This window comes from Eubalaena glacialis, chromosome 13 (assembly GCF_028564815.1).
Source record: "Eubalaena glacialis isolate mEubGla1 chromosome 13, mEubGla1.1.hap2.+ XY, whole genome shotgun sequence".
NCBI classification, from domain to species: domain Eukaryota; kingdom Metazoa; phylum Chordata; class Mammalia; order Artiodactyla; family Balaenidae; genus Eubalaena; species Eubalaena glacialis.
The window spans coordinates 8,545,509-8,833,866 of NC_083728.1; the positions used below are offsets into that span (position 1 = coordinate 8,545,509).

Genomic DNA, 288,358 nt, shown 5'->3' on the forward strand with positions numbered 1-288,358 from the left:
CCTTGGCAATAGCATGAGAGATGTATGTGCCCTGATAATTCACATGATAAAAAGGAGGAAGTACTCCTAGTAGATAATTTTTTTCAACAATATTATTCAGCAATTACTGTATACTCTGACACATGTGCCTCCCGATTCTTAATTTTTTTTGGTCTCAGGATCCCTTTACACTCTTAAAATTTTCTGAGGACCGTGAAGAATTTCTGTCGTATATTCTTCAACATTTATCATATTAGAAGTAGAATTTTTGAATGTATTTATTAACTTAAAATAATTTTAAAATCCATTTCATGTTATTGTAAGCAACATTTTAAAATTAAAGATTACCATATTTTCCAAGACCAAAAAAAATATTGAGAAGAATGGCAGTTTTACATTCTTGCAAATCTCTGTAATGTCTGGCTTAATGGAAGTTTGGATTCTCATACCTGCTTCTGCGTTCAATCTCTTGCAATACGTTAATTGCTGTATATGAAGAAAATCTGATCTCACGTAGATATGTCGTTGGAAAAGGGAGGCCCTCGGGGATCCCCTGAATAGATCTCAGGGACCCCAGGGGTTTGAGAATTGCTCTGGACAAGTCTCCTTTCTCGAAGTCCCAATTTCCTCTTCGGGAAGTGAGGATAAGGGGGCCTTATAGCAAGCACACCCTGCCTTCTCTGCCACAGCCCTTAGCCCCACGTGGCATGGCCTGCTCCGTCAGGGTCCCAGCTCCAGAATCCAAGCCCTTTGCATTAGGTCTTCCCTGTGCTCAGCTCATATGTGCTCAATATATATTTGTTGAACGACGATGTTTTTTTTCAGGGTTGGATCTTTTCACAGGATCTGGCCTAGAGTGGAATCTCCATCAATGACACTCATTCATTTAAAAGATCACTAACTAGCCAAATTTAAAGGCGCTGCAGAAACAGACAGTGGAGGGGGAGATAGAACACAAAAGGGCAAAATCATTACAAATGGTGCCAAGCACCTGACGGGGGAAACAAATGAGGTGCCGAGACAGAGACGAACAGAAGCGGGTGGTCCCGAGGGGGTCTTTGGAGGTGGCCACTGAGTGAACAGAGAATGGGAGGAAGAGAGGAGAGGAGGGGTCTCTTATGGAGGAAGGAGGTTCCTGGGCTGGATCAGCAGGTCAAAGACGTTGTCTTCCTGTGTTCAGACTTCTTTAATAAGATACCACAGAACGGGTGGCTTATGAACAATCGAAATCTATCTCTCACAGTTCTGGAAGCTGGAAGTCTGAGGTCTGGGCAACAGCATGGTCAGGTGTGGGCTTGTTCACAGCCAGCACCTTCTGGCTGGGTCCTCACACGGAGGAGGGGGCGAGGGAGCTCTCTGGTGTCTCTTTTGTAAGAGCACTAAATCCCTCTCGTGAAAGCTCCACCCTCCTGAACTCCACACCTCCCAAAGGGCCCACCTCCTAATACATCACATTGGGCATTAGGATTTCAAGGTATGAATCTGGGGGGTGCGGAGGGACACAAACATTCAGACCAAAGCAGAAGTTACGGCTCCCAGCTGGATATGCTGTCATTCTTGGCCTTCCCTTTATCATCACAAGATGGCTATTGCATCCTCAAGCGTCACGTCTTTATCCAAGAGGTGCACAGGCAGAGGGAAAAGGGGTCAGCAGGTACCCTATGCACGTCAGCTTATGCTTCCTCTGACTCGCTGTCCTGTGCTCTCTCACTCTTGCTTTCTCTCACTCTCAAGGAGAAATGTATTTCCCAGAATCTCCTAGCCCCCTTGCCTTTATGTCTGTCTTACACCCACCTCAATCACTGGCAAAAGCTACAGGATTAATGATTACCTTGAACAATGAGGACTAATTCCTTGAGGCTGGAAATATGGCTGCCGAAAAAGAAAACTAGGCTGGGTTTCTGGAAACAAGGAAGGGGAAGAAGGAAGTAAGCGTTGTTGGATCGGCAGCCAACAGTGTCCTCTCCTTGGGAGTTCAGTCATCATATGGGGCTGTTCAAAGGGCTGGGTCAGCTAGGGGCTGCACAGATAAGGAGAGCGTCATTGAACCTGGGCAGATGGACGGTGGGCAGAACCGCCCCCAACCTTAGTGCTGAATTGGCTCCCTCTGCTTCGGAAGTCTTCCTTCTCGCTCCATTTCCCGCCATCCCTACCCCCTTGGCTCCCCAGCCCACAGTATCCTTTGAGCTAATCTCCTTTCCTGCAGGAAAACCAGTGCTGCACGTACAAGTGGGGACTTTCAAGTCTTCTGCTAAGCATCCTCTCATTCCGTAATATTGAGTGTTTCCAACATTTGCTTCTGTTTTTTTCCTCCAGCTTGAGCGTGTCCGTACTTGTCTGGACTAACAAAAGAAAGAAGCCTGGGGTACAAATGAAAACAACGGGAGACTGCAGGTCAGGAAGGTAAAGCCCAATAAGCACTTGAAAATACTATCCCCAAGGGATGAATGAACATATTCCCTTATACCAGGTTGAAAACTGGCCACCCAGTGACTGGAGGCAAGATATGGGTTGTTTTCGGTTGCCTTTTTTTTTTTTTTTTTTGACCCATACAGTATTTTTTTAAATTGAACCAACATTTGAAACTTAGATTTCACTCAACAATGTTAGAGTTTTTATAGAAACAGACTCACAGACTTAGAGAACGAACTTATGGTTACCAGGGTGGGAAGGGTGGGGTGGAAGGGATAGATTGCGAGTTTGCAACTGACATGTACACACTGCTATATATATATATATATTTTTTAATTTATTTTATTTATTTATTTATTTTTGGCTGCGTTGGGTCTTTTGCTGCTGCGCGCGGGCTCTTCTCTGGTTGCAGCGAGCTGGGGCTACTCTTCGTTGCAGTGCGCGTGCTTCTCACTGTAGTGGCTTCTCTTGTTAGGAGCACAGGCTCTAGGCACGCAGTAGTTGTGGCACGCGGGCTCAGTAGTTGTGGCTCACGGGCTCTAGAGTGCAGGCTCAGTAGTTGTGGTGCACGGGCTTAGTTGCTCCACAGCATGTGGGATCTTCCCGGACCAGGGCTCGAACCCGTGTGCCCTGCATTGGCAGGCGGATTCTTAACCACTGCGCCACTAGGGAAGCCCCACACTGCTATCCTTAAAATGGATAACCAACAAGGACCTACTGTATAGCACAGGGAACTCTGCTCAATATTATATAACAACCTAAATGGGAAAAGAATTTGAAAAAGAATAGATACATGTATATGTATAAATGAATCACTTTGCTGTACACCTGAAACTATCACAACACTGTTAATCAACTATACTCCAATATAAAATAAAAAGTTAAAAATAATAATAATAATAATAATAAATAGAGTTTTATTTTGCTCGAGCTTGTAAAAGCAGCTCCCGGTGACCTTCAGCCCCCATTCCTGCATGCCAGCAGCTGCTGGTGCTGATTGGACGTGGCCCATTTAGCTCACAGGCCCTCTCCAGGGTCCCCACAGGTCCCTACCTGCCTCATCTGTGTGCTTCCCTGTCAGGCCTTCCAGGTATATGAACTTGGCTACCCTCAGGCTTCTGTTCTAATAGATCTGAATGAAGGGGTTTGTGCGTGCCTTTGTTTGAGACCTGTCCCATGCTAGATGCTGTTGTTGCAAAAAGAAAGCTGAATCAAACAAGGTGCTTTGCAGCAGGGAGCTTACAGTTGGCACACGTACATCGCCACAGATCAGAGCACCTGGGGCTGCAGCCCTGAGACCACGCTGAGGGTCCTGGGGAGGGAGAACTTGTGTCTGGCTGGAGCAGCCAACGAAGCCTCTGGAACTGATCAATAAGGGCAGGTGCTAGGCGGTGGGGCTACAGCACTGAAAAAAATAGACAAAATGCCCTGTTATATGCAGCTTACATTCTAGTGATGGGAGACAGACCATACTCAAAATATATACGTACGTTATACAGTATGTTAGAAGGTGTTATTAATGTGGTTTTAATAGCTATAACAAGAACACATAAAATAATAATAAAAGACTATGTAACTACCAGTATGAAAACTCCATGAGGAAGATACAAGGATAGAAACGACAAGTATGTTGAGGGGGAAAAGCAAAAAACGAAAACCTCTATTTGAATTGACATGTAAGCTACAAAATTGTCCAGACACGTCCCAGCTTAATTTAGATTCTGTCACAAAGCGATAATGAGCTCATTTCATAGCCGTACGTGCATGAGTGCCCTCCAAAACCTGCAACATCCGTGCCAGGCTCCCGGTTCTAAGACTTCAAAGGGAAGTCTTGATGGGATGAGCCTTCCACGGGGGAGCCGAGAAGAGTGAGGGGCAAAGAGAAGCCAACCCCTGTGATCACGTGGTAATTTACTCATTGCCTGCAGGGGGCGCCCGAGGATCGTGGTAGCCTTCCCCAGACCTGAGTCACTCAAGTCCACCGTGGTAGTTTTATGCCAAAACACCAACAGAACTAATTTTTTTCTTAATTTAAACAAATAATCTGTCTTTAAAATTTAGAATAAATATATTTTAAAAGGGCATTTAAACATCTCTGACTTAAAGTGAAAACCAGTTTCACCTGCTAAAGGAGCAGATCTTAAGCAAATCTCCACTCTGGGAGGCTCGGAAGAAATTCTTTCAGCTGAGATTTGATCGAAGTGTGGAGGGGAACTAGGGCCAGGGCTGCCTCGAGAGTGAGTGCCTCCTTAAATTCTCCACCTCTAGGCCTCTCGAATGCTTGGCCCTAATCCCTTGGGGAGGCAAGATGTCCCCTCCTCCCTGCCCCCCGCTGTCGAGGGGGTGGCAGCAGCTCCCAAGGCCCACAGGGACCTGGCAGGAAATGTAAATTGAGTGAAGCCCGTTAGGGTGGGACCACTCCATCCACGGGGACTCAAAGCCACTAGAAGTTCCCCTTTTTACCAGAAATATGGATTTTCTTTTTTTTTACGCGAAGTCTCCTGATGTTGAACTCTTCACTCAAATCTCTTTTCAAATAAATTCTAAACTTCCATTTGTACCAACCAGATGGAGAGCTCAGGCCACCCACCCATTTGTGACCTCTGGTAAACCTCTCCAGGTGCACATCTTCTGGAATGTTCTTAGGACCAAATTTTCCATCCCTAAATGCATTTTCATGGATCAGGGACTCCATCTCTTACTGGAAAATGTCCTCCCTAGGCTGTCTGATTACTCTCTCCTGAATTCACCTCCTTCCTGCTTTGTTCTGTGATCATGAACTTCCTGTGTCCCTGCATGACTCTTGACACCCAAGGATGTCTTTAAATCTATCTTAAGATTTAATCCAACTCCTAAAGCCTTCCTTGGTTCTTGCTAACCTCTTCCATCTTTAAATTCTGCCCTTTTGGGAATTCCCTGGCGGTCCAGTGGTTAGGAGTCTGTGCTTTTAATGCCGAGGGCCTGGGTTCGATCCCTCATCAGGGAACTAAGATCCCATATGCCATTCGGCGTGGCCAAGAAAAAAAATAAAAATTAAAAAATTAAAATGTCACAATCTTGATTTTTTTTAAAAAATAAATTAATAAAAAATAAATTCTGCACTTGTTACACGATTTGGTACTTTTCTAAGCTACCACCGTATATGCCTTACCTTCTCTGTCTTGTACTTCTTTTGAATCTTCTTCTTGGGTAATGTAGTCAGTTTGGACTTGGCTAAGCCATTTTGTAAATGCTTTTATCACTCTCCTGCTTGAAATTCTTCACTGCCTTCTCGTTGCTCTTAGTTTGTAGTTTTCTTACCAGGGTCTAGCCTCCTCTCAGACTCATTTCATACTGTTTTTCCCTTCACTCACTATTCTCCATCCCCTTGGGCCTCCGTTCTGTGAATGCCGCCTGGTCCCTTCTGCCTCAGAGCCTTTGCCCTTGCTAGTCCTGCCGCCTTCCGGGCCTTCTTTCCTGTTATTCACCTGGCTAAAGTCTACTCATCCTCAACACTCAACCTCTGTGTCACTCCATCAGGGAAGCTCTCCTTTAACACGTCTACCACCCAGAAAGAGCAGTATCCCCCATTTAAGCACCCTTGTAGCCCTCCCCAGCACATTTCGTTTTGAACTCTGTCTCCTTGTTATACTAGGAGCACCAAGGGAAAAAAACCATGCTTGTTCCTTCATCTCTGTAATCACAACACCAACAGGGAAGTAGGTGCTTGACAAATATTAGCTAATGAATAAATATGTGTATGAATGAGTGACTATGTATTTAGGAATTCATACAGTAATATGTAATACAATACAGCTGTTGATGAATTAATTCAGTAACAATGTACAAGCGTCCACAGAGTATTTCCACTCACCTTTTTTTTGTTTGCTAGTATATCTAATAAAACAACATACCTCACAAATTGTGATCATGGGGACTCATGCCTGAATAGCTCTTTCCTCCAGGTGGGTTGTGACTCCAGAATCTGACATTTTTACTTTTCTCTTTGCAAACCCTCAGGCACTGTCCACATTCTCGTCTACACTCCACAAAGCAAGATTGCACAAAAGCAAGGATCCCTCTCTGTCTTGGGGCCAAAATATAACCACCTCTCGCTAGTTTGAATTCTCAACTTAGTTTCTACTGGAAAAAAAAGCATTAACATTTTTCCAAAACCCTCCAGTGTATGCACTGGCTTAAGGTCTTTATAAAATAGGCCATGAACCAAACTGTTTATTTCAAGGGTACACGCTTATAGCGATCTTGATATTGAGAAAGGAGTCAGAACTTGTTATAAGGAGCAGTCACAGCCTATCTTCAAATTAAAATATAAATTCCCTAGTGTGATTCATTCAACAAGGATTCGCCCACAACCTGGGTTGCCCTTAGCATTGAGCCAGGCAACCTCTTCACACAGATGCTGCTCATAAAAGGATCTGTTTTGCAATGAAGTGGGCACCTTACGTATTTGTGACCATCTAGTAACTCTTGAATACGTTTCTCTATATTGGGGGGAATTTCCAGGTCATGGGTGTCAACTCTCCATTCTAGAAGTCAGAACTCAATTTCCTAGCATCCCTTAAGCTAGGATGCAGGTCTGTGGATTTAGGTCCAGCCGATCAGACTCACCAGTGGGAGATTTTGCTCTAAGAGAACCAATGAGAAGAGGTGCCAGGCGCCTGGGGAACCCACTCCTGGTGATGAGGGTAGTCCTGCAGAGGAAGCTGGGGCTCTCTGAAGCAGCAGGAAGACAGCCCTAGTAGAAGCCCTGGCCTTAGTGACTCAGGCTTGGAGGTGTTGAGATTGTAGCAGCCAGCAGTCCTGCAAGGTCATTTCAATGTCGTCCCTAGATGTTTGCCTCCACCGTGGATTCCTCTGCCCTTACAAAGAGTCTGTGTGCATTCTGACCCCCTTTTCCAAATTCTCCCTCTGCTGAATCTACCACAGGGGTTATGTTATTTGCCACAAAGAACCTAAAGAGATGTTATTTTTAGAGAAAAGTTATTCCTTTGTTATTGTAAGTTCAGCCAAGACAATCATGAAGGGATGGAAAGACAAAAGGCTGTAATATTCTCTAGGCTGTTTTGCGGTGCTGCTGATGTGATAACTGCACAGGTGAAATTCTATCTGAAAATAAAAAACTATTGGCGTACACCAATTACAGCCAGGGACCTTGTGCTGACTTTTAAGGTTTTTTATCGTATATATCACACACTCACGTAACCTGTAGGTTGCATTTGTGTCACACTGACACAGACTTTAACGAAGAGACAAGGCTGAGGGGATAACAAAACCACACAAAGTCAACCGCAAGCCCCCAGACCAGCACACCACCCACCACTACCAAGTAATAATCAGCTATACGGGTTACATGTGTAAACGGAAAAAACAATCAAGAGAGAGAAGTGATACCTCAGCTGCTGCTTAATGCTTATAAAGCCTCGAAAGGCAGCATGACTAATCTCTTTGGAGAAACCTGGTTCGTTTTTGGCGATAAGCAAAGGATAAGATGGAAGATGTCATGGCAAACATTCCTGTCAATCATTGACGTCTCTTTAGTCTTTCTCGGAGCAAAATACTTTGCAGGCACTAAGGCTGAAGAGAGGAACAAAAGCAGCCCCTGCCCTCATGCTCATACACGGCCACCCGGGAAGAGAGATGGATGCTTAGAAATGCTTAGAAAGCAGCTTAAGAAAATGAATGAGCACTTTTATTGTTTGAAGAATAATTCTATTCCTGGCCACGTATTCTGAGAAAATAAGTCTACAACTAGAAATAGACTCTTTGTACAAGAGTGGTATTAAAGCACTTCGTTTATAAAAATGAAGCATTTGAACTACCCTGTGTTCAGCCTATAAGATACCCACAGTGACATGCATTTATCACAATGACAGTTTTGAAAAGTAGTGACATGGAAAACCATGCTGAAAAACAGGTAGGATGCAAAATTCCAATTCCAATTTTATTCTTAAAAACATATCTGTATAGATATAGGTAGATATACTTGGAAAAATATAGAAATGAAACCCATAAAAATGTTGCTATATAATAGTGATTTGATATCTAGGTGTCAGGGATTAAAGGTGACTTTACTTTGCATCTTTACAGTTTTCTATATTTTCTAAATTTTTGAAAGTGAATGTGGATTACTCTTATATTCATGTAGAAATCAATATTAATATTAGCTGATACATAATAATGTAATTTGTAATGTAATGTAAAGAAGATGTAATGGTAAGTGATAAAAGCAAGCTATAAAATGGACATATGGTGATTCTGATTAGAATTTTAAAATCTACCCATAGGTAGAATACATAGGAAGAAATGTATAAAACTATTCTCAGTAGTTGTCACCAGGTGGTGACATGAAATGCAATTATTTTTCTTATTTGTACTTTCTCAGGTTTCATTTAATGATTATGATCACTTTAATAATATTTGGGAAACTTCTTTTTAAAAGACATGACTGTGCTATTAACCTTCTCAATAAAGATAAAAAAGGTTAGGTAATTCCCACATTCCACCAATCACAGGACCTCAATCATCAGAAGCAAAGGATTTAAACCTAAATAGGTTCTCAGCATTATTGCCCTGAGTTTCTGAGAAAGAACAAGAAGCTTTCTGAGATATTAAACAGTTAACTACATTTTTAAAATTTTTCTGTAAATTTATCTTTAATGTGATGAGCACAAATCTCATAAAACATGATTGCTATAAGAAATTACAGGGACTTCCCTGGTGGCGCAGTGGTTAAGAATCCGCCTGCCAACGCAGGGGACACGGATTCAAGCCCTGGTCCGGGAAGATCCCACATACCACGGAGCAACTAAGCCCGTGCGCCACAACTACTGAGCCTGCACTCCAGAGCCCGCGAGCCACAACTACTGAGCCCGCATGCCACAACTACTGAAGCCCGCTCACCTAGAGCCCGTGGTCCGCAACAAGAGAAGCCACTGTAGTGAGAAGCCTGCGCACCGCAATGAAGAGTAGCTCCCGCTCGCTGCAACTAGAGAAAGTCTGTGTGCAGCAACGAAGACCCAATGCAGCCATAAATAAATTTATTTTAAAAAAAAAAGAAATTACATTTATTCACTTAATCTGTAAATATGTTTGCTATAAGAAATTATTTTGCCAACTTAACCTGTAACTAAATCTATGAACTTTTAATAATTAGCCCAATATTTAAAAGAAAGATGTAGAGATATAGATATAATAGATAACTCTTCTCTTGTTTGTAAGAACACTTCATAGCAGCACTATTTACGATAGCTAAGACATGGAAGCAACCTAAGTGTCCATCAACAGACAAATGGATAAAGAAGATGTGATATATATATGCACAATGGAATATTACTCAGCCATGAAAAGAATGAAATTTTGCCATTTGCAATAACATGGATGGACCGGGAGGGTATTATGCTTAGTGAAATAAGTCAGAGAAAGACAAATATTATATGATATCACTTACATGTGGAATCTTAAAAAATGATGCAAATGAACTTATTTACAAAACAGAAACAGACTCACAGACATAGAAAACAAACTTATGGTTGCCAAAGGGGAAAGGTGGAGGGAGGGATAAATTAGGAGTATGGGATTAACAGATACACTACTATACACACAAAATAGGTAAACAACAAGGACTTACTGTATAGCACAGGGAACTGTCTTCAATATCTTGTAATAACCTATAATGGAAAAGAATCTGAAAAAGAATATATATTATTCTTTCTATATACTGAATCACTTTGCTGTACACCTGAAACTAACACAATATTGTAGATCAACCATACCTCATTAGAAAAAAAAGAAAGCTTCAGACTCAGTCTTGTTTTCTCCAATACACTGCTCAGAATTAAGGGTGCCTCTAGCAGATTCAAATCCAAACACAGAACAAATACCATAACACTGTAGTTAAGAGTGAGTTGCTCTTGTGGATGTGCATGTAAATTAAAGCGGGTTCATTGAAGTGTCTTCACAGAAGTGAAGCTGAGGAATGGAGAGAGATGACACAGGGCCTCAGTTTGAAAAAGTGTTTCCCTGCTCAAACTGAGCTAAGCTATCTCTCCTCCTGAACTTTTCGATGACATGAGTCAACAAGTTCATTATTTGCCTATGAAACTTTGGTTTAGCTTTCTGTGATTTCTAATCAAAAGAGTGTCCAATGATATATTCTGGCTACATCAGTGTCTTAACAGAGCCTGGGACAAGGGCTTGCTGCAGGGAGTCGATTTGGGGAGGTGATCCTGAGGAGGTAGGAGCTGGGGCTCAGAAAATGTTAAAGGGCAAGGATGGGAAGCTTTTCCAAGGGCTGGTCACCAAGCTGGTTGCCCTGTGGGCAACTGGAGATTATTCCTCCTGGGAACTCTTTAGAGAAATCGTGCACCATGTGTCTCAGAATTGTTCTCGCCATAGAGACGGCATTTATCCACCCATCCTTACTTGGTCAAGGGTTGCCCTGCGGTGTCAACTCCCTTGCACTTCCAGGATTGTTCTTACATCATAATGGCTGTGAGAGCTCCCTGTACCCTGTAACCAACAGAAAAGCCCCAAGAGGTGAGGCAGAGCTGAGGTAAGATACACCTGTGCAGAGCTCACTGTCAGCTCAATGGCCAGAGTAAAAAGACAGGTCAAGGAAAATACAACAAGGCATTAAAGATACCCAACACCACTAATACCAGTTATCAGCAGGACACATTGGTCCTCTAAGATTGGACTCTACCATTTTTTACGAGCCCAGAAAAAAACAGGGCTGAATCCAGTGGAACCCAACCAGGATTAAATATTGATGTCTCCCACCACTATTACGTAAGACTATTAAATAATCCCCTTTGGGAAATTTCCCAAAGTCTTAGGGATCAAAGTCTTAGGGAATTGTTCTGTTGCAGAACTGAGTCAGACCAGGTGTGTGTGCGTACAAGTGGGCTTTCCCCTGAAATGAATGGATGGCCTCACTGCCATTCCTCGCTGGAAGAGATGGTCCTGGATCTGACAAATGAGAGCGAGGGAGGTCAACTTTAGATCAGGTGAAGAAAAACCTTATTTTTCTCACCTTGACCCAGAGTTCAAGGAGATGAGGGAAGCAGGAGTGATCCTGGCCTTCCTCACTCCCTCATTCATTCACCACATACTTACTGAATGTTACCAGGACGCACCACATCATTTGCAGGGCTCAGTGCAAAATGAAAATGGGGGAACCCCTTGTTCAAACATTATTAAGAATTTCAATATGGCAACAGCAGAGCCTTAAACCAAGTGTGGGAATCTTCTGAATGAGGGGCGCTGTGTGACTGCACAGGGCACACGTGACCCCTGAATGTCATCTATGGGTCAGACATTGTGCAAAGTTTCAGGCATATGTTGGCAAACAAAGCACATATGGCACCTGTCCTCATGGGGCTTCAAGTCCAGGCTAGGATTTATGTTGTTCCTTCCATCAGGATCCTTTCCTGGGTATCTTTCACAGTTTGAGCCCTTGTTATAGTGAGTTTGATTCTAGTAATTAAATACTTTTTCATGCAGCCTCTTCCCTAAACCTCTGGACCCCAAATGAAGAATCACTGATCCATTCCAGTGCGGGGTGTGGGCACAGATGGCTATGTCAAGGGTGGTCAGGTGTGTCTCTGGGAAGCACGTTGGTCTCCAAGGAGCAGCTTCCTAAGGGATTGTCAAGTATAGTTTTAACATTAGCAGCAGTTGATTTATAATCTGATTTACAACCCAACTGCTGAGTTTTCTGTGACTCCATGGAGTTCCCAGCTCACCACGTAGGACGTTCCCACCACTTCTTATGGCCTTCAGACCTGAGCACGTAACATAGCTACCCCATCTGCACAGGCTCCAAAGATTCTGAGTCCAGGACCGCTGAACTCCTTGATACTCCTCCGCTAATATTTACAATATTCCTCAAATGCATTTTCAGAGAACATCTCTCTGCAGCTTCAAAAGCTTGTCAAACGCCAGGATCTGCATAGGGAACAAGAGCTTCCAGAACCAGCACGAGCCCCGACTAGTTCTCCTGAATCGGGAACAAAGGGCAGGTGCCGCCATGGGAGGTGGGGAATGGGGCTCAGGTGCAGGAAGTACCATTCCTGACTCAGGTGTTCTAAGTCGGGGACTTCCTGTTCCTGCCCCCCCGTGGATAACACTCTTTACATTACAGGAATTTGTATTTCCCATCACTGGGTTGGATGAATTGCGCTTACCACGTTCTTACCTGTGGGCTCTTTCACCTTAGCTTATGTTATGATGGGTTCAGTAAGTTAATGATTAAAATTGTAGGTATCCTTCTCTGAAGATCTTAATTCTAAAGGAGCATCTTCACCTGCTGGAAATGCTGCAAAGCAATTCTATTTAAAATGTAACAAAAGAAAAAAAAAGGAAACCTAAGGTACATTTCATTTTAAAAGTCTCTAATTCATACCTAAAAGTATAATGCTTTATACTGAAGATAGTTCATGTTGAAGTAGTAGATATTTTTAATTTCAAAAGTGATTGCTTTTTGTATGTATATTATACTTAAGGAAAAGTTTTCTTTTTAAACAATTTCCACTATTTTTTTTCTTCTGGGTGATATGATTATAGGTGATTTTTGTTGGCTTATTTTAAATTTTGTTGCATTTCCTAACTGCTAAGAATGAGCTGCTGAAGCTTTAATTCTTTCTCTGAATCCCACATAAAAAACTTTCTCCAAAATCAGTGATCACATAGTAAGCAGCTGATAAAAGGAATATTACCCACCTGGTGCTCCAGCACAAATGCTCTTCAGACCAGAAAGGTCTACTTCAACCCACACAGGGAGATAACATGTTCTCCTGAGCAAAAGAAACCAGTTTCAAAAGCTTCCAAGTTACCCAGAACAAAACAAGGAAATTTAGCTGAGACCATTTTAAGGAAAAATGCTTACTCACCATAAACCTACCTCCATTTAGTTATTTCCTCTGTCTTGGTTCCCTAAGAAGTTTGGAGTAGACATGGGAGGTGAAATCTGTGGGGTCATCAGTATCCATCTGCAGGATGTCATTTACTCTGAATGAGAACCAGGATGACTTTTGTGAACAACCTTGGGTCTCAAATTCAGATGCCCCAGAGAGGTATGAAAAGGTATAATCCAATAGCTGCTTGAGAAATAAAAATGCCTCAGCAGTTTGAGCCTTAAGAATGGGAAAGCAAGAATACTATTCAAATATTGTGCTGCTCTTCAAATGATACCAGCTGAGTATCACTCTGGGTCATTGTGTCCTGCAGTGCTGGTGCTGACGATGATTTAGTGGTAGGTTTCTGTTTTGGAATCCTTCCACATCCCAAGCTTGGCCATCCAGCCTGTTTTTCAAACCCCTGTCCAATGCCAGATAAATCCCTTATTGATTAGGATAGCCAGGGCCAGTTTCTGTTGCTTACAACCCAAAGATTCTGAATTGCTACCAAATCCACAAGTGTATTCTCCACCAGGGACTGTTAGGCCATCAGGGCTCTTTCTTCATTTCTGCTCTCTGATCAGCTGCTTCAACTTTCTTCATCTCTGCAAACCTGCTTCCTCCTCTGCTTCAAGTTATATGGCGGGGCAGAAGATGATCCCCCCATAACTTCTGATCAAGAGACCAGTTTGCACGGGTGGGTGGGCTGTTTCCAAAATCCCAAATCAATGCTTCAGAGTAAGAATCCAAATGGCCCGCATGGGTCTATTGTCCACCCCTCCTGGTCAGTCGATGGCCAGAACCCATTGTCACGCTGTACCATCATGCCTGCCAAGGGCCCAGGCCTGGGGGGTGAGTGAGAAAAACCATTTCCAGACAGTGGGGCAGAGATGTGCCCCTTCACAGTCTGGCAAACACTGCCAAAGGAATCCCACTTCATCCAAGATGCCATTGTTACTTTCATAATGATTTCCTGCTCTCCAAAATGTAACCCTAGATAATTTCTCTGCCTCTTCACCTCTACCTCCAGTTTTTTTTCCAAGCTCTTCCTAACCCTTTATCATGTTAATCTATGCATGTTTAATCCCTTCCTACTTTTGTAGAGCTTCCATAAGTGACATTTCCCTTGAAGCATTTCTTCATTTTTTTAAAGTGAATATGGCATTTTTTTTCCATGCCCCAATACTTTTCTTTTTTTTTTTAATTTATTTAATTTATTTATTTTTGGCTGCATTGGGTCTTTGTTGCTGCACGCGGGCTTTCTCTAGTTGCGGCGAGCAGGGGCTACTCTTCATTGCGGTGCGCAAGCTTCTCATTGCAGCGGCTTCTCTTGTTGCAGAGCATGGGCTCTAGGCGCGGGGGCTCAGTATTTGTGGCTCATGGGCTCTAGAGCACAGGCTCAGTAGTTGTGGCGAACGGGCTTAGTTGCTCCGCGGCATGTGGGATCTCCCCGGACCAGGGCTCAAACCCGTGTCCCCTGCATTGGCAGGTGGATTCTTAACCACTGCACCACCAGGGAAGTCTCCCTTGAAGCATTTCTACTGTCTTTACCATTGGTTTTTAACACTCGCTCACTTTTTTGTCTTTCAACATGGGCTTCCTTGAGTCATGATTTTGGGAAGCTCTGCTTTGGGATCTGAGATCACAGCCTGGTACCTGGCATGCACCTCTTTGGGTGTTTCATAAGATTGTCAGACAGCAGAGACCATAATTTTGTAAATGGTGCAAAGATAGTTTCTTGAATATTCATTGGTAAATAAAACGGTAGGGGATAGTCACTTTAGAAAGCAGGCTTGGTCTTATATGCCTTCACTCACTGTCTTAATTAAAATATCCTGGTTCATTTTACCTGATGTGAAAAAAAGAATTGGTCTATTTATATCTCGTGGGCCATAGGCATTAAGGTAACAGAGGAACACAGAAGAATATTGTAGTTGGGGATAAAGGGAAAAGTGCTTGACACTGATACGAGTGGTTCTCAAAACTTTGAATTTCACATCCCCATAAATTTTTTAAAATATGGATTGGGGAGCATCAGAGAGCTGCCAACTTTTTATTTTGCTAAGGAAGGACACAAAACCAAGGAAGGTTAAATCTAAAACCAAAAACAAAAGCAAAGACTTTGCCATATAAAAGAAAAGAGCAGAAACAGAATAAAAAACAATCCTTCCCAATAAAGTTGATAAACTTGTTCCAACTTTTTAAAATCCCAGGCCACCAAAGCAATAGACCACCCAGCAAAACCTTCCAGTGAACCTGCATTTGGAATCTGCTCCAGGACACAGTCTACCTTTCCAGAGTGTAGCTTTTAAAAGGGGGCCAAAAAACAGCACTTCTGTTGGAATTCTTCCCTCCCTTACCCTTGGTTTCCTACAGAAGAGAGACCATGCTCCCCCATCTGAGTGTGGTGTCTTCCTGTGCATGCAGGTCCAGCCGGAAGCAAAACAGAGCCTTATACTACCTGCTTGCCATGTGCCATGTGCCAATAATAGTCTAAGTGGTGTCCTTACAACCACCCATGAGCTTGGTAATATCCTCCTTTTCACTGATAAGGAAGCCAAGGCTGGAAAAAATGATTCCACTTGCCAATAGTCATAGAGCTTGATGAATTCTGAAGCTGAAATTTGCACCCAAGTACATCTAATGCCCAAGTCTATTTTCCAAACAATTTTCTCCTCTAAGATAAAGACAAGGATTTGGACAACGAAGCGATGCACACATTTTCATTTTAGAGAAAAGTTATTTTATTAAGCTACTTGTTTTATGTTTTAGACCCCAGAAAATGTCAGTAGCCCTGTGGCCTCGTCATGGTACTCATCCTGTTGAATAACAAAATATCTGAGCCACTTACGCTTCATGGAGCAAAAACACGTGAGGAGCTGTATATGTGATTGAATGGTTTTTAAATCAAGTCACAAGCTCGGGCATGAGGATACTATATTCATTTATGTTGGCGAGATTAACTGATTGTGAATGTTGTATATGTAAAAATGAATGGACGGACACCCCGGGGACACTATTGTTGATGAAACACCGACGACTCGTTGCTCACAAGTCTCAGAGCAGGGCGAGGGGTGGAGGTCCTCTTGTTCATTCCATAAAATGGCTATTTATTTCAATGAAAAATAATTTCCCTCCATCCCCATACCTTCGGACCCCTGTCCAAGTCTGAATTTAATTTTTCTACATTCACATGATGCCTTGCCCCTGCATAGGTGGAATTCTCATTGAGCTCTATGAGTAGAGATTCTTCTGCCCCTGAAAATACACTCTGACCTTCTACAGATGCCTCAGATTCCCTTAGCAGGGATTTCTCAGTCCCTTAGAGAAAGGGCTTCCTTTGAGGATACGCTTGTGCGAGAAACCAATTCAGAATGAGGTCGGTCAGCACCCTCAGCTTCCTTTCTGAGAGCTGATTTGGATAAAAGAAAGGGTAACAGAGTGAGTGTGCACGAGACATGACGAAAACACATAAAGAGCCATTTATTTTGCATTTATTTCCTGCTGGCCAAGCACTATTCTAGGTGCTTTCCATGAATTAACTCAATCACTTTAATAGACTTAGGAGGTAGGTATGATCATAATCCATGTTTTATAGAGGAAGAAACTGAGACACAGAGATTCTGAGCCGTCTGTTCAAGGTTGCACAGCCAGGAAGTAGGGTAGCTGGACTTCAACTTGGCTTAAATCAACCCCTTGTAACCGCTACACTAAGCAGGCCATCGAGATGCGTTGGCAGAGGTGCTGATGGGGGCAAGAGTATTGCAAAGACAATGTTGGGGCACAAAATACAACCTCGGGAAGTCTGATAGCAACATAATGTTTAGTATGACTGTATTAGCCAGTACTTTCTAAGATGCAAGAGGAGAAACCCAGGTCAAAATGGAATTAGCAAAAATAAGGAATGTGTTGGCTCCTGAACAGAAAATCAGGAATGGATGGATACATGGTCCCAGACGATATCATCAGGATTTGATGTTCCCTTTCCCTCACCTCCACTTCTGAGCTCTGCTTTCCTCTGAGTTGGCTTTGCCCTTAGGGCAGCCTTCTCTACATGGTGGCACCCAGCCAATTTGGGCTCTCAGCTACCCCTCCCGGTGGAAAGTCTTCTCTCTCCCAGTTGCTCCAGCAAAAGTCCCAGGATTCACTGACTTGACTGACTTGAATCGTGAGCTCATTCCAGATGGATGCACCCCATCTTACCCAAGCGGATGGAATATGCTGATTGGTCCTAAATCGTGATCCCTCCCTTGGAGTATGAGATAACCCTGTATAACCATACAGAGTGCTGGTGGGAGAAGCAACACCTCCAAGAGAAGTCAGAAGACAGCCCGGATGCTGGGTTCAAAACCCATAAAAGTTCATCACGCTGATCCCAGCTCTGTTTTATTTTAAACACATGTCCTCAGAACAATTATATTTCTCAGGAGCTGGAAGACAGGTGGCCACGTGCCTCTAAACTTAGCGCTCAAGAGCATTTTGTGCAGCGTTTGGTTGATCAAATGACTCACAGATAACTTCTATGTGTAACATTTCAGGACCTGAGAAATTGACCAAAGTTCACTCCTTCCCGATGCTTACCTTACAGAAGCTGGTTCCACCTGTGAACTGGGGAAAGTATGGAAGATGGTCCTAATAGCATTATTCAGTTTAATTCTTACTTTAAGCAACTCGTGTTTATTTAAATAATTTTAACATTCACACCTGTGCCACCAAACAAAACCTTGAAATAATAAAACGCCTCTGTAATACTAGAGCATGGCAACCAGGAACCATTTGATAATTAGGTTTAGAGATGACAGTAGGAAATACTGTCCCTTTGTCTTTAGGGTGAATAAAATATATTTGTGTTTCTGATCAGGATTCTTTGTGTGATTATCTGTGTGGGTCTCCTTCAGCTGTTAGCTGTGAAGGACCTGTCCCTGATCCTCCAGGTCTTAGTGAGGCCAACTACTTCTCATAATTGAAGTCTGAGCTCAAATGTTAGTTCCTTAGGAAGGCCTTTGCGGATAACCAAAGCACAGTAACCATACATAATCCCATTTTATCTCCATCCCATCTCCCTATTTTGTGCCTATCTGAAATTATTCTATTTCTTTGATTACACGTGTGTTGTCTGTCATGTGAGCTCCAAGAAGTCAGAGGCCTTGTCTGTGTTATCCATCATTGTATCTCCAGTGCCAAGAATGGTGCCGGGCACATAGTAGGTGCTCAGTAACCATTTGTGGAATAACTCCACTTCCAAAGAATTCCATTCTACCTGGATAGAGTAAAAAACAAAATAGGAGACCACCGGAAACGTACATTAAATTATTTTTTAACAGAAAAGCCCATTATTCTGGAGGAATCTCAGTGTTCATGTAAACATACAGGAGCCCAGACTATTCTATCCAAGTTGCAATGAGGTTGGACTCTGTCATTTGATATCACCAGGAACTAGAATACAGGAATTTGCATAGCTGTTCTCTTTCGGTGGAAAAATCAGGTAATGAGATCTGAACGGTGAGGGCTATCTGGCATTTGCTGCTACACATAGGCTGCCTAAGTACTCTGCTAGCTAAACGTTTTTCCCCCAAAGATAAAAGGACTCTTCTAGAGTTTCCTTGTTTTAGAATTGCTCACCTGGCCCAGTTCATGAATATTGACAAACAACTGGATATCCACTTCCATTCTTTCTGGAGTTTACTCACCCTGAGGATGGAGGTACTTTCCATCAGTTCCGTTTAAGGTGCCAATCCAGTGTGGAAGTACACATGTAGTGGTTCAAGCTCTGGCAAAACACAATCAGAGCTCAATAATCCTTCATCCAAGTCAACAGCCATAGTAAGATATGTCAAGGCAGGCTCTTGACAAACAGGAACGAAACAGAATGTACTCTGGGTCCAAAATAATTAGCAATAATAATCATGTCATGGAATTTTACTGATTTTCACCCTGATGGAATTAGCCAAGTTACATCATGCAAGAAAGCATAGAATGGGACCCATGTGATGATGAAATTTTTTTTTAATTTATTTATTTTATTTATTTGTTTTTGGCTGTGTTATGTCTTTGTTGCAGCGCATGGGCTTTCTCTAGTTGTGGCGAGCGGGGGCTACTCTTCGTTGCGGTGCGCAGGCTTCTCATTGCGGTGGCTTCTCTTGTTGTGGAGCATGGGCTCTAGGCATGCGGGCTTCGGTAGTTGTGGCACTCGGGCTCTAGAGCGCAGGTTCAGTAGTTGTGGCGCACAGGCTTACTTGTGGCTCGCGGGCTCTAGAGCGCAGGCTCAGTAGTTGTGGCGCACAGGCTTAGTTGCTCTGCGGCATGTGGGATTTTCCTGGACCAGGACTCGAACCCATGTCCCCTGCATTGGCAGGCGGATTCTTAACCACTGCGCCACCAGGGAAGCCCTGATGATGTAATTTTAAAAGTTAATTATGAAACGTATATGGTACTGTTAACTTAAAAACATTATAAGCACAACATGAGAGTTATTTGGGGCAAAATGAGGGCTGCAGCCCAGGAGACAGCGTTTCAGATAGCTCTGAGAAACGGCTCCGAGGAGGCGAGGGGAGGGGCCAGGATATATAGGAGTTTTGCAACAAAGAGCAGGTAATTGGGAACATCAAAAGATTATGGTTAAATAAAGAAAACCAGATATCTCAAGTGAAGGAATTTAGCGCTTTTCTATGTATGGGAAGATGCAAGAGTCTGGGCTCACTGAAACCATTCCTTGGATATGCACCTTTAGCTGTCTGGGGCCTGTATTTTCACATCCTGAGTTTCCTCAAGGCTCACCACAGGGAGTGGCTGCAGTCGGACGGCAGCTAGATGGCAGGTATTCTTTTCAGCCCTGAGTTTCCCCAGGGCTCACCAGCTCACGTTGGAGGGCTGCAATCATTGGTGACTGTGACATCCTTTGTTTATTGATATGGCAGGAAATATTCCATTTATAAATATTCCATTTATCAGCACCAATGGAATTTTTCAAAATCAATGGATTTTTTTCATTAGGCAGCTTAGCTTGACTCTGGACCAGACAGTTATATCTAGATCTTCCAAAATTAATACTACTACTACTACTGCTAATAATAATAATAGTAACTGCTAAAACTTACTGAGTGTTTACCATGTAAAAAACACTATTCAAAATATTAACTCATTTAATTGATTTTCTCCATTTTTATGTGGAGATGCTCTATTACTTTAAAGAGGGCACATCTACATACAGACCTCGATTTCCCCAGACATTTCTGAAAAAAGAAAAAAGGAAATAAAATGTCTCTTTATATATAAGGTTTGTAATTAAACACAGGAACTGTGTTTCACCAGAACCACAGAATCAACCAAATAGAACAAGTACAGCTGTAACACATAAGGCATTTAATCTTTGTTATTTTGCAATATGTTATTTGACAATTATTTATTGAGCACCTTGACTGATCCAAGCATAGTTATAGGTACTAAGAATACAGCAGAAGACAGACAGTCTTCCTGCCGTCAGGGACCTCCTGAAGCAAGCTAGAACTCAAGTTACAAAGTAAAACTACAGTGTTATAATAACATATAAGAGCCACTATTATTATTCCCATTTTGCAGATGAGGACAAGGTGAACAAGTTTGGTAATATGTAGCATGGTGGATTCAAACTCAGGTCTGGCTTAAACTCTACAAGAAACAAGTTTACTCACACAAAATGGGAAATAACACTTAACTTGCAAATTGTGTGAGTAGAGATACAAAATATCTGGCAGACACATAGTAGCTCTTCAATAAATTACAATTTGTTGGGGTTTCCCTGGCAGTCCAGTGGTTAAGACTGCGCTTCCACTGCAGGGGGCACAGGTTCAATCCCTGGTCAGGGAACTAAGATCTCACATGCCTCATGATGTGGCCAAAATAAATAAATAGTATGTAGTAATAGTAAAATGACTTATAAACTTGAGTGTATACCTGTGTTTTTCATCTCCTTAGAAATGAACCTGCTCTTTTAATGAACTTTTACAAAGGTTCTCTCCATGTAACTGCATTTTGGAGGCTTTAAGTTACATTTTTTCATAGTCTAACTTACCAACAGGGCTGAATTCTACTCAGAAATCATCAAGCATATACAGGGGCCAAATGGACGTTTGTGAAGACAATGGTTGATTGCACTTCAGCTGATATTTCAAATATTCATCTTAACCTTCCTAAGACATAAGTATAGTAACCCCCAATTTTATGAATGAGGAAACTAGGCTCAGAGAGGTTAAATAATTTGCCGAAGTTCACACAGCTAGTGAGCGGTAGAGCGTTGGCTTCAACCCAAGCTGTTGAAAGCCAAGCTATTCTTTTTGTCATATAGAATTGCTTCCTATATGACACTCAAATAAAACCCTCTGGGATTTTCTAACGACCTCTTCCTCAGAAAACAAAGGATGTATTGATACAAATCTTTCTCTTTTCATTTGGCAATGAGGAAATCATCAATGATCAATTGCCTATTATGTGCTTATTGGATGCTGGCCAAGGTAAATGGCACTGTGTCATTTGCTCTAGGAGAGACAAAAAAAAGGAGACAATGTCTGTAATTTCAAGGATTTTTTTGTGTGTGTCTAATTAGGCAGGAAACCCCAAGACAAATGCAACAGAGATTATGACCTTCATTATTTGAGAGCCCAAACCCTGTTAATTCTTATTAATGTTAACAATAAACATTTTAGAACCTTTACTATATGCCAAGGACTTTCAGTGCTTTGTCATCCTCAGAAAAACCCTATTGGGTAGGTACTCTCATTATCAGCACTTTGAGATGAGCTACCTGAGCCTGACAGAGATAAAAGTAAATTATCCCTGGTTGATCTGGCTCCTAAGTGGCTGAGCTGGGATTTGAACTCACCAGCATTTCTTTGCTAGTCTTCCTCTGGCTTTATTCAATTATACAGTTTCCTGAGTCAAAACTACAGTATTAAGTTGAACACTCGGTATAACAACTGAGACATCTATGTTGCCTCTCTTGTATGTAGTTTGCAAAAACCATGGCATACAATAGAGTAATATTGTAGGTAATATTCACTGAGCATTTTACTGTGCTAAGAACTGTAGATGTATTATTCTCACAGCAACCCCACGAGATTGGCTATTTTTATTACTCCTATTTCCAGGAGACTTGACCTTTACTGTGTGGTTGGTTCTAACACCACCCATTCGACACATGTGGAAAGTAAGTCCTTCAAGTTTCCACAATCAGTAAGTGGATGTACAACACACCCGCTAGTTTAGCCGAAGCTCTGAAGCACAAAGCTGTGTATTAACATTTGATACATTTGAGAGAGTGCTGTGTTTCTCAGCACAGAGAAATCAGCCGTTGCCCTCTTCGGGACCCTCAACCTCACCCTCATCACACAAGCTCACACAAATGCACGTGTGCATGCACACACACACACAGACTTTTTTAAAAAATATTTATTTATTTATTTATTTATTTTTGGCTGCGTTGGGTTTTCGTTGCTGCACACAGGCTTTCTCTAGTTGCGGCGAGCGGGGGCTACTCTTCGATGCGGTGCGCGGGCTTCTCATTGTGTTGGCTTCTCTCTGTTGCAGAGCACGGGCTCTAGGCATGCGGGCTTCAGTAGTTGTGGCACGCGGGCTCAGTAGTTATAGCTCGCAGGCTCTAGAGCATAGGCTCAGTAGTTGTGGCGCACGGGCTTAGTTGCTCCGTGGCATGTGGGATCTTCCCGGACCAGGGCTTGAACCCGTGTCCCCTAGCATTGGCAGGCGGATTCTTAACCACTGCGCCACCAGGGAAGTCCCCACACACACAGACTTTTGTCATCTGCGGTTGCTTGGTGTGAGGGCTGGAGTATAATTATCCATTCAGGACTTGGTAAGATTTCCCGGAACAAAACAGAGGGCCTGGGCCTGTCTCGGTAATGATGGTGGGCATTTACGAGGCGCTTCAAGATCTCTCTTTAGTAATTCCCAGCAACATCCCTATCGGGATGACTCACAGGAGCCCAGTAATGGGCGACAGAGGAGGCCAAGGGAGGAAGAGTGAGTTTCTGGGACGGGCCTCAAAGTAGTCATTTTGCATTTAGCTGCACCTCATCAAAGATGGGTATGTGTTGATGTCAACCAAGTTTTAAAGAACCAGCACTGCTTTCTTCTGCAATCCGGGACTTTCTCCACTGGACATGAGAAAACAATTTCTCTGAAATAGGAATTTTCTTGCTGGCTATTATGAGACTAACGACTGCCTGCACTTCTAAGTATCTATTTGGAGTTTATAAAGCAAAATGATGCTAAACTCATGTGAAAACCTAGCAAATCTGAAATTATTTTCCTTTCTGCTTAAGCACACCTGCAGAGAGAGAAAGAAAAGAAAACACAGTGGGGGAGGGGGGTCAGATAACTCAATAGCTGACATAACAGTAGGATTTAGCATTTCTTGAGCACTTACTATGTGTCAAGCACCGTGCCAGAAGACAGGCACACAGTGGTGAACTGAATGGTTCTTCTGTTTGGGGCTTTTTATTTATTTATTTCACCACCATTGAGGCGTAAAACAACATTTGCACCACACAGCCCCACATATACTGATCCCACCCACCTCCGTTTTGGAGATATTCCCATTTAAGAAACATTTCCAATATTCTGAGATATTCCTGGTTTAAGAAAAGGTGATGTAACATAGCATGTTGTATATGAATGTACATAGTAAAGGCCAAAATCAGAAAATCTGGGTCTGACTTTCACATAACCCTATGATAAGATCTGTGACACAGGGCAAATTATAGAACTCTCTAAATTTTAACTTTATTTATTCATTTTTTTTTTGCCATTGGGCTGAAATGGGAAATTCTACATAATATGTCTAGCTTAGTGCCTGGCTTATCATAAGCCCTAGAAAGCTTTATGTTTGTACACTAAGTAACATATGGTATATAAGATATAGTGTCTATTACATATCGTATATATTCTATATAGCATATGCTATAGAATATGTACTATATAGTGTATACATAGATATCTATATAGATATAATACATTATGTATGAATTATATACATATATAGCTATTACTTTTATTAACATTAACAGTCATTAACGTTTAATCAAGACAAATCTGAAATGACAGAGCTCAAGCTCAAGTCGGCCTGCAAAAGGTTTTCAAAAAACCAGCTAAAAGTTTACAATAAACTTACGAGAGAAGGATTTGACACCAGGGTCAAAATGACGCAGTCACGTGACTGAAAAGCCCTCAGAGGAAACAGAACTTCCCTCACCTCCTCCGTGGCTGGCGGTCGTTTTTGTACTGGATCAGAACGAAAGAATACGAACCACTTCAAAACAATCAGCAAAATCTCCAACTTCTCTTCCTCCGTTAGTACAGAGAGTTCTACCCTTGGCAGCCACGAGGACTCTAGGAAGTGTGTGTGTGTGTGTGTGTGTGTGTGTGTGTGTGTGCGTGTGTGTATGGTGTGTTCCCTCCCGCGCTTGCGTAAGATGGACTTTGTAGGGATGGATGGGGATGGTAGGGGCCGCGGTTCGAAGGTGCAGGTGCCTAGCTTTTGCACAAGGTGGTCGGTGTCCAGATGGAGGGAGGGGCAGATGCCCCGGGGAGGGTCAGATGCCCCGGGGAGAGGCAGCCCAGTCTCAACCACAAGCCCTGCTTTTGCCTCTCATTTCATAACCAGCTAAAATGGCAACATCAGGTGGCGTACTGACGGTGGACTACGTTGTAGGCGCTTTACCTGCACTCACTCATTACATCTTCATAACAACCAAAATGGAGCAGCTAGGGAGAAAACTCTCCAAATTCAGCGGCTTCTCCTTGCCCAAGTTAAGACCCTAAGGTGAAATCCCCTCTTCGGGTGCCTTTCACTAAGACTCAAACCCTCCCCACCTTGGGAGGTGCAGAAAGCCAACCTTCCTCCAAAAACACTTCCGTCCCGGCTGGCAAAAAACTGGTTTCGGGCAACGCGCGGGCGCTCGGGCTCCGGCAAGCGCCGGCAGCCTCCCCGGGGCCGTACTCGGAGACCTCGCCAGCGCGGCGGCGCGATTGTGCCAGCGCGGGGCTGCAGTTCCCGGCCGCCGGGGGAGGGCGGGGAGGCGCGCTCGGCGCACGCCCGGTGAACTCCGGTGAGCGTGCCTTCCCTGGGGGATTATCTCCAGGGTGGAGTCCGCGGCGTTCCCGCCCGGAGAGCCGCGCTCCGGTCACCCGAGGCCCGGCGCCCTCGCTCACCTCGCTGACTCCATCCTACTTCCATGCACCACCCCCAAGCCCGGGTCCCGCGTCCCTCCGGGCCTGGCCAGCCGTAACCCACTCCGCCCCACTTAGCGTGCTCATTGGCCACCCAGGGCCTGCCCTGGCTCCATAAATACATGGTCCCCGGGCATGGAGCATGGAGAGGGACCGGAGGCAAGCGCAGCGCCAGCAGCATTTCTTCTACCTTCCTAGACACCTCCACTTCGCTACTCCAGAGCTGGAAGTCAGCCTTGCCACCAGCAGGCGGACTCACGTCCTTTCCTTTCCTCTTCCAAGAGCCACCCAACTCCCGGCTGCGCTCCTCCAGCCCCTGCGGCCAGCGCTCGGCGGGCATCCGCTCCCTGAGGCTGCCGCGCGGTGCAGCGTCGAGCATCCTCGCCGAGTTCCTTTCTGCTCTCTGTCCGCCTTCCGCCCTCTCCATCACACCTGCTGCCCCTCTTTGCCTCTCTTCCGCAGAATCGTCAAGCCCCCAGCTCTCGCCGGCGCCTCTTTAGCAACCTCGCCCTTCCCAGCGCCCGCACATTCCCAAGCGCCCGGTCTCCCCCGCTGCCATGAGCTCCCCCATCAGCAAGGGCCGCTCCCTTGCCGCCTTCCTACAGGAGCTGCGCAGCCTGGGGCAGCCCCCCAGACCCGTGACATCTACGGCGTGCGCGCCCCGTCGGCCGCGGGAGGTGCCCCTCTGCCCCATGATGGAACGGGGCGCGGCGCAAGACGCGGCCGCCCTGCCCGGTCCCACCAAGTGGCCACTGCTGGGCAGTCTGCTGGAGATTCTCTGGAAAGGAGGGCTCAAGAAACAGCACGACACGCTGGTGAATGCCTACTCGCGCCCCCAATTTCCGCTCTGCTCCCCGCCTTGCTCTCCAAACCCTCCCCGAGGCGCGCGGTTCGGGCGCACGGTGCGCTCGGGTGTGTGTCCCGGCTGCAGCGGTCCCCGGTCCCCCGGAGGAAGGAGGCGGGAGGAGGGAGAAGCGCTCTTGGGACTGTAGGGGATGCGCGCTTACTTCGCACCCTGCCCGGCCCGCTGCAGGCGGAGTACCACAAGAAATATGGCAAGATTTTCCGCATGAAGTTGGGTTCCTTCGACTCGGTGCACTTGGGCTCGCCGTGTCTGCTGGAAGCGCTCTACCGCACGGAGAGCGCGTACCCCCAGCGGCTGGAGATCAAACCGTGGAAGGCCTATCGCGACTATCGCGAGGAGGGCTACGGACTGCTGATCTTGTGAGTCCAGGAAGCAGGATGGGGTTCGGCGGCTGGAAATTGGGAAGGGACGGGAATTAGGGTTCCCTGGGGTTGGACCCTTCTAATGCAGGGAGAACACGGAAGCCCCTACCTGCTGCCGTCACGGGCTCTTGCGCGGACTAGAGTGGGTGGAGGGGCGTCTGGGCTGAGTACGCAGCACTTGTGTTCCTTCTGGCAAGTGGGCTGGGCCCGGCCTTTCCGTCAAAGAAATGTCAAAAAAAAGGTTATGCGAATTGTGATGTTCGGACTCTTGGGTGGAATGAGATTGTCAAGTTAGCGTGCCAGGCAAACATGTTATACAAACAAAATTATCCCTTAAAATTCTGCGACTCCCCCCTCCCCCCCCCACCCCGGTAGCTCAAACGCCAGAAGTTTACTCCTTTTGCTTTTGACAATGACCTTCCTTTGTAAAGGAAACGGTGGGAATTAGGAGATAGACCTACTTGGAAAGCTGGTATGGAGGGGTGTGGAGGTTACATTTTGGAGAGAGAAATACTCTAATGTATGATTCCTCAGCTTTTACATGGTTAGCATTTAATAAGTTAGCACTTTTTTTACCCCAAAATTGTAATGCCTAATCGTCGTATTTTTCAGGATATATATAATTACTGGATTTATTTATTTATTCATTTATTTATTTATGGCTACATTGGGTCTTCGTTGCTGCGCTCTGGCTTTTTTCTAGGTGTGGCTAGCGGGCTCGCGGGCTCCAGAGCGCAGGCTCAGTAGTTGTGGCGCACGGGCTTAATTGCTCCGCGGCATGTGGGATCTTTCCGGATGAGGGCTCGAACCCGCATCCCCTGCATTGGCAGGTAGATTTTTAACCACTGCACCACCAGGGAAGTCCCTAATTACTGGCATTTAAACGGTATTAATGCATGATGCATCACAGGCAGCGTGGTCACCTATAGAGCAAGTGCAAAAGGGTTCATGATGAGAACAGGCTTTTTACAGCTCCGGTGAATCTCTGACTTATTTGAAGGCAATGGCAAAATTCTAAATTCGAGGTGTTCTGTGAATGTGCCTTTCAACCCAATTCAATAGATTGAAAGAAGACAAGATTTTTTTCCTCAAACAGATCTGAGTTGCTGGTGAAGTGGGTGTTCACGTGCCCACTCTTACTGCTGGAAACAGGCAACTGGCCTCCCAGTTCAACCCCAGCGAGGGCACATCAAAAGTTCTGAACCCAAATATCTGGACTTGATCTTTCTGTGCAATCTTTGGCTCAAGGGAAAAGTGCTTATTCATTGTATTGTCAAACCAGCCCCGAATATTCCAATACTAATTATTCTCTGACTGTTTCTTGGCACGATTCTGTGTTCATTTTATTATATAGTTCATGAAGTCAGAGAACTGGAGGTGTCTCTGCTTCTTCGTTCTTTTCCTTTCCATTTGTTCTAAATATAAATCTGCTTCTCTCCCAGGGAAGGAGAAGACTGGCAGAGGGTCAGGAGTGCCTTTCAAAAGAAACTAATGAAACCAGTAGAAATTATGAAGCTGGACAACAAAATCAATGAGGTTTGCAGGATGGGGTTCGCTTTCCTGGTTCTCCTGGGGATGGGGGGGAGCTTCAGGCCACAGCTACAAAGTGCAGAAGAAAAGGCAGGCAATTTGGATGATTCAGGAGTCTTTCTTTTCTCCTCATTCCTCTCCACATCCTCCTCCTCCAAAACCCTTATTCCTCCCTCCTTCACTCCCTTTTAAAGTAGTATTACGATATGGGAGCAGTTACGAGCATAGACTTTGACATTCTACAGTCTTGGTTTTGAACGTCACCCCACCCCCACCAGTTATGTAACCTGACTGTACCATTTAACTTGCTCACTTTCCCAGTCTATAAACTGGGAGTAACAATTCCCACTCCATAGGTTTACTGTGAGGATTAAATGAGATAACACTATAAACTTCCTAGGTAGTGACAGCTGAGCTGGGTTTTTTAGGACGAGTAGGAGTCTGCAAGCCAGAGAAGGTGGGAAAAGGCATTCAGGCAGAGAGCATAGCCTGCTGAAAATATGGAGGCATGAGATGGTGTGTTCAGAGAACAGTACATTTAGTGCAGCTGAAGTGAAGCTTTCTCTGAAATGATGCTGGGCAGAGGGCAGGTCTTTACAATATTTTTGGGCCATGCTAAGGTATTTAGATGTTATCCTTTAGCCAACAGGGGCCCAAAGGGGGAAGGATTTAAACATGTAGAGAATTCTTTTTACTCCTGTTCACTCTGGGTATTTATTTTGAACTGGACCCACATAGGATCATATAGGTGAAAGACTGCAAATTCAGAAGCTTCCAAGGGCCAGGTGATTAATATAAATGTATAAGGCAGGCCCAGTAGGGATTTTAGCAAGCAGAATAGTGCCTGCCCTTTCTAGAGGGGACAGCTGCCCCAGCTCTGGCAAATGCCTACCACATGGAAATGTAGACCCAGTGTCACCAGATCTAGTAATTATTATTATTTTTTGATGACTAACGGAAAATTCATATGTTCATGTGAAATCTCTGGATTTTTTGATGGTAACAAATTCAAAGTACTTTTTAATATGCTATGTGGACAAACATGCCCATTAGTTGCACCTGTGGGTTTTGTAGTCACATATACCCTATTTCAGACCCCAGCAGAGCCACTTTTATGTGTCCAAGGGAGAGTGCCTTCGCTACTCTCTAAGCCTCAGTTTTCTCATCTGTTACCTAGGAAATGGGAGTAATGACAGTACTTTCTACCTCGTGAGGTTATTTGAGGATCAGCGAAGGTAATACACTTTGTACTGTGCCTGGTTCTATACAAGCCTCATTAAATGCAAAGCATTAGTCATCTAAAACCCTGATTGTGGAAACTGGCCTCTAGGGGCTGTATAGGACTTGCCCAAGGTGACAGAGCTATTTAGTGAAGGCGCTGCATCCAGAACTTACAGTTCCCTGGCTCTAAGCTTAACATGCTTAATACCACACCAATCAGTAAGGAGACGTTTGCCTGCCCAGCTATGGAAGTGGCAAACCTCAGGGTAGCCAGAGTCCTTGAGACGTTGTCCCCACAGAGACACTGGGCTGATTCCTCCTTTGTGGTTTATTCTCCATTCTGATTAGAAGAAATGTTTTCCTTTTCTTAAATTTAGATCAAAAGCTGAAACCTAAGCTTCAGGGAGGCTGCAGGGAAAGCTCAGGAAATAAGCCAGGACAAGGGTGTTGGGGCAGAAGATGAACTCCCAAGGAGAATATATAATTAGTGATGATTCAGAATGAGTAATATTATGGGCAGTGAATATACAAGGTAGCAAAACCTGAAGCTAACTTACTGAACTTGAAACTTTTGTTTTCCTTCAGTGACTGAAATGTGTCTTTGGTGATTTCTTTCTGTTAAGGTCTTGGCTGATTTTACAGGTAGAATAGGTGAGCTCTGTGATGAGCGAGGCTGCATTGAAGACCTGTACAGCGAGCTGAACAAATGGTCATTTGAAAGTAAGTCGTCTTCACATCTTGTTCATTTGATTTTGCAAGTGATTTTGAGGATAAACATGGCCCTGTGGACAACTCTTCTGTAATCATACACTATTGCTGAGTAGGAAAGGCCATAGCAGCCCTCTTAATGCTTTCAGGCGTTTAGGTGATGCCTTACCCTCTGGATTGTTTATGTAGTCATTCAACAAACATTTATACAACACCTGCTATGTGCCAGGCACTGTACTAGGAACACAGCAGTGAACAAAACAGGCAACATCCTTGCTCACATGGAGCTCAGATTTAGTAGGGGTGACAATCAACTAGTAAACATAGTTTAATATATACTCTGCCAAGGAGTAAGGGAGTCAAGAAAGAATATAGGTTCCTAGGTGAGGCAAGTCTGCTTGGTAAGGAGACATTTGAGGTGAGACCTAAAGGAAGGCAAGGAGCAAGCCACTGGGGTATCTGTGGGAAGCCTGTTGTGACAGTGGAGACAGGAGGTGCAAATGTCCTGGGGTGAAAGCATGAACAATGTCTTTGGGGAACTTCGAGGATGCTGGTGTGAGTGGATTATGGGGGGAGGGGAAAGAGGAGCTGAGAAAGATTAAGACGGGGCCTGAAGGTCCCTGCAAGAACGTTTACTTTGAGTCCGATGCTGAGCCATGGAAAGTTCCAAACAGAAGGGAGCATGATCGCTGTTTTCAAGGACCACGCTGGGAATAAAAGCAAAGGCCTGCCTTGATGTGCTCGCTGCCCAGTGGAGATGCAGGCAGGGGAACAAGGCAGTTGCAGTAGAATGGGGAGCACTTGACTGAAGAGGTTAAAGGCTGGGGAGAATCCTAGCGGCTGCCTCAGCTGAGCATGGTCAGGGCCGCTTCATAGAGGTGGTACCGTCTCAGCCAAGGCCTGGGGGACGAGCAGGAGTTTCCCAGGTGAAAGTGAAGGAAGATGGAATGTTCCAGGCTGAAGGAACAGAGAGTGTTGTGTTGAGGAGAAAGAAGGGTGTTCCGAGTGACTGGAGCACGTCCAGCAAGGGACGAGGATGTCCAGGGCAGAGGATGGGTGGAAGCAGCGGCCAGCCCATGTCAATCCTCTAAACCAGGGATGGGCATTTGGCTTTGAGCCCAGAGTCCCTGGGAGCAATAGGAGAGTGATTTTAGCAGGAAGGTGCCAAGGTCCGATTTGCTGGAAGGATCACTCTTGACTGCTGATGTGAGGGATTGGAGAGGGTACCCCGGGACAGAGGCTTTTGTCCTGACCTGTCTCCCCCATCAGATAGACCTCGCTGTAAAGTTACAGACTGTCATCTTAGCACATGAGAAAGCCCCATGCCAATAAGAAATCCACAGACGGTGTTAAGGGAAAGAGGGAATGACTACAGAGGAGAAAAGAAAAGTATGTTTTGGAAATCGTCCGCTGGAGATACCCAAATTAAGGAGCATCAAATGCATTTCTTTGCAAGTCAAAGAAAACCTGACCATGGTGGTTGACAAATTATTGTCCAGCGTTATGAGAAGTCTTGAGGAAGCCAGTCCACAGCTGGCACTCAGTGATGTCACTGGGACCCAAGCCTGTTCTGTCTTCCTTCTCATCTATCCTGAGCTAGTTGGCTTGCTGCAGAATGGCTCCTGCCCCTCCTGGCCTCACCCCTGCATTCTAGGCAAAAACAAGAAGGAAAGAGGGAAGAGCTAAACCAGCTGTCCTTTCCCCTTTATCAAGAAAGCAAAAGTGTCTCCCTTGAATCTCATTGGCCAGACCTGGGTCATGTGACTGCTTTGGCTGCTACAGGATGCCTGGGAAATCAGGGAACAGAATTGTCTTAGATCAATCCTGACTTATTGCCTGAGGACTGATACACTGACAGCCTAAATAAAATCGGGGTTCTCTTAGGGAAGAAATGGGGAAGAATGAGTACAGAGTAGGTCATTAACAATGGCTGCTACACATGATATCAAGGGTAAACTCTGAGAAAATCAAGACATTACAGGAGAGATTCACTCATGTATAAAAATGGCTGCATCTTCACAGTGGCTTTTCTGATCAGGAGGTTCTGCAGGGGATGAGTCATTGGACCTGGGGATAATTCTAGAAAGAGAGGAGAGTAATCAGGCCCCTTTCTCTCAGAGAATTTGCTTTTCCTCTGTTCTTCGAAAAGACCTCACTTTTATGGGAGACAGAATTGAGCCTTTGGTAGCCAGCTAATCATAGACTCCAGTGTCGCTGTGAATGGGTAACAGTGTCGATTATTTTAAATAACAGGCATCTGCCTTGTGCTATATGAGAAGAGATTTGGGCTCCTTCAGAAGAATGCAGGCGATGAAGCTTTGAATTTCATCATGGCCATCAAAACAGTAAGCTTCTCCGGGGTAGAGAACCTTTCCTTATAAAACGTTTACAGAACCTAACAAATGTGCATCACAGTGTTTCCCAAGAGTGGCAGCCACACATATTTTATTATAGTAGTTAAGTGTTCATTTTAATATGTGTTGCATATTTTCATGAATGAATGTGCATATATGTACATATAATAAAAAAGCACATTCAGTCGTTGTCAGGCAAGGTGAAAGTAGGTATTTCAGTTAAAGGTCAGTTGATTAAAATACTACTTCAAAGAGTCTGAACATTTTCAGATTAAAATTTGGGGGATTGTTTAGGTTGTAGGTAGAGATAGTAGACCCTGTGAAACTGGTTTTAGGAATGGCTGAAGTTTGGAAATTACTGGAAATGGAAATGGATATGAGATTTGTATCCTTTCTTCTTTTTTTATGTTTAGGTCATAAGATCAACTTTTTTATGAGACACATCCAGTGGAAAAGCATCCCAAAGATGATTTTCATATGTCCCTGGAGGGTGGGGCTGGGGACTGGTGCTGAGAGCCCTGAGGCGTCCTTGGAATTCCGGCCTTTAGGGGAGCAAAGGGTGCAGTTGTTTAGAACGCTTCTCTCAAGGAGTGCAAGTTGTCTTTGAGAGAAAGAGAAACGGGGGTGAAAAGGCATTTGTGTTCCCCACAGATGATGAGCACATTTGGGAGAATGATGGTCACGCCAGTCGAGCTGCACAAGAGCCTCAACACCAAGGTGTGGCAGGCGCACACTCTGGCCTGGGACACCATTTTCAAATCGGGTAACGTGGCCACATGTGCCCAGCAACCCTGTCTCCGGAGCTGCTGCCGGAAGGTCTGGATGACCTTGGCCTCAGCACCCCATCCTTTGATGGAGTTGCTCCTCCAGATTCTTTTGGGCTTTGCAAACTCATGAATTTGGGGATCGCCCTGGTGCAGATGAATTCTAGGAAAAGGCAGGAGGTAGTTTTCTGTAGTCTTCTTTGGGAACTGGGAGTGGTTAAAAGCAAGAGCTTTGGAGTCAAAGATTCCTGGGTTCAAGTCCCAGCTCTGTCATTGGGTGTGGTGGCTTGGCCAAATGCACTCTTTTTCATCCTCAGTTGTCTCGCCTCTAAAATGGGTTAATAGTGGTAGTAGTAGTAGTGGTAGTAGTAGTAGTAGTACGTACCTCAGTACAACTGTTTTCACTTCTAATATAGATAACTTAAAACCTGGCATATGATCTAGTGGGAACTGTCACTGTTTCCTGCCAAGAAAATATGTAATATAATTTCTGCAAAACCTAAAAAAAAAAAAAACCTGGCATAGTCCAATATCTCAATGGATCAGAGCTATTTCTGCTACAGGATGAAGGGACTATTTGGTGCTAAGTATTGTTCTGAGTATACACACACACACTCATTTAATTCTCACAAAAACCCTGTGAAGTAGGGTTTTCTATTAGGCCTGAGTGATAGAACTGAGACACAAAATTAAGTAACTTTATCAAGATTGCATGCTAGGTAATGGCAAAACCAGGGTTGAAGCCAGGCATAAGATCCAACTCTAACCGCTGTGCCATTTATTGTCATCATTTTTACCATCATCACCATGATTATTATTATGGTGGTGGCTTGTATGATGGATTGAAGTGAGGGAGGTGCATGCCTAGAATGTACTTGACAAACATCACCATTATTGTCAGCATGCATGGGCACTGCACATGTGTGTGTATGTGTGTGTTTATGTTTGATAACAACGGGGGAGGGGTTCTCCTCTCCTCTGCTGCCAGGATTTGGGAGCCAAATCCCACTGTGCCTGTATCAGTGACCATATCTGCTAGATGCTTGGATATGGGACCAAGTTCTGATTCTGAGAACGGACCCAAATGCCACCTCTGTCTCATGATGACCTCTCTCTCCCAAGCTCTAAACTCTTCCTACTCAAAACGTGACTGCAGATCCAGCAACAGCATCCCCTGGTAGCTTGTTAGAAATCAGACTTCCAGGCCCACCCCAGACTCTAGAATCAGAACCTGCACTTTAAGAAGATGCCCGGGGGATTCTTGTGCACGTTAATATTTGAGAAGCCCTGCTCCTGTGGGCATTGGTCAGTCCTTGCTGACTTAACAACAAGGCAGTATTAGCTTATCTAACAAATTGTCAAATTGTCAGATTGCCTGCAAAGACCCTTTAGATGTTGCAAGGAGAATTTGATCCTGGGTTCCATTTCATTCTTTTCCTCCTCCTAATTTTCAGCTGATTTCCTCTCCCTTTTTCTCTTCTCCAACAGTCAAATCTTGTGTCGACAACCAGTTAGAGAAATATTCTGAGCAGCCCAGCATGGATTTCATTTGTGATATTTATCACCACAATCAGCTTTCAAAGAAGGAATTGTATGCGGCTGTGACGGAGCTCCAGCTGGCTGCAGTGGAAACGGTAAGGGTGGGCCCGGTTTTAGTTTGCTAAATCAACGGGCTATAAAATCTTTTTCATGATGAATTTTACGTAGTCATTCAACTCACCTATTCCATAAGGATTAACTGAGCATTAGCTTAGCAGACATAAAAATTCTCATACTAGAAATGTGCAGGAGACCCAGAGCACAGCCTTTGTGCTTAAACATATGATAGAAAAATTCATGTGCTTTAGAGACAGAAATCCGGTGCAGAGCAGAAACTAACACACCATTGTAAAGCAATTATACTCCAATAAAGATGTTTAAAAAAAAAAAAAAAGAAATCCGGTGCAGGGTATAAGTGCCACGACAAATATGCAAAATGCTACAGGAATTAAGAAGCAGTAAAATCCTACACCACAGCAAGGTAGATAATCTAGGTTTTTAAAAACTGGATATATTTTAGGTTGTGCATGTTACCCCAAAGTGCCTAACTGTGGATGTTATTTAGTCTAAAAACATTGGAATCCTGTCTGCAATTCCAATAATATTTTTTTCTGCTTAAAATTGTCAACAGAGGGAGTTTGGGAAACACTTGATTTCAATTTAAAGGAAACAGCTAATTTTAAATACCAAAATTCTGTCCCCAGTACGGTTGATGCTCCTAGTAGGTACACAATACAGCCAAACTCCAAACATAAATACTGACAAGTATTCAGGTGGGTTTCATCGTCTTTGGTTCATTTTTTGAGCTCTCGCTGGAGTGATGATATTAATATTCCTCACAGGCCCAACACCTCATACACGTATCATCTCTAAGAAAAATGTGTACCAGGTCATTTCTGTTCCATGTTTTCCCCTTTCTGTTGTGTTTCTGGTCTGAACAAAAAGTAGGGTTTTCTACATCAGGGAATAGCAAGGTTCTCATTTCTCCTCATGCTCCAGAAGGCTGTCAAAAGTGGGGACTTATGTCAACTCATTTTTCTGTTAAATTCCTTACCCCGAGAGCCTCCTTAGAGGGATGAAAGTAAAGCTTAACCCATTATTCTTTTTTTTAAAACTGGAATGTGAGCTCCATGACAGTGATGACTTGGTCTTGTCCCTGCTATTCCTAGGGTATGGAATAGAAGTTGGCACATAGTAGGTGCTCAACAAATACTTGTTCAATAAATGAAAGAATTCAGGAATTATGGAGTGTCTGCTATGTGCCAGGCACTGTTTCAGGTACTTGAGAGACCACGATGAACCAGTTCCCCTCATGGAACTTAAGTGGTCTTGGGGCACAGATGATAGACATGTAAATAAATAGTGAAATAGGATCATTTCAGATAGTGATCCAGGACCTGGAGGAAGCCATCGGGGTGAAGTCATAGAGAGGTCGGGGAGGTCGTCTCTCTCTGAGGATGTCATACTGGAGCTGACACTGGAATAATGAGAAGGAGCCAGCCAAGGGAAGAGCTGGTGGAAGACCACTCCAAGCAGAGGAAACAGCACATGCCAAGGCCCTGGGCAGAAAGAAGGATGGCCTGGAGAGCTAGCACATGTGGTCAGAGTTGACAGGGTAGAAGACGATGGGCCCTGTTAACCAGAAGCCTTTGTGAGGCGTTTGGATTTACTGCACCTGTGATGGAAATCTCTTGGAGTGTTTTAAACAAGGGAGGAACTTAATCAGATTGATGTTTTGTAAAGTGGGCTCTGGCTGGTGGATGGAGAATGGACCTAGCAGAGAGAGAGTGGAAGCAGCAAGGCCAGCTATGAGATGTGTCTCCTCCATGGAGGTCAAGCCGGGATACTTTGTGCCCATGAGGTTTCTCAGGCCACTTCCCCTCCATTCAGCCCCTGCAGTTATCCTAAAAGGCCAGGGCTGTCTTACAGGGCTTTGGTGAAAGCTACAGTTATCTGCCTTTTGGAAACTCTATTTGGTACTTGTGGTAAGGGACCCACTGATACAGTTCAATCTGTTTCTTTTTTTAGTCCTGGCTATTCTGAAAGTCACATTTGGAAAATCAGAGAAATTTGACAGTGTATCTAATTTGGTGGCTACGCCCTCTTCCTGTTTTGTAAATTGGACTCTTGTAATAATGACATCCACGGTTTATTTGCAGCTGAGGCTGACAGTCCTCTGACAGGAAGAAGGCTACTTGGAGGCATCTTCTTCCAAAAACAATAAATACCATTGGCTCCAAATTGTCCTGCACTTGGCTCATTTATGTGAGTGGCACATAGCACTTAGCAAAAGCGTCTTCATGTCTGCAGAGAGGACACAATGACCATTTTTATGGGAATATTTGGCTTAAATTAGACAAAAATAGGCCTAAAGACAAATACATAAGACTACCAGTGGTGAGTATTATGAAGCTAAAAGCTGCACTGGCTGTTTCTGCCAATATTTTTTCTCTTCTCATTGCCTTTGGAAAGGAAATAAAGGATGCCACTTAAAAGGCCATGAGTCTTTGTCAGAAATTGTGGCTGGTTCCTTGAAATACTCAACTTGATGCTAGAATTTCTTATTTTGGTGTTGGCCGCCTCCTACCAGGGCTCTTTCTTTGAGGCTGAAACCCTGGGTACAGATAATGCCTTTTTATTTTTGTGGTAACTTTTGAGGGTGTGGCAAAAAAAATCTTTCTTTTAAATTCCAGGAACGCAACTTCTTGTGCATTTGCATTGCAAAATTTTTTTTAAAAAGACACTTTTATTAGCAACACTCTTAGGCTCTCCATCCCTCTCTCCCCACTCAATTTTCATATTATTTTTTATATTAAACAATTAACGAATTTCATTTTGAGATAATTATAGGTTCACATGCAATTCTAAGAAAAAAATAGAGAGGATCCCTTAATCCTTCACCAAGTTTCCCTCAGTGGTAACATGTGCATAAGATAAACTGTTATCACAACCCGGAAATTGATACTGTTGCAATCGCCCATCTGACTCTCATTGGGCCAGTTCTACATGCCCTCATCTGTGTTCAATTTTTGTACCAAACTATATTTTGCGTCCTAATGCAGCTAGCTGATTATTTAAAGAATTCTACTTTGATTCCCTCAGGAAATAAGCTATTATTCATTGATGTGTTTTATAAACTAGATCTGACTTTTCATACAGGGCATTTGTTTGAAGCACAGCCAAGAAGGACATGTAAAAAAGTGTCAGTCATACAGTTTTCATGACAAGGTGGTAGGCATCACCTTTGGTTCAGCTCATATTGGTTTTAAGGCAGTTTATTTGCAGAAAACTCAAGTTTATGTCCATTTGGCTTTCAGACAGCAAACAGCTTAATGTGGATTCTCTACAATTTATCTCGTAATCCCCACGTGCAACAAAAGCTTCTTAAGGAAATTCGGAGTGTACTGCCTGAGAACCAGATGCCACGGGCAGAGGATTTGAGGAATATGCCATATTTAAAAGCCTGTCTGAAAGAATCTATGCGGTAAGAACACGTGCCTAAGCCAATATGAATATGTCAGAAGGCTGTTCTCTCCAACACATAATAAGGGGTGCCCTGCCACAGATGGCTCCCACAGTTGATTCATAAACATTTACCAAGCTACAAAAAAAAAAAAAAAAAAAAAAAGAGCCTCTGGACCATATTCCTTTCCTATTACTCATTTCCTAAATCATTTGGGCAAATTCTATTAAATCTTGGAAAGTCAGAGTCCTGCCCTTTAAATCAGTAATAATAATACTCTAATGGATGCTATAAGCAATAATTAAGATTAGGGGCACGATTGAAGGATGTGAGATGAAAGCTCAGCAAGGAACCATATTATCATATGATAAGACATAGAGACACCTTTGTTTTTGAGCCTCTGTATAAAATGTTCTTTGAAAATTCTTTTTCTGGAAAACAAAGCTCACAATGTCTTAGGGTCAGAGGGAAATATCTTTAACTTCATGAAGGGTAGTTAGGAGAAACCGAGAACAAACAACAAGCTTGAGGGCGAAGCATGTCAATGTACACATTTGAATGTGTACGGGGAATGAAACCGAACAAACACTATTAACATCTACGAAGCAGGCTTGTACTTGGGGGTTTAACCAACACAATAAGATAAAGAATATAAACAAGAGGTGTAAACATTGGGAAGAAAGAGACAGAACTTCTTTGTAAAGAGTTGGGATCATGTTCCTTTTTTGAGAACTCAGGCAGCAACTATTTATTTAACCAGAATCTGCATTCCCTTGAGCTAGAACTTGGTCCGTGCCCACTTTGACATCTCTGATTTTGTTTTTTCAGGCTTACCCCGAGTGTGCCATTTACCACTCGGACTCTTGACAAAGCAATGGTTCTGGGGGAATATGCTTTACCCAAAGGAGTAAGTAGAATTTGTACAGTCTGTACCTTACCCTTTTCAAATATCCATCAGATCTCCCTAAACTTTTCTACTGGGAGAGCATTCATTTTGGAAATGTGTAGATTGCAGTATATAGTTGACGTGTTGTGTAGTCTAGCATTAGGAATAATGGTTATGGAGACAGACCTGGATTCAAGTATAGCCTTGAGTGAGTTACATAACCTCTGCGAGCCTCAGTTTTCTCATCTGTAAAATGGGAATGATAAAACCTACCACATGGGATTGTTGTGAGAATGTGATGTAAAATTTTAAAGTTCATGACCTATTTATTGTGCCAGTATCACCTGGCACATTTCAAACACTCAATACATGTTGGCATTCATCATTATTATACATTTGTGGGTTACTTTCACATTTGTAAGGTGATGGCTTTTGTAAATTTTGCTATTCAAATGTTTTCTTTAAGTGCTTTGTGTTTCTGTGTGTTTTTAGACAGTATTGATGCTGAATACCCATGTGTTGGGGGCCAGTGAAGAAAATTTTGAAGATTCAAGTCAGTTTAGACCCGAACGATGGCTTCAAGACAAGAAAAAGATCAACCCTTTTGCCCATCTTCCATTTGGCATTGGGAAAAGAATGTGCATTGGTCGCCGATTAGCCGAGCTCCAGCTCCACTTGGCTCTCTGCTGGGTAAGACCCTGATGGGATTTCTGCAGCTGTATTCTGGGCTATTTATTCCTCAAGGCAGGAGAAGAGGGGTGATTCTGCTTTTTTGTGCTTCTGTGTTCCAGATCGTCCGCAAATATGACATCGTGGCCACGGACAAGGAGCCTGTGGAGATGCTGCACTTGGGCATCCTGGTACCCAGCCGGCAGCTCCCCATCGCTTTCTACCAGAGATAGGAGGCCTCAGGTGAGCATCTGGGGTGTGGAGAATGGCCAAGAGGTGAGCCAAGCTTGGAAGTCAACCATACTTGGCTTGGTGTCCCTGCTCACTGTTGGTTCACTGGGTGACCTTGAACAGTTACTTAACCTTTCTGCCTTCATTTTTTTTTTTCATTTGTAAAATGGGGACCAAAATAGTATCCATCCAGAAAGATGATATGAATACAAAATACCTAGCCCGGAGCCTGGCATCAACTAAGTGCTCCAAAATGCAAGCTGCTTGTCATGGTTTTTGCATGTGAATATCGGGGTGGGGGGCAAACTTTTTCTGTAAAGGACCAGTTGGCAAATATTCTAGGCTTTGCAGGACATAAGGTCTCTCTCACATCCACTTTACTCCACCTCAGTGCAGCCTCAGACAACTGGTCAATGAATAGGGGTGACTATTGTATTAGTTTTCTATTGTTGCCATAACAAATTACTAAAACAAATTACTTACAAATTACTAAAACTTGTATTAAATAGCACACATTTATTATTTTATCATTCTATAGGTCAGAAATTCAACACAGCTCTTGACAGGATAGAATCAAGTTGTCATTTGGCAGGGCTGTGTTCCTTTCTAGAAGCTCTAGGGGAGAATCTATTCCCTTACAAATTTCAGTTGTTGGCAGAATTTAGTTTCTTATGGCTGTAAGACTGAGGTTTCTGTTTTCTTGCATCAACTAAGAGTTATTCTCAGCTCCTAGAGGCCACCATTCCTTGGTTCATGACCTCTTCCTCCATCTTCAAAGCCAACCAGCCTCCAGGCTTCAAATCCCTCCTCCTTCTTCTGTTGCATCTCTCAGACAGGATATCATTCAGGATAATCTCCCCATTTCGAGGTCCATAACCTTAATCACATCTGCAACGCTCCCTTTGCAATGCAAAGTAATATATTCACAGGTACTGGGGATTAAGGACTAAGCTTTTTTTGAGGGCCATGATTCTGCCTACCAGTACTATATTTCAATAAATCTTTATTCGTAAAAAGAGGTGGTAGTACTTATTGGACCACAGGGTCTTGATTTACAGACCCCTGGCATAGAAGAGGAGATACTTACCAGCCTGTATTAAATACAATGTAATACTTTTTTTGCAACGTACCATTTATTACCTTTTCTGACAGTGTGAGTGTTCTCATACCAACTTCATAATTTTTGCCATATTCATATATCAGCTATTTAATTGCTGCTTAATTATTTCCTTTAAATTAACACAGGCCTAATAGTATACTTTAGCCTTATTTCTAATTTCCTTGATGAAATGGTGTTTTTTAAGTCTAGTTATTTTCCCCTAATCCACAATAAAATGAATTTTCAACTACTGAAGTGATAAAAAGTTAGCCTGAGAAATCTCTAGTATTATCAGATGTGGAAATATGACATTTCGGACACATAGCTTTATAGAATTAGGTGTCAGTGGTAAAACTCAGTCTCAATCACTCTTCCCTTTCAACGACATCACCTAGAATTTGCCTAGAACTAGTTGCTGTTTGCTAACTGCAAGTTAAGTGTATTTGCTGATAGGTGGATTATTTCGGGAAACATGCAATTACAGATGAAATTTCTGAATGAGGCCCAGTGAATTCCTCCCTACTTGTCTGGTATCATTAGGCAATTGTCAAATTCTGAACATGCCAACAAACAGAGTTGAATCAAGTAGGATAATGAAGGAATTCTAGCTTAATTGCGAAACTTCCAGTCTTCAGCTAGGACAGTGTGCACAGTTATCTTGGTGAAACACAAGAGCCCAGGGCACTACTGGTTTTAGCATTTATTTTTTTGCTAATAATTCCTCTTGTTTAACTATACTGCTCTGATGTATAATTGGGGTATACTTTATTTTCCAGATTTTTTTTTTTTTTTTACCAAGACCACGTGCAGCAATTTTTACCCTTTTGCAAGAATGAGGCTTTGGGCTTCTGCACGACGGGAAAGCAAACATCAAAAACCTGAGCATGAAACAGCATGTAAAGAACATTTAGTCCCAGGTGTTTATACTCTTTCTTCTGTACAATTGTTCTAGAAGCTGTACTGTCTGTGTAGCTGATGGTATTTATTAAGATGGTATCTGGCTCAGGGAAAGCAGATTGTTGGAATACCAGGCACTCTACAGGGTATACCGCCTGCGTACACATAACTTACACGTAACAGACATCAGCACCATCCTGACGGACACAGAATAGCTCATCATTCTGTTTTCTCTTGTATAGGGCAGTTGGGCACTTATCCGTTGGTCAGGTAAAAGTCACTAAATGTTTCTGTCCTAGCTTTACCAGATTCACTGCTGGAATCTTCACTTCTCAGAAGTTTACATTTCACAATGAAAGACCGACTATAGCTAGATTACTGGGGGCCCTGTGTAGTATTGACGATCCATTTGTTGTAACTCCGTCTAATATATTTGGGGAAATACTGCTTAATAATAGAAGCAAAACTAAATATTAGTTAAAGTTATCAGGTCCCTATGAAGCTGTTTTTTTTTTTTTTTTTTCTTGTTTTGAAATAGAAACATTATTGGAAAATTAGAGAAAACCTCTATGTTAAGTACTTTAATGAAGTCAAAACCTCCTGTCTAAGAATGCCTTAATGATTTACTGTGGCATCATTGTGTTAAAGGATCCTGAAATTATTTAATTATGGCATTGGGTCTATTTAATCTATTAAGGACTGCATCAGTAGTTTTTAAATTGTGTGTGTGTGTGTGTGTGTGTGTGTGTGTATTCTAATGGCAATTTGCTTACATCATTTAAAAAAATATATATGGTATTTGATTTAGAAGTTTACGGCAATGTTCTAAAGTTTAGTCATGGCTTAAAAATATTCAGTGACTTTCCCTGCCTTAATTTTCCCAGCTATAGATGGGTCAGTAGTAAAGTGTGCATACATTATAGATTAACTAGGTAAACCATGTTATGTGACTTGAACTCCTTGGGAAAATATGATTTCATAAATGGAAAAGGCATATAGATTTAAGCAATACTTGTAAAACTCTTAAAAATTGTGTTTACATATAGTTTATTTGCACAGGTTTTTACTACTACTTTTCCTAAAAGCATACTATATGTTTCTGTATATTTGATAAAGATTTCCCTTTTTAGGTTACATTTTTAGACTATTTCAGAAGTGTACATTTATATCTTTATTTTGAACAAATATGTGCACATCACCAAAATAAGTATATGCTTTCTCACTGCTGTGAAATTCTTTTTAGAATTATAAATCCACATGTGTTATCAGATTTCATCTGTATTATCTTCTTTGAATTCTCTAAAAGAATAAAAGTTTTCAAATATGTGAGATGTTTCCCCTTCATTGCATTTCTTTTTTTTTTAATTTATTTATGTTATTTATTTATTTATGGCTGTGTTGGGTCTTCGTTGCTGCACATGGGCTTTCTCTAGTTGCGGCGAGTGGGGGCCTCTGTTGCGGTGCCAGTCTTCTCATTGCGATGGCTTTTCTTTTGCGGATCACAGGCTGTAGGCGTGTGGGCTTCAGTAGTTGTGGCATGCAAACTCAGCAGTTGTGGCGCACGGGCTTAGTTGCTCCACAGCACGTGGGATCTTCCTGGACCAGGGCTTGAACCCGTGTCCCCTGCATTGGCAGGCGGATTCTTAACCACTGCGCCACCAGGGAAGCCTCTCCCCTTCACTGCATTTCTTACAACCAAAGTTAAACATTCAAACTTCGTCTCACTAGAAAATTTTGTCATGTGGCTAGTTTACAATGTAATATTACAATAATATTTTACAGTAGTTTTACCAAAAGATGATCATTTGAATGGCAAAATAATTTTCCTTTTTTTGCTCCATTTACTTCTATCTGCACCACCATCCCCTTCACTCTGGACCACAGCAGAAAGTGCCAACTGATCTCTATCTTGCTTCCTTCTAGACTGTTCTTTGTTCATTGGCCATATCGGTCTTTTTAAAACCCAAGCCCGACGGTGTCCCAGCCCTGCTTCTGTGGCATCCCATTGCTCTTACATAAAGATCCAATTCCTTAAGCTGGACTTCGGTGTCTTGTAAAGTACAACCCACTCACCCACAGGCCCCAGCGCACACGAGCCACCAGAGACCTCTGAACTCTGGCCACACTGGCTTCTGCCAGTCTCTTCTATTCTTTAAACACTCTCTGCCCCCGAGTTTTTGCACCTGATGTCTTTCCTCCTGGGGCACTCTTTCTTCACCTGTTCATCTCTCCTATGCACCAATCAGAGCGCAGCTCAAGCTTCCTGGAGGATGTCTTCCTGGATGATCGAAATCCCCCAGAGGCTGAGGCTGACCCTCTCTCTCTCTCTCTCTCTCTCTCTCTCTCTATATATATATATATATCCTATTTGTTGGTCTCTGTTTCGGGGGGAGCCCTGATTGATACACTCACTCCAAAAATGTGCTAATATTACCTCCATTTTACAGATGTGGAGGAGGAAACTGAAGCTCGGAGTTTAAACAAACTTTAACTGTTTTTTACAATGAAAAGTTTTTTTTTTAACTCATTATATAAATAATGCTTCTGGACTTTATGGTGACTAATAAATCCAGGCACATTTCCCCAAAGTCATCCTGTTGACAGGTGGCTGAGCCAGGACTCAGCCAAGTCACACAACTCCTGTCCACAGCCTGGTAGACGGGGGTGTGGCACAGTGCTCGGCCTAGGTGAACGTAGCAGATCTGTTATGATTGTCGTCAATCGTACATGCCATTCAGTGTCTGTGGCTTATCATTTTGTCTCCTCCGGTCCCTATTCTGTCTCCTTGAAGGCCACCTCAATTCTTTAGCTCAAACAAAAGTCTAATGGGTGCTTACGGGAAACCAGTTCATGAGGATACATTGGGAATGCTGTCCACTTGGCTTTTGAGATGTCCAGATAATTTCTGGAGAGAGAGAGGGAGGCAAGAAAAGAGGGAAGGGAAAAGAACTAAGGAAGGAAGGAGAGAATCGAGAGATCAAGGGATTTCCTGGATGTTTGTAGCCAAGAGTCTACACACAAGATTGGCACTGCTCCTCTGAATAGTAGAAAATTATTTATGGGGCAACTACTACTCATAAGCAGGTGATGGAGGGGAGTTGCATTATATGCACCTTTAACCCATGCAGACTTAACCATCCATGCTCAGAGCAGAGGTCTGACTACGACAGAAGGTAGCACAGGTGACTCCAGCAGCCTGAGTCTGGTTGCAGGGCCCAGGGAATCCCAGGGCTGATGTCGGGTCACTGGTGGAGGGGGCTAGTTCCTAACACAGCTGGGTATGGGGTCTGGGGTGCCCCAAAGATTGTGTTGGCCTGGGCAGAGCCAGGCCCAGCTGGTCTCAGCGAAGGGCCTGGCCTGCTACGAGCAGGCTGGGTCTGCAGACTGGGCGATTATGGTTTTCTAGTGTCTGGTGTCCGCCCCCTGGTGGGTGAGGCTGGTCCAGAGGCCAGAGCAGGCTTTCTGGAGGGCAGGGGCAGGGCCAGGGCGCAGGGGATTCTGGATCTGATGCCTCAACGCGAGGGGGCGGAGCTGCGTCCGAGGCCCTCTTGCGGGCAGGACCGTGTCTAGAGGCGGCTGTGAGCTCAGGGGGTCTTTAGGCAGCCCGTCTGCTGATGGGTGGGGCTGGGTCCCTGCCCAGTCAGTTGCTTGGCCTGAGGCGTCCAGCACTGGCACCTGTGGGCTGTCAGGCAGGGCCAGGCCTTGGCACTAATGAGCTGGAGGGAGGCTCCCAGCAGGCCAGCCGCCGGGAAGCGGCAGCGTCCACGCGGTAGGACGGTTCCTGAGGATGCCACCTGCCCGTGTCTGTGTCCCCAGAGTCAGCAGCAGCCGCCCCCGCTTCTCCGGGAGACTCTCCAAGCCCAGCAGGTAGGTCTGGCCCAGGCTCCTATCCAATTCCTGCTTTTGTGCTGGGCCCTGGTGCGCGTGAGAGGTTGTGTGGCCCTTTAAGAGTGACGTCTCTATTTCCCCCGCAGTCCTGGGGGGCTCCCGAAGTTAAACCCTGCCGACCTTCAAAGCCAAATGCTCTGGGGGCTCGTCTTCCCAGTGCAGGACCCCCAGGCTGGGGAGCCTGACGTGGGGCTCAGAGGTCACACTCTCGTGGGAGAACCTCTGCAGTGTAATTATTCTCCAGTTTGTGCGTCGCCTACCCTGGGAGTATGGGACTTGACTGTATCACGAGTCTGCCCCTCCTACCCGTCTGGCTGTGGTTCCTTCTCTGTGCCTTTAGTTGTGGAAGATATTTTCTGGTAGGTTCTGGTCTTTTTCATTGATGGTTGTTCTGCAGATAGTTGTGATTCTGGTGTGCTCACGAGAGGAGATGAACTCAGGGTCTTTGCACTCTGCCCTGTTGGCCCCAACCTCTCAAAGGGGCATATATACCTTTCACAAGTGATGTGCAGGATGAATTTTGGAGGTGTGCAGACAAATAATTTTTATTACTGATAATGTGTGTTTACAGTCATCTTCTGTAATACTAATTTTTAAAAAATGTCTAGTAGTAGTATTAAATTTGCTTTTTAAATAAGTTGATTTACATTATAAAGGGGAGATGGTAGTGAGTGAGTGATATTTCTTGAAGCATATAAATTAGGCAACAACCATGAAAATGGCACAGGGGTATCCGGAAATGAGGAATTTATGGAATTTAATAACCCTAGGATGAAGGTGTGAGTAGATTTTTCATTTTACAGATGAGGAAGCTGGGGCTTGGAGATTAATAAATGCTTATGTTTCTTGGAACTCGTATGCGATGGGGCCAGGATTTGAACCCAGGAAGTTTGGCTGTGGAGCCCAGACACTCAGGTGGCCTCCGTGTTTCCCACCTCCTGTTAGTCACATTGTTATATAACCCCCTAAAAGTATGGGCAAGACCTGTGACTTGCTTCTAGCCAATAGCCTATGTCAAAGGTGACAGGACCTCACCTCCTGATTATGTAATAGAAGATTGTCACATCCGTCCTCCCAGGAGACTCTCTTCTTTGCAGGTTTTGATGACTAAGCGGCTGATGGGGGGCTCCACATGGCAAGGAACTGAGGGCAACCTCCTATTAAAAAGGAAAGTCCAAAAGGGAACCTAGTAAGTCCCAGATTAATCATCAGAACAGTATCATGCACTGATTTATCCAACAAATATCTATTAAATTGCATACTTGTTAAGGATAAAGGAATTCTATTCTCACGTTACAAGAGTTGTTCCTTGTTCCCTTCTGGAAATTCTCTGCTTTCCACAGTGTAATTCACTATGGAGGCAAACTCATCCCACCTGTCAAGCTTGGATTGATTAGTTCTTTTTTAACACCTAAATTGTAGGAAATTATCTAACATCATTGTTCTCAAACGTGTTTAAGATTTTTAATTTCAGGTACATTTTGACTGTGGGAAAACCCCACATGAGTTATCTTACTTCTCATTGAAAACGAATAGATGAAAATAAGGAAGAAAACATGAAAGTGAGTAAGAAGGGAGGGCACTGCTGTTTTCGAGACATCAGTGAAGTGGATTCTGGTTTTCATTAAATAACAGAAGCAGACTATTAATTAAAATGAAGAACTAAAATTATAAGGCCACGAAGTTTAGCTCAGGATTGCCTTCTAGAAGTACAGTGTCGGCTAGATCAGGACCATAGACACAGCAGAATATGCTGCCATTGTGTTCTTAATGAAATTACCAAGACTAATTCCATCTATTTTTCTTAGAGATTCTGGATAAAGGTGCTGAGTCTGACTTTGGATGAGCACTCATTCAATTTGCCAAGTTTTTCCAAGGTTCACTAGCAAGTGACCTGGGAAAAAATTCATATTAAGGCTTTAAAAGTCTACAAGTGCCGGAAGAGCTTAAAATAGTTAACTCATCAACTAGTCCGGAATGAACTTAGGATAAGTTTGTCTAACATGTTCCTTGTTAGGACCAGAAAAAAAAAACAGAAAACAACTTCATCTGAGGAAAGGACAATTCATTTGTGTAGGTCAATATCAAACTTCCTTGGTAATGAATGACTTTGGTAGTTATTCATGTTCTGGCAGATCTGATGAAATCACATTTTGTCCCTAAATTTCTAAGTGACTTTGATCAAGAGATGTTGAAAGCTTGAAAAGTTACACTAGCCTTCTAAAATGAACTGGGTAACATGCTTTCTTTTCCTATTTTCAGAAAGGCTTTGGATTATCAGTACCTTAAAAGTTAAACATCTATAAAACTACACAGGTATGCTCAGGACTGGCTACATAATTTGCAGGGTCCAGTGTCAAATAAAAATGAGGAACTTCTTGTTAAAAAAAAAACTTAAGAATTTCAAGATAGTGGCACAAGGCATTAAACCAAGTGCCCATGTAAGCTTGGGGTCCCATGTGACTGTCCACGTAAGATCCCATAGCCGTGGACCCAGCCCTGACATGGGCATGGAGGTGTTTAACCACCACGTCAATTGGTTTATTGATTATTGGTTTATTCAGATTTTCTTTTTCTTCTTGGGTCAGTTTAAGTAATTTACATTTTTTCCCCAAAGCTTGACTGAGGCTGGAGAACCCCCTCCCGAGATGGCTCCCTTGTGGGGCAGCAAGTTGCTAGCCATTTGGACGGAGCCTTAGTTCTTCACTACGTGGATATCTTCATAGAGTTTCTTGTGTGTACTTATAGCCCAGCTGACCTCTCCCAGTGAGAGCAAGGCAGAAGCCACATTTTCTTTTAGGAGATAAGCTTGGAAGTCACACAAGTCATTTCTGCAATAGCCTATTGGTTATAGAGGTCTGCCTTGCTCAGTATAGGAGACCACACGCGGTCTTGAATATTATTGGTGGCCCCCTTGGAGACTGATACCACTGTACTCTATGTCGAGAAGCTAATAATAGTAATAATAATAATGATGATAATAATCATTTACTAAAGTGCTTACTGTGTGTGCCAACAATGTAGTCAGCACTCTGTGTACATTATTTCATTTTATTTTTTATTTTTTTGGCCACGCAGCTTGCGGGATCTTAGTTCCCCAGCCAGGGATTGAACCCGGGCCCTCTGCAGTGAAAGCATAGAGTCCTAACCACTGGACTGCCAGGGAATTCCCCCATTATTTCATTTTGAATGCACAGCAACAGCAACAAGTCCTTACTGTTACCAACCCCTGGATACGAATGAATAAACAGGTTTGGATAAATTAAGTAACTTGTCTTCCCTTTTCTACAAAAGTTTTTAACAGAATTATCTAGACCAACCCTGGTTGAATCAGGGTTTCTCAGCATCAGCATTAGTGACGTTTAAAGCTAAATAATTCCCTGTGTCGGGGTGTTGTCCTGTGCATTGCAGAGTATTTAGCAGCATCCCTGGTCTCCCCCTGCTAGATGCCAACAGCACCCTCTCTCAGTTGTGACAACCAAAGATGTCACCAGACATTGCCAGATGTCCCCTGGGAGGCAAAATCACCGCAGTTGAGAATTACTGCTCACACTAGGATTTTTCTCTGTTGAGATGTCACTTCAGTATAGTGCAAAATTTCAAGCGTTGCATGCAAATTCCATCCATTGAAATGAGAATGAAAAGGAGCATGCATTCATTCCACAAACATGTATTGTCTCCCTAGAGACCTGTACACACAACTGTAAAAACGCCTACACCGGCAGTCGTGAACTTTCCAAGATATGTAGGGGTGAGTTATTAAGTGTTGGAAATTAAAATCTGTATTATGGATTAGCAATCAAACAAAGAATTGGCTTGTCAGGTCAGATTAGGCTGACAAAATTAGGAACCACATGAATCACTGAGTTAATTGCAACAAAAGCTGCAGTTTACCGAAGGCATTCCATTTACCCAGTTCAGAAGGAATTCCACCTGCCTTTGAAGCAAAGAAAGTTTAGGGAATATATAGATTTCCACGCCAGTGTTGAAATTGCTTTGGGAATCTGTTCATTACCAACATATTTATCTTGCGATACAAACAGTCCCCAGGGATCTTGTATCAGCCCTCAGAAAGACAATTGAGAAAAATGACTTGTGAACAAGACATTACTACTCAAAACATGTTGTTGGTAATTCAGTTCTAAACAATGGCTTCGGGAAACACGTTTGTCTCAACAAGTTAATGCATTTTTATCTGTTATTGAATAATTAAGTTGCTGATTAACTGGGTACAAATGTTATCCCTACCACTAATGCTATTATTCATTTGGACATAAGGATGGAAATCCTTCAAGTTTCTAGCAATTTCTGGCAACTTGTAGAAAGTTAAGCCATCAAAAAGAATAATAAGGGCTATGATCTCTAACTGCTGACTTTAATTCTGAACACCTTGAGAGTTGGGGTTCAGGCAGACTTGCTCTTAGCTACGTTGCCAGAACCTAGTCTAGTGTCTGGTACATAGTAAGTGCTCAAAAACCTTAGTTGGAAACATTGAGTGATCTTTCAAAGTTCATTAGCTTCACTTCTTAGAAGACTGTCAAGAAATGTAATTCTGGAATGGATTTGAAATCCTGTTTCTTATCCTCTACCATGTTCCAAATAATCTTGTAACAGCTTTTGATATAAATACCTGAATCATCAGCTCATCCTTTGACCTTGAGAGTTGGTTAGATTTTGCATTGGGGTTGAACTTAGATGCTCCTATTGAGCTGGCCCAATGCTTGACTCCCAGCTCATCTGAGGGCAAATGGTGAGTCTGCCAAATTTTACCGTACCAAAGGGAAATTTTTTATGTCATGTCTGAACTTCTGGCATCCTGAGTATGCGTTACCGGGGATCATCCAGACCACCAAATCCACCATCCCTCCAATCTAAACTGATTGCAGGCTGGGCTTCCTAGAAGTGTTAGCACATCACTAAACTTTATGAAACACTTCAAGGAGTAGCTGCATTCTGCAGTAATAATTTAAAAAAAAGGAATAAGAGCAAGGGCAGGGGTAGATAATATCTACTGAGAATTTGTGTGACAGTCATTATGGCTAAGTTTGTTTATAAGCATTGTCTTACTTTAATTTTTACATCAGTCATGAGCTGTGAGGTAGAATTATCTCCAGTGTTCAGGTGAGGAGATAGAAGCTTAGAAAGTTAAGAAATGTGCCACAGTTCACAGAACTAAGGAGTGGTAAACCTGATCTTTGAACCCAATATTCTTTTTGACCGCAGAGCATGGGCTCACAATCACTGATTTATGTCTTCAAATGAGTGTCTGTAAAAAAAATCAACACAGTAGACACTACATGAGTCTGAGTTCATACTTGAAAGGTGTAGAAAGATGAGCTGCCCTTGTGGGGCCCCTCCTCTCCCACACTGAGCGGGATGACCTGTGTGACCAATAGATATTATGAAAGGCTACATCATAAAAGACATTGTGACTTTCACCTTGTACTCTCTTGGATCACTCTCTCTACGACGAAGCCAGCACCATGTCATAAGGACACTCAAGAAGTCCTACGGAGAGGCCCACAGGACACGGAACTAAGGCATCCTGCTAACAACCAGGACAAACCTACCTGGCATGTGAGTGAGTCAACTTGGAAGTGAGTCCCCCAGCCCCATTCAAGCCTTCAGATAACTTATAGTTATCTTGACTGCAATCTCCTGAGACCCTCAGACAGAACTGCCCAAGAAGCCACAAAAATTTTTTGGTGCAATTTGTTACACAGCAATAGATAACTAATACAAAAGGGGAAGATGTTTTCAAGGGAGTGATTATAATGATGAATCAGGATAACTAAGATGGATAAGCAAGGAAGTGAAGGAATGTAGGGTGTGCAGTTGGATGGATATAACTGATTAAAATCACAACTCCCCACCATGGTGTACGTACCGCAGGCCCTGATGCATTCTGACATAATGTCTTACCCTTCTCATCTTGCTCACTAAGCACACCCCACACTGATTCCGTTGGTGCCATTGTTGTTCCTTCAGTAAACCAAGCTCATTCCTGCCTGAGGACTTTTGCAATTGCGATTCCTTTACCTGGGACACTCTTCCTCCAGATCATTGCATTGCTGGCTCCTTCTCATTCTTTAGGTCCCAGCATAAAAATAACTTATTCAGAGACAACTGTCGCGTGTAATGTTGCCATCCCCCTACTCCCACTAAGCTGCCCTACAACATCACCCTATTTTTTTTTTAATTATTAACACCTTTAATTATTTATTTATTTATTTATTTATTTATTTGGCTGTGTTGGGTCTTCATTTCTGTACGAGGGCTTTCTCTAGTTGCGGCAAGTGGGGGCCACTCTTCATCGCGGTGTGCGGGCCTCTCACTATCGTGGCCTCTCTTGTTGCGGAGCACAGGCTCCAGACGCGCAGGCTCAGTAGTTGTGGCTCACGGGCCTAGTTGCCCCGCGGCATGTGGGATCTTCCCAGACCAGGGCTCGAACCTGTGTCCCCTGCATTAGCAGGCAGATTCTCAACCACTGCACCACCAGGGAAGCCCCCAACATCACCCTGTTTTATTTCCTTCATATTCCTTAGCCCTTTCTAAAATTATTTGTTTGTTTGCTTACGTATCTCCTCAACAAGAATATAAGAGAACAGGGACCTTATCTATCTTGCTGACTGCTGTGTTCCCCAGTGTCTTAAATAGTGCCTTGGCCAAAGTGGGATCATAATATAAAGCTGCTGAATGAATGGATGGTTAAAAAGAAGCAAATAGAGAGAATAGGTTGAACCCTGGCTTACACAAACAGTACAAGTACTGACAACAAGGAAATGCCAGTTAGACAGTAACTGCAAACACTGAGAAAGCAGAGAGGCTGGACAAAGACACCTTCAGCCTCGGAGGAACTCAAACCGCCATTCAATTCAAACCTCCAGGAAGGACGCCAAGCACAACGAAACCAGATACTGACTTCTGCGTGGCAATGGTGCTTCAGCCACGTTGACAAGGGTTCAGATGTATCAGGAAGGAGTCTCATACTTGACCAGCCCTCCATCCCTGCACTGTGTCTGATCCTATCTGGGGAAGCTTCAGAAGGACCCACTTTTAGTTCATCACGACTTCTCTGGCCTCTGAATATGGCCACATGGTAAAGTCAGTGTTACCTGGGAAGCCATTCCTCCAATTTCATAGAACACAGTGCAGCTTCAAAGAAACTTCCACCAGGACATGAGTGATCTTGTATTCATTCGCTACCACACATTGTTTAATGTTCCACCCTAACTGGATACTCTGAACCCGATATTCACATGTTATTGGCAACTAGAGCCACAGCAGCCTCGCCCCAATTATGAATTTACAAGCTGTTGACACATCACATGCAGGCATTTTTAATCATTAAAGACAAACCCAGGAATAGTTTGGATTCTACGCCCAACTGCATGTTACTCAATGTCTACAACTGGGCAAATTAGGCTTCAAAGGGTCTGAAACCCAATTCCATGTCTGCATGAATCGTTATCCCCTCAAAGTGGATCTCAGCACATTGTAGAACTGCTAAATACATGGGTGATGTCCTAACCAGGAAAATAAATACCTGTTTTGAAAGGGAAACAGTTTTCCCTCTTTCAGATGAAAGGCATAAATTTATGTTTTGAAAGTTGTCGCTAGGGCAATAATGAATCCATCTTCATGTTCAGGGACTGGGGTGATTAATAACCAATAATTCTTAATAAGAGTCTGATTTATGTGGCAGCTTTATCAGCTCACAGGCGTCATGTGTGGCAATGGGAATGTCTTCATTTCATCCAACCTGAAACACATCTTGGGATGCTCCCAAGAGTCAGCTGAGTGGTGTAACCAGCATTAGAAATTGAAAACAGCAAACACAAAAATGACAGTTAAAGGAAATGAGGAAATATATCAACAATCATCTTCTGGGAAAAGATTTACAATATTTATGGGGTTTTCTTTTTCCTTTTTTAGAATTTTTTGTTATTTTTTTCTCTTACTGCATGATGTAAGCAGTACTCATTTATCTAAAGGAACTCTGCCAAAAATCTTGGTTCTTTTTGATAATCAAGATCAAGATTCCTATCCTGAAGAGAAGGTCTTATGCAACTTTACCTGTTTCAAAATTGAACCTGTCCTACTGAATCCTTCTGCTTTTCACTGGAAAAATGTTCATGAAAGAGATCTTCGTGGCTTTCAGTGGAAGTTTAGGACTTTTGTTAGACAAAGGCTCCAAGAACAGGAGAGACGCTGAGCAAGAGAAGAGGAAGAGGAGGAGAGAAGATGAAGAATAGAAAAATAGAAAAGAAGAAAATGGAGAATAGGAGAGATGCTGAGTAGAAGGAAAACAAAGCCAAAGAAGTTCATGTGCTGAATGACGGTGGATCCACTGGCTGTGAGAAGCCGTGTAGTGATGGCTGGGAAAAGACTTTGAGAAAGGATGCCCTGTGTGGAGGGCTTCTCTGGGGTCACATCACCCTTATTCATCTCTTTGCTTCCCCAACCAGATCCATATGTGCCCACCTCTATTCCTGAGAGGCTGACCTCCATGGTCCTCCAGATCCTTTGCCCTTGGCTACATTTGGATTTAGCCAATGGGAAGCAAGCACCAGCAGGAAATCAGAGGCTGGGAGGTGAGAAAGGCCAGAGTATTGCTTCTGTCACCCCTCAGGCCACATGTCTGCCACCAACTTCATCCCACTAGACTACATCTCCTTCCAGGACCCATCCTCCACTGCCTCAGCTCTCACTGGGCACCTGCAAAAAATATTTCCTCTTCTTGCCCCTTCAGGCTAAGTTCTTAGCACAGGTAATGTTTTAAAAAGATCTCTCAAGTCAGTGAAAGAAATGAAAGAAACACGTGTTTGATAACCAGCGGTTATCAGGTACTCCCAACATGAACTCATTTCCCCCTAAAAAAATAATAATAATAATAATTCCCTTTTCCTACAATGGCAGATAAATGATATCATCATTACATACTAAGCACCAAGCTAGCAAGCTATTTTTTTTTTAAGTGAAAACAAAGCATTCTACCAGACAGAAGAACTTTAAGCCCTGATGAGATGACTTCTAAGAAGAAAGAAGTGATTTTTGATGAGGAAAACACTTAGAAATAAACCAAAGGAGTGTGCACTTGAACCTCAGACTTAAAGGTGGCAAATAGATTCACTCTTCCCTGAAGCTGAGGTGGAGCCCTTGGATGCTTCTCTGAACCACACACACAGACCAACATACTGACTCACTGCTCAAGCCAAGAAAAGAAGCAACCAGGAAAGAGAAACCAGAAAACTCTGTTGAATTCCACTCTTGAGCACTTTATTGCCAAAGTACATAGACCAAGCGTCTTCAGGCGTACCGGTGAGATATTTTCTCCCACATATTTTGGCCCATAGCCCAGGTACAAACCCCCTGAGTTCAGTTATGGCCCAGGAATCACCATCCCCAACAGTGCTGTGACAAAATTACTGGGTGAACTCATCAGGAACTTTGTGTATGGAAAAAAAAAGAATGAGGAAAATTATCCACTGTGGATGGTGCCAGAATCCCTTCTTAGGAGCACTTTATCACGAACTATATGACCTTCTTTCCCATCAGCCGTACCTTCAACGAATATTGGATTTGAACTCTGGGGGTCACAACATCACAGACTTAGGACTAGTTTATTATCTCATAGTTTTATGGAAGACTAAGAAAAATAACCAATTAACAAAGTGGTCAATTGCATAGAGATGACCAACAAACACATGAAAAGATGCTCAACATCACTAATTATTAGAGAGATGCAAATCAAAACTACAATGAGGTATCACCTCACACCGGTAAGAATGGCCGTCATCAAAAAATCTACAAACAAGAAATGCTGGAGAGGATGTGGAGAAAAGGGAACCCTCCTACACTGTTGGTGGGAATGTAAATTCGTACAGCCACTGTGGAGAACAGTATGGAGATTCCTCAAAAAACTAAAAATAGAACTACCATATGACCCAGCAATCCCACTACTGGGCATATACCCGGAGAAAACCATAGTTCAAAAACATGCGTCCCAGTGTTCATTGCAGCACTATTTACAGTAGCCAGGACATGGAAACAACCTAAATGTCCATCAACAGAGGAATGGATAAAGAAGATGTGGTACATATATACAATGGAATATTACTCAGTCATAAAAAGGAACAAAATAGTGCCATTTGCAGAGACATGGATGAACCTAGAGACTGTCATACAGAGCGAAGTAAGTCAGAAAGAGAAAAACAAATATCGTATAATATCGCTTATATGTGAAATCTAGAAAAATGGTAGAGGTGAACTTACTTGCAAAGCAGAAATAGAGTCACAGATGTAGAGAACAAACTTACAGATACCAAGGGGGGAAGGGAGGGTGGGATGAACTGGGAGATTGGGATTGACAAATATACACTACTATGTATAAAATGGATAACTAATGAGAACCTACTGTATAGCACAGGGAACTCTACTCAGTGCTCTGTGGTGACCAAAATGAGAAGGAAATCTAAAAAAGAGGGGATATATGTATACGTATAACTGATTCACTTTGCTGTACAGCAAGAAACTAACACAACATTGTAAATCAACTATACTCCAATAAAAATTAATTTAAAAAAATCTGTGTGACACCCCCCCCAAAAATCAATAAAAAATAAAAATAAAACAAACAACAACAAAAAAGTGGTCAATTAGCCAACAATAAGTGATGGAGAAAATGGAAGAGAAGTTTGAAGGGAAATAAGGTAACTACAATGGGAAACAATTTTATAAAGACTTAACACGCTTCTTGGGGTTGAAGACTTCTATGTGTCAGACCCAATAAGCATCTAAAGGCTTAAAAAGATTCTGATTTGACAGTAATGGTATTTCTCTTGAAGAAAAGGCTAATAATAGCCTGCTTCACACAGGAATCTCTGAGGCCTCCTTCCCAAAGCCAGTTATCATCCGCAGGAAACTGAGGTTGTCGGGTAATGTCGTGGTGTCTCGTGCTATTTCTTGAATGCAGGTTGGGATAATTACAGAATGTTATGGGAATGTCCTGAAACACCTCAAGTAAGGAACGTGCCTCGGATAAACCGGCTCCTCTGTGGAAATCCGTATAAGTACTTTGTGTCTGGTCCCCGGAGCATTGAGATTCCTTTGCTCTTTCCTTCTCTCTCTCCTCCTACACGCCTGGGCCAACTCTGTAATATTCGTGCGGGGACAGGAGTTCATTCTTGACTTAAGATGATCGGTTCACAAGGTGAAGTAGGCGAGATGAACTTCCCTCCGTTGTCCCATTCTCCGCAGCTACCAGCTCCATCAATAACCGCAGGTGATGCAGCCCCTTCAAAATGCGCCCCCAAGCGCGCACCTCCACCCCCTTCTGCCAAGCTGCTTCATGTTAGGGACCATTCTGAAGACTTGTTTCTTCCCCTGTCTCCTCTGAGTGTTCTTCTGTGACTTTCAGACAGAGAGTGGCAACAATTAAAACACACACACGTCCATGTTTTCTGGGGCATAGAAATTAGAAGGTACTAGTTTGAATTCTTGTCTTTCTCCTCCCTTCTTCAAATGTCACAATCCTTCCCAAATCCCACGCCATTCAAGACATTACCAAGATACATTTTCACATTGTTAAAATAAAGTGTGACCCTGTTTCCTCAAAATAAAGATGTGCCGACCACAAATAGTTAAAGCTTGGCTTGACACAACTTACCAGCAATTAAAACACACACACACACACACACACACACACATACATACACACACACACGTATATTCTTTTCCTTGATCTAAATTTCTAAACTACTTATTTAAGAATAACCCAAATCACCAATGATACATTTAAACACTAAACATACAAAAAGTACATTAAAAATAATTAAAAGCTTGAAACCGGCGTGAATCTGGACAGTCTTATATATCAGAAAACTGGACCATGAAAAGAAAGAGAGCACAATCTCTCTGTGAAGCAGGTACTTTTATGATCCCCATTTTACAGATGAGGAAACCAAGATACAGACAGAAGTAACCTATTCAAAGATCAGTGACAGAGCTAGAACCCAACCCCAGCAGGGGGACCCCCCCAAGCCACACGCATAAAGACTACGCTCTAATGCCTTACTGCCAAAAGCAGTAAATAAGAGGATGTGTCGAGGATTTCTATGTGCCAGCACCATGCTTGGTGCAGGGTGTATGATACGGGAAGCAAAAGCAGACACGGTCCCTTTTACCGTGAAGCTCTGGTGGGAGAGAAGAACATTCACCCAATGCTCCCTGATCAGGACTGAGCTGTACGTCGAACAGTGAGCCTTGGGTGGTGGCTTGGTTCCAGTTAGGGGTGAGAGTCTCTGGTCACTAAGACCTGTTCCTACAGAGACCTTCTGATGTGTTGTCCTCCTTAGAGGATGACATTTCTAAGAGCATCTGATTTGCCAAATCCATATATTATTTAAAGCACACACTCAGTTCAGAATTTCCGTTTCCAGATGACACACACGTGACCTCCTCTTTATCCCTCCTGAGGTGTTTGGAACAGGGGAGGTGACTTCCTTACCTTCACAAGTCAAAATCAGCACAGTATCCAATCAGCCAGTTACAGAAAGGAACCACCAAAATTTATCAAGTCTATAAAATCAGGTACATAACATCAAGTACAGAAACTCTGAAAACCTTGGGAATTATTTAGCCTTAGGAGAACCTCAGGAATATGCTCATTTATTGATGAGGCCATAAAACATATATTCCCCTAAAGGTTTTCAGCTACCTTAGGGCTGAATAAATTAGGATCTGATTTTTTCACAACCACCTGAAAAGATGGTTGAGGCCTGGAAAAAAATTATTTCCAACCTATGAAAAAGAAATATCAAAATGACATGTAATATATGTTTCATAAATATCTAGAAAATGTAAAACTGTGTTGATAATCAGTTGGTACTCAAGTTAGTACCTACATGTGTACATATGTGTATACATGTATATGCTTATATGAGTGTGTATGTATATATAAAAATATGACTTACTGTGGGATGTGGTTGAAGTTAAATCTGTTGTGGTATGTGGTAGAATATTCCAGATATAAGAAGACCCTAGCTTGTTCTTTAAAATTTTGATTGAAGTATAGTTGATATACAGTATTGTGTTGGTTTCAGGTATACAGCAAAGCCGTTCAGTTATACATATATGTGTATCTATTCTTTTTCAGATTCTTTTCCCCGATAGGTTATTATAAAATATTGAGTACAGTTCTCTGTGCTGTACAGTAGGTCCCTGTTGGCCATCTATTTTATATATAATTGTGTGTATCTGTTAATCCCAAGCTCCTAATTTATCCCTCGCCCCGCCCTTTCCCCTTTGGTAACCATAAGTTTGTTTTCTATGTCTGTGGAAGACCCTGACTTCGAAGAAAAGAAATTTGTGAAAAAGTGGGTCAGGGAGGGCAGTATCAAAGATTTAACTGCATTTTGGATTAGGCGTCTAAAGGACAACCCAAAACAATTCTTTTCTGTTTTCAATTCGTCAGGTTTTAAAAATGTTTCTTTTAATTAAGTGGCTGGCCCATTTTTCACAGCAATGGGTCCCATGAATTCATGCCCCGGGAATTTACTGAGCACCGAATGGCAGTCCTCTTCAAGACTTAGGCCTAATCCACATGTTCCAAGCCCCCTTGGGGTCTGCTCTGACACCAAGAGGTGGACAAAATTAACAGTGTCCTCTTGCCCGACTCTTTGACAAGAGACAACTTGACTTCCCTTCCTGGTGAGGGTGAGGAATTGTGCCCGATGATCCTGGTAACCTCCACTGCCTCCATCTGGTCTGAGTGATTCAGACGGAGACCTGCCTGCCTGTTGGTTCTCCTAACTGGGTTTGGCGAGCCTGATAAACAGGCAGTTTGCCTTTTGATGTGTCTAGACACACAAGTGATTCAGCAGGTTCCTGTAAGGAACGCTGAAAAACTCGGGCGGGGAGGCTGACTTTGTAAGGTCCCTGCTCCACAAACCCAGCTCCCGTCGAGGCTGAATACTCCTCGGCACTGTCTCCCCTTCTTTACCTGAAGGAACCAGATGATGAATCTCCAGCTTGAAAGAGCCTGTTCTTTCCTTCCCCATTTCGAGCCCCATTAAAAGTTCCCTCTGACACTGCCTGTTTACCTAAAGGCTGAAGGCCTCCTGACAATGAGGAACACGGTTTGCATATGAAAACACACTTTCCTTGTCTGTTGCAAGTTGTTTTCTACACAGAGGTTCTAAACCTGGGAGGTGGTTGCAGGGGAGCTCTGTGAACCCTAGAAAGACCATCTACGTTTGGGTGGATGTGTGCGTGAGGGGTTTTCAGGATGGGGTTCATAGCTGGGGCCTCACAGTTGAGAGTCTACTAGCTCTCCAGACTGACTGAGCTGGTAGAGCTCATGTTTCTTGAATTTGTACTCAGAGCCAGGCACCGTCCTAAGTATTCATTTAACCCTCCCAACCCACTTATGAATTGGCACTACTATTTTCATTATCCCCATTTTACCAACCTCAAATTAACCAACCAATAAAAATGGCACAACTAGGAGTCAGACCCAGGGACCCTGGTTCTAGCACGTGTGCTCCTAACCCCTGCACAGCACCACCTCCCGCAATGAAAACAGAGGGAAAGCTATGAATGTATTGCCATTTTAGCTCTACCTAGTCTGAGTGGGAAACTATGAAGAAAAAGTAGACTCAACAAAGAAGAAATGGTAAATTACCGGGGCTATTTGTTGATTAAACTACCAGGTTATTTAGCAAAATTTCCTGGGCTTTGTAGGCACAGCTTATGTAAAATCTTAGGAGCAACAGCTGCCTGCAAAATTCTTCTAACACCCCCAGGAAATGTATTTCTTCCCTTGGGTCTTCAATGTCCCCAAACAAAGATACTCTATCTCCCCACCGTCATTCCACAGAGAATATATGCTTTCTAGGCACACACACAACTAGGAAGATGGGTCTTTATAGGCACAAAAACATTCACATTTGAGGAGTTAAGCATTGTTCACGGTCCACCGTTTCTCTCTCCCAATGTAAGGCAGTTAGTAGATGCAGGATATGAATTTAGTCGTGTTTATCCTGGTCATAGGGTTTGGTGGAAGGAGTCTGGGCTCTGGAATCAGATAGTTCTGTCTGTGTTATTTAATGATTGGAAGCAAGATATCTGTAAAAACATTGGCTATGGAAGTATTAGTAGCCCTAGTATTGTTTATAACCACTTATGGACTTTGTTTATGGGCCAGATACTGTGCTAGAAGTGCTACATGTTTTACATCATTTTATTTTCACAACTTTCCAAGGGAGATACTATTATTACCTATGTTTTGCAGATAAGGAACAGAGGCAACTAGAAGTTGAGTAAGAAATTGACTAGAGCCACACAGATGATAAAGCTCAGAGCCATGAAATGAACTGATGTGACCAGTCACACAAAATATTTGCTCACTACCTTATGTCTTGGAAGTGTGTGTATGTGTGTGTGTGTGTGTGAGTGTGTGTGTCTGTCATTCAAATTTTCGTAGGTGAAAACTCAGATTTCTATCCCCCATTCTTTTATTGTAATGTATCTTTCTCTCCTAAGCTGTCTGAAGCATAATAGAAAGTATTTTAGCATTTCTTTGATAGACAATGTCTGTTTAATGACTTTATTGATGAGTATTTTAAAGTGAACACATTTGTTCACTAAAGAGGAAAAATTATAATCTGGGGAAAATGCCTTGTCTGAAATGAAGGACTTAACCCGAAACTGAAGTTCGTGGGTTTACGAAGTGAGTCATCTCTGACTCACTCTCTGGGTTTGCTTGGAAATGCAGGAGAAAGACTTAGAGCCCAGCTTGGGGTCGCACTGCTGTTTTTCTTGTTATTGCCTTAAAAATGCTCAGATGGAATCGAGGCACAGAGTCAACAGGGCATGAAAAATGGAACTAGCCTCCTGGTCAGTGTCTTGTTCCAAGCACAGAGGTGGAAATGGTTCCAGTGGCTGCTTTCATGGGGGGAAGGAGTAGTATTTGGACATTAAAGATTTACCAAGCTGTATTTTTAATTCTATTTTTGAACTTTGCTGAGCAAAACCCGTGCACCTTCTGAACCCGGACTTTCAACATCCTCTCTCCGGTTTACTATAAAAAGAAGATTCTTTAAAAAAATTGGGGTGGGATGAGAGTTTAAAAATTTCTTTACTTCTCACTAGCCTTCCTTGCGGTTCCTGAATTTCTGGCTGAGCAAGCACAAGCCGGTGAATGGTAGGGAGGAAACACAAGTAAAATATTGTCTTTATTTGAGGTCCTGATCCAGAATGAAGAGTTAAGGAAATTATCACACCAAGGGTTCCTGACCTAAGTAAACAGTGCTGACTTGGAAGGAAAAACAACACTTGACAAGAAGTGAGGTGGGAGCTACACTGTCAGGAAAGGCGTAGGGTGCTGGAAGATTCTGCAACCCAGGTCACAAACAGGCAGGTTTCGAGCCACCTGTGGACCTCAGAAAGGCTTTGTTTGGCTGGCATGGTGTGGTTTAAACTTCTGAATTCGTCAACAACTTTTAAAAATCGGGAGATTCCATCCTCCGAATTGGGATCTTCACTTCTCTTCAAAGTTAGATCTGTCTCCCTGTGGGCCTGCTTCTCGTGGCACCATGGATACAGCCAGGTAACAGAATCCCCTTTGAGGAGGTCAGGCCCTCTCTGGTTTGCCCCACTCTCCACCATTCCCTGCTACTTCCCACCTGGTCTATCTCACTCATTGAAACCTTGCCCCACCTTCTATGCATTTGGGCTTTTAGCGTGCGTTAAGGACCATGCGCAAGTCCTTTATTTAACTCCAGTCCCCATTTATTTACCTCCAAAATGAAAAAAAACAAAAAGTCGGCAAAGAAAAGTCTCTCTAGTTTTCTTCAGCTGTGAAATCCTATAAGAGAAGAACCCCTCATGCAATATATCTCATGTCCTGAAATACTGGCCTCAGCCATCAACATAGCTCAATGCCCCTAGCATCTGCTTCTCACTTACCAGTAGTCCCAAAAGAAGAAAAATGACTCTGTTCTTTAGATTTTGTCTCATTTCCCCAGCTATTAACAACAAGCATCCTCACTGATGAATATTTCAACTGAAACCTCTATGAAAAAGCGCCCTATCTTTAGTAGTGTTCTTCTCCATTGTTACAAAGCAGGTATTCCTTAAAGCGTTGCTTCATGAATACAAAATGTCGGGTTTTGTGATTTTCCTTTGAGAGGCCCCTCAGCATTCCCACTGTCAATGTAGCAACCTGCGGTCAACAAGAAGATCAGGCAGAGTCCCCAAAATGCCCTCCTGCCCCCAACACAGAGAGACCGCCCTCTCTTTTATGGCTTTTCAAATGTGTCCTAGGAGACAACCCCCAGTCTGTTCACTGCAGGCACTCAGTCCCCAGGCTGCTTGGCATTTATCAAGCACTCAGTGAGAGAAACAACCATCCTGGAGGGACTGAGCTGCTGAGCTCATTTATTCCTCCAGATATATTCTTAGAAAAAATCACTGGTGGCAGTAGAGCAAAGTAGTTAGGGGCTCAGCTCCCCAGACCAAAAATGAGCAAACAGGTAGATAGCCTTGGCCCCTGCTCTCAACCTTCCAGTGGCTTCTCCATCAGATGGGAACCATGTAATACTTACCCAGCAGGGTGGTTGTAAGAGTTAAAAACAACGAGGCATTCAGTGCACTTAGCTCAGACCTTGGAATATGGCCAACCATCATGATAAGGGCAGCAATAATCATAACCATGTTTACTGAGCACTTAGAAGCACATGGCTCTGTTAACTGCCTTACACCCATGATGACATTTAACCCTCACAACAGCCCGATGCAATGGGTACTGTTGTTACCGTGCTTTTTTTTTTTTTTTTTTTGGCCATGCCACACGACTTGCGGGATCTTAGTTCCCCAACCAGGGCTTGAACCTGCGCCCCCAGCAGTGAAAGCACAGAGTCCTAACCACCAGACCGCCAGGGAATTCCACCATGCTTTTTTTTATGAAAAGCAATAATAGACTCAGAGATGTTAAGTAACTTTCCCAAGGTCACACAGCAATTAAATATTGGAACCAGAATTTGAAGCCAATGTTTGCCATCCTAATCACACTACTATCTACTCCTTTAATGTTCATGAAAACTTTGGAAGTGGATACTATTGATGACCCCATTTTACAGCTGAGGAAACTGAGGCACCAAACAGTTGAGTAACTTGTCCCAGGTCACCTAGGTCAGGCAGTCTCTTATCCACTGCCCTGGGTGCCAGGCACTATACAGAGTCCTCCATATACGGTTCTATTTAATCTTTGCAAACACTATAAGAAAGGGATTATCACTCCATGTTATAAATCAGGACACTGAGACTTGAAGACATGCTGTAAGTTGCTTCTGGTTACACAGCAATGACACGGGGTTACTGAGATTCAGGTCTGCCTGTGGCTGACCACAGAGCCCTTAACTGTTACAATACCCAGTGGCCTCCTCCTCCTCCTGTCCCGATGGCCCAGATCCCAAGTGGCCTTTTCTCTCCCTCTGCCATGTCTCTTTTTCTCATAAATTCAAAAAATTAGGATTCTTTAGATCTGGCCTCACCCTGGGACTAAACTTTAATCTCAGGAACTCATTTAAAGGTCACAGTTCCCAAACAGAGATGTTGGGAGGGTCTGCCAGTGATTACCGTCTGAACTTCATCACCTCCACGACTCACTGCAGTCACTGGGTTCACACATTACGAAACCGAATCGGAGACATCTTCTTCCAGCCTCTTAGTCAAACCAACAATGAAAAACTGCTCTCTCATCAAACACATCTAAAATCCAGAGAACCAGGTTCAACCATTTGAAAAGTCTTCATGTGACTATGATTGGTACCAGCTAAGAGATTGATCAATTATCTTTATATACTTACTTAAAAATAATGTAATCGTTTTTTTTTTTCCTTAAAACTTAGAATAGAAAAGATCAAGAAGCTCCAAGGTGGATAATAGTCAAATTCAGTCTGTATCATTTAGGGTTTGTTCAGGGGAGTGGAACCATGCTGAGTGATCTAGAAGAGGGGTTTCTTATGGGATTGGACCTTATCCGATTGTGGGGGCAGAGTAAGGACTTTCCAGTTGGGGCTCCTTTACTTCCCTCTTCTAAATTCTGTGCCGATTTCTCTGGCAGGCAACCCCAGTCTGGAAATATGCAGGAAAGCAAATTCGGGGAAATGTCCTACCTTAGCTACATTGACACAGTGCAAATCTACCACCCATAAGATGAATTTCTATACTTGACAATTAATAATAATAGAAGAAAACGTATTGTTTCATCCACCCATTCATTCATTTAACAAATACTGAGCATCCCTTATTAGGCACGAGGGAGACACAGGTGGACAAAATGAGGTCATAATTCTGCCGGAGTCCACTTCTTCTTTCATCTGGATGCTGGTCTCCCTGCTTCCTTTGGGCAACACTCATTCCCACCGCAAAGATTTCTCTACAGAATTGCCAAAGCGATGCTTTTTTTTTTTTTCTTTATTTATTTATTTTATTATGTTTATTTTTGGCTGCGTTGGGTCTTCGTTGCTGTGCGTGGGCTTTCTCTCTAGTTGCGGTGAGCCGGGGCTACTCTTCATTGCGGTGCGCAGGCTTCTCATTGTGGTGGCTTCTCTTGTTGTGGAGCACGGGCTCTAGGCACGTGGGCTCAGTAGTTGTGGCTCGCGGGCTCTAGAGCGCAGGCTCAGTAGTTGTGGCGCACAGGCCTAGCGGCTCCGCGGCATGCGGGATCCTCCCGGACCAGGGCTCGAACCCGTGTCCCCTGCATTGGCAGGTGGACTCCCAACCACTGCGCCACTAGGGAAGCCCGAAAGTGATCCTTTTAAACACAGATCATGTCACTCCTTACTCTCAACCTCCCAATGGCTTCCCATCCCAACAAAAATAAAACCCAAAGTCCTTACCACGGCCTAGAAACCCTCCATGGTCTGGCCCCGGCCGCCTCCTGGTTCTCGTTCCCTCCTACTCCCGCTGGCGCCCTCTAGCCCTCCTCGCACCCATGCTGTTCCTCAGTCACACGAAGCCTGGCCCTGCCCTCGGGTCAGTGCACTGGCCACCCCTCTGCCTGGACCACTCTCCCCCAGAGCCTCACAGCACTCTCCTCACTTCATCTCAGTCTCCTCTCAGATGTCACCTCCTGACCCCGGTCGTCTTTGTCCCCATGCACTGAACCCTTCAGGACACTCTCCATGTAGCAGCTGCCTGTCTCCTCAGGGCGTTTATCACTACCTGAGTCACTGTAAATGTGTTCATTTGCTTCCCCTTGGTCTCCCACGCGGCAAAGGGCACTCCGGGGTGGCAGGGACCCTGCTTTATCCAGAGTGACTTTGTCCATGCCTACCTCTCCGTCCTGTTTCCTTCACAGCACACATCACCATCTGAACTGACTTGTTCATAGCATTTACTTGTTTACTGCCTGTCTCTCCCCCCAAAGGAGGCAGACCCTGGGTGGGGCGGGTGTTGGGCAGGAGGTGGCCTTCCTGCTCTAAAGCAGGGCCTGGCAGACACCCTGCTCTCTTCTCCAGGAGTAGAGAAGCGCTCTCCCCATGACAGACCTGCTCAGAAGCAACCTTTATGTTCAAGGAAGCAATCCTGGCAGTAAGCGTATTCCAGTGAATTTCATCTTAAAAATTTCAAAGTCCCACCTAAGCAAGCCATCAAAATTTACATCACCAATCGAGGGGCAAATTGACATCATGGGCTTCCTGATACGATGCACATAACGGGAACATACCGCCACTCGTGCGTTTTCCTGACAAAATGTTTAACCTAAATCTAATTGGGATGAAGCAATCGAAATCAAACCCAAACTGAGGGTCGTTCTACAGAACAGCTGGCCTGCACACTCAAATCTGTCCGTGTCCAAAAAGACAAGGAAGGGCCAAGGAACTATTCTAGAGAACAAAGGGAACTAGACATGATAAGACAATATATGACCCTGGATCCCGGGTCACAAAATTAATCGCTTTAAATAGCCTTTGTGGGTGGAGGCAGTTGGGAAGATTTGATTGTGGTCTGTACTGATGGTAGTACTGTTACCGATGATCAACTTTAGGAATTTGGTAATTGCATGTGCTCATGAGAGAACGCTGGTGTTTGTACGCAGTACTTGAGGGTTTTAGGAGTAAAAGGACATGATGTCAGCAATTTGCTGTCAAATGATTTAGCAGAAAAATAATGTATATATTATATTACTATATATAGTACATACTACATAATATATAGTATATCTCAGAGAGAAAGCAAACGTGGCAAAATATTAACAACTTGAAGAATCTGGATGAAAAGTAAAAAGGTATCCATGGTGCCCCTCTTCCAATGTTTCTGTAGTTTGAGATTTTCAAAATAGAAATTTGAAAAAAAAATTTTTAAAGCATCTGGATGGATGAACAGACAAAGAAAATGCAGTCTGTAGATACAGTGGAATATTATTTGGCCTTTAAAAAGGAGGAAATGCTGCAAAATGCAAAAACATGGGTGAACTTTGAGGACATCGTGCTAAGTGAAAAGAAGCCAGTTACAGAAGGACAAATACTGCGTGATCCACTTATATGAGGGATTTAAAATGATTAAGCTCAGAGAAGCAAACGATAGAATGATGGTGGTCAGGCGCTGGGGGGAGGGGCAAATGCAGAGTTGCTAACCGATGGGTATAAAATGTCAGTTATGCAAGATGAGTAAGGTCTACAGATCTGCTGTACAACATCAGGTCTAGAGATAACAAGACTGTATCACACACTTAAAAAATCTGGTAGAAGGGTGGATCTCATCCGAAGTGTTCTTAGCACGATAAAATTTTTTAAAAAACTTTTTAAACCCAGCCCACCACAAAATCATCCACAGAGAAGAATTGTTTTGAGTTTCTACTTGGCTTCCTTGGAATATAAGCCCTTTAAAGGATACAATAGCCTTCCCTATCTTTGCTGAGTCATTTCATAGTTTAAGTGTTAGACATTTCACATTTCACAGTGTGCTGAGTTAGTAACTTATAAGATACTGTGTACGATGTTATCTGCTTTAGATTTAATACATATATTTTAACACATTGCTTTTACTCATTCACACACACACGTGCACGGAGTCACCCATTGGATTTGCCCCCGTTGACACTGATCTCATCCATGAACTTGATGCCTCACTTGCCCCCGTTGTCCACTCACCTCCCCTTGGTCAAGTCACATTTTAACAGGAAGGTCACAAACCTCCTTGGCCTCTCTGCACTCTTCCCCAGTAGGTCAGGAGCAACTCCACAAGCACCCGATTCCCTCAATGAGTCCCATTCATGCTGTTGATCGGTTGAGGCGAGCGACAGAAACACGGTTGGGTCGGGGAGGGAGGGATGCTGTGGACCCAGCCTTTAGCGCTCGGCCACCCATGTCACCTCCCAGTCCCTCTCCCTCTGCGGGTCCCCGGCATGGGAAGGAGTTGGCTGCCAGAAGCACTCAGGGAGTTGACACAGACCAAGGGGAAGCCATATTCAATGATTAACTCAACCCTGACTGCAGCTTGCACTTCATGACCTCTCATAAGAACCCAGCAGAAAACAAGTTTTAACACTCAGAACTGAAATCCATAAACCCAAAACCTTTTACAGAGGGTTCATAGCAGGAATAGAATGCTGTTCCGAAAAATGCACATCTAAGCATAAGTGCCAAACGTGTTGAAACTATAAAACAGACAAAGAAAGAGGAGAGAGAGCAGACAAAACAAGTAATGAAATAACGATTCTTAATATTCTGAAACATTTCAAGCATATCGAAAAGCACCTACCACCCAGCTTTGTCAAATCTTAACATTGGTCATTTAGGCCCCAACACTTTTATAAGAAATAAAATATTACAGATAGTGTCAAATTGCCCTGATTTCTTTTCAGCAAATCTAATCCCCTGTTCCTCCTTTCCCAGAAATAACAGCCAACCTGAATTCCTGAATTTGGGGTCCATTATTTCCAAACATGTTTTGTATGATTACCACAAACGAACATATTCATAATCAATATATGATATTGTTTGCAGGTTTTAAAGGCGGCATATATCTTTCTGCAATTCGCTTTTTTTCAACATTATGCTCTTGAGAACTTGCCTTGCTGATGTAATTCATTTGAGCGCCAATGCATTTATTTAACTTTGGTGTAAGATTCCATTGAATGACTTTATCCTAATTTGTTTACCCATCATCTTGTTTCTGGACCTTTAGTTTGTTTCCATTTTTAACCATCTCACATCCTCCGGCTGTCAACATTCCTTGTGCACGGGTGTGAGGGCTCCTCCAGGGCATCACGAAGTTGCTAGGACACCGGGATGCACATCCTCATTTTGATTAGATCTTGTCAAATGATTCTGCAAAGTGAGTGCAGTCCTGGCCCCCACCTGTACTCTATGAGAGTTCCCACCACTGCATATTTCAGTCCTATCTTATTCCAGATTTTTGGTCCACATTCAACTCAGTGAACACCTTTAATTCACTGGGGAAAAAAAACTGTATAAACATAAAACTTAAAATAGGATCACTTTTATCCCATATCCCATATACACATAATTATATTTACATTTTATTTAAAAAGCATTCACCTCTGAAATAAAATAACAGCCTTTAACACAGATGTCAACATCGTGATAATAATCATTAAAAAATATCAGCTAATATATTGAGTATTGACTGGGTGTCAGGAACTTTCTGCATTCAATAAATGCAATATCTCCTTGGACCCTCACCACCACCCTTACTTAGATACTATTGTTATTATCTCAGTCTTGCAAAGGACCTAGTAAATGTTGAAGTCAATAAGTAACTTGGCCAGAGCCACATGGCTAGGAATCGGTCAACGTGGGATTTGGACAGTCTCCCTAAGCTTCATAGCTTCAGAAAATTTACTTACTCTGCCCCCATTTCCTCAGCTGTAAAAAGGAGGAAAATAATCGGACTTGTCTCATAAGAACGGACCTGATGATGCAACGCAAGTAAAGCAGAACAGTCGCAAGCATGCGGAAAGCTCTTCAACAGTTCTCAGCTGTCATTATTTTTCTGTTTATTAGTTCTATCATTTAAGAATCTTACAAATAAACTTAAAAGCTAACTTAAAGCTAACATCGGAGGCCTCTGCTGTCACACGTGTCGTGTTCTGAGGGCTTCAAATAATTCTCACTGCCCTCTTTTCATCTCAGTGTGTCTTCATCAGTACAAGACAGTGCTCACTTTGAGTCTGGCTTATAACCGTCCTCGCTAGTTATTCTGAACACCATTACCATTAAAATGCACAGGAACAAGTGACGCAATTGAATGTGTACACCCAGTTCAAAAGAAGGAGAAATGACTGAATAATTGCCTAGACCTCCAAAGAGAAAAGGTAAAGAGGCTTTGCTTCATCAACAATCTTAAGTCATAGTTAGAAAAATGTCGTTGCTGACCTCTAAAGAACCAGCCGTTTTACATGACCCAGATATTCGAATCGTAGAATTTCAGGTCTAGAAGAGCTTCACAGATGAAAGAGTAAGAGTTCCAAAGCGTCTTTCAAATAAGTTTGGGAAATGCTGTCTGCCGCACCCCATCTTGGAGGTCTATCCCATACATTGGTACATGAAAGTCTCTGAGAAGTCCCACAATAATAATTTTAAAATCTGTTTCATTTGCTTAGCACTCATGTCCCCTAACTAATTGGATCACAGCATGCTTTCATTATTAAGCTCCCCATGCCCATCCTTGGGAACCAGTACCCCACGGACCTCAGTCACCTTAGGGGTCATTGATCTAAAGAAACTTTCTTTTACACATGAGTAGACTGAGACGCAGAGGCAAGTGGGCAGCTGGTGGACGGATTTCTCCAGTGCGGAGGGTAGTACTTTCCCCATTATCCCAAGCATTTCCCTTTCTGGAAGATAAGAGCTACTTACCTAACTCTGCCCCCATCCCACTGCCCAGGAAAAACAAGTCACATTTCTTACAGATCTCAGCATCTGTGGTTACAGTCAATTGCTTTTCCCTGCTCTTCTACACGAATGTTATTATAGCTACCATCTCTTGGCACCTACCAAGCACTGAACTAAATGGCTTAAATTATTAATTTAATTTTTACAGCCTGTGGTTATTACCCCCATCTTACAGATGAACTAACTGAGGTTTAATGAGAAAACCAGCAGAGCTGGCACTTGTCTCTTTGAAATCCCTGCTCCTTCTATGTATGGCAGTAAACTAACTTAGCCTGTTTATTAGTGATGGGTAGGAAGGCTTACAATAGAAGCCTCTAGAAGAGGCAAAGAACTTTATAATTTTTATTAATTATTCTGCCAAGCAAAGAGAATGCCATCTCAATTTACAGGTGATGGAAAGACTCAGAGAGAGTTGGCCAGTCTCAAGATTTCATGAAAGTTAAAGGCATAGCCTGCCTCTTGCTTGATCAAAAGTTCTGCTTTTCCAGCATGACAGGGATTATCTAAGCCATATTATTGCCATTTTCTAGGCCAGTTTTTAGCCTCTCACATAGTGGAAGCAACTTGAGTTTGGTGGTGGATCTAGACTTGCATCCTGGTGCCACCCTTGGGGAAGTCATGAGACCTCTTTGAGACTCGATTTCCTCATTTGCAAAAGGAGCATCTAGCCTGATGCTTGGCACATAATTGACCTTCAATAAATGGCAGTTGTTTCTCTTTTGACGCACCTGGTGATCCTTGCCCCATTGGATTATCCACCGGTGTTACCTGCCATGCCCCTGCCAGCTGGCATGTCCTCTCCAGCCTGCGGGCACTGATGATGGGAATGCTTCTTCAGATCAATCGAGACCAGCTACAGGCTGGGGCGCTCCACCACCTGTGCCCTCAGTGACCACAGAGACCTGGCAAAAAGGATGACTCAAAAGCCCTCAGTGACCCTGGCTGGGGTTGAGCCGCACTCAAAGCTGGAGCACATCCATCATCGGGCCGTCCTCGCTGGCCTCCACACCTGCAGAAGGAAAGCAGACTGTCAGCCAGCATCCAGAGGTCAAAGGAAAGCTCAGCGTTTGTTGGGCACTTGATCCTGTTTCTTTGGGAGTCGCCTGCCTGGAATTTTCGAAAAATCTGAAAACTTTTCACGTTTTAAGCTTATCCAAGTGATTAATGCCACAGTGTGTGACTGGTCCCCTGTGCTCTGAATTCACTCAGCTTGAAGCTTGGTACAAATAGCATCACATTCATCACTTCTGCATCTTCGGGTGAGACTTCACTCAGCTTTCGGGCTGTTAATTTTATTAGTTATGTAATTTCCAAGGATAGTCTTGGGGCTTTGTTGTATCTTTAACGAGAAGGAAAAGGGAAGTGGAGAAAAAGGGAAATAATATGGAGGAGTGTCAATGGGGTTTGTGCTAGGACGTATTAAACACAGTTAATCCTCATATTCACTCATTGTGGTGGGTATTATTATCCTAATTTTGCTCAGAGAAGTCAGTTAAGGTACCTAAGGACACAGCTAGTCATCGAGGCTCCTAGGATTTGGCCCCAGGTCCACAAGACACAGAGCCCAAGCTCTTTAATCACATGGCCTGGTCAGCATCACAGGGGAGTCAATTATGGGTTGGGTTCTTACAGTTTATACTGATGATGATTGGATTGAAACAATACAATGAAACCCCATTAAATCATGGCCCGCATAGTTCAGCCTCAGAAAGGAGTACAAGAAACACGATCTGCTGTTGGAAAAGAATTTCTGATTTTTACATAGATTTCTCCACAGTCATAAGGGAGTTCACAGTCAAGGGGGGAAAGACAGATGTGTAGTTGGATTCAGCAGCATAAATGCTACGATGTGGAGCGGACAGGGACCGGCAGGCAGAGAGCGCGGAGAGGTGAGTCCCGTGTGCTGGAAGCAGCAGACATTCAAGCAAGACTCCACCTTTACGCACTCCTCTGCCTTGCTGACCTCACCTCCCATATTCTTTCAGTTCTCTTTACGTCCCCCTCGTAGTCACAAGCTGGCTGCCCAAACGTCCAAAAAGCACATCCTCTCAACAACGTCCCAAGCAGGAAGGAAGAGAAAGAGCCTTCTTCCTGTAACAGTTAGAGAAGAAAATCTTTCCCAGAAGCACCCATCAGACTTTCCCATATATCTCACTGGCCAGCCTGGGTCATCTGCCCACCCCCAGACCTGTGAGCTGGATGTCTTCCAGTTCCCCCCAGCTCTGCATCCTTTCTTCAGCATTCTTTGTAGACCAGTGAGGGCTACCTGTAAGGACTTCAGGGCTCCCAAATTCCCTGCCTGGTTTCAGCTAAGGCGGGATCCCTGCAGAAGGTCAGAGGAAGAAAAGACAGTGATGGGGGAGGGGGACGAGTCCCCAGATGTCTTCTCTGGATGTGACCTCAGGCTGGCTGGGGACTTTTCTCCTCTCAAGAGGGTCCTCCCTACTTGACTCTCTCCTCGACTCTATGATGACTCTACTGATGCCTTTGGCCTAAGGAAGGTACAGCTCTGTCGCTGCTAGTCTGTAATTACCTCACTATCCTTTTGGAGTCCCATATGTTCACGCCTCTATAAATATTCTATTTTAATAACCCCTCCTAAATCACTTGGTGATTCTTGGGGGCCTGATTCTTGTTGCTTCTTGGGGGCCTGATTTGCTACAACTTGTCATCGCCAAAGAAGAATCATGGTTTAGACCAATCCTATTTCGTTCCCCTGGGGCCAGGAGAAGGGTCTACTCTTTCTGAGGGGCTAAACATACAACACAAGGCAGTGTGTGCCATGAGCTGCAGGCCAAGAGGAGGGAAGGACCCTTGGGGGCAGATGTATCCACGTCTGAAAGCTTCAAAGAGAGGATGACAGTTGACAACATCTAGAAACCCAAGTAGAGGTCTTCCTTCACTTTTCTCTTCATCCTTCTCTCCCTCTGTAAGCTGTTGCTCTTTTTCTCCTTCACCGGTTTTCACGCGTGAGCAGTTTATTCACACAGCTCAGCATCACAAAGCTGATTTAGAATCTGAAGTATTGGGCTGGCCAAAAAGTTCATTAGGGTTTTTCCATAAGATGTTACAGAAAGACCCGAACGAACTTTCGGGCCAACCATAGCAGTGGGTCTCAAAGTATAGTCCCTGGACCTGCAGCCTCCAGCATCTGGGAACTTGTGAAAGATTCTCAGAGCCACTCCAGACCTACCGAGTCAGAAACTGCGTTTCACAGGCTCCCCAGAAGATCCCGATGGCCACTGTGGCTAGAGACCCCCAGCTTTAGATGGTGGCAGAAACTGTCGGTTGCCAGCTCAAGCCATTACCAACCACGCTCCTTGCAAGCAAACTCAGACAGTGTTTGCGATTCAGGTGAGGGACATTGTTCTCAAGTTCTTTCAGGACAGGAAGCGGAAAGGTCTTTTTTTCTCCATTCTTTGGTCCTTTCCCTCCTCGGCAGCTTGCACTACAGGGTGGGGGGGGGGGCGGGTGTCATGTGGTCGTGGTCAGAATTGTTGCTGAAAAGGTGAGAAGCTGGGCTAGCCAAGGGAAGAGGAGGGGGAGGGGAGGAGAAAGGAAAAGAAGGCGATTGTGCGGAATCTCCGGGATCTGGTTAAAATGCAGATTCTGGTCCAGCATGTCTGGGTGGGTCCTGAGACTGCATTTCTAACAACTGCCATGTTGCAGTCAAAACTGGTGGTCCCTGGACTCAGCAAATGCCCCCTCTTTACGCACTCAGCTTCGGAGTCAGAACCGAGACCTGGCTGTCCTAGGCACTGCCCTAGCGGGGAGGTTCTCCTAACTGAGTGCGTGCAAATCACAATCACTGGGCCCCATGCCCCCGTGCACACACCCGAGTTTCTGACTCAGCCCTGCTGGAGAGTTTGCATTTCTACCAGTCCCCCAGGTGGTACAAGTGATGCTGACATTTTGAGAACTGGTGTTCTTAACTAGCAGAACTTTTTCTTTGATATTTTTGAGCATTAAGTGACCAAGATAACTGTCATTTATTCAAGATGCTAATGATTCCAGGTGTTGATAAAGAAAAAAAAGACAAGTATTTATCGTCCCACAAAAACCCCGGCTGAAAGAGCCCCAGGCCCTGACCATCTAAAATATAATCCAACTCCACCACCTGCTGGTGATCTCAGGAAGTGCAAAAAGGTGTCTGCCCTGTTTGAAAACAGCTTGCTGCAAATTAATCTTGGCAGACACAATAGGACGCGCGAGACACTCACTAACCACCATCCTCCTCGCCTTTATTTAGAGAATAAACATGATTTGCGTAGTTAATAAATCAGTCCCTTGATTCTCACCTAAAGGGCGCCTGGCACATTGAAATAAAAGAAGTGATAGCTAACATTTGTAACATGCAGGGTAGCCACGCTTCGGCGATGCATGTGTATGAACTCTGCTGCTCTCATGCTTCCTACAGGAACCAGGTGCAGGGAATTTAAGTAACTTGCTTAAAGTTACACAGCAAAAAGTGGTGGAGACAGAATTCAAACCAGATAATGTGCCTCCAGAGTTGCCTGCTCTAAATCTCCATGCTATGCTGCCTCCCAAAAAACAGCTGGAGGAAGTGCCCAATAAATATGTTTTAGGTTAGTTAACTCACCCCACCCAGAAATGTAGAACTGGAATATGCCTCAGATCCAAACTTTTCCATCCCTTTCATTTTATAAAAAGAAGACAACAGCAATCTGGGGCACAGAGAGGTGAGGTGACTTGCCTGAGGTCACACAGCAACTTGATGACAGATCAGCAAGGCCACTTGGGCTCCTTCAGCCGTATCACCCTTGCAGTAGCATCTACTGAGGGTAAATTGCCAAGTCTCTAGCACAAGGCGGTGTGCCATGGGAAAAGCAGAATTGTGACTAAACGCCCATTTTTGGACAGTTAGGGGCTCTGCTTACATTTGGGGACTATGATTCTAGAAATAATAACTCATTAAAAAATATAATCAAGGGCCCACCACATTCTCTCTTCCACTGTTTAAAAAATTATTTTCTAGCCATTCAAATAAGCTATTAAAATTGTTTAAGCTATTAAAATTTTTGCCATGTACTACCTGGATGATTATTTACTCAATATTTTTCCTGTAATCCATTTTCATTTGTCCTTGTCCAAAGTAATATCTGTCAAAGCATGTGTATGACATTACTTGATAAATCTGTTGTTTGATTTAGTCATTTGGACTACACAGAATTTACTTCTGTAAAGCCTAATAGCATCTTCCTCTCCACCAGTGACACACCACCATGTTTTGGGCAGAAGTGACTGGGTCCTCAGTAGCTCTGGGACCTGCATCCTTCTCTTCTCAATGATACCTGTAGGTCATGTGATGTGGGGCAGGTTATTAACCTCACTGAACCCTGGTTTTGTCATCTGAAAAGTGGGATTAATATCATTTCCCATCCAATATAATTATTGGGATTAAATGAGAAAATCCAGAATTTGACAAGATGCCCCACTCACAGCAAGTATCCAATCAACGCCAACTATTATAACGAGCTATAATCATTGCTCTAATGAGGCATGACAGTGTAGTTTTTCAAAATGAAGAACCATGAATCTCAAGGCTAGTCATAAAGGTGGCATGTCATCATTTTCTTTGAGAATATAGTCCTTTCTTTGGAAGAGGGACTTGTTTCCCATTTAACAGCTGGACACACTGAGGCTTAGGAAAAAGTCATTATCATGAATTCCCTAAAGTCGTTGCATGACTCAACAGGAATACAGGCATCTTCAAGTCTTGAAATTAGTAGGAGGTTTTCATTCTTGTTTATTTTCTAAATATATGGCTTGGGAGTTTATGCTATTAAAAAAGGTGCATCCTTTTTCCATATCAGGGAACAAACAAACCAGGAATTCTTAATGCTGCTTCCTAAGAAGGGAATGGACTCTACCTAACTGAGCATGGTCTCCTCCGTGATTCATGGAGGACAGTTCTCTTGCTTCAAGAATAAATTGTGGGGGCTTCCCTGGTGGCGCAGTGGTTGAGAGTCTGCCTGCTAATGCAGGGGACACGGGTTCGAGCCCTGGTCTGGGAAGATCCCACATGCCGCGGAGCAACTGGGCCCGTGAGCCACAATTACTGAGCCTGCGCGTCTGGAGCCTGTGCTCCGCAACAAGAGAGGCCACGATAGTGAGAGGCCCGCGCACCGCGATGAAGAGTGGCCCCCACTTGCCACAGCTAGAGAAAGCCCTCGCACAGAAACGAAGACCCAACACAGCCATACATAAATATATAAATAAATTTAATACTTGCTACTCTAACTAGCTCCTCTGACATCTCTCTGTATTCACTATTAAAAAAAAATAAAAATAAAAATAAATTGTGCATACGGAGAAACCACTTAGAGTTCATAAATTCTTCCATCTATTCAGGAGGAGGAAATTCAGTTTGACTGTATTCTTTGGGCTTCTTATGCCATAGATATAAAAATAAAGCAGCTTTTCAATTTAGAGAGGACCATATGACCCAGAGCGTTTAAGTAATTTTACACAAACAGAAAAGCCGGAATTATTAAAGAAGATTCAGATTCAAGCTACAAATCCCGTTCAATGGGGGCATTGTTCTCTTCTCCTCAAGGGAAGGTTGAGTGAAAGTGGCTGGTTCCAGTCAAAATCAGGAAAGCACACTCCATTTTTTTCTCCCCACAGCCAGTTATGCAGTGGAATTACATACTTGGGAGCCAGCTGGGGGAAGAGGGAAACAATACTGCAATTGAAAGAACACTGCTTTGCACACACGCTTGATTTAATAATATGCTTTGTGTTTCTGCTTGTTCATATTATTTGATCTTCTCTGGTTAGAAATGCCCCAGCAAATTAACAAAGCTGCAATCTCAGCCCTCACCAAAATAGGAAGAAGCGAGAGCCTAACAGGGCTCCCCACTACAGGGATTCTTACTCTGGATGCACATTGAAATTACCTGAGTAGCCTTAAAATAATACAAAGTATCTCTGCCCAGGCACACCCGGGACCTACGGAAACTTAATTGCTGGGCAGGCAGCTTAGATGAGCCCAGTGTACAGCCAGGGCTGAGAACCGCTGAGCAAGCGGACAGTTGGGCAGGGCCGAACAGCTCTCCATCATGAAGCAAGCGGGCTCTCTGTCCTCAAGGAGATGCACTGTGGGAGGATGCGGGCATCATGGTGGATGTTCAGACATCAGAGAAGTCATTGGTCTAATTCCAGTCTGACTCTGATTGGCTGTGTTTTTTCAGGCCTCTTCTGTAATCTGCCTGAACTTCTCTCAACTTCTATTCTGTGGACCAAGGAAAATAACTCATTCTCCTAATGATTCATAAAATCAATATCGTGGCTCACAAGAAATATTTTTTAAGTGGACCAGGATAGAATGCGGTAGAATATAATTGAAATAGAATGTACTACATAGAGTAAGTAAGAGCATTTTTTTTTCAGATGTGTGTGTGTGTGTGTGTGTGTGTGTGTTTCAGTGAACACGGTCCTAATGAAGAAATGTGTGTCTTAATTGTAAGTGACCATCAGAAAAGTTTGAAAGCCTGTGTTCTCACCTACAGGGTTTTTGGGAGGATAAAATGAGATAATGTTGCAGTGCACGTCACATATTATATAGATTAGGTAGATTGATAGATCAATAGATGGATAGACAAGCAATCTACAGCAAAATACATCCAATTTGGTGCACAGATGACGGAACCAGCTGGATGAAAGTGGGGCCTCTTCAGCTGTGGTTCTGTTAGTGGTAGAATTGGAAGGTCTGTGTCCTAAAAGCATGATTTTGAAAGGGACTCAAACCCTCGATCGATTCCCGATGTGATGAATGGGAATTTGCTCCATCGCATTCACATTCAAGAAATGTCACATCTCTTCTTTTCCTCTTTATCAAATGAATCCAGCTGAAAACCTTCACTAACTTGATTGCTGAGAAATTCAATCTCAGTCCTGGTTATGGGGTCACTGCTCTTTTTTTTTTTTTTTTTTTTTACAGTCATACAATAATAGAAAATAATAATAATAAAAAAACAGCTATGATTTATGAACTTTATTATGTGCCAGGCACTGTGCTAGCACTTAAGCACATTGTATCGTTTAATCCTACCTATGAGATACTTACTATTACAATCTCTATTTTCCAAATTGGAAACTGGGGATTCAGCATCTCCAGGGATTCACTTTGAAGTTACAGCTGCTGTTTCTGCTAATTACCTCCGTTGCCGACCTGTTCTTCTTCCGTCTGCAGAGCCCAGATGCTTCAAGTGGGCTCAAAGATTCTCCTCTTTCCCCTGACCACAGGCTCAGACTGTAACCCTCATTGTTACTCTTAGAACCTCTGCTCTCAGAAGCTAGATTCCACTGTTATCCCATAGCTGCCCTCCAGGGAACATGAAAGCAAAGGTGGCACTGGCACTGGCCTCTGGCACTAACAAAAAGAGCAACCACCCAAAAGTAGTGTTGCCCCTTCCTTGGAACTGGGCATAACCCTCTGTCTACCAGGGTAGAATCACTCCCCCTTTTTCAGCCACCAGCCCCAGCTTCCCTCCTGGGATCCTCTATGCACCTCTTTCCTTTTCTTTAAGAAAAACCTAAATCTTGTCCTTGGAGTGTTTAGAAACCTCTGTCTTTGAGCTTGAGACACAAAAACCACGTCTCAGGGAAGCACAAACACTAAACACAGACAGTTTGGCTAATTTCTTAAGGAACTTCTCATGATTTCAAAACTCCTACATTAAAAAAAAGTATCTCAATATTTGAGGTGTGCCACGGTAACAAATCACTTTCACTGACACTGTTGGTTCCCCACTTATTTGCAAACAGAACCCTGTTTATTTTTCCAGACAGAGATGCGTCCAGCCTTAGGGAGTGAGCCATGCTTGCTTCAAGCCAACTGCCATGCGTGGCAACGTGTTACAATTTGCCAGTGATTTGTCTGCAGGTGAGGGGTTCTTGGAGATATTTTTCTCCCTGCATCTGAGAGAGCCACTCAAAAGTGACGCTCCATCCTGCTTTGGAAGCTACCATGCCAGGATGCGATATTTAGGTCAATACAACCATGGGATAATAGCCTAAGGACAAAAGTCAGTGTTCCAGGACAGTTCAATGGAAAGGTGGAAAGTCCTACTTTCCTTGATGACATTATTAAACCAGTATCATCCCTGGGGCTGCAAATCTGTGTACTTCTTAAGTAATAAGTGTACTTATGATTTAAGCCACTGTTTTTGGACATCCTGCTACTTGTGGCTAAGACTATTCCCTACGGATGCATGAATCCTTCAGGCAAAGAGGAGAAATAAGTCATTAGAAAAATCTGAACAAACTTTAGGGTACCAACTTCCTTGACTTAACAGTGTTTCGATCTTTTCTGCCTTTGCTGAGTTATTCAGACTAGATCTTCAACAAGCTTAGCCCTGAAAGCTCCTTCAGGTTTAAAGTGTTGGGATAATATGTTATGACCTAGAAATGCAACGTCTTTGTGTCCCTTTGTGTCTCTGATAGCACTCTTCAAAAACTTCTCAGATAATTCCACAAGCATTTATGTTCCCGAGGATGCTGGGGGATGGCAGCGGGAGGATGCTGGGGGATGGCAGCGGGAGGATGCTGGGGGATGGCAGCGGGAGGATGCTGGGGGATGGCAGCGGGAGCGTGCAGTACAAGGCACCAGTACAAGGTGCCTGAGACACGGTCCCAGTCCTCACGGGGCTCGCTGTCTAGTGGAGAGATGGGCCTGGAAAGAAAGGGTCTCAAATACAGCATGGCAAATGCAGAAGATTCCAGGTGGGCAGAGAGGAGGGATGCTCTTACTTCAGTTCCCTCAAGAATTTTGGTATAAAGCAGAAATGGTCAGAAGTGAAGGGCATGTCCCATCCTTGATAATGTTAAGAGATGAATGAAGAAATTTCTCCAGGTGACTCTGGGGTTCAAGAGGGAAAGAGGGGGGCTTCCCTGATGGCTCAGTGGTTAAGAATCCGCCTGTCAAGGCAGGGGACACGGGTTCGAGCCCTGGTCCGGGAAGATCCCACATGCCACGGAGCAACTAAGCCCATGGGCCACAACTACTGAGCCTGCGCTCTAGAGCCCGCAAGCCACAACTACTGAGCTCACGTGCCACAACTACTGAAGCCCGCGCACCTAGAGCCTGTGCTCTGCAACAACAGAAGCCACCGCAACGAGATGCCCGCGCACCGCAATGAAGAGTAGCCCCCGCTCGCCGCAACTAGAGAAAGCCTGGGCGCAGGACGGAAGACCCAATGCAGCCAAAAAAAAAAAAAAAAAGAGGGAAAGGGGGACGAGAAAAGTCTTTGGATGAAAGGAAAGGGATGTTGGAGATTCCAGGGAATTACTGAGGCTTAGGCAAGTGACTTCAGAGCAGAAGCTTCTGCCCTTCTTAAAAAAAAAAAATCCCTTAAGGCAAGAATATTAAAAGTCTGGCTGTTAGCTTGGATTGAGGACCAGGGGAAAATATGAGATTGACAACCATAAATTACAAATAGATCCTTCCAGATTCTTGTTTTCCCTCTGTCATTCACTGTTGCCTTGTTCGCAACTAATTTGACAGCATTTTTTTTAGGTTGTCCTTTGCTGAGGTTTTTTTCCCCCAAAAGAATTTAACTAACTTTTCACTGAAGCAACAACTCTCTTCATTTTGATCCTGATAGTTTACTGAATTATTTATTACTTATTTCAATGATCACTAACAGGTACTACTAGTGTAAGCGGGTATGGGGACAAACATAACTGAGTCCTATAAACGTAAAATTCAACAGGTGGGAACAAAGGAAGCCTGCAGACCATGGAATAACCAACTTCCACAAGCCGCCAGGTGCTATGGGCATCCTCGGTGTGTTTTACAGGCTGTGTGTGTGTGCGAATAGAAGAACCGTCTATTTATAGAGGGAATGGAGGAAAAATTAATCCAGAGGTGAAGAATAAGATCTATTTTACTTTAGTCAATCATTCTGTTATCTGGGCTTTGAAATATATTGTACTTCCCTGAGATAGATACAGTAGTTCTTGGACTGGACTGTAGTATGATATTCTTGTTTTAAAAGACTTGCCGAACTTTAATTGGTACCTTTTTTTAAATATATAGACTTATTTATTATTTTTTTTGGCTGTGTTGTGTCTTTGTTGCTGCACGCAGGCTTTCTCTAGTTGCGGCAAGCGGGGGCTACTCTTCGTTGCGGTGTACAGGCTCTACGTGCGTGGGCTTCAGTAGATGTGGCACAAGGGCTCAGTAGTTGTGGCTCCCGGGCTCTAGAGCGCAGGCTCAGTAGTTGTGGCGCAGGGGCTTAGTTGCTCCGCGGCATGTGGGATCTTCCCGGACCGGGGCTCGAACCCGTGTCCCCTGCACTGGCAGGCAGATTCTTAACCACTGCGCCACCAGGGAAGTCCTTAATTGGTACCTTGAGTCGCTAGCCCAATAGCCGATCAGTGATCCAATCGGTCTTTAGGACTAGCTTCACCAGAACCTTCCTGCCCAGGCAGCTCAGGAGCCTCATCTCTCCTGGGGTGTTTCTTCTATTTGCCTTACTATTTCCACCCCTCTCCACCTGCGCTCTGCCTCCCAAGGCCAGCCTGTGTGTACGGCGTCAACACACAATTGACTTAGTGCTGTGCCCTTGGCTTCCTGTTGGGTTTGGCCCCTGGGGATACCAGACAGGAAGTTAGAGAAAAGGAGGAGAGTGAGGTGACCTCAGGCTGGCAGTGTCCTTCTACAGAAAGTCACCGTTCTGCTTAAAGCAACCAGCTTTCTCCCGCTCTCTTTCTTTCTGAGTCCACGGCTGCTACCCCTTGGGCTTCCACGCTGTCCTTGTCCTTCTGCTAAGCTCCACCCACACCTTGGGAATGAATCTCTCAGGAGATAAAGCTCCCTTGAATTGTTCTCATTTGAGCATGCCATCTGTTCCCTTCTGACTCTAACTGATACACCACTGGAGGGCTCTCTTGGATGCTAGCCACGGACTTACGGTTTCAAAGACACAGGGGGAGAAAATCGATGGGGGAAGATGCAGTTACAGACATACTTTCCTTTTAGGAGGAGAAATTGTCAAGGCTTGAAAGCTGCTTGGAGGCAAGGGTGTGGGACAGTTTGAGAAGCTCCTGATGGCACATGCTCTCCGAACAGCTGTTCTTGGCTTTTAAACAAGGCAGTCTCCTTTTATGAGAGTTTACACACTGTAACTTAGAAAAAACATGATTCCCAGGAAATCAGCAGCAGTAAATGATGCCATGAGAGGTTGAGAAAACTATAAGTCCCATTTTCAAAAATCCTCTTCTCTCTCTTCTTTTGGAAACTTGGAGCAGCGTTGAGAGTGTGCTGAATCATAAGAGTAGCACCGACGACAGTAAATTAATCGTTGCAAACATCGATTCAGTGCTTCCGGTGTGCTAGGCACGAGCTCCAAGCTTTCCGGGCACTGGTTCGCTTAATCTTCACCAGCTGCCCTGACAGTAGCTACTACTGTTCTTCGTACTTTACAGGTGAAGAATTTGAGGGCGACAGAAGGGCAGTGACACACACTTGGTCACACAGCTGGTAAATGGCAAAAAGGAGTCAAACCCAGGTCTGCCTGATTTCAGTGCTACCCGGGGCTCGTCAAGCGTCGGTTGGGAGGCGGGCATGGGCTCAAATGCTGCCTTTGCCGCTTAGCGCTCGGGTTGCCTTGGGCAAGTCACCAAAACTCAGAATCCATGTTTATCCAATGAGGCTAATATTACCTGTGTCCCAGGGCTGTTGTCAAAATGAACCCAGGTCCCCTCCCCTCTGCCCCCTACAGAGACCCCTGTTACAGAGTGGACTTTCCAGAACATGCAGGAGAAGGGCAGGAGGTTGGCATTGCGAGGGCATGGAGTTCCCATCCCTTTGCAAATCTGCTTTTGTAATTCTTAATTTGGCCAACTCAGCCAGGGCTTCAGTTGAGGAATAATAATCATGCTGAACATTTATTTTTTGCCAGACTGTGCCAAGGGTGCTGTGTGCAAGATCTCCTTTCAACCCCACATAATCCTAAGAGGGAGGAACAATCATTATCCCCATTTGAGCAGTGAATAAACTGAGTACCAGAGAGATGAAGTAACTTGCCCAGGGCCGCACAGCTAGGAGGTAGCAGAACTCACATTAGCACTCAGATCTGCCTGGCTCCTGCGCCTCTGCTCTAATCCCCTATCCTATGCCACACACCTTTCTTTATTGCATTTAACAAACATTTCTCTGCTTACTCTGTGCCAGGAACTGTTCTGAACCCTTCAAATATTAACTTGTTTCATCCTCATAAAAACTTCATGAGGTAGGCGCTATTATCATCTCATTTTCATGGGTGGAGAAGACTAAAGCCCAGAGAAGTTAAGTAACTTGCCCAAGATCACACAGCCTTTCCAATTCCAAACCCACTTTTTTAAAGTTTGCAAATGAAACCAGTGTCAGGCACTGTAATATTTGGGGAGTGACAAGTTTGAGTTGCCCATAGACTTGGTGATGTGTACTCCCATGTCATAAAGTTGTGTTCTTTGCAAAAGGGTGAAGGAAACAGATAGTGGTTTTCAATCCTCAGCCTCGCCATAAAACAGCTTGGGGTGGATCATGGCCTCAGTGGGGATACCAAAAAGATGTCAGAAAGCAAGCCCTGTACTGGTTTAACCTCAGAGATTCGAGAGAACCTCCAAGCCATTTGTCTGCAGACAAAATAATTCTGCGTGAAATGCTCCCAACAGGCAGCCCTGGGCCAGGAGAAATGAGCTGGAGAAATACCCATTCCCTTTTTCCACAGGGATATGGTGGATACGCCAGGCTGAACACTAAAGGTTAATTGCCCTGAGTAATATTGTAGCATTTAATCCTGGTGCCAGATGAACTGAGACAATATTGACCATGATTCAGCCAACATCAGAATGTAAACACAAATGAAAACCCAAGTCCTTAGGCAGAGAGAGTCCAAGCAGGAATCTGAATATCCAGAAAGAGCAACCAAGGCCGGGCAGTCCCCTCAGAACTTAAAATTGGGGGCCCATATGCCAGCGCTTTACTACTAGCAGTGTTGTGTGTGCTTGGCCTTTGCACATGTAGCTCTCTGTGCTAGAAGCACCTTTCTCCACCCCTCCAGACCCCTGACTTTCACCTGACCAGTGCCATGTTTCTGTTCAACTCTCATGTGTAAGATGCTTCCTTCAGGAAAGCTTTCTCCCCACCCGAGGCAGAGCTAGGGTGTCTCCTCCTCAGTCTTGTATTCTCTCTTTGTTGACTGCTGTTTGAACACTTTTTTTTTTTTTTTCAGTTTATAACACATGCATTTCTCCCTATTAGTCTGTGGCCCAGACAAATGTATACTTTTTGTGTCTTTGTATCCTCTTGTAATCTTAGCACTTACCACAAAGCCTGGCATGTGATAAGTGCTAATAAATGTTGAAAGGAAAGAAGAATGGATGGATGCCTGGATGGATGCATGGATGAACAGCTAGCTGGCTGAATGGATGGATGATGGCTGGATGGAAGTGTGGATAACTGGGAAAATGGATGGTTGGGTATTTGGATGGACGGGTGAGTAGGTAAGTGAATGGATGGTTAAGGGGGTGACTGGATGGATGGATGAGTAGACAGATGGACAGATACCTCTAGGAGGCAGCTGATGAAGGAATGACAAAAGCTTCCATCTTCTGGAATTCAAAGAAATCAAGTCTTCTCCAACTGTAATTGACCCATAGAATTCTGTAACTCCATTCCTGTGGAAGAAGGCACAGGCCCCACTCCCCCTTTCTCAGAATGTAAGTTGTCTTATTTTTGGACACTTGTTCTCCTTCAAGATAGTCTATTTGCTAATTGTAAGCAGATTTCACCTGGATAAAGATATAATTCAATACGGGTCGCATCTATGATTGATCCTGAGAGCTGAAACCACAGCCGCCCTTGTTCCTAAGGAAAAAGTGAACACTTCTAGGGGTTTTTCTATTCCAGCCCTCTGGCAGGGGAAGGCCACTGGAACACTACTCATTTCTTAACTTGTGAGGGCTATGGGGTTTGAGGGGGCAAAACTGTAGTGAACTTGGTGGTTGATCTGAAGGGCAAGCAATCCCAACTATTACAAGTAGTATGAGACCTGGGTTTGAATTTCAACTCACTTCTAGTTGTGAGAAAACCTGGCTAAATTTAACTTCTCTAAGCCTCCTTTTCCTCATCTGTAAAACAGGCAGTAGGAATGATTGAAAAACAGTATGAAAGAATATCTCAAAGAGTTTTGTCGGGATTTGAAAAAAATAACACAGTGTAGTGATTGTTCGGTCAATAATAGGTTGACATAGTAGCTGGTAGGTACAAGTAACCCAAGTGGTAATACAAATATTTTCAATTCAATTAATAAATGATTAATAGTACATTAGGATTTCACAAATTATGGAATACTTACCAGTGGTGATAGAGAAAAAAATTTACATTGTAAATAAAATGAGATTTAAATAGCATTAACTCACCAAGTAAGCAAGTGGCAAAGTTATTCCCTGTGAAACTTTCTTTCAGTTACGAATTACTGCTTTTAATTTGTCAAGGAGGAAATCTTAGTTTGATGCTGGAATTTCTTTAACATCTTTTAACAGAATGAGCCAGAGTCAGGTGTGGATCTTAGGCAGGTAACAGAATCTAGCTAGAATGTATGACCCTTCTTTATATTTGTTGCAAGTTTATTTTTTAATGTTACTTTTTAATTGTGGGAAGTAATATTGGTTTTCCTTTTATGGTAATCATGTCCAATTTTTAAAAAATGCATTAAATAAGATTGTGAGTCAATTTAAAAGAAATATGTAAGTAATAGTTTAGGTGGCATAGGAGGTATGGCAAAAACCAAAAGTGAGTAAAGTTTGGAAAACCCTGCAGGAGGAGGGAGAAAATACAAATATGGCCATATGGATAATGTTTAAATCCACCTATGAAAAACTTGCCATCTTTTTTCCTAACCGTCTGTTTTAATCTGTCAGAGCAGTGTACATTATAGCTCCTAAGAGATGGCTTTTCTCATTTTCTCAGCTCTAGCTCTTTAGAGAGGCTAAGGTAACCCAGATGCCTAAACACTGCATGTGGTGAGTTGAGAAATCTCCTTCTCTCAAGGGAAGGAAAAACACTCACAAAGTTCAGCTTAAAGCTTCTGCCTAAATGCAAGAGGAAGATGGATGGACACCATTTGACAGCCTTGTTGGGATTCACAAACTCAGGTGTCTAACAGTTCAGAGAGACCCAGGGCATGTGATACACATGTTGGAATAAACTCTCCATCTAAAAAGAGCTTGATGCCTGGGCATTTTTCCAGAGTTTTTAAAAAAAAAAATAATAGTTATGTTTTAGATGAAAAAATCATACCTGCTGCTTTAAACACACATGCTTTGCATATTAAGTATATGCAACTGTATTTATATACATATAATATATAACATATTATACATTACATTAAATGCATTGCATTAAAATGTAGTATATCAAATTACATTAAATATGTGTCATATATGAAATATATGTCATTTCACTTTCACAAGGATACTTACACATGGAGACAATGGGGTCTCCTACTCTTCTTTTTCGTACTCTTGATAGAAACTTGCGCATAAGAAACAGTTCATGGTTCTTTTAAATTTACCCTAAGAAAAAATGGCAGCATGAGGGTGAGGATAAATGGCAAATGATGCTGGGACTCAGGGCCAGAGAATGAGAGAGGGAGATGGAGGTCGGGGTAGGGGGAGAGGAGGGTACCAGGGTGAATTGAAACTTGATCAAGGAACATGGCTCTTTAAAAGGTACAGCCGGGCTTCCCTGTACTGTAAGAGGGATTAAGAGTGGTTAAGAGTCCGCCTGCCAATGCGGGGGACACGGGTTCGAGCCCTGGTCTGGGAAGATCCCACATGCCGCGGAGCAACAAAGCCCGTATGCCACAACTACAGAGCCTGTGCTCTGGAGCCCGTGAGCCACAACTACTGAGACCACGTGCCACAACTACTGAAGCCCTTGTGCCTAGAACCCGTGCTCCGCAACAAGAGAAGCCACTGCAATGAGAAGCCCGCACACCGCAACGAAGAGAAGCCCCCGCTCGCCGCAACTGGAGAAAGCCCATGCACAGCAATGAAGACCCAACGCAGCCAAAAATAAATAAATAAATTTATTTTTAAATAAATAAATAAATAAATTTTAAAATAAATAAATTTATTTAAAAATAAATAAATTTATTTTAAAATAAATAAATAAATTTATTTAAAAATAAATAAATAAATTTAAAAATAAATAAATAAATTTATTTTAAAATAAATAAATAAATTTATTTTAAAATAAATAAATAAAAGGTACAGCCAATGTCCAATCCCTGTCAACAGTGATGAGAGACTACTTCCTAGCCCTTTCCAAGTTAGAACTGTGAATTTTCATATGCAGTTCCCTGATTATTAAATTAATTCCTGCTTTTAAAAAACGCTCTTCCCTTTTACCCATTCCTCTGTTGATGGACACTTAGGTTGCTTCTATGTCCTGGCTATTGTAAATAGTGCTGCAATGAACATTGGGGTGCATGTATCTTTTCGAATTATGGTTTTCTCCAGATACATGCCCAGGAGTGGGATTGCTGGATCACACGGATAAAGAAGACGTGATGCATATCTACAATAGAATATTACTCAGCCATAAAAAAAAAAGAAATAATGCCATTTGCAGCAACATAGATGGACTGAGAGATTGTCATACTGAGTGAAGTAAGTCAGACAGAGAAAGACAAATATATGATATCGCTTATATGTGGAATCTAAAAAAAAAAAAGGTACAAATGAACTTATCTACAAAACAGAAACAGAGTTACAGATGTAGAAAACAAACCTATAGTTACCAGGGGGTAAGGGGGGAGGGATAAATTGGGAGATTGGGATTGACATATACACACTACTATATATAAAATAGATAACTAATAAGGACCTACTGTATAGCACAGAGACCTCTACTCAATACTCTGTAATGGCCTACATGGGAAAAGAATCTAAAAAAGAGTGGATATATGTATAACTGATTTACTTTGCTGTACATCTGAAACTAACACAACATTGTAAATCAACTATACTCCAATAAAAATTAAAAACAAAAAAACAACACTCTTCCCTCTGACAACATCAGGGAAGATTAACCACTAAGATCATGGCCCTCATGCCACTTATTTCCACCTCTGCCTTGGTTGAGTAATGAAAGCTGATCAGGAAGGAGGCCGAGTCCTGGAAGATAAACGGAACTGGGTGTCAAGAGTCAATTGTTTTGGCAGTTTACAAAGAATAAAGACAAATGTCCAATAAACATGTGACAACATTTTCACCCTCATGTTCACTAAGGCGGGAAAAATTACGAGATGGAATATTGATGAGAGATCATCTTTTTTCACTAAGCAAACACAAAATAATTTTTTTAACTGTGAATGCCCAATTTTCACCTGGATACAAAGAATCTGTCCCTCTCACACACTGATTCATTCATTCATTCATCTGTGGAAAAACAGAATATAATCATGAGTGTTGGAGACCCAGTCCCTGGCCTCACGGAAGGCCATTTAGTGGAGAGGAATTTGGCCATGTGTATCAAATGCCTTTAAAGCATGACTATCCTTTGATCCCACACTTCAACATCTGGGAAATGCTTCTACGAGAAAAATCTAGGAAATGACTTCAATAATACTGCTGCAAGGATGTCCATCTCTGTCATGTGTATAATAGCGGAATATGTCAAACACTTAAATGTACAGCATGGCCAGTAGTTAATTCATCTGGGGCATGGCTACTCAAACTCCAAACCCTATTTTAAATGACATATTTGGCAGGGTATACAGTGATTTTTAAAAAAAAGATATCTTAGCTTCAAAACAGTATTTCGGAATCAGTGATGTTTCTGATATTGACATGGAATGAGAGAAATACCAAAAGAGAGTATTTCTCAGTGATAGGGTTGTGGATTATTATTCCTTTTATATGTTTGCTCCCTGCATATTTTATAATGAGCATCTATTCCTTCTGTAATGAGAAAAAAAAAGAGCAGTTTTTGAAGTTTTGTTCTCTAGAACCCTTTTAAACTGTTAAAAACTATTGAGGACCCCAGAGTGCTTTAATTTATGTGGATTAGAGCTACAGAAATTTGCCATATTAGAAATTAAAGTTAAGAATTTTAAAAATATTTATAAATTCATTTTTTAAAAAATAATAAACCCTTTCCACGTTAACAAAAATAACATTTTATGAAAAAGAACTCTTTTTCCAAAAGCTTCCAACAAAACTATTTGGTTTGTTCCAAAACTGAAAACAAAAGGCAAAAATAATGGTACAGTTTTTCATTTTTGCCAGTCTTTTTAATTTCTGCCATCCGAGAAGACAGCTGGATTCTCATACCTGCTCTACATTCAGTGTGTTTCCATATGTTGCTTTGGTTAAAGTATAGGAAGAAAATCCAGCCCCACACAGTTCCGTAGTTGGACAAGGAAGAAGTATTTTAACAGCCTTTTCAAATAATTGTGGGTAGTGTGCTATGATGCCATGCCAAAACTTGACAAGGGATAGTTTCTTAAGGTTAGTTGTAGTGTGAAATCTGAAACCATAAATGAACTTTTTATTGTCTGTATACCTGTGAGAGGATGAGCGAGAGAAAGGCAAATAGCATCTTAGTGATATTATGAAGACTGTGTAACCTTGTGGACCACGTGAAAGGCTCAGAGACATCCACAGATTCCTGGACCACACTTTGAGAATCACCGTCATAAATTATCCACAAGAAAGTGTGTAGCTCCTACCAAATGTGAAATAGATAGCTAGTGGGAAGCAGCCTCATAGCACAGGGAGATCAGCTTGGTGCTTTGTGACCATCTACAGGGGTGGGATAGGGAGGGTGGGATAGGGAGGGTGGGATAGGGAGGGTGGGAGGGAGATGCAAGAGGGAGGAGATATGGGGATATGTGTATATGTATAGCTGATTCACTTTGTTATAAAGCAGAAACTAACACACCATAGTTAAAGCAATTATACTCCAATAAAGATGTTAAAAATTAATTAATTAATTAATTAATTTTTTAAAAAAGTATGTAGCTCTAGGGCATCATCCTAGGAGAGTTGGAATGATAGCTCCATTTTTTTGTTTGTTTGCATTTGTTTGAATAACCTTTTGAATTATTTTTTTCACTTTTTCCCATGTGCATTTCAATTAAAAAAATCAACTTTCCTAAGGTCATTATCATAGATTGGTTCCATGGGATGCAGACTCTGAGATGGAGATTTGCCTGTCGGGAGTTTACTGGGGTGTGCTCTTGTGAACCACTCCTGGGGGTGGGGGTGGGGCGGGGAAAAGAGGGAGAAGGGAAACACTGTCAATCCGACAGGGAGCTCTGGAGCTGAGCCCACCTTTCAGGGCTGTCCCCACTGAAGCAAGATGACCAGGTCTTTATATGTATACCAACCAGTCATCGGATGCTGACTGCCCAGGGAAGGGCTGATCTGAGGCAGAGCAAGTTCCAGAGAGAGAAAGAACCATCGACAGCCAGCCCTTCCAGAAGCTGGGACCGAGCACTCAGTCCTGGAGGGGGTTCTGGGCAGGCCTTGCAGCATTCCCTGCAGCCACATGGCTAGTTCAATGCCAGAGCTGAGATTAAACCCTGTCCTTCCATTTGACTCTGGAGCCTCTGTAAAGAGACCCTCTGAACACTTTCCTCATGTAATGCAAACTCTGTCCATCCATCCATTGTGGATGACGACCAAAGCAGAAAATCCTAAGTTAATGGCGTAAGAAGAAAGGGTGGGATCTGCACACCACTCTGTCCTGCACGAGTACAGTTGGCCCTGGGCTCTCTGCTCCTCTCACGGTGAGAATCTGATCCACTTGTCGTTTGCAAACATGATAAGCAGGTCCACGTGCAATTCACTCTGGGCTCTCGCGGGATGGATTCTGGGAAAATGGAGGACTTTTCCTGAAGATTCATACACTTTCCCCATGGTGATGGGAATAAGCTAACTGACCAGGAAGGGGAAAGGAAACTGTAGAAATTATGCCTTGAAAGTGTCACCTGAGTCTGAAGTGCTACTATTAAGAAAGTGAAATAATTGATATAGGAATATCCACACCCATCTATAAGATTGGAGATGGGGGTACCCAGCTACAGGGGCTACAGATGCCTCTTACACCCACACGGCTGTAATGAATACAGTAACGGCCTGTGTCTCTCTGACACAGTAACCTTTTCTCTATTCTGGAAGTCCCCACAGAAAGAAATCTCTAGTTGGCATCTGTGTCGTTGCTCATGTTTGCTCTAATACAGAGGGAGACCTGAGGTGGTTTTCTGACACTCCTGCCCAGGAAACCCCGTCCACCTTTCTGAAAGCAGGAAAAGAAAACAAAACAAACCCTGCCTGCCCTCCGATCTATGTTTTCTGCCTCTTATTTCATTCACTGTGAGCAGGAAAACTCCACAAGAAATCACACAGGGAGAGAAAATTACTAGCACCTCATAATACCGTATTTCCAACTCTATTTGCAGAAGTATTTACAGATGCTTCTAATTTAAAACAGCTTTCTGACTGAAGTCTCTGAAGCAGTGTACATTGACAACAGTACGATATTTAGACAGTTTTATCCTATGTTCGTGGTAATGAAGTCTTGGAACAAGCTAGGAAGATGGGAGTCCTGTCCCCTTGCCATCCTCAAGAACAGGGGTTAGCAGGGAAGCCATTAATTCTAACGATTAGAAGAAAGAAACAAATGACTAAAATTGTGGGAATCTAACATGGTGTTTGATTTCCATGCCAGTCCGTGTAGATTTGTACATCTTCTTGGCAGCCTCTCCATAGCTGTGTGGGTCCTCCTACGGCCTTTATGTCCCTGTAGACTCTGAGGAAGCATGTGGGTGCGGAGACCACTGCAAAGCTGGTGTTGGAGGCTGGTCTGCAAAATCAGATGGGTTAGACTGTGTGAGCTCCCTTACCCTGTCCATGCTCAAAATCTAGTCCCCAAATCTAGACTAGGATCCATGAGGTCAAGATCTCCCTTCTCATCAGTGCTGTCATACAGAAGCTAATGTCGTCCCTTTCTTTCCAAACCCAGAACCATACTTTGTGCCAGGCAGTGTGTGAAGTATTTTCTCATTTGAAATAATCAAATTATCTCATTTGATTCCCACAAGTCAATGACTTGGGTGCTGCCAATATCCCCATTTAACAGACGATAAAACTGAAGCACAGAAAGGGCAGTCTACCTTCTCAAGGTCACACAGCTAATCAGCTACCGAAGCCAGGATTCTTTTTTAGACTGCATGGCTCCAGAGCCTGAGTTTCTAATCAAGGCTGGGCCCTGGATTTAGCCTTTAACTGACTCCAGTGTCAGTCTATAGTTTAATTTGGAGCAAGACATTTGTCTTCTCAGAACCTCTGTTTCCTCCTTACCCAAGTAGATACCTCTTATGTCATATGATTTTACTAAGGAGCACATCAGGTAATGTACAAGAAAGTGATCTGAAGAATGCCAAGTGAAGAGTGGACACATGCATTAGATTTAGTGTCTCAGCCAAAGCAGGGTGGGTATGCATGACCACACTGTGATGTCTGGGTCATTCCCCCCTCTGGGTCAGTGATCAAAAACATGGCTGAAATCAGCTCAGAGTGAGTGAGAGGCCTGCAGGTAGAAAGGAGGAGTGTCTGCAGTGCTGGCCAGGGGAGGCCTGGAAAAGTTGCCAGGGAGACTTCAGATTTCAGATTTCCCGTGAATCTTCAGCAGAGGGCCCAGCTCCAGTCCAGATTCCAGGAAAGCAGTTTGATAACAGGAGCTGACAACTTCATGAGTTTGTAATATTTGAAGAGGGGTGGAGATGGTAAAGATTAAGAGGAGAACCAGGTCATGAGATGTGATGATGAACACCACCTAAAATATGCATGGCCAGGAGCAACTCCTGCCATGTGGACAGTCAGAAGTGAATTCTTCCACCAAGAAGTTTGTCGACTCACTGCTACCTCCAGCCAGGGCCCTGAGCTTGGTTTAACACTCTGTGGTCACCATCTTGAAATTATTAACAATTTTATCTTTGAACTCGTGTTGTGGAAGCACAATTGGATGGAACAACCTATTAGAATGGTCAGACCAGAACACTGACAACATCAGATGCTGGTGAGGGGACTTCCCTTCCCTGGTCTCACAGTGGTTAAGAATCCGCCTGCCAATGCAGGGGACACGGGTTCAAGCCCTGGTCTGGGAAGATCCCACATGCCACGGAGAAACTAAGCCCGTGCGCCACAACTACTGAGCCTGCGAGCCACAAATACTGAGCCCACGCACCACAACTTCTGAAGCCCATGCATCTAGAGCCCGTGCTCCACAACAAGAGAAGCCACCGCAGTGAGAAACCTGTGCTCAGCAACGAAGAGTAGCCCCTGCTCGCCGCAACTAGAGAAAGCCCGCACGCAGCAACGAAGACCCAACGCAGCCAAAAAAAATAAATAAAAATGCTGATGAGGATGTAGAGCAACAGGAACTCTCATAGATCGCTCGTGGGAATGCAAAATGTTACGACCAGTTCAGAAGACAGTTGGGCAGTTTCTTAAGAAACTAAACATACTCATACCATGTGATCCAACAATCATACTCCTTGGCATTTACCCAAAGGAATTGAAAACTTGTGTTCACGCAAATACCTGCACATAGATGTTTATAGCAGCTTTATCCATAATTGCCAAGACTTGGAAGTCACCAAGATGTCCTTCAGAAGGTGAATGGATAAATAAACTTGTATATCCAGACAATGGAATATTATCCAGTGCTAAAAAGAAATGAGCTAGCAAGCCATGAAAAGACATGGAAGAAACTTAAATACATATTTCTAAGTGAAAGAAGCCCATCTGAAAAGGCTATAAACTGTATGATCCCAACTATATGACATCCTGGAAAAAGGAAAACTATGGAGACATTAAAAAGATTAATAGTTTCCAGGGTTAGGGGGAAGGAAGGATGAATAGGCAGATCACAGAAGATCTTTTGGACAGGGACATTAGTCTGTATGATACTACAATGGCAGATACATGTCACTGTACATTTGGCCAAACCCATAGAATGTATAACATCAAGAGTGAACTGTAATCAAAACTACGGATTTGGGGTAATTATGAAGTGTCAGTGTAGGTTCAATGAGTGTAACAAATGTATCACTCTGGTGTGGGATGCTGATAGTGGGGGAGCCCTGCACGTGTGGAAGCAGGTGGTATATGGGGAATCCCCATACCTTCCTCTCAATTTAGCTGTGAACCTAAAACAATAGAGTCTTTAAAAAACATCTGATGGAAAAGGCAGCAGGTACGTGAGCACAGGAAGTGCAATACACACGTCCGCTGCTTGTTGCTGCCTGTTCACAGATAGCATTCGTGGTGCCCCACAGGAAGAGAATCCCAGTGGACCGTGATGGGTGGGTGTCTAGCAAGCCTCAAGGTGAGTATAAAGTACAGTGTGTTGTAGCTACAGCCCAGTTTGTAGGGGCGCTGGCAGCCCTGAGAAGCCACAGTTTCCATTCAAATCAGAAATTGTCTCGAATGCAGAAAGAAGGCGATGCAGTCTAAGAAATATGAACAACAGAAGAACCCTATTACATGAGTTGTTACTCATGTTACCTCGCTGCCAATGTGCAAAAATGATGACTTAGAAAAGGAAAGATGGAGCAACCGGTAGCTGCTTTTCCTTTCCACCCTTCCTTACTCCTCCATAAACTGAAAGTACACGGTGTTGGTAGAATGCATGAGTGCCTAGAAGCAATGTCACAACAGTGGAGTCAGTTTGTGTGGCATTTACTCTGCTTTAGTAAAGAAGCGAAATACGAGTTGTGTGATTTGGGAGATTCTGCACGGGAGTTCACTGCATTTAAAACCGATATTGCACAATAGAATATGAATGGTAGAACTCATGCTCATAACTTACATTTTTAATTTTTCTTTCCTTAGAATGACTTAGAATAGCAAATAAAATACATAACACGTAGCGAGAGACTGTGGAAGAAAAGAAAGCGCTTTCTATTTCAGGATGTCTACCAGTACTATTTCCTGCTTTTAGAGCAAGGGGCTCAACATTTTCCTCTTGCACTGGGTCCTACACATCACGTAGCCAGCCCTGCCCACATTACCACTACTCAGTAACACTTGAGGAGATTCTAAGATACACCAGCCACAGTGCCAAGTGACCTGCCTGAATGATGTTCCTTCGTGGCCCAAGTCACTCACGGCCCTAAACCTCATATAATTAATTCTTCTGTAAAACAGATGCCAAACTCCTAATCATGGCATGGACGTAACTGAGATGGGTGGATGTGAAATGCTTTGCAAAGAGTAAAATGCCATCCACGGGGCACTTATTGTCACAAATAATGACGGGGGAGCCGGTCCCATCAGGAAGTGCTTGCCCAGCACCTCCTCGACGGCGGGGAGGTGGTCACCCCGTTCTGCAGGGTGCTGAGAGTCAGGATACAAAAACAAGCACCAAATCAGCTCAAAGGCACTGGCAGCCAAGAGGGGCGGCAGAGACTGAGGGAGGGGGGAGGGCAAGCTGCTGGCTCCACCCAGCAGCTGGTCAGAGTCGACGTGTGAACCCAGGGTCGGGGAGCCCAGGCCCTTGACCCCCAAGGCCAGCCTGCCTCCGTGCTTGTGTCCGCACCGTGTGCGCGCCTGACAGCTGCTTAGCAATTGGGTTTATTACCTTCCAGATTTAAAGGTACAGCGCTGAGCTGAACTTGAGGTTATAGACCTAATTATGGTGCATCCAGCTGTGAATTCAGTTTTTATTTCAATAGTATTTTTGTCCCTTAAATGTGGCTTTCTGAAAGGGGCCTTCTCCAGCTCTCCCTGTTTCTCTGTCTTAGCAGCCTCGGCTTTTGTTTCATAATGAGGATCCTACTCTGTGACTCTATTTGTAGGACTCTGTGTTTAATTATAATGAGCCCAGGCAGGGTGGGGGCAGGGCCTCTTTTCCTCACCACTCTAAATGCAGGCCTATATATAGCCCGGTGCTCAACAAGTATTCATGGTGGGTGCTTGGATGTGCATATTAATGAATAAAGCCACAATAATTACTAGTTTGTATTTCTCCTGAATGTTTGCAAGAACACTGAATAATATAACTTATCCTGTTTCCCTTTTTGCAATGGCTATTAGGAGGCTCAAAGCCACATCTGTGAAGCCTTCATAGCAAGTTTGTAAATCCACATGCAGATTTATTTGTGGTCCTGGTCCCATTTGTTGTACCCACTCTTATTTTTCTATCTTCTTTTGTTATCTTTTTATTTATGCTCTCATACTGCATTGCATATGTCTTTCTAAGACACCTTAGTAAATATCCTTGCTGGAACTAAATAAAATAAATAACCTGTCTGGAATTTCTAGCCTGCAGAGAAAAAGAATGCCTTTTCCAATGCCATGCTCTGTCTCCAGAGCAATAAACCACCCTTAGGTTACCTGCCTTCCAGTATCCAAAGCCCTTTGGGAGTGATGTTTATGTGACTGGGGGCGGTGCAGTGGGTGAGATGTTATTTCCTCCCGATTAGGTGGTTAGGTGGTGGCGGAGGGGGTGTTCCAGAAAGAATGAAGGTGAAAGGCAGACAGAACGGTAAAACCTTACAGAACGTGTTTTCCCTGCTCTTCCCATGACCTGTGGTTACTGGGGAAGGGAATTAGCCACCCAGGTCAACCCGAGCAGCTGCGGCCGGTGAGGGCAACCAGACAGGATGCTTGTGGTGCCAGGGAGGCATTAGCACAAGAGAAATCAGGTGCTCGGGTTTTATTGGAGAGGTGAGGACAGCCCCTGAATCCAGGAAGAGAACCTGCTTGTATAGGGCAGTCGGGGAGAGGAGGGCTCCACCCAGACTTGTGTTTGCCCTGCTCTGTGTATTCAGCCAGCAGGCTCCGGACAAGGAAGCAAAGGGCAGGGAGCCGCCGGGCTCAGTTGACAGCCTGGCACTGGGCAGCACCAGCTGGAGACACGGCGCTCCAAGTAAGAGCAGCTCCAGGTGACACCAGAGGACAGAAGACACTCCCACCAGGGGCTCAGCAGGTAATTGCTTCCAGATCCTTTAAGCATGGCTGGAGGGTTTGTCGTTTGTGGCAGGCAGTGAAATGTAGAAGCCAGGGGTCAGAGAGGGTTGCGCTTGACCCCGGCTCTGCCACCGAGTCACTGTGTGGCGTTGGGTATGTGAGAGCCTCAGTTTCACCATCTGTGAAATGGACCCAAAGATAGCCTTACCTAAAAGGATACAAAGATTAAATGGGAATGTGGGCAGTGTCAAGTTCAAAGCAACAGAAATAGCTCCTATTTGCATGGAACAATTGAGCATCATTTCAAGTGTAAAACTTGGGGGAAAGTCAGCAGATGGAAGGGTATTCTATGTGATTTGGGGACCACCATCAGGACAGGAATCCCCCATAGTAAAGCCAACTTTAAGTCTGTGTCTCGGGGCATTGTCTAAGGAAGTAAAGGAGACAGGGAAAAGGACTCCCCAAGTGCCTTTTGTGAATCCTGTTCTTTACATAAATTGTCCTAGTTAACATTCAAGACTGCCCCTTGAGGTAGGTGCTGATTCAAATCCCAGCAGCACAACTGCAGAAATTTGCATTGCCCTCAGAAGTTTTCCTGCTCTGAAGAGTCCTGGTGACGAGAGGGTGGGACCAGTCTCAGTCCTGCCGCTGCCTGGTTGCCGTGGGGCAGGTGACTTCACTCTCTGGGCTTCAGTTTCCTCAGCTATAAAATGGGCATTATCATAGCACCGAGATCAAAGTGACAGCCATGAGAGCTGAGGGGACCAACGCATGGGAACACCTCCGCACTTGACACGTTAGCTGTTATTTTTGTTGTTGTTATCATCATCGCCGTCTGATAATTAGGAAAATGAGGCTGGGGGAGGGGGTGGGTAGGAACTCCTTCTAGATCTCACAGAAAGGAAGTTGTGAAACTGGGATCCCATCAGGGCCAGGACTTCAGTGAGATGAGTGAGGCACTCACCTTGGGTGCAAAATTTAAGAGACACCAGAAAACTCAGTTTTCGAGATACATTATATTTTAAGGCAATGTTTTAAAATTTAAAAATCAATGCCAAAACTCCACTATGAACAAAGTAGCAACATATTTAGTAAAGATAGGATCAGTCCCAGCACTAATTTTCGTTTTTTAAAATATTGTGATAAAATATATTATTTATCTTGATGGCTGAGTTTTCTGGTGCCCCCTTAAATTTTACACCAAGGGGCACCTGGCCCCATCCTCATGACACTCTGCTCAGATTGCACTGCCTTAGATGCCCAGGGTGTATAGATCCTTCCTCTCTCCCTAAATAAAAGCCAAGAGAGGGCTGTGCTAATGTAGTTTTCAATTTAAGGGGTCCCAAATCATGGTGGATGTTTTTTCCAAAGGGTTCTGAAACTTGGGAAAGGTTGTCTTTTTAGGAAAAAGGCATGTGCTTCAGGAGAGTCATGGGCCTGGAAAAGCCCATCCTGGCTCGTTTCCAGTCATGGGGATGCACAGGGAGAGGGTTGGAAGAGACCTGGGAGGGCTGCTCTCGGCTGCCGCTCCCACAGGCCTGCCCGAGCTGCTGGCGGCTTAAACATTTGTGGAGTGTCACCTTGTCAGCAGCTTCTTTTGCCGCCCAGACCTGGGCCTGGAAGCGGTTAAGGATCTGAGTGCCTGAGTCATGTGGAACCAGGTTCAACCTTAGCTCTGCCTCTCCAGAGCTTTCCTTCTGATCAGGATTACTTTCCTTTCCTTTATCCATTTAATCAGCAAAGGTGAATTGAGGGCTCACTCCGTGCAAGCAGGACAAGCAAGGTACCTGCCCTCATGGAGTGTATAGTCTAGGGATGAAGGGCTTGCATCACTAAGCCTCAGTTTCTTTATCTGTGTAATGGGGGAATAATGTGGGCTGCTGAAAGAGAAAATGGAGACAATGTAAGTAAAGTGCCTGGCCCCAGGCACCCTGGGGGCAAAATGCAGGGAGGCACTCACTCTTAGGTGCCCATCTGCACCTGCCCAACCTTGAGGAGGAAGCCTCCTTGCATTTTGCACCCAGACGCCTCTCCTGCCCCACCCCACTCCTGGCCCTGCCCGGCTCACGGTAAGCCTGCAGTTAATGTTACCTGCTATCTTTATTAGCTTAAAAATGGTTGGTGCAACGCTCAGAATAAGATACTGAGCTCTGACCCTTCTAGGAACAACAATGCGTAAATGGATGCAAACACAATAGAGTGTTCCAATAGCAGGACATCAGTTACCAAGCGTTCCTAAAACACTCAGCGCCATTTTGATAAAGAAGCCCCTTCCCCTGGGCCCACATGGGCCCGTGCCAGGGCGCAGGGCACAGGCCTTGGGGAGCACGGAGACGGATGGATTTCAGTCCTCATGTGCTCCCTCGTGCAGGTGGCAGCCTGCAGCACTGCACACTGCAGCCCATGTTCCCAGCACGGTGCTGGGGACCATGGGGAGATGCAGGACCATGGGACCTGGCAGAGCAGGTCTGTTCTCTTTACTCATCTTGACCCTGCCTTTGGAGGTCGGGTGCAGAGGGCTTCTGCTGGGTGTGCCAGCCTGGCCATGTTGACACCGCCCTCATTGGGTGGTGAGAAGGGCCACAGTTTGCCTGCATTCCATTGCCTTGATCAAAGGTGTTTCTGTTTACTTGGTGACTAATTCTGTCACCATTCCACCATTCAAGGACCTCCTCCTTCCATTTGACAGTCATTAGCTGCTGGCTGGTAAGGCAGCTGCAGAAATGCTCTTTCTCCAGGGCAGGTTGTACCATATTTGGTGTTTGATCTGTTCCCAGAAGGACGGCATACTGTTAAAACCTGTAACTAAAATGAGGAGATGCTGGTGATGGTGGGAGGGCTAGGAGGGGATAAAAGTGAAGGTGTTTAAGAGAACAAACTTGCAACGAGTCGTAAATAAGCCATAGAGATCTAGTACACAGTATAATGAGTATAAGACAATAATATTGCTTTACAATTGTGTAATGTGATAAATATCACTAAATCAGCAGTTACATTACAATATATAAATGTATCAAAGTAGCACGTGTTGCACCTTAAACTTACACAATGTTACACATCAAATTTATTCAATTAAAAATCTTTTAAATTAATTAATTGATTAAATTAAATGAAGCCACATGAACACAAATCACTGGAGTAGATGAGGAGGGATTCAAAGGAAACTTCCAGAATGGCCAATTTACTTGTGGATCAGGCCACAGAGCTAATGGGATCATAACATTAATATGAGAAATAAGTAGTAAAAACTAACATTTTCTCATCTGACTACTGCCAAGCCCTTGGGCTAAATCTTTCCAAAGATTATTGATGACTTTTCAATTTTTTATTCCTCACTTTAGATCTGGCTACATTCCTTGACTAGTTATGATTTTAATTTCTCACTGCAAAAACACATATGCAATAAATATTTAATATTCTTTGTTGTATTAATAAATAAAATATAGCATAACTTATATGGCAGAGGAGACAGCAAAGGTAAGAAAGTTAAGAGTTTGAACTCTGGAACGAGGCTGCCAAGGGTTAAGTCCTGATGCTCCCTCTTACTAGCTGATCATCTGTATTGGTCAGCTCAGGCTGCATAACAAAAATACCTTAGACTGGGTGGCTTAAACAACACATATTTATTTTCTTACAATTCTGGAGGCTGGGAAGTCCAAGGTCAAGATCCTAACCAATTCTGATTTTGGTGAAAGTTCTCTTCCTGGCTTGCAGTCCTCACACCTCTGTCCTCTTGCTGCGTCCTCACGTGGGAGAGAGAGAGCAAGCTCTTGGGTGTCTCCTCTTATAAGGATGCTAATCCTAGAGGATTAGGGCCCCATGCTTATAACTTCCTCTAATCTATCTCTAAATACAGTCACTTTGGTCTAGGGTTTCCACATGTGAATCTGGACGGGGATGTAATTCAGTTCATAGCGTGATCTTAGGCAAGGAGTTTAGGGTCCCTGGGCTTAGGTTCTGTATCTGTAAAATGGGGACCATAAGAATATCTGCCTCATGAGGTTCTTAGGAGGATGTAATGAGTTAATACAGAAAAGCATTCAGAGCAATACCCAGCATAGAGAAGGCACTGTAGAAATAGTAGGTATTATTGTTTTTAAAGTATGGCACACTTTATTTACTATTTATAATAATAGCTAATCTTTATTCCTCAACTGCTGTGCACCAGCCAGTGGGCTAAACCCTGCATGAACTGCTTTCTTTTCAGCTCAGCCTCCACATAGTGACATTGGGGCCAGATCACTCTCTGTTGTGGTGCTGTCCTGTGCATTGTAGGATGTTTAGCAGCATCTCTGGTCTCTACCCACTGAATGCCAGTAGCAGCCTCCCATCTTGAGTCACGACCATCAAAAATGTCTCCAGACATTTCCAAATGACCCCTGGGGGGCCCCCAGTTTGAGAAACACTGCTCTTGAATCATTGTGAGAAACAGAAGCATATTTCTAAGGAGAACATTTTAATATAATAATGTAACTCATCAAGAAATATGACAAGATCTGAAATATGAAATGTAAATATATAGTCCTGGATAATTGGGACCAAATGCCCCAGACATTATATAATTTAATATACTAGCTCTGTGCCTGCTACGTGCCTACCTCATTTAACCGTCCCCACACACTACTGTGATGTATAAAGATTGTTGGGTAAGTGTCACAACCTTCCTGCGCCTCAGTTTCTCACAAAAAAATGAGAAAATATTGAAAAAGACAAAAATGCTAATTCAAAAAGGTACATACCCTCCAATATTCATAGCAGCATTATTTACAATTGCCAAGGCATGGAAGCAACCTAAGTGTCCATCAACAGATGAATAGATAAAGAAGTTGTGATACACACACACAAACATATATATATTTATATACCATGGAATACTACTCAGTCATAAAAAAGAATGAAATTTTGCCATTTATAGCAACATGGATGGACTTGGAGAACATGTTGCTAAGTGAAATAAATCAGACAGAGAAAGACAAATACTGTATGATATCACTTATAAGTGGAATCTAAAAAATACAGCAAACTAGTGACTAAAACAAAAAAACAAGCAGACTCACAGAGATAGAGAACAAACGGATTGTTACCAGTAGGGAGAGGGAAGGGGGGAGGGGCAATATAGTGGTAAGGGGAAAGGGTTATTATGGGATTATATGAAACCGTGTGTGTGAAACTTTTGAAAATTGTAAAGCACTATAGAATTTAAAGACTCTTTCATTCAATTAAAAAAAAAAGAAAATTGAGAAAATAACATCTAACCCAGAGGGTGGTTGCAAAAGGGCCAAGGGAAGTCAATACACACAAATCAGAAGTGCTCGGCACATAGGAAACATTCAGAACGTGCTTATTGTTGTCATCATTATGAATACTGTCACTTTCCACAAGAAAAATGCATCGAAAGGGCCCAGTGCTTTGCCCAAAGCCTCACAATCGTGGGGTTTACAGAGGCATGTGTCACTCCAGAGCTCTTTTTCATGGGGGGAAGAGGGGGTGCCCAGAAACGGAGGAGAGTGATGGCTCCCCGCTCAGGCTGCCCTTCTACCCTCCTCCCGTGGGGCACGTGCCCCTCACTTCTCAACAACCAATCAGGAGGTGAGGCTGTCCAGGAGCAAGTGTGCCCTGCACCCCTATTCTCAGGGTAGGAAAGCCGGAGACCCAGGAGGTTTCTCATGATTTGCAGGCTGACAAAACAGAGGGCTCAAAAACAAGTGCGGGACTTCCCTGGTGGTCCAGTGGTTAAGATTCCACACTTCCATTGCAGGGGGTGCAGGTTCCATCCCTGGTCGGGGAACTAAGATCCCACATGCCACATGGGCGGTGCAGCCAATAAAAAAAAAAGAAGTGCTTTGAAAGGGTTGTGAATGTTTTCAGATGCCCAGGCTGATTGTGATTTATGCGGCTTGAAAGCCAATGCCCTTCCTCTGTCTGGGAATCCCGAGCCTGGTTCTGGGTACCAGGGTAGTCAGCATCTGGAAGGGTCCCTGGCCTGGGGGATGCTCGCTTCCCCAAAATATCCAAAACAGCACCTCTTGGCCTCAGCTGTCATGGAAGTCGCCCAGAGATCTTGAAAATATTCCGATGCCCGGGCCCCACCCCAGGGAGTCTGATGGAATGGGTCTGGCTGGGACCCAGGCATGGGCATTTAAATCTCCAACGGTGATTCTAATGTGTAACCCAGTTTGAAGACTGGCCTCAAGGACACAGTCGGGAAGCGGAGAAGTAAAGGGACTTTCTCATCTGAATGATCCCCAGCCAAAGACTTACCCCATGTTCTCCAAATGCTGGGCCCTCAAACATGAGTCCAATTTCAAAAACAAACCCCTCTGCCATATGGAGGCTTGTGTTTAATGTCAGATAAGGTCATAAGAACAAAACAACTCACACCATCGGTTCATGAAAGAAGGGGCATTTTGACATCACCTTCAAACTTTTTTTTTTTTCAAAATAAAACCTAGCTCTTTCAGAGAATATGTTTTTCTTGATGAAAAAACTTATCTTCTGATTTATGTTTCTCCTTTGTTGGAGACTGGAGAAAACTTCATCACAGACAGGAATTGTTGTCTGGACCACCTGGAGCCTCGGTTTTACCATTTGCTAAATGGGGATAAAAAGGTCCTTGCCTCACAGAGTCCCCGACCTGGCTTCCAGGGTGATCAGCTTATCCTGGTTTGCTCAGGACTTTCCTAGCTTTAACAGGAAAGTCCTGCATCCCAGAATGCCCTCATTCCCGGGACAACCTGGATGATGTTCCCCATCACGGTGTTTCCCCTTATGTGCCTGATCGTGAGAATCACCTGTGTGCATTTGCTAAAAATACAGATCCGGGGTCCCAACCTGACTTTTTGGTGAGACGATCATGGGAATCAGAAGTGCTGCAAGTTCTTTAGTTGATTATATCAGACAACTGGGGGAAAGTGACTGAAAATATCAGTGATGATCATGGTGATACTTCTAATCATGAAGAACACCTTCAGGGTACTCACTGCATGCCAGACCCTGTTCGGGGCACCTTCCACGTATTAACGCCTTTAACTCCCATGAAACTCTTAAGTGTGTGCCCTTATTATCCCATTTTACAGAAGAGGAAACTGAGGCCCAGTGAGGCTCAGTAACTGGCTCAGGGTCACTCATTCAGTATGTAGCCGAGCAGGGATTCTCAACTTGGTGGTTTGTCTCCAGAGCCCACATTTTTATCCTGCTGCAGTGCTCTCCACCTAGAATTCTTAGCACTGGGCTGGCACGTCATAAGGCAGATGTGATCATCATTATTGTCTCATTAGTTGTACTATCTTTGGGGCTAGAGGACTTGCCACTGTCTTGCCAACTTTTATTGGAAGGTTTAACTGCTAAATGTAAAACCGTTTCCTTTGACCTCCCCAGACATTTTGACCTTGCCCTGGAGGCTGAATATGTTCATTTCTGCCGATACTGACGTTGATCAATAGGTGGCAGTAACCGTTTGTTTTTGTCTCGTGGAAATCCGGCTCCTCGCAAAATTTGAAGGAAGGGCAGGAGCAATTTCACAACGCATATGTTGTAACTGCTGGTGGAAAGCAATGTTATCTGAGTCCAAGTCGTCCCTGCAAAAGACGTGCAAATGGATTTTCCTTTTTTCGGTCCATTTGGCTTTGAATCTGCCAAGAGGCTCCTTAAAAGTGCAATGATTGGGGTAATGGAACCCGAACTCTGTGGGTTGAAAAAATTTCTCTCCTGCTTGCGCACATGACACCTCTCCCAGTCCAAAGATTTTTTCATAACCTCAAACATTTTTATTGAAGGTAGCCCCCAAATTGGACTAAATTTAAATTGAATAACAGGAACTTTGAAAGTTTATAAATCTATTGGTAAATAATTTTTAATTTTATAAAACCTGGATGATGGAGATGTCATCTAGTGTGTGTCCATTTTTGCAAGTGGCCTTGGTCAAGGAATTTAACCTGCAAAGCTCAGTTTTCTCATCTGTAAAATTGGAATGATGATACCACTGCCTTGTTGATTTGCTATAAGGAATAAATTCATTTACAGCAAGTAAAGCTCTTAGAACAGTTTCTCAGCACATGGTAAGCACTCACCAAATTTGTTGTTGTTATTATTGTTATTACTATCTTATCATTACTATGGTTGTTAGAGTATTGTTGTCATTATTTTTATACACAGTGGGTTCAAATCCTGGTCAGTCTCAATTTGGGCAACACTTAACCTCTCAGCTGCTTCAATCTCCTTATTTGCAAAATGGGTATATGTTACCCAGGGTGATCTTGAGCAGAAGTGATAAACTTTGTAGAAGGGGCCAGACAGTAAATATCTTAAGCTTTGCAGGCCATATGGTCTCTGTTGCAACTACTCAACTCTGCCTCAGTACGTGAAAGCAGACGTACGTAGACTATACATAAATGAATGGGCATGGACGTCTTCCAATAAAATTTTATTTATGGATACCAAAATTTGAATTTCATATAATTTTCATGTGTCACAATCTATGATTCTTCTGATTTTTTTTCCAACCACTTATAAATGTAAAACCCATTCTTAGCTCGCTGGCCATACTAAAACAGGCGGCAGGCTGGATTTGGCCCCCAGCTGTCGTTTCCTGACCCTGGCCTTGAATATTCAATATTATATTCATAAAGTCCCATTTATAGATGAAGTGATGGCCTATTGTAAGTACGTATATCTTGGATTTTATAAATAGAAAATATTGCAACATAACTAGTGTCCTGTATGTTTTAGCACTGCTCAGCTTTATTACATGTTGTAATTAGTAAACATATATAATCCCCAGATTCTGATATCTACCAGTTTCCCCAAAGAAAGCCCTTTTCTGGCCTCCCCAATTTCTGATTACTTGAGTCTATTACCAGGGCATAAAAACTCATACCATGGGCAGAGGCCCATGGGAATCCTTGGAGAGGCACTGGCTGCTTTCAGCCAGAAAGCAAAAGCCCTGGCTGTTATTCTGAGAGCCATCAGGGCAGATGAGCCAGCAGCCAGGTCTTTGGAGACGCACGCTACGCTGGAATCGTTTGTGTGCGTGGAAAAGAAGCTTTTAGGTAGTAAGGAAGCTTGGAGTGGCCGAAAGAGTCCCACTTCTGGAACCAGACATACTCTGGGTCAAATCCTCACTCAGCCATTTTCTGGATGTGTCCTGCGTGAGTTTGGGAGACTCAATTCCCTCCTTTCCAAGGGGAGGTAATAATATATGGAACATTCCAGTGGTTGGGAGCACAGGCAGCTGGTGTTTGAATCTAGCCTCTGCCATCTTTAACAGGCTGACCTTTGGAAAGTAATTTACCTCCTTGTGACTCAGCTTCCTCTCAGCTAGAGGCACACGATGGCAACACCTCTTTCACACGGGTGTGTAGGGCTACATGAGACGGTACAGGAAACGCTCTTGGAAAACAGTGCTTGGAACTGAGAACATGCTAAATTATTGTTAACTATTATCATTATTGTTCTAACAAGGCTCTTGAGAGGTTTAGTGATAATGTGGGTAAGTGTCTAGTTCAGCGCCTGCCGGGTGAGGGGTTGTTATGAATGATTATTCCCTCCACTCAACTAATAAGTAATAATTTAGCACCTGATCAATGCAAATGCAGTGCTGAGAATAGGAGATATAACAGTGGGTAAAGACAGACAGTCCCTGCCCTCGTGGTGCTTACAGTTTATTGGGGAAGGGAGACAGAAGTTAAATACTCTGTTTTGCCCTCCAAGTCTAGATCAATTGTTACTTCATTCCAGAACCATCCTATTCAGTGCTGCCACCTCTTGCCCTCTGCTGTGGCCCCCCTCTTGTTACGTTACAAATTTCCTTTTTATTCATAGCACTGAACCCTATGTGTTTTGATAACACATTAACATATATATTGCTTCTTAAGAGCCACACGTTATTCTAACCACTTTACAAGCATTAACTCATTGTGTCCTTATAGCAGTCCTGTAAGGCACAGAGAGGCTAATCAACTCATCCAAGGACACACAGCAGTGAGGGGCAGGGAGAAGGTTCAAGCCCAGGTTGTCTTGCTCCCGGTCTGTGCTCATAACCACTGCACCATGCTGCCTTGAACTATCGAAAACGGCCTGATTTGTGGATTTATTGTCTATTTGTTTATTGTCTGTCCACCCAACAGATTTCAACTCCATGAAGTCGGGGGCCTCATCCATTTAATTCACAGCTGTAACTCTAGTGTCTGGCACAGCGTAAGGTACAGAGCTGGTACTCACTATATATTTGTTGAATCAATAAATGAATGAAAATATAGCCAAATAAATATATAATTACACGTAGTGCTAAGTGCTATGAAAAAACAAATGCCAGTCCTATGAGAGGTTTTAACAGGGGACTAAATTTAGTTTGAGGATCAGAGAATACTAAAAATTATAAGTATTGTTTTAACTGTCCCCATTCTAAACTCTCCTTGATATAATAGTTGTGACTGGCTAAGAAAGAAGAAAATGTTATCTACACGGAATATCCTTTTTGAGATGATAATATTCTCCCAGCAATGAAATGCAATTGAAAACTGGGGCTGCATTTGACTTTAATTCTGTTGAATTTATGAGCCCAGAATCTCCCCTCATTCCCCAAAATAAACATAAGCAATTGGTCTACCTGGGGCTTGTGATAATATACCCACAGTAACTTGGCAGTCTCTGCACCTTAGTTTTATAGGCAGGAGTGAGACTTCTGCTGGTCTTGGGTTTTCATTTTTCTCTCTGTCTCTCTTTTTCTGTGTTGCAGGAACAATGGGTAACCAAATGAGTGTTCCCCAAAGAGTCGAGGACCAAGAGAATGACTTGGAAGCAGACACTCACAAGGTAGTGTAGTTATGGTCACTGGGTCATTAGCTACTAGTTGGGAGAGTCGGGGGTGATGGCAGAATAAACGGCCTGCCCAGGGCTCATCACAGAGGCGTGATTGATGCTGCTGCTTTTCCCAGGGGTTGTGCAGTTACATTCAAACCTCCAGAACCCATCAAGGAGCTTGTTAAAAGTGCAGGCCCTTAGGCCCCACTCAAGGCCTGCTAAGTCAGAAATTGCAGGGCTCGGAGCCTATGAAACCTATGTCTCCATGGTGATTGATTCCCATGGGGCCAATCTGATCTCTGTTCCCAAGTGGGTTTGGACCAGGGGTTCTCAACTGTGGGTGATTTTGCCTCCCCACCAGGGGACACTTGGCAATGTCTGGAGATGTTTCTTGGTTGTCACAACTCGGGTAGTGCTACTGGCATCTAGTGAGTAGAGCCAGGGATGCTACTAGACACGCTGCAATGCATAGGACGGCCCCACAGCAGATAATGATCCAGCCCAAGGTATCAGCAGTGCTGAGGATGAGAAACCCAGTTTTTGATCAGCAGTTTGCAGCCGTGGCTGGACATTAGAATCATCTGGGAAACTTAAAAATAAATTGTGAGGCTGGAATTGTACCCTAAACCAATGAAATCAGAATCTGTGTGTGGGAACCAGGGCGGCACCTGTATTTTCAGGGCTCCTCAACTGTTGCACGTTCAGCCAACGTGTAGAACTTCTTGTTTGTGAATCCCTCCTTTAGAAGATTGCTCTGGAGGGCTGAGGCCAGGGACACCCAAGTGCTTCTCCTTAGACCTTAGATCTACAAGCAGGCAGCAGAGAACCTAAATGTCCACCACCAGTGCTTCTGCAATCAATTCAGTTTAAGATTTAGAGCCCAGTTAGACATGGAAATCATTGTAGGAGGAGGTAATACCTACGAACTGATATTGATCACAGCATAGAGGGAATTCCTGCTCAGAATAGAAGGCTGGATTCAGAGAAGATTCTCACACCTGACCATGTATTAGAATCCCTGGGAAATGTTGAAAATGCCTGATGCCCAGCACCACCTGAGACCAACTAAAACACAACCTCCGGGTAGAGGCCCTGCCATCAGTAGTTTCCCAAGATCCCCAAATGATTCCAAGTCTGGGAGCCTCTGGCCTCCAGGACCAGGCAGTGACAAAAATGAGCAAAGCAGGAGGGTGAAGCCCATTTGCAGACAGCTGGTTCTGACCAACTTTACCCTCAGCACGTTCCCAGAGACTTATTTTTCATTTGAAGCTGGAAAATGGTGTTAATGCAACCTCCTGATTTTTTAAATATTGGCAACTGATTCCAAAATACTTACAAAAAAAAAAAACAACTTCTGTGAGCCAAGTATATCAAATTTGCACACCGTATTACCCCAGGGATGCCAGTTACGACCTCAGAGCCAAATGATCACATGAGTTTGATGTTTCAATTTTATGATTTCTTGGTAGGGTTAATGATAAATTCAAGAACACAGGCTTCTTTTATATTTATTTATTTATTTTTGGCCACACCATGTGGCTTGGGGGATCTTAATTCCCCGACCAGGGATTGGACCTGGGCCCCGGCAGTGAAAGCACCGAGTCCTAACCACTGGACTGCCAGGGAACTCCCAACATAGGCTTCTTTTAAACAAAACTGTCACAAAAATATAAAGAAAGGAAACGTCTTCCACATCTCCCCAGTAGTTTCCCATCATCAGGAGGTGAGTATTTAGTCTTTTAGGTTTTTTTTCTCTCTGCACTTATTAACATATATTATACTACTAATAGTATTAGCAAAATAAGACACGATATGCAAAGTACTTAGCATATAATCAATATTCAGTTAATGCCAACTATTAGAGGTGTAATTTATTTTATTACTAAAATGACATTATATAACATACATTCTTTTTTGCAACCTTTTTTTCTTTCCATGTGAGTGTATGTGTATATGTGCATGTGTGTATATATATGTACATCTATGCATACATATATATGTATAATCTTTTTAAATGTCTGCAATAAATAACAGAAGAGAAAAAAAGTCAGGGCAGTGGTCTAAAATTGGAATGGGGTTGTAACAGTGCAGAGGAAGGAGTGGGTGTGGAGCAGAAAAATAGCAACAATGAACTTCCTGTATTTTTTTTAAATTAATTAATTAATTTATTTATTTATTTTTGGCCGTGTTGGGTCTTCGTTTCTGTGCGAGGGCTTTCTCCAGTTGCGGCGAGCAGGGGCCACTCTTCATCGCGGTGCGTGGGCCTCTCACTATCGCAGCCTCTCTTGTTGCGGAGCACAGGCTCCAGACGCGCAGGCTCAGTAGTTGTGGCTCACGGGCCTAGTCGCTCCGCGGCATGTGGGATCTTCCCAGACCAGGGCTCGAACCTGTGTCCCCTGCATTGGCAGGCAGACTCTCAACCACTGCGCCACCAGGGAAGCCCGAACTTGCTGTATTTGAGGAGAGAGGCCGGTGCTTGTGTGCAGGACCCTGGGAGTGTGGTTAGCCTCACAGCATGTCAAGTTCTTGTCCCCTCCCTGGTCAGACCAGCACCCCAGTTTGCCTGTGTGTCCCATCTGTACGAGGGTGTCTGTCCTGCCCGTGCTTGTGGGGCTCATTGAAGGGAGGTAGAGGCCATGCAAAGCTCTTATCAACACAGGAGTCCAGTCCTTGGGCAGCGGGTTATATAGTTTCTCTGAGGCGTGATAGAAAACTGGGTAGTTCCTAGACATGCAGACTTTAATTTTGTGAGGCACCCTTGTGGCCTTGAGGTTCTTCCTTGAGTTTTTCTGACTTTCCCCAGAGACTCGGCTAATACTGCCACATGTTCTGTTCCAGGTGGCATCTGGGGACGAGTGCGGTCAAAATGGGATGCCGGTGATGGTATCCACCCGCTCCGTTCAACTCTACCATGAAGGTCAGTGTCACGTGGGGACTGCTTCTCCTGGGAGTTGGGGGGATGGTGAAGGGTCTGATGATCCCTGTTGATGGTGAAACAAGGTGGAAGAGTTGAAGCCACAGACTCACATGGAAGACACTTGTATTAGTTCCTGGGGCTGCAAACGCAGTGTCACGAATCAGGTGGCTTAAGCAACAGAAATGTATTGTCTCACCATGTTGGGGCCAGAAGTTGGAAATCAAGGTGTGGGCAGGGTTGGCGCCTTCTGAGAGTTTGTGGAAGAATCTGTTTCCCTGCCTGTGCCCTGGCTCCCGGTGGCCTCAAGCACTCCTTGGCTTCTACGTGGTGCTCTCCGTGTGTCTTCGTAGCATCTTCCTTCTCCGATTGTCTGTCTCTGTGTCCAAACCGCCCCCTTTTATAAGGACACAGCCCCGTGGGATTGGGCACACCCCCACTGGCCTCATCTTTTTTTTTTATTTTAATTATTTTATTTATTTATTATTTTTGGCTGCGTTGGGTCTTCGTTGCTGTGCATGGGCTTTCTCTAGTTGCAGCAAGCGGGGGCTACTCTTCGTTGCAGTGCTCGGGCACTCGTTTCAGTGGCTTCTCTTGTTGCGGTGCACGGGCTCTAGGTGCACGGGCTTCAGTAGTTGTGGCTCGTGGACTTCAGTAGTTGTGGCTCGTGGGCTCTAGAGCACAGGCTCAGTAGTTGTGGCGCACGGGCTTAGTTGCTCCGCGGCACGTGGGATCTTCCCGGACCAGGGCTCGAACCCGTGTCCCGTGCATTGGCAGGCGGATTCTTAACCACTGCGCCACCAGGGAAGCCCCTGGCCTCATCTTAACTTGGTCCTCTGTAAAGACCCTCTTTCCAAATGAGGTCATAGGAACTGGGGGTTAGGACTTCATCTTCTTGGCAACTCAACTCTTTTTTTTTTTTTTTTTTTAATATTTATTTTTGGCTGCATGGGGTCCTCGTTGCTGCACACGGGCTTTTCTCTAGTTGAGGCGAGCGGGGGCCACTCTTCGCAGTGGTGCGCAGCCCTCTCACCGCGGCAGCCTCTCCCGTTGCGGAGCACGGGCTCTAGGCTCACGGGCCTCAGCAGCTGTGGCCTGTGGGCTCCAGAGCACAGGCTCAGCAGTTGTGGTGCACGGGCCCAGCTGCTCCGCGGCATGTGGGATCCTCCCAGACCAGGGCTCGAACCCGTGTCTCCTGCATTGGCAGGCGGATTCTCAACCACTGCACCACCAGGGAAGCCCCTCGGCAATTCAACTCTTAACAGTACTCATCTCTCTTGAGTATGTATGACGTCTGGAAGAGGCCGAGGCTTTACAGCAATGAGTTAAAAGCAATAGAGTAGAAACACTAAGAGGCTGGCCTCTTCAGAGTCCGACAGACCAAAGTGAAAATCCCTGCCCTGCAACTTACTAGCTGGAGTTGTGGAGTGTGACCTGGAGCAAGTCGTTTGGCTTTCTAGGCCTCGGTTTTCTCATCTGTAAAGTGGGGATAAGAACACCTAGCTCACAGAATTGCTGAGAGGACTCAAGGAGATCATTCACCAAGCATTTTTACATATTACCCAGCACTTAGCAATTCCAAAGAAACAAGTGAAATATAGAAGACAACAGAGGGCAGTATTAAAACTGGACAATGTACTTACCTATTTGATTTCATTCTGGAGTATAAGGCTATAAATTCAAAGCATCAAAAATGACTGAGTTCTACTATGTGAGGAATATCTATAAATTATATGAGGCAGTATAGCCCAGTGGTTGAGGGTAAGAACTCTGGAATCAGACTGCTGGTTTTGCCACCTACCAGCTGTGTGACCTTGAGCCAGTTAATTAACCTCTCTGAACCTCAGCCTCCTTGTCTGTGAAGTGGGATAATAACAGTACCTACAACACAGATATCAGATATAATAGAAGTACCTCTTTCAGTGCCTGGCACATAGTAAGTGCCATGTATGTATTAGCTTTCATGATTACATGATAGCTATGGTTGCTGTCCTTTACATGTAAGTTTCTGGGCTTCAGCTTCATTTCCTGAACAATGAGATGAATCATAGCATTGGTTCCAGAGGCTTTAGAATTTCCTAGTGTAAGGAAAAAAAAACTGCTCTGTTTCCCCTCGCTATGCTCTGCTACCCACACCACATCTGACACCAGATTTGTGGGTTTTCCATACAAGTGATTCTGTGACACCAGCTGGGTGTCCCACAGTTCAGTTTGGTTCTGACACCATCAACCCAGAGTTAGCAACAAGTTCCCACAGGTTAAGGGCTCACTCCCACAAGACTACCTCCCACTTCAGTTGCCAATGGCAAGTGGGGAGTCCCCAGGTTACCCACAACTTCTGTCCTACTTGGTTACAAATCAGAGGTTCTCACGACCTCCTCCTCAGATTCAGCCATTTGCTAGAATGGCTCACAGAACACAGGAAAACAATGTACATATTAGATTACCAGTTCACTATAAGAGGATACAACTCAGCAACGGGCCAGATGGAAGAGATGCAAAGGGGAAGGTATGGGGGAGGGGATCCTGGGGGCAGTGGATCGGGCAGTGGATCTTCCATGCCCTCTCTGGACAAGCCACCCTCCCAGCACCTCCACGTGGTCACCAACCCATAAGCTCTCTGAACCCTGTTCTTTAGGGACATTTGTGGAGGCTTTATTATGTAGGCATGCTTGATTAAATCATTGGCCATTGATGGTGGAACTCAGTATCCACCTACTCTCCCCTCCCTGGAGATGGGGAGCGGTGAGGCTGAAAGTCCCAGCCTTCTAATCACATGACTTGTTCCCCTGGCAACCGGGGCCCCCATCCTTAGGGGCTCTTCCAAAGTCACCTCAATAACATAAACTCAGATGTGGTTAAAAGGGGCTGGCTTGTTATGAATGATAAAAGTCTTCTTCATGGCTCTTAAAGTTAAGTTTTAGGAGCTCTGTGCCAGGAACAGAGATGAAGGCCAAATATAGATTTATTTTTTAATTTATTTTTATTTTTTGGCCATGCCGCACTGCTTGCGGGATCTTAGTTTCCCGACTAGGGATCAAACCCGTGCCCCCTGCAGTGGAAGCATAGAGTCTTAACCACTGGACTTCCAGGGAAGTCCTTTATTTCTTAATACATTATACCCCTAGGTTGCTTGTTAAAAATTTCGATGCCCAGGTCCCAGCCCCTAGCCTCTGTCTAGAATACCCTAAGGTTGAGGCCTGGGGATCTGAACTTTTGAAAGCTTTCTAGAAGATTCTGACACATAGCCAGGATTGGCAACCACAGGATGAGATCATGTCACAAGTCTCTTCCTGCCTTTCAACCCTGTGAGTCAAGCTTCTACTTTGATGTGCACAAAATGGATTGTATTGACAGCAGCGGCCTTTGATGAGAACAGTGTAAAGCTGGCTATTGAGATGCACAGACTTTGAAATGAGAGTCATATTGTTTTTATAATTTGCAAACTGTAGGTGTTCTCAAAAAATTGAGAGGCACTGAGAATATAATATGCCCTACAGAAATGGTTTTCTTTATCATCATTTTATTTGTATTATTACTGTTGTTGTTGTTTTTATGCCCCTATTTAATATGGGGTACAAGGGCAAGGAGTGTGTAGGAAGGACATAGGAAAAAACTTGAAAATTGAGAAAGCCTTTCTCTCTCTTTCTGTCTCTCTCCTTCTCTGCCCCTCCCTCCCTTTTTTTCTCCCTCCTTCCCTCCTTTCCTCCCTGCTCCCAACATTTATTTATATATAAGAGGCAGTCTTCCTGGAAAGAGGAAAATAAGTAACAAATACAGGGTAACAGTCTGGGACAGTGTATTGCTGTGTGGATACCTACACACAAGGGAAAAGAGAATCTGATTTGAGTGAGTCGTAGGTTGGTTGCACGTAGCTCTCATACCCTGCAGCCTTGCATCAGCACCGGCTTGAGAATCTGTAAAGGGTTTAAGTTAATCCTCTGAAGTCAAAAACTCTGCCTACATTCATTGCCAACCCAGGCCTCTGCAACTCGCTTTGGAATGATTATCTCATTTAATGAGGAAGGCAGCTTATCATCCTCGTGCTCCTTCCCCTAGGTTATTATAATTTTCGATGCAGTTTTTAAAGGGGTATAAAAGTGGGATTCTGGGTGACTTTTTTGTCCTTTGGACAGAATTTTCTGACTGCGTCTTTTGATGCACGTTTGTGTTCATCTCTCTTGGTGTTTGCATATATGTATGCACATAGAGAAAAGTCACCAGAAAAATAGCTAAGTGGGATGCTGGGTGACTGTTTTCCTTCTTTCCATCTATACTTTTTCCTGTTACAATTAAAACTGTTCATTGCCATGCGGGAATGTTTCCTGTGAAGACTTATTGAGAAGCAGTGATGGCACAGTGGCTGAGCACACAGCCTAGGGAGCCAGGATCTTAAATTCAAGTTGTGGCTCTGCTGTGTGACCTTAGGCAAGTTGCTCAGCCTCTCTGTTCTCACATCTGTAAAATTGGAATCATAATAACAGTAGGCCAAAGCTTCGAAGATCACTGGGAAGTTAAAGGAGTTGATACACCTACAATATTTGGAAGAGTGCCTGGCACGTGGTCAACATGTGAGGAAAGTTTATTTTTCTGTGTTGGATTTAATGTTAATAAAGGCTGTCATTACATTTTGAAGTTAACTGTATTAGCTCTGTCTAGCATAGCACTTACAAATTTAAAATCTGACCTTAAAATTTTTTTTTCCTACATCCCTTAGTCTTTTTCAATGTTTTACTTATTTGTCTTCCAGAGACACTGTGGGAGAGAGCAATCAGGCAAAACACTTCTTTTAAACTGATTCATGAAATTACATTCTGTTTCCTCATAGAAATAAATTTATTTCGCACAGTATTTTTTCTTGGGAAGGGCAAGAGACCAGGAGATTTTGATATCAAACAAACATCAAGTAGTACAGCTCATGTGGATGAGGGCTTTCTCTCCAAAGCTTAGCATTATAATTCATCTTCAATAACAATATCTTAGAAAATCAAAATGTCTCATTTTTATTGCCACATTATATTTCTAGCTTAATTTGCCAATTTCAGATGCCATTTGAAAGTCTTGTGTCAGAGAAAACTGGTAATGATGCCAAAGCCATGCACGATGTGATTTACCTGCAGTGCCACGGAGAGCAACACATTGTCTTGCAACTTCGGGTTAGAGGCTAATGTGTTTGCTCTACCAAAATGTGATTGTTTAAATTCATATATTTAGTTCCTCCCTTTCTTTTTCCAGTACATGTTGATTTGAATTCCAAAGTAGCTGGGGAAGTACTTCCAACAGAGCAAAATGTCCATCAGTAGAGTGGTTGCATCAGTTAGGGCAGACACACACAGTCCTCAGCAAAAATAGGAATGAGCTACCGCCAAATACAGCACCGTGAGGGATCTCAAAACTATCCTGCTAAGAAAAGGAGGCCAGATGTCCACATCTGAATCTCCGGAACCTGTGAATATGTTACCTTACATGTCAAAAGCAGGTTTTGCAGAGGTGATTAAATTAAGGATCTTGAGATGGGGAGCTGATCCTGGATTATCCAGGCGGACCTAATATAACCACAGGGTCCTTATAAGAGGGGGTGTTACCAGATTGGTCGTATGAATCACCACTTAGGCCCTAGCCAGGCCGAAGCCCCCTGCCTTGGTGGGGAAGGTGCTTTTCTGTTCGGATTCACACAGCCAATGACGAAACTGACGCTGAGGCTGAAACAGCACAAGCTTTATTCAATGGCCAGAGAATGGAGAAGCGGGGACTTAGTTCGAAAATCAACTTCTCAACCTGCCTTGGTCTGAGACACCGTATATATAGGAGGGTCGAGGCAAAAGGGAGGGAATTGAGTCAAGAGAGGGAGAAATGTTCATGACTTCTCCGAGAATAGGGGTGTGGTATGCTCAGTACTGAAACAACACCCCTTTTCAGTCCCTGTTTGCCCTCCTCCGGCTGTTGCCATGGCAACTGTCAACAGTCACGGTGCTGCTGGGTGTTATTTAGCTGCTAATGTATTACATTGAGCATATAATGAAGTTCACGGTCTGCTGGAGGTCGGGGCTTCTGCCATTTTGGCCCTTGCTGATTTGAACCAGTTCCGGTGGGCTCTTGTTTTTCTCTTCTGGTGGTCTCCTGTCGGATAAGGATGACACTTCTCTGCAGCTTACATCCCCTTAAGCAAGGCGGAGGGTTAGAGCTCAAGACTAACAGCCATGGTAACAGGAGGCAGGAGGGTCAGAGTCAGAGAAAGAGATATAATGATGGAGTGATGTCACAGAGAGAGAGACTTCAAGATGCTCCATTGCTGGCCTTGAATATGGGGGAATGGGCCATGAGGCAAGGAATGTGGATTACCAAACCAAACTTGGGTCCACTCGCCCCGTGCACAGCAAAGCCAGTATACTGACACTGGATTGTGGTGAAGGAAAGTACAGTGTTTATTGCAAGGTGCCCAGCATGGAGAATGGGCAGCTTAGGCTCAAAAGACTTGAACTCTCCCCTGGCTTTTGGGGAAGGGTTTTTAAAAGCAAGCTGAGGGAGAGGGTTGCAGGCTGCCTGATCAGTTCGTGGATGTTCTTCTGATTGGTTGGTGGTGAGGTAACTGGGAGGTATTTCAGAAATTTCAGTCATCAACCTTCTGGTTCTAACTGGTCTGGGGTCTCCATGCTGGTGGTCATCACGTAGTTAACTTCCTCCACCTGTGGGGTTTTTAGTATCTGCAAAGCAACTCAAGGATATGGCTCAGGATATTATCTGTAGCCCTTGAAGAGGAACTAAAGGTCTTGACTTTGTTTTGTGGCTAAACAATTATTCTTTTGTCTTGCTTGACTGTTTTTCTTTGTTTCTGCATTTTCTCATTTCTGTGATTAAATTTGCTCTTGGGAACTTGGGGAAGGCCTAGGAGGCTAAAGGTTTTCTATAAACAAGAGGCGGGAGACACAGAGGTCTGTTCCCTAGAAGGTCCTGTAGGGTCCTGCTCGATCTCAGAGCAAGGAAGCAGATTCTCCCCTCAAGCTTCCAGGAGTTGACCCATTTTTGATGTCTGACCTTTAGAACTGTAAGATATTTTGTGTTGTTTTAAGGCACAAAAATTATGGTAATTTGTTACGGCAGCAAAAGGAAACTAATATGAGCACACTGAAGCTTCGGAGGCTCACAGACCAGGTCCTGGCTCTGCCACTCACTAGCTATGTAACCTTGGCAAGAAATGTGTACTCTCAGAGACTCATCTAGAAAATGGGAATAATAATAATATTAACTGTGTAGGGTGGCTGCAAGAACAGTGGCTGGCACAGGGTAAATGTGACAAAATAGGGAAATCTACAAGCAGAGTCCACTGTCATGAGTGTCCCTTACCACTGGCCTTTCCCCTGTTGTATCACCTGACCAGACTTTCCCACCTGTGTATTTATGCCTAAAACCTCACCAGTTTTTAGGGAAATAAAAATGCCTCATTTTTCTCCTTCTTCGATTCCTTTCTATCAAATTTATCACATTAGTTCCCCCTTTTAAAAAAATTGTTCAGTTCTCACTGCTGATGAATGGTAGAGACTAACGCATAATTTATCTGCCAGAAAACGCCATTTTTCAGAAACAGAAGACCGTCTCTGTTTCACCTGGGTAAGAAGTTTCTAAAAAATTAATCTTTCCTTTTTTTGTTCCTAGTTGATTTTTTTCTAAAAAGAATTGCCTGATTTTGCTTTTTTTAAAAAAAGAAGTGGAATCATTTCACTGGATTGAAAATCCTTACTTGAGTAAACAGTGCTCCTGCCGATGCTGTAACATGATGAATGAGAGGAAAAGAATATGCCAATCATGATGCCTGGGCAAAGTGTGATGGGAGACCCAGTGCCAAAACTCATAGCTACCTGATAGAGAGAAAGACTTGGGACCAGCCTCACTGGTTGGGAAGGGAGCAAACACACGTGTCCTCTTAGCATCCTCTATCTCCCCACAATTGGCCGGCTTTTTTAATGTTTCGCCCACTTGAGTAAAAATTCCTGAGAACAGAGTATTTCCTTTGTTCTTGCAATAATCCCAAAGTTAACACAGGCGCTGAGATACGCAAAGGGCTTGGAAATGACTGATGAACAAATGAACGGTGGCACATCAGACCAGTGGCAGCAGAGCAAGAAAATGCGGCTGAAGAGAGAGTTGTAGATCCTGATGTATCTGCTGCAATAATACAGCCCTAAGTAAATAGCACTTATAATTATAACAAGAAGTCTGGGGGTTGGCAGTTCCAAGCTTGGTGCAGCATCTTGACGCATTATCAAGACACCAAGTAAGTGTGCCAATTATGTACTGTGGCTCACAAGATGCCACAGACCCACACATCACGTCCTCACACGACAGGACCCAAAAGCCAGAAGGGAAAAGCCACGATTTGCTACTCTTTTTTCTCCTTTTATTAGAAAAGAAAGGAAGGTCCTTCCTAGAAGCCCCTGCCTCAGGTAGGCATCCACTTATATCTCATTGGCCAGAATGAGGTCACATGACCACCACTAGCTGCAGGGGCTGCTGGGAAGTCAGGTACTTCTCTGGGCAGCAAGCAAAGAAAACGGGTTGGAGTGGATTGGCCACTGGACAGGCAGTCCCCAGTGTCTGCCAGTGTTTTGATTTCAAAGAATTATTGAGCAACCAAAAGTAGCACATATGTTTACTCAGGCCTTTCAAAAGTCATTAAAGGGATCTAGCTCATTTCCTGAACGCCCGTTTTCTCTCTCCTTCCACCATCTTGCTGTATATATCTCACTCAATAAATAAGCTCCTTATCTTCAGTTCTCCACCCTGCAACCCTGCTAGACGTGCCACCCACACAGGCACTTCCTCTGGGTTGCACTGCATCAGCTCTCTACTTAAAGTGGTTACAGAGAATCCTGAAAACTGGCTCTGCCCGATGGCCTGACAGCTCCTTGCTCCTCTGTCCTTGGAAGTATGCAGAAGTCCCTGTGAAATCTAGTACTTCTCAACCTCTTAGTGCTTTTTCTCATCAAAAATTCTAGTGGAGCATTTCTGTCTGGTACATGTAGCCTCCCTGTTATTCTGTTGTGATAGACAGTCTCCAGAATTGCACATCCCTCCCCTCCCCCCAATAATCAAGCCTTCCCCATATTCACACCCCTGTAGTCCTCTCCCTTGATATCTGGGATGACCCTGTAGAACCAATAATATGTAGTGGAAGGGATGATGCATGACTTCCAAGCCGAAGTCTTAAGAAGCCTTCCAGCCTCTGCCTTTGTCTTTCATAGCACTAGCTCTGGGGAAAGCTAACCACCATGTCAGAATGACTCAGACTGCCATGGTGGAAGGGAGCCCATGAAGAAGCCATGTGACAAGAAAGAAATGCTCAGCTAGTCCCCAAATGTTCCGGCCACCCCAGGCCAGGATAAATCCTTGAGCTCCACAAACGTGTGCAAATCCCTCCCATTCAACTGGTACATCTTTAATTCATTGTTTTGTAACAGCTACAAGATATTTTAAGGTGTGGATGTACTGTAATTCATTCAGCCATTACCCTGATGTTGGGCATTTTTTTTTCTATTTTTCTCTACTCTGAGCAATGTTGCAATAAACATTCTTGTACATGTTTTTTATTCTTTGTATTTTAGATAGCTTCTTCAGGAGGGAAGCCGTAGAATACAGGCACATGTTGTTTTATTGCGCTTCAGTTGATTGTGCTTTGCAGATGTTGCATTTTTTACAAATTGAAGGTTTGTGGCAATTCCGTGTTGAGCCAGTCTATGGAGGCCATTTTTCCAACAGCATTTGCTCACTGCATGTCTCTGTATCACATTTTGGTACTTCTCACAATATTGCAAACTCTTTATGGTGATTTGTGATCAGTGATCTTTGGTGTTACTATTGTAATTGTTTTGGGGTGCTGCAAACCTCGCCCATGTAAGACAGTGAGCTTAATCAATAAGTGTCGTGTGTTCTGTCTGCTCCACCGACTGGCTGTTTCCCCATCTCTCTCCCCGTCCTCAGGCCTCCCTATTCCCTGAGACACAACAATTGTTGAAATTAGGACAATTAATAACACTATGGCGGCCTCTAAGTGTTCAAGTGAAAGGAAGAGTCACACATCTCTCACTTTATATCAAACGCTAGAAATGATTAAGCGTAGTGAGGAAGGCATGTTGAAAGACAAGACAAACCGAAAGCTTGTGCCAAATTGTTAGCCAAGTTGTGAACGCAAAGGAAAAGTTCTTGAAGGAAATGAAAAGTGCTATTGCAGTGAGTGCATGAATGGTAAGAAAGTAAAACAGCCTTATTGCTGACACGGAGAAAGTTTTAGTGGTCTGGATAGAAGGTCAAATCAGCCACAACGTTAGCTTGAGCAAAAAAAAAAAAAAAAGCCTAATCCAGAGAAAGCCCTCACTCTCTTCAATTCTGTGAAGCCTGAGAGAAGTGAGGAAACTGCAGAAGAAAAGTTTGGAGCTAGCAGAGGTTGGTTCATGAGGTTTAAGGAAAGAAGCCATCTCCATAACATAAAAGTACAGGGTGAAGCAGCAAGTGCTGATATAGAAGGTGCAGCAAGTTATCCAGAAGATCTAGCTAAGATAATTAGTGAAGGTGGTGACACTAAACAACAGATTTTCAATGTAGATGAAACAGCTTTCTATTGGAAGAAGATGCCATTTAGGACTTTCATAGCTAGAGAGGAGAAGTCAATTCCCGGCTTCAAAGCTTCGAAGGGCAGGCTGACTCTTGTTAGGGGTTAATGCAGCTGGTGACATTAAGTTGATGCCAATGCTCAGTTACAGTTCTGAAAATCCTAGGGCCCTTAAGGGCTAACTCTACTCTGCCTGTGCTCCATACATGGAAGAGCAAAGCCTGGATGACAGCACATCTACTTACAACATGATTTACTGAATATTTTAAACCCACTCTTGAGATCTACTGCTCAGAAAGAAGATTCCTTTCAAAGCATTGCTGCTCGTTGATGACGCACCCTGTCACCCAAGAGCTCTGATGGAGAAGTACGAGATTAATGTTGTTTTCATACCTGCCAACACAACATCCATTCTGCAGCCCACGGATCAAGAAGTAATTTTGACTTTCAAGTGTTATTATTTAAGAAATACATTTCGTAAGTCTATAGCTGCCATAGACAGTGATTCCTCTGATGGATCTGGGCAAAGTCAATTGAAAACCTTCTAAGAAAGATTCACCATTCTAGATGCCATTAAGAGCATCCATGATTCATGGAAAGAGGTCAAAATATCAACATTGACAGGAGTTTGGAAGAAGTTGATTCCAACCCTCATGGATGACCTTGTGGGGTTGAAGATTCAGTGGAGGAAGCCACTGCAGGTGCAGTGGAAATAGCAAGAGAACTAGAATTCGAAGTGGAGCTTGAGGATGTGACTGAATTGCTGCAATCTCATGATAAAACCTTCATGAATGAGGAGTTGCTTCCAATGGATGAGCAAAGAAATGGTTTCTTGAGATGGAATCTACTCCTGGTGATGAACCTGCGAAGATTGTTGAAATGACAACAAAGAATTTAGAATATTACATGAACTTAGCTGATAAAACAGCGGCAGGGTTTGAGAGGATTGACTCCAATTTTGAAAGAAGGTCTACTGTGGGTAAAATGCTGTCAAACAGCATCGCATGCTGCAGAGAAATCATTCGTGAAAGGGGCAAACTTCATGGTTGTCTTATTTTAAGACATTGCCACGGCCTCCCAACCTTCAGCAACCATCACCCTGATCAGTCAGCAGTATCCACTTCGAGGAAAGACCCTCCACCAGCAAAAAGCATATGACTCTCGGAAGGCTCAGATGATGCTTAGCATTTTTTAGCAATCGAGTATTTTTAAATTAAGGCATGCACTTTTTTTTAGACCTAATGCTACTGCACACTTAATAGACTACAGTATAGTGTAAACATAACTTTGATATGCACTGAGAAACCAAAAACTTCGTGTGACTCACTTTATTGCAATATTTATTTTATTGCTGTGATCTGGTGCCAAACCAAATCTCCAAGGTCTGCCTGTACAATGGTTAGACAGGTGCTTTTGGACAAAGCACTTGTGTCTGAGGCCTCACCCCACCTCTCAGCAGCTGTGTGAGGATAAACAAGAGACTTCGTGACCTGATGGTAGAGAAAATCAGATAGTGCTTGCAAACCCCTTTACTTGGTGCCTGAAACAATAAATGATGGCCATTATACTTATGTAGACTCCTGAAAATAGTGGTTCCCAAACTTGAATGCACATTAGAATCTGCTGGGGAATTTTTAAACCCTCATACCCAGGCCTCACCTGGAATAATACAGTCAGAAGCCCTGGAGTGTAGGGCCCGGGCATGTCTTTTTCCAAGTTTCCCTGGGCTAAGTATTTTTAAAGCTCCTCGTGTTCCGCCAGCGTTGAAAACCCTTTGAAATACACTCCAATAGAAAATTCCTTATTCACATTTTTCAAAAGTAAGACATTGGCATTTCTGTTTTAACTTGTTTGGGAACATTTTTGTCCCTGCCGTGGCTGACACTCAGGGCACAGCTTTCCGTTCCAGGGCGCAGACCGTCTGGGTGCCTGAACTTCCATGCAGCTGTCAAGTAACACACAACCTGCTCTGCCTCTCTGGACCAAGAAGACAACCAGCACACTCCTCTCTAAAGATAGAAGCATCCACATGGTTCCTGCAGCTTGAGCGATGTGAACCTGTCCCTCTCTTGAAGGGAAGACCAAGAGAGCCAGGGAGAGACCAAGGGAAAACATAAAAAAACGGCAAGAAGAGAAACAGTATCGTCCTGTGACAACTGCATGTCATCTCATTTCCCCAGGGTGCATTTTCACCAGATCTGGAAATGGAATAAACACACCCACTTGCCAACAACTTTTCAGTTAACAAAAATAAAAATAATAAATCAGTGAGACCAAATAAATGGCAAGGTGCCCTCCAAATTGCTAGAAGTTTAACAATTGAAACAACATATTAGTGGGTGAGATCTGATATATGCAAACATACCTCAAAGACCAAATACTTCTGGGAATGAGAGCAGGGAAACATAAGCAGAGTCTGGCTCCATGTGTCAGTACAAAAGCTGGGATGTGTATCAGTGATTCTCAGAGTGGTCCCTGGACCAGCATCATCCCGTCACCTCAAACTAGTTGGACCTGCAGCCGAGCTCAGACCTCCAGAATCCAGTGCTGTGGGTGGGGCTGGCCCTCTATTCTCACAAGCCTTCCTGGAGATTCTGACAGTCCCCCAGAAGTGAGGACCACTGCATCTGAGAACTGGCACGAGATGTGGAGGCTGCAGGAAACTGGAAACTCTCCCTGTCTCAGCCCTTGGCCTGGCTGCCCTATGAGAATCCCTCAGCAGATAAGAGGATATTTCAGTGAAAGCCCCATTTTAAGATTTGCAAATGAAATTCCCCAATTCAGAAACATCTAAACATTCTGCTGGCCCAACACCAAGCTGTCAGTGGATCTCATATTTGCCAACCTCTGATTCTGTAAAGTTTTTCTCCCTAAAGGGCATCTCTCAACAAAGCCTTTTTTAATCATCATCATTGCCATCAGGTTATCCCAGCCTGAAACAATTAAACATTTAAATCCTACAGCCAACTCCGAGTGTGCTGGCTTGACCTCTGGGCTCACCGGGCATCCTGCCCATGGTGATGGGATCCCATGTGAGTTTCCCACAGGGAGGGACCAAGTGGGCGGGAGGTCACCTGTGACCCGTCCCCTTGGCAGCTCTATTGTCTTTAACCAATAAGCTGCCTGTGGTTAATTCATGAGTCCTTTTTAGAATGACCTCTGGGAGGTACAGGGATTCCAAGTGACTTAAAAAGTTTGAGTTTCTGAGTTTGCTGAGCAAAGGGTCAGACTCTGGAATATGGAGGTGCCCCAGAGGTCATGCCCCTCACTCCAGGATGCAGGACCCACTTGGCCTGGCAACTCCTCCAATCAGAGCTGCACCTTGTTACTTACAGAGCCTGCCATCACCACTGGGCAGCCCCAGGCAAACCGGAAGCAGGTCAAACATTCCTCCAGTTGGCTTTAAATCCCATCTCTCTTTTCTAGACCTCTCCTTTCCCTTTATTTTTTCTTTTCATTACTTTACATTTTTAAGTGACCTGGGAGGTATACCTAGCAAACATTCTCAACAGTCTACATAATAAGATAGGACAGGGAACACCTTCCCACGCCCAACTCTGATCGCTCCCCAACCTCCATCCCCAAATTCCCTTTCTTAGAGGCCAGAACTCTTTACAGTTTCTTGTGGCCAGAGGTATTCCACATGTGTATATTTTTAAATCCTCCCCTCTACCTCTTGACACCATTAAAAAAACAAATGGGAACATACTATTACAGACCGTTGGACGTGGCTTTTTTTCACTTACTGTATGTCTTGGAGAATGTTAATGCCTGTGGAGCAATTCACTGTGTGGACAAATGATCATTTATTTAACCAGCTCCCTATTGATAAGCCATTAGGGTGTTTCTACTATTTTGCCACCACAGCAATAGTCCAGCAGACGATGTGTATCTGTTATATGTATCTTTGTGGCTCTGTGCGATTGTATTTATAGGGTAACATTCCAGAAGTAGAAATTAGAGCTCCCAGAGTGTGTGAATTTTTAAATATTGATATATATTACTGAATTATCCTCCAAAGAGACAGCCAAATTACGCCCCCACCCACAAGAGATGCAGCCATTCTTTCTCATACTTTCTCCACTGCCGGTTACTGAATGTTTCCCTTTTTACCAAGTTGATAGGAGGAGAGCTAAGTCTCATAATTTTATTTTGCTTATATTTTACTATTCATAAGGTTGCACATCTTTTCATTGGCTTAAAAGCCAACCATCTGTCTTTTCTGTGGAGTCTCTGCTCATGTTTGGTGTTTATCCCCTGCCCAAGAGCCATCCCCTGCTGTGTTGGTGTTTATATAATGTCTTCATTTTCAAAATTGAGATATAATTCATATTCCATAAAATTCACGCTTTTCAAGTGTACAGCGTAGTGATTTTTCGTATATTCACAAGGTAGTGCGACTATCGCCACGATCTGATTCCAGAACATTTTCATCACCTCACAAAGAAGTTCCTTGAGCAGTTAATCTCTAGTTCTCCTCCCCACGCCCCTGGCAACCACTAATCTACTTTCTGTCTCTGTGGATTTGCCTATTCCGGACATTTTATATAAACAGAATCATACAATATGTGGCATTTTGTATTTGGATTCTTTCACTTAGCATAATGTTTTCAATATTCACCCATGTTGTAGCAGGTAGCAGTACTTCATTGTTTTATATGGCTAAATAATACTCCACTGTATGGATATGCCACATTTTGTTTATCCAGTCATCAGCTGATGGACATTTGAGTTGTGTGCAAGTTTTTGTGTGAACATATGTTTTCATTCTCTTGGTTATGTACCTAGGAAGGGAATTACTGGGTCATGTAGCAACTTGATGTCTAACTTTTTAAGGAACTGCAAAGCAGTTGCATCATTTTACATCCCAGCAGGAATGTATGGGGGTTCCGATTTCTCCACATCCTCCTCAACACTGGTTATTGCCTGTCTTTTTGATTATGGCCATCCTAGTGGGTGTGAAGGGGTAACATATTGTGGTTTTGATTGCCTTTCCCTAATGGCTGATGATGTTGAGCATCTTTTTATGCGCTCATTGATCATTTGTATCTCTACTCTGCAGAATATAATGTCTTCTTTTTTTTTTATAAGTTTATTTTATTTTATTTTATTTTTGGCTGCGTTGGGTCTTCGTTGCTGCATGCGGGTTTTTCTCTGGTTTGGCGAGCAGGGGCTACTCTTCATTGCGGTGCGTGGGCTTCTCATTGTGGTGGCTTCTCTTGTTGGGAGCACGGGCTCTAGGCATGTGGGCTTCAGTAGATGCAGCACGCAGGCTCAGTAGTTGTGGCTCACGGTCTCTAGAGCGCAGGCTCAGTAGTTGTGGCGCACAGGCTTAGTTGCTGCACAGCATGTGGGATCTTCTGGATCAGGGCTCGAACCCATGTCTCCTGCATTGGCAGGCGGATTCTTAACTACCGTGCCACCAGGGAAGTCCTATAATGTCTTCTTGATTTGGCTCTTTTCCGCATCCTTCTCCTCTAGCCCCTTGTTTCATATGACTTTCTGGCTAGCTACTCTCAGTGCCCTGGGGCCCCAAGCTAATAACTGTCACTTTTTAGCAGTGTTCTATGTGGCCTGAATTCAACCTACCCCCACCTAGCATCTCCAAAGCTTACCCTTTGTATCCTAAGAGCTGAGGGCACTAATAGAATGTTATATGATTTTCCTGGTAAGTTTTTTTTTTTTTTTTTTTTACCATTTAAAAGGTGTTTAATATTGTAAATATATGTGATCAATGTTCCTGCTGCTTTGCATCACTGCTACCCTTGGGGGTGGGAGCCACTCATCACATTGCTGCTGGAAATATGAATCTCTAGAGCCTCTTTTGGGGAAGTAATCTGGCAGTGTCTATTTTAGAAGTTAAATGCACATTAATTTGTGTGCAGCAATTCTACATCTGTACCTCTATTCCATAGAAATAAAGCACTAGTTTAGGATTTTTGAACATGGAAGTTTTTCCCAATGTTGTTTATAATGGAAATGGAAAAATAAAGGTTTGGAAACTATCAGAATGTTCATTAATTAGGCAATGGCATACATGTCTTTTGGTATATCCATATTAAGGAATATTTTGCAGCTATTGAAAAAAAGATAAGATAGATTTGGATATATTGATTGAGAGGTAGAACTATTGATGTCTTAGTCCATTTGGACTGCTCTAACAAAAATACCATAGACTGGGTGGCTTAAACAATAACCATTTATTTCTCACTGTGCTAGAGGCTGAGAAGTCCAAAATCAGGGTGCCAGCAGATTCTTTGTCTGGTGAGGGACAGGTTCCTGGTTCACAGTCAGCCATCTTTTCACCGTGTCCTCACATGGTGGAGGAAGCAAGAGCTCTTTAGTGCCTCCTTTCTAAGGGCACTAATCCCATTCATGAGGGCTCCACCCTCATGACCTAATTACCTCCCAAAGCCCCCACCTCCTAATACCATGACAGTGGAGGTTAAGATTCAGCTTATGAACTTTGGCGGGGGGGGGGGGCAGACACAAACATTTAATCCATAACAGTGATATATAAAAGCAATCAAAAACAATATCCAAATACCGTATGCTAACACATATATATGGAATCTTAAAAAAAAAAAAAAAAAAAAAAGGTTCTGATGAACCTTGGGGCAGGACAGGATTAAAGACGCAGACGTAGAGAATGGACTTGAGGACACGAGGAGGGGGAAGGGTAAGCTGGGACGAAGTGAGAGGGTGGCATGGACATATATACACTACCAAATGCAAAATAGATAGCTAGTGGGAAGCAGCCGCATAGCACAGGGAGATCAGCTCGGTGCTTTGTGACCACCTAGAGGGGTGGGATAGGGAGGGTGGGAGGGAGACGCAAGAGGGAGGGGATATGGGGATATATGTATATGTATAGCTGATTCACTTTGTTATAAAGCAGAAACTAACACACCATTATAAAGCAATTACACTCCAATAAAGATGTTAAAAAAACAAACAAACAAACAAATCTAACATAATCCTATTTTTATAAAAACCAACCAGGATATGTGTACATGTATCTGGGAGGCTTGTATGTATTTGTCTGAGCATGAACAAAGTTTGATAAGCCACCCCGGGTTGCAGATGTTCATTATACTGCAATGAGGGTAGAGGGTAGAGACAGGGAAAGGAAAGGGTTGAAAGATTAATCATATGGGAGGTAAACGCATGTTAAATGTGTATTATTATCAAACTGAGAAAAAATCAAACATCTGATGTGTCTTTGAGTGAAATATTTGCTCATGTTGGAGCAAAGCCTGGTTCTACAGTTAAATTATCTTTGTATGTTCCAGACTTTTACAGGCATATGAATGATAGGAAATGTGTGAGTAAAGAGGAGAGGAAAAATCGTAAGTCACTGGTGTAGTCTTGCCCCACAGTGACTAACAGTCACTGCTGACTTTAGAGGATGCTTTCGGGAGAGCGTGGGGTGAGTTACCTTCTGCCCACATAATGTTTGAACCCAGCATTTTCATCACCAAATGTTTAGACACATTGTATCCAGCTGACAGTTGAGAATTCTTCCCTCCTGCCCCCCAAACCCATTCCTTTCTTTTATTTATGCTAGAATCTCTTGGAGAAGATAACCTGGCTTTTTAATATTGAGATGGAGAGCGTGAAATCTGATCATTCAGTGAAGTTTTCAAATCTAACATCTCCCTCCAAGCCATAGGCAGCTGCCACGTGAATCCTTATTTCAAGACCTTTAAAACAACAAATGCATTTACACAACACAGAAAGCCACAGTTGTTTGAAGTGTCATTTGACTCCTGCAGGCTGACCGCAAAAAGGTCATTTTTGCAAAACTTTTTGAGGTCTTCATCAGTCTTCCCTAGGACCTATTGTAATCCTTTGATATTCAGCTACAGTTCTCTTTTGAAGAATTTAGTGTGTCATCATCTACTTTCCCTTCTATTTTTCCTTCTTCTTTGGCGAACTACTTTAACTCTGCCAGATCCTCATCCAACAATAACCATGTGTGTGATCTTTATATGACTATGAACTCTTCCATCTTTTGCAAGATTTGCAATTTCCCTTTACAATTAGTATGCATTGTATTTCCTCTTTATTTAGCTTTTATCCTGACTGACCACCATATTGACACTTGTGACAGTGTCGCATAGGAAGGGATGTCTGAGTGGGGAATCGTAAGTGGACACTTCATTTGTGGATAAAATTATGATGACAGTTTCTGTTTTCCTCTTTAACCTTAAGAACTAGGAATGTTTAGATAATGAATTCTTAAAAGAAGTCCAAAATAAGTTTAGCCATTTTAAAATGAAAGTGGCAGGGAGGGGAAACATATGGGTAAGGGATTAAGAGATACAAACTACTTTGTATAAAATATATAAACAAAAGCATGTATTGTACAGCACAAGGAGATATAGCCATTGTTTTGTAATAACTTTAAATGGAGTATAAGCTATAAAAATATTGAATCATTATGTTGTACACCTGAGGCCAATATAATGTAAATCAACTATACTTCAATAAAAAATGTACATAAAAGTTAAGAAAAAAGAACTCCATCTCTGCCACCACCATTATTACTTGGGTTGCTATTTTTGCCGCTGTTAAAATCATGGCTGCTGAGCACCTGCTATGCCCCTGGCTCTTCTCCCTGCCTTACCGTGTTCCCTGACTTAATCCTACTATATGCCAAGCACTGCTGGGGGCACTGGGGATGCAGCTGTAATCAAAACAGACCAAGTCTGTCCATTCAGGGCTTACGTTCTACTGGGGAAGAAACAAGTAAATGATGAATTAATGAGATCATTTCAGAGACCAGTGAATGCTCTGCAAAATCCATGGAGTGAATGGGGTGAGTGGGAGGGGTTACTTTAGAGAGGGTGGTCTAGGAAGGCCTGACCTGGGGCCTGAATGATCATGAGGTAGCCATGGAAGATCTTAGGGGAAGTGTTCCCAGGTGGAAAGGACAAGTAGCGCGAAGGGCCTCGGGTGGGACTACAATTGGTGAGCTGAGAGGTGAGAGGAAGCACACAGTATGATCTGAGGTTCTGGTGGGTGTGGTCTACCGTAGAGTTTGTATTACTGAGTCCAAGTTTGTGCTGCATGACAGACCAGTAATTTGAGAGATGAGGCATTGGGGCAAGGAATAGCGACTTTATTCAGAAAGCCAGTAGACCAAGAAGATGGTGGATTAGTGTCCCAAAGAACCATGTTCCCCAAGTTAGAATTCAGGCTTCTTTTATGCTAAAAGGGGGTGTGGCTGGTTGCTGCAGACTTCTTGGTGACAGAATCCTTTGTTCTTGCAGCTGTGCAGGTAGGTCTGGTTATAATGTTCCAATAAGCCCCCACCAAGACAAATGTTATTTTCTGTTCTTCAACTTTCTATCTCTATATGAATGGAAAAGTGTTATACCTTTAAAGGTCAGAGCCCATCTGAGAATGGGCTCTCCTGTATATTTCAGGCTCTAGGCAACATTTTTTATACAAAGATGCAGAGCCAGCATGACTAAGCACAGGCAACAGAGCACAAGGGTTAGAGCTAAAGGGATAGATCCAATATGGAGTCAGGTTTGTTCTCTGTTGTATTTGGACTTGATTTTAATTGTGATGAGGCCCTCTTTGGATAGTTTTATGCAGATTAATGATATGATCTGATTTTTATTTAAAACAAATAAACAAAAATCATACACCAGTGTTGCTGAGATATGAGAAAGCACAGGCTTTTATTCCCCCTTGTGCAGAGTTGGTTTTTTTTTTCCTTGAAAATCCACTAATTCTGTTAACCAAACTTTGTTCCTCTCATCTTTCCTCCCTTGCTCTTCTGTTCTTGCTTCTACTACAATACATTGTTAGGAATTTGAGCTTTGAAATCAAGCAAACGTGTTCAAATCCTGACTCCACCACTTGTGAGCAGGATAATGTTAGAAAAGTGACTTTATTCTCAGAGCCGCAGTGTCCACACCTGTAAAATGGGAGTGATGATAGTCTCTAGCATAGATTTGCTATAATACATAAATAAAATGTATCTTGTTACATACAGCATTTACTATAATGCCTGGCACCTGGGAAACATTCCATGAATATTAGCTATTGTGTTTACAGTTGTACCACGTGAAAATTGTAGCTTTGGCACATGAAAAAAACAAAACAAAAGGTAGCCCTTACTCAGAAGTTCTGAATAGTGTAACACAAACCTTGTGTGTGTATGTATGTGTGTGTCTTAAATATGTGATAGAAATCTGATGAAGCAGTTTGTTTTAACTAAGAATACTTGGTGCTTGGAAAAAGCATTCTTGAAACTTCTCTGGCCCAGGTTCTTAGATTTCTGAAGATAAATGAATTCATATCATTACTATTTTAAAAGTCTTTCCAGAGCACCCAAATTTAGAGGTTAAACCATTGGAATAATTCCTTTCCTTATGCTTCTATTTAGAAAATTAAATAGTAATTGTAGTAATAATATATAAATATAACAAAACAACTAATATTTGTTAAATATCCACCACGTACCTGCCCGTGTTAAGTACCGTGTAGGAAGTATTTCATTTAATCCTCACAGTCACCCTTTGAAGAAGACACTTACTTCCTTGTCCATTTTATAAGAAAATTGAGACGTAGAGATATAAAGTAACTTGTCCAGGTCACATATTTACTATTTTAGAGGTTAAACCCAGGTCCCTCTGATCCACAATCTAAGTACTTAACAATTACGCTAAGATGCCATTCATCTCCATCACATGTCTAGATAAAATGACTTTCTTAGGGCTTCCCTGGTGGTGCAGTGGTTAGGAATCCGTCTGCCAATGCAGGGGACATAGGTTCGAGCCCTGGTCCGGGAAGATCCCACATGCCGTGGAGCAACTAAGCCCGTGCGCTGCAACTACTGAGCCTGCGCTCTAGAGCCCACGAGCCACAACTACGGAGCCCACGTGCTTCAACTACTGAAGCCCACACACCTAGAGCCTGTGCTCTGCAACAAGAGAGGCCACCACAGTGAGAACCCCGCGCACCACAGCGAGGAGTGGCCCCTGCTCGCCACAACTAGAGAAAGCCCGCACACAGCAGCAAAGACCCAACGCAGCCAAAAAATAAATAAATTAAAATAAAAAAGACTTTCTTAAAACACACACATACACACACACTACAAAATATCTTTTCTGCATTAAGGAGATCAAAATTTTCAACTCTCCTAAATATTTGGGAGCTACCATTTGCATTCTTACTTGATTTCTTTTTATCTTCCTTAAACTCTTACACATTTTTTTCATGGAAAGTAAAATCTCTTTGGTATGTCATCTGTTTGTCTGCTTTATGAGAAAACTTTTTATTGAAACCAGATTCCAGATGGGCTTCTCCCAAGATTTTTCATAGGAACGGAAAGCTTAGTTCCAGTCATCTAGAAGGAACTTTTTATTCTTTCCATAATAATGTGAGGAAGGCTTGTAAATTATCCCCATCTTTGCAAGAATATAAAACCTGGAACTCCAGTGGGTTTTCTTCCTACTCATTCACACAGATTGGGGGGTGTGTGTGTGTGTGTGTGTGTGTGTAAGTTAATGTTTCAGAACATAATTTATTTGTTTTTTAATGCTTATCTAAGGTCTCAAATGACTGTAATCTCTTTGCCCACGTGGATTTTTTTCCTTCACTTTTACTGAGAAAACAAAGTGTTGGTGGGTATTTTTTTGTTTCTATCCAGCTTCTTAGAACTCGCTTTCTCCCATTTCATTTTCTTTCCCCTCCTTCATCCCATATTAAATGCCTCCTAGACATATTTGAAGAGCCCGGAGACCACTTCTCAAGGAGAGGATTGATTGCTATTAATTAACAGGTGAAATAGGTACTGACCAATTCCCTGAAATTCTCTCCAAGTCACTGAGTATGTACTTAATTTGAACTGGCATAAGTGGAAAAAAAAAAAAAAAAAAAAGACTTGCTGGCTATGGCTATGTAATTGTAAACCAGCTTCAGGGACAGCTGGATTCAGGTGTCCAAATGCTACCATGGATCTCTTGGCTCTGCTTTCATCTATGTTAGTTCTCAGGCAAGCACTCTGAAAGGTGACAGCCAAGGCCACCAGCTCCAGATGTACCTCCTACTGGTTTGCCAACCCAGGCACAAAGATTTGTAACTCTGTTCTAGTAGGTTCAGCAAAAATCGCAAGATTGATTTTTGTTAGTCTAGCTTAGGTCATGTGCCCACCTAGGAGGTGAGCATTTTAGCAAGGGAAATAGAAGCTCCAGATGATGGACTTGGATATACACTCACCCAAGTTTGGGGGGCAGAGCTTCATGGAAATGGGTTGTCCCATCTAAGAGGTCCTAGTTCTTACAAGTTATCAAAAACACTTTACCCATTCTCTGATATCAAGAGTTATGGTTTGTATCTGCTGTAACTCTTCATGCATTGAAGTCTAGTTTAGATACCTGGATGTAAGGAATGGATCCTTTATTGAAGCAATATATTGGCACTTTTTTAGAAGTCTGTCCATGGGAAGATTTTTTTCAAAGACTTTTTCTCTGACTGTAACACTCTTACTTACCACTAGCTCCTTGTTTTCCCGCCAGAGAGTAAGGAAGACTAGAGGAGATCAGTGGATGTTCTTGGCATTTTGAAAAGCCCTTCCTTGTTTTGAATCTTAGTCTCTCCCTTTTTTGTCAACTGCTTCCTCTTTTCCTGGCATGGAGCATCCCCACAATTCATTTATATTCACTCTGACAGTTCAACTGCCTGAGTTGCTTATTTGGCATCTTGACACATCCATCCATCACTTCTTTATTCCCACTCTCTCCCTCCCTCTTCCTTTCTGAGTATAACAGTTACCACGATTACGAATTCCAGGACCACAAGAAAAATGGTTAAGAGCCAAAGGATATATCCAGTGTTCACAAAGGGTCTGAGTTTATGAGGAACCCCTAGTGCATGTCACTGGTCTTCCGTACCATTTCTTCTCCGCTCCTCAAAGCTTAAAGAGGAGACCACCACTCTGCACAGGGATCCAGAGCCCTCTCTCCCTCTCTCCCTCTCTCCCTCCCTCTCTCTCTCCTTTACTGTTTGTTCTTGACTTTAGACACTGTGAGATACTAGAGTTTGGCAAAAATAATTGCTAATGGTTGTGTGTACTTCTTACTACCTACGAGCAATGTGAGAAGAGCTAAAGAAGCCTCGGTTCTCTTCTTTCTCTTTCTATCTTCCTGCAAACAGATATTAAGAAGTGGTTGACTACAGACTACACAGTCACAGTATCTGTCAGTTACTAGGCAGCTACTATGGAAAAGGCAGGATTCTTGATCCTTTGCATGAGTTTTCTCCTTTAAACATCAGAACAACCCTGCAAGGGAGCTTCTATTTTCCCCATTGTACAAATGAGAAAATTCAAAGAGTTTTAGTGACTTGCCCAAGGTCACACAGCTTAACGGTAGAGAATCTTGATCTTTAACTGTGATTTCCAATTTTGTAGTGTATCTTTTTTCCTTAATATTGCACTGCTTTAGAAAAGGGCCCTCGAAAAGGATGCAGTTCTGTTAGGTCGATGCAGAGTTCAAAACAGAAACAGGTGGATTCTGGAAACAGCGCCCCTCCCTGGAGGGGGCAGAACCTGCACCCACAGTCTTGCACAGGTAACACTACACTCTGCTTCCATGTGGCCCAAGGTCTAATCCACTTTCCTGTGTAGACATCTGAACTTCCAGACTTCACAATGGAAACTTTCTAGAATATAAGATAGAGCATGAACTTTGGAGTCAGATTTCTACCCATAACCAGATTCTGCTTGCTGGCCAGCTGTGGGAAGGTGGATCAACCTCTCTGGCTGTCTATTTTCTCACTCATGAATAATGACAATAACTAACGTTCATAACATTTATTGAGCATTTACTATATTCCAGGCACTGTTCGATGTGCTTTAAAAATATTAACTCATGTATAAGCAATGTGTATAATGTATATTATATATGTGGTAAATATAATCAATAGAAATAGTAAAAATAAAAAATATAAATAAATAAATAAATAAATAAGTAAATAAAAATAAATAAAAATATTAACTCATGGAATCTTCATGACAAAATTATGGGTGTAGGTTCTACTATTTGCCTCATTTTACCAGAAAATTGAGGCACAGAAAAGTTAAGTAACTCAGATTCAAATTGACAGTCTGGCCCAGTGGTTCTCGAATGTGAGTTTTGCCCCCAGGGGACATTTGGCAACTTCCGGAGACATTTCTGGTTGTCACCACTAGGGGGTGCTATGGGCATCTGGTGGGTAGAGGCCATGGATGCTGCCGTACACCCTGCAAGGCGCAAGGTGGACCCCTGAACAAAGAATGATATGGCCCCAAACGGCAATAAGTCCCGAGGCTGGGAAACTTGTTCTCCGAACCCCATAACTGCTGTCCTGCCTCCCAGGTGAAATCATGATAATTTGCTTCTCACAGGATTCCCGCGGAGATAAAGAAGATAATTAATGTGTCACTAACACAGCACCTGGTGCGTGCTTTCCAGTAACTTGGCTTTCCTCTTCTCTAATCATCCGTTCCTCTCTCCAGAGAAAAGCAGGGTCAGAAGACACCTTGATAGCTGACTTCTGCTCTGCAGAGGGACCCAGGCACAGCGGAGTCCCAGACTGCATCGCAGCCTCTGTGTAGGAGACGTTGGGAGTCCATTAGCAATCCTTGAATTTCCTCGCTGGGCTGAATGACCGCTGTTTATGTTTGTGTTTACAGTCGATTTGGAAACAAGTGTCCAGGAGGATAATGTGGCCACTTCTTCCCCCAAGACAATGGAGATAAGCGCTGTTGCGGATGCCAACGGGGAGAATCTTGGGAAGGAGGCCAAACCCCAGACACCAGCTGCTAAATCTCGTTTTTTCTTGACACTCTCTCGGCCTGTACCAGGACGTACCGGAGACCAAGCCACGGATTCATCCACTGGACCAGTGAAGCTTGATTTCAGCTCCGATAAAGCTCTAGGGAACAAAGACCCGAGTGAGCCCATGGCACTTCCGGTGGCAGCTGCTCTGGGGTGCGACCCAGATAAAACCCCCGTGCAGACCCCGGCCCAAGCCGAGGGCCTCTCTGCCACTTGGGGACCAGAGTCTCGTCTATCTGAGTCCAGGGGGGCAGCCCCCTCCAAGCCCAAGGACTCCAGCTTCTTTGACAGACTCTTCAAACTGGACAAGGGACGGGACGAGGCCCTCGTGGACCGCCAACAGGAAGCTGAGCGTGCAGAGCATCACCACCCCGCCGCCAAAACTCCTGGATTCTCCACGCAGTCGGACGATGTCCCTGCAGAGAGGGTAAGACAGTCCATTTTGTTCTTAATGCAGGCTCGGGGGGCACTTGTGGGGCAAGATGATTGCACGTGTGTTGCTGTGCCATCACCGAGGGGTCCTGACAAGGTATCAAGCCGTGGATCCCTCTAGAACCAACAGCACATTGCAGCGCGGTGCTCGCCAGTGTTTCTGCGGAAACATTTGTTGGAAGAACAACAACAGCTGTGGCATCTGTTTCATGTAAAAGAAAAGAGGAGGTGAGTCACATACAGATGAATCTGTGCCTCCATTTATCAAAGGCAGAGGCGGACAGGTTGCATTTATGATCAAATGGCATCTGGAGGGAAAAGCATTAGCAGAATAAAAACGGTTCCTAAAAGACTTAAATACCTGCCCGTCTCAGTAGCTGGTTTCATATACAGAATGTTTATGGGCTTTTGTTGGAATGCATTTCACTTCTTACGTTTAATAGCTTGGACTGATCTTTAACTATCTTTTGCACTAAAGTGTGCGTTTAAAGAAAGAGCTTTTACAGCTCTGGGCAGACTCTTTTATGTACAAATTATTTTTCAACAAGCTGGAGTAATACCTTTGTAAAAAACAAGATTTTTTTTTTTTTTTTTTTTTTTTTTTTAAGGAGGCATCTGAACCGGTTGCTTTCTTTCCTGAGCAAAGAAAGGCAAGTCTTTTTGATCTTAAAAAGAGCATTTGATTTTAACCTTGAGAGTTTGTTTGTATTGGGGACCCAGAAAAGAACTCCTTGAATGAAGAAGGAAATAAAAGTAGATACATTGTATTTTAAGGCACTTATTCCCTTAGTTAATGGATTTTTAAACGACAGTATTTTTCAAAATTTGGGAGTAAAGTGCCTCTACTTGAGATTAGACCCAGGAAAAAATGAAATGGGCTGTTTTTTATTATATGGTTGTGTATCGTGGCTGTCAATATATTTGTCTTAATGACAACCAGCTTCCCTGCCAAGTTGCTAATGATAACACTGGCTGTCATTTATTTAGCTTTTACAGTGTGCCAGGCTCTGTTCTAAGCACTGTCCAGATATTATTTTCCTTCAGGAAAATGAGTATCACATTAATCTGAGGTTTTAATGTATCCAGGATGGTGTCAAAAATTATACTGTAAATATTAGACACCAACTGAAAATTCTGGACTGTTAGAATTGAGGAACAGATGATAAGGCTCGTATGTTTAGGCTCATGCTATCAGCATTCTTGTCATTTCTGTAAATTTTTACTCTAAGAACTGATTCTTATATTTTCTTTAAAGAGTTAGAAAAATTGCCCTTTAAATGCCCCCTTCCCCAAATGCAGCAGTTCAGGAGGCAATTGAATAGCTTTCTGTTTAATTCAAAGTGAGCCTTCAAATGTATGCTGGCATCAAATCTTTACTGAGGGTGACACTGCCAGGCACAGGTGAGGCACGGCCACAGTGGTGGACAGGACAGGGTCCCGGTCCTCAGGGAGTTTTTGGTCTAGCGAGAGAAGAGGTACAAAAAACTCACAGTTACAATGCAAGGTGCCCAGTGCTCTGGTGGGGAAGGCCAAGTGTTGGAGAGGATGTCCAGACACAAGGAGAATTAGCCTACCTGGCCCAGGGAACCTTCCATCAAATGTATAAACCTGGAGCCCGAAAGGTCCTTGTCTTGGGGCTATAAACTGGTCATCAATATTCATGAATATTTGAGAAGCTATTTACTACTTTACTTTGAGTGGGGAAACTCTTGTTGCCTTCTTGTTATTGGTCATGGGCTACTAAGGCCATTCCGAGTTTTTGAATAGTCACATGTTTCATTTCCATGGGCATCCAAAGCCAGCCCATTGCTTGAGTTAGGAAAAGACTGAGTTATTTATGGAAAGAGAATGAAGGACTGAGCTTTACCCGTCTTGGGATAGGTGTCTGTGATGCATCCAAATCCCCATCCTAATTAAGTAAACCAGTTCAGCCTCTGATAACCGACCCTTGAAAGTATTTAACCTTAAAAACCTAATGTGATCAATCCATTCCTATCCTACGAAGAGGGCAGAAAGTTTTAGAATTGTGCTTTATCAACTCAGTTTTTTTTTTTTAATTGAATGCTCTTTGGGACAGCACCTCAACCGGAGTGGTATGAGCTCCAAAATGAGATTTAATTCACAAGATGGGGTCTGTGTTGGGAACATGGCAGGTATTTAATATAGTCAAGCCTGTGGGCAATATTTTGAAGTTATAGTTAGTAACCTCTCAGAAAATCTAAAAATTGTCACTTATCTTCCTTTTGGAGTAAGTGAATTTGTTTCCCTAGATTCACCCATGAAATTTGCATGTGTTTGTTCCACTACAGATTTCCATTTTTGGTTGGTTGTATCATTGGAATTTGAAATATGGAGTGTTCACTCTGCCCTACGTGCTTATAAAACATGGAAAAGTTATGAAATAGCCACTCATTTCTCCTCCAGTCTGTAAACTTGTGGATATTCAAATACATATATCTGCAAAGGTTTTCAACAACAACAAAGGCAAAACGGCCTTCTGATTGTTAAGATTTCTGTTCTGATCCCTGGCTGCACAGTCTGTATTTGGGGGAAAAATCAATTGTCCTGGAAGTGTAATGAAAGAGTCCAGCCCTCAGAAAGTAACAGGAATAAAACTTCTCAATCAATGGCTTTCTTGGTGGGAGTAGCATACTATGCATAAGTGGCTGTCAATGTATCGATTCAGAATTCTTAGGGTAAATTACGCCTTGGGCTCAGCAGTGTCAGCTGTCTCTCCTCTCCCACCCACTCAATCCTCCCCCCACCTCACCCGGTTTCACTGTGTGTCTCTTACTGGATTGGAATTCCAACCACAAACCAACAGAGCTGTGAATTGGGAGAAAGATGCCACCATTTCATTCTGGGGGAAACACACAAATCTGTGTTTTCAGAACGACAATCTTATTTTTGTGCCTTATAAAACTACATTCAGAGCATAGCATAATTAAAACAAGGCCAGAATTCATGAACAAATGAAGCATTTACTACATAGGCCAAAGAAAAGATAAATTATATGCCTGAAAGGTTTCACTGAGCTGTGATTCACACAAACCAATGTGTTGGCAGGGATGAGGTGGGTTTTTTTGTAATTTTTCTCTCACCCCAGCAATTGAACCAGAGCTATAAGATACGCATTTAAGAGATTCAGCCCTCTCAAAATTGATCACATCATGAAAACTTGATCTTTAGTGGTTAAAACAACAACAACAACAACACTAAATTTCTGTTGTCACTGGTAATTCCAGAAGTGTCTTTGTGTTGGGGGTAGGGGTGCTTTAAGTGTTGCCAAGCACAGATTCAGGAGATTTAAACAAGAATCTCCCTTTTCTTTTAAAAGTTTAATTAAATTCTGTGTTATTTAAACACCAACCTTGTGCAAGGCACTTAAAAGATAAATTATGGTCCTAGACCTTCAAAGATCATATAATCTAGTAAGAGACACACTATTTTTTTTTAAATCGGATGGTATTTGCCTGTTTTCAATTCACTCTTTTTTTAAATTAATTTATTTGTTTATTTTATTTTTGGCTGTGTTGGGTCTTCGTTGCTGCGCGCGGGCTTTCTCTAGTTGCAGCGAGCGGGGGCTACTCTTCGTTGCGCTGCGCGGGCTTCTCATTGCGGTGGCTTCTCTTGTCGCGGAGCACGGGCTCTAGGTGCGCGGGCTTCAGTAGTTGTGGCTCACGGGCTCAGTAGTTGTGGCTCGCAAGCTCTAGAGTGCAGGCTCAGTAGTTGTGGAGCATGGGCTTAGCTGCTCCGCGGCATGTGGGATCTTCCCGGACCAGGGCTCAAACCCGTGTGCCCTGCATTGGCAGGCGGATTCTTAACCACTGCGCCACTAGGGAAGTCCTGAGACACACATTTTTAAGGGAGGTTGTGATAAGTGCATTGATCCTCAAATTCATTCAGGCTACGGATTTTTAGAGAAGTACCCAGTGTTTTGCTTCCTCCTCTTCTTTTCTCTCTTGAACACACTCCATTCAGGCTTTGTCCTCCATAAAACCTGCTCCTGTCAAAGCTGCCACAATGTCACACCTCCTCCCACCCCTAACCTCAGCTGCCAAACTGAGTACGTCTCCATCCTTATCCTGCCCTATTTGTGGGTCATATCTGACACAGCCCACCATCCCTTCCTTCTTGAAGCAGCATCCTCACTTGGTTTGCAGGTTCCCCACCTCCCTGGTTGCTCTTCCTTAATCTCTCATGCTGAGTCTTACCCTCTAAACGTCGGAGTCCCCAGCGTTCAGTTCTTGGATGTCTTTGTCTTTAACTACACTTCCTTCCTTGCAGATCTCCTCCAGTCCCAAGGGTTAAATATAGCCATCTGCTGACAAGTCCCAGATTGATGTCTCTAGCCTAGATCTACCCCTGAAGTCCAGACTTGAGTATCTAGCTGCCTCTGCTACCTGTCTATTTGGATTTCTACACCGCTATTTGAACGTTCGCTGGACATCTGGACCTCGATAGGTCCAAAACTGAACTCTTCATTCACACTCAACACCACCACCACCGACAACATACCCACTTGTTTAATCCACAGGCTTCTCATCTCAGTTACTGGCAACTCCATCCTACCACTGCTCTTTAGTGGTAGAACTGGAATGAAAGAACCAAGATCTCTACAGTCCTTTTCTACATGGTATAAAGGAGTGAATTAGAACATAAACATTGCAGTCAAGTAGCCTAGGTTTCAACTCTGTGTCTGTCACCTACTGGCTGTGTGACCTTGGGCAAGTTACTTAACCACTCTGAGCCTCAGTTTCTTCATCTGTAAAATGGGGATAATAATAATATCAAGCACATTTTCACATTATTCACACTTGTGAAAATTAAATAAGTCATGTAAAGTACTTAACACAGAGCTATTGCATTTTGAGAAATATTATCAGTATCACGGTTTTTCTCCCCCTTACTTCACATTTTAGTCTTTTTACCCTTCCCTTCCATAGTCTTCAACCAAAACCTGCAGAGATAGCACAATTGAATCAAATTTGAAAGCTACATAACCAAAGGCATAAGTCCTAATTTGGGTTAAAAAAAAGATGCAGGAGTTGTAAAATTATTTTTAGAAATAATAGAATTTAAATGCCCATACCCGCAAGCCCCAGTTTCTTTGTCTGACATTCAAGGGTCTCTACCAGCTTTCCTTTGTCTGTTTTTCTAACTGTATTTTCCCCTATTCCCCTGAATTTATCTGGTCAGAATGGCCAACATATGACCTGTGCAGATGCCACCTGCTCCCCAGGATTTTCTCTGCCTGTATCTCCTTCTCTCTCTGTTTATTAGAAATCTACTTCACCTTCAAGTGCCAAGTTCTCCATGAAGCTGACCAGATGTCCCCACTCCTGGCTGGTTTCTGATGACATGAATCCCTCTAGTTTTTTGGGTTTTTTTTTTTTTTGGTATTCTATATGTTACGTGAAATTCTGTGATAATATCACTTTGAAGGAATCATCTCACTGAAAGATCAAAACTTCAAGGGAATTTTTGTATCTTTACCATTTTACGGATGAAGAAATCAAAGCTTTAGAGAAACCAAGTCACTCACTCCAAGTTACTCAGCTAAAAAAGAATTGTCCGTCTCCAAAGCCCATACTTCTCATGCTCAATATTATGTTTTTACCAATTATTTGAAACTGCAATAATGTTGCAACTATGAAAAATTGAATAATGATGTGAGGAAGTGCTTTTCAAAAATTTTAGTACATGCAATATTGGAAATATCAAGTTAATCTCAAATCAAAAAGAAAAAAATCCCCTCATTCCAGCATTTGAAGGCCAAGTGAATGACAAGGTGTGTTTTTTATTTCATCCTGTTTACCTCTGGCCAGAAGGCCATGACATTTCAACAGGTAAAGAGAACTATCCACGCAAAAGTGTTTGTCAGTAAAGAGGGAAAACCTGTCTTAAATTATACAAGTTATGGAGTAGGCAAGGTTTTCAGCTATAACACTATAATTTTTATGAACTTTATAAATTAGCACTAAGAAACATTTGATGTGAAACGTTTACTGTAGCAGAGGTGCAAGTGTTAGGAGCCTGATTGACACAGGAATGAGTTCAGATTCTACCACTTACTAGCCGTGTGGTAGAGTCAAATAATAACAATTGCCCCAGTTTTTAATAATTGGTTATTCCTCGGCCGTGTAGTTAGCCTTTGTCACACCTTAATGGCTTTGATTCTTATAACAACACAACAAGGTAGATATTTTTATTGCCATTTAACAAATGAGGAAGCCGGGGCTCAGAGAAGTTAAGTTACTGGCTCAAGGCCACACAGTTAAATTAGTGGCAGAACTGGAATCAAGATCTGGCAGTGACCAAAGCCTGTTACACTCACTCATTTCAAAACCTTGTGTTTTCATTCACAAGAGGAAGGTACTGCCAACCCTAGACGCTATTGCAAGGACAAAAGATGACATGGGCAGTCAGTAGTAATGATGCTAAATGAAATAGTATATTTTCTAAATTGTCAGAAACTTAGAAATAAAGAATAATGAAATAGAGCAAATGGTCTTCCAGTATGATGGAGTTTGGATAGTACATCATCTAGGGTACCTTTGGTTGCAAGTAAAGAAAAAAAAAAACTCAATCAATAGTGGCTTCGTTAATGAGGGAAATGTACTATTTCTTGTACATAATAAGAATTCGAGAAGTGGGGTGTTTAGTCTGGTTCAGCATCTTCACAGCCCCAGGATGCATCAGTCTCAGTGCCCTCTGTGTATTGGCTTGGTCAGGCTTAATCCCTTGTGGTTTTTCTTTTTCTTTCTTTCTTTTTTTTTTTTTGTGGTATAGTTGATGTACAATATTATATAAGTTTCGGGTGTACAAGATAGTGATTCACAATTTTTAAAGGTTATACTCCATTTATAGTTATTGTAAAATATTGGCTTTGTGGTTTTAAGAAGGTTGCCATAGTTCCAAGCAGTGTATAGAGTCATAATGTCCTATCAAACGAAATAGGAGTTTCCTAAAATTTACTCATTGGTGAAACCAAGTCACATGTCTGGGTGGAGGTACAATGGGTGGGGGGGTTGGAAAGTTTCTTCAGTAGAAAGCAGGCTCTGCCAGCAAAGAAGATATGTCACAGATAGAAACCAGATATATTATTTTCTATCCAACTTTATGTGAGAAAAACATTAAGTGGATGGAGCTGCTAAAGGCTACTACAGTATCCCCCTATGGTAATTTATTTAAATAAATAGCTCTTTAACTTGACTATGATCCACGGTAAGAAATAGATTTTACATCTTGACCTGATACATATGCATGTACATGAAACAAAGAATTCACCAAATAGTAGTATTCTTACAGCACGTAACACAGGCTGGTTTTCTATTAGAATTTCTAATAGAAATTTCTAATAGAAAATTCTAATAGAATTTTCTATTCTTTCCAGTCTATTTCATTTGATGGTTTTAATGCTGGTTTTGATCCATTAAATTATGTTCCAATCCACCCGTAGTCACAATCTGAAGTTTGAAAAACTCTTTTCTACCACCATCACCCTTTTCACATAGGGAGACAGTGATCTTGAGGGATGTCACTGTTTCTTATGCAACTGGGTGTCCCCAGTGCACCCTGCCTGGCACACCCTGGTAGGCAGTAATGTTTGTTAGATGAACTTGACAAGGATGAAGGTGGTACATACGCATCACGTTACAATTTTTCAAAGAATGTTAGAATATATTATTGCAATCTCATTATCACCTCTGCCTAACACAACTTTAAATAAAAATGATTTCAAAATATATGTACACTATAGATGTTTTCACATAGATAAACTATGTAGAATCATGAATGTCTACTATTTATTTGGTATTTTTCATTCAGCCTTTAACATGTTATGGTGTTAATCATCACGGTTGAATATCAAGTGAATTGTGTTTTGCAGTGAATTTGCAAAATAAATTTTGAGTTTACTTTCCCTTTGGCATTATCCAGTCTGATTCTCCCCTTCCAAGATTATAATAACAGTCCTGATTTATTGAGCATTTACTAACTGACAGAGAAGTGAAGTAACTTGCATAAGATAAAGTGGCTAGAAAGCGGCAGAGCTGGAATTTGTCACCTACAGGCTTAGTCACTGTGCCTATGAGTTTAAAAAGAGGGAACGTTTAGAACCTTTGGAAACATATCTTTTTAAAACTCCTGAAGCTAGTATTTCCCAAACTGACATTCTGTGGACTCATCAGTCCAGTGAGATCAGCCTAGAAATAGGGTGCCACCGTCAAATAGTTTCGGAAAATAGTACTTGCTTTATACTCTCCTGAAGATTCACAGTGGATGTCAGCCTACTAAAGCCTCTGAAAAGTCCTGCAGCAATCACACCTGCTTCACTTTAACTGCTTCTCAGACTTAATTATCCATAGAACAGTTGTATCTCCCAAGGAATAGTTCTTCTAGGAAATGCTGAGCTAGGCATGTAGACCAAAGTTGGAAAATGGCCTCTTGTAGGATGCATCATGCCACAGATGGGTTTTATTTGACCTACACAGTGTCTTAAATAATATTTTAATTAACTGATAACATTTTGAAATTGACAAAGTTGACAATAGTTTTAAGTTATGAGATTTCAATAGAATTCCGTATTTCAGAAATTTCTGAAAAATGGGAAGTTTCATCCTATATTCCCAGGTGGGATGTCAGTTGTGACTGCCCCTCGAGATGGGGCATTCACTCCCCAGTTCACCCAAGTCCCCACCCCTCCCTATTGGTTCCCAATAGGACAGCATGTGAGTTGTCCTTCACTATAACACTTGCACTGTTATTTTCTTGTGGTAGAGTTGAGAATAATTCCATCAGAGACCACTTTGGATCCTTCATAGCACATAAGGCAATTTGAAGCAATTTAGGTGACCATCTGGCTAATAAACTATAAATCCAGCCCAAGAGTCAGTTTGTCAGCAGGTGTTGAACAGTAAATGGGAGGCATTGATACTTTCATTTATTCATTCAACAAACATCTGAGTGCTTTCTTTGGGCCAGGAATGATTTTAGGATGGATAGAATGATGAACCTCGTGGGAGCTTTCATTCTAGTGGAAAGACCAACAATAAACACGAAAATAAATACACAAAGAGTTCCAGTGTATTAAAAGGGTTACAAATGAAATAAACAGAGTTTTGAGAAAGCAGAGAAGAGAGGGGGCTGATAATTAGGATTGGGTAGGGGGTAGGGTCAGGAAGGATTTGGTCTAATGTAAAAATTCAGGAAAAAGGATGTGACTTTTCTTTTTTCTGTATAAGGCCAAACCATTCTTAGAAAATCTGCAACCTAATTTTGGCAGCATTCAAAACAGTTTTCTCACTACTGGGAAGTGTTTGTTAAACAGATGACAAACTCGTTCTAGGCTATGGGTTATTTGCTTTTGTATTTTGAAGTGGTTTTTTTTGATGTTGGATATTTTTTTCTCTAATAAATGTAAATTGTCATTATCAGTCTGGAGGTTGCACATGTTGGAGCTGATCATAGAACAGAAGAATCTACCACAGATTCTTTTTTTGCCTGATGTGAACTGGGAATCACTCTCCACCCACCCTTTGCCCACAGTAAATGTATTTTTCAATTTTATATCATACATAATGGACTGTATTTAAGAGTGTGCCAGGGCTTCCCTGGTGGCGCAGTGGTTAAGAATCCGCCTGCCAACACAGGGGACATGGGTTCGACCCCTGGTCCGGGAGGATCCCACATGCCGTGGAGCAACTAGGCCTGTGCGCCACAACTACTGAGCCCGCGTGCCACAACTAGAAGCCACCGCAGTGAGAAGCCCGCACACCACGCAGCAACAAAGACCCAATGCAACCAAAAATAAATTTAAAAAAAAAGAGTGTGCCAACTCATGTGTTCTTAGGAATATCCCCAAAGTAATTACTGTTGCCAAAAACAGAAGCAAGGAAAGAACACCGTATTGCTTAATCCTCGACCCACATTTCACTTGCCATTGGAAATCAAGTTGACAAATTCACTTACCCCTCAAGCAGAGGAGTTACTGAGACAGAAAATGGAAAACCCTTATTTATAGGAAGAAAGTGTGAATTGCTTTCTCTGATAGATTTCTTTCCACTCTCCACCTATGACTACAATGAACAACTGGTTTATTTAATCTTTTAACTAGAACATCTCTGCATCCGTCAATATCATGGGCTAATGAGGCTCTACCATGTCAAGGTGCTATGTTACACTTCTGCCACCAAGATAGAATATGAGTTTTTAACATCCTGAGGTTATGTCTACAGAGTATTAAAACAGGTGGTGATCTTATGATTTATAATAAAGAGCATCATACTGGATAATTGGTCCAACCTTGCTTGATTCAATTAGTATAAGCAGCTAAAATGAACAGTTGCCACTCTCTCCTCCCAAAAAGAGAAGGGAAAAATAGGTAAGTGGAGCATTTTTAGATCTGTGTCATGCAGATTCCCCAATTAGAAAACATGCCAGAAGACAATGAAAATCTAGATTTCACGTTTCAATACTTTTATGTTCTTTTTATTGCCCTCTGAAGTGTCTGATAATTTCTTAACGATCTGGATCACTAGGAAGTTTATTTCAACCGTGGCACTTTGGCAGAACACAATTTTAAAGTCTTAAGAAGTTTGAAAAGGCAATTTGACATCTAGGAATTTATTGAGAAAATGGGCAACATTTTATCCACAAGCTTTTTTTTTTTAAGTCTGGCATTGTCTGTAAGAGAAAAGTTGGGAAGATCTAAAAGATCTAATTGCAGGGTTTTTGTACTGATTCTGGTACACCCTTACATTGGACATCATAACAAAGATGACATAGAAATAGAAGTATTGACATGTGAAGACGGTTATAACATAATGTTAAATAAGAAAAGCAGGTTCTGGACTTCCCTGGTGGTCCAGTGGTTAAGACTCTGTGCTTCCACTGCAGAGGGTGCGGGTTCCATCCCTGGTTGGGGAAGTTCCACATGCCACGTGGTGCGGCCCAAAAAAAAAAAAAAAAGAAAGAAAGAAAAAAGCAGCTTTCAAAATAGTATATACAGAAAGGTCACTTTTGGGTAAAAATCATTTTGCCTTACCTGCCCACACATATTCATCCTTCCACCCAAAGAGGGGTGTGGAAAGAAAAATTGCAGATTGTTAGTAGTAGTTATTTTCTGTAATGGGATAATGGGTGCATGTTATATTTTTACTCTTTGCTCATCTAGATTTTCTCTTTCTTAGAAATAGAGCAAGTACTGAGTACTGCCTAAGTATAAGGAAAATACTACAATCTAGGTAATTTCCTGATTCCTCCAGTAGATAGCGCTATGAAGCTTGCAGCATCCTGAATTGCATTAGAAACTGCAGTAGTAACAAGCGGTTTAACAGGAGGTTATTTTCACTCACAGTAATTCCGGAACTGTGCAATCCAGAGCTTGTGTGGCAATTTCTTGCTCAGAAATAACACTGATTTTTAACACGTATAGCTAATGTGTATTTTGGAAAGAGAAATTTTGTTGTGGATGGCAGTTTTCAAAGTCCTTTCGTAATTGGCATTTCTTAAGGTTGTGCTACTTGAGTTCTTTCCTTATTTTTGCCATGGGCTTAAAAGATGTCAGTGCATTTTTATCCGTTGATGTGAATTGGGAAGGTATAGTGGGAAAAAATAAAAATACAAAATTAGCTACAGGGGTAGACCCTCCTTCGGTGGTTTTGGGCTTTGTAGTAAAACAAAGTTTAAAAAAGAAAAATCCCAACTGCTTCGGAAATGTTGACGTTCTGTTAAATATTATTGGTAGACTTTGTTCTTAGAGTTCCTTCCTGCTTGTTTAAGTAATTTGCTTCCCCTTCTATGAAAATTGGAGGATAAATTTTTATCTTTAAGAATTAAGCAAATCCCATTTTTCATCCCCAATCTGACAATGGGTGTATGCAGGTGATGTGCTCCCAGAAGAAAAAAAGTAAAGACGTGATGTTTGTCTGGAGAGCATTGTTGCTGAGCAAATGATGCCCTTTGTGCCGCTGGGGCAACCAAGTGGGAGAGGAAACGTAGCTCCTCCCTTTAATCCCAGACAGCATGTGGCTCGAATTTCCAACAGATGGAAAAGAGTAATGGGTTTCTGTACCAGTCAACATTTTTTAGACAAATTTTCCTGTGTTAAACTGCCTGTTAGACACTGATTTCTTGGTACAAAGATTCAAAATGAAACCAGTATGCACAATCGGTGGGGACATCTAGATGAGGTAGACATTCATCACAAATAGTTCCAGACAAGGCTTTTTTTAGCCTTGATCATCCTGCCTTCACTTGTATTTTCACTTGGACAATGCAGACCTTGCTTAGAGAAAGACGAAAGCCAGTTGACAATTTACAGTGGAAGGAAGATGCCAGAAGTTCTATATGCGTTTTATTATAGGCAGTCAAATTAGGATAAGGCAGCATAATTTTTCAACATGACAAATTGTGATCACTTAACTAGTGTTCCTATCTGTTTGCCCTTTGAAGCCAACAGAAAGGAAAAAAATACAGGCCTCTTCCATATGGATGAAAAACAAGCTGACACCATGGACACCTGTTTGCTTAAAAAGAAGTTTCCAGATATTTCCTGGAGAACACCTATGTTTCTATCTAAAATTTCTGTTTGCTGAGAATGATCTGCAGGCCTCATGAGAATAGCAAAGACGTATTTGTAGTTAAGGACAAAGATCCTACAAATAACCCAATATTTAAGGTATAGGTCACAAACCGGTGGCCTTGGGCTGGATCGTCTTCCAAACTGTGTTGAGCGTGGCCCTCTGGATGTTTTTTAAAATTTGGAATTAGTCGCCCACATTTTGTTTTAATTTTAATTTTTAATAGATAATACATTCACATGGCTCAAAATAAGAAATTATAAAACGGTATACTTTTCTACCAATGCCACCCGCAATAGATAATCACTGTTTGTATTTTTAAATGAGTCTTTCTTGAGCATATATAAGCAAAAGACAAGTATAAATTCACATTCCTTCTTTTTTAAGCAAATGGTAATATAATATACACTCTGTTCTATTCCATGCTTTTTTTTCCAGTTTACACTACTTTCTATATCTGTACAGCTTCCTCATTTGTAATACTTGCATAGTTTTCCAGTGAATGGATGTACCATGATTTATTTACCCAGGACCTTATTAATGACATTTGGCAGGTTTCCAAACTTTTGCCGTGACCTCATTGTAGTGAATAAGCTCGTGTATTTGTTATTTCACACTTATGTGAATTGAGGTTTAAAATCAGCTCTTAGGAGTGGAATCACTTGGTAAAAGAATATATTCTTTTTTAAATTTTAGTTGATAATGCCAAAATTTCAGCCCTCCATCAGGACTGAAATAGTTTATACTTCAATCAGTAAAATATGAGGGCCATTGAAAAACATTTGGTCATTTCCAGTTTTTAGCCATTACAATAAAGTTTTTATAAACGTTAATGTATGGGGTTTTGTGTGAATGTCAGTCTTCGTTTCTCTGGGGGAAAAAAAAGCCAGGAGTGTAATTGCTAGGTTATATTGGAGTTGCATATTCAGTTTTTTAAGAAACTGCTAAACTTTTCCCGATTGGCTGTACCATTTTGCATTCCCATCAGCAGAGTATGAGTGATCTAGTTGTTCTGCATCCTTGCCAGAATTTGAAACTGTCACTATTTTTCACTTTACCCATTCTGATAGGTGTGTGGTGACATCTTATTGTGGTTTTACTTTGCATTTCCCTAATGGCTAATGAAATTGAACATCTTTCATGTGCTTATTTGCCATCTATATCTTTTGTCCAGTGAAATGTCTCTTCATGTCTTTGCCATTCTCTAATTGGATTGCTTGAGTTTTTTGTTTGTTTGTTTTACTATTGAGCTTCGATAATTCTTTATTTATTCTAGAGTCTAGTCCTTTGTCAGAAAAGTGGTTTGCAAATACTTTCTCCCCCATTCTAGCTTTTTTTTCCATTAAAAAAAATTTTTATTTATTTATTTGGTTGCACTGGATCTTAGTTGCGGCACGCGGGCTCCTTAATTGTGGTATGCAAACTCTTAGTTGCGGCGTGTGGGATCTAGTTCCCTGACCAGGGATTGAACCCGGCCCCCTGCACTGGGAGCGCAGAGTCTTAACCACTACGCCACCAGGGAAGTCCCATTTTTTCCATTTTTTAAATAGGATCTTTCACAAAGCAAAATCTTTTAATTTGGATGAAGACCAGTTCATCATTTTTTCCTTTTATGGATTATGCTTTTGATGTCAAGTCTAAGAACTCTTTGCCATAGATCCCAGAAATTTTCTCTTATTTTTTTCTAAAAGTTTTTTTTGTTTTGTTTTTTGTTTGTTTGTTTGTTTTTTGACCTTGCTGCACAGCACGTGGGATCTTAGTTCCCTGACCAGGGATCGAACCCGTGCACCCTGCAGTGCAAGCACAGGGTCCTAACCACTGGATTGCCAGGGAATTCCCCTGAAAGTTTTATACTTTACAATTTGTATTTAAGTCCTTGGTCCATTTTGAGTTAATTTTTGTATAAGGTATAAGGCTTAGATTGAAGTTCTTTTTTTTTTTTTCCTCCCATGGATGTCAAATTGTTCCAGCACCATTTATTGAAAAGCTGATCTTTCCTCTATTGAACTGCTTTTGCACCTTTGTCAAAACTCAGTTGGGCACATTTGTGTGGGTCTATTTCTGGGTTCTCTCTTCTGGCCCACTCAACTATGTGTCTATGCTTCTACCCACCAGTACCACACAGCCTTGCTTACTATAGCTAAATAACAAGACTTGAAATCAGGTAGGCTGCTTCTTCCCACTTAATTCTTTTTTTTCAAAATTGCTTTAGATATTGTAATTCCTTTGACTTATAAATATTAGAATAATCTCATCTATCTCTACAAAACGTCTTGCTGGGATTTTGATAGGAATTGCATTAAACCTGTCTATCAACTTGGGAGGAGTGACGTCTTTATTGTGTTGAGTCTTCCAGTTCATGAACATTGTATGTCTCTCTGTTTGTTTATATGTTCTTTAATTCCTTTCATCAGTATTGTATAGTTTTCTGCATATAAGTCCTGTACATATTAAGTATTTCATTTTTGGTACAAGTATAAATGGTATTATTTCCTAACTTTATTGACATGTAACTGAAATATAATTTTTGTATAAGTTTAAAGTGTGCAACTTGATGATTTGATACACGTATATACTGCAAAATGATTACCACAGTAGGGTTAGTTAACAGCTCCATCACCTCATATGATTTCCATCTCTTTCTTGTGATGAGAACATTTAAGATCTACTCTCTTAGAAACTTTCAAGTATATAATACAGTATTGTAAATTATAGTCACCATGCTGTATATTAGATTCCCCAGAACTTATTCATCTAATAACTGGAAGTTGGTACCCTTTGACTGACATCTCCTCATTTCTCCCACCCCCCGACCACTGGCAATCACTTTTCCATTCTCTATTTCTGTGAGTTCAGCTTTTTAAAATTTCACATATAAGTGATATCATACAGTATTTGTCTTTCTCTGACGTTTATCTCTTAGCATAATGCCCTCAAGGTCCATTCATGTTGTCACAAATGGCAGGATTATCTTCTTTTTCATGGCTGAATAATATATATTATATACAGTCTTCTTTATCCATTTATCTATAGACAGAGACACTTGTTGTTTCCATATCTTGGCTAGTGTGAATAATGCTGCAATGAACATGGGAGTAGAGACATCTCTTCAAGATTCTGCTTTCATTTTCTTTCCCACGAGTGGGATTGTGGGATCATATAGTAGGCCTATTTTTAATTTTTTGAGGAACCTCCATACTGTTTTTCATAGTGGCTGCAGCAGTTTAGGTTCCCACAAGCAATGCACAAGGATCCCTTTTCTCCACATCCTCGCCAACATTGTTATCTCTTGTCATGTGATGATAGCCATTTTGACAGGTGTGAGGTGATATTACATTGTGGGTTTTATTTGCATTTCTACGGTGTTTGGCTGGTGGAGAGCAGTTATTGTCTAAAAGCTTTCTATCATGCTAGACTGACCCTTTCCTGGTCCTTTGGTTTGAGCAGGCATTTCGAGAGGGTTTTTTTTGGCCAGTGCCCATCGGTGTTTCCAGGTCATTGGCTTCTCCAACTCCAAGTCCAGGATATCTGCGGCAAAAGGAAAACCCAGGGAATTCACCACCGTGTTGTTGTTGAGGTGCCTAGCTGGTCTGCCTTCTCCTCTCATTCACCACTGTATTCCCAGTGCCTTGATCGGTATGAGGCACTTGTTAGATATTTTGATCAATAGCTTTTATCCTAATGCTTCATGATGTCATAGGCAGATCCCAAACCTGGCAGTGATTCAAAAGTCCGGCTCAGTCCAACTTAAAAACCTCAGTCTTGTATCCATTTTAACATTCATCCCAATTCTTTCTGAAATCAAACGCTGACGTGACCATGGGCTGAGGTCCTTGAGGTCTGGAAGGAGTAGGATTTGCTCTTTATTTCTTCTCCTCCTCCCTCAGGTGTGCGAGTTCAGGGTGGAGGGATTCAGGGAAAAGAGCTCTATTCTTTTGGACCCCTGCTGTCACTATCCTTTCTTGACCATGTGTATCTTTTCTGTCATGGGCACCCAAATGAGGTCTGGCTCCGGGTCATAGGTGGGGCCTTCTCCACCTCGAAGTTCCCCAGTGGAGCTCTCAACTGCTTCTTCTGCTCCTGGGGCTCTTTGCCCCATACTGCACCCCCAGCCCAGAAACCTTCCACCTAGAAAGTGCCTACTTTATAAGCTGCCGCTCAGCAGCTTGAGAGGAAGCTCAGTGTGACTCACGGTGGTCTCCTCTAACCACCTTGCCTTTATCTGGATCTCCATTGAACTGAACAATCTACCCCTGAAACCCTTCCCACCCCCATCGCCACCTCATCCTTTTCTACATGTTTTTCGTGCCCTTTCCTCTGTCTGAAATTCCTCACCACCCCATCCTTCCCCCACCTCCGTATGTCGACCTGTAGCTCAGGCTCCAGGGCCGAGGGCAGACGCTGCCTCATCTTCAAATCTTCGTTGTCCCTCTAGTTCAGCTGTTCTCAACCTTGGTGCACGTTGGAATCACCCAGGGGCTCTAAAAATATTGATGCCTGAGCCTCACCTCCAGACATTCTGATCGAATTGGTCCGGGTGGCGTCTGGGCATTAATACTGGTTGAAAACGCTGTGCAGGGCTAAGTGGGCTAGTGGAATTCTTTTATCTTTTTATCCGAATACTTATCCCTCTCTGCTGGCCTTTATCCACCGTGAGACTGTAAGCATCTCGAGAGAGGAACGTGTCTGATTCATTTTTGTTAATTTCACCAGGCTCAGAACAAGGCTCAGTAACGTAAACTATGATAGTAACAATAATGATAATAATAATAATAGCTAGCATTCATTGCATGCTTACTATGTGCTACACACCATGCTAAATCCTGGCGATGGATTATCCCATTTACACCCCGACAACTCTGAGAGGCAGGTGCTACTGATTACCCTTTCACAAATGAGCAAACGTGATGTCAGGGAACATGCCCAGGATCGCACTGGTGTGGAGGATGGAGCAGAGCGTGGAGTCTGGGCGGGCTGGCTCCAGAGCCGGTGCTAATGTCATGTTGCCCCTGTACAGTTTGTGCATGGTCAGAATTCCCCCATCAAGTTATTGAGTGAAGGTGAGTAAATGAGTGGTTGGAAATAAATAACTTTTTCCTAGGCAATAGCTCCATCAGGCCTAGTGGGGCACCTCTCCATTAGATTTAGTCCTGGTACCACTTTCATAATGGCTCATGTTCCAAACACCTGCTTGATGATTTATGTAATATTTTTTAAATTAATTAATTTATTTATTTATTTTTGGCTGTGTTGGGTCTTCGTTGCTGTGCGCGGGCTTTCTCTAGTTGTGGCGAGCGGGGGCTGCTCTTCGTTGTGGTGCATGGGCTTCTCATTGCAGTGGCTTCTCTTGCTGTGGAGCATGGGCTCTAGGCGTGCGGGCTTCAGTAGTTGTGGCACACAGGCTCAGTAGTTGTGGCTCACGGGCTCTAGCGCACAGGCTCAGTAGTTGTGGCGCACGGGCTTAGTTGTTCCACGGCATGTGGGATCTTCCTGGACTAGGGCTCAAACCCACGTCCCCTTCGTTGGCAGGTGGATTCTTAACCACTGCGTCACCAGGGGAGTCCTGATTTATGTAATATTTTTAATTTAACATTTTATCTAAAAATTTTCTGCTCAACTTCATCCAAGCAAAAATATCCATTGTACCAAAGAAATATCTTTCCAAAAAGCACTTTTAAAGAATAACCTCGTGCGTGTATGTGCACGTGTATGTGTGCATGTGTATGCACCACCTAAAGTAAAATCACCACCCCTGTAGGTATACCACACTCATCTGCTATAAACAAAATTTTCAGCCATCCTCCTTATCAACCTACTTAACAACCTGGATCTGAATTATACCTAGGAATTATAAGAAGTTCCACTCATTAGAGTTCTATTCTAATATGAACAGTAAGTTATATTAGAACCTGTTTAAAAGTTCATCTCTTCCCAAGTAAAACACGTTTTGCCTGGAATTAACTAGAAAAGCCGAGAAGCTTGTTAAGGCCATGGCTTCTATCTGCGTTGGGCTTTATGAAGTTCCAGCTCTTTAAGAGGCATTTCACAAGAAGCGCTGCTCCATTTACAGGGAGTGCTGGGGCTGAGGGAAACCCTGTGGGATACAAGCATTATTATTACTTTTTAAAATATTCACCAAAGTGTGTTTATGCATTTTTATCGCCGTTCCACAATAACCCCGTTTTTAATGCAGGCTATTCTGGCCCAGTCCTTGGCATTAGGGTAACCCACGTGCCAAGTGAGTGTGCAGGAGGAGGTGGTCTAGAAACTCAGAGAAGGGAGTAGGTTCCATGGGTGCTGTGACCCAGAAAGACTTCAGTGGAGAAAGTAAACTTGAGCCTGAGCCTGAAGAATGAATGGGTTTGAGGTAACCTGGCTTGGCCCAAGGTCATGGGAGTGAACGTGAAAAAAGGAGGATATTCAGCATGCATCCCACCCTCCTGGGTGAGTTAGAGAGGAAAATCCGTCCCAATAGCACATCCTTCGCACAATTAACTCCCAGATCCTGAAAGCAGAATTATTATTTTAAAATATCAGTACTTTTTTTTTCAGTTGATACAATTCACCACTGCGGGGATTGTGGAAAATCAAATAGAGGCATCTTCCATGATTAAACTGGAAGACCACAAAATATTGTCATCATACATAACCTCTGTGCAGAATTGGGAGAAAAGGGTTTTTGTTTGGGATGCAACGTGCACTGCTGTGTTTGTTAGCCTCTGGCTCCAAACAATGTCCCTCCAACTAACTGCAAATGCTGATTATGTTAGAAAGAGGGGGCGGGGAAGGAAGAGTGACTCTCATAAGCTCCTGATTGTTCTACACCCCCGTGGGCAGAAGAAGTATGGCTGGAATTAGGGGGTAAGGGAGACAGGGGTGCGAAGCAAAAATATTACTTTGAGAGTCCACATTCAACAAGTTGCAACCATGAAAACTCTGTCTTGTTCCTAGGACATAGCTGACGGCACGGGAAAAGAAGGACAGGAAATCCCAACTGTGAGTTGCTCTGTCCCCGGGGTCCCTGAAGAACTGGAGATTGCAAAGGAGGACCCCCAGACAGAGAATAATAATTCCATCATGAGCTTCTTTAAAACTCTGGTAAGCAGTTTCATCTCCTTTTCTATTCTATTCCTCAATTCTATTGCTCGAAAGTTTTGTTAGATCTAAGAATGATGCATACTTGAATGTTATTGCTCTAAACGGCTTGATGCAGCTGGGACATTGGAGAACAGGGACAAGATGTGCTTCGTAAGGGAATTGGCTTTCTGTGAAGGAGTCTTTAGTTGCTGGGAACTGTGAGATTAACTATACGACATGAGCTATGTGGTAGTAGAACGCTACTGCAATTGGATATCTTATGGTCATTGATCATAAAAATAATTGGAAAATACTTCCTTGAGTTGCTGACCTATCAAAGCATTTTTGCCACTCAAATGGCAAATAAAACTGTAGAAATCACTTTCTATCTTGTTACATCTAAAACTCCCATTTGACTGGGTGGAAGCAGGGACCCACATCTTGCATTGCTTCCTCCTGTCTGACTCTTCAGACCCCACAGCTTGGCACCTGCCAGACACTCAAAAAAGGGCTGAATGAGTGAAAGCATAATTAAACAGACAGCTCCAAGTGTTTGGGCTATTCCCAAAGACCAAGACCAACTTCAAAAGATAAAACAGAAAAAGTCAACCGAATGTGCCACAAACACCAAAGGGTTGTACATTTGTTTGGATTAGTGGTGGACTTGTTGGAAAGTGTGTAGCCATCCAGGAGATAGTTGTTTGTTTGTTTGTTTGTTTTAATTTATTTATTTTTGGCTGTGTTGGGTCTTCGTTTCTGTACGAGGGCTTTCTCTAGTTGCGGCAAGTGGGGGCCACTCTTCATCGCGGTGCGCGGGCCTCTCACTATCGCGGCCGCTCTTGTTGCGGAGCACAGGCTCCAGACGTGCACGCTCAGTAGCTGTGGCTCACGGGCCCAGTTGCTCCGCGGCATGTGGGATCTTCCCAGACCAGGGCTCGAACCCGTGTCCCCTGCATTGGCAGGCAGATTCTCAACCACTGTGCCACCAGGGAAGCCCCAGGAGACAGTTTTGAATGTGGTCAAGCTCTTAGTGAATGTATAAGATCTGATGCATTTCATTATAAAATATTAACTTTGTTAACTTATGTATACGTAGGTATTACCCAGAAGTCCATGGGTTTCTACTAAATTAAAAGGACTTCTCATTACATTCCTTACTTGCAGAGTGAAGTGGACCACCCTAAATAAAAATACGAAATAGGGAATTCCCTGGTGGTGCAGTGGTTAGGACTCGGCACTTTCACTGCCGGGGCCCAGGTTCAGTCCCTGGTCGGGGAACTAAAATCCCGCAAGACGCACAGCACAGCCAAAAAAAAAAAAAAAAAAGAAAGAGAAACACCCTACAGAGCTATGGTTTTTAACATTTGGTTTTTCTCAAACTTTCAAGGTTTCGCCTAACAAAGCTGAAACAAAAAAAGATCTGGAAGACACGGTAGGTCATTTGAAGTGTGTTTGGGTTTGGGTTTGTGTGTAGAATTGGATTTGGATTTATGTATGCGTCTTTGTTTTTTGAATTTTGTGTGCGTGTGATATACATACACACATATATACATATTTAGCAATTTAATAGTGCTGTTAGATTGTCTTTAAAATGTTCCACTTACGTTAATGGTATTTTAATGAAAATTTTGGTGGGAAGCTTGAAATATGTGCCAATTCTGGCTAAATAATGTCATAAAAACCAATTTCTTATACAGAATAAGAACAGAATACTAATAATTATATATCATCTTAGTCTTTTTAGTTGTGTGTAGAGAGACCCAGGGAATATGGTAAAAGTTAGCCACTGGAAATGTGAAAGTGGTGAGACTCAATTTAAAGCAGATGTGAGCTGCTAGATTTTGGTTTTTAAAAAATATATCTTGCTTTGTTTTTCATGTAATTTGAAAAAAATTAGTCTCCACTGCAATGGCAATTGCTTGGTGGCATGAAATAGTCACCAGTTGACACTTGCCAAATGAAGGAACATGTAGAGGGGTTAGGATGCCCTAGAGAGTGTGTGCTTTTTCACTGTCATCCTAGAAATTCAGCCAGTTCCCCTCAAAGTACATTTTGTTTGGAATGATTACTTTCTAGAGATGTTTTCCCTTTGCACTTGAGAGAACCGATTTCCTTTCGTAGAACACGTGGTTTAAATTTCATGGGAATCGTGAGGGAAATTTAACTTGGTGACAGATAAATGTCTTGTATCCTCCTTTTGATAACTGAAAGTGCTTTGAAAGGCACTGGGACCAAACAAATGGCTTGGCCAACCCAGTATATCTGCTCCCCATATTTGAAGGGGCTAAGTTGTGAAAAGGATCCTAGAATTTGTCTCAGAAGACCTGTGTTCGAGCCGCAGTCCTGCTACTTGATAGCTGTGTGATCCTAACCTGTCTGAACCCAAATTTCCACATCTGTAAAACAGGGGCAATAAAAATTCTACCTCCCCAACCCCAGGACTGAATGAAGGTGTGATAGTGCCTGGTAAACCATGGAGCTCTATTCAAATGTAGGTGATCCCTATTTCCATAATCACAGCAGGATAGACTGAACACCAGGATTACATCTGTATTGTACTGATTGGTTCCTCTAGAATTTTCTTCTTCCACTGAAGAAAAGATATATCTGCGGTATCTACGTGCATTTTCTTATAAGGTTATTTATTTGCTACAAGGCAGCTAGGGTCAAGTTCAATGAATGGTTGGGTCCAAATGTTTCTCTTTGGGTTCTGTGTCTTGCATTGTTGGAAATCACATAGTCAGCACAATAGGCTATAAACAGTGGGGTATGTGGGTGTGTTGTGTGGCTTCCCGAGTGACCTGATGCCCTCACTCCCTTTAGCTGCTCACGCATCAAGACTCTTCCCCTACCCAGAATGTGGTCCCAGCTGAAAGTACCTAGTGGTAAAATCTCATGGCCCTGCCCAGAGAACAATGCGCTCGTTGCTGATGGAACTGGATCTCAAAGCGGGTTTTGTGAATGTAGGTTGTCCATGATGCCCACAAACAGACCTCTTTCTACCAACCTGGTTCTCATACTTGCCTTCGTGACATCTTTTTTACTGAAGTTCTTGGATTCATGCTTTTGAAATGTCAACACTTCTGTCCATCTTCTCATTTGGCCCTGGGCAATTTTTAGCACACTCCACTGCTGCCCACACAAAATCCCCTGCCATTTGTGACTTGAGTCAACAATTCTGAATGGTTGTAGCTGGGCTATGTTAGTTCCAATTTCCCCTCACTTTGGCTCAGTGGCCTGACTCACTCTAGAAACATCTTTTGCCCAGGAGATCTGTCCATCTAGAAGTCAGTTGAAATTTTTGTGGGTGATACTGCTTCCCTGAAGTTTCTAATACTGAAAAAGAGGAGATCAGTTTGAGAGTGAAAGCCATTTAGTGGCAGTACTTGACTCCAGGATGCAAAAATAAATGCTTATCTTCAGGTATTTTTTCTTCTGTTTCACGTGGCAATAGCATTTAGATTTTTAAAAATCATCGGGTAGGGACTGCATTATCTTTTTTATTTTTTAAATTTTTTCACCTGGATATTACATGTCCTGTAGACAAAGCTTAAATATCTTGTCATTGTCTTTAGCAAATGGAGCTGCATTAATCTGGGTCATTTAAATAGGTTGCCATGTTGAAAATCAACATGTACCTGAAATAGACTGTGAACTTGCACTTTAACAAATCGTCTTTGAGAGTTTGAAATAGATAAGCGTTCACATGATGTCTTGTGATTGGGAGATGGGGGTGATATACCAGCAGCTAATTGACAAAGTGGATTACTGCACTTAAAAACAACAGAAAAAAATGCATTCTGTTTAAAAACAAAGTTCTAAGCTGTGACTGCTGTTGCCCAAAAGGCATCTAAAGCAGAAAGTGTCTGTGATGGACAAGCTGGGCAGAAGACATCTGAGATCCAGGCTAAAGGCACCAAGAAAAAGCATCTGCATAGCCCCAGGCTAGGACTCGCCTTTAGAAAATTCTTTAGGCATAAGGTCTGTATCTTGTTAAACTAGGAGGAAAAATAAGAACCCTGGTCTTCACCACATGACACATGTGCCCATCCTGTATCCAGCCAGCTCCACTTCAGTGAAGACAGAGCCTTGGGTGGTAGAAATCATTAGAGGGGAATTAAGTACTATGTGAATCAAATTTCAGAGATTTTAAGTCCCCATAATTGTAAACATCTCAGACTACTTTCCTAGTGTGGACCAGGGTTCTGAGATTATTCTTCTAACCTAGTGTTTCCCAAATGTTGAATGTTTGCATACCACCTTCATCGTTTTTGGCAGATACACCACTATTTACTTGATATTTTTATATTGAAATTGACTCACTTCCTATTTAAAGATATCTGTAAAAGAAACTTTGTATTACATCACACTTGGAAAAGCAGATCATTTTTCATAAGAGGAATGTACCATTATATGGGCAATAAAAAAAGAGATTACATTCTAGCTGTCTCGCTTGTGTTAAGCTCTGAATCTATTGCCCTTTCTAGCTTTATGAAAAGGCAATTAGCCAGCGGTAGGGAAATGTTAAAGATTTCCCTACCAGCACCAGACTGAGATTTTCCCCTGAATGGTCTTAGAAAGATGAGAATTGAAAAAGGAAAAGTATTTTCACGATCTTAATATTATTTAATATCACAGCACAATCTAAGGCCATCTCTGATCCCACCAATGGTATGCTTGCTATACTTTGGGAAATGCTCTTCTAACCTCAAGATAACAATTCTATCTTCCTGTGGTCTGTTCCATCTCTTCCCTGTATTAACTAAACTTAATACTGAACCCAAATGGAAGCCCAGGCAGAACAAAACAATGAATGAAGGCAGAGCAAGTTCTGTCTCCACGTTCTTGGGAAGTAAAGACAACAGAGAAGTGAGTTTTGGAGATTTCACTCTTCTAATGTCTAAGAAAATGCCCGTATTTGTCTGAAGCCATCAATTAAAAGGATCCCTGACTTGGGCCAGCATGCTTCTAAATTTGTTTAAAATATCCACCATTCTCCACTAAATTGAATGAACTTATTTGAAAAACTTCCCCAGCTGGATGTTATAGTCCCAGGATTGTGTATGCAAATAAAAGCTCCATAGAAAGCTCTCCCAGCAGAATCTATATTTGCATAAACAAATTATGTTATGAAGCCACCCTTCGATTTCTATACAGGGTTATTTTGTTCTGTAACGAGACAAGGAGGTGGATGAGAGATACTGCAACGGGGGCGGGAACATTAAAAAGTGGTACCACTGTATGTGGGCGACAGTTTGGTAACTGCTAGTGACATGTGTCATGGATCTGGTACAAAGGAATCTAGCTGAATTCCCACGGGGTGCTTTGGTGAGTAGGGGGCCTTGAAAGTTTAAGATGCTATGACTCCCCCCTCCCCCGACTCCCGCAGATCTGCATCTCATCATGACAGTCATTTCATGCCTCCAGGATCTCTCCCCTCCCACAAGTGGACCACCCAAGTTCAGTATTCCTGGGGCTTCCCCAAATTGTTGGCTTCACATCCTGCCAACTGAGTTGACTTTTGGGGTAGGAGAGGATTCTAAAACCACTGGGATGACGGGGAAGAAACGACGCTTTCTGGGATTCTGTAACGCAGACCTAAATAAGGTTTTGCCTTGAGTTACATTTGGTCTATTTTTTTACGTCAAAGTAAAGTAAGGGGACAATTCCCAGATGTTCTTAATTCTCATTTATACAGCAGTGTGGTAGATCTCATTGGCTTTTACCTTCATGCCTAGGACAGTGTTTTTCTTTTCCTCAATTGGTTGTTCTGTCGTCCAAAAAGATACGAAAACAGGGCCATTAAAATTGCCCAGCCAGAGTCCATCAGTGAACCTTGTTGCATGATTATGGGAGGTGTGATACTCATCCTCCTTGATTTCAGTGTGACCAAGGACAGAAAAGAAGACATCCAAGCAAATTCAAGGATAAAACGTTATCTTCTAGTTTTGCTCTTAAAAAAAAAATACAGTGGTTACCAATTCTGGTTAACTCCTCGGTTCATTTCTTTGTATGTCAATTTTCCTTCCTATAAAAAGAATTTGCTTAGTTTCAAAGAGGAGGAAAGGCTGACGTTAATCAATGAAATAAGTTTATTTTTATAAATAATAAGGGTGTCAGCCTTTCTTTGCTGAATCTGAATTTTTTTTTTCCTTGGCTTAATCACATGCGATTCCTCAGAATAAAACCTTTTCACACGACCTTCAAACGTTGGACATGACACATACACACAAAGCAGGACATTGTTTTAGAATGTCTTTGCCACGCCCAGAAATGTTCCCCTCCCCACTCAGGTTTGCTCAATGCCCACCCTCTCCGTAAGGCAGCTAAAATATTAGCAGCTACCTCATAGGGTTCATAAGCTTATGCCACACATTCATTGTTTTTTGGTTCTTGGTACAATGTTTCCATCTTACTAACACATGCCCTCTCCCACACTCAAATGTGAAAATGATGAAAACTTCTTGTGGAAGAAGGTAAGGTCATCTGATATGCAATCTCCAGATCTAATACATTAGAATTTCATGGGTAGGGTTGCCAGATAAATAGTATCCAGTTAAATTCAAATTTCAGATACACAGCAAATAATTTTTGAGTATAAATCTAAGTATGTCCCAGGCAATATTTGGGATATCCTTATGCAAAAAAATTATTCTTTGTTGATCTGAAATTCAGATTTAACAGGACATCCTATAGTGTCACTGTTATTTGCTAAATCTGGCAACCCTACTCAGGGGATTGTCTCCAAAAAACATGGATAGAATTTTCGTAGTCTCCTCCGTAATGCAGACAAAGAGTATGAATTCAGTGGATGCTGGCAGAACACCATTTGGGGCACTTCTCTGGGAAGCGAGGAGATGAGTAGGCAGGGAGAGGATGACTAATGGGGGTGTGTGACTCCACAGCCCTGTAAGGAGGGGGTGGGTGGACGGAAACATGACATGGCAGGATGCTATGTGGGTAGCTCTCTGTGGCCCCTCTCGTAAAATTAATTTGTTATTTATTTAATGCTTGTTTTGAGCCAGACACTGGGTCTGATGGGAGGTAGGAATGTAATGGTGACTAAGACATAACAGCTCTTACCTTCACAGAACTCATACTCTGGCCAGAGAGATGCATACTCAACAGTTACACAGATATATTCGTTATATTATATTACTATACACATGATAGAGTCATGTCCTTGACATGTTTTTCGAAGATCTCAGGGTATCTTCCCAGGGCGAAGAGAATTGGCCATTTCCCAACAAAACTGATCAGTATAGATGTGTTTCTCAACCTTTTTCCCATTATCACCCCCCACATGAAGCTGCTTAGATATTTTCTCCCTAATTGCCCTTCTCCCCATGGAATTTTAGTACAACAGCTACACTGTTTATCTGTTGATGTACTGTGGCCCTTAGTAGGGCCATAGGCAATATAAACATCTAAAAATTGCCCATAACACACCGCCCCAAGAACAAAAGCAATCTCACCCCCCAACTTTCCCCCACGTGGAGTTAAGATTGCCGTGGCTGAGAATGCATGTGGCGTAGACGGTTCCATCCCCTGATGGGCACAACAGCACATGGAGTGGGGAGACCTTGGTCTGTTGGAAGCAGTGTAGACAGAGTAGCTATTCAGAGTCTGGGTTTGGGTATCAGACTCCCTGGATTCAGATGCCAACTCTGTCGCCTTATAAGTGCAATCACAGGCAAGTTATTTAACCACCTGGGACCAAAATTTCCCTAACTATAAAATGGACATAACAATTAGTTCCTTCCTCATAGGACTGCTGTTAGAACATTCAATTGCTTAAAACGGTGCCTGGCACTGGTACCTTTTATTGTTATTATTAAATCAGAGTTAAAGGTTGGCCATCTCTGTGCCTAGTCTCCTTGGACCCTAGTCCCTCTACAAGAGGCTGAGAGAGAGAGGAGGCTGAGGGGAACAAAAGGAAAGGGTAAAACCAGCCAAACCAGAGGTGTGTGATGGGCTAAGCAAACTAGACCTGTCCTGGTAGAATTCTAGAACTCCAGAACTAGCTTTTTTTGGTAACCCCCATGTGGCTTTGGCTGAGTAGGCTGAGCACATATGAAGGGGTATCCAGGAGCTGGTCAGGTAACATGGCATCTCTAAGTATAGAAAGCAAAGCAGCAGAATTTAAATCAAAGCAGTGTGGAGCAATGGAGCATCTACTGTAATGACATGAGCAGGATGGATGGTTTACTTAAGCCAACAAGAACCCTTTCTTAGAGATAGAAGTGAGGTCAGCCTCACCCCCCAGATTCTTGGTCTAACATGGACCCCTTAAGCAAGTGGGGATTTTCCCAAGAAAGCAGAAGGGGAGTTGCTGTTGGGGACCACGCCCGGCTACTCCTTTGCTTCCTGCTCCCATCACAGCTCTCTGATGCTTTCCGAGGGCTCTGAGAGCACGTAGTGCCCTGTGCCTGGTGTGCTTCTCCTCCTTCCTCCAGCTAATTTCTAGTCACCCTTCAGGTCATGGCACAGCATCCCGTTCTCTATCAAGCCTTCCTGATTGCCATGATGGATCTAATTCCCTAGTTTAGCCTTTTTTTTTTTTTTTTTTTTTTAGCACCAAATCCTTCCCTCCACCCCACAGCACTTATCATAGTTGAAATTTTACATACATTTGTGGAATTATTTGTTTGGTGTCTCTCTCTCTCCATGAGGATGTGTAACCCCAGCACTCAGTACCCATCACAGGTCATAGAAGGCAGTTGATGCATTTTTTATGAGTAAATGAATAAATCATAATACTTTCCTCCTGTTTTCTGGAAAAGCAAGCAAGCTAGTTAGTGGAGGGCACTTCCCCTTCAACCAGTGCTTGTTAATTTAATTACCATTTAGAGCTAAAACAGCACCAGGTGTCCGAGACCATTTGGAACATGCATAAATGCAGAACCGTCTGAGCTCAGCCATTTTGACTGCACTGTTGATACAAGGCAGAGGTTATTTTAAACCCTAGCATTATGTGGTTTTATACATTTTTAAATGGAACTGGGATTATTCCAGGATCACCTATCACAAAAGTCATTTCTATACATTGGCCCTGTAGCTCCTGATTCGAACATAGAATCTGTTCAATAAATGACTCCCTCTTAGTATCAAAAAAGTCAGCACAGAAGATATTGTCTTACATCAGATAGTAAAGTTCACATTACTTGTGAACTCCCTTTGGAGGGGCAACGTGCAGTGTGGAAAGAGCGCCAGATAGGAGCCGGAAGTCTGGATCTGAGACCAGACTGTGCCCCTGGTTAGTGTAGGGCAGATCGTAGACCTCAATTTCCCCATCCCTGAAAATTCGGGCGTTCGATTAGGTGGTCCCTAAGACTCTTTCCAACGTCAAAAATACTCTGAAACGTCCTGAATTTTTCCACACCCTGTTTTTACTGTCAGATTTTTTTTTCTTTTATTCAGAAAATGTAGTCAAAGATCTGACCTCCCTGGGAATTTAAAGGGTTGTGTCACAAGTCCCTGGACCAAGAATCATTAAAATGAAGATGCTTAAGATGACGAGGTTAGGTCAGGTGAGCCCAGTGTTAAAAATTTTAATGCAATGTTCACTCACGTCGAGATAAATGGAGACTGTAATTCTCCTAACTCTTCCTTTGTCCCATGAGTCAGGAGGTGGCAGAGCATGGAAGTAACAGCCCAGTCACTGAAGAGATCAGATGTCCCGGAATTGGACCTCAGCCTGGCCACTCAGAGTGGGGAGAGATGGGGGGCGGTGGCGTGGAGAGAAGGTGGGGGGGAGAAAGAGAATAGGGACTGAGTGAATAGCATTTGGAGTTTTATATCAATTACAATCTATCCAGTCATATCTAATTTAGATGTGGAAGCTGCATCTAAAAGTGAAGAAATGGGGGTTGTGGAAGCTCTTCAAACTCAAACCTCTTCCCTGAGTTCTTTACACAAACTCTATAGACTATAGATCTATAGATCTTTATAGACTAAACTTTGTACACTATAGATCACTACAGTAATCTCTGAAGCAGAGTGTGAGAGGAAAACTTCAGCACTTCTCTTTTGAAGTATATTTATTGGAACCCATCTTTCATTTCAAATTTGGATTAGTAAAACAATACATCTTTATCATGTAAACAAATATGTGTGTATTGGAGGTGCACGTTCAGACTATTTTTACTGCCATGACCATGGTCGAAAGAAGACCAGGGTCCTCAACACGACCTAACATTCTAACAGCCAAGTGCCTCTTCCAATCACTTTGAGTCCTAATGTGTTACTTACATAAACATGTTACATAATGGTTCTATATATATATATATATATATATATATATATATATATATATATATATTCTGAAAAAGGAATATGCCTTGATCTTTTTCCAAGATTTTAACACAAATCCACATCCATGTAGAATATTTGGAAAATACAGAAAATTATGAAGAAGACACTTAACATGCATAACCCCAGTCCATATTTGTAAAAAAGAGATCTTTTGCTTTTGAAATCCTGAGATCATTTTAATTTTTTTAAACTTTTATAGGGTGCCGAAAAGTCACCCGCCACTTCAGCCGACCTCAAGTCAGACAAAGGCAATGTTACGCCCCAGGAGCCCCAAGGGGCTGCCAAGAATTCTACCACTGAAATAGCAAAGGAAGGTGCCAAGGAAAAGGGGGGCCCCACCTCTCTGCCTCTGGGCAAACTGTTCTGGAAAAAGGTAAGTCCTAGTTTCAAGATTTGGAGAGTCCTTGGGGCTAGGATGACTTGAGATATGGTTTCTGTTGTGCCAACTGATGTATTCAGCAATGCATGGAGTTTCTTGTTCTCCAAAATGACTCAACTTGCCATTGAGTTGAAGACTTCTAACTCACCCCCGGGAAAAATGAAATGCCTATCGTGTTAGAAGCATGTGTTTTGTGGGAAAGAAAAGGAAATGAACAAGTAGAATTTTTCATTCTTGGAATTAATCCGGTTCATGACAGAGGGTTATGGTATTTCGTGATTTCATTTTCTTTCTAAAATGGTGGGTTACATAAAGGTTATGCTCCCACCAGCAGTATAAGGGAGCACATTATCCTACACTCTTGACAACAGCGTTTTATCAAACTTCTTAATACTCGCCAATCTTATAGAGTGAAAAATGGTACTCAAGTGTAATTTTAAATTACGTATAGTTTGTGAATGAGGTAGAGTGCCTTTTTATCTGTGTTAAGAACCATTAATGTTTTTCTGTAAATTGTTTATTCATAAATTTTGCCCATTTCCTAAAAAATGGATCGTTGGGTAGATTGTTCCTTTCATCACAATACAATATTTCTCTTTGTCCCTTTAACAGCCTGAGGCTGTTAGTATATTTATTTAACATCAATGTTGTTTTGCTCACGGTGCATCTTTGGCCATTTTTTTTATCTTCAGTCTTCCTTAGATTTAAGACTTGTGAATATATTTTTAGTTCCAAAACAAACAAACGAAAATAATAAAATGTGGGTCACTCTGGTTTCCTCCTGGCTTTCTCTGAGCTCTCCCAGCCTGGCGAGATGAACTGCCTCTGGGCTCTCTGTCCCTCCTACCCCAGCCAGATAGAAGCAGCCATCAGCAGCCCCAAGGTCTCCATCTCCTTTCGGAAAACCAGTCTGTCAATCAGTTCACCACCAGGGCAAGCCCACAAGGTGCTCTGTGAGAGGAAAATTCAAACCGCTGTCTGAATTCTTTTCCCTTGTAGAATTAAGGTGCTGAGCAAGGAAATGAGGTGGGTGGGGCTGAGTAATTCTGAGAGCTATTCCTTGATCCTGGTTGCTGAGCAAACCTCAGCTGCCAGACAGGTTCAGAACTCTTGCCTGTTTTAAATGTGGCCAAAAGATGAGCAAGAAGTCAGGGATGGGGCGGGGGGAGGTGGTGGGAGCAGGTGTGAAATAGAGCTGGAAAAATCTAACTTAGCCATTTCAGCAAAACATCCATATGCCACTTGGCACGCAATGCAAGGAAGGTGATAAATACAGATGCCGCTGTGCTGTTAGTTTATGCTCTTGTCCAGAATCCAGCTGGATTTCTGAAATTTTCTCCTGTTTGTTTTCTGTTGTACAGAAATCTCCCTTCTAGGTTCTGCCCAGAACACAAACTCTTAATACTTAATGAAAACTTGGGATGATGTCACTTGGCATTCTGTTCTAATCTTCCTTCTTCACCAATCTTTTTTTACAAAAATATTTTATCAGCAATATAATGAAGGGAAAAATTTCCAAGAAAGTTACATCCATATATTGGCGGCAAGGGAGAGACTTAAGTGACTCGTATTCAAATATTTTTACTTAAATAGCCATATATACATATATTCAAAGTGTATTAGGAAAAATAAAACTAGCACATTAAACTCAAGATTTAACATATATTTTGGTCAAGGTGAGACTATATAGATTTAGTTTAAAAAAGTAATCCAATTAAAAGGAAAGTGTTATGTAATTAATGGTACGGATAATAAGTAAATAACGGTAAATCGGGGTCCTCCAGGAAGCGGACACTAAGACAGAATTGATGTGCAGGAGATTTATCGGAGGAAACCGACTGTGGAGGATAAAGGGAAAGGGGCAGGAGTAGGTGGCGAGAAGCTGCAGACCACAGCGAGGGGCTGACACCTCTGTGCAGGGAGAGAGGGAAGGAGGAGAGGGTTGGAAAGACCTCAGGGTGGCGGTGGTGCTGAGCCGGGCGGGGGGGGGGCATCCCCCAGAGCAGACCGTGCCCCGGGGGGAGTCCTGCGCTGGGCAGGACCAGCCCAGCACCCTCTGTGCTCAGTCGTTTCCGGGGAGCAGCGAGGAGATCTCAGCGGTAGCGGATGCTGAAGGCGTGACAATCGAAGCCTGCCTTTCTTGCAGGGAAATCTGACCAGCACACGGCCACGGCTGCCACAGGTGGTGCATACAACGTGGCAGAACTATACTGGAGGTCGGCAAACGACTGAAGTTGGAGGAACACTGATGCAGGGTTAAAAGCTTAGAGTCAGACCCCACTCTGAGTCCCAATCCACCTCCATGAGCCTCAGTTTCCTCATTTGTGAAATGCAAATGATAATAGTACCCATGCCATGGAAATGAGCGAGGATTGAATGAAATAGGGCCAGTAAACGCCTCCCCGCCACCATCTCCACCACCGTGGTTCACACAACAGCGTCTGATGAGTGGTCCCTCCTCCTTCCGTCATTTATTTCCTGTGTGCTCAGAGGGTTGGGACACTAACATGTCCACTTCTGCATCTTTCTGTGCCATCCAGTCTGGGGAGGCTTCTAAACTTCACATGCTTTATCTTTCCTTATCTTTGGCATCTATAAGGGATGTGTTGGTTCCTCTTTGAAATTCCGGCTCTTTCCATTGAAAGTAAAAGTCAGGACCACTGGGCGTTCATCTATTCATTTATTTCAGTCTCACTGTTTTTTCACCATTATCTGACTTTTATTTCCTTAGTAGATCATAAAAACAATGAGGTTAAGAGAAACTAAAAACAAAGTCTCCTGTAAATCTTGTCTTTCCTTCTTTCACCCAATCTGAAAGAATAGATTATATGGAAGTGAAATAGGGGAGAGTCACTCATTCAACAGTAGTTTTAATCACTTTCTTTGTGCTAATTTTTTTTTGGGTTGTGTGTGTGCTACGTTTTAGGCATTGAAAAAATATCAGTGAACAGATTGCTGCCCTCTGGTAGCTTACATTCTCATGAAGGAACTTATTTCTAGTAGGAAACAAAATGAAAGTCTTTGTTTTCTTTTCTTTAAATTAGAATAAGCTTTGGCTATAAAACCATTCTTGTAAAAATTTTGAAAAACAAACAAAGGGAAACAACAGAAACTGATGATATTTCCATTCACTAACCCTAAGCTCGCTTTCTTCTCTTTTAATTGAAAAGCTTTTAAACAAACACATTTTGAAGTTTGCAATTATGAACATCAGAAATGAATTTTTCCTCTTACAGGCTGTCAGTATGAAACTATGCATTATTTTGATTTATAGTCTTGATTGCTAAAGTAGTTCTTATTATAAACAAAAACAAAAATAACCTTTGAGAAAATTAATTTCAAATTATGTTGTGCTTGCCAGAAAATGTTTAAATCCAGTTATATGGCCTAACTGCGCCCTTGATTGTTCAGGGTTAACTGGAATACCATTTGCTCTGTGACCTCACAAAAGTTATTTACTCTGTTTGGGTTTCTTTTTCCTCCTCTGTTGAGTAAAAAGATTGAAGTAGATTATCTTTAAAAATCTTGGGGATGGTGAGTTTGCGTAACAGCCAGAATCAGAAAGGTGGGACTATGTAACCTTGGGCAAATTACTTGACCACTCAGAGCCTTTATTTTCTTATCTGTAAAATAGGTACTGTGTTTATCTCACAGTGTTGTTATAAGAATCCAGTCATTTACACGGAGAGCATCTGAGACATACTAAGTGCTCAGTGAACGGTGTTACCCTCATTTCTTCAAGGATGACATCGCTGGTTATGATCTGAAAACCCACGTGGGGCTTCTAGTGCCAACAGCACCGGAGGTACAAAACAGGTCTAAGACATATTTGCTACCATCAAACACTTGAAATCCATTTGGAGGAATAGGATATACATGCATGCATGCACGCGTGCGTGTGTATGTGTATGTGCCTGCACACAATTAGTAAATGATACATTTGGAGCATCTTCAAAACAGCTTTTTTCCTGCTTTCCTTTGGGAGAGACAAATGATGAAGTAGAAAAATAATGTGAATTCTGAAGCCAAAGAGACACATAGTCAAATCTCGGCTCTGACAGTTACTGGCTGTCTGAATGTGAGCAGAGACTTAAACCCTCCAAGCCTCACTTTCCTCAGCTCTGAAAGTAGGAGGTGATACCTACCTTTCATGATTTTGGGGAGAACTGAGTTGGAAAATGAATGCAAAGTGAGTGGCATTCAGTGAGTGAAAGCTCCATTACAAAACAGTCCAGTGTGGAATCCAGTGTTAATCCATGGAATCCAGGTTAAAAACGCTACGGCTGGGCCCATGAGCCACAATTACTGAGCCTGCGTTTCTGGAGCCTGTGCTCCGCAACGGGAGAGGCCGCGATGGTGAGAGGCCCGCGCACCGCGATGAGGAGTGGCCCCCGCTTGCCGCAAATGGAGAAAGCCCTAGCACAGAAACGAAGACCCAACACAGCCATAAATAAATAAATAAATTAATTAAAAAAAAAAAAAAAATAATGCCATTTGCAGCAACATGGATGGACCTAGAGGTTATCATACTGAGTGAAATAGGTTAGACAGAGAAAGACAAGTATCACATATGTGGAATCTAAAATACAATACAAATGAACTTATTTGCAAAACAGAAACAGACTCACAGACATAGAAAACAAACTTATGGTTACTGAAGGGGAAAGTAGGGGCAAGGGATAAATTAAGAGACTGGGATTAACAAATACACACTACTATATATAAAATAGATAATCAACAAGGACCTACTGTATAGCACAGGGAATTCTATTCAATATTCTCTAATAACCGATATGGGAAAAGAATCTGAAAAAGAATGGATATATGTATATGTATAACTAAATCACTTTTCTGTACACCTGAAACTAACACAACATTGTAAATCAACTAAACTCCAATATACAATAAAATTAATTTAAATGGAAAAAAAAAAAAAAAAACGCTACGGCTGTTTAGACAAGGGAGCAGTCAGTGTAGGTCAAAATAGACTAAGAGAACTTAAAAATTCCTTTGACTCATCTGGGTTATTTGTTTCAAATACAGAATCCTGTGTGTGATCCCAGAATCCATGGGGATCCTGGCTTAGAAAGCCCGGCACAGGGCTGGACAATTATGGAAGCACTTGAAAGATGGGATGAGGTATCCAGACTTGATAGAAAAAGTCTTAGGTCCACCGTGAAATCAGTGAACTCAGAACAGCTGTCACGTGATCCAAATGGTGCTTCTGGAAGACTTGGTAGCAACAGGGTGTCTTCTGGCTTAAGTGCTACTGTGTGACAGCATTTTAAAGAAACATTCCTTTAAGAATTGAAATGTGCTCTGTAAAGGAGAGGAGCTCTTGTTAATCATGTTTATGTGATAAGTACATATGCTATTTAGATCCTTATTCTTGGCAATATAAATGTCCAGACAAGATCCTTTAGATTTCAAACTGGATTTTTGTTGTTGTTGTTAATGAGATTGGACAATTTTTAGACTCGCCAGATAACAGCCAGATGTCCAGTTTATTGAAAAAGATTGAAGTGTTCCTGGTTTTGAGATTCGAATGAGAATCCCACGCTCTGTGTGTTCCTGACCAGCCCCACACCTTATCATATTCCTCTGGCTGAAGGGCTTGAGAACCTAATAAACGCCTCTGGTCTGCAGAAATCGACCTTGCACTTTAGAATCATTCTCTCTCATTCACTTTGAAGTGAGTTGCTGTGCCGTCCGATTTTCCTTCCTGTCTCTGAAATTCCTTTCCCGAACATATTCCCAGTGTGGAAGAGTTAGTCTTCTCTCCTCCTCCTCAGAGATCATCCATCACAGCATACTCGCTGGCAGTGGAAATGATGAATTGGAATCTGGTTCTGCTGGGTCCTCAGCTCATAGTCTTTCTGCTGTGTGGAAAAGATGAGGAGAAAAGGAAGAAGTTGTCCGATGTCTTTGTCTGTCGTTGTGTATTGAACGTGGAAACCATCCTGGTTACAGATACACATTAAATGTGAGATCCAGGATGTCAGCTTTGAAGGAGAATTAGAGACACACCTCAAACTTCAAAGGGAGGTATGGTTTTAGAATAAGAGCAAAATTTAATAGGTATTGGAGCAGAGGCCTAGAAATTAGGGGAGATCTGCTTCCATTTTGAAGACCGACATGGAATACTAACATAAAAAAATTAACCTGCTGCCTAATGCAGAGCCCAATAATATGGGTTGTTATCATTATTATTATCTTTGTTAGTATTACTATTTTTCTTCAGTTCTGTAGTGTTGCATCTAAGGCATGTTCACAAGATGGGTAGATGCAAGCCAACAAAGAATATTTGTTGGAGGATCAAAACCACATGCAAGAAGCTGTCTTTGGGATGGCCTCTGGAATCTGGCCTCAGGCCTGTTTATTCAGAGTTTTTATTTGTAACTTGGTCAATAAACTGTGAAGCGCATTTGTCAAGTTTACAGGCTGGGTGGGCTCATTAATGCAATCCAAAATATAAACAATAAGGATCTCAAAATACTGGCACAATGGGCTGAAGTTAGGATGTCCTGGGATTTTTGTTTTACGAAGGTCAATGTGCCACTTATCCTGTAGGGAGCAGATCATCACGATTTTAACTGAGATCCACACCCTCCTGTAGCCCATTCCAGTGCTGGAACCCAATATAACCTAAGAGCAGTGTTAAAAATGTCTGCTCCTAAGGGATTCAGGAGCAAGCATATATCTGAGCCAGATATAAGGAAATTTTGAAAGCAACATGGAATTAGTCAAGAAAAGTTTTTTTTAATATATTTTATTGAAGTATAGTTGATTTCCAATGTTGTGTTAATTTCTGCTGTACAGCAAAGTGATTCAGTTATACATATATATACATTCTTTATCATATTCTTTTCCATTATGGTTTATCACAGGATATTAAATATATTTCCCTGTGCTATATAGTAGGACCTTGTTGTTCATCCACTCTCTATATAATAGTTTGCATCTGCTAATTCCAGATTGCCAATCCATCCCTCTCCCACTCCCTTTCCCCCTTGGCAACCACAAGTCTGTTCTCTATGTCTGTGAGTCTGTATCTGTTTTGTTGATAAGTTCATTTGTGTCATATTTTAGACTCCACATAAGAGTGATGTATGGTATTTGTCTTTCTCTTTCTGACTTACTTCATTTAGTATGATAATTTCAAGGTCCATCCACGTTGCTGCAAATGGCATTATTTCATTCTTTTTTATGGCTGTGTAGTACTCCATTGTATATATGTACCACATCTTCTTTATCCATTCATCTGTCGATGGACATTTAGGCTGTTTCCATGTCTTGGTTATTGTGAGTAGTGCTGCTGTGAACATAGCAGTGCATGTATCTTTTTGAATTATAGTTTTGTGCACATATATGCCCAGGAGTGGGATTGCTGGATCATATGGCAACTCTATTTTTAGTTCTGTGAGGAACCTCCATACTGTTTTCCATAGTGGCTGCACCAATTTACATTCCCATCAACAATGTAGGAGGGTTCCCTAAGAAAAGTCTTAAATAGGTCAAGTAGGCCTAATTTATGCCACTTTTCTCCAGCATTCACAAACATCGCTTCCATTAATTGAACACATCCTATGTGCGGGCACTGTGCTAAGTGCTTTACACATATGAGATTAACATCAGCAAGTTTCATCGACTGAAGCACGTCAATCCACACCCCTACTCATCCCATTCAAATAGTTCTAGGAATCTAAGAAATGTGATCACAAATCAGTCCAGGCCCCCATATGTCTCTACTGGGTGATCACTCCCAAACCACACCACTGTCACGAGAGCCACCAAGGAGAAGGTCCACACCAACTTACCTGATGCCTCACTGATGTCCTCACGAGCCTGCCGTAGTTCCCCTGCCACTTGCAAAGCAGTAGGAGAAAACTCTCTTTCTGTGTGGTGCTCAGCTCTGGGAGCAGCGGCTCGGAACACAGAGTGACACCATTTAACAAGACCCACCCTCGGCATCCACGCAGCCCTTTTCTCCTCAGTGCATGCCCAACTCGAGGGTAGCTGAGCTGGGCTGAGTTGGTCTACCAACCACCAGCATTCTACCCAGAACTCCCCCTGCAGGTAGCCGGCTTGCCTGGAGTCCTAACTTCCATCGGTGAATTCTCTTTCTGATGTCCTTTTCTTAAAGTCTTTATTTCTTCTCCTCCCATGCCCCCTGACTTCTAGAAAAGACTGTAGACAACTGACCCCTCATTGCAAACATGGCTTAAGTTGTCCCTCCCACCATACACACACCTTCCAGAGTCTGTAACGCCCATGGAAAGGGAGGTCTTCACATACGTACCGGGAGGAGCTGTGTGGCCTGACCCCAGCCACCGGATGTAGGTGAGTCTCAGCTCTGCCTCAGCCATGACTTTCCCTCACAGGCTTTATTGTATCTATTCCTTAGAACAACCCTCTGATTGGTAACAGTCTAATAGCCCACTTTTGAGTAAGTGAACTGAGGCTCAGAGAGGTGTGGTTGACTGGCCCAAGGTTGCACAGCTAAAACAGTGAATTTGAACCTGACTCAATAGCCCAAGATGCTCTAGACTTGGGTTCTGAGCAGGTTTTCTCTTACATGTGCCAAACACTAAAGGGAAACAAGAACCTGGCGTCTCATTATCCATTTTTGGGTCCTTCTTTTAACTGGATTTCAGCCACCCCAACATGAAGGCTATGCCCTTAGGCCAGTGTGCAAATGTACAAAAATGTGCAAAATGATTTTGAGTGGTTCTTGAAGACAGCCCTAAACATTTAATCAGTCACATAATGCAAAGTTATCTTCTCACCATTCTACTCCGTTTCCTTTGGTGACCTTAATTATAAAATCTCTTCATGATATTAAAAGGCATTTTTTACTGTGCTAACACTTGCTGGTCTCTCTTTTTAACAAAAACTTAAAAATAATTAGAATTTAATGAGCATTTTTGTTTTATTCATTGCAGTAGTTTTGATACATACTTTTGGTTACAGGGAGGATGTTGATATTACATTCATGATAATGATAAGATGCTTTCTTTTAAAATATATTTGTTTAAGTAAAAAGATAGTCAACTTAAAGAAAGATATCACGTAAATACAGATGGTACACGGGCAGGTCAAGAATCTTGAAAATGGTATGCAAATTACTGACGTTTGAGAAATGTTCCACTGGGCTAATTCCCAAAATAAGGAGTGTTTTGCTGGGTAGTAGAACTTTAAAGTGGGAAATAGTAATTTCTTTTGAAACAGACAGTACTTATAATGCCAACTTTTGAAACATCAGAAGGATCTGGACGTCTAAAGCCATAACAAAGATGATGGAAACATCACTGTTCAGAATAGCTCCTTCCACGCCGCACCATCGCCTACACAGTTCTCGGTTTCCTCTAGAAAACAGTGGGCAGTCAACAGCCAAGAACTTTCCAGACACAGGAAACCAAAGCACAAACTAGTCTCCTTACAACCAACTGGGACAGGAAAGAGGCCTTGAAAACCTAAAAGTGCCATTCTTACGTAGTGGGAGGGTTTTCTCAGCCTAACGTAGACAGTATATTGACTCTTGAAACTTTTGTGGGTCAGGTTTAAGGAGGCCTGGCTTTTAAAATATCATTTAACTCTCTGCCTTTTCATAGGATTAAATAGCATCCAGGTGGTCTCGGGTGGAGTGTAGTTCCAAGAAAGCTACACTGCTTGCAATTCCTTCTGAGTGTGCTATAATTTTCTGACAATCAGAAGCTTCCAGAAAACCCACAGTCCATTTTAGGGACATATTTTGTGCGCAGGTAAGCTTCAGTATGAGAAGATAAGGAAAAATAAATGGTCCAAGCTGAAGATCTCATCTAGCGAGACAGCAAGTCTGGTAGAGGAGAAAGAAGCCCACACTGTCACATACACACACACACACACACACACACACACAAAGTGATTCTTTTTTTTTTTTTAATAAATTTATGTATTTTATTTATTTTATTTTTGGCTGCATTGGGTCTTCGTTGCTGCGTGCGGGCTTTCTCTAGTTATGGCGAGCGGGGGCTACTCTTCACTGCCGTGCACGGGCTTCTCATTGCGGTGGCTTCTCCTGTCGTGGAGCACGGGCTCTAGGTGCGGGGGCTTCAGTAGTTGTGGCACGCGGGCTCAGTAGTTGAGGCGCACGGGCTTATTTGCTCTGCGGCATGTGGGATCTTCCCGGACCAGGGCTCAAACCCATGTCACCTGCATTGGCAGGCGGATTCTTAACCACTGAGCCACCAGGGAAGCCCCACACAGAGTGATTCTGATCCTTCAGGTTATCACGGCAGGGGGAAAACCTGGCTTTTGGAACCATTTTCACCACTTTCTAGTTGTACCATCCTGAACAAGTGACTTCACCTCTCTGTACTTCCATTTCTTGTCGCATAAGTGAAGACCATCATGCTGACCACTTGGGGCTACTTTAAGTGACATGGTGTATGCAGAGCACCAAATGAAGAAGATATATTTGCAAATGTCAGGTCCCTTCTTCCTCTCCCACTGCATGTTTTCAAGGTAAAAATAAAGGCAGGACTTGGAACAAAATCAACATAGATAAGAGTTCTTACCCTGGAATCCAAAAGAAAGGCAAGGGTCTATGAACACCCTGAAATTATTTGCAAAATATTTTGTTCATGTTTACTTTTCTGGGAAGAGAGTCCAGCTCTGTCAAGTGAGTCTCAAAGTGGTCTGTAAACACTGCCACCCACCCACCTAAAAATCCTTCAGAACAACTGCAAAAAATATGCAAAGATGACCTCCCAAGTTGGAGCTTGGCAAACTGATATAATGATTGTAACATTGACCTTTGATAGAATTTGGATAACTCCTCTCCTATTTGGGGCAGGACTGTAGATGCCAGAATTACTGCAGGGATTAACAGGGTTTGAAGCTGGGTGTGTTGGACCCCAGCCTTCTGGCCCTTCATAGAAGTATTTTAACCAGATTGTACTTTGGCATGGTGACCTTGGCCTCCGTCGAAGGCTGATGTAAGATGGAGCTTCGGATGCTGGCCACTGCCCGACTGTCAGGGTAAGGCTGAGTACTGCTTGCTCTCTGAGGACCATGGGATGGATTTCTCTGGACATGTTACCAGAATTTTCCTGAGCAGCTCATGTATCTTACCTAACAGTGACTGTATCGTGTGACCAATCATAGATCCCTCTTTTCATCAGCTACCAGAAACTCTCAAGGCAAACGTGTTACTTGCCCACAGCCAAGACTGTAGTTTGTGTTTTCTGTAGCATCCCTTCTCCTCATTCCATTTGTATTCTGCCTGCATCTGTATGTTTATTTTTCCTTTGTTACATTTTAAAATACATAACTTAATTTACACTGTTTACATTTGTGTAAAGCTCCTTCAGTTTCTTCTTGGAACAAGGTATGCATAAGCAATGTCCAAGAATGGCACCCAAAAGCTGTTAGCCCTGGTTTTGGTAACAATCTGACTCTTACTTTTGTTTTTATCTTCCCTTTAGTCAGTTAAAGAGGATTCAGTTCCCACAAGTGCAGAGGAGAATGTAAGTTATGCATTAAATGACAGAATCATTCCATACTCATCTCCAGCATGATGGACCACTGGGCGTGTCAGCTCTGGGGTCCTGGGTTCTTGCATGTTCCAGGAGTTATTCATCCGCTGTAGACTCTTTCTCCCTTTCACGTAATTAGGGACCATGGGGGAACAACTTTGGATAAATATTTGTAAAGCCCATTGAATCAATGCAAATAAAATGCAAAATCAGAGCACGCATTTTTAGCATTTGTTACCATTTAGGGGCTGAAAGAGTCTACTAAACATAAGAACATCTTGCCACTTCCTTAAGGGGCAATGATGCTGCACCCTCTGCTTCATCTTACTTTGATTGCTCTTCCACCTTTATTTCCATGGCAACCTAGATTCTCCACTAACAGTGGGTGGTACCCAGGACAGGTAGTTGCATCAGGCATGAGAGCAGATTGCTGCAGTAGTTGCTGTGAGACTCTTGGTCTCGGAGAGCCAACTGCGTGGGTCTACACTTGACAGACATAGGTTGAGCCTCACTCTCTTTTTGGCCTTTAATTTCCAAGAGTGATGGTCAAAACTTTCAAGACACTGCATTCATGTCTGAAGGAGATGGCTCCATGTGAGACACCACAAAAATGTATCTTTCCAGAACATCTTCCAGGGAGATGAATAAATTGGCCTTATGAGTTTCAGACCCAGAACAGCAGCTTTCTGCTCTGAAAGAAGTAGTCTTTGGAAAATGTTCTAAGTGGGCTAAGTTCACAGCTCCTTAAGATAGAAACTGATCGTTATCATTTCACCAAAGCAAAATATGTTTGGCTCTTCCAAGGTGTCTCGTGTTTGCTTGCCATGGATGGGACTTGTGTTTTCACCTTTATTTAATTGCTGGAACTGAGCAGAAGTTGAAAATCCAGTATGTTCCAGAAAGGATGTCTGTGATGTGGAATAAAAATGAGAATGGCTATGTTGTAATTCTTGTTGGGAGGAAACGCTTCGGAATCTGCTTTATTGTTGTTGTTACTGTTGTTATTTCTCTTTCCTTCTCTCCATCTCTACCTTCTTTCTCCGCCCCCCCCCACCTTCTTCTTCCTCTTCTTCCCCTTCTTCCTCTTCCTCTCCCTCCCCCTCCCCCTCCTGTCTCCCCCTCCTTCTTCTTTCCTTCCCCCCCTCTTTCTTTTTGGAGCCAAATTTAGTAGCTCACAAAGCTCAGGTTTCTTGTAATTCAAATTCTCATGAATTTGCTGGCTATTTTCTAACAAGTCTAGGTCTCTGTTTCAGCAGCCTACAAGGGGGAACTCCATGAGTCTTCTTCCCATGAACTTTAAATTTAAAAGCTGCAGGTTAAATCCAGGGCAACTGTTAGCTTCGAAGTTCCAGGGTTTTTGAAGAGAAACTTCTTTTTGGATGTTCATCTGTAGTTGCCTATCCGAGGAACCTCGTGTCTCTTGCAGCTCGCATGTGAAAACGCAGAGTTAATCTCCAACAGGCAAACAGAAAGTGTTTCATTTTCAAATTTGAAACAGAAAAATAACATGAATTAGTTAAATGATTGATACTGAAAGATAACACAAAATCAGATAGAGATACAAATGAAAGCAAAATATTGGGATGGCCAAAAAGTCCGTTCAGGTTTTTCTGTAATATCTTTTCTTTTTTTAATTAATTAATTTATTTATTTATTTTTGGCTGCCTTGGGTCTTCGTTTCTGTGCGAGGGCTTTCTCTAGTTGCGGCGAGCGGGGGCCACTCTTCATCGCGGTGCGCGGGCCTCTCACTATCGCAGCCTCTCTTGTTGCGGAGCCCAGGCTCCAGACGCGCAGGCTCAGTAGTTGTGGCTCACGGGCCCAGTTGCTCCACGGCATGTGGGATCTTCCCAGACCAGGGCTCAAACCCGTGTCCCCTGCATTGGCAGGCAGATTCTCAACCACTGCACCACCAGGGAAGCCCCTGTAATATCTTATGGAAAAGCCCAAACGAACTTTTGGCCAAACCAATATTTTTGTCAAGAAAATAAAGAAGTATTTAAAAATCGCTTTAAATTGCTTAGTCCTACAAATGATGTTTCTATTTTTAAGCTTCCACATTTCATCTACTAACTATTAGTTGGAAAGAATGAGGCTAAAATGTTGTGATCTTGGCCCCATCATCCCCAGGCTGTGCTGCCTCTTGGACCTCAGTTTACTCATCTCTCAAATGGCCGTAATAATATTACCTACCCCTTAGGATTCTTGTGAGAATTAAATGAGTAATGCAGGTAGTGTGCGTATTTCAGTGCCTGAAACACAGGAAGAACTCAGTAATTCAGGGGTTGGCAAACTACCGTTCATGGGCCAAATCTAGCCCATCACCTGTGTTTGTATGGCCCATGAGCTAAGAATGGTTCTTACATTTTGAATGGTTGAAGAAAAATCAAAAGAAGAATAATATTTTGTGATGCGTGAAAACTATACAAAATTGAAATTTCAGTGTTTATGAATAAAGTTTTATTAGAACACAGACACCCTCCTTCCTTTACACAGTCTCTGGCTGCTTTCATGCTACAAGGGCAGAGCTGAGTAATTGCAAGGCCCTTTGCGGGAGGAGTTTGCCTCCCCCTGCGGGAATGTCAATGCATAGGAGTTGTAACAGCAGGAAGTGAGTGCTTCCCAGCAATCAGGGATTATATTTCCTCATGAAATTACACACCTCACAGCTGACTCAGTGTCCACGTGGAGTGAAGGTATGTGTAAAACAATTAGTTTAATTTCCTTCTCCCAAGTAAGAGAGATGGTGTGAATCAAAACAATGGCTAATACTCTAAGCCTTCAGAACAGGACAGTTAGGTGTCATTAACCATATTACAAGAGTCCTTAAACAGTCGCAACTTCTTCTGGCTGAAATGCAATTGAGTTTAGTTTTTAAAATTTCTCTACCGAGAATTTCCAAAACTCATCTATCGCCCAATGCAAAGTAAAGAGCAGGCTGATGTCAACATTTTTCAAAATGTTTAATGAAAAGAAAAATAAGGTGCTTGAAGCCCCTGGAAGTTTTAACACTTTTCCTAGAATGAGCCTCTGGTCCTAACAGGAAAAAAAATCTATTTATCCTGACTACAGAAGATATTGAATTCTTTTGTTGTAACCTGAAAATGTTTTGACCACTGGTTAATTGAGGTAATGTTCTAACTAATGGTGGGGGGATGGGGGCGGGGGTGGGAGCTTTCCTTCCCAGTGACCTATTAGATCAGGGAAACAGGTATTTCTCTTTCTTAGTGATGAACTTCTCAGTGGCAAGTGAAATAAAACCCATCCGTACCTGGATTAAAAAGAAAGTGGAATTTATTGGCTCTCATGCTCTCCCTTGGCTCAGCCTTCTTGGCCTGGCTACGTCCTCTGCCTTCCAACATCACATCAGCCAGTGCAGAGTAAAGGAGAAACTGGTCCAGCAGCAACCCTGCATGTCCTGGAATTTGTTCCTGTTCATTGACTTAAACGGGTTCCCATGCTCTGTTAGTCAGCATCTGCCAGGTTGTGTTGTAATAACAACCAAGCCCCAAATTCCAGTGGTTTTCAACAGCACAGATTCTTTTTTTTTTTTTTCTCACTCATGCTGCATATCAGCTGTAAGTTGGCTTGTGAGTGATCCTTATGGCCTCTTCCTACTGAAATCTAGATGGAAAAAGCAGCCCCTTCAACAAGGAGGTGCAGCTGGAATGGCAGAGAGAAAATAGTGCCATGGCTGAGCCATGGAGTAGCTCTTAAAACTTTCACTCAGTCGAGGTTTATATCATGTCCACTCACATTCCATTCTCCAAAGCAAGTCACACAGCAGTGGGCACGGATGTGTAATTCTTTTATAGGAAGGCAGAATGAATAATTGGGAAAATTCTACTTTCTGCCACATATTCCCATCCCTGAACTCATATGACCAAGGAGCTAGACCATGTTAATTGGCTTAGACCTGCTCAACCAGCTTCATCCATATTACATAGTATTAAAGTTAGGGAGGATTGTCCTCGCAAAGAAAACCTAGGGGGCTGAGAATGAGGAAGAATGTGAAAGAGTTACTGGTTATAAAAATAAAATCTCTACAGTGTCTTTGCAATTAAATAATCATGTTATAAATCAAATCAGAACGAATCCAAATAAGATTCTAAAATAAAAAATTTTAATATCAGTATTATTATGTCATGGGTGAAGTTTAAGTGGAGGAAATCCATTTTGCTATAAATCAGTTTCCGAAACTCACAGCTCTAGTAAAAACTGTGTAAACTGAATTTTAAGAGTAAATATGGTATATTACTAGGGGCAAAAAGTGAAACCTTTTGCTGAAATGTGTATTGTCCGTGTTAATTGTACTAGCCATCTACATGCAACATACAATATCCCCTACTGAAATCAAGCAAGGGAGATTTAATTCTAAAATATAGCACAAATCTAATTTTCACTCTGTCCACTGTACCCGAAGTTAAAATGTGCAGATGCAGTCATATATTCTGAATAAGGAACAACTTTTTCCAAAGCTCTGGCCTGGAAAGGAATCAGAAAACTATCCAAATAAAAATCAAATTCTTATGTCTGTATATGCAAATCAGATCCTCACTTAGCTCAAATCCTTCTAGATTTCCACGCTGGATGTCAGTGGATTTTTCTTTTTCTTGGCTGCTGAAAGCCAACTTCTTGGTCTGAGTTCAAAGCTAATGAGAGTCCCTAGAAGTCCCTCTTTTTCTTCCTATCGAAATAGTTGTGTTTTGAAGAATGGACTCTGGGCTAGGATTTATAAGTTGACACCCCCTTGACATTTGGAAAGGTCCAGTAAGAAAACCATTGGCGCTCAAATAAAGTTGATGTGCAGAGTTATTGCCATACAATCATTGTAAATGGCCCTCCAGGCTCTCCACACAAAAAACGAACTTGCTGCTTCAATCACAAATAAATCTGAACCAGAGTCAGTGAGTCAGACTCTGTTCATTACCTACCTAAGGGCCATTTCCCATTCCTCCACCCTTTTTCTCTTGATCTTAGGTAAGGTTGGCAACTACCACAGCCCCAAAGTATTTCACTGTGATTTGTCTAAACCAACAATCCCATTTTCTTCACCAATAATTAGTCTAGGGGTAAGGACGTGACCTACTTTTGGTCAATGAAATGTACCCTGAGTAGAGGATCAAAATACAGAAGTTCATCTGAAGCCACTCTTTTGCTGTGACTGTCCTTCCTTCTTAGGACATTGGATTGAGGATGTGATGCATGGAACTGTGGCAACTACTTTATATCCATGAGGCAGCAGATAAAAGGATGAAAATTCAGCATGACAAGGATGGCAGAGCCAAAGGATAGAAAGAGCCCAGGTTATAGAAACACTGTGGAGCCACCGAACCAACCCCATAACTTCCTACTTTTAACCTTCTTGTTCCATATTGTTATTGGTTAAGTCACTATTAGATATTCAGTTACTGGTAAACAACTCCATCCTCATTGAAATGACTACTTGCCTGTGGTGTGACTTTGGCTAAGTCATTCACTCATTATGATTCTTGATCTATAGAATAGGGATAATGTTATCTACTCTGAGCTGTCTTGAGTAACTCAGTAACTCTTTATTGAGGTAATATATTAAAAATACCTTGTACAACGTCTGACATAGTAAGAGTTATTGATATCTTCTCTAAATAGTGGACATGTGCATGGTGGGTGATTCCAGATAATTCATGCCCATGGAGTAAATGGCTCTCAAATAGCATAAGTAACAACCGCTAGTGTTAATTAAGTGCTTATTATGTGTCAGGCACGGTTCTAAGAACTTTACATGTGTTGCCTGATTTAATTCTCAAAACAACTTTCTGATGTGTGTACTATCCCCATCGAGAAATGAGAAATGAAAGCACAGAGATGTTGAGTAGGAAACTTGGATTAGAGCCCCTGGAAGGGGTAGGGTCAAGATTTAGGCCCAGGCAGGCTGGTTACTCTATCAGGCTGCCTACATTTCAGATGTACCCCAGGGCTCTTGTGGCTGAAGCTTATTTTTCAGAAATGCAATTAAATTAAGTCAGGCCTGGATGTGGAAACCCAGGACCACATTTGACCACTAATCTAGTCCCTTATTTGGCTCTAGTCTCTGCCTGGTTTCCTAAAGACAGGCCTGGGTTGAAGACAGACAGCCCAGCAGCAGAGCCTCTTCACAAACGTGCTTTGTTTGACTGTCTAGTGGTTTTAGTGTTTTACGGTCTTTCAATGGGATGACTTAACTTTCATTTGTCATAGTTCCCATCACTCCTTTTTGTCTTAAACCTGGTCAATCCATGCTGGCTTCACCTGCCTTGCATTCTGGGGACTTTTGACTTTATAACTCCCCAACCTAGATCTTAGATTACAAAAGGAAAATGCTGGAAGTTGTGTCAATACCTTAAGAAATGGAAGGTGAGGAGAGAATGCTATGATTTAATTGCCAGGTTTGGGGATGTTTCTGTATGCTGATTTGTTGATGGGCACCTTCCTGCTTCAGCTGACAATATAAAGATGAAGGGTCCTTCTCAATTTGGATCATTTGGGTTATTTGCAAACCAATGGTATATTCTGCATGGAGGAACGGAAAATGATTTCTCCACAGTCATTCTGTGTTTTTGGAAATGATTAAGTTCCCTTCCCCTCCTCCATAACAGCAAGAACAGGATTCGGAGGAAGCTGGGGGTCTGGCACCAGCCAAAACAAATGCAAAGATGCCTTTGGCTCTAGAGGACTTCCCTCTGCGGCAGAGATGACAAGTGTTTGTGTAAAGGGCCAGATAGTAAATGTTTTAGACTTTGCCGGCTACATGGAGTCTCCGTTGCCAATTTTTCATCTTTTTAAACAATTTTTCCAACCCTTTAAAAAATGTAGAATCTATTCTTAGCTCAGGGGCCATCCTCAGACGGGCTCTGGGATGAATTTGGTAGTAGTTTGCCAACCCCTGCCTGAGGAAACGAAAAGGAAATTATAAAACTCTTTCCAGGCCAACTAACTCTGTCGTGTTGCAAGGACCAGTGCAAACACAAAAGCTGTCCCAGGTGTGACTGGGGCACAGCCCAAATGGAGTGAGGCAATGCAAACAAACAAAATTTGGAATCAGAGCGCAGGTGAACCGTCTAAGGGCAGGGCTTCCATCTCAGCCCCCAACTGGTGGCCATCCCTTCAGACATTCAAGGGCCGCTGAGCTCACGAGGTACCCTGCTGGGGGCCATAAGGAACTTAGCCGGGGTTCTCTTGCCAAGTTCATCCTGCTTCTGAAAGCAGGAACTTCAGTCAAGTAACAAGAACAAGTGACTGGTCTGGGAAGAAGTGGGAAAATGAGTTAACGAGGAAGTCAAGGCCATTAAACTAAGAGGCTTTCACACTATCCTTTCTTGCAAAGAGGACGGTTTCTCCACAGCTGCAGCGAGCTAGGATGTGCAGTGGAAAACATCCCGGCCACTGTCCTAAGATTGTACTCTTAAGGAAATAATTACACAGGTCAGGTGTGATTTACCGTTATGGGAGACCAAACAGGTGGGTCTAATAGATTGATTGGAAGGGGTATTGAGCATGCTCTGAAGGGCAGTCCTTAAAAGGGACTCCCTAGCCAAGCCTTGTAGCTTCACAGGGCAGGAATTTTTTGTCTCTTCCACTTCAGCATATTTGGAGAGCACATGATATGATGTGAGTATTACTTCTTCAAGATGTGCCTGTGTATAACCTAGACTCCAAACTGTAGCTACCATGTGGTTGAGGGGAGAACCAGGACCCCACTTCATAAAACATGTCTGGGGGATGGGTTTTTTTTTTCCCCACTGTCTTATTACCTGGCAAAACAATCCAGGTGGTGTGTGAATCACAGGTAGAGGCTGTAAAGTCCGAAGAAGTAGAATCAGCCTTACAAACAGTGGATCTCAGCGAAGAAGGAGATTGCACACCTGAACCCGCAGAAGAAACGCTCAAGAGAGCGGAACGCAAAGCACCAAGACCCTCCCTGATGGCGCTTCTCAGACAGATGGTAAGCCCTTGCCTCCAGTTCAGGGAAACCGAAATACCCACATCAGCTTCTGAGACCAAAGAGCCCAGGTCAGGTGCTGAGACATGATTCTAGGTAGTATAGATGGAATATAAACCGAATGGGAGTTGTGCAGTGAGAAAATTCCCTTTCGTCCTCCTGATTTAATCACAGAGAATGTCTCTCTTTATTGCTAATTTTCCTTAACCTTTAACCCCTGCTAACTGCCTTCTTAACAAAGGAAGAGCTGGCCTGGGCTCCTGAGCTGTGGCAGACAACAGTACCAACCTGGAAGTTAATAGTGTTGCTTACTTTTAATTTTATTTATTTTTAAAAGTTTCCCTCTGTTTTTGGCAAACGATTCCATTTTCCTCGTTATGGTGATAATATGCAGTTTCCTTTGAAAATACGTTTATTTACATAAAGAACATAAGGCATTTTTAAAGGATTAATAGTTCAAGTTATATTTTGATGTTGGAAAACTTCTGAAGGGGACGTATGAGTGACACAAATTTGGGCAAAGCTGGTTTATAGATAATTCCAGAAAGGGTATGATATGAAAGGAAATGACGATTTTCTAATAGTGAGGGTGTATAATTTAGTTGGTGAATTTGCCATGTTTTTAATTTCTATAGAATGGAAAGAATCTGGGCAGACATCTTTGGGCGTCTGTGAAGAGTCATTTGCATAAAATATCTAAACATCCAGGAACTTAAGTAATATAATGCAATCAAGCCCCAATCAGTTGGAAGACAAAAAAACAAAAACCCATGTAAAAGGTCATTGGTTTAATTCTCTTTTAATGAAAAACAAGAATTTCATTATAGTGTGCCTTTTTTTTCAGGAGTATTTGGGAATTAATCCTTTGAGAAAGCAACTCTCTAATTTCACAAGCTCAATCTGTTAAGGAATTCTTTCTAGTCCACAAAACAAAACAGAACAAAACCCTTGCCAGTGGGAGATGAGGAATATTAGAAATCACTGTTAGAAACTGTTGACAGGAATCATTTTCTTTTATTGCTGAATTCTCATGGAGTAAGAAGTACTGGGCAGCCTGCATGGCTGGAACCCCATCTATATTCCTGGCCATTTATTCTGCAATTTGGCACTGAAAGTGGGCATCAAGATTTGAGATTTTTAAATCAATTTTTACATGACATCAGGAAAGAAAAGAACATTTGGCCTCTTTCTGGCAACCCATCTACGTTACAAATGGGATCCCCAAATAGCTCATCCCAACACTGAGGATGGTCCAGCTTTCTCGTTTCTGGAGGGAGTTGAGAGATACAAAAAAACAAAAAAAGCAAACAGAATGACTTTCTCTTCCAAATAATCAACATGAGACTTCTTCGTTTAAACGGGAGGAAAATATAAGAGACTCCAAATAAAGCGTGAAAGACCTCCAAACCACCCACTGCATCCATTCAAAACAAATCCTTAAATTCAAGTGAGGTTCCATACTTAAATTCATCCTCTGGAGTTATCCATTAGATGCTGTTTGGGGATATTTTCTAGCAGTAGAAACTGTGTTAGTCTGAACAAATTGGAAACCAGAGTCGTTTGGAGTTGATTCTCCACAGGATAGGGATGGGGTAGAAAAGGACACATTTCCCCAAGTAATCCTCAGTCACTTCACAGTGCCAGGTCTTATAATGTCCATTGTTCTTATTTCCTGTTGCCCACTAAAAGGGTTGTACCTGGGAGCTTGAATAGTATTGCTTCCTTTTAATGTTTAAACCCCCAAGCTTCCATGATTGAGATTTCCCCTAAAATTCCAGATATCTTAATTATTCTGGTCTTGCATTCTGTTTTGTTTTCATTAGAACATTATATTCCCATTGTAGTTAATTCAGGTACACAAAAGACAGGGGTTTTTTTCAAGTTCACCACAATTCCCACCACTCCCTATTGCCACACCCAGGCCACCTCCCTCATTTACATTACTGGTCTATCCCTGTGGGTATTTGAGTTTGCAGCCCCAGATACAGAGCCACCTCACTCTTTATAAGAACTTCATTGAATCACTTGTCTGGGTTTATCATGTTCTGATTAACCGTTGCACTATGGATGGACATTTGGTTTCCAACTTTCTGCATTTCATTTATTCACTTATTCAACAAATAATTATTAAGCTCCCACTATATTCTAGACAATACAGATACATAAATAGATGTGGTCCCTGTCCTCATGGAGAACAAAGCCTAGTAAGGAAAACAGACTTATTTTGAAGTCTGTGCCATATTCAGTGAGCACGCACCATGTATCTTCCACACGTGATCTCAGCTGCTTTACTAACCTGCATGAATATCGTTATACGCCTACTTTTTGCCCAGGTTTTAATATCCCCATAGTGCAGAATCCCGCAAGTCAGCTTCAACAGTTTTTTTCAGGAAACACTTCTGGGTAATATTTCATAGCTTCCAAACTAAAGTCTTTGGATTTATGTAGGGAGAAAAAAAAACAACAGAAAAACTGCTTTAAGAGCGTGAAGATAGAGGCAGCATCTGGCCCATCACTATGGGATTTTTATTTTCTATTTTTTTTAGTATGTGCCTGAGCATTATAATTGAATAAGTGAATGTTTTAAACTGATTTTAAGTATTTTCAGCAAAATATAGTTTTTTAAAATAATTGGTTTAATAGAAGAGAAAACTCAATTGCAGACATATCACCCTTGTTTTATAATCAGGGTTTCCATTCATCTGATCATTGATTTTCTACTTTCTAGCCTTCCCTTCCCTTAAATTTCTTTCAGATGGTGTATTTTACTATCCCATGGCAAAGTACTTCTTGGTTGAGTATTTTTTTTAAATAAATGCATTTCCCAGTTCATTTCTAAAGTGATCTTTTTCTTTCCAGAAATTAATCTTTCATAAAAATAGAAAGAAGATCATTTTTCAAATAATTATATTTCAGGGAAAAGAAAATAGTCATAGAAGTCCTAACATTGCAGTGGGCACATGTAGGTATAGCACTTCACAAAAATCCTATGGGCTCCTACAGACTTTCGAAAAAATTGCAAGGAATAGCTAAGACATCTGTCACGCCCTAAATAGAAAAAGAGTCTTATGTGTATTAATTCAACGGTATGTCAAGAAATTGGCTATTTGAAGCACTAGTATATTTTTACAAAGTGCGTGGGTGGAGTACTGTATTCATGTACCCACAAACCAGGTAGGCAGATGAAACCAGAAAGGTGGTGGATGGAAATACAAACATATAGATTTATACTTTATCAATATTAATAACACCTTACACTTGAAAAGTGCTTTCTCCTGCAAACTATTGTCACATACATTGTTTCATTTAATCCTCCTCCTGTCTCTTTCTTTAGACCATTAGTTTTGTAAGAAACTCTTTGTTGGAATAACCTTCTCAGGCTTAGATAAGAAAGACTCTTGAACTTTAATACTGGGCAAATTAAAGGCCCAAGTGAGACAGCCATGAAATCAGAGGGATTTTGTTAATTACATTCAATCTAATAAATCTAAGAAAACCTGCTGAAATTGACTGTCTTGTGGAAAAAGGAGAATAGTTTGTAAGGATAATTATAAAACAACAAACAGGAGTCTTTTAGCCAAAGGTTTTGATCTCAGCTTCTTCCCTGAGTATTAAAATATGAATACTGAGTTGTTCTTTAAGGTAAGGTTTCTGAAAGCAGCATTTGTTTGGGGCAATTCGTGTCTCCATCGGGGACTTGCATTTTTTCCTACCCTAAAAGGGGACTCTGGAGTCATTTGGCAGGTCTCAGCTATTAATAGTAATAATAATAATAGCTACTGTTTGTTTCCTGCATGCAAATGATGTGGCCAGGCCCGGGCTAAGCATATTGCATGCATTAACTCATTTATTAATATAAAAACCCTGTGAAACAAACACTCTTACTGGCCCACTGTGCAGATGAGGGCACGAAGACTCAGTGTTTAAGTGACCTGCCCAAGGTTGCAGAGCTGGTCAACAGCAGAGCCAGAATTCAGAGTCAGGCTTTCGTTGCTTCTAAAGCTGACCCTTGTTATTGCTGCCTCCTGTGCTTCTGGCAGCTATTTTATTTGAGAGTAAATAGAACAACTGTAGCTCCATTTTTGTGATTCTCTTATTAATGTTTTCTGTGGAAACATCATGTTTATGTGTTGGGCTTACCTGAAATTACACTTACCTGAAATTACAACAAAGCACAAGAAAGCAGAATTCATACACGTCTTACATAAAGCTTGGACGAAAGTTTTCTGAATATACTTGTCACTAAAATGAGATTTATCTTGGCTGTGTCATTTTGTCTGAATTGTCCGATTCCATTTCAGGTGAGCATCTTGGTAAAACACAAAGATTGGACTCATAACCTTTGTTTATCCTGGAAGTTTCTAGCAGGTCCAGTTCTTTAGATTTGTTGTAATGAGGTTGATTTAGTAAACAGTCAGGCTCCTCTACTCACACTAAATTAAAATATCCCAATTCTTCCTTTAAATCTCAACTTCAGTTGGAATAGATCTCTATCAAAATACATTTGTATTCCTTTCAAAGAGATTTGAACTGACCATCAAACATTTCCACTAGAATTTTAAATACCTAAGTGATATATATCAGAGATGCTTCAAACATTCTTCAGAGTATCAAGCTATAGGAATGCATGACACAATGAAAGAAATTAAAAAGTGATTTCATTAATATGCATGTCTTGGATTCACAACCAGATCCCATTTCAGCACCGCAGGCTGGATGTCCTGAGATGCTTCATCTTTGATTCTTGTGAATAAAAATAAACTCTTTGTAAAGAAAGTTGCTCAGTATCACACTGGGAAATCTCCACAATTACTTAATAGTCTTCAAACTGTTCTTTAAAGTACTAAATAGTCTCTGAAAGCATTTTTGTCTCTTTAAACAGCAACTCTGTTTTTTTTGACAGCTGGGAAAAATAAGCTTCTGTGGTTATGGTCCTTTGAATAGAAAGCCCAACAGGAACTATTTTAATTTGTCACTGAAAGAGGGCTCTGCAAAGAGGAAAGAGGAGGGGTAGAAAGAAAACAAAGGAGAGAGGGAGAGAGGGAAGGAGAAAGGAAAGAAGGGAAGGAAGGAGGAAGGAAGGGAAAAAGGAAGGGAGGAAGGAAGGAGGGGAGGAATTGTTAATAACTGCAGGTATTGAAGAGACCTCAGATGGACTTAGTAAGACCCTTAGTCTAAACTCAGCATACAGTCACCTTTGCATAAATACAGTTTTATATGCCTCAAAGTGAACAACAGAGAAAAATCATAGAAAAACTCGAGGTATTTTCCCTTTTTTTTTTAAAGACTTTGAACCTATTTGCAATGATTTCCCTGGCAGCATGAGGGTCTGTTTTCAGGATGGTAGCCTAGATCCACTACTGTCAAGGGAGCCTTCTGATTAAATCCAAATTCTCCCTCAAGGGCTCGCTAGGAAAGGAAGGAAGAAGAAAATCAATTTTAACCTTAAACTGGCAGGTACCTAACACTAACCAAATTGAAACAATTAAAGGGAAGTTAAAAATCTCTCTCCCTTAGCGCGTATAACATGACTCCTAATTATCCATTCAGGTTTTGCTTTAAAAAACCATGTTGGTTGGTTGGTTTTTGCCTTTCAACATTCCCTAAAGGCCACCTCATGAGGACAGGACCCTGTATTCTACAGGACCCTAGGGAGTATGTTTGAGTAGGCGGGGCAGTTACAACACAGCCTGAATTCTGGAGGCCCCGTGAAATCCCAGAGTGGTAAAACTCTTGGGTGAGAGTTGAAAGAGCTAGTTGCAGGGAGAGAAATAATAACTGAGAGCCCTTTCTTTTTCTAAATGTTCTCAAGAAGATTGGTCCTTGTAGAACAATGCAGAAGACCTAGAGGAAGAAGAAAACCACCTTCCATCTGATTGGGTCTAAATTGTACATAGAGAACAGATCCTTATTTGCCTTTGGGTTGAGCAGCTTGGGGAAACCCATGACAATGATATCTCTAAGAAAAGTGCATGGAACTTCCAGACACCGGGAGTTCAGGCTGAAGAAAGAGTTCAGGAATGGCTTCTCCATTCCTAACCAATGAAGAAGTAGATATCAACGTTCTAGCCTATGCCTAGCTCTGGAAAGGTTGCTTTGGGGGTAGGAAGGATATTGGAATTCTCATACTGTGTTCAACCATGGACAGTCCTAGTCAAGTCTTCTGAATCAGAGAACAGCACCAAGCAGTAAAGACAAGCATATTTGTGCCCTGATGATAGGCATGTCCCATAAACATCCCTATTTGAGATTTTCAACCTCCACCTTATCCAAGCCCTTATCATTTTTCCTAATTAGGTAGCTTCATAGTAGATGCTCAATAAGTATTTGTTCATTGAATGGTACCTCCTACCTTCTAGGGGCAGTGTGGGGAGGAGGTTAAGAATGTAGAAGATGGGGCTTCCCTGGTGGCGCAGTGGTTAAGAATCCGCCTGCCAATGCAGGAGACACGGGTTTGAGCCCTGGTCCTGGAAGATCCCACATGCCGCGGAACAACTAAGCCCGTGTGCCACAACTACTGAGCCTGCGCTCTAGAGCCCACGAGCCACAACTGCTGAAGCCCGTGTGCCACAACTACTGAAGCCCACGCGCCTAGAGCCCATGCTCCACAAAAAGAGAAGCCACTGCAGTGAGAAGCCTGCACACTACAACGAAGAGTAGCCCCTGCTCGTCGCAACCAGAGAAAAGCCCGCGTGCAGCAACGAAGACCCAAAAGCAGCCAAAAATAAAAAATAAATAAGAATGTAGAAGATGGACTCGTTGCCATAGTGCCAAATCATGGCTCCCAACCTGCTACTTCCATGACCCATGTTAGTTTCTTGAAGCTTCCATTTTCTTGCTGGTAAAACAGAGCAATAAAATTGTTCCTCTAAAGGCTCTGGAGTGATAAATATATGAACTAATGCATGTTATTATCTCATTTAGTACAGTTCCGGGCACTTAGCACTCCACTAAAAGTTAGCCGTCATAAATAATAATTTTTATTATCTCTGCTAATATGAGTACCCTGTCTCAGATTATAGAGGTGCATAATATTAACCAGTAAAAAAAGTACTGAATGCTTTAATGTTTGTAACTGTTCTTCGTGCGGGTGTTATATAGGTTCTTGCTGTCCGCAAGCAGAACAGCCAAGATAATAACAGTGGAATCCAAAGTCTTCCTCTTTGTGCCACAGAGCTTAACCTCCACTTCCTACAATCCCTCCCTCTAGCCAGGAGGAGGAGACCATAAGCATTGAAAAAATACGTGGGGTTAGACCTGAGTCCAGATTGTTAATAAGAACTGAACAATTCATTGCCAGATTTCTTAGGTCTTCTATCAAGCATCAAGCATAGAACATTACTAAATCCACAGCTAAAACTACAGACTCCAGTATTGGTCCGTATTTGTCTATGGCCAGTTAGCTTAAAGCAGTGATGCCTCAGAATCACCTGGAGGGCTTATTAAAACACAGATTGCTGGGTCCCAACCCCGAGAGTTACTGACTCAGTAGATCTGGTGTAGTTCTCAGCGTTTGTATTTCTATCAAATTCCCAGGTGACGCTGAAGCTGCTGGTCCCGGTATCACACTTTTAGAACCTTGAGCTTAGACTGTTGGTTTAAGGACCCAAATCTGTGACGTCAACCCCATTCAGCCCTGTCCCTGATGCCGCTGGCCACAGGGGGCGCTAAAGATTGGAAAATAGAATGTTCGACATAGCCCATCTCTCTGCCAGGGGCAAAAAAATACTACAACAAAACACCCACCACTTAGATGTTACCAATAGATAGCTACCAATGGTATAATTGTTTATTTACTTATTCATTCATTCTGTATGTTCAACCACCTTCTGGTTCCAGCATCAGTATTTTCATCATCATTTGTTTATCCCAGAATTACCTAATCCCAGGGTTTAAGACTTTTATTGTCATTATTTTTGGAGACCAACACTTGAATTTAATCAGACTCTGGTTATAGACCACATGGAAATCACGTGACTCACGAGGAATGCGTTTCTAGTTGGTCTTCCATTTGTCTTGACCTTGAATCTCAACAATGAATGACTGAGGTTATCCGTTTCACAACCTCCCTTGCGTTCTCCATGTTGCTGTGCTTGTGGTAGCTGAAAGGCCATTGTCTGTTTGTTATTTTAGTCAGTGAAAGGGGATGGAGGGATCACCCACTCAGAAGAAATAAATGGGAAAGACTCCAGCTACCAAGTAAGTGATCTGTAAACTCGGTTCAATGGTGGGTTTAGCTGGCATGTTCTTGGTTCTTTCCAGCCTCATTTCTGATGCAATTCTCAACCACAGCCAACTCATTTGATGTCTCTAGATTGGGTGCCTACTGTATACCAGGCACCATCTTGGGCTTTGCAGATGCAAGCACGAACAAGCTAGAGTTCCTCAGCTATTTCTTACTGCAGAGCTCCTTCACGTGCTCTTCCCTCTCTCCACATGGACAGTTCTTTCCCATTCTTCACATCTTGGCCTAAATGTCACCTCCTCAAAAAGCTGTTCCCTTTCCACCCATCATCCCTGTATCTTGTACTTTTACTTCATGGCACTTATCACACATTGAAATAAGTCATTTGTCCATTAGTTATCTGTCTCCCCTACCCCTTCCCACCCCTGTCTGGAGTATTTGTAGAGCAAGGAAGGGGCCTCTTCTATTTTTTTTATCACACTGCATGGTGCCTGGTACATAGTAGGAGCTTTTTCTGGAATAGATGTGTGAAAGACATGGGATCAGGCGGTTCGTTTCTATCATTTTCTCTATCCTAAAGAGACAGCTGTGACATTTTTATAACTATATGTATTCTTTTTTTTCCCAGTGGGATCATCTCATGCTCAACACCCTATTTTATAACCTGCACTCTTTTTTAACTTAGAAATATACCTCCACAAAAATGTCATCAAATATTCTTGTTCTAATTTTGGCAATACAGAGATGTGGTTAAGAGCATGGGTTGCAGACTCAAACTGCCCGGGTTTGAATCCTGGCTCAGCTATTTTTTAGCTGTGTGACCAAAGGCAAATTACCAATCTCTCCATGCCTCAGTTTCTCATCTGTATAATGGAGCTAGGAAAAGTGCTGCCTTATAGGGCTGTCATATTTAGATGAATCCATACATGTAAAGCACTTAGAACATTCCTGGTATAGAGGACTCAATAAATGCGAGTTGCTGTGTTTATCAGCATGAGCTGCCATAACAAAATACCATAGAGAGGAGAGAGAATGAGTATTTTGGTGTCTCTTCTTACAAAGATACTAATCCTATTGGATCAAGGCCCCATCTTTATGACCTCAATTAACCTTAATTACTTCCTTACTCCAAATACTTTCACATTGGCTTTATATGGCTTCACCATATAAAGCCATAGCTGTTGCTGTTGTTTTATTACTATTACTATTATGCTTCTGATGAGAAATTATCACCCTATAATGTTGTTCATATCACACACACACACAAATTCCAGCAATTACAAAATAATTTATGATATTTCTACTTCCATAATAATTAGTTTATCCTGTATATTTCGACGTGGAATATATTGCTTTTTAGTGCATTCAAATTATTTTCATTTTTCTTTTTTAACTTATTACTATACCTGCCCCCTAAACCCATACTCTAGACCACTTTGGAACCAAAAATCCCAAAGGTTACTACCTTGGAAACATGATAAACTTACGTTATTCACCATGAAACACTGAAATATGTTTGTACATTTTGTCTGGAATCTGACAGTGAAACAGTTATGCCAGTCATTTTGGTGATTCTAAAATCTGAAAACAGTCAGTGGAAATTTGAATGAGCTGGAAACGTCATTCTATTTACACTCATCTAGAAATGTTTTGAGAATTCTATTTTCCAGGGCTTTCGATCCAGACGTGAGGAGATTGGTGTGTACTATTGGGAGATGACAAATGCTTAGTTTAACTTTGGGGGGTGGGAATAGACATTCTCTGCTCCTTTTAGATCTGCCCTCTGAGTTATAAAAGCCTTAGTTGATGTTTCCATGAAAAAAAGCCCAAGAAATTCCCAGCCTGGGTTGGCTTCCAGTGTCTGAATCAAATGGGATGATCCAGTAACCTTGTCCTCCAGCTTCCTGCCAGCATCCCTGGGTTCTAGGAGGGGAGACACTCGGATTATTCAGATGGGAATAATTTTTGTTATAAATTTTGAGACAGCGTCAAGCCCCAAGCAAAGGTTCTAAATCTTCTGCATTTCATGACAACGCAATCATGCACAGTTCAGATTCTTAGCTCACTCTGAAGGTAAGGAACCGGCCATGTATTGTTTCCAGAAGTTGGTTTCTAAGCCAGTCTAAAAAAAAAACTTAGGCCTAATAGGGATGGAGTAACCATGTGGTAAATGGATATGACACATTGAAAGCTCCCCTCTTGAAAAATATCAGTGTCCCATGAGAGCTGTTGGTTTGTAGGGACTTCCCACTACATACCCGAGTGATGTGCTAAGGGAAGTATTTTGGAAACACTTGGAAGGCGAGTTACTGGCCATTCATTCAGCCCATTTTGATGGCGATCTACCATGTGTCAGGTGAGGTGCTGGGGATAAAGCAATGGAAGAGAGACAGAGGAGTTTCGTGCTCCGGAGGGAATCAGAACATTTCCAAGTGAGCAAAGAAATCCCCGCGATGACTGCAAACATAAAGAAAATTTAGGGGCTTCCCTGGTGGCGCAGGGGTTAGGAATCCGCCTGCCAATGCAGGGGACACAAGTTCCAGCCCTGGTCCGGGAAGACCCCACAGGCTGCGGAGCAACGAAGCCCCTGCACTATAATTACTGAGCCTGTGCTCTAGAGCCCGCGAGCCACAACTACTGAGCCCATGTGCCACAACTACTGAGCCCACGTGCCACAACTACTGAAGCCCGTGCTCCGCAACAAGAGAAGCCACCGCAATAAGAAGCCCACGCACCGCAAGGAAGAGTAGCCCCCGCTCGCCACAACTGGAGGAAGCCCGCGCGCAGCAACAAAGACCCAACACAGCCAAATAAATAAATATTTTAAAAAGAATACACTAGGGAAAGGTAGTTTAAAAAAAGAAAAGAAAATTCAGCAGTGTTCCACAAGAAGGGGGTCATGCGTCCTTAGACCCTCTAATCAGGGACTGTGTCTCCAAGGAGGTGATGACATTTGAGCTGAGACCTTCTGGGAAAGAAGCAGTCCTCTGAAGCCCTGGAGACAGACGGCGCAGAAGCACAGCCAATAGGAAGCTCTGAATTGAGAATAAGTTTGTTCAAGAAAAAAAAGCACCGTGTGGCTGGAGCAGAATGAGCGGGGGGGACGGGGGGAGGGGACGGGGGGGTGGGATAGAAGATGAGGCTGGAGAGACACGGGGACTCGATTCAGCAAGCATCTATATTTCTTGAGCGCCTTGTCTACACCCGCAACTTGGATGCACAGCCCCTCAGTCACTGCTGGGAGTGTTAAGCCAGGACGACCAACTGATCCCAGTTTGCCCGGGACGTTCCTGGTTTTAAAAATGCAGGTTCCATATCCTAGAACCCCCTCACTCCCAGACAGACCAAGACGGTTGGTCCCTTTATGCTTGGCATCCAGACACTGTGCAGTGGGCTTTCCATTACTAGCTAATTTAATCCTTACTTAACACCATGAAGTATGATTTGTTTGTTTGTTACTCCCACACAGAAGAGGAAGCTGAGAGATCACACCATTTATTCCAGGTCATACAGCAAGGATGTGATGAAACCAGAACCACACCATGTTTTTGTTTTTGTTTTTGTTTTGTTTAATTTTTTATTTTATTATTATTTATTTATTTTTGGCTGCGTTGGGTCTTTGTTGCTGTGCGCGGGCTTTCTCTAGTTGCAGCGAGCAGGGGCCGCTCTTCGTTGTGGTGCGCGGGCTTCTCACTGGTGGCTTCTCTTGTTGCGGAGCACGGGCTTTAGGCACTCAAGCTTCAGTAGTTGTGGCATGCAGGCTCAGTACTTGTGGCTCGCGGGCTCCAGACCGCAGGCTCAGTAGTTGTGGCGCACAGGCTTAGTTGCTCCGCGGCATGTGGGATCTTCCTGGACCAGAGCTCGAACCTGTGTCCCCTGCATTGGCAGGCGGATTCTCAACCTCTGCGCCACCAGGGAAGTCCACACGCCATGTTCTTTTGACTCCAGACACTAAGCTTTTAGCTACTCACTGTACCTTAAAATCTTCTATGCAACAAAAACAGTTAACAGGGTGTTTGAGCAGGGTCACTGGTTTCTGGCCTTTGTGCAGAGCAGCACAGTGGGAGTTTCTGTCTCTTTCTGAGGCGAGTATGTGCTCTGGGCCCTCTGTTATACTTGACATCTGTATCTTAGCATTTGCTACAACTTCGGCAACTGGGATCTAACAGAAATATTCAGGACATGTGCTTGTAAAACATCTTCTTGGGCTGCACTGGATGTCTGAGGCTTTGTTCTCCAAGGAGTTCTGCCCTCCAGGGGGGCGCTGCAGCCTGGGGAGGCCTTCAGGACAGGGGAATTTTCTCTGTCTTCTTGCTCATTTCTAAGGGGTGTGTTTGATTCATGGATGTGAAATGACAGTTCTATGCCCTTTGAATCAAAACTGCCACTTAGTCATAGAACTTTGTGACTTGGGGACAACACATAAATTTTATGAATCATAAGTTGTAAATATGTATCCAGTGGGCCAAATGTAGCCCACAGGGATAATTGTGTTGTGGTTGTTTGCTGTGAACAGGGCTTTAAAACTTTCGATGTCAATATTTTTAAATTGACATATTTTGCATTTAAAATAATTCGATTTCAAGTTTCCATTGAAAACATAGAAGATATGACAGCACTGGGGCTGTAATCCTACATCGTATCTTTTGGTGGGTCTGAGCAGTTGTTGCCCCTTTAGACAAGGCATGTGGCATTCAATTCACCACAATCCCCCTCCTGCAAATTGTCTCCCCAACATCAAAGCCAGCATAGCTTGAACTGTTTTTCGTACACTAGAGAAATATTTCTTTGGCCTTATGCTGCTTTCACAACTGGGGAAATAAGTTCACCATATGATTATTCTTACCCCTAGCCTCTTTCATGTTTTCTTTTTATCTGTCTGGCCCCCAGAGTCATTTCAGTTCAAGTAAATTATGGGGAAAAGTCTTTTACTTCCTAACAGATTTTTGGTTGTCTGTAATTTACCTAGAATTTTGGATTTTACAGCCTTACTCCTCCAAATTGTAGGAACCAAGTAGGAATGCAAACATTTCACTTTACCATGAAAAGATGTATGTTCAAAACTAAAACAATTATCTTCTTTTACCACTGTTTTATGAAATGACTGTTTCACGCCAGAAATTAAGATAGACATAATCATAAAGAAAAGACCAAGCATCCCCAAGAAGAGTCATATGTGGTTGCAAGTGGGAGAAATCCTCTCAAAGCTGGCTCATACAAAAAGGGGCTTCAGGAACAGCTAGATCCAGGGGCATGTGCGATGCCATCCATATGTGGGCTCTTTTTCCCTTTCTCTCTCTTCATCTCTCAGCTCTGCTTTCCTCTGTGTCTCATGGTTTATTTTTCAAGAACAAAGAAATTCCATTTCCAGGATTTTTTCTGGAAATTGTGGTGGTTCTGGAAGCTCCAGGCTTTCATCTTCACAGCTTCAAGTTCAAGGAAAGGGAACTGACCTCTCTCTCGCTTGTTTTAGCAAAGCCCTGAGATTAGCTCAGGTTTAGCTGCCTTTGCCCAGCTGGAACCAATCCCAGCAGCCCAGTCACGTGCAGTGCTCTGACTGGCCAGGCCTGAGTCATGTGCCCTTTGTTCAGGGATGAAATTAGTGTGTCGAAACCACAGGGAATAAACCAGAGAGAAGGGTGGTTCTCCAGGGAAAACCCAGGTTCTAGTTCCCGAAGAAGGAGTAAAGAATGCTTGCTGAGGAAGTTTTCATTAATGAATGAATGATCAGATTGGTAAATAAATGTCCCCACTGTGACCTCATACCAGAAAAAGTATTTCCACATTTTTCTTATTTTTTTCCATCTCACCCAGGAATCCTGAACACGTAGACACCATCCAACCTTTGAACATCTCTGTTTTAACACGTTTACTCACCTGCTACTGAGCGTTGTCTTGCAGCCACTAGAAATGCATTTTGTTTGAACTTGCTCTAGGCCTCAGAGTCGACTGAGAAGGCGGTGGTGCCGCCGGAGTCAGAACCGGCAGCCGCTGGCCAGAAGGGCAAGGAGGGCTCCTCCAAGGACAAGAAGGCGTCCGCCGAGACCGAGAAGCAGAAGAGCAGCAAGCCGGAAGCCAAAGAGACGGCCCCGCGCGCGGAGCCGGCCCCGGTGGAGGTGAACTCGCTGCGGGACGGGGACAAGCCCCAGAAGAGGCTCGAGAAGCGGCGACAGCCCCTCGGGGGCTTCTTCAAGGGCCTGGTGGGTGGACGCTTTGCCTCTTCTTTCTGGGCTTTTGGGGCGGGGGTGTGGGTCCCGCCTCCAAAGGGGACCGGCTGGCCAGGGGGTGGCTGGGCCTTGGCCAAACACCGAGGACCTGCTGTGTGCCAGGCGGAGAGAGCATGATGGGCGCAGGCATCGCTTTTCCGCGGCCACAGGCAGGTGTGATGCTGATGCGGGCGGCGGGGGGGCGGAGCTGGGAGGCAGGGGCGGGCACAGGAAGGGAGCCTGAGGGTGAGGACGTGGCCTGGCCTTGGGTTTGGGAGGAGGGGGGCGGGGGCTTCTCAGAGGTTCCATATGAGGAGGGGCCTCAAGTTAACCTGTAGAGGGATGAGGCAAGGGGAAGTCTGAAGGCAGGTGAGGTCCAGGCCATGGGAACAAAGGTGTGTGGGGAAGACAGCACGGATCTGAGGCTCAGTCTGGCTGGAGGAGAGGGAATACAAGGATGGGGTAGGTTGGCAGGAACAGGTGATGATGAGAAGCAGGGATGCTCGTCTGTGGCCAAAGACAGCCTTGTGGAGTTTCCACCAGGGAAGCCGCTCTGAGCCTGGCCCTGGGTGGTGGGTATACAGACCAGGCTAAAACTTATTAGCTCCTTCCCTCTGGGGAAGTCCAGTGAGGGGTGAGTGGAGGCCAGACATTAAATAATGAATTAAGCTTGGGGTTCTTTATTTGTGTCTATTTGGTTCGTCTCTGTCTCCTTCTCCAGACTGTTAGCTTAGGGAAGGCAGTGGCCAGACCTGTCACGGGCAGACGTGCTGTCCCCTCCATCCCGCCACCCACCCCCGCCAGCGTGTGGCTAGAACACAGTCGACACCCAAGCACTGTCTGTTGATGAACGAATAGATGGAGTGAAATATGATACTAGTAAAGGTTTCATTATATCTGGGATAACGTAAATCCTGGCAAACAGGGAGAGTCTGAAGAATCATCACCCAAATAATAAGATGATCAAGCGTAAACTAGGAGAGACAAGTGAACTCATACCCAGGGCCCGTGGGAACGTGGGTTGAGCCAGGAGGGCCAGGCAAGGAAATACTACTGGCATCAGCTATGGGGCCAGTGAACTGGGGTTCACCTTCATGTTGCAATAAAGATGGGGTAGTTACGTGAAGCAAACTGTCCTAATCATTCCTAACTATTCCGTTTTATGAATATCTGTAGACATTGGTGCCCTCTAATATTATAGATAGAGGTGAGGTGAGGGCTGTGGTTCCTCTGGCCCCAGTTTGGTCTTTAGAAGCATCTCTGGGGAGTTTATTAGAAATACAGAATCTCAGGCCCCAAGTTTAAAATTTTATGATCAATGTCATCTATTTCTGTCTCATCTTTGTGTCCTTGAGTATGTGTGTAGAACCTCAGTTTGAGGCTCACTTTCTAGTGGGACACATGGAACTATAAAGTAGATAAATTAAAAAACAAAAATGTGAGTGTGGGAAGTCACGGAGGGAAAATAAACATGGTAATGTGATAGGGTTACGCTGGGTATGAGGACAGCAGTACGTGTGCAACTTGGAATCTATGGATCCAGAAAGTGTTTCTGAGGAGATAATACTTGAGATGAGACAGGATTGATTATCGGTGCCAGACAGGAAGAGAGCAAGGCTCTTTGTTCCAGGAGGAGGGAACAGCATGTGCAAGGGCCCTGGGGTGGGAATGAGCTTTGTATGTTTGAGGCCCCCCCGTTGGTGGGAGGTGGTGAGCTAGGTGAATAATAAAAGTCGCTAAGTTTGGAGCAGTGGGCAACTCATGCTGGCTGTACAGGCTGTGCAAAGAATGTTGACATCATCCTACTTAAATTGGGAAGCTATCAAAGGGTGTTAAGCAAGGAAGTGTTGGACCTTTGTTTATAGCCTTTAAAGACTATTTTGCTGCTATAGTGCAGAAATGGCTATAGAGTGGCAAGAGCAGAAATAGATGCCCAGGGTAACACTTCTAGGGTTACCTGGGAGAGCCAATGGCAGTTTGGCATTGTGATGCCTGCAGAGATGCCAAGACGTGGGCAGGTTCTAGATAATAATTACAGTTCAAGTCACCGAGCCCTTCCTCTGAGGCTGTGCTTCACTTATATTCATCATCTCTTTGATTACGGCAATGTCCCTTTGAGGTAGAAATGCTTATTCTTCAAGTTCTCCACCTTCGCGTTGTCAGGAGACACCCAGCAGTGGTGGAGAAGGAGGGAGGGGTTTCCTGCCACTTTGCAAGGATCCGATCAAGCCCTGAGGACTGCCATGCTGGACACATTTCCCTGGGGTTGTCTGACCCCTTTCCTGAGAGGGCAGCGCTGGCAGCAGAACTGGCACCAGCTGGGGGCCCATCGAGGCCGCGCCGCCTACAGGAAACGAGCCTCTGGCCCCCTCACCCCCGCCCAGCCCAGCCTCAGCCCTCAGGCCAGCCACTCCCTGCGTGACCTTTGCCCGCCTAGTGACATCCCCTTCATTCTGCCCCTTTCTCCCTCCTCCTCCATATGCTGCTTGGATTCTAACAGAAAGCAGCCTACTTGGTATTGCATGAAAACTTTGCAAAGATACGTTTTGTAAGAAAAGTAAACAGGCAGTGTGGTTAGAAAGTGATTCGAAAGGGTGACGGAAGTGAGCTCTAACTGCGGCAGGTTTTCTACGCCCCAGGTACTAAGTACATTACAAGTCAGGACTCACTTTATCTTGGAACAACCCCCTCCGAGATAAATGTTATCACCTCCATTCTAAAGATGAGGAAACTGAAGCACCAAGAGTTCAGCCATTTGTCCAAGATTTCACAACTGCTAGAAAGTAATATAACCGGACGCTGAACTCGGGCATCTCATTGGAAACCGTTCTCTTACCCACTGCCCACGAATAAGGTGTATTTATGTGGCACAGCGCCTGGCACAGAGTGGGTGCTAAATAAATGGCAGTTGTTGCTGTTGATGTTACAGCTCTTCACTAGGATGCAACTTCTTGTATATTTCTCTCCAGGGACCAAAGCAGATGTTGGACGCTCAAGTGCAAACAGACCCCGTATCCATCGGACCAGTTGGCAAATCCAAGTAAACAAATCACCACGATTCCCACCAAGTTCTGCCACCAAGAGGTCTTCTCCCTACTCCATCTCCTCCCCAACCCCGCTCCATGTATATATGTTTTCTTCTGATGGCCATCAAATGAAATTCTGCCTACAAATTAAGCCTGAGCTGTTGTATATTGAGGTGTATTATTTCTGTCTCTGGTCCAGTCTTTCCTGGTAAATAACTGTCAAGATGGTTTAGCAGGTTAACGAGCCAGGTCAGAAGAGTCGATGGTTGCCAAGCAGGTGGGGGGAGGGGGCCGAGGACTGCCTTCTGGTGAAGTTATGAAAAATGGCCGGTGACGAGTAAGTTGCAGAAGGAAAACGCCTGCCTGAAGCATCCTCTCAGCTTGAAGAGGAGAGACAAGAATCGTTTGTTTAAGTTCACGTCTCAAGGAGGGAAAACGTGGGCTCTGTGTTGGGAGGTTGCCAATTTTCTGGAACGGAATGTGTGGGGAATGACAAAGGAATGAATAAGAGTTGTTTTACAAATAGGGTCCTTGAACGTTACTGACGAGGGGGAAAAGATTGACTGGAGAGGGCTTGACATAATTTGGGAAAACAATTGCTTTTTGAGGCTTAGTGACAAGGGCGGGGATTACAACTTCAAAAAAACACAGAAAAACAAACCAAACCGAATAAATGAAGTTGCGAGTTTATTTTGCAACACTAGGGGGCGCCAAGGTCTCCATTTTCATCCCGCATCCTGCATCCCTAACAAAGATTTCGGTCTCTGCAATCTTACATTATTAATGTTTCTCAGATGGCTGAGGGGCTTGCTTCATCTGTTCTGTCTGACACTTATCTCAAGTCTGTCTGTAATTTCCTAATGTTCTCAGGATGTGCTCTGATAAAACCCTCCCTATAACCCCAGTTAATAATAAAAATTTACAGAAGATTATTCAAATACCTGAGTTTTTTTTAATACTTGTACAGAGGAGTACATAGGACGATGAGTGTATTAAAATGTAATCCAAAGTAGCCATATGATTGACTGATACCATGTTACTGTATCTTTTTCTGATTTAATAAAAAGTACATTTACATCTGAAGGATCTTTTAATTTTCAACTTTGAAAGCAGGTCTCTCGTGCTCTATGTCGGAGATGCCTTTATCTTCCACAGTAGAAAATCAGTGCTTTTCTTCCATCTTATCTCTTCTCCCAGATCCTTCTCAATTTCCTTGTATGTGGGCACGTGCACGTACAAATGTGTGCACATGTATATTTGTATATACGCACACATGCACATATATACAAACACTTTCTTAGGCCACGCCGCCTAGAGCAGAGCCTGAGACAGGGATTCAGATGCACGTGTTATGCTGAAGGAAGGCTTCCAGGGGAAAGGGAGGAAGAGAAGGACAGGGCAGGGATTGGTCTCAGCTGGAGTTGAGTTTCGTCCTGATCTGCCAGGGGGCCCTGGAGCATGAATTGCACCATAAAGTTGGTTATACCTACAGGCAGGGGTCCGGCCTTTGTCCCCTTGTTGGTGAGCCATGGGCCTCCCTGGGAGGTATCAGAACAGGCAAGCTGCTCCCATTGAGCTGAGAAGCTGGATCCCTTACCGGCTGGAGGAGGAGGGTCATCCCAAGTGTCCACTACAGGTACACATGTATACATGCAGGCATGTATTTATACCCACATATGCACACATTCATACTTAGAAACATAGTTACTTCTATACAGGAATAGATAAATGTGTGCACGCATTCCTCATCATACACAGACAAACAGACACGTGTAACTGACAGAACCACATGCATACGCTGACTCATACAAATCCATTGCATGTACAATCCATCACACAGTGATTGGAAATAACATTGAACGTCCTCTCCTGACAAGTCTATACCTTAGGCAAATAAAACAATGGCTTAGGCAAACAGGCCTTTGGAAAATGTGTTCGGGACAAAAATGTTTCTAAAAAAACAAATTGGGAGATCCTTGGCTCCTGGAACCCGCTGGCTCCCAGCTTGGGCTGCCTGAATGCTCAGTTTCCAATAAAGACCAGAGGCCTTTTCCTTGCAGAGGGGTTGGTTTCTTCATCCCTCCTGCCCGAACCTGGAGAGTCCTCAGTGTCTGTGACTCACCCAGCTGAGAATGACCTCATGCTGCTTCATGTCTGCATGCTTAACTTTGCCCAAATCAAGAAAAAACAAAACATTGGGGAAGCCCTTGGTGGGGGTGACTTTCCCTCCACCATCGCCATTACAGTACGTGGGATGATTCAAGGCAAACAGGCAGCTGGTTACTGCTTTGTCTCTAAACACCAGGGGGGTTGCCTGGTGTGACCTTTGGGCTCCAGACCATACCAGTCTATTGAGAAAGATGACAGTATTATTTGCAAGCTTCACCTCACTGGACACAGGGGCTTTTTACCCTGAAGAGAAATGTCCCCAGGCAGGACTGAGTCACTAATGTAGAAGGAGCCCTCCCACCCTCTCCCGCCCCAGAAAAAAATTTTTTAATTTTTAAAAAGAAGTTCTCTGCTGCGAATCTTGCTGGAAAGCATGCCAACAGTTTCTGTAACTGGTTTCCCATCCTTCTGGCCAAAAAAGAGAACAATCCTGTAATGAAATTGCTTTTTTTTTTTTTTTTAAGAAAATTTAAGCCAGATAGGACTCAAATAAATGGCTTATTGGGGGGATTCTAAAGCCAGTTGTAGCCTGAGAAGCAAGTTAAAACTCCATTTTTGAGTTTTGTGGGGTTTGTTTGGTTTTGAGTGGCGAGCCAATTCCTGATGCATTTACAATAAATACTAATTTCCATGCTCCTGCTGAACTAGTGTGAAAAGAGCGCACAGTTCCCAAGTGAGCTCAGGAAAGCTCCCAGGACACGGATTCCCAGAAGGACTGAAGTTCTTCAAACTACAGAACCCAGGAATGCCATTTGGATAGCAAAACGGCACACAGTAAAATGTTAAGAACACCCTGAAACTGAAAGAGAAATTAAGACCTGGAGGAGGGGGCAAAGGTACCTTTTTGAAGTTGACATACTCATTAACTTATTTACTTATTTATTTTTAGGTGCACATGGAAGAGTGTCTTCTCCAATGTCATGAAGAAGTGCCCTTTCCAAGAACTGGGCCATTGAGCTGAAATGGCTGCGATCGGGGAAAACAAAAATCAAAAAACTCTGCTTTCCAGCTCCAGCCAACGGTGACTTCTGGACTGATATCCATAAAAGAATTCGTTCAAAGGCACAGTTGTTCTCAGCAGTCCCTGAGGTCTCTCATGAATTCATCATCTTGGGGAAAGGGACACATACCACCCAAGGAAATGCCAAACAGGGAAGGAAAAGTGAAGTTCTTGTGGTTTTATTGTACCCCCCTGCCCTTTACACAAATTATCGGGGATTTAAATACACACAGACACAGACACACACGCAGACTCTCTAGCTGGACTGTTGTTTGTTTGCAAACAGATGCACTGGGGTCCCCTTTAATTAGATTCCAAGAGGCTAGAATCTGTGTCCTGCTGGCTCCTTCTCAAAGTGCCTGGAAGGGAGCAGACCTGACAAGTATCATTTCTTTTGTCAAATAATCCCAAGTTGATCTTAAGCCTTACAAAATAAAATCAGATCGCCACCCTACCTTAAAGAGAAGGAAAGGAAAATGATTTCCATTATTAACTCACCCAAGTTGCAAATGCAGGGAATGCGCTTCGCAGAAATGTAAGATGATTCTTATCAGCTTTTAACTATCCTCCCAATGTCCCTTTTTCGGCCTTTTAAAAAGGCAGTTTGCTCGGTGAGTAGGATTAGGTTCCTCTGTGGTCTAGATCTTGTTCACTCTATCAGTGGAAATAAAGGGACTCCAGCCCCCCTGGAAATTATGGGCTCCATTAGGAAGAAAAGAAATTACTTACAGAACAGCAAATTCTGTAAATTTGTAATTCAGATCTTAGCCCTGGCCTGAATGCTAGTCAGGAGCCAGCCCTTTGCATAAATTGGTTTTCTGGGGAGCTTAACTCTTCCGCCTCTGTTTCCCTTCCCCAGAAACCTATTCACTGGAGCCTCTCTATCCCCTGGCCCTTTAACTAGCCATAGCCCGTGCCTGGGTAGCAACCCGTGCAATTTCACAGAAGTAAGGGTAATAATAATAAGGCCTTACATTAACACACTTCACAGTTTGTAGACTGCTTTTTGAATACATTATCTAATTTAAAGCTGTATGCCCCTAACTGAACTTAATTGCCCCCTTTGTTATATTTTATTATGAGGGGGGCTGGTGTGCACCTGTATGGCTTTTTTTTCCCCCAAAGGTGCACTTCTTGACAAAATGGCCTCCAGCTGGGTTTCTGGCAATGATTGCTCATTGCTCACATGATTTATTCTCGTTGAAGGACATTTCCCTTTAAATCTGGCCACAGCGGGGAGTTCCAAGACCTGGGGTTCCACAGTGTCTAGCCTGGTCCTTTTCCCTGACTGCCCGACCAGGGGGCTGGGCTGAAGCAACTCTTTAAGAATGTGTTACTCTTAAGTAACTTCTAGAAAGTGGTCAAGTTGAATGAAGAGAACTAGAATAAGAGGGCCAAACCGGGTAAGTCAATTGCCTTCTGTGATTCTCAGTCCTCCAAACAAAGATAAAGTTGGTTGTTGGTTGGTTTTTCCATTCTTATCAGCTCAGTCTTGGAAGAAGCTTGAGGAAGGGTAGTGTGACTGCAAACCGTTTAAGTTGGTGTCATTGCCAAGCATGTAAGTCACCCTCACCAGCCCATCATGCTCCACAAAGCAGCCTTACCTCTCCCGTCTCCACACCCAACTAGAGGAGAGGGCAAGTGACTTACCTCGCCAGTTTCCTCCCTAAACAGGAGGATAATAAAAGGGCCAACTTCATGGAGTTGCTGTGAGCGTGGAGCAAGATGGAGCAAGGCAAACGCTTCGTGCAGCGGCTGGTGCATGAAAAACAGTCCAGGCGGGCTATTAGAGCACAGGGAATTTTAGCACCAAGTAACTGAACACTCCGACTCAAATTGACTAATTAATAATAAAAACAGTAGGGATATTTATCATTTCATGTAACGTGTTTTGTCACAGCCTGCCTCTGGTTCTCTGGGACTCTGCTCTGCCACGTCCCATGAGCTGACTTCATCCTAAAACCAGTGCCAGATGATGGCTGCAGTGCCAGACAAGGGAATTACGGGATTACCATAATCAGTTTTGATTTATCATTTTGGTGAAATCGATATTGAGAAGGCAACTAGGATGATGCAGTAAACAGTAAAGCAAGCATTAATATCAGTATTTTTAAAGGTAGCCATTCCCCAAACCAACCAGGCCCCTTCAATTCAAATTGATGGGACTTGAGCAATTATGATGCCTGCCCTGCAAACCAGGGCCATTAGACTGTGGGCTCGTCAACACCGGGGACCTTCTTGTCTCATTCACTGCTCTATCGTCAGTGTCTAGCACAATGCCTGGGCATAGTAGATACTCAATAAATGGCAACCGAATGGGTAAATTGATAAATATTCTATGGCCACATCCATTGGGAAGAGGGTTGCCTTATGCTCTAGTATGAGTTTATTTTAGCTCCAAGTGTTTGATCACTCTAATCAGACATCTTCCCTCCTCAGGTGCCCAGCTGGGTGGTCCTTAAAGTGTGGTCCCATAACAATCAGTATCAGCATCACCTGAGAACCAATTAGAAATGCAAATTCTCAAGCCCTCCTCCAGACCCACTGGATCAAAAACTCCAGGGGTGGAGCCTAGCAATGTGTGTCTTCACAAGCCCTCCAGGTGGTTCTGATGCAGAAAAAATTGAAAACCACTGGTCTAGGTTGAGCTCTTACTTCACTGAGCATCAACTAAAAAAGACCAGTTCAGAAGATGCAAAGATGATAACAGCTAACACTGGACTTTATGCCAGGTATTGTGCTTCACATGATTTCCCTTGTTTACTGCCCATTTTACAGATGAGAAAACCAAGGCTCAGAGAGGAGAAGCAACTTTGCCCAAGGACACACAGGTCAGAACCAAGGTTGAAACCCAACCTAAGCCCTTAAAGGCATGTTTTCACATCTGTGGGAAAGACAGGCAGACAAGAAGACAATCATAATGTAAGATAAGTAAATGCAGGACATTGTGGAACTCAGAGGAAGGCACTGCTACAAGACTACAGGGGATGGCCATTTGAGGAGGTGACAGTTGAGCTAACTCTCAAAGAATGGCCAAAGGGGTTTCCAGCAGAACAGAAGTTCAAAAGCCCAGAGTCTACAGAGAGAATGGCAAGTAGCTCAGCATGGCTGGAGTGAGGCTGCGGGGGAGGATAGATAAGATGGTGAAGCCTGGGGAGGAGGCCAGACCAGGTCAACAGGGACACGCAGTAAGGAGCCCATGGTAAGAAGTTTAAACTTTCTCCTGAAGGCAGTAGGGAGCCATGGAAGAGATCTGAGCTGGAGGGTTACATAATCAGATTTGTATTTTGTTGCAGGCATATCTAGTAATGCAAACTCAATTCAACTAATATTCATTGGATTCCTTGAGTGACCTGAACTACTAGATACCATAAAGTATAATCATTTTGTTTTTAAGACTCTTTAACGAGTGTAAGAAATACTCAGATAAAACCTCTAAATGGCACTGGTCCTTAAAAGAATGCTTAAATGCTTCTTTCCAAGCGTCGTAAGTGTAAATTTGGAATTTTGTCCCACAGTCCATCCAGATTACCCACATCTATGAACCAAGGCTGTGAGATCTTGAGTCAGTTACTTTACCTTAGTTTGCTCATCTGTAGAATGGGAATAATAATGGAACTTAACTCAGAGACTTGCTGAGAAGGGTAAATGAGACAACGCATTTATGGCTTGCTAGCATAGTGCCCGGCAAGTGTTCAGTGCTCAGTCAGCATTATTGATGAGGCTGCAGGTGACATCTGTCCAAGGTAGAGTGTACATCTTCTCTTTCAAGGGCTCAAAGCCCATCCAATCTTTGGGACACCCTTAAGCTGCATCCCTGTCTTTCCCCGTCCTGGTAACCACTTGTCTGTCTGGCTCATCCAAGAAAAGAGAAAGGAGGGAGGAGAGAGGGAAAAAAATGTTGATCTTCCCTGGTGTCCATCCCATTCTAAAATAAAGTAGAATTTGGGGTGGGTGGGGGAGGGAACTCAGGTCTGCCTTTGACTTTCCTTGGTTGTATCTACTTATACTATTAGCCAGGTTGCCATAGTAGCAGATGCTATGGATGCCCCGCCTCATTGCGCCTCAGCCCAACTCTGAGTTCACCGGTACTGATAACTTCCTACCTCAATGATCCCTCCATGATTTGCTTTTCTTCTTGGTGGCTTCCTCCAGGGGCTGTGAGAACTTGTTCAGCCCACATGCAGGGCATCCTGGAAATGCCTGAAAGTTCATGTCCCCAGAGGCTACCCTCAACCAGTGAGGGATGGAAAACGGTGGATAAATATCTCAGCTTCGCCATCTTTTGGCGGGGGGGGGTCTTCCGCATGCTCCCACAGTGTCCCCAGCAAGACTGAACCCAGCTGCCCCAGTAGTAACACACTCACAAGCACACTCTCCCTCATTCACGCTCCCGGGGACCCCGTCCCAAATAAACAACCTGCGTCCAACTTCTTGTCTCGGGGTCTGTATCTAAAGCACAAACATCTGTGTCTCACTTAGGGTTCTGTCAGGGAACCTCGCTTGTGCCAGTAGTTTAATAGAGGAGGATTAATACGGGTAGTGGTTTTAAAGGTGCTGGAAGAGCTGACAAGGCAAGCATGTGACAAGGAGGCCATCCAGAGATGAGACGCAGAAGGAAGCCACAACCACTATTAGGGCCAGACAGATAAAAGGAGGAGGTGATGTTACCAGACCAGGGAACCCGGTGGTCCTGTGGGAAATGGAGCGCCACGTGGGGAGGTGCGGGAGGGGAAAGACCGCCTGAGGGCAGCTGTGGGGAGGGGGGTCCGGAAGCAGTGTTTTTCTGCTGATGGGAGGGAAAAATATCTTGGTGCCAGTGCCTTCCACTGGCCGAAACGAACCAGGAGCCAGCTGGCAATGGAACCTGGGAAAGGCAGTTTGAAGGGAAGCATGGAAAGAGGAAGTAGGAGCAAATAGGCGAATGCCCAGCACAATCTGAGGCCCTGCTTTGAGAGAGAGAAAAAGAAAAAGCAGGGAGCAGCTTTGGTCAGGGACCCACCCCCTCCCCTGGATCCAGACAAGAGCACATCTACTACGGTCTCTGAGACAACCCTGTCACCGTCTGTATCTTCAGGACAGAGTAGTGGTTAAGGACACAGGCTCTGGGTCCAAGGGCCTGGGTTGGAATTCCAGGTCACTGCACTTCTCCCAGGCTCACTTTCACATCCATGAAATGGAGCTGATGGTGGAATCCAGCGCCTGGGGTTGCTACGGGGATTTAACAGCACACTCCCTGCAAAGCAGTTAACACCGTGCCTGGCACATAGTAAGTGCCTAGTAAATGTTCACGTTTATCAGAACATTATGAGATTCAACTGTCGCTTGAGTATTTGGAAACTGATTAAAATTCCTGCTCAGACTTGTTTCTTCTTCTCTTAACCACTCAAACCCCCAACTTCAAGTCTAGAATCTGAGAATCTGCCTCCAGTCTCTACTTCACTGCCTTTAAAAAACAAAAATAAAACACCAAGGAACTTTTCCACTTCCACAGAAGTTCTGCCAGAACCGAGGGAGGAACAGCCTTCTCCACCCCTCTTGGCTCACAACCCTCTCTCCGCAACCCCTGTCCCCTCCCTCTCTTGGCCAGTTGTTCACAAGTAGCTTAGCAGTTTTGAGGACACAAAAACAGGAAATTGTGCACCAGTCCTGACTAAGGCTAAAAAACTCATGTGCAAACTCTGCAACATACAGATTTCTTCAGCTCGCAAAAAAATAGGGCCTTGAAAAATCAGGTCCCCTAGCCAAGATCTCTGGATTTGCTTAATCATTCCCTTTGCAAAATTATAACTTCTTTAACCATGAAGAAGAGATGGTGAGAAAGAGGGAGGCGGGAGGTGAAATGTTTTAAGTTAACCACAAGACAAGACAGGAAATTCTGGAATGGGGGCTGGTGGTGATGTTTCTTTCATCCCTCGGTGCCATAGCAGCCTTGGATAGCAGCTCTGGAAAAATGACCATGCTAGGAGATTTTTTTTTTTTTTTTTTTTTTTTTTGCTGTTGACTCTGACTCAGAGGGAAACCTAGGCTTCTTCATTCAGGGGCTAAATAGAGACTATTGGATCCAATAAAAAAAAAAAATAGAGACTATTAGAGACGAGGAGCAGAGAGACTCTGAATCGTCTCCATCTGACCCTTTATTTGACGCAGACAGCAAACATTTGTTGAGGGCCTATTCTGCCCTTGTTCTGTACAGAGACAAGGAGAAAGATAGAACAATTTTAAATCTAGAAACTCTTGCTAATATAGCTGTGATATGTATAAAGCAGAAACCCCCAGGTCTAGGAGGAGAAATAAAGAAATCCACCATGGTAGTTGTAAGCGTCACCATTCCTCTATCAGTAACTAATAAACAAACCAACAAAAGCAAATTAGTAGGAATAAAAAAAAAAAAAAAATTTGACCAGCACTATTTACACACTTGGTTGAATTGACATTTATAGAACAAAGCAACCAATAACTGCAGAATATATAATGTTTTTCAAGTACATATGGAATATTTACCAAAATTGACTGTATGTGCTGGCCATACAGTAGGTCTCAAATTTAGAAGATGGGGTGGGCAGTGTTTGCTGTTAGATTGGATGCGAGTATCAGAAAGAGATGGAAGTCAAGGTTGACACTGAAGACTCAGTGCTCTGAAGTCAAGGGTGACTGGTTCATGCTGCATAATTACCATTTTGGAAAGATAGGGGTGTGTGTGTGTGTGTGTGTGTGTGTGGGTGGGTGTGTGTAGCAGTCATAAGATAGTCAGGAGTATTTCTATGTGTGAGTCAACCTGGGAGTGAACCTGTGTCCAACTGAACATGAACCAATTATTCAAACTTGGTTTCTGGAATATTCCCAGGGTGAAATAATTCCCTGGTTTTATCACCGTCTTCTCAGTTTAAGTGTTTGCTTGTCTTGTGAACTGGGTTGGCATTATCTGTTTCAATTTGGAATGGTGGACACACAGAAATAAATCTATGGACGTCCCATGGCGTTGACAGACACTTCTGAAAAAAGGAGTGGATGACCCAATTCCTGGCCGCCTTTATCAATGTGGGATTGGTTTATTCATTGACCGATTGAGTATCAGTTGTGAGTCTGGGCCTGGGAGAGTGGTAAACAAGAAAAGCAGAGGACGCTCCAGTATGGCTGAGGAGGGATCCATTCCCAAGGCCATATATCAAGGAAACGCTGTAGGAAATCCCACATGCATAGTTGTGTTCCGTACCCTTGTGTGATATGTTTGGAGTAGTAATTAAGAACATTCTAGGATTCAGTTCTCCTATGAACTATCCCTAAGACATTGGGCTTGTATAAAACATCACATCTCAGTTTCTTCACTGTAAAATGGCAGTGATATTGATAATACCATCACTGTAGAAGTAAACCAGATTAAATTCCCAGCTTGCTCAGAGCAGTACCTGGGATTAAGTTAGCACAAAATTAGCATTTGCAGCTTTTATCGTTATGCTGCTTCAAACATTTTTGTCCTTTTAAAAAAAAAATTGTGACATCATATATTTCTTTAAAGATTATACTCCATTTACACTTATAAAATATTGGTTATATTCCCCATGTTGTACAATATATCCTCGTAGCTCACTTTATGTTGGATTGGCCCAAAAGTTCTTTCGGATTTGCTGCAAGAGCTTATGGAACACCCGAACGAAATTTTTGGCCAGCCCAATACATAATGTTTTATACCTTTTAATCCCCTACCCTTCTATTGCCCCCCTCCCCGCTCCCTTCTCCCTACTGGTAACCACTACTTTGTTCTCTATGTCCGTGAGTCTGTTTCTTTTTTGCTATATTCACTAGCTTGTTGTATTTTTTTTTAATATTTATTTATTTATTTGGCTGCATAGGTCTTAGTTGCAGCAGGTGGGATCTTCATTGTGGCATGCGGCATCTTTCGATGCGGTGCGAGGGCTTCTCTAGTTGCGGCGTGCGGGCTTAGTTGCCCCTCGGCATGTGGGATCTTAGTTCGCCGACCAGGGATTGAACCCATGGCCTCTGCATTGGAAGGCGGATTCTTAACCACTGGACCACCAGGGAAGTCCCTGTTGTACTTTTTAGATTCCACATATAAGTGGTATCATACAACATTTGTCTTTCTCTGTCTGGCTTATTGCACTTAGCATAATAGCCTTCAAGTCCTTCCATGTTGCAAATGGCAAAATTTCACTCTTTATTATGGCTGAGTAGTATTCCATTGTGCATGTGTGTGTGTGTATATGTGTGTATATATATATATATGTGTGTATATATATATATGTATATATATAAAAAATATATATACACATATATATACTTATATATATATATTTATATATATACACCACATCTTCTTTATCCATCTGTTGTCAGATACTTAGGTTGCTTCCATATATTGGCAATTGTAAATAATGCATGTAATTGTAAATACATGCATTGGGGTGCATGTATCTTTTCAAATTAGTGATTTTGTGTTTTTTGCATATATGCCCAGTAGTGGGATTGCTGGGTCATATGGTAGTTCTATTTTTAGGTTTTTGAGAAACCTCCATGCTGTTTTCCATAGTGGCTACACTGATTTACATTCCCACCAACAGTGTACTGGGGTTCACTTTTCTCCACATCCTTGCCAACGTTTGTTATTTGTGTTCTTTTTGATAACAGCCATTCTGACAAGTGTGAGGTGACATCTCATTGGGCTTTTGATTTGCATTTCTCCGATGATTAGCGATGTTGAGCATCCTTTCATATGCCTGTTGGCCATCTGCATGTCCTCTTTAGAAAAATGTCTATTCAGGTCTTCTGCCCATATCTAACAGGGTGTTTTGTTTGGTTTTTTTTTGATGTTGAGTTGTATGAGCTATTTATATACTTTGGATATTAACCCCTTACCAGTCATATCATTTGCAAATATTTTCTCCCATTCAGTAGGTTGTCTTTTTGTTTTGTTGATGGTTTCCTTTGCTGTGCAAAACTTTTAAGTTTAATTAGGTCCCACTTGAAATCATATATTTTTAATGTTAGGGGAGAATAAAGATAAAACAACCCATGATAATCCCATCTCCCTGACTCAGTCTTATCGTTACATAGTCCTTTCAGATATTTTTTATATAGATTATTTCATACTTACAAAAGTACCTTGCATACAGCAGGTGATCAATAAAATGCATACTGACTGCCTGATTGTCCGATTCAATGCAAACTATTTTGTGTTATGCTTTGTGTACCTAAGGGATATTATATTACATATGATATGATGATATTATAATTATAGCATGTACATTCCCCTTATGTTTTTTCATAAGCTGCGTGATCGTAATTTTTATGGCCTTAGGATCTCTCATGTCAACGCACGAGCTTGGCTAAGCCATTTCTCTTTTGCTGTGCTGTCGTACGTAGAATTACTGCAGATCACTCTACTTTGGACTTCACCACAGTAAACAGTTCTATGTATTGTGTTTTGCCTTTTTTTGTAAATTTCTTAAGATGATCGTAGACTATGGAATTAAACATCCCAAGCTAAATCTTTAAGTTAGCTGAGCAGGGAGTCCCAAAAGATGAAACCAAAATGGGACTCCTTCCATAACATCAGGTTGAAATGAAATGAGCTCCACAAGGTGATAAAACCACGTATGATCCTATCTTCATTCTGAGGTATTGCTTTTCACTCTTCCAAAAAAACATTGTATGAAAACCTACAACTCCCTCAACACGGATCAATAAAAGATATGAGTATTTTGACGTGTTCATAAACAAAAACAACGGCACTTTCGCTCTTAGTAGGTACGTGTTTTAAAAAAGAGCTCATCAGACCTCTGGTTAATCCAAAGATTGGCTTTTAAAAGCTGCGGAGAAAGACTCTCAGCCGTGTATTATGTTTCCTGAAGCAGAACCCCTAAAATCTTAGGATGGGTTGGGTGGATAAATTTCTCTCTCATGGTGCTGGTAAAGCAGAGAGGAAGGAGCAATCACAACAATCTATTTAAGTGAGAGGCACCTACCTAGCGATGCAGAGACAGCCAGCTACGCCTTGATGTTTACTTGTCACAGCAGTGATGGGTGACTGCAAGCCTGGTGGTCCAGAGTGGGGTCTCTGGAACCAGGCAGCCATGGGCATGAAAAGCGCCTTTGCCACTTGCTACCTTGTGACCGAAGGTACATTAGTAACTGACCGAGGCAGGGTTCAGTCCCAAATCTCCCTGGTTCTGAAGTCCCTGGGCTTCCATATGTAACACTACTCTCTCTCCAGATTGGTTGTTCTCCTATTTTGGTTGATTCCAAAGTTCACTGGAAATGGGAAGAATGAAAGAGGGAAGGCCAAGGAGAAGGCTATTGCTGTGCCTCCTTGAGAGAAGATGGTGGCTGAGGAGGCGGTGAGAAGTGGCTGTTTTCAGGACTTACTTGAATAAAACGTAACAGGATAGAATAATCGATGTGGACCTGAAAGGGGGCTTAAGCACACTGCCTAGCAGGTAATAGCGCTCAACGGATTGCTTCATTGGCTCCAAATGGATACCAACCTGGAAATGGGCGGTTTTGCTTTTCACAGGAAAATCTGCAGGTTAACAAGAGTATCTTTCTCCCCACACCGTCTTTTCTTATTTCATCCCATGAATGATGGCCCTAAGGTAGGGTGAGAAGAAAAGAAAAATAGGTAACCTGAGAATAAAACTACTGATTCAGTGATTGTTACATGTCCACTCTCTGTATTTTATCCTATTTAAAAGGAACCCAATGAGGTGGCGATCTTCTCCCCATTTTACACATGAGAAAACAAAAGTAAAAGGAGTTACAGAATTTGCCGGAAGCCACAGAGCTGTTAAGTTAAAAAAAAGAAAGAAAGGCAAGGATTCCATACGGGTTTGTTTGATTCCAAAGTTTACAGGCTTAATCATGAGGCTGTATTGCTTCCTGCCATGTTAGTGGGAAGGAGGGGGATTCAGGGGGAGGGAGAGAGCTTCGTTCTTCTGTCTGCATGTTACGTAACTCTTTCAGGATCAGTCTAAGGAAACAGGGGCCAAACCTCTGTTGCCAGCCTGTGGCTCCAGCCCACTCAAGTTCTGTGTTTTCTCTTATAAATGTAAGGACACACAACAGCCCCTTGGGATGGGAGGGGGGAGGGGTTGACACTTGTCACCCAGCATTGGGGAAGTTGATCGTTTTAGGTCCTTTTTAACTGTGTGAATGTCTGACACTTGACATTTGGGCAAAAGGGGGAAAAAAAGTCCCCAAAAGGCCTGCTTGGGTCCTGCCTGGCTGATTCCTTGCCAAACAGGAATCCTCCCTTGGCTGTCTTCCCTCAGAAATGATTTTCAAACTACAGTTTTAAAAACAATTCCTTTGGGGAATTAAAAAAGCAATCATGTTTTCGATAGAAAATTGTTGTGTCAACAGAAATGCATGAAAAATAAAATCACCAATTACCCTATCACCCAGAGAAAAGCACTGTTAACAAATGAATGCTTCCTTCTTTTTTTTCCCTTATGCACATAGACCTATTTTTGTAAATGTGATTGGACTCAACTGCATATAAAATTTTGTGGCATGCATTTTTTAAATCAAACATTGTATTACCAGCATTTCCCCATGTTTTCAAATTTAAAAACTTGGAAAACGTGGTTTTTAATAACTGCCTAAGAGTCTACCCCAACGATTATTATAACATATTTAATCATTTCTCCATTGGTGGACATTCCTTTGTAACCTATTTCAAGCAACATTTTCTCCCTAGGAATGTTTTGCCTTTATACAGGTATTCTGGCCCTATCCTACCAAGCAAACAATTTTAATTTCCCATCAAAATCCTTCTAGGCTTTTCTACATCAGAATAGTTGGGATGCGAGTCAGAGGAGTGATCTCAAACCAGAAGCAAACCCCATGCTCTACTATAGAAGCAATGGCCTGTAAGAGGAAATCAAAATGCCCTTTTATTGAGCTTTTCAGTCACCCCAGTTAAAAGCCAACCAACAAAGAACTTTCTCTTGCCTCCCCCCACCCAGGCCTTTCTGTAGCCTTATGTTCCTCTTTCCCTTTGCTTTGATTTCTGTTTCTTAACCTCCCATTTACCCCTCAAGATGCTGTCAACTCTCCTCCACTTTCATTGCCCTGCTGCAACTGTCCTTGCAAAATGCCAGATGCATTGTCCTATGCTTTCAAGTAATTTCTAACTGCACAAATGATAGAGAAAGGCATTTTCCTAGTTGAAAATAATTAACAACTTAAAGATAGATTCCCTGGTAACCACTTATCCCTCATCTTGGAAACTTTCCCCTCCAACAAGGATATTTAGCGTTGCAAGTGTGGTGATGGGGGAGGGGAGCAGTTTCCAGGTCCTATCTACACATACAGAGAGATTGAGAGAGACGGAATGAGAGGGAGACGGAAAAGGTGCCAGGTAGTATTTGTTTCGTTTGGAAGTCTTTTAGTGTAGCTTATCTTTCTAAGTGATCCTTGTGTCTCCACAGCTCAGATATACAGTGGACCAGAGTTTATTTACCTGTAACTCTACTGATGGACATTAGGTGTTTACTATCACAAACAAGGAGGCAACAAAGAGTACTCTTGACCTTATTCCTCTGGGCACTTGTGTTGGGAATTTTACTGCTCTAGGGAAAATACCGAGAACTGGACCTCCAGGCCACTGAGCGCGCACTTTTTCCTGATAACATTCACGCACATTGACGATCACCCCCTCCAAGGTGGCAGCACCAATTTACATGAACAGCCTACTTCAATCCTTCTACACTGAGCTCTTCAGTAGCATCGTGCAGCAATACTACCCCATCTACTGCTTTTTTAAAAATTGAAATATAGTTGGTTTACAATATCGTGTTAGTTTCGGGTGTACAGCAAAGTGATTCAGTTATACATATGTATTTCAGATTATTTTCCGTTATAGGTTATTACCAGATATTGAATATAGTTCCCTGTGCTATACAGTAAATCCTTGTTATCTATCTATTTTACGTATAGTAGTTTGTATCTGCTAATCCCATATTCTTAATTTATCCCCCCACCCCACTCTCTTTCCCCTTTGGTAACCACAAGTTTGTTTTCTATGTCTGTGAGTCTGCTTCTGTTCTGTATATAGATTCATTTGTATTATTTTTTAGATTCCACATATAAATGATATATAATATTTGTCTTTCTCTGTCTGACTTACTTCACTTAGTATGATATTCTCTAGGTCCATCCATGTTGCTGCAAATGGCAATATTTCTTTCTTTCTTATGGCTGAGTAATATTCCTCTGTGTGTGTGTGTGTATGTGTGTGTGTGTGTGTGTGTGTGTGTGTATTGGACACTTGGGTTGTTTCCATGTCTTGTCTATTGTAAATAGCGCTTTTGTGAACACTGGTGTGCATGTATCTTTTTGAATTAGAGTTTTCATCTTTTCTGGATATATGCCCAGGAGTGGGATTCCTAGAGCATATGATGGTTCTATTTTTAGTTTTTTGAGGAACCTCCATACTGTTCTCCATAGTAGGTGCACCAATTTACATTCCCACCAACAGCGTAGGAGGGTTTCCTTTTTCCACACCCTCTCTAGCATTTATTATTTGTAGACTTCTTGATGATGGCCATTCTGACCGATGTGAGGTGATATCTCATTGTGGTATTGATTTGCACTTCTCTAATAATTAGTGATGTTGAGCATCTTTTCATGTGCTTGTTGACCATCTGTATGTATTCTTTGGAGAAATGTCTATTTAGGTCTTCTGCCCATTTTGGTGTTTTTTGTTGTTGTTGTTGTTGATACTGAGTTGTATGAACTGTTTGTATATTTTGGATAATAAGCCCCTGTCGGTAGCATCATTTGCAAATATTTTCTCCCATTGCGTAGGTTGTCTTTTTGTTCTGTTGATGGTTTCCTTTGCTGTGCAAAAGCTTTTAAGTTTGATTAGGTTCCATTTGCTTATTTTTGCTTTTACTTCTTTTGCCTTGGGAGACTGAGCTAAGAAAATATTGCTACATTTATAGCCAAGAATGTTTTGCCTATGTTCTCTTCTAGGAGTTCTATGGTATCATGTCTGATACTTAGGTCTTTAAACCATTTTGAGTTTATTTTTGGATGTGGTGTGAGGGAGTACTACCCCTCTACTTCTTATTCTACTTCTCCTTATTCTCTTATTCTACTTTGCTTTTTCATTCTCCCAGCCTATCTTTTCTAAATCCCCTTTGCAATCGTCCTCTACTCTGTCCTGAAGTGTGGCTGTTGCCTGGAATTCCTCACTTCTTTCTCTACCTGAGCGATCTCTTATATCCCATGGCTTGCACACGCAGCTCCTTCAGGGGGTCACAGACTCAAATATGTATAGGAACCAGGCAGGTAAAAGAAATAGTGGGGAGTCCACGAACCTCTCCCCTACCACCCAAGCCCCAATTCACCCCCAGCTCCAGCCATTGTTGCTTTCTTGGAATCCACATCTAATACTCTCAGATAGTTTTCTTTTTTCAAAAGAAGCAGGAAATCTAGATTGGTATATAAATGCTCACATTTTTCAAGAAAAGGAAATTAATTCAAAAGAAATTGTAACCCCATGTGGTCCACACAACACACCTCTGAGGATGATTCAGCTGCCAAGATGCCAGATGGGAACTTCTACCTCAAGTATTGGTATAATCACTCCCTTTCTCAAATCCCCCTTTTCCTTCCTTGGGCCCGTCCCTTATCCCATCAGTCACTAATCCTCTGATTCTGCCTAAGAAATTGTGCCAGAATTCAGCCCACGCTTCCATCCTCACTGCTGTTGCCTTAACTCCAAAGCTCACCAAATCCCCGCCCTGCCTGGGACTAGAGCATCCTAACTGGCTTTCCCGCCATCAGTGGGTACCTCCTTGCCCCACCTTTGTGCTACCCTCCTCGCTGTTCTAGAGCGTTCTCAACCCCACCTCCACCCCCACCCCACCCCCCACCGCAACCTGCTCAGAGTCTTACTAGCGTCACATTGCTCCCAAAGCAAAGTTGCCAGCTACGGCCACATTTAATCAGCATTTGGCCCACCATTGTACAATTTGACCCAACATAACCAAATCAGATTTCATATAAGCCTTCAGATGTTGGGCTTTTCCTGAAAGATCTGCCTGGCTGGCAACACTGGGTCTGCAGCTTCACATGGAATTAATTGCCCGGAGCCCAGCGTGACTGTCACCATGGGGAGTTGGGGGCTTTGCCCCCGCCCCCTTTTCTCACCCTGACCAGCCTCATGTACCCGTGTTACCGCCTGGCCCTGAAGGCGTCTGCCAGCCCTGAGCCACAGGCTGAAGTTCAACCTGTTAACGTGCACATGAGACCCTGTGCTATCTGGCCCCTCTACCCTCAGCCTCAGTTCCCAGCCACTCTTTTCAACTTCCCTTTTTGTTCCTGACTCACAAAGAAATTGTTTCTGACCTGAATCTAAGCACCACTCAAATACCATGACTGTTTTAGTTACTTAAACCAAGGTAGACGCACTCTGTTCAGAGAGGTCATCCCTTTGGCTCAATACATCTCTCTTCAAATTGCTAATGAAGTTGAGCTTGCTCTAGACAGTGCGTTTCAGGTTTAAGAAACGCCTCCTGAAGTTAGTTCTCAGGAGGATCCCACTCAGCTCTGATTCTAATGGAAGGAGACTGAGGGGCTGACAGACAAAGTCACACCGACTTCATGTAAAACCCCAGGAGGAATGTCCTGAAGATCATCATGCAGTAAAAATGCAGCTCACCTTCCTGCAGAACACACACACACACACACACACACACACACACACACTCACTCCTCTTCACTAACTGGTTTTCTTCCTTGATATACGTATTTAATAGTAGGCATGAGCGTTGTTTTACTACATGGTACTTAGTTACAAATAAGTCATTCATAAAGACTATCAAGATTATTTTTGTAAAACTAGATAAAAAATTTTAAATTTGTTTTAAGATGCTTTGAAGTGGTAAAGTCTACTCGATGCCTACCCCATATCCAGTCTCCCTTCTTTCTTATTAACAGAATATCAACTTTAACGGGGGTGGGGGGGGGGGCTTTAGAAGCTTTAGCTTTAAAAACTACATTTCCCAGCCTCCTTTGCAAGTAGACGTGGCCGTGTAACATGGTGCTGGCCAATGAGATGTCAGAAGTCATTGGGTGGCCTTCTCAAAAGGCTCCTTAAAGTTTGGGGTGTGGGTGGGTAGGGGGGTGGTCAAGACTCAGGTGATCTCTTTTCCCATTCTCCTTTTCTGCTACCTGAAAAACTATGTGACTATGAGAAAAAGACCCAAAAATTTGGCCTTAAAATCTACACTACACCAACATGCCTCTGAATTTCTTACTAAATGGGAAAAATAAATCTTATTTAAGCTGCTGATATTTGGGTTATCTCTTAAAGGCAGGTAAACTATATTCTATTCGAAGCTACTTTGAAGGGAGGAAAGAAAGGGAGGAAAAAAACATTTTCCCCTCTGGCTAGCCCACCAAAAATCACTGGAAGGGACCAATTAAGGAACAGCTGAAATAATATTACTTTATTCATAGCAAATATTTCAAAATTCTTAATGTCCTGTTTCACCATTTTTTGGTCTTTTGGCTCAAATGTAATCCAATATGAAATTTAGCAACTGTGCATATAATAAAGGGTGATGTGAAGAACTGACCATCTGATATATTTAAACTCAAATTTTTATTTCCATTTTGGCCGAAAGCAAGATGTTCCTTTCGGTGGTAAGAGGCCCTCAATCTCCCACTTTACTCTGTCTATGTAACTTAACCTGATTGCATTCTGACGTTCTGGATTTTTCTGTAATCTCCTTTCCTTAATAAATTCAAGATAGCCCCACACATCGCAAACAGTTTATAATAGTGTTACTGTTCCTGGGTTAAATTGGGGATGCAACGCTGGCCAGTAGCTATGTCTGTGGATATCTGAATAATTGCTTCAATTCCCCACTTGTTTCTGAGTGAGTGTCGGCCTGACCTCTGGGCACGGCGGATCATTACTCATAGTCAAACTGAGAGTTTCAACGCTAAATGTGACCGTGTGTGCTATATCTGCTTTCTCTCTGGCCGATTATTCAAATACCATCGAGTTGAAGTCAAGTTGTTCCAGAGCGCACTGAATCTTTGCCCCAAAGGTCCCCGTAGGAGTCCTTCCTTGAAGAGCTTTCTTTGCTGTATTGTAATCTGTTTCTCAGTGAATATGTGATGATTGGATGCTTTCAGCCTGATTCTTTTCTCCTGCCTCATGTCCCCTGGAGATCCCGCTGCCTCCTTATAAAAGCCATGTGTATCTTATCTCCTCCAGCGCAGTTGCTAAAACCAGAAAGCGGCCTGGAAAACATTTCCCCAAACTGTACTGTTTTTCATCCTTTCTTTCTGACACCTCCAGATAACTTGTTAGCATATTGTCTTTCCCTACTTAGCATTGCCCCAGTGGGTGTTTGGGGACTGAATGACATCACCCAGGAATTTATAATTAGAAACAAAAATGCCTCTTTCCAAATCTATAACACCAGGAGACAACTGGAGAGATTTTTAAAAGTTGTTGGTGAAACCCCAAATGTAAAAGGGCTTTTCTGATCAGGTGGACGCTCCACTGGCTTTTAGGACGCGACCAGGAAACCACTGGGAACAAGCGGCAAATGATCTTTCCAAGTGCTGATTGCAGTGCCACATGCCAGGGCAGACACTCAAGACCTGGGGTTAGCCTTGGACACTTGACAGGAAATGTCACTGGGATCTCGGCTCTCCCCAGGCGGAGCTGTGTTTCTCGAAGTTCCTGGAAATCTCTGAGAAGTGGTCTGAATTTCTGCCACTGCAGAGTTGGAGCACAGTGACTTTTGATTATTGAGTTTTTATTTGTTCAACCAATTCTTACTGAGGGCCTGTCTCAGCAAGTCTTATGCCTGGGGCCTTAGCTGCTATCACCCAGGGCTCTGGTCTTTTGCTATGAATAATATGACCAGAGTTCTACTGTCTAATACATTAGCCACTAGACACATGCAAGTATTTAAATTTAAATTTAAAATAACAAGGGACTTCCCTGGCGGTCCAGGTGTTAAGACTCCGCACTTCCACTGTAGGGGGCTGGGTTCCATCCCTGGTCCGGGAACTAAGATCCCACATGTGGAAAAATAAAATTAAAAAATAAATACATTTAAATTAACAAAAGGTAAAGGAAGCTACAAATTTGTCTCCTGGGTTGTCTTGGCCACATCTCAAATGCTCAATAGCCACGTGGGACTGATGTTACCCTATTGGACAGCACAGATCAAGAACATTTTTATCATCGTGGAACGTTCTTGTTGGACAATGCTGGGCTAGAGAGTCTGACTTGCCTGTGACACTCCTGGATTACACCTATTGACCAGCTGTAATCAGTAATAGCACCTTCTTTTATTCTCAAAGCGTAAATAATAACTTAAGAATGGAAATGAACTTGGCCACCACCTCCTGGCAGCCTCCCTACGCCAGTCTTTGCCAGGACTTCGCTGAGACCCCAAGCCCTTTGCTTTGATGAAAAAGCTAGCAGTGTGAGCAAGCCCCCTGCCTTTTTTCCTGATTCTCTCGCACCTGTCAAATTCAACAATATTTATTAACGGGAAAAAAAAAAAATCCCAGTGAAGAAATTGTCAGTTCTCCTAAAGTGAATGATCTTGCTCGGTTTTGGTTTTTCGTTCCCCCTGCCCGAAAGAGCTCGGCTTGGCCCCATTTGCCCTGAAGGCTGCCGGTGGGTCACACAAGAATGGGAGATGGGGAGGCAGGCCCCGCCCACCGCGGCCCCCAGGCCCCGCCTCTATGCCGGGACCTCCGCGCTCAGGCCCCGCCCCCAGCTGCCTTCCCTCCTGGCCTTGGCCCCTACCTGTCTCGCCCAGCAGAGGGCACCTGAGTTTACTCTTCTCTGTAAGGAATATTTACACAATCGTTGGGGATTTTTTTTTTTCTTCCAGTGTTACTTTTTTGTGAGTAGCAATCCGAGGTGCCAGATAATATAGGTCACTTTAAGGACATGTCATCCAAACGTGGAGATGAGAGCCGCTGGGGCGGCAGGCGGCTCGTAGGGAACAGCACACTCGCCCCGGCGGACGCAACACCGCAGCCCCCGTGTCCGCGGCGCAGACACCATTTTGCAGAACTAAGGAAGGAGGTCCAAACCGTCTTCCCTTCAATCCGTGCCGCCCCGCGGGCCAGGCCTGGGAGGCTAGCGGGCCGACCCCAGGAGCTCCCGGCTGATGCTGGCTTTGCCCTTTGGGGGCGCCCTGGAAACAGCCTTGCATCTCACACCCCTGCCAGGGAACAAAATGGTGGGAACTGGAAAGGGGTGGCTGCAGGGACCGGAGGTGGACTCGTATACAACTTGCCTAGCTGCCCCTCCCTGCACCATCAGGCCGCATTTCAGTATCTATCTGTCCGTCTGTCAACTAGCATCTCTCTCTCTTTCAATGTCTCTCTTTTTCTACCCCTGTCTCTATCTCCTCCTCCCCCATGTCTCTCTCTCCCTCTCTCTCCTCCACCAATATCCCTCTCAATCTGTTTCTCCCCCACACTCCCTCTTTTCCAGTCTCTGTTTCGTTTTCTCTCCGCCCCCCCATCTCTCTCCTCATTCTTCCGGCAGCATTCTCTGCTGGAGGCTTCCGCTCTCCCCACGGAAGGGGGCTGAAGTCCCAGCTGATCTGACGTCTGCTCTGGGCTCCTCAGTGTTAGTAATTCCTTACTGAGCATAGTTTGTGATTTATTTTTCTGTATCTAAGGGGTGAGGTACTGAGTTTGGGTTTGGGTTATTTTTTTTTACTGTTTTGATACCTTGAACATAGGTACTGAGTTTGGGTTTGGGTTATTTTTTTTTACTGTTTTGATACCTTGAACATAGTTAGCAGGTTCAAAAGCTCCTTTCTAAATGGATGTTCACTGCTCTTTTCAAGATTCCCAGAAAACTTTTTGAAAGGGCTTCTCGGTGGCAAACCCCCAGGACTACTCTGTTGTACCTTCTGGGAAGAAGACAAGCCTGCGGCCGGGCTCCTGGGCTCTAGTTGCTGGGCAACAGCCCGTGATTTGTCGGCTGCATCCTCAGTGTCCTTTTCTGTAATAATTGCGCCTTCCTTAAGGAATAAGTAGGACAGTGCAGGTAAAGGGCTTCGGGAAGGCACGTGGCATGGATTCAGTGAACAGCAGCGAGTACTAGTTTATTATTTCTTTGCCACGAGCTCCCTCCAGGAGGCTAGAGCTTGGCTTCTGAGCACAAGTGCTTGACGGTGGGAGCTTTGTGTTCCCTGAACCGAGGAGTCCTGCGGGAGAGGTTTGGCCCTACCTCACCTGTGACTTCCTCTCTGTGACTTTGTAAGTCAGGGCTTTGTGATTCAGTTTCTCTTTGAATAAAACAAATGCTCTTTACTTACCACCCCTCCCATACTGTTTATAAAACACTCAACACACCTTTATGGAGCCCTTAATGATGAGCTAGGTTTAGAGAGAAAGAAATACCCGGCCACAGCCCCTCCTCACCACCTCGCATCCCAGGGTGCCTGGGGCAGCGCCAGTGTTCACCTCAGTGCTAAGGGCACGTCCTTCTGTTCCCCAGGTGTGCTTGGTTGGGTGACAAATAAGGTCACTCTACAGAAAACGTAACACCAGGCCTGGGTAAGCTCAAAGTCAGGTGTAAGAGACAAAGATACATTGATAGATGATGGATAGATAACTGATAGATAGGAGATAAATAGATGATAGATAAATGGATGCACAGATAGATAAACAGATAGACAATTGATTAGAGACAACAGATGAAACAGATAGATAGATAGATAGGTAGATAGGTAGATTGATAGATGAGAGAGACAGACAGACACACGGGAGATTAAGAGAGCTAGACTGGGCATCACATCCTACCTGCAGAGCTGAGTAGCTCCGTGACCGTGGACAAATCACCTCCTCTCTGCGTCTCCATTCTTCATCTGGAAACCAGGGATCAGTGGGTGGTACCCACCTCTGGGGCTGGTGGGCTGACTAGCGGGCAGGTGCTTTGGCCTGTGCTCATGCACAATCAGCTCAAGTTTTCTCAGTGGGCAACCGATCACACGGTCGCGGCTCTAGCAAAGAAGGGGTTCACCTCCCCAAGAAAGAAAGAGAACACCTCAAAAGGAAATAACTTAATTGTAGCATACAATGTTGCGTGTCATGTCAGAAATAGAATTCTATTTTATGGTTTAGTACATTTTTCTTTTGGAATTCATCTGGGGCTGGGGAGATGGGCTCAACTATTAGATTACGGGTCATCTAAAGTGACAACAACACAGCAGGCCAGGAGGGTGAGGGCTAGGGTTGAGGACGTACATCATGCAACAGGGGAAAAGATGATGGCGTGATGCCTTCTGCCTAAGCTGGGCGACAGGAGAGGGACAGGGACAGGGGAGGCAGAGAAAGTGGCCTTCTGAATAGGAGCCCAAACCTCCTGCCATGTCCTGCTCACACATGCCCCCAAACAGAGCAGATGAGGTAGAGGCCGAAGGAAGCACGGTTTTCATTTCAGAAACATCCACAGGTCCGGTTCCACCAACTCTCCAAATGCCTTTTTTTTTGGCACTACATGTGGCAATTGGGATCTTAGTTCCCCAACCAGGGATCGAAACTGCTCCCCCTGCAGTGGAAGCAAGAAGTTTTAACCACTGGATCACTAGGGAAGTCCCCAGATGCCTTCTTGAATTTTATTATCCCAACCCCTGCCCCACTGAGGAGGAAGCTGGAGCCCAGGGAAGCTGGGTGATTGTGACACCCCACAGCCACAGGCCAGAGGACCAGTGTTTGGACTCTCCTCCCTCTCTAAGGCTTTCCTGCCTCTGATTACTTTCCACCTTAGGTCAAGTTACGGGGTCCTCATAGCTGAGATTTGTCTTACCTGCTTCTTAAACCTCAACTCAAACTGACTTAAGCAAAATAGGAATTTATTGGCTCGTATAACTTAAAGATCTAGGAGTTGATAGCTTCAGGCATGGCTGGACCCAGGACTGGGGCTCAAACCAATATCCACCAAGTTCATCTCTTTTTCTGCTTTCTTCTATGTTGGCCTCACTCTTGGATAGGTCCCCTTTCCAAGGTTCCCCCTTGGGAACCTATCCAAGAGTAACTTGGTACTCTTGGACCAAGTAACTCTGGTAACTTCAGGTTACCAAGTAACCCTGGTAACTTCACATTAACATTCTCTCAGCTATAAGCCCCAGTGGAAATAAAACAGCTCTTTGCCAATAATTCCAATGAAAGTCTTGGCTCAGGTCTCATCTGACCAACTTAGACCATTCGTGAACAGATCAATTTGCCAAGCCTAGGTACTAATGTCCATCCCTGAAGTCAGGATTCAGGGTAAGGCCCCCAAAACCCACATGAGCTGCAAGTTGGGGTGGTGTTAGTCAAAGGAAAATGAGGGAGCTTTTTACTCAAAGAAGGGAAAGTGGATACTCTGTAAACAAAATATATGGATGTCTATCGCATGCAGTAAGTGCTCAATATACTTTAGCTATTAAAGGGAGCACTTGACCAAAAGTTAAAGACCTTAGGGGATCATTGAAGCTCCAGAATCATACCTTTAAGCTGGTGGTTCTTTATCTTGGGGGTTCTTTGTCTTAAAACTCTTCCATCCCTGAGCCCCACCCTCACGGGTTCTGATTCAGTTGATCTGGGGTGAGGTCTGCCCAGCACTGAGTATTAAATGCACCCAGGAGAACGTAATGTACGGGGCTGAAAACCACTGCTTGAAGCTAATACACATGCTTGGCTGGTGCCCACAAACTCTCAACCATGGGACCACCTCCTTTAAGACCCAAGGAATTATTAAGAAGTAATGATTATATGTGACGCTTCAATGCAGAATTTTAAAATCTCTCCACATTATTTCTTCCAGTGTCCCATGTGCTGAAACCGGACTTTGGTGGTAGCTAAAAAAATGCAAAGTGGAACAGAGCTTGGGTGTGTGAGAGTGTGTGTGTGTGTGTCCCTTGTGATTATACAAAACCTTACTTGGAGTGGTTAAATCAGCAACACAGATGACTCAGGAACTTAACTTATGCTGAGTCATATGCCTCCTTGTTATTTCAACTTTCTTCCCCCTTCCTCCACCTCATGTCGTCCACAAATGTCGGATAAAAGGTTGTGGGTATTTAGTATCATTAATGACAGACGGGTGGACATCATGTCCCTCCAGAGATGATATCCTGAGAAGCATACAACATCTTCTCTGCTCCGCATTCCAGCCAAGAATGCATAACCTATACCTAATCAGACAAACACAACTTGAGGAACATTCTGTTATAATGGGGTAGTGGGCAGGGGAAGGATGGTGGTTTTCAAAAATGCTAATCTCACAAAAAACAAAGAAAAACTGTGGAAATTTTCTAGATCCAAGGAGGCTAAAAGGACATGACAATTAAATGCGAACCCTGCCCCTAGACAGGACTTTGTACTGGCGGGGGGGAATGTCAAAAGCAACAGCACAGGCTAACTGATGAAACTGGAACATGGATGATAAATTAAAGAGTTGTATCAGGATAAATGTATGAAGTTGTTAAATCTACTGTGGCTGTGTGAGAGCTTATCCCCATTCTTAGCAAATACAAACTTGGAATATTCAGGAGAAAAGGGCCATGATGAACGTAACAGCCACAGATGGTTCAGGAAGAAAGTTTGTGTGTGTGTGTGTGTGTGTGTGTGTGGAGAGAGAGAGAGAAACTGAACAATCAAGTAAATGGAGTAAAATATTAATAATATTAGGGGCTTCCCTGGTGGCACAGTGGTTGAGAGTATGCCTGCCGATGCAGGGGACATGGGTTCGAGCCCTGGTCAGGGAAGATCCCACATGCCGCAGAGCAACTAAGCCCGTGTACCGCAACTACTGAGCCTGCGCTCTGGAGCCCGTGAGCCACAACTACTGAGCCCGCGTGCCACAACTACTGAAGCCCGTGCACCTAGAGCCCATGCTCTGCAACAAGAGAAGCCACTGCAATAAGAAGCCTGCGCACTGCAACGAAGAGTAGCCCCCGCTCGCCGCAACTAGAGAAAGCCCGCGCACAGCAACGAAGACCCAATGCAGCCAAAAATAAATAAATTAAATAAATAAATTTTAAAAAATTATTTAAAAAATTAATAGGTAAATATGATATAGGGTATACAGGTAATCTGTATTGTTTCTATATTTGCAACTTGGTGGGTAAGTTTGAAATTATTTTCAAGTAAACAGTGTTTTAAAAGCTGGAGACAGAGAAAGGCTATAAACAATAAACAGTGTTCATTTAGTTGAAATGTAGAAATATACTTCATAACTCATCAAGATTAAGAATTCCAAACACACATCCCCCCCCAATATATCAAAGCTCATACCTCATACTAATAAAATGAAGCATTCCTGTTTGCACCCAAGATAATTCAACAGTCAAAATGTGAGGTGCATTCTTGAACATTTTCATAAACTCTCCCAGATTAGGGGGTTTACAGGAAGCTGCCAGATGGTACAGCCATACCCCAGTGGTTTCTCAGGACCCTAGAAGTTTCTGAAATATAGGCCACTAAGTTACACTGCAGTACACACAGAAACACTCCCTCTGCTTAAAGCTTCCCGGTGGTATTCATTGCCCCCTTAGAATAAAATCCAAACTCTTAACCTCTGGCTCACGAAGCCCTGTAAGCATTTGGTCTCTTTTTTTTAATTTGGTTGTACCACGTGGCTTCCGGATCTTAGTTCCCTGACCAGGGATAAAACCCAGGTCCCCAGCAGTGGAAGCGTGGAGTTCTAACTACCAGACCGCCAGGGAATTCCCTGGTCTCTTTCATTTATTGGGTTTCATATCAGACTCCCCCTCGTTAGCCTGCTTTCTGGTTCTCGAACACGCCAAGCCCTTTCTTAACTCAGGGTCTTTGCACCTGCTGTTCCCTCTCCTGGAAAACTCTTATCCAGTGCTTCACATAACTGCCTTCATCTTCCAAGATCATGTCAGTCTCAACTCAACTGTTGTCCAGCTCTCTCTATTTATCATAGAAATGACCACCAAGTGGATATTTTTAAAAACTCCATACAAATATAGTGCAGAAACCTTATCTAAACATCTCCCACTCTGCTCAGTTTCTGGGCACTTCTTTTCCCTTCTGCTCTTTATAAAGAGACTATGCTGCATGACCCCACCCTTCTTTTGGGGTTACCCTCACCTCCTCAGAGAGCCCTTCCCTCAACATTCACCTCCTTCCTTTGCTTTATTTTTCTTCATAGCACTTATTACTCTCTGACCACACACACACACACACACACACACACACACACACAGTATATATCTGACAAATATAATCTACATATATTTCTGATTATCACTCCAACTCCCCAACCCCAACCTCCAATAGACTGTAAACTCCATGAGGGCAGGGAGTGTGTATATTTTTATCACCACTGTATCCCAGCACCTAAAGCCAAGCCAGGCATAATAGACACTCTAGAATTTTTCTTGAATGAATCAGTGAACAAACGAGCAGGAATGGATACACAGTTGGCACTCCATGAATGAATGTTGAAAAGAAGAACAAAATTGGAAGCCTTCAAGTACCTGAATTCAAGCCTTACTATAAAGCTACAGTAACCAAGAGAGAGTTTTTACTGATGTAAGGAGAGATTTGTAGATCAGTGGAACATCCAGAAATATACCCACACAAATATGATCAGTTGATTTTATAAAAAGGCATCAACTTAATGGGAAAATGGTAGTCTTTTCGACAAATGATGCTGGAACAATTGGATATCCATAACAAAAAACAATGAACCTTGACCCTTTTCTCAACAGTATACATGAAATATTCATTTGAAATGGACCAAAGAGCTAATAGACCTAAATGTGAGAGATAAACTTATAAAACTTTTAGAAGAACACAGGAGAAAAATCTTTATGGCCTTGGGTTAGGCAAATATTTCTTAGGACACAAGATCATCCATATAAAAGAAAAAAATGGATACATTAGTCCTCATAAAAATTAAAAACTTTTGATCTTCAAGACCCTATTAACAAAATGAAAAATCAAGTTACAAATGGGGAAAATATTTGCAAAGCATATATCTGATGAAAGGCTTGAATCTACAATAGAATAAAGAATACCTATATTCTAGATATATAAGTAATAAGAAGACAATTTTTTTCGATGGGGAAAATGTTTAAGCAGACACTTCACCAGAGAAGAAAGAAGAATATCAAATAAGCACATGTACAGATATTCAATATCATCAGTCATTAGGGAAATGCACATTAAAATCACAATGAGATATTACCACACACCCACATTCTAGGCTAAAATTTTAAAGATTGATAATACCAGCTGTCAGCAAGGATGTGGAGCAATTGGAACTTCCATACAGGGCTGATGGGAATGCAAAATGGTGCAGCCACATTGTCAAACAGTTTGGTATTTCTTATAAAGTGAAACATACACTTAGCATGCGACCCAGCAATCCCACTCCAAGGCGTTACCGAAGAAAAATAAAAGCACATGTCTACACGAAAACTCGTGTTCATGACACGAGTTCATGACACGTGTTCATGACAGCTCTATTTATAATAGCCCCAAACTGGAAATAACCCAAATGTCCATCCACTGATGAATGAATAAACAAATTGTTATACATTCCTATGATGGACTATCGCACAGCAATATAAAGGAAGGAATTACTAATATGCTCAAGAACACGGGTGAATCTCAAAAACATGTTCAGTGAAAGAAGTATATGATCCATTTATATGAAGTTCTAGAGAAGGCAAAGCTATAGAGACAGAAAGCAAACCAGTCATGGCCAAGGTTGTAGTGATGGTTATAGGGCTGTATGCCTTTGTCAGAATTCAAAACCAGACTTAACATGGGTGCATTGCGTTGTATGTAAATTATACCTCAATAAAATGCAAGCATGTTGGATGAAAAAAAAATGTATTTCTGTCAGATGTGATATTTATTCACTTTCCACCTCCGGAAAAGTGCCAGCCTCAGCAGCTGTTGCCTGTCGACACTGACGTTCTTGTTAAGCTGCTGGGTCACCATAACCTGCTCTGGTGTTGCCAGAGGACAAATAATAATGATGACTAATGTTCATGCCTTGACCCAGTCACTGATCTTGACCTCCTCATCTGTAAAATGGGATCATCACAATGCCTGCCTCCTAGGCTTGTTTGGGGGAGGGCAAGAGGAAGTCATCCATATTAAGTATGACTTGGCTGATGCTCAGTAAATATTAGCAAGCACTATACTAATTATAGGTTGGGCATTTATTAATGTGTCCGGTCCTGGGCTAAGCTCTTTGGAGACATTATTCCATTTCACCCTCACAGGGCAGGGCTTCTTCTTACTCCCCTCTTACAGATGAGGCTGAGGATCAGACCAGTGGGGGGATAGAAGGTCACACAGCTGGTAAGTGGTTAGATTTGGGATTCAAATCCAGACCTGCCTGACGGCACACTCAGAAGTGCTACGGGAATCCAGTTCTGATCATCACTGCTCTTCTTTCTCTTGTTTACCTTCTATTCTTGAGTCACCAAGGAGTCATTTCCTGTATCATTAGATCCTTCAATGGCCCCTCTGCCCACTGAGTCCTCCACCCACCTCTATGGCACATCCTTTCTTAGTGTCTTGCTAAAAGAATATCAAATCAGTTGGAAAGCATTAATGGTCATCTCTTCAGAGAGGCCTTCCCTGACCTCTCTCCATCTCCTTTCATTGCTGTATTGTTCTTCATGGCATTTGCCCTCTCTGACATTGTATAGTATCATTTTTGCTGACTGTCAACACACACACACACACCCCTCCCTATCCTTGTCCCCCACTCCACAGACAAGGGCTGAATCTGTGTGGAGTGTTGGGTTTCTTTTCCCCACCATGCTACCCCTAGTACTTAGACTCTTCACATGGAACTGGTGTAATCATAAAGTTTGAGAAGGAACTTGTAAGGCCCTCATCCAACGCTTGCATTTTTATAGATGGGGAGATCCAGAGAGGTTAAGTGACTTCCCCAAGATCACACAGCTGGTTGGGGCAAAGCCATAGAGCAAGCATTGAATTCTTTTGGGTCCCCATCAGGTGATGGTTCTGCTTCTTCACAATGCCCTCATGTCCAGGTCTAAGAAAGCAAGAGGCACAAGACAATTTAATCACTTTTAAAAATTAATTTGAATGTCATGTAGTAGGGCTGGCAGTGAGGTGTCTAGGGGACATTTGACCGAGGCCTCATATTGATCTTCTGATGTCATCTCCAAAAATATTGCAGGCCTTCCCAGGGATGCAGTAATAGGGCTTCACCTTTATGCTTGTGTCCCATCCACAGATCATGCTGTTTATAGTTCATTCTAAGATATGGTGTCTTATAAATCCTCTAATCCTGTATACAGCCCAGCGTCACTGCAGTGAACAGTAATCAGTGTGTGTGTTCAAGTTCTTATTTTATTCAATGTAGGCACTGAAAATATTTCATAATTTTTGGTAACCCTTGTTTCCGCAATTCTTTATTTTTATTTCTTGAGATGCTAGAAGTCTCATCAAGTAGGCACAGCCTGGTCCTCTCCCAGACTCTCTGTGGCCCTGGGTCCTATACCTGTGTAGTGTCCACATTCTTTGAGATAGAATCCCCATCATACTCACTCCCTGGGGGTTCACAGCTCTCTGGAAGGCTAAGAGAGACAGTTTTCTCAGGCACAAGCTCTAACAGGAGGTGGTGTTTATGCAACTGGCTTACACAATTTCCCTTTTGCATCTCTAGACAGCTCAGCCTCATCCCTGGTTGCATGCTGTTCTGTGGATGACTTGGCATGAAACATTATCTCTGCAAGAAAAACAAGTCAAAGGCTTATGCCCTGATGGCGAAATCAGCACTCACTCAGCGGGCAGCCAAGGGAAATGGGTACCTGGCTATACTCAAGCCACAAGATTACAAGACAATGTCCCACGTGCCAAAGGGCATTACATAGAAGCTCATAAGGGACAGATATCTGGGAGTGTGTGTTTGTCATAAACTCAAAATCTGTTTGAATAGCCGACCCAAAGTGGCAGAAAGAACTATTAGCCTACCAGTGACCCAAAGGGTGACTTTATACTTCTGGGATGAAAACTGATTGTTAAAGAAATCCTTTGTGCTTATCACAGATATCAACGTTTGATAGCATTGACTGGTCCCAAATTATGCCAAAAATGACTATTCAATAGCAATTAGAATACCTTTTTGCTTTCCCTTAGACAAATTGTCTACGGTTGAAGCTGCCCAATTTCTTAAAATGAAAGTCCATCCTTGCATATAGATAAGCCCTAGCACTTGATTCTTGGATTAGTGGATTTTCTCTGTTGCAAAGTTTGGTCATTAATCAAGGTAAGTATTTACATATCCATTTAGAGTTCAGATCAGAAGGAGGAGGATGTAATAGCAAGACTACTGCAGTTGCAAGTGAAAGCAGCATAACTCAATCTGCTTTAAGAATAAAAAGGAATTTATCATTGTATGTAACTGATGCATCCAAATATACTGTCGACTTCAGGCATAGCTGGATCCAGGTGTCTAATGCAGTTAGCAGGAGCGTGCCATTCTCCTTTTCTTGGCTCTCTTTTCCTCTGTGTTGGCGTTATTTTCAGGTAGACTCTCTCCATATGAATATAAAGTTATCATCTGTAGCTTTAGGCCTAGATGATCCTCATGGCTGGTGAGTCCAAAGGAAACACACATGCACACACACACCTTTCCCAATACCTCTAACAAAAGTCCCAGATAAGAACCTCACTGACCATATACTTGAGGCACATACCCAATCCAGAATACGTTCTCTCTTAACTGGCCATTTCGTGTGTATCCAGTTGTTTACCATTACGAACCAGACTGACACGTCGATGCTTTCCTAGGTCTCCTTAGGCATTCATGTAAGGGTACTCTGGAGTAGAGAGATGACTATGTCTTTGGACACCAGACATAATAGCTGGCTTACCTTTAGGAACCATGGTCTAAGAAAACACTGTGACTCTGTAAACCAGGTTTACACACCGAGGAGCAAGAGGGCTGTCCCTTCCTACAGGAAGAGCAGGCGTGTCCTCCCACCTCAAGCTCCCTTGAGAGCTGGAACCACCATCACCAGCATCACAAACATTACTGTTTGCTCTCTCATCTGTGACCATCCCTGGCCAAGTTGGATCACAGAGTTTGAGTAATGTATACATTCAATGAGCAGAATAACGCAACGTCTCTGCATTGATGAGGAGGATGTGAGAGAAGAGGACAGACACAGAAAAGGCTTGAGTGAGCTCTGAAGTCCCACCTGCCACTCTGCTAACTACCAGAAGCATTGAGCTTCCTTTTGCGGATGGAGCCAAAGCCCGCCCTGAGTGCTTCCCTCCTGAAACTGGGGGCGGGGAGACCCTGCTGGCGGGGTTGAGTCCACAGAGCCGACAGACCAAGCCCTCAGCCAGGAAAATGAGTCAAAATGACCTTTCCACTCTGCCTCCTTCCTTTAGAATAAAATTTTCCCTGACATGGCGTTTCATCTTAATAAATCATATGCAGTAGACTTCAGGGCTTGAGAAAATATTAGCACTGGCTAACATAACCAGCAATAACAGAATTTCTTGGAGCCTAAATAAAAAGTTGATGTATGACTTCCCACTTTCATTCCTGCTTCCCCACACTTAGCCTTTAATACATTTTTGTAAATGATAATAAAATTTAAAAAAAAAAAACAACAGAGTGAAGTACTTCTTGAGATCCTGCCCAGTCTATTTTTTTTTAAGTTTACAATAGTCAGAATCATAGTTCAGGGTTAGGATATTCATCCAAACCAAATCCCAGATCTTTTCATCCTGAGTCGGACCCTGGCTGAACACCTGCCCTCGTTCAAATTATGGACCTTCTGACCTAGCTCAAGGCATGGGATTAAAGCTGCTATGGAATCTGAACTCACAGATATTCGTCCTGACTTAGCCACTCTGAACTCTGCTCCACTGTAAGAATCTGGGCATTTCCTTCTCTCATTTCCTCAGAATCTGCTTGGGAGTGTCCGGGAGAAGGTTGTCATGAACAGACTTGCCATAAAAATAATGAAATAAATGGAGAGCAGGTCTCTTTCTGGAATTCGATTTTTTTGTGATAGGAAAGAAAACAAAGTGGGTAAGGGGCAGAGAGAAGTCAGGTGAATCCAATATTACCATGTCCACCTACTTACATTTCACCCCTCTGGGATTCATTGCTCCTAACAATGGCCCTTTTAGCTGCAAACACAGAAGGGCTAACCTTTTTCTAGCTTGTCAGTGAGAATTACCACCATATATTGGTAAGTATTTCTGTACCAAATTCACTTGGAAAGGATATCGTTTCAAGTCTGGACAAAGCTCATACTGTCATGGTCCAGTTCCAGTTATTTTAGGCAAAAAAGGGAATTTCCACTTCTCCCTCTAATCTGTCGCGGGCACCCTGCTGTGAGTAACCACTTCCTTGTAATCTGTCAGAGTCCAAGTTATTTAACAGGAAAAAAAAACATCCCCTGATATTATGCAGAGAATTCCTAACAAAGCCAGCCACTATGAGAACATGTCGATGAGCTCACACAGGATCGAAGGTGTGACCTCATTCAGTGCAGGGAACGAAAGAGAGTTGATTCTAAAAGGCAGGAATGAAATGGGGCAAAACTGACAGTCATTCAACATCGATGTTGATGGTGACAGTGGCTCTCATTTATAGCAAACTTACCATGTGCCAGGCACTAGTTTATCTGAACCATTATTGCACTGGTCTTATTTGCAAGTTTACAGTGTTTAAGGATTTTTTTTTTTACAGTCAGTTAATGTATATTAAATAAAAAATAGTGCAGGTGGTAACAGATATGGCAAAAATCCAAAGTAATGTGCAAATTAAAATGGAGAAACGAAGAGCTGGACAATACTATTTCTCAAAATAAAACAAAACAAAAACAAACAAAAAATACCACCACAACAAAGAAAAGAAAAAAGAAAAAAATTTTTACCATATATTAAACGTTCCTTAGGTGCCAGACACTTGATGCTTATAAAATATTATAAGCATTAACTCTAATCCTCACAAAAACCCTATGAATTAGGAAATATTATTATTATTATTATTTACATATTTATTGGAGTATAATTGCTTTACAATGGTGTGTTAGTTTCTGCTTTATAACAAAGTGAATCAGCTATACATATACATATATCCCCATATCCCCTCCCTCTTGCGTCTCCCTCCCACCCTCCCTATCCCACCCCTCTAGGTGGTCACAAAGCACCGAGCTGATCTCCCTGTGCTATGCGGCTGCTTCCGACTAGCTATCGATTTTACATTTGGTAGTGTGTATATGTCCATGCCACTCTCTCACTTTGTCCCAGTTTACCCCTCCCCCTCCCTGTGTCCTCAAGTCCATTCTCTAGTAGGTCTGCGTCTTTATTCCCGTCCTGCCCCTAGTTTCTTCATAGCAATTTTTTTTTTTTTTTTAGATTCCATATATATGTGTTAGCATACGGTATTTGTTTTTCTCTTTCTGACTTACTTCACTCTGTATGGCAGACTCTAGGTCCATCCACCTCACTACAAATAACTCAATTTCGTTTCTTTTTATGGCTGAGTAATATTCCATTGCATATATGTGCCACATCTTCTTTATCCATTCATCTGTCGATGGACACTTAGGTTGCTTCCATGTCCTGGCTATTGTAAATAGAGCTGCAATGAACATTGTGGTACATGACTCTTTAAGTTATGGTTTTCTCTGAGTATATGCCCAGTAGTGGGATTGCTGGGTTGTATGGTAGTTCTATTTTTAGTTTTTTAAGGAACCTCCATACTGTTCTCCATAGTGGCTGTATCAATTACATTCCCACCAACAGTGCAAGAGGGTTCCCTTTTCTCCACACCCTCTCCAGCATTTATTGTTTGTAGATTTTTTGATGATGGCCATTCTGACTGGTGTGAGGTGATACCTCATTGTAGTTTTGATTTGCATTTCTCTAATGATTAATGATGTTGAGCATCCTTTCATGTGTTTGTTGGCAATCTGTATATCTTTGGAGAAATGTCTGTTTAGGTCTTTTGCCCATTTTTGGATTGGGTTGTTTGTTTTTTTGATATGGAGCTGCATGAGCTGCTTGTAAATTTTTTATGGTTTCCTTTGCTGTGCAAAAGCTTTTAAGTTTCATTAGGTCCCATTTGTTTATTTTTGTTTTTATTTCCATTTCTCTAGGAGGTGGGTCAAAAGGGATCTTGCTGTGATATATGTCATAGAATGTTCTGCCTATGTTTTCCTCTAAAGGAAATATTATTTATCCCCATTTTATAGATGAGGAAACTGAGGCTTACGAATGCCAAGTAACTGGCTCGGGGTGACCTAGCTACAGTGTCAGAGCTAGGACACCCACTCCCACTAGACGCCAGAACCCTGGGCAGGTGTTAACTGTGATGTCATTGCCGTTCGTGCCAAGCGCAGGGTTGGATCATCTGGATGATACCACTCACTCCTCTGGGCAAAGGAAATGCCACAGGCCACTGGGAAAGAAGCCACTTCCTGTCCCTGCAGAATGAGAACATCCTCATCAAGGTCCTCGCCATCCCTGGGTTCAGCCTCTAAGCTAAACAATTTATCCTTGTAGTGACAGATGATGACTTAGTCATCCCGACTCTGCCCTTTTCCCTCTTCCTATAAGCAGCCGTGTTTCATGGGTGGTTAAACCACAGCTCAGAATATAATTTACGTAACCAGCAATCACTGGGCACTGTGTGAAAGGTTGTCGGTGTTGCCTCAGATCTCCCTTACGGGCAGAGCACCTTGCCGGCTGCAGTGCTGCTGACGGCAGCTTTAGCTGCTCATCCTCGGAGCTGCCGTCAGCACAACAGGCGCCAGCTCACCTAGGAGATGGTCCCTCCCCCTTCATGGGACAGCCCACAGCCAGTAACTGACTGTCCCAGGGTGTGATGGGCCAGCCCCTTTGCCTCCAGGTAACACTGTGGTGCCATGTATACTTTAGAGATCCCCGTGGGATTGGGCTGAAGCTAGACTCCAGCTAAGAAAAAGCTCTGCTTAACTCCTCCCCCTGCCCTGTCCTGCTTCCCTCCCTTGCCTTCTTCCAGCCGCCTTCTCTGGCTAAACCATGTGCACCCAAATCCACATCTGCTTCTAGAGACCCACTGTGTGCCAAGGCAACAGGCACTGGAACACTCAAATAAGATGTGGTCCTTGAACTTCAGGAGAAAGAAACTTAGTGGAGAAAACAGTTACACAAACCCACATACAATGAGATAAGAATTATAACAACACCTGCATCCTTTTTTATTACCTTTCTTTTATTATAGTATTTTTATGTCCCGAGACCTATGTGAAACATTACTCAAGTGTTGTTCTATTTGATTCCGAGAACAAACTCATAAGGTGGGGACTCCCATTAGTCCCCTTTTAGAGTCAAGAAAAGCGATGTTCAGAGAGGTTAATTAACTTGTCTGGGGTCACACAGCCAATAAGTGGTACAGATGAGATTTGAACCCAGATCTCTCAGAACCTCCTTACTCTTTTACATGGTCTCTTTCCCAAGTCTCTAGATCAGGGGTCAGCAAGCCAGGCTTCCTGGGCCCTGTCTGTTTTTATAAATAAAGTTTTATTGAAACACAACCATGCACATTATTTACATATTGTCTGTGACTGCTTCCAGCCTACCAAGGCAGAGTTCAGCCGTTGACACAGACCCACACAGCCAAAAATATTTGCAATCTGTCTCTTTGCGGAAAATTTGCCAACCCCTACTTTAAATGATGTTATTGTTATTGTTGTACTTTAGCTTCAGATGAAACGTGAATTCTCTTCCCTTCCAATCAAAGTTTCCTGTTCCACCGCGGTTTATAGCAGAGACTGTGTATCCTCGCTCAACCCCGGGGAAGGGAGCAGCTTACCCACTCTATTAACACTCACTGGAGAATAAAGTCACATCGTCTGTTTGGCCTGCATCTCCCTGACTGTTTCACCTACTAACTCTTTCAAAGGAATTCTATCATTTCCTCAACAGATGATGCTTATAGAGAACCACGAGGAAGTTTCCTCTTGAGATTTCATTGTTCAAATATATCCCATTACCTTTTGAACCCCCCCACCCCCACCCCCACCCCCCCCCACCCCCGCCCCCGCCAAGAAGTTCCTCTTCTAGCCTTTTATTTACTGAATTTCAATGCTTGGAAATGGTGATCACCTCCTTCCAGGGTTTTCTGCCACACAGCTCTCAGACTTTGAGCTCTTTTCATCTTTTCCCATAAGTCAGGTGCTTCTTAATTGTGTTTTGTTGCCCAGTCTTTGAACTGCATCCAATCTGTTTGCATTCTGGGATGATTAAAATACAATGAGTACCAGGAGACTGACTGAAAGGAAACATACCCAATCCATTCAGGTTCAAATGGCAAGTTGAATTTGAACCCAGCATACTATTTCCCTCTCTCTGAAAGACTTTTCTGGTCACCTGAATTTGCTAGCTGTGTTGTTGGTAGCTTGTACTAGCTATGTTTGTTATTTAATCTTTAAGACTCCTGATTCTTAAATGTAAACTCCTACGCTAGGTAAAATTTGAGACAACCTTTCTGCAAAGCAATTTCGTCATGCACATCAAGGCATTTTTAAAGTTTATACCCTTCAACTCAATCACCTCACTTCTAGAATCAGTCCCAAGTCTTAGAATCTAATGAAATTATCAGAGATGACACCAATGATGTGGATGTAGGGATATTCATCATGGTGTTATTTTAAAATATAGGAAAAATGAAAAAATCAATTTTAATATAAAGGAATGGCTAAAAAAACAATTTCACATTTTTCTGCAGGAACACTTAATAGGCATGAAAATCCCATGTTTAAAGAATTTTTGTTAATATTGTAAAATGTTCATGAAACACTAAGTTAAAAACTATATACTGAAGAATACCAAATTTGTAAAACACTTATATTTGTCTGTGTGTATATATGTATATTTTATAAATACATAGTAAATAGATTTATTTTTTATTGTTTTGTTGGTTGTGTATGCCCAGAACCTAGACCAGGTTTCTCAGCCATGGCACCTCTGATATTTGGGGCTGGATCATTCTTTACTGTGGGGCCTGTCCTGAGCATTGTAGGATAGTTAGCAGCACCCCTGGCCTCTGCTCACTAGATGCCAGTAGTATCCCTCCATCCACCCAGTTGTGACAACCAAAATGTCCCCAGATATTGCCAAATGTCCTTTGCAGACAAAATCACCCCGGTAGAAAACCACTGGCTGGCCTAAACATATAAAAGGTGTTCAATAATATTGTTGAATAATTCAATGAATTAGAAAAGATACATGGAAATTTCAGTAGTTATCGCTTGTTAATATGATTATTTTGTTACATCATTTGATTATCATTGTATTTTTCCAAATTTTCCACCATGGCAGGTCCTGTTCATCGTCCCTCACCCACAATTCCAAAATCCACAAAGCTCATTTGACAGCAAATCTGGACTCCTCTGAATTTACTCGAGGGCTTTAATGATCCCAGGTGGTATGAATATTCATACATTTGTTTGAAGAAGTATTAATGTGTTATTTGATATTCAGTGTAAACAGAACATATCTAAAAATCTGAAAAGAATCTGGCTTACACAACACACCTGGTTTCTAGGTTTTGGGACATAGATAGGACTATGGGCCTGTATTACTTTTACAATCAGCAAAACAAACAAATGAAAACATAGGAAAAGCATCGAGATACTCCTCTACTCAACAGAATAGAACGAATCGAGGAGGTATTATTAAGTAAACACTCACCCCAAAAATCCTCTCCAAAACGTAAATTATGGAAAAAAAAAAAAGTTATGGGCAGTTGTAGTAATCTTATTTTACAGATGCGGAAACAGATGCTCGGTGGGTTTCAAACCCAAAGTCCCACAACCGGCAAACACTGGTGCTGGGTGTGGATCTTGGGTCTGTATGATTGTCTCCCACCTGAGCTGCTTTCTTGCTTCTGTGACACAGAACACAGCACCTGGCAGTCAGCGTCCGTGTCGAATGAATGGATGAGCACCTTCCTGGGATGAAGTTAATTTCTTAGAAGACCAAGGTCATCTGAATTCTACCTTAAACAGGAAATCAAGCAAGGTGGGGGGGCTTGGCAGGGGCTAGATAAGACCTGGGGCCAACTGATAAATGTTCAGTTGCAAAGTGGAAACTGTCACAGGCAGTGACATAAACAGTCATGCCGTTTATACGATGCCTTGATAAAATTGTGGGGACAGAGGCTCGGGAGCAAGACCCCTTGGGTTCCAATCCAGGTTCACCACTGACTAGTTGCAGGTTCATTAAAGGTTCTGTGCCTCAACATGCTCATTTGTAAAATGGGAACCACAATAAGACCACCATCACAGGTCCGCTGTGAGGACGGGATGAGTTAACACAGAAAAAGTGTTAAGAAGAGGGTCCCACGCTAGGCACCCATAGATATCCTCCCCTCTCTTCCCCCAGTACATCCTCCTAAGCATTAGCTGATCTGATGGCTCTCTGCCCCATGAAGAGGCACAGAGAGGCACGAGAGTCCCAAGTTTGTACACAGATGGACGTGGTGGCACATTCCTGCTCTTCCAGCCTCGAGTTGTGTGACGGGGCAAAGCCGCTTCCCCCCTCTGTGCCTCGGTTTCCTCATAGATCCAACCTCAGTTAAAACCATCATTATGGAGACTTTGAAAGAACTGAATGAGCTATGGGGTGAACACTGCTCAGCTCAGTCATTTTTCTATAGTGGTGGCTATTTTTATTGACATCCTATCCTAACGACAAGAAACTGAGAAGCAGAAATTCAGGCAACAGCACCTAAAGGTGCAGAATCCTCAGTGCTTTCCCTAAGAACAGTGCACCCCCAAGGATGTTATGTCGACGGCTGGTGGGATACAGAATGACATCAGGGGATGTAGGGACAAAATTATTTATTACTTTTAATAGTCATGTTTTTATTTTCACAGTTCCTACCTGTGGCAAGCGAATCAGTCTCCCATTTACCAAGGTGACAAAGTTTCCTTTTGATATAAATGTAGTTAAGTAGTAATAAGTACTACTTATTAATACAATATTATTTTAATATTAATATTAGTTGTGCAGTAATAAGTAGTAGATCGATCTAAAGAAAAGTATTAACTGAATCCTATACAAGGCAGAGACTGTGGTCAATCATATCTGGTGATTAAAATAGCCCAGCAAGATGGTCAAGGAGCCTCTTGAGGGCTGCAGGCAATGACGGCCTGTGTGATTCACCCTACGTTCTACGTTCTTTCTTAGTGAATCCTTCCTCTGACTACACATTGACCTTGTCCTTGACAGATTTCCTAACCACAAATTAGAACCATCTTATCAACTGTCTTGGTCTCCCATGTTAAGTCCTTCCTAATTTCCCATTTTACATCTTTAACTGGCACGCGTATGTGTGTAAGAAAGAGAGAGAGGGATCCTTGTGAACAAAGATCATACTTTCTTTCCTTACACTACCTGCTTCAGTAGTGGACACACGGAGGTGACTTAATCATGATGGTTTACCATGTGTGATATGAATGCATGATTGTTTCTAATCCCCCCGATAACTTGATAAGGTAGATATGATTACATGCCAATTTTTATAAATGGGGAAGAATTTGAGACTTATAGAGGTGCTGTGGGCCCAAAGGGAAGCAGCTGAAACTAGAAGTTGAACCCAGGTGGTAGTCTGAACTTGGAACCTAGATCCTAACTATTACACAACATTGAATCCACTTTAAAAGATGCCTCGGGTGGATGGATGGATGGATGGATGGATGGATGGATGGATGGATGGAAGGAATAGGACAGGCATAAAGAGGCAACAGGACGATCTTTGAATAGTCCTGAATCCATGTCATGGGTTCTACTATGTGCTAAGCACTGGACACATTACTGTTAATCCTCATGTAAAATCTTTCCTCAGAGAAAGGGTGACATGGAGATGTCGTAGAGGTTTGCTATTAAGACATCTGCTGTTAAGACCACAGACTCTGAAGTCAGACAAACTAGGTGCCAATCTTGGATCTGCCACTTAAAAGCTGAGCAACCGGGCTTCCCTGGTGGCGCAGTGGTTAAGAATCTGCCTGCCAATGCAGCGGACACGGGTTCAAGCCCTGGTCCGGGAAGATCCCACATGCCACGGAACAACTGGGTCCGTGCGCCACAACTACTGAGCCTGCGCTCTAGAGCCGGCGCTCCACAACAAGGGAGGCCACCGCAATGAGAAGCCAGTGCACCGCAGCAAAGAGTAGCCCCGGCTCGCCTCAACTAGAGAAAAGCCCCGGTGCAGCAAGAGACCCAGTGCAGCCAAAAAAAAAAAAGCTGAGCAACCTTGGGTTGCTACTTATACTGCCTGGGCCTCAGTTTCCCCATCTATAATGGGATGATGATATCTACTCCACAGGGGTCCTAGAAGGATCAAATGAGACCTTGTGTCCCCAGTGCCTGCTTTACATCATGTTCTCAACATATGGTCGCTGTAATTGTTGCTGTTGCTGTAGTTATCATACTTGTGAATCGCAGAACTGAACTACCAACCCAGGTCCATTTTAAGAGAGTGAGGAGGTTGGGAGCTGAAGTCGGACTTGAACGTCAGGGAGTGTAGTTGGCAGACTAGTGGCTCTCCAGAAAGGTCCGTAGCCTAATCCCCAGAACCTGTGACTCTTGTTACTTTGAACGGCAATGGGGAATAAAGGTCGCAGATGGAACTAAACTTGCTCATCAGCGGACTGCAGGGAGTCAGCTGAACGTAGGGAGGGTAGCCTGGATTATCCAGGTGGGGTCAATGTAATCACAGGGTCCTTAAAAGTGGAAGAGGGTGGCCCTAGAAACAAGTCATGGCGGGATCGGCGTTGCTGGCTTTGAAGATGCGGGAAGGCGCCAGGAGCCAAGGAACGCAGGACGCCTCTAAGCTGCAAGAGGCGAGGAATCAGATTCTCCCCCTGGAACCTCCAGAAAGAACACGGCCCCGCCAACACCTTCAGTTTAGCCCGAGGAGGCCTGGATTGGACGTCTGACCTCCAGAAATGCAGATAAGTTTATATTGTTTTAAGTTGTTTTAAGGTGATTTGTGACAGCAGCCCTAGGAAACGCATTCAGCAAAGATTCAGACTCTGGCCTCAGATTTACAGGAAGTCAGAGGTCTGGGCAATTCGCTTCACGGAGGCAGCTTGGTTTCACTTGCCCTCTAAAAATAAAACCATAGGCAGCCACTGCTTCTGTTTCTCCAGCTCGCCTGCCTGCGTGCTCGGACCCTTGTGCTTGGGAAGGGGGTGGGGCGCGTCTATGCAGCCTGATGGGGGAGTGGGCTTCCGGCTAGTCAGCCGGAGGAGGGGTGCCCCCGGGCCCCAGCCGCCAGCAGTTTCCACGAGGGAGCAGGTGGAAGGCGTTTCCAGCTAGGCGGAGGGAGCTGTCGTGTTTTTTTTGCAAGACCGGGAAACGGCTTTCTAGTCTCCGAGTTCCAGGGCTCAGAGGAGGAGGGATCGCTGTTATTTCCTTCACACGAGAGCTCTGGTTAAAACAGGAAACGAGTTGTAGGGCCATTGGCATCTGACAGACATCAGGGCACCGCTGGTTTCTCCTTTTCCTTTGCAAATGTGACTGGCTTCATCACGGGCAGGAGAGGCTGACCCTTAGAGACTGGTCCACCTATAAAGGGAGATTTTCTCACTTTCAAGTTCAGCTGTTCACTCTCATTATTTAAATGGCAGTCAATTTTACATACAAAGCACAGATCTTAATTGTTCTCAGTTTTGACACTTACATACACCCAAACCAAATTATAGAATGTGTTCATTACCTGTGCCCTGTTCTGGGCAATACCAGCCACCAGCTGCTCTCCGGAGGCAACTACTCATCTGCTTTGGTTGCTATAGATTAGTTTTTCTAGAATTTCATATAAATGGCATCAGGCAGCATGTGCTCCTGTGTGTCTGGTTTTTTTTTCCACTTTGCATAATTTTGATTCATCTGTGTCATAGATCAGTAGTTCTTTCCATTTTATTACTGAGTAGGTACATCCAATGAATGTACCTTATTTTAAAAAATCTGTTTTGTTAATGCTATTTGGGTGGTTTCCAGTTTGTGGCTGTTCTGAATAAAAATGCTGTAAATATTCACGTATAAGCCTTTTGTATGGACATTTGTTTTCATTTCTCTTGAGTAATACCGAAGAAGAGTAGAATTATAAGAAACTGCCAGACAGTTCCCAAAGCCCTTGTACTTCCGTCAGCAATTAAATAACAGAACCATAGTAAAGGTTTTTTTTTTTTTAGAAACAAATTTTATTTAAGATCTGACATAGTAAAGGTTTGAGTTGTTCCTTCATGTGTGTGTGTGTGTGTTCTTTTTTTTTTGGCTTTTCTAATGTGTGTGAAATTGTATCTCATTGTGGGTTTAAACTGCATTTCCCTGATGACTAATGATGTTAAGTACTTTTTCGCGTGCTCATTGGCCATGCCTATATCTTTTGTGAAGTGTCTGAGTTTTTTGCCCATTTTTAAAACATGTATGTTTGTCTTTTCTTAGTTGTAGGAATTCTTTGTATATTCTAGATGCAAGTTCTTTATCACATACAGGTGTAAAAATTTTCTCCCAATCTGTGGCTTGTCTATATTCTTTATAGTATCTTTGAATAAGCAGAAACTTTAGTGTCCAGTTTATTTTATGATTCGTTCATTTTGTGTCCGAAGAATTCTTTGCCTAACCCAAGTTTACAAAGAAGTTTTTTTTAATGTATTCTTCTAGAAGATTTCTAGTACTAGCATTTACGTTTAGTTCTCTGATCCATCTCAAATTTTTGTGTGTGTCTGGAGTTAGTGCGGGAGATGGGATCAACAAATTCCACGGCCAGTTCTGTGGAGACATCAGGATGACTGTTCTAAGTTCAGGGTCTAGTGCAGTATTCAGCAAATCTTTTTCTATACATAGAAACAGGGCCAGAGAGTGAATATTCTGGGCTTTACAAGCCATATGGTTCCTGTTGCAACTTCTCTACTTTGCCTTTGTAGTGCAAAAGCAGTTATAGACAACATGTAAACACAAGGGCATAGCTGTGTGCCAGTAAAACTATTTACAGACAATGAAATTTGAATATCATATAATTATTACATTTCAAGAAATATTATTTTTTTGATTATTTTTTAACCATTCAAAAATGTAAAAATCATTTTTAGCTTGTGGGCTATACGAAAACAAACAGCAGCCGGATTTGACCTGCAGCCTCAAGCCATAGGTTGCCAAGTCCTGGGCTACTCGGCAAGGCAAACATTCAACAAACAGAAGGACACGCTGTGATAACAGCCTGAGAGTAAAGAGCTGTGTGCTGTGGGCGAGAGAATAATAGGCGATGCGTAATCTACTTTGGATGAGATCAAAAGGAATTATAAGTAAACCACAATGAGATACCACTTCACACCCATTAGGACGGCTATTATTTGTTTAAAAATAAAGTGTTGGTGAAGATGTGGAGAAATTAGAACCTTGGTGCCTTGCCGGTGGGAATGTAAAATGGTGCAGGCTGTGTGGAAAACCTGTAAAAGTTAAACAGAATTACCGTCTGATTGAGCAATTCCACTCCCAGGTAAATACCCAAAGAATTGGAAGCAGGAACTCAAACAGAAATGTGTACACCTATGCTCATAGCAGCACCATTCACAAGAACCGAAAGGTGGAAACAACCCAAATGTCCATCAACAGATGAATGAATAAACATGTATAAATGCAATGGAAAATTATTTGGCTATAAAAAGAGAAATGAAATTCTAATACATGCTCCAACATAGATGAAACTGGAAAACATTATGCTAAATGAAATAAGCCAGACACAAAAGGATAAATTTTGTATGATGCCACTTATCTGCAGTAATATAGAATAGGCAACTTCAGAGAGACCGAAAGTGTAACAGAGGTTACGCAGGAGCTGGGGGGAAGGAGGAGTTATTTAATAGAGTTCCTGTTTGGGATGATAAAGTTTTAGAAATTGACAGTGGTGATGGTTGTATAACACTGGAAACATACTGAATGCCACTGAACTGTACACTTAACACTGGTTAAATGGTAAATTTTTTATTGTGGTAAAATATACATATTTTTAGAAATTAAAGGAATTATAATTAAAGGTCTTTCTCTGAGTCTGTCAGGCACTGTACTAAATGTATCACATATCAATTTACTTAATCTTTACAACACTATGAGGTAAGTTCTGTTATTATCATTATACCCATTTTATAGGTGAGGAAACTGAGGCACTAAGTTTTGACAACTTGCCCAAAGTCACACATCTACTGAGTTGCAGAATCAGGATTCAAACCCCAGCAACCTGGCTTTCAGCTACCACGATCCACTGCCTTTAAAAGCAGTAACTCTCAGCTTTGGCTGAACTTGAGCATTTCCTGGGGAGCATTTAAAAATCCCCGTGTCCAGGCTGCAGCTGGTTAAATCAACCTCTGGAGGCTGGACCAGGCATCACTAACTGTAAAAACCTCCCCAGGTGCTGCCAATGTGTAGCCAAGGTGAGAAAAACTGAGATGATGTTACAGCCATGACCTCAAAAGTGAACAGGAGTCAGCCATGGGGGGAGGGGGAGAAGGGTTCACTCCAGGCCATACATTTTATGAGTCATGTATTTTTTTTTTTTTTAATTCCAAGTATATTCTTTTTTTTTTTTTTTAATTTATTTATTTTTGACTGTGTTGGGTCTTCGTTTCTGCGCGAGGGCTTTTCTCTACTTGCGGTGAGCAGGGACCACTCCTCATCGCGGTGCGCAGGCCTCTCACTGTCGCGGCCTCTCGTTGCGAAGCACAGCTCCAGACGCACAGGCTCAGTAGTTTGTGGCTCACGGGCCCAGTTGCTCCGCGGCATGTGGGATCTTCCCAGACCAGGGCTTGAACCCGTGTCCCCTGCATTGGCAGGCAGACTCTCAACCACTGCACCACCAGGGAAGCCCTGAGTCATGTATTTTTATCAAACCGCGTTGGTCTTTTTCCTATGTGAGAATAATGACGTGTCCTAATAGGAATGGTTGCTGATATTTATTGAGCAATTATGCCCCAAGCATGACACTAAATGCTTCTCACACTTTGTCTCCATTAACATTCATGATGATCTTAGGTGTAAATGCCATCATCCCCATTTTACAGATGAGGCAACTGAGGCCTAAAGAGAGTGAGTTGCTTGCCCAAGGCCACACTGGTACTAAGAGGCAGTATGCGGGTACCCAGGCACATGTGGTCCAAGCTCAGCTCTCCAGCCTGCCCGCCCAGGGAAGCTGGCCAAGGGTGTCCTAGCAGGAACAGTGAGAAAGGACGTGACCTACCCACTGCTGTTGGTTTTGTCTTATTTTGTTTTCTGTACATGTCTGCCTATGGCAAGGCCTCTTGATTGAGTCAGGACCTTGGTGCTCCCATAACATCACCATGGCCCAGGGCTGCTCCGAGGAAGAAGTTTGTTAAAGAATCTGAATAATCTCACTCTGGGGTGGAGAGGAGGCCTGAGGCTGGGAGAATTTTGTTGGGGGAATTCAATGCATCATCAGCTGGAATCCAATAAGGAGATTTACAAGGCCCCTGGTTCAGGGAGAGTGGACCAGGGTGTGACAGTGTGTATGTTTCTAGGTCTGGATCATGTTGATTGTGTCCACAGCTCAGAGCAAACTTGACTAGGGGGAGGGGCTGACCCCGGGAGACACAATACAGAGAAGAGTCCCTTGACGCTTTCCTCTGATTCTGAAAGGCCGAGACCATGTCTTGCTAACACATAACTCTGCTTCGAGAACAGTGTCTGGCACGCAGTGTAGCTGCTCATTAAAAACTTGTGAGCAAATGCATATGTGCAATGGGTGGGGGAAGGGCTGCCCTGCAGACGCGTAGATGAACTGAGATCCTGGCTGGACACTTGTTAAGAGACGAAGGGATGAAGGAAAAAATGTTCCAAGGAAGGAAAAATTCATGTTTCAAGTTCAAATTAAGCTTTTCTATGATGTCACCCATGACTGATGAGGAAACTGAGGCTCAAAGAGTTCTAGTGATTTTGTCAATTACGATGCAGCTAGAAAGTACCAGAACTTGGATTTGAACTTGGGCCCCCAGACTCCTCTTCCAGGGTTGTTTCTACTGCACATTAGCAAACAACCAGAGGATAATGCAAGTGAATAGAAAGAATATTTCATGGCAACACGAGGTCCCTAAACATCATCACCAATGAGAAAAAAATCATAATAAGAGCATTAGCTACGATTCATTAAGAGCTTACTCTGTGCCAGGTGTATGCGTATTTGAAATACATTATCTCTAGAATCTTCACCAAAAAAAAACCCTATGGAATGGAAGCTATTATCATCCTTATTTTATAGCTGCAGAAATGAGGTCCAGGGGCATCAACAAGCCTCAGTTTACACAGTTAATAAGGAGCAGAGCAGCAATTCCAACTAGGGAGTCTCAGACCCCAAAGTTTAGCCACTGTTCTCCTGTCAGTCCGTTCAGTGTCAGGCAAACTGGCCTTTGATTGTAACTGAGTTGATGATAATAATTATTATACCTTCCTTTCTGGGGCTTTTAATGTTTCTATTTTAAGAGAACTTTCACAGTCCTTTGACAAAATTTTCCACATTTCAAAACCAGGTGTTTTGGTGTCATGTCCCGAGTGATGGAAATACTTCTGGTCACAGCTGTGAAAACATAATTGGTAGATAGCCACAAAGAATATGAACACGGCTGCAGAGTAGATTGGTATCAGCCTGGGGTCAACACCTCTGTGTACCTTCCCCGGGCCCCCTGGCGCCCAGTCAGGAAGCTGGGAAAGAGTGCTTCTCCCCTTGCTCCTACAACTCCTGGCCTCTCCCTGCCCTTCACCCACTCCCCTTCAGGAGAGGAGCAGAGACTTATCTGGTAGGTAAATTGGGGAAGAATCAAGCTGTCCTCTGCTCCCTGTCTCCTTGTGGAGGGGGAGTTGTTCTCTGCTCCTGTGTTGGAATTAGAAGATTCATTTCATTCTGGGGTCAGTGTGGGGAAGCCCAGTGGCCCACAGATATCTAGATTTATCAGCAATAGAAGTGACATTTTGGCTCCCATCTGTGCTATAGATTGAATGTTTGTTGTGTTCCTCCCCTCCGCAAATTCACATGTTGAAACCTAATCCCCGGTGTCATGGCATTAGGAGATGGGGCCCTTTGGGAAGTAATTAGGTTATGAAGTTGGGGCCCTCACGTGTGGGATTAGTGCCCTTATAAAAAGAGATCCAGAGAGCTCCCTTGCCCCTTCCACCACTGGAGGACACAGTGAGAAGACAGCAACTCGGAGAGGCCCTTGCCTGGCCATGCTGCACCCTGATCTCCGACTGCCAGCCTCCAGAACCGTGAGAAAGACATTTCTGTTGTCAGCCACCCAGTCTGGGGTATTTTTGTTACAGCAGCTCGAATGGACTAAGACAACCTGCTCGTTCTTTTGTCTTATTTCTCAATTGGTTAAGAACTCCGGCTGGGAAGGGACCTACCCAAAAAGCCCATCCCAGGGGATGCTAGTTTTAATGAGGTGTGATGTCTGGTCTATAAGCGGGAGCAATGATTCAGCATCAGGGATGTTCTTTCTTTTCAGTTCACTTACTTATCCCACATTTACTTGCTAAGCACCTGCTCTTTGCCTGGCCCTGCACTAGACACCCTTTAGATAAGGACGAGCCACTCCAAGTGGGAGCAAAAGGCTTCATCAAGACTGAAAAGAGTTTTCACTTATGACCTTTTGACGGTAGAGTGGGGTCAGCTCTTTTCGAGAAGCCTAGCATCCATTTCCCATTGCCTGGGTTACAGTGCCCTGATTTTTCTTTGAGGAAATATGCACCCCATCATGAGTCACCCCGGTGGGACTGTCAAGGCACCCTGCCCTTTCCTAGCCGAGGGATGAATCCACAGCCAAGATTAAGTCAACACACTGTAGATTCTGGGATGGTTGATCTTCACCAGAGTGAGGCAGGGTGGAAAGCAAACTGTAGCTCCCCTACTCCAGAATACTTTTGAGAAGTCTACTTGCTCCCTAGACGCATGGGACGGCTCTGGTTCTCTGTCTTCCTCCCTTCCTCTCTTTTTTCCTTCCTTAGCTCTCAATTCCCCATCTGTGAGTGACTCAGTATCAGTCCCTTAAACTCCTCTCAGCACAGGTCAGCCAGAGTTGGTTGCCTTTGCAAGAGAAAATACAACCCCACTGTCTGCACATGTACTGGAAGAATTAGAACCTTGGGTTCCACACCTTCATCCAACAGCTGGAGAAAATGAAGTTAAGAGGAGACTTTTCAGTTTGGGGTCAAGGAGGCCTTGTGGCCTGATGATTAAGAGCACGAGTTCTTGAGTCATCTGGTCTGGACATAAAGCCTGCCTCTGCCATTTTGTAGTTATTGATTGATATGGGACACATTAACTTCCAAGTTTCAGGTCATCATCTCTGAATATAGGATAATCATAGTACCTAGCTCCCAGGGCTGGGAACACTATGAAGTGCATAATAACCTTTGGCTGTTATTTTAGTGATTATTCTTCTAGATTTCTTCTGAGAAGTCATGCAAAACAGGAATGTAAATTGCAAAAAAGATGCTGAGCAGGAAGGCACTAAAGAAAGCCTTTCTCCAAAGGGGATGTTTATTTCAGAGGCACACAGGGGGAAGCTCAACCAGCTGTTTTCCAGGAAATCATCCACTTAACCCAGGGTGAGCTCTAAATTTTAATGACCAGCCAGTGTCAAAGGACTGGAAAAAGAAGAAAACAAACAAGGATGATGTAAAAATCCAGCCACACACTGTATAAACTCTGAGGTCTCCAATATTTAATCGGATTCCTGAGTTTGGAGGTGGTTCCCACCTCCATCAGGAAAAGAATCACAACCATCACTAATATTGGCAGCTAAAAAATGAACTTAATAGTAAATATCAGAAACCAAATACCAAGGCTCACTAGGATCTTGGAAACAGTAAGATGTAATTGATTAATCCATACCCATTGGATTAAAAGTCTGGGGGTGGGGGGGGGGGCTTTGTACTGGAATTTTCTTCTGCCACAAATGCTCTCCCCAGTCCCCCACTTCCCTGTACACCCAAACTTTCTCATCTCAGCTCAAATGTCACCTCCTCTGAGGAAGCCTTCCCAGTTCTCTCTAATGGAGCTATGATCTCAGAAGGTCCTCTTTCTTCCCAGCAATACCAAGTTTGTAATGAGATGTTTTTTGCAGTTGTTGGATCAGTTGCTTTCCCCAAGTAGACTGCGAGTTCCAGGTGACCAGAGATCTTGTCTGTTGTATATACTACTGTAGAACAGGTTAGATTGGTTTCAGACCCACAACAGAAACTCTGTATATCTTTGTTGATTTAATGACTTCAGCAATGTTCTATTAATTATCATTCATTCACTCACTATATGAGGACTTAAATCTTTAGCATGTACTTTTCATTCAATTAATAATTAATAACCTGTAAGTGTTTACTATCTGCCAGGCACAAATGTGGGCAATGAGGACACAGCCATGACAAGAGACAAAAATCTCCACCCTCATGGAACTTAGGGGGAAGGGACCATCAATGAATACATAAATATGACATAAGTCTGTGGAGCCTTAAGTGCTTTGGAGAAAAATAAGTAGAGGAGAGAAATAGGGAGGGTCAGGATGGGGGCAATTTTGAAGAGAGATGCTGGAGAAAGCCTCCTTGGGCAGAGACCCCGACAAGTGAGGGAACACAAGTGAGGGGCACCTGGGGGACAATTCCAGAAAGAGCAGCAGGTGCAAAGGTCTGAGGGGGTGTGTCCTTGGTTAGTGTGGCCACAGTGGAGAAAGCAAGGGAAAGAGGGTGGTTGGGTGAGTGAGGCAGTCAGGGGAGCAGATGCGTGGTCACCAAAGGACTTTAGATTTTGCTCTGAGATGGGGAGTCATTGGAAAGACACATCTGGAAAGAGATGTGGGATTTAAAATTATTTTCGATGCAATTCCCTGGTGGTCCAGTGGTTAGGACTCCACTCTCACTGCCAAGGGCCTGGGTTCAATCCTTTGTCAGGGAACTAAAGATTCCACAAGCCGTGCAGAGCGGCTAAAAAAAAAAAAAAATTATTTTCAAATAACCCGACTCTGGAGACTAAATGGAAAGGGGGGGCCCAGGGAGATGTAGGGGGTGGTTAGGCAGCTCCAGGAACCCTTTTTCTTCCTGCACCAGGGCAGGGGCAGCACGTGGTAGATGAGTTGTCAGGCTCTGTGAAGGTAAGGGCACCAGGAAGTGCTGATGGATTGAAGGTGGGATGTGAGGGGAGAAAGGGGTGTCAGGGGTGACTCCAATATTTCTGGCCTGAGTCACTGAATGAACAGAGTTGCCACGAGCAGAGTACTATGAGGAAAGCAGGTTGGAGGGAGGTGGTGGTGGTGGGGAGGGAGAATTCCAGGAGCTGGGTTTCAGGCATGTGATGTTTCAGACTATTTTTATAACATCCAAGGGGAGATACTGACAGGACAGACACAGTCCTTGCCTCTCTGGGAACCTATATCCTAGTGAGGGAGAAATCCCGTCAACACAACTAAGAGACAACCTAACCTGTCATATAGTGCCAGGTGTCGCAACGGTAATGTGATGGGGAGTGGTGACTGTCATAGTTGATTGGGGGCGGCCTCGGTGGGCAGGTGACGGGAGAGCTGAGACCCAGGACAGGGACAGCAAAGCCAAGTCCCGGAGAAAGGAATGAGCTTAGTGAGTTAGAGGAATAGAAGGAAAGCAACTCCAGAAGGCTTACCCACAGCTGGGTCTTAACTTTACATGTGACGGGAAGCTGTTGGGGGACTTTGAGGATGTGGTCACCTGATTTCCATTTTTAAAAAAGGTAACTTTGGAGACTGGATTAGCACGAGAGGGAGCAGGAAACCTGATTAGCAGTCCATTAACCGCTGTCTAGCCAAACAGGATGCTGACTTGGAAGGCCAGTGGAGATGGAGGAAATCAGAGAGATACGGGATCTGCTTTGGAGGTAGAGCCAGCAGGATGAAAGAAGAATCCAGGATGCTGCTGAAGTCTTGGGGTAAGTCGTTGAAGGCTACCATGAGCTAAGTGGGGGCAACACAGCTAGAGGAGGATCCAAGCTCTCTTTGGTCACATCAACTTTGAAATGAATGAGGAAGGAGGTACAGGGAGATCATACTGGCATTTTTTTAATGTTAGTAAAATATACATAATCGCAAATTGGAAATATCCAGCTTGATGAATTTTCCCAAAGTTGTCACATATCCGGGAAATCAGCACCCTGAAAGTCCCCGTGTCCTCTCCTAATCATTCTTCTTTCCCCAAAGTAACCTCTGTCCTAGTCTGACATAGTTTTACCGACATTTTTAAACCTATGATTAAGAGATAATAATCAGAGGTAAGCGTGGGGCATTTGCTTACGTAATTCTCAGAAAAATAACCTCACTTGGTTTTTTAGACTGAGTAAGGCTTTGTTTTCTTTTGTCGTCAGTAATTTTGATGTTTGCTCATGCGTCTTTTTCTCCTTCTTCCCACAGGAGGTGCTCACGTGGAGTGTGAGGTCTCGCCTGACCCCAGGCTGGCAGGTGGCCTTTGTCTCCGCGAGTCAGAAGGGCATCAAACCACGACCTGAGGTTTAACTGCACAGCCCTGGCGGTGAGCAGGTCCTCCTCCCCACCCATCCCCTTCCCCTTCCCCTCTGAGTTTCATTTCACTCGTCCCGTCCCAACAGAAAGCTCTTCATAAGGCATCGCTGTCAGTTTATAGTGCTGGCAGTGTTTTAACACTTTAATGACATGATAGCCAATTTTATTCTGTCCTGGAAATTAATCGCTCTTCTGTTTCTGTTTCTCTCTCCCTCCCTCTCTCTCTCTCTCCTCCTCCTTCCGTCTCACTGTTCCTGCGATTATTTCTTTTGGAAATAATTCCCCTCACACTCTGCCTCCATAAATCTCTGAATCCCGGCAGACGGAACAAGGCTGCTATTACGAGGGAACAGAATCAACAGGGAAGCGGCAAGCGGGAGGCAAGCTTTATGCTCTGTGGTTTCGCCCCAGTAGGAGGACGTGATGACACCTCCAGGACAAAAGGTTCATCTTTTCAACTACTTTGACTTCTCAGGAGCCCCCCAGCCCCATGGTCTTTTTATGAGAGAACTGTTTTCACCTCCTTGGCTCTGCACGTTTTCTACATAATATTAAACAGTAACCTTTGAGTCCCCACATACTGGACTCACAGACCACAGTATCCACACACACACACACACACACACACACACACACGCACGAGACCTGAACTCACAGACCACAGCGCACCGCGCGCGCGCGCACACACACACACACACACACACACACACACACACACACACACACACACAGAGACACCTGAATCTGTACTGGCTGCCCGCTGGCAAGATAAAACAACTTTTAACTGTTAATTTGGCTCTTTTTTTTTTTTTTTTTAACAAACACCTTGAGATATGATTTACATGCCATAAAATTCACCCATTTTTAACCATGTAATTCGATGGTTTTTTACTTTACCGAGTTGTATACTGGTGGTTTCGAAAACGGAGCCCCTGGGTGAACATTTTGACCCCACGTGCTCCCTCCTCACTTTGAAAGGTGACATCTAAGGTGCAGAGAGCAGATTCTGTTTCACCCCCAAAATAGTTGTTTTATTCATTCTGCCATTTACAACTTACTTCCTGTGTTTTGATTCTGAGCTGCTCTGGCCTGCTTCTTAGAAGCCAGGTGGATTCATTTTTTACACTGTCAAGAAGTTTCTCTTGTGTTGTTAGAGGAATTTTCTGTTTGCTTGTTTGTTTTGTTAGTGTTTAGTACGTCTTCAGATCTTTGTTTCATCTGCTGGGCTAATTAGAGAGACTTGAAATGTATCTTTGTGACATGACAGACTATACAGAAATATTTGGTATTTAGAGCTCAGCTCAAACGTTCACAGCATTCTGACTGCTGAGATTGGTTTAAAAAAAAAAAAATGAAGTTACCTAGAAATATAAATAGGGCATGGAGGCCTAGAACTTTTTCCTAATATTACATCTTCATCTATAGTTTGGTTTTGATATCTGAGTCTTTCTCATTTGAAAAACAGAAATGAAAATAATCACTTTAGGAGATTTGCCTGAGGACTGCATGAGCTAATTCACATGAGAACACCTAGAATGCTAACAATTTTTAAAAATTTATAAATGTTCATTGAATACAAATCCTAAAGAACTTCACTAATGGCGTAAGAATCGTGTTTTGGCCACGGTACATTAATAAAAGCATAGCACCTGCTGTTGAAGAGTGTGTACCAGTTTAACCAATTGTTCAACAAACAGGTAATGAGGCTTGCTGTGTGCCAGGCACGGGGGATAGAATGGTGGATAGGCAGGTACAGTTGGATGGAAGAGAGATGTTCAACACATAGTTGAGCAAATAAATATCTAAGTACAAACTGTGCAAGGGTTAAAGAAACCATTCTGCTATGTGTGTATGCATGCGTGTGTGCGCATTTAAAGCAACTTAAGGTATATTTTGCTAGTAAATGTATACCTATAGGCATAGAGAAATTTTCTGGAACAATTCATGAGAAATTGGTTACAAGTGTTTCTTTTTGTAGATAGGGAATGTCTTCTACTTCTTATTCTGTAACTTTTCTATGCAATTTCAAGTTTCTAACTATAAGCATGTACTTTTGTTTTGCTGTTTAAATATCAGTAGGCTTCTCTGATCAGTAGGCTGGGAGTCCATTATTATTTTCTTCATTAGACTTCTATTAAAAAACAACCTGTTATTTAAAATGAATAAATGATTAACTGCTTGCAATATTTAACTTGTCATGCCAAACCAATTAAATATTAAATATTACACTTGAGAAGACAAAGGTCATTTACAAGAGTGCAAGACTTCATCAACCCACACTAAATTGTTACCAGCCTGCTCGTGCCCACAGTTTGCCCGGACAACACTTTCATTCAACAGATATTTACTGAGCGCCTACTGTGTACTAGGTAGGCATTGTTCTGAGCACTACTAGATGAAACAAAGCCATCAGGGCGTCAGGCTAGATTCTAGTTGGAGGAAACAGACAAATAAGTAAACCAAACACGTTATTTATACATAATATGTACTATAAAGAAAAATTAAAGCAGGGCTGGCTGGCAAGTGACGGATAGTGCCCTCTGTTCATCATATAGAATACACTCTGTAGTTGTATCACTATAAAGAAAGATTGGGAGGCCTGTCTGAGAAGGTGCCATTTCAGCCTGGATGAGGGAAGGAAGGAATGAGCCATGCAGATAAATGATTGCCAGAAGGACCAGTAAAGGCTCTGAAATGGGAGAGCTGGAAACCAGTAAATCTTAGCAGTAAGTACATGTACTGACTATTGTACCATTTATTCTGTCCACTAGTCACAGCGTTCAAAACACTTCATAATTTAAAACTTAAAAAAAAATACTAAAAATGAACACTGATAGCTTTATTATTGCATATACAGGACTCAGATTATGTGGTTCTGGGCACTGCTTCTCTTTTTCGATATTTAATAAAAATAGTTGATACGAACTATACATCCTAGTGAAATAGAGATACATCTTTATTAAGACGTGTTTTAAACTTCTTTAACCATATTATCATTACATTTTTATTATTCTAACAGCAACTCATAAAATGTGTATTTTATTACTGTAGTACATGCCCATTTCTAGCCACTGAAAATTAAATTAGCGAATATTAATTACTTCACGGTCATAAGGAAAAGGATCCTGAGATGCGTTGTTTCCCGTCTACTCTGAGATGCTTCCCAGTAGGAGGGGCACAATGATAGGTAAGTGAATCCATGAACTACTTGAAATAACAAGAAAAAAAGCTAACAATAACTAGCCTTAGCTCACCACCTAGCTGTGTACGCTGGGATGCACTTCCTGCTGTGGTCCCCACCTGTAAAATGAAGGGCTGGCTATTAAGTTGTCTGAGTCCTTTGATTCCTTCTCTTGCTCTCTCATATTTTGAGATCTAACTCTATGAATTGATTAAAATAACTGCTTTGTAACCAGTGATTTTCACTGTCGCTGGCCGAACACGAAGTTAATCTTCTCTTCCTCCTTCAAACAGGATTCTGTGTGTGGGTTGCTCTAGAACAGTGGTTCTCAACCTGAGGCGATCCAAACGTTCTCCCCACCCCCCTTCTAGGGGACATGTGGCAGCTACAGGAGCCGAGGTTGCCTGTCATGACCGTGGAGGGGTGCCGCCAGCATCTGGGGTCTAGGCCCATGAAGCTGGCAGACACCCCACAACGCACAGGACAGCCCCCTGCAACGCAGAATGACCCAGTCCAAATGTCAACAGTGCCGAAGATGAGAATCTCGGGTCTAGAGAAACTGGAAAAGATGGAGAAGGGAGAAAATGAATGGAGGGCACTGCCTACTTTTGTCCATCTGGTATTTCCCACCTACGAAACAACATAGCAACTTTTGTCTTTTTTGATGCTGATTCTCCTCTATTGATTACGCTTTATTATTCCTGAAGACTTGGGTGTGTGACTTAAATAACCCCACGTTAGACACAAGCACAATGGAATAAATGAAAACTGGAGGGCAAATTCTAACATGTACCGTAACTATAAGAACATTCTTTCTAAGGCTTGAAAAAGTCTTCAGATCCTTGGTTTAATTTAATCGACAATGCGTTCATCTGCATATGGCATTCAGCAGCAAAATAAACTTTTTTTCCTGTGTCTTTTGTTTCCAAATCAATGGGGAACAAAGGATATCCCGGTTCCATTCAGGCAGTTTCAATGATTCTCAAACGTGGGAGTAATAGTCGAGCCATTTAAAATACAGTGATGAGAAAGCATACTTAGTAACCTTGTAAACATGCTATGAAAGTAGGGAAGGGAACCTTTAAGAAGAATATCCGAGTGTCCTTTCTATATAATAGCCCTTTGTACTATGAAATGTTCAGAGGTCCATAAAATGGAATTGAACAGAACAGACTAGAAGAATGCAATTTCCAAGTTTTCTAGTAATGGGCTGTTAAAACATTATTTTTGTTTCTTAACACTCAGAAAATTAAGTTTCCTCACCCCAGGATCCGCCCTACTCACAGAAAGGACTTTGGACCCATATTTAACCAACCGTCAGAAGGGATTCAAAAGGAGGCTAATTGAACACTGAGATTTTTGAAGCTCTCAAACGATGACCCAAGTGTTTTCTTGAAAACAGCAGCAGCTTGGCAGGAAGCAGGAATTAGACAAGAGAATTGATGGAAACCTGCCCTCCAAATGGGAAGAAAAACTTCCAATGACAAACTGTGAGGTTTGAAATCACTGCGTGTTATACTATTCATTATTCAAATGGCCACCAGCCTTATTACCTGGCATTTTCTCCTGCTTCTGAGCTGCCCCAAGAAACGCACTTTAGTAAGGATGATCCCCCCTTTCTAAGGAAAGGGAAACCCTCTTTGTCTCCCCATTCTGCCCCCCCCCTTCTATCTGCATTCTCTCTCTCTGTTCTAGCTGCATGTTTTGCAATCCCCTCCAGTGTTCCAAAGGCCAATGAAATCAGTCTCCCATAAGGGTACTCAGCCAAGTACATTCACTGCTCAACTGTATTTTTCTCTTTCTTAGCCCTTTCACCCACTGATTTCAAATTTCTCTTTAATAAATAGGCCAGCCATGGCAGACCTCAACCGAGTAAGTTACGAAAAGGCAAGCTAGGAAACCACACAGGTAAGATTTCTCAAAGAGGAGAGCAGCCTGATGTTTTTCATCTAAATCCTTCGGCCTCACTCCAGCCTACAAAGACAAGTGGCAGGAAACTAACAGCAATAATCAAAATGAGCTCAGCTGGCCTCAAATTGCTTTTAAAAAGTGTGTGTGTGGAGGGGAAGGAATACAGGCACTCTGCCCAGGAGAACCTAGAGAGAAAGAAATCTTCTCTCCTAAAAATCCCTGAAGTTTGCTGCCAGTGATTCAGTACATACCTGACCAAAAAAAGAATATTTCCTACCTAACTGGTTTGGCTGTTTCCCGGCTACTACCTAGAGAAGTAAACAGAACCTTATCATCTCAGTTACATCTGATTTGGACATTTTTTTTTCACGTAAATATTTGTAATTTCAATGCAGTTCCATTGCTGCCACTGCTGTCTTTGAATTGGATTGATTGACAGTACTGTCTTGGATGAAGCCGACTCCATAGCAACAAGCCAGGGAAGCCTGCACCTTCCTCCCAGCTGGCCTCTCTGTGGCCACTGGGAGGGATGGGGGAGTATTTGGTGACCGGGGACTTCGCAGTTATCTTAGATCGTAGCTGAATGGAGAAACGTTCTTCCTTTGCCCTCTGGGCCCCTCAGTCGGTCAGGATTTCTGCTGACCGCTCTGCACTTCTCAATGAATCCAGCACTCTGGGCATTTTTCTCTCTTTATTCAGGAAGTGGCGAGCTGAGCCCTGAGATTCTTTCTGCTCCGATGATATAAACAAATTGCAGAGGAAGTCAAGTCAAACTTTCCCTTGCTGCTTTTGTTCTCCCAACTAGCAATTCAGAAAACAGAGCCAACTTTTTTTTTTTGGATGCCTTCTAAGGATTGCTCTTAACTGCAAAGGCAGAAACCCTCCTTTTTTTTTTTTTTTAAACAAAGATACTCAACTTATTTTTTCAAAAAAGAAATGCCCTAGAAGGTTTTTTTTTTTTTTTTTTAAAGGCCGTTTCTGAGACTTCTCAAACCAAATTGCTCCCCTGACGTTGCATACTTACCTAATGGTTGTTCTGCCCCTCAAATTTCAACCAAAAGAGCAATAATGAGCTTTGTGAGGACAATGGCTAAACCTGACTGGAGGCTCCTGGGGCCCTAATTCACAACCAAGGAGAGCTAGCAGTCATGATTCAATAAGGGTGCTAGTACAAGGCACACACCAGACAGAAAGGAGACATCTGTATAATCTACAGATACTGCTTGAAAAATCACACATAATTAAGCCCTTCTCACAGTGGAAGCTACTTGAAGCTTTATCACCAGCTTGTAAGATGTCATCCCTGGGCTTCACTGATGGCTCTGAGTGAACATTTCCAAACCAGAGGCATCTGACAATCCGGGTGACATGTTTACCATGCCTATCTTAGTCATCTCATAAAGAAGCTCTGCACTACATAACTGAAGGAAAACAGAATGGTGGGGAGGTATACAAATATTTGCAGGGTGGCCCTGAGGTGGCTTTCCACACTGGGTGTTCTGTTCCGTTAATCCTGGTGCAAGAAATAAGATGCGACAGTCACATGGATATCTATATGCCACGCTTGCTTGTCCTCAACTGGCCCTCCCTGTACACACGTGGGTAGTCAACTTTCAAAACAGCCTGATTTTCTAGTGAAGCATGTTAGAGCTCAAATACAGGCTCAAACTACTTACTGCATCTCTGTGTTCCCTTCTTTACTATAGGAATATGTTCTAATATGGCAGTGCTGTTACATGGGTTAAAAATAATAATATATAGAGATATCTCACCCCAATGTGTGGCATTTGTTAGTCTCTCAAAGGTAGTTATTAATAAAATTCATAACACTGAGTTCCCCGGGTCAGGAAAAACTAGCATTGGTAGAATCTGAACATCGTAATATTTGCAAGGTTATTTCTATGTCAGAACATGTTTGTTCAATCATGATCGTCCCTGCCCTCCTTATCTACAAACATATATATACTGGAGATATTTATAGACTACTAGGTATATAAAATCATTTATGCAAGTTGTAATTGTGCAATTACTGAATAAACAGTAGATGAAAGGAAAATGTGAGGTTCTGAAAGCTGGCTTTAATTCGAGGCTTTTTTTTTTTTTTTTGGCTGCGTTGGGTCTTCGTTGCTGCGTGCGGGCTTTCTCTAGTTGCAGCCAGCGGGGGCTACTCTTCGTTGCGGTGCGTGGGCTTCTCTTTGCGGTGGCTTCTCTTGTTGCGGAGCAGGGGCTCTAGGCATGCGGGCTCAGTAGTTGTGGCTCCCGGGCTCTAGAGCACAGGCTCAGTAGTTGTGGCACACGGGCTTAGTTGCTCCACAGCATGTGGGATCTTCCCGGACCAGGGCTTGAACCCGTGTCCTCTGCATTGGCAGGTGGATTCCTAACCACTGTGCCACCAGGGAAGCCCTAATTCATGTTTTATCTTATATTCATTGAACTGTTTATTTACTTGTTTACACTCTCCTCTCTGTTGTTTATCTTCCAGGCACACATTTCCCTTGGGCAACATCAGATGAGAAAGCGATGCTTTTCCATTGCAGGCGAAACAGAGAAACAGGAAACCCAGAGGCAACGACTTGCTTGGAGGCCTCCAAGGTATGCACAGCAGTGTTAGAAGTTGTGTGCACCTCCACACCCCATAACTACTTTTAAAGCTTTGATGTAGAAACGTGCAATACCTACAATGCTCCTGAATTTCTGTATAGCAAATAGAGCTATCATGCACTGATGCAATTGCCATACATTTATAGAATTCAACAACTGCGTTCAACAAACTATGTCAAATACCTACCAAGTGCTGGGCACTTGGATACAAAAAGGAGTAGTCATCAGTGCTGGCTGGCCCCAAATGAAGACTAGACACACACTTAAAGGACCAGAAAAGCAGGGACACCATTACAACCCCTCTTGCCCACCAAAGGAGACAACCAGAAAATTCAGAAAAGCTATTTTTGACATGTACATGTTTTTGTCTCTTTGAAAAATATAACTTTTCATTTTAGTTTGATTTTTAACTTTTATTTGGTTATGGGTCTTGGGATAGTGTGTATTATTGTTCAGGAAATACACCTCTCCCATGCCTGCTTTGGATGGAATATACTTCCCTGACCCACTGATTTGGACTCAGTCATGTGACTTTGTTGGTAATAGGCTGTTAGCAAGCAGGATGCAAGCAAAGCCTTAGAACGTGTTTACACCGCGGGTCTCGCTCTTTTTTTTGCATGTCCAACAGTGCCGTGAGAAGAACATGCCTGTTCATTCAAGGAGGATGAGAGACACCTAGAGCAGACCTTGATGCAACCCACACCTTGAAGCCCAGCCCAGACAGTCTAGATCATCTGAAAACCAGCCAACTTGAAGATGCTTTTGTGAGATTAATTGTTGTTTTAAGCCACTGAGCTTTGGGTGATTTGTTACATGACATTAGCATGGCAATAGCTGACTGATGTAGGCCTCATAATACTTACAGGTCTTAATCTGTCCGTGGGCATACCATGACAGATACTAAATTACCACCCCCCCAAAAAAAAGTAATTTAAAAAAATGCTTCAAACACTTGCCTTACTGATTTGTTATGTAAATCAAGGTCAGTTATGGTCTTTCATGGACTAAATGAAACTTGAGGTCCATAATGTTTAAATGAAACAGCATATGGTTAAAAAATAAGAGGTATGAGGCACTAGATAAAGCCTTCATTTCCACAAACGCTTCATTCCAAAAACTTTGTTCACTCAAAGAGATACTGGTTGTACTCTTGTGTTCAACCCTGAAGATACAGTACTAAGTATTAATAGCTAACCCTTATCAATTGCTTACCAGGTACTGGGTTTTGTTTTTTGTTTTTTTAACTAGTATTTTTTTTTTTTGAAGTATAATTGATTTACAATGTTGTGTTAGTTTCAGGTGTACAACAAAGTGATTCAGAGATATATATACATACACACACACACATATATTTCTTTTTCAGATTCTTTTCCATTATAGGTTATTACAAGATGTTGAATATAGTTCCCTGTGCTATACAGTAGGTCCTTGTTGTTTATTTTATATATAGTAGTGCGTATCTGTTAATCCCAAACTCCTAATTTATCCTTCTTCCCCTCCCTTTCCCCTTTGGCAACCATAAGATTGTTTTTTTATGTCTGTGAGTCTATTTCTGTTTCGTAAATAAGTTCATTTATATTATTTTTTTTAGATTTCACATATACGTGATATCATATGGTATTTGTCTTTCTCTGACTTACTTCACATAGTATGATAATCTCTAAGTCCACCACATTGCTGCAAATGGCATTATTTCATTCTTTTTGATAGCTGAATAATAGTCCATTGTGTGTGTGTGTGTATATATACATATATATATATATATATATATATATATGCCACATCTTCTTTATCTATCCATTCATCTGTCAATGGACACTGTGGTTGCTTCCATGTCTTTGCTATTGCAAATAGTACTGCTATGAACGCTGGGGTGCATTATCTTTTTGAATTAGAGTTTTCATCTTTTTCTGATATATGCCCAGGAGTGAGACTGCTGGATCATATAGTAACTCTACTTTTAGTTTTTTTAAGGAACCTCCAAACTCTTTTCCACAGTGGCTGCACCAATTTACATTCTTACCAACAGTGTAGGAGGGTTCCCTTTTCTCCACACCCTCTCTGGCATTTATTATTTGTAGACTTTTTGATGTGGCCATACTGACCGTGTGAGGTGATACCTCACTGTGGCTTTGATTTGCATTTCTTTAATAATTAGCAATGTTAAGCACCTTTTCATGTGCCTGTTGGCCATATGTATGTCTTCTTTGGAGAAATGTCTATTTAAGTCTTCTGCCCATTTTTTGATTGGGTTGTTTGTTTTGATATTGAGTTGTATGAGCTGTTTGTATATTTTGGAAATTAAGCCCTTGTCGGTCGCATTGTTGGCGAATATATTCTCCCAGCCCGTAGGTTGTCTTTTCGTTTTGTTTATGGTTTCCTTTGCTGCTTCCTTCTTAATGCTTTATCTACAACTTATTTAATCCTCAAAACTTAATGTAGTACTTACTATGTTTACTACGTAGTTACTATGATTACCCCTATGTTGCAGATGAGAAAATGGAAGAAGCAAGAATATAAGTGACTTACCCAAGCTTCCACAACTTGTAAGTGACAAAGCTGGGATTCAAACCTAGGCTGTCTGGTTTCAGAGCTCACACTCTTACCCACCCTGGGAAGACAGACATGTTGACAGGGAATTTGCAGAGTAAAAGGGGCAGCAACCTTAATGAACAAGACAAGTCAATAATTACAAACCATGGGCAGGACTATGATTGAAAAGAACAGGAAACAAGGGTTAAGAATAATAGAAACTGGGCTTCCCTGCTGGCACAGTGGTTAAGAATCCGCCTGCCAATGCAGAAGCCACCGGTTCAAGCCCTGGTCCGGGAAGATCCCACATGCCACGGAGCAACTAAGCCCGTGCGCCACAACTACTGAGCCTGTGTTCTAGAGCCTGCGTTCTAGAGCCTGCGAGCCACAATTACAGAGCCCGCGAGCCACAACTACTGAGGCCCACGCGCCTAGAGCCCGTGCTCCGCAATGAGAGAAGCCACCGCAATGAGAAGCTGGCGTACTGCAACAAAGAATAGCCCCCGTTCGCCACAACTAGAGAAAGCCTGCGTGCAGCAACAAAGACCCAACACAACCAAAAATTAAATAAATAAATAAATAAATAAAATAAAATAATAGAAACTGTTTTAGACAGGTAGCCAGAGAAGTCTTCTCTAGGTAGGGGAAATTGCTTGAAGGATGAATATGATCAGACCAAAAATGGCTGAGAGAAGATTGTTCTCCAGAGAGAAGAGCGGAGGGGTTAGTCTCGAGTCAGTACACAGTTTGGTATATTTTAGGGACTGAAAAATGGCCATTGCTTCAGGAGGCCAAGAAGGTGAGTGTGCCTCTTGCTCATTTCCATAGGACAGGGGTTGGTCAACAGATTTTTTGTAAAGCACCAAATACTAAATACTTTAAGCTTTGTCGGCTCTGTGGGCTCCATCTCAATTACTCACCTCTGACGCTGCAGCATGAAAGCAGCTGTACACGGTAAGTAAATGGCTGAGCATGTCTAAGTTCCAACAAAACTGTATATATGGACTCTGAAATTTAAATTTCAGTGTGACAGTTCCATAAATAGCAAGTATGTGTGTGAAGACACATAGGATAGTCAAATTTGGTGCATTTCCCATATATCAGGTAACTTATATTTGATACACCTTGACCTTGGAACTCTGGTGAGTTCCCTGTCAAAGTATAAGTGATACCAGTAAAAGAGATAATTTTGAATAAAACTAATAACTAGGCTATTGGTTTTTTAAAATCATTCCATTAATCACGATTCTCCAGAAAAATAGAATCAACAGGATATGTATGTATAGGAAGAGATTTATTATTAGGAAATTGACTCACGCCATTATGGAGGCTGAAAAGTTGCACAATTTTCTGTCTATAATCTGGCAGCCCAGGAGACCCAGTGGTGTAGTTCCAGTCTGAGTCCAAAGGCCTAAGCAACAGGAGTACTTAGGGCAAGAAAATCAATGTCCCCGCTCAAGCGGTGAGTCAGGAAGGGCTGAATTCTTCCTTCCTCTGCCTTTTTGTTCTATTCAGGCTCTCAATGGACTGGATGATGCCCACCCACACTGGAGAGGGCGCACTGCTTTACTGAGTCCACTGATTCAAATGTTAATTTCATCTGGAAACACCTTCACAGCCATTCCCAGAAATAACATTTAACCAACATCTGGGCAACCCATGATCCAGTCAAGTTGACACACAAAATTAACCATTACAATCTGCTAAAGAGGAGCAAATGATAATGATCACCCAGGAAGAAGAAATATTGGCATTGACAAAGATAACATAAAAGAAATGCTCCATCTTTACAAAAAGGAAAGCAACAAACTAGTTAATGGGTGTCATCATTCAAAGAGTATTTGAGATTCATAACTGCCCTAGAAAACTCAAACTGCCTAAAATCTTACAGGTCATATTATAAAAAACTGGACAGATGTTTTCCCAAATCTGACACAACAATCCTAAAAATTTACATCACCTAACCAATAATGTGTTGCAAAGCCAAAAGAAACTTTTCTAAATTGACAGTAACAAATTTTGATCAATCCTGATGGTGGAAACATTAAATCTTCTTTCTAGTAGTCTCTCTATAAAGAAAATGATAATCCAAGATCACTGTCATATTAACAGGTAATCCAAGAGTGTGTAGCCAAAATATACAGGAAACGCACATTACAGGAAAAGTCAGGTAGTTAATAAAAAATAATACGAGGGACTTACCTGGTGGCACGGTGGTTAAGAATCCGCCTGCCAGGACACGGGTTCGAGCCCTGGTCTGGGAAGATCCCACATGCCGTGGAGCAACTGGGCCCGTGAGCCACAACTACTGAGCCTGCGCGTCTGGAGCCTGTGCTCCGCAACAAGAGAGGCCGCGATAGAGGCCCGCGCACCGCGATGAAGAGTGGCCCCCGCTCGCCGCAACTAGAGAAAGCCCTCGCACAGAAACGAAGACCCAACACAGCTAAAAAAAAATAAATAAATTAAAAAAAAAAAAAAAGAATCCGCCTGCCAATACAGGGGACACGGGTTCAAGACCTGGTCTGGGAAGATTCCACATGCCGCAGAGCAACTAAGCCCGTGCACCACAACTCCTGAGCCTGCGCTCTAGAGCCCACGAGCCACAACTACTGACCCCACGTGCCACAACTACTGAAGCCCGCGTGCCTAAAGCCCGTGCTCCACAACGAGAAGCCACCACAGTGAGAAGCACATGCACCACAACAAAGAGTAGCTCCCGCTCGCTGCAACTAGAGAAAGCCCGTGTGCAGCAACGAAGACCCAACGCAGCCAAAAATAAATAAATAAAAATAAATTTATTTTAAAAATAATAATAATAGGAAAAGTCAGGTAGTTAATAAAAAATAAAGATGTTATTTGGAGGATTTTGTGACGTCAGTGATATTTTCAGCTTTAAAAATTGGGTAATTTGTAGTATATTCTTTTATTCTAAATAAATACTAACTTTTATAACTTTTTTCATAACTTTTCTACATCCTTTCTCTTAAAGCCCCCAAATTTTATAACCTTCAAGGCCTACCAACCTGGAACCAGCTCTGATTAAGCATCTATTATAGGAGCCAGGCATATCTAGATGCTAGAAATACAACACTGAATGGAATAGACACTGGTGGTTTTAAAATGTCTACAAGAATCTGAAAAAGAATATATATATGTCTAACTGAATCACTTTGCTCTACACCTGAAACACTGTAAATCAACTGTACTTCAATAAAAAAAATTTTTAAAGTGTAAACACATTGGGGGAAAATATTCTGTGACACTCCCCCTTCAAAAGGCAGAAGCCTCTCCCTTTGAGCTCAGGCTGGACCTCATGACTTGTTTCTAAGGAGTAGAATATTGTGCAGATGACACTGAGCAACATCCAAGACTAGTCAGAAAACACACTGCGGTTTCCTCCTTGCTCTTTCCCTCTGGAAGGCAACGGCCATGTCCTGAGAACATTCAAGCAGCATTATGGAAAAGTCCACATGGGGAGGAACTGAGGCCTCCAGCCAGCAGCCCTGTGAGCTCCATCTGAGCAGCAGATCCTCCAACTCCAGTCAAGCCTTTAGATGCTGGCGGCCTCGACCAACATCCTGACGATATCGTGACTACTTACAAGAAACCTTGAGCCAGAGCCACCTGTCCAGACTGCTCTCAGTGATTCCTAACCTCAGAAACGGTGTGAGATAAGAAATGTTTGTTATTTTCAGCTGCTGAGTTTTGGGGTAGTTTGTTACACAGCAAGAGATAAATAATACACCACCAAAAGTCCTGTTTTCATGATTCTTACATTCTGATGTTTGTTTAGGGGCAATGAATAAATGTTTTTTGAGGAAATGATGAATGACAGTAAATCAAATAAATGTATCAGATTACTACCCATTCATTCATTTATCGAATATTTACTGAGAAGCACCATATGGTTATCTGTGTTCTAGGCATCAAGCTAGAATAATAAACGAGAAAGACAGAAAACCCTCCCTGCATGGAGCTTCCAGTCTGGTAGAAAACCAGGTTTTTGCCCTGTCTCTGATGTGAAGCTCCCTCAATGCAGGACACTGGAATGAAGCCTCCATTTCCCTGTTCCAGTTACATGCATTATCTGACATAATCCCCACTACAGCCCCCTCTCCCTCACCCACCTCCATTCTGGAGCCTTCCCTGGTCTCCCTTGCAACTTGGCCATGTGACACAGTTCAGGCCGGTGAAGGAGATCGCTGGGAGTTTTCTGGGCAGCTTTGTTGTCTCAAAAAGGAAAAGATGTCCTTGGTTCTACTTGCCTTCCTTTTCCCTGACCTGCGAGTAAAGCGGTTAGGCATCCTGCAAGCGTAAAGAAGAGAGAATCGCAAAGCTCTGACATTCTGGAGCCACTGAAACATAACTTCCTGCCTCTGGACTTCCTTTTAAGTGAGGGGAAAAACAACCTAAGTCTCTGTAGGCTTTTTGTTATGGTGGTTGCTACTTACAGCTGAAAGCATTCCCAACTGATTTAATGAAACTGAAGCAGAGAACGTTTAGATAGCCAAGGTCACAAAGCCAGTGGATGGAGCGATCAGAAAGCAAAACCAGATCTGATTGACCTTAAAATCCATACCCTTAATCACGATGTTATACTGTCATTATGGTTCCCTCAAGTAAGCAAAAACGCTAGAGCAAATGTATGTGCTCCAAATAGAGTAACAAGACTATTTAATGTTGTCTCAAACTGCAGGACACTAAATCTACATGCCGATTTTAACACTTAATTGCAAATTTCTCGGAGGTCATGGAAAGTGCTAAGGAATTCCTTAATATTGATGATGATGTTGAAAATATGCTAACCATGTATATATCTTTTAGAAGAGTTAATAAAGATAGATCCTATTCCTTGAGGGTCCCTTCAGCAAAATATTTCTAGGGCACCTACAATGTGCCTCCTAATTTACTCCCATGATCTGCTTCTCTGTCAGACAAGTTGAGCCCGTGCTCTCCTTTTAGAGATGAGAAAATTGCAGCTCAGAGAGGTGATAGGAGCAGGGTTAAACTCACTTCTGCCATAGCCCAGAGCCTGCATCATTGCAAGTTAGGGGGAGAGTAGTAAAATGTATCCTGTATGTGATAGTAGAATAAATGATATTGGATATGGCAGCAACTCTGAGAGTTTATACATGAATGAATAAAATTTGGGAAATACTCTAGTGGTAGATATTGAAGTGAAATAAAACATGGGTCAATTCCTGCTCTAGCCCCATCTAGCTGTGACATTACGTAAATCTCCCACTCTCTCTAAGCCTCAGTTTCTTCCTCTGTAAAATGGAGAGAATATTAATACAACCTCACAGAATTGTTCTGAGGACTCAATGGGGCAAAGCTGCTGGGCTCCAGGCAGGCTGTCCAGCTAGCCCTTGACGAATATTAGTGGTGATCATTATTTTCATTACTGTCCCATACTTCTTCCCTATATGCAAAGGAGACAGTTCTGATCCTCGTATTTCTCAACAATTATGAGCGCTCTCAGTACTAGAAGGAATATGTAGTAATCTGAGAGCAAACGATCTCTGCAAAAGCCATGTCCTGAATTTTGCTAACAACGTTTTCCATGCCCATGGCATAGAACAAAGTGAAGACAGAACATGGTGAGGGTGCCTGGTGGGGAAAACAGAGGGTTTTGCTGCCCTGACTTGGAGATTCTTTTTCTACCTCCGCCCTGTCCCCCTGCCACCGCTTCCCTTCTTGTCCACATTGATCTAGTTCTCCCTCCACAATCTTGTCCTGCAATTACATCAGCACTTGTTTTCATTTTAATATAACAGATCCCCGACCTCTCCCCACGAAAGTAGTGTCTTGGTTTACAGGGGAAAGATCCAACACAACTGGGGGTGTCCTAATTTCCAAGGAAGTATTCGAACATGGCCCCCTGTATTCATGTCCCCTGGAGTGTGGGCTGGAGTGACTGTCTAGCAAATGGAATAAACATGGTAGAATATCACTTCGTGATTAGGTTACCAAGGACTGTGACTTCCACCTCTGCTAGCAGACGCTCTCTGTCGCCTGCTCAGCTTATACTTTGACGAAGCAAGCAAGCTGTCATGTTGGGAAGCTCCACGCAGCAAGGAGCTGAGGGTGGCCTTTGACAGACAGCAAGAAAAGACCTGAAGTCCTCAGTCCAACAGCCCTTGAGGGAAGGAGTCCTACCAACAGCCACATGAGCTTGGAGGCAGATTCTTCAACTGAGCCTTCAGATGAGACCCTGGCCCAAACTGACACTTTGAATGCAGACTTGTGAGAGACCCAGCTAAGCAGAATCCAGATTCCAATACACAGAAACTGTGAGACAGTAAGCGTGCCTTGTTATAAGCTGCCATTTGGCGCAGGGGTGGGTGTGTGTGTGTGATTTGTTACACAGCCATAGATGACGAATACAGACCCACCTAATCAATAAATAGGAAGAAGGGAAAGAGCTGGATCGGGATCTAGTATCTCTGGATTCTGGCCACATTCTGCCACCCACTACATGAGTGATCTTAGAAAAGGCATTTCCCTTCCTTGCCTCAATTTCTTCTGTCAAAGGAGAGGGGTGAACTAAGGATTATAATTTTTTGTAGTTTTTCTCCTTAAAAACTAATGATGTTCTGCCCTGGGATCACTTTCTCCTTGGCAACAATCAGAATTAGATACAAGCTGTCCTCGTGAAACAGGGGTGGGGTTTTAATTCACCTCAGGCCTCACCTGAACCACCTTACCCATTTATATTACCTGCCAGGCATGGCAGGTGAGGCAGTCATATTAGCAGATGCCAAGTTGGGAAAAGACATACAAGACATTTCATGGGGGGGAACCCATAGGATGGGAATACGATAAAGGAGCCAGAGGAGGCTGGGAGAAGAGTTAGACCACAACGCTCGTCTAACCCCCGCAGAGGAGAAAAGAAGAAAGAACAGGTGGGTAGGAGTAGTCTGAGTCTGTGGCACAATTCTAAGAAAGTTCTGGCAAAGCCACGTGTCTCCCAGAAATGAGCCTGCTTTAGTACCCCTGTCACAGGCAGTCACTGGTAAGGAGAAACCTGGGGGAAATGTGGTCTTGGCACAAAGGTGGATTTCAGAGCAGGGCATCCGGACCCTCGGTCAATTACAGGCCCTGCTGCAGGAGACCCGAGAAGCACGTTGTCATGGCTTCCACATCCCCTGAGGTTCCTTCTAGTCTAAAAATCCCACCCCAATGTGGGGCCCGCAGGATGCACATGGCCCACAGATGCATTTTGATTGGCTCATGGTGTTTAAAAACATTAGCTACAACACCAAAACCTTCATCCACAGAAAAAAATGTTGATACCTTGGACATCATCGAAACTTAAAACATTTGCTCTGTGAAAGACACTGTTGAGAAAATGAAAAGATGAGCCACAGACTGGAAGAAAATGTTGGCCAATCAATCATATATCACACAAAAGATTCGTATCCAGAATGTGTTTGAAAACTTTCAAACTACAATAATGATAATAAGAAAACAAACCACCCAATATTTTTAAGTGGGCAAAAGATTTGAACAAGCACAAATAAAATATATACTGATGACAAAGAAGCAAATGAAAAAATGTTCAACATCTTTAGTCACCAAAATGAGAGACCACTACAAACCTATTAGAATAGCTGAATTAAAAAAAAACATATATCAAGTGCTGGCTTCATAGGACTGTTGTGAGGATTAAATAAAATAATGTGTTTGATACTTGGCAAATAATGCATCCCTAATACATGTGTTATTGGAAATTTCAAAAGAAAATTAAGAACCAGAGCTTTGCAAGAGAGGGTTAAAAAGAAGACAGAGGGACTAAAATTTGAATAAAATGTCAATGGATAGGAGTTCACCTCAAAGGAAGTGATTTCCCTTCCTGAAAATTTCAAACACTACTGGGTCATCTGCCATTTTACAGGACAAAGAGGACGGTGTAAAAATGACATCACATTTACTAAACATCTGCTGTTCCTCAGGTACTTCACTTGGACTCTCATATTGCTAGTCCCACATTATAGATGTGGCTCAGAGAGGTCAGTGGTTTGCCCAAGACCACACAGCAAATGAACGGCAGAGCCAGAATTCCCAAGATGTTCCTTCTCTCCTCCTTACACAATGCTGCCTTCCCAACTAGGAAGTAGGAGCAGCAGCAAAGAGGGTAATGCTGCTCACTCAGGGGAACTTTCCCACTTTAACGTGCTTCCTGCACACATGAAATCCCTCCTCCCATCCCCCCACCACCACCTTCCTGCCATCTGAGGTCCCGCCATTTTTAGTCTTATATTGCGTACCTGCCCCGTCCACATCCCCCCCAGCCCGTTATATCAGTGTTAGTCAGTGTTATTTAACATGTTTCTCATTTGCATCCCCCCTATAAGGAATATTTTTAGACTGTTTTTTGTAATTACCCCCCCATGATATGTTAATACCACATATACACTGTATATCTGTTCATGTACTGTGCATATTTCTGTGCTTTATCTATAAAAAGAGTATGATTTTTGAGAAATCGAGAAACAGTGTGATTCCCTGGAGGGTAGCTCTGTGCCCCTTGGGAACGTGGGTGTCAGGGGGAGCAGACCCAGCAGCACAGTATGAAACGGGGCTTACCTGGCGCCCAACACTGTTGTTAAGGGCTTCACATGCATCGACTCATCCAGCCCTCTGCTCAGAGGCAATAGTTTCTGGGTTCCACCCAGAACTGGGAAGCTGCATAACTCTGGGGACCCTTCTTGAAGATGGAACAGTTTGCTTTGCTTTCATTTTGCTCATCTCCAATCTCTCTCCATCTTTGTCCACTTCCAGGCTAGAAGCAGAAGTGATTCTAGGAAAGCAAAACCACAGGAGGATGTTGCCTTCTCTTCCAGGTGGCAAGATTACTCTTGATCGTCCCCACTGCCATCTTTTCCCAACTTTTAAAACCTGTTCTAAATTGTTCCTTTAATTTCAAAAGTCTTTCTGAGTCACTGTTTCCAGAGAAGGATTTCGAGTCCGAAAACGTCCTGAAGCCGCCCTTTTCTAGAAATCATGATGACTAACTTTCACAAGCACTGAGCTAAGTTCTTTTCAGGGATTATCAGAATTTCATTTTTGCAACAACTGCTGTTTTACAGGTGAGAAATGGAGGCTTGGAGAAGTCGGTTAATTCACCCCAGGTTACATGAGGACATGTGGTGGCCAGCCCGGCTGCAAACCCAGGACAGACTGGCTCCAAGTGTAGGCTGCTAACCGCGATGAGAAGCCACCGCTTAATTTTAGTGTATCACTTCCCTCAAAGTGGAGAGGAAACAGAAGTTGGAGATTTTTCAAAGTGGGAGGGGGTACCTTTGTGCTTTATATAAGTTTACTCTCCCAGCCACAAAAGAATACCCTGGTGCTGAGTAGTACAGACTTTTTTTTTTTTAGTGATGCTTCTGATAACTGATTTGCTACCCAGCCACTTACTGCTTTTAGCAAGAGATTTCTCTCTTCCTACTCAATTACTATATTATAAAGTGACTCTCTCAAGGGAGAAACTTCCCAGTGAAGACAAGGCTGCGAAGGGAAAAGTTCACCCTCTTACACTTTGCCACATGTGCCCAGAATCTTCGGACAGATCTGAATAATGAATTGTGTTTTCTACGTTGCTCAAATTCGCTTTTCCACATACCGTTCTCTAGCTTGGTTTGCATTGTGTTAACCTTGAATCTCTTCCTGTGTCCTTGGAGAGCTAAGTGAACATTCAGGGTTTTTTTCCCATAGTAAAAGGAAGAAAAAACTTTATGTCTGTAATGATCTATAATGTTTCTATTCTATTTTGTACAAAATAACTGGGAATATACCTTCTACTGTGTACTTTATACAAATTACCTCTAATCCCTTCGACAGCTTCCGGTAAATGTCCCAACACCCAGTTTTAGATAAGGAATCTCAGAAAAGGGAAGTGACTGACCTGGGGCACACAACAGGGTGTTGAGAGAAGCAGATTTCAAGCTCCCCTTTCGCTGGTCCCCGGACTCATGTGCTTTGCAATATCATCATTTCCTGAATGTGGCCAGAATATCGTTCAAAACTTTCTCTTTCAGGCACCTTTGAAACTTCCAACAGAAGCCTAAAATTTCCATTTCTAACCCAATAAACCCCCCCCCGCCCCGAAAAAAAAATTCTTGACATTCTCAATCAGTCACTTTTTTGGTTCTTAAAACTGGTGGGCAGACTTCCGGTTTCTGGTCCATCATGTAAGAAGCTTAGAAGTCACCTCTCCATCAAAGAAACAGGCAAAAAGCTGAACAAACTGAAAACAATTAACAGCTCTTCTTAGATCAGTAAAAGAAATGAGGTCACAGGGCAAACCACTGCCCCAAAATCGGGGAGACAGACAGTTGCATACAGAAAATCACCACTTACTGGACCATCAACCTTGGTGGGAGCCAGTGCCAGCCAGCATAGGGAAACCGGTATTGAAACTGATGAACTGCTGGAGACTGCTGTGGACAGATCTGAGAGTCAAAAACTCCAGGGGTACCCAGTCATGGGGGGGGTCCCCACACTTTGTTTTACTGGACCAGGTACTCACAGTGAGTATCGGAGAAAAGTCCCCTCATTCTTCCAGCAGGGGAGGGGAAAAGGAAGCATTCTGAAATAGGCCAGACCACTCTGTACGTCTTAACAAGGTCTGCCCTCAGGAGAAACTACTTAACCAGGACTTCATCTGCTGGGATTTTATAAGAACTTAACTGATTTAGGAGAAGGAAAATACCTAACTCCAGGCCCCTATAGCTCTCCACGTGGAGGAAGGGAAATACCCAGCTTCAGCCCACTCTAGCCACCTGTCCCACCTTAGGGGGTGAGGAAGATGAACTGAGAAGCATTGGGGGATTCACAGTCCAGAGGCACAGGCTCGCAAAAAGACTGAGAGCTAAACACAGGACTACAAAACGCTTCCCCTCCCCTCCCACCTCATCACCACCTTACTAAAAACCTATAGTAGTTCCTTTTACTGGGTACATCATGTCAGGCTATAAGCAAAAAATTACAAGGCATACTAAAGAGCAAAAAACACAGTTTGGAGAGAGAGAGGGCAAGCATCAGAACCAGAATGAAAAGGAAATGCTAGAGATAAGAAGCACTGTAACAGAAATGTTGTCTTTAATTGGTTTACTAGTAGACTGGACACAGCTGAGGAAAGCATCTTTGAGCTTGACAATATATCAATAGAATCCTCATAAGCCAAGAAGCATAGACAATGAAGACTGAAAAAAGAAAAAAACAGAATGGAATTTCCAAGGGCTGTGGGAGAACCACAAAAGGTATAACATATGTATAAGGGGAATACCAGAAGGAGAAGAAAGAGAAAAAGCAACAGAAGAAATATTTGAAGCACTTATAACTGGGAATTTCCCTTAAACGAATGTCAGACACTAAACCACAGATCCAGGAAGCTCAGAGACATCAGGCAGGGTAAATGCTATGTCTAGGCTACATTTTATTTCTTCATATTGTATAACTACATCTAGGCATATCATATTTAAATGGCAGAAAATCAAAAATAAAGTAAAAACTCATGAAGGAAAGGGAAATCGCCTTACTGATGGGCAAAGATAATAATGACACCTGACTTGCCAGAAACCAACACACAAAAGGAGTGGAGGGAAATACTTAAAGCGTTGAGAGAGAAAAAAACTGACCACCTGAGAATTCTGTTCCAGGCGAATTATCCTTCAAAAGTGAAGGAGAAATGAAGATGTTCTCAGACCAAGAAAAACTGAGAAGATTTGCTGCCAGCAGACCAGCCTTGGAAGACATGTTAAAAGAACATGGGGCTTCCCTGGTGGCGCAGTGGTTGAGAATCTGCCTGCCAATGCAGGGGACACGGGTTCGAGCCCTGGTCTGGGAGGATCCCACATGCCGCAGAGCAACTAGGCCAGTGAGCCACAACTACTGAGCCTGCGCGTCTGGAGCCTGTGCTCCGCAACAAGAGAGGCCGCGATAGTGAGAGGCCCGCGCACCGCGATGAAGAGTGGCCCCCACTTGCCGCAACTAGAGAAAGCCCTCGCACAGAAACGAAGACCCAACACAGCCATAAATAAATAAATAAATTTAAAATTAAAAAAAAAAAGTTCTTTAGAGAGAAGGAAAAAAAACCAGAAACTCGGATCTACATAAAGAAGAGCATCAGAGAAGGAAAAAGTGAAGGTGGAATAAAAACCTTTATTTTTCTTATTCTTTATTGATCTAACAGATGCAGCTTGTTCAAAATAATAATAGCAACAATGTATTCAGTTATGTATGCCGGCATGCGTGCGCGCTTATGCATGAGTGAAGAGAATGACAGCAACGATGCAAGGGATGGGGGAGGAATTAGGATTGTTTGTTAAGGTACTGGTGTTACCTGTGAAGTGGTGCAGTGGATTGGATCAATTATAAATGTGAGTAAATGCACATGTACGTTAAGTGTATACTGCAAATTCCAGGGCAACCACTAAAAAAAAGTAGAAAACACACCCCATAGCGACACAGCCTGGGAGAGCGCCATCCTCAGGTGGAGAAACTGAGCTCCAGACACAGGCTGAACGAGCAGGGCTGGACACAGCGGTGCTCGTTTAAGTTTCTTAGCTGGAAAGAGGTTTTTTTTTTTTTTTTTACTTCCTCACACGGCCAGTCCTGGCACCCGTGGCCTTACTTTCAGTGCAGAGTAGGGCAGCCAACAGTTATAACCTCAGCAGCTTCCTCACCTCTGGGACCTTTTACAAAATGATTGCCGCCTGCTGTTTCCTTACCTCTTAGTGTCCATGCCCGCAGCATCTGAAAGCCAGATTTTAAGGATAAAAACCACAGGTGTTTGTCTTGTTCACACCTGTCTCCCATGCCTGACAAAGTGCCTGGCTCAGAGAGTTTTATGAGTGAAAAAAAAAAAGTGGATAAAGGGAAGGAGGGAAGGAGGGAAGGAGGGAAGGAGGGAAGGAGGGAAGGAGGGAAGGAGGGAAGGAGGGAAGGGAGGGAAGGGAGGGAAGGGAGGGAAGGAAGGGAGGGAGGGAAGGAAGGGAGGGAGGGAGGGAGGGAGGAATGAGGGAGTTTCTTAGAAACTTTTTCAGCTGAATCTCTTTGGAAAGGTTTCCCATGAAATATAGACAGAGTATGGGTCAAAGTTCTGCTTTTTTACTGCTTCAGTGCTTATAAAATGTGTGTGTGTGTGTGTGTGTGTGTAAACAGTTCAGCCAGAGAAGGATAATGCCATTGATATAAAAGGGATGACGGAGGAGAGGGAGGCTGAAGGGCAGGGGGATGCTAGGACACAGCTACGAGATAAACCGAAAACACTGCAGTCTGCAAAGTTGAAGTCTGGTCAAGGACGGGATAAAATCCAACTGTTCTCACTCACGAAATCAGCCTCTCAGCTCGGCACATGTGTCGGGTACACGTGTTGGTACCTACAGGCCAAAGAGAAAAGCCTGAAAGAGAAGTCTTAAGACAGTACAGATGGGGGAGTAAGCATTGCCCTTGAGCAACGGGACAGGTAAAATCCTCCATCCATCCATCCATCCATCCACTCACCCACCCACTGGATATTTGCTGACTGCCCATTTTCCTTTGTGTCCTTTCTCTGTAAAAATCACGGCCATGCTGCGTCCTGGAGTCCTCCTAGCAAATCCTTAAATCCGGAAGTGGTTTTGGAGACCTCCAACACAGCCTCTCTGAGGATGTGACATTTGAGCCAACCCCTGAATGAGAAAGAGCCAGTCTTAGGACTGTCTGAAAGACAAGTATCTCAAGCAGACAGAATAGCTCGTGCAAAAGCCCCAAGGCCAAAATGATCTTGGTGGGTTTCAGGAATAAAAAAATTAAGTGTAGTAGGAACACCATGCAGGGTGGGGAGGTGGCCGGGGCAGATCGGGTGGAGTTATAAACCGGGGTGTAGAGTCTGAATGTGATTCTAAGTGTGGTGGGAAGACACTGGAGGGCTTCAGAAGGAAATGACTTTGAACAGTGATGGCAGCAGGCGGGGCCAGAGAAAGTGGGGAAAATGTTCAGTAATTCACTGCTAAGAAAAAGTCTTGGACTCGGAAGTCCAGCCTCATTCCTGCCCCCACCCCCCGGCCCCCAGGTCTAAACTCAGGCTGCAGATTACCAGCTAGTAGTTAAGGAGCCATGTTTGATCGACAAATGCTGTGGTCCCTACTGTGCCCCCCTCCCCAAAATCTGAGCTAACATTTTAAAAATCAAAAAACCACCTATAAAATTCACCCTTTGGACTTTTAAAATGGGCACCGCCGAGTATATTCAGTCCCACAGGGCACCTGCAGCCGGCCACGCACCCAGGCCACCTGGGCCCAGCTCTTCTCTTCCCCACAAGCCCTCCCAGCCGAGGGGCAGCAGGTGTCCCGATGAGACCCGGTGTCCCACGACACACCGTGTATTAAGGAGCTCGCTCTTGTTTTGGTTTGTTTTTTTTTTTTTTACACAGCTCACGTTAGCCATACTATTAAGCTAAACCATAAATAACCTTCATTTTTATAGTTTGAAAAGTGTCGAATATCAACAGTTTCACATGTTCTACCTGGTCCTCAGAGGCCTTTGGGTTTGCGTTTTAGGCAGTTTTAACTTTTTTCAGTTCCTCAAACTGCCGTAAGAGCTCTTGCTTCCAGGTCTTTATAAATGTTGTTCCCTCCCCCTTAAACTCCTCATCAGGCTTCACTGGTGATGGGGTTTCCTCCAGGAAATGTCATCTGACCCTTCACTGTCTGGGCTGCTGTGCCCCCTGAATTCTCCCAAAGGGCCATCTTCTTCCAATATGGATAATAATAATAATATCTAACACTTAGAAATATGCTAATGCCAGACACTCTTCCAGTCTCTTAACCACAGTTGGCAATGATCCAAGGTCATCTCCTTACAAGAGTATAATGGTGCAATGGTGATATACACAGGCACCTTGGAAATATTGTCAATTCAGTTCCAGATCGCTGGAATAAAACAAATATGGCAATAAGTGAGTCATGTGAATTTTTTGGTTTCCCAGTGCATATGAAAGTTATGCTTACACTGTTAAGTGTGCAAGAGCATTATGTCTAAAAAAAAATGCATATACCCTAATTTAAAAATACTGTTAAGTGTACAATAGCGTTATGTCTAAAAAAGCAATGCATATACCCTAATTTAAAAATACTTAAAAAATAAAATTGAAAATACTTCATTGCTAAAAAAATGCTAACCATCATCTGAGCCCGCAACAAGTCGTAGTAGTAACGTCACAGATCACTAGTCACGGGCTTCCCTGGTGGCGCAGTGGTTGAGAATCTGCCTGTCAATGCAGGGGACACAGGTTCGAGCCCTGGTCTGGGAAGATCCCACATGCCGCGGAGCAACTAGGCCCGTGAGCCACAATTACTGAGCCTGCGCTCCGCAACAAGAGAGGCCACGATGAGAGGCCGGCGCACCGCGATGAAGAGTGGCCCCCACTTGCCGCAACTAGAGAAAGCCCTCGTACAGAAACGAAGACCCAACACAGCCATAAATAAATAAATAAATAAATAAAAATTAAAAAAAAAAAGATCACTGGTCACAGATCACTGTAACAAAAATAATAATGAAAAAGTTCGAAATAGTGCAAGGAAGGCTTCCCTGGTGGCGCAGCGGTTAAAAATCTGCCTGCCAATGCAGGGGACACGGGTTCAAGACCTGGTCCGGGAAGATCCCACAGGCCACGGAGCAGCTAAGCCCGAGAGCCACAGCTACTGAAGCCCGTGCGCCTAGAGCCCATGCTCCGCAACAAGAGAAGCCACCGCAATGAGAAGCCTGCGCACCGCAACGAAGAGTAGCCCTCGCCCGCCGAAACTAGAGAAATCCCGTGTGCAGCAATGAAGACCCAACACCGCCAAAAATAAAAATAAATTTATTAAAAAAAAAAAAGAAAAAAGAAATAGTGCAAGGACTACCAGAATGTGACAGAGACATGAAGTGAGCCAATGCCATTGGAAAAATGGCAACAACAGACTTGCTCGACACAGGGTTGCCCCAAACCTTCAATTTGTAAAAAACGCAATATCTCTGAAGCACAATAAAGCAAAGTGTAAAAAAACAAGGTATGCCTGTAGATAATTTTTTTTCTCCCCACCCCACCCGCCTATAATTTAATCCTTACAACAACACTATGTGGTACATACTTTTATTAGCTCCATTTTACAGATGAGAAAACTAAGGCATAGAGATATACTGTGATCAGCTCAAGCCCATATACTTAGTAAGTGGCGGTGCCAAGGTTTGAACCCTGTTTTTCCCAGAGCCTGTGCCTTTGCCATGACACTCTCCTGTGTCATCACTGTAATGACTGTTTGTCTTTCTCAGCCACTGGACTGAAAGAGCTTCAAAAGCAGGGCCAGCGTCTACACTGCCCTGAGGTGTATGTGCAGTGCCTACTTCCACGGTATCTGGCACAAAGAAGGTGCCAAATGCATTCTTTATTTACTGGACTTGACAGGAGGAAGAGAAGGGAAGGCGGTGTTGCCCAAATATTAAGGGATGTATGATCTTTTAAAAAATGATATGAAGCACTGCTGATTAGGGAGCTTGAGAACTCATCAAAGGGAGGGAGCACAAAACTAAGAGGAGAGGCAATAAGCAGAAACAAGACTCGAATGGGTCCATTCTGACAGGTGGGAGGGCAGAAGAGTCACCACAGGATATAGCCTTTGGCTTTTCCCAGCAAAAGTAGGTCAATGGCAGAATAAATGATCACAGTGACTTTTCTTACATTTTGATATTCTTAGAGTAGTAGACAAGAGAGAAATGTTAGGAAAAAGAGAAAACCAGAGGCATTGCAGCATGCTGGATGACATGTAATACACAGACCTTTGGCTAAACAGTTGTGGTCATTATAATTTTAATATTCATTTGCTATTTCACTATTTACTATGCACTTAGAATGTGCTTAGTATTTATTTTCTCTAGTTAACAAAGCAAAGCCATTAACCATGTGGAGATGACATCCTAGAGCCATGCTGTCCAACATGGCAGCCACAAGTCACATGTGGCCCTTGAGCCCTTGAAAGGTGGCCAGTTGGGATTAAGAGGTGCTGGGAGTACAAAATAGACACCAGGTTCTGAAGACTTAGTCCAAAAAATGAAAATGAAATATCACATTAGCAATCATTTTATACTGATTTGTTGTTGAAGTGATAATATTATGGATGTATTAAGTTTAATAAAACATACTGTTGAGATAGGCTGGGACCTGGGACCCTCTACCGGAGTGCTTGCACTTGGGCTAACATCTCTCTGGGCAACAGAATACAAAGAAACTCTAAGGGACTAAAATAACTGCAAGAATGGGCATTTGGGGCAATTATGAACAATAGGATACAAGAAGGCCACAAACCAACTGCCATTTCTGTGGTGCTGGGAGCAAAAGCAGGGGACTGTGTATGATCCCTGCATGCAGCACCACTGAGCGGGTGGGCAGACCACCTAAGCTAGCCACCTTCCCGCCCCACAGACCCACCCCACCCCCCCCACCATCATAACCCCATTTAAGGACCTAGGCAGCTCCTCTCAGGGAGAGTGCAAAGGCAGCTGTTTCTTGTTCTCACTCCCTCGTGCTGCAGCCCGAGCCCCAATAACGGCTTGCCTGGAATTCTCGTCTGGCCTCTTATCAATTTCTATTGATTAAAGAGTCCAAGGGCCTGGGTCGGTAACACTATTATAATTAATTTCACTTATTTCTTTTTACCTTTAGAATGTGTTTCCTAGAACATTTTTAATGTCCTATGTGGCTTGCATTGGATTTCTGTTGGGTGGCGCTGTTCTAGAGGTTTATAAGCTAGCAGATAAATATGGGTGTTAATAAATAACCTGTATTGATGAATGCTTTGAAGAAAAGTAAAGCAGGGCAAGAAAATGGAGAGAGATGGGAGGTGAGGGCTCTAGCAGTATTTCATGAAGGTTGTTCTTGGAAGGCCTTTCTGAGCAAGGAATATTTGATTATCCAAAGAAGTAGATAAATCTTGATTTCTAGAAAAACTGCCTAGAGCCTGTTCTTTCACTGTATTATCAGCCAAAATATTGAATGAATACTCACAGGAAAACTGAGGGAATAAAAACGGTTGGAATATTTTGTGCCTCCTTGTATGAATGACTTCCAGACTTAGGAGCCAGGAATAATGATTTTCTCTTATAAACAGCCAGCAAATAATCAGAGAACAATCTTATTTACGCACAAGTGTAAAGATCTTACAAATAGATTTTCCCTTCCCTGTAGCTATTTGCACTCACATCATCCATTTTTATTTAATTCTATAAAATAAAACCCATGTCTGATGATGGGTGGGGGGCGGAGGAGAAAACAACGAGAGTTTCACGTTCCTCAAGGGCCTAGTTCAATTCCAAACAATAATTGGGTTTCCTGTATCTACAGAATAAATGCACAGTAGTGGAAATTCTGTTTCAAGTGGGCAGAGACACTTTTAAAATCTTCCATATTAAGAGTATTGCTATTACGAGAATAGGGTTATTTAAGCCCCTCTCAAAAGTATGGTGTAAAAAGTTAAGCCCAGATTAGAGAGTTCTGCCCAGGGGAAATGAAAATAAACACAAATCGAAGCAGTGCAACTGCTGAAACTATTAAATGTGCTTGAACTTTGATCATCAGGAAGCCCTTAAAACGTCAGGTGTGTACAATCTCAGAGCTATTTATCAGTTCATGGATTCCATCGTCCACAGTTGCCACAGGTTCACTGCATTTTAATTAAACTTGACAATGGACACAATGTTTACTATTAGAACAATGAGATTGTGTACACAACTCAAGAGCTGTGTTTAGTGGGTTCAAATCCAATAAAATAAATTATTGCAAAGTTTTGCTTTCATATGCAGGGAACCCTAGGTATATCACAGATCATAGTGTGTGGTTGACAACAAGCCCCATACACTAAAACCTTGATGTAGAACAGATCTCTAAATTGTGGGAATTAGAACTGTGCCTACCACTTAGGAAAGGGTTCTACTGTATTTGTTTTATTCCTAGATCTTGGCTGTACATGAATCAAAGACTCTGTCTCTTCTCATTCCCCACAAGGAAAAAAAAAAAAGAAAGGACAGAGAGTATTTCCTTTATTGTCTAAAGTTGCTTCCAGTTTTTCCTAGTGATTCTTAAAAATAGAAGCTTGGCCAGTGGCTTAATGGTCAGCTCCTGAGACTGACTCATACATCTGAGCCATCATTTAGGGAGGCATTATCTAGAAGAGCCCTGGGAAAGAATTTTATTCTAATCACTAATATGTTATGTTTTTAAAAACTAGGTTGTGGCCAGAGTTCTCAGACACCCTTGAATAAGAAGAATGATTTGGATTATTATTTCTGTTGACTGGCCCTTCAAAACTTAACAGCAGTTGGAATGACCAAGTCATCATATACACCATGAATGGAGAGCTATGTGTATTTGAGGACATATTCGGAAGAGCAGAGGTTGACTCCTCCGTTCCCCCACCCCACATGCTTGCATACATCTCATCTCTAACTCACCCATGATTCAAGGGCCTGCTGCAGTCCACCGATATTAACTCTCTGGTGGAAAAAACAATACTGGTAAAGGAAACCCCAAAGGGCCCAGAAAGAAGCATTCACACAAGAAGGTCGTACCAAAATTTCATTAGAAAGGAAATAGGTCCTTATGACAAAATAAAGCAGA

General features: G+C 42.9%; 2 protein-coding genes and 2 long non-coding RNA genes across 16 annotated transcripts; 3 read left to right on the top strand and 1 right to left on the bottom strand.

Moving 5' to 3' along the window:
* Nucleotides 1–22,754: 22,754 nt before the first annotated feature.
* Nucleotides 22,755–26,909, bottom strand: LOC133102779 (uncharacterized). Its single transcript, XR_009703092.1, has 3 exons — nucleotides 26,842–26,909; nucleotides 24,448–24,557; nucleotides 22,755–23,604 (listed from the first exon to the last, which is right to left on the bottom strand). It is a non-coding gene; the product is annotated as an uncharacterized LOC133102779 (long non-coding RNA).
* Nucleotides 25,660–43,304, top strand: LOC133102778 (1,25-dihydroxyvitamin D(3) 24-hydroxylase, mitochondrial). Its single transcript, XM_061207799.1, has 12 exons — nucleotides 25,660–26,320; nucleotides 26,539–26,729; nucleotides 28,175–28,268; nucleotides 30,107–30,203; nucleotides 32,445–32,536; nucleotides 33,197–33,308; nucleotides 34,798–34,943; nucleotides 38,166–38,332; nucleotides 39,140–39,218; nucleotides 39,690–39,887; nucleotides 39,989–40,109; nucleotides 41,973–43,304. Exons 1-11 carry the CDS (start codon nucleotides 26,063–26,065, stop codon nucleotides 40,097–40,099), a joined length of 1,545 nt encoding a protein of 514 aa, XP_061063782.1. The 5' UTR covers nucleotides 25,660–26,062; the 3' UTR covers nucleotides 40,100–40,109; nucleotides 41,973–43,304.
* Nucleotides 43,305–45,653: 2,349 nt separating this feature from the next.
* BCAS1 (brain enriched myelin associated protein 1) lies at nucleotides 45,654–204,885 on the top strand. Of its 8 annotated transcripts, none has more exons than XM_061207791.1 (12): nucleotides 45,654–45,960; nucleotides 108,640–108,716; nucleotides 111,543–111,621; nucleotides 136,914–137,485; nucleotides 157,026–157,172; nucleotides 158,539–158,583; nucleotides 167,665–167,838; nucleotides 179,310–179,351; nucleotides 187,147–187,320; nucleotides 195,451–195,516; nucleotides 201,439–201,702; nucleotides 204,678–204,885. In XM_061207791.1, exons 2-12 carry the CDS (start codon nucleotides 108,645–108,647, stop codon nucleotides 204,750–204,752), a joined length of 1,710 nt encoding a protein of 569 aa, XP_061063774.1. In that variant the 5' UTR covers nucleotides 45,654–45,960; nucleotides 108,640–108,644; the 3' UTR covers nucleotides 204,753–204,885. The 8 variants fall into 8 exon arrangements, with proteins under 8 accessions (XP_061063774.1, XP_061063776.1, XP_061063779.1 ...); XM_061207793.1 differs by having other exon boundaries at nucleotides 187,165–187,320; XM_061207796.1 differs by having other exon boundaries at nucleotides 137,085–137,485.
* Nucleotides 204,886–257,254: 52,369 nt separating this feature from the next.
* Nucleotides 257,255–272,544, top strand: LOC133103216 (uncharacterized). 6 transcript variants are annotated; one of them, XR_009703221.1, is made up of 12 exons: nucleotides 257,255–257,458; nucleotides 257,794–257,908; nucleotides 258,387–258,504; nucleotides 258,817–258,938; nucleotides 261,546–261,681; nucleotides 261,969–262,294; nucleotides 262,944–263,170; nucleotides 263,523–263,583; nucleotides 266,069–266,178; nucleotides 266,816–266,951; nucleotides 268,679–268,733; nucleotides 271,709–272,544. It is a non-coding gene; the product is annotated as an uncharacterized LOC133103216 (long non-coding RNA). The 6 variants fall into 6 exon arrangements; XR_009703223.1 differs by lacking the exon at nucleotides 257,255–257,458 and adding an exon at nucleotides 261,050–261,220 and having other exon boundaries at nucleotides 257,567–257,908; XR_009703220.1 differs by lacking the exon at nucleotides 257,255–257,458 and having other exon boundaries at nucleotides 257,567–257,908; nucleotides 262,921–263,170.
* The last annotated feature ends 15,814 nt before the right edge of the window (nucleotides 272,545–288,358 follow it).

Coding starts and splice junctions, on each gene's coding strand:
- LOC133102778 (XM_061207799.1), top strand. CDS start 26,063: ATGAGCTCCCCCATCAGCAAGGGCCGCTCCCTTGCCGCCTTCCTACAG. Junction 30,204..32,444: donor GAACAAATGGTCATTTGAAA/GTAAGTCGTCTT, acceptor TTTAAATAACAG/GCATCTGCCTTGTGCTATAT. Junction 39,219..39,689: donor AATATGCTTTACCCAAAGGA/GTAAGTAGAATT, acceptor GTGTGTTTTTAG/ACAGTATTGATGCTGAATAC.
- BCAS1 (XM_061207791.1), top strand. CDS start 108,645: ATGGGTAACCAAATGAGTGTTCCCCAAAGAGTCGAGGACCAAGAGAAT. Junction 137,486..157,025: donor ACGATGTCCCTGCAGAGAGG/GTAAGACAGTCC, acceptor TCTTGTTCCTAG/GACATAGCTGACGGCACGGG. Junction 167,839..179,309: donor GCAAACTGTTCTGGAAAAAG/GTAAGTCCTAGT, acceptor TCTTCCCTTTAG/TCAGTTAAAGAGGATTCAGT.